Source organism: Mixophyes fleayi, chromosome 2 (assembly GCF_038048845.1).
Source record: "Mixophyes fleayi isolate aMixFle1 chromosome 2, aMixFle1.hap1, whole genome shotgun sequence".
Classification (NCBI taxonomy): Eukaryota; Metazoa; Chordata; class Amphibia; order Anura; family Limnodynastidae; genus Mixophyes; species Mixophyes fleayi.
In genome coordinates this window covers 246161769-246450126 of record NC_134403.1, presented here as the reverse complement: position 1 = coordinate 246450126, position 288358 = coordinate 246161769, and the positions used below count along the sequence as shown (strand labels likewise).

The window sequence follows — 288358 nt, the reverse complement described above, 5'->3', positions numbered from 1 at the left end:
TATTCATAGTGGCCGTCTCTGGTATTAAATGCGGTTTTCCACTCATCTCCTCTGTGAATTCTGATTAGGTTATAGGCTCCCCTGAGGTCCAACTTAGTAAAGATCCATGCCCCTCGAATACGGTCAAAAAGCTCAGAGATTAAAGGAAGGGGGTAGCGATTATTAATCGTGATGGCATTTAGTCTCCTGTAATCAATGCACGGTCTGAGAGAGCTGTCCTTCTTCTTTACAAAAAAGAAGCCTGCACCTGCTGGAGAAGATGATTTCCTAATGAATCCCTTCATGAGGTTCTCAGCCACATACTCCGACATAGCCTGTGTCTCGCGCAAGGACAGTGGGTATACACTGCCTCTAGGAATGTTCTTTCCAGGGATGAGGTCGATCCCATGGCCGATGGGGAGGAAGGATCTCGGAAGCAGTTTTAGAGAATACATCAGCGAACTCAGAGTAGACTTCAGGAAGGCCCACCAAGGAAGAAGTACAGAGACAGGCCGGCTTGGGTTTAGATGGGAAAATGGATCTCAGACATCTTTTATTGCAGGATGAACCCCAGCGGATAACTTGAGCTCGCTGCCAGTCGAATTGTGGAAAATGGAGCTTCAGCCAGGATAGACCCAAGACGATAGGGTTAATGGATTGAGGTAGCACAAGGAAACTTATAGTCTCGGAGTGAAGTGCTCCTATCTCCATCCGGAGAGGAGAAGTAGAGAGAGAGAGATTGAGCCATTGGAGACTCTATTTCCGTCCACCGCAGTGAGCATCAAATGTTGAGACAAGGGTATAGTATCCAGACAGAGTTCGGTCACTAGTTTGGAAGAGATGAAGATCCCTGGGGACCCCGAGTCCACAAAGGCCCAGGTAGTAAATGGGCCATTAGGGAAAACCAAGGTGACTGGCATCAAGAACTCCGACTCCTTCCGAAGGTAGGGAGAAAAGGACTGGGGTCCTAGGTTGACCTCCCTACTATCACCTAGGAGGTGGCGTTTCCCGGCATCTTGGGACAAACGGAGAGAAGATGTCCTGGTTCACCGCAATACAAACAGAGGCGGTTTTTCATACGTCTCTCACGTTCCTCTGGGGACAGACGAGAACGGCCGATCTGCATAGGCTCCTCTGCAGGTGGAGTAGGAGGAATAAAGTTAGGTGCCAAACGAGGAAACGGCCGGCGAGTGCGGTCCCGTTCGAGAGCTCGTTCCTTGTGGCGGATGTCCACCTTAACACACAGGGATATGAGGTCATCCAGATTGGAAGGAAGATCACAAGAAGCTAAATCATCCTTGATGCGCTCATTAAGGCCTTGCCAGAAGGTAGCGATGAGAGCTTCGTCGTTCCATCGGAGTTCGACTGCAAGGGTCCGAAATTGTACCGCATATTGTCCTGCTGTAAGAGAGCCTTGGCGTAATCCTAGGAGACCAGAGGCGGCTGAAGAGATTCTTCTGGGTTCATCAAATACCTTGCGGAATCTTTCAATGAAGACCACAGAATTTTGTAGTATGGGGTCCTCTCATTCCCAGAGAGGGGAAGCCCAGGCCAATGCTTGCCCCGAGAGAAGTGAAATTCAATAGGCCACTTTTGCTCTTTCTGACGAGAAATTCTCCGGAGCCAACTCGAATTGAATCAAACACTGGTTGAGCAAGCCACGGCATTTCAACGAATCGCCATCATATTTCTCGGGAGGAGGAAGACGGAGGCCTCTGACGGTAGTACCCCTAGCCGGGATGGTAGGATCTGATGCAGCAGAGAAAGTGGCTGCCGAGGAAGTGGTAGATGGTGATGCTTGCAAGGAGTCCAGGGGCCTCCATTCCCTTAATCCGGCCCTGCATTTAAGCAGATATATAATAAATTAATTTTGTAAAGACATAGAGCTCACATCATACATTTTATTTTCGATATGTCTACAGGTAATGCAGCGTGAACCACCACATATGAAACAACCCTCAGGAATAGGTGGAAGCCAGTTCAATTCAGTTTTTGGTACCAAACTCGTTAGGGGTTTCAAAAAACTAGGTGCTAAAATATTTTTGAGATTATTGGCTATTTTAAAAACCTCTATTGGTTTATCTGGCAAGAGTGATTTCAACAAGGGGTCCTCTCTAAGTATAGGATAATTAGAGGATAGAATCCTTTTGATGTTAAAAGAGGATTGGTTGTATTTGGAAATAAAGGCCTATTCATGGTCATTACCATTTTTGTTTTTATTTTTATCTACACACATTTTTTTTCGTAATTGTAACATCCTGAGTAATAATCAGATTTAAATTATGTCCTCTATTTTCCTCTTGGTTGGAAACCAGGAGAGTTCTCCTATCTATATCCCTAACTTCACTTAGAACTTGTTTTGCAAGGTTGTGAGGGTATCCACGATCTACAAAATTCTTAGTCAGGATATCAGCTTGCTGTAAAAATACTTTATTATTCGAACAGTTCCTGCATAAAGGCATGAACAGTCCTTTAGGAATGTTCTGTTTCCATTTTGGATGATGACCACTTGTATAATGTAGATAATTATTACAATCCACTTTTTTGAAAAAAGGTGGATGTGGCAATGGACCCCTCTATTGCCGAGAGGGTCAAATCAAGGAATTCCATGTGTGTGGGGTGATACTTATATGTGAACTATAAATTATAATGATTAGTATTAAGGAAATTAACGAATTCTAATGCCCTCAATTCACCTCCTTTCCAAATGAAAAACAAATCATCTATATAACGGCCATAGAGGACGAGGTCCGCACCAAACTCGCTTCCCCAAATGAGGGACTCTTCGAGATAACCCAAATATAGATTGGCATAACTCTGCACGAACCTTCTCCCCATGGCCGTTCCCATCACTTGTAAACTGTGACCACCATTGAATAAACAATGATTGTGCGTTAAAATAAAAGAAATAGAATTAGCAAAAAAATTTTGGTGCTCAGTTAAGATCTCAGTCCGTTCGCATAGAAACTTTTCAATAACATGCAGACCTTTGTCATGCGGAATGTTGATATATAGAGATTCAACATCTAATATAAGGAAGGCAAAATTTTCCTCCCAAACAATATCATGTATGAGATTTAACAAATGAGTAGAATTACGTTTATGAGAACGCAGCTTAAGCACCAATGGCTGTAAATAAAAATCTACATAACTGGACAAATTCACTGTTAATGATCCATTACCTGAAATTATAGGACGTTCCGGTGGGTTAGTTAGGTGCTTGTGAATCTTAGGCAAGTGGTAGTATACCGGTGTGATAGGATGACTAATAAATAAAAAAACTTTTCCTTTGAAATGACCTCATCGGCGATTGCAAGGTTCAACATAATTTTCATTTCTGACTTATATACGTCACAAGGATTATTATCTAATTATAGAACACCTTATTATCCAATTGTCTGAAGGCTTCTTTTTTTATAGTCTAACACATTCTGTACTATTAGACCTCCCCCTTTGTCAGCAGTTTTTATAATTATAGTAGAATCAGACTGTAATTCTTTAAGAGCCAGCTGTTCATGACAAATTAGAGGTTTTTTTTAGGAAGGTTTCTCCTTATTTTTTTGTTGAGCACAAATCTCTGAACTGCACCATAGTAACTTTATAAAAGCAATCCATTTGTGTACTTTTCCTTTGTGTAGTAAAAAAAACTCTGACCTGCATTTAAATTTTTAATTATATGGCAATAATTAATATCAAATATGGGAGTAGATGCTAAATCCTTTACATTGTTAGAATGCCATAATTCTTCTAAATTTAATAAGGCCAAAGCATCTTGACCATTATCCAATGTAATGAGTTGTACATCCGTTTTCATTTTATTTCTACTTAATTTCTTGTTGGCAAAGTACTTCTTTCTGCAAAGTAATCAAATGTATCTATTACGTTCAGTAAAGAGTTCAAACAAATTAGGTTCGGCAGATGGGGCAAACATTACACCTCTGCTTAATGCTTCTCTCCCCTCCTTCTAAACCCTCCCACCCCAAACCCTAACCCTCTGGCTACCATCAGTGCCCAGGATCTTGCTTCCTGCTTCAAGGACAAAATTGATAAGATCAGAATTGAAATGGTATCATCTCCCTCGACAAGCAATCAGCTCAATTTCTTTGTAGCACCCTCTGACACTCTCTCATTTGATCCCACAAACGAAGAGGAAGTTTCTAATCTCTTCTTATCTTCCTACTTCCTGTCTTCTTGATCCCATACCCTCACAAATTGGTGGGTCCCTGTCTCCTGTGCTCATTCCACCTCTAAGTAAAATCTGTAATCTCTCTCCCTATTGGTATTTTTCCATCACTATTCAAGCATGCAGTGATTACTCCTATATTGAAAAAACAAAATTGTGACCCAAACTCTCTCTCAAATTACTACCCCATCTATCAGCTCCCATGCCCCTCCAAGCTTCTCGAGAGAATTGCACTCGCCTCACACACTTTCTTACAGCAAACAAGCTACTGGATTCTCTTCAGTCAGGCTTTTGCTTTCAACACTCCACAGAGACTGGGCTGACCAAAACTGTCAATGGTTTGATTACAGCAAAAACTGAAGACCATTACTCTCTTCTAATTCTTTTGGATCTCTCTGCTGCATTTGGCACTGTTGACCTCTCTATCCTCACACAAACGCTACAATCCTTAGGTCTTGAAAGCACTGTCCTATCCTGTTTCTCATCCTACCTATCTAATCATTCTTTCAGTGTTAATTTCTCAGGATCCACCTCTGCTCCATTTCCTTTATCAGTTGGAGTACCACAAGGCTCAGTCTTAGGTCCTCTGCTATTCTCTATCTACAACACTTCTCTTAGAAAACTAATAAGCTCCTTTGGATTTCAGTATCATCTCGATGCGGATGATACACAAATCTATCTATACTCTCCTGATATCTGACCATCTTTGTTGTCTTGTGTTACTGACTGTCTTTCTGCCATTTCATCTTGGATATCTTCTCGCCAACTCAAACTCAATCTTCCAAAAACTGAATGAATAATATTCTCACCCAAAAACAGAAGCTTCCTGCCTGAAATTTTTATTTCTGTTGATAACATGACCATAAATCCCACCCCGCAAGCTCGCTGCCTGGGTGTGATCCTTGACTCACAACTATCCTTTGTTCCCCACATCGACTCTATATCTAACTCATGTTACATACATCTAAAGAACAATTCCAGAATATGCACATATCTCACACAAGACACTGCAAAAACCTTAATTCACTCATCATCTCCCGCATCGACTATTGCAATTTCCTCCTTACTGGTTTTCCCAAAATCACAACAAACTTGCACCAACATATATCTCCTCACTTGTCTAAAAATATCTCCCAACTCGACACCTCTGTTCTGTGTCTCTCTTCCACTCTCATCACATCATCCCATTTCCCCTTTATATTGAATATTGTTTTTAAATAGTATGTGTATTTTTAGATTAGATCTATATATGCATTTGCACTTTTTTATTCATTGTTTTAAAACCATATGTGCTATTATGTCTTGCTACTAATAGGCCTAGGAAACATCATAGTATGTGTGGACCAATAGGATACTAATAGGGTGGCATTTGGACTCAGATCCTATGTGCATAAATACCGGCCATTATGAACTGAAATTTTACCTTGTAACCCTGAGGTAGCCCCTTTTGCGGGGTGAAATGCATTGGTTGTTAGCTATCACTCTTTACTATCTTTACATTTGAACACCTTAGAAATTTGAATATCCACAAACGCAACAAAACTGCATCATACCCAGCGACGAGGGGTATTGTGGTATGTGCATGTGCAGCGTCTGAACAAGACGGAGATAGTACACTGTGGACACGTATGGAACTTGCGGCACACAGGTGGAAGCTTGCATAGCGGACGGGCCAATTTGAAGAAGTCCCCAGCAGGGGGGTAAGTGGGATTTTCATCTGCTTGCTCAACTAGTTATTTACATATTTCAGACTCGTGAATGTTATTACGTCACAAGGACATAGCTCCAATCTAAAACAAAAGTATCGCAGTAAAAGAAGGACATATCACAAAGTTTTGCTATAAGGGTAGTTATCCATTCCATTTATTAGAATCGAATATCTGACTTATATTTATATTCATATGGAGGACCTTTCACCTAGGACTTCTACTGCTATTGCTTAAATTTGTGGAATCACCATTTTATCATGGACATTTATAGCCAACCCAGGATATATGTCTTTGGTTTAGTCCATTATATATAGCAGGTGCTATTTTTGTAAAAATTGTTTTAACATTGCTTTTAGCCTATATATTTTTTATTAGATGAATTGATATTAAGTGTTCTCCTACTTTATATAATTAATTTGTATATGTTTACTTTGTGTGCGCCGTGGGACTAGCTTTGTTTTGTTTTACCAATATTGCCACTACTTACGTTCTCCACAGTCACAGAGTCATGGTTAGGTTAGAGATCTTGAAACATACATAAAGCGACGCATTTCATCTACCTGATGCAGTCTGTTTAGTTAGAGGATGGTTGTATAACAAGGGACGCTATTCACCCGATGGGTCTTAATATGAATTTGGAGACTCTCTGATGAATTTATTTGTTACTTTGTGTAATTTGAAATTAATTGATAGACTTGTGTGCAGTCAATTTTAATGTGGTTTTTATTTATTATTTATTATTACTTACTTTTTATCTTTATTTAAGTTTTATTATTATGTGTTATTGTTTTGTATGAACTTATAAAAGTTTTCTTATTTGAATGTCCATATGTATTGGTATTTTTATTACTAAATAATTCATAGAAGTAAACTTTGATGATCTTGCTAATTATCAACGTAAGGGGCTGATTGCTTAACGATAGCTATCTCTCTCTATTTAAAGACAGTCACTTGGAGACAGCATCAGACTGGCCAGCTGGGATGTCGGGGAATTCCCCGGTGGGCCCCGATGCCAGATAGACCTACCCTCTTTGGTGGTGGGGCAGAAACAAGGAAAAGTTTGTCGGGAGCGAATTTTCTGCAATACGGAGAGCCAAGATGAGGCTCTCTGCTACTCTGCACCTGTAACTGGCGGACGGCAATGACTTCATAATGCTGAAGATCCGCCCCCCTGGAGGAGGAGATGCCGCCCAGAAGAGGTAACGGAAGAAGGAGCCCTTACATTTCGGATCACAGGCTAGTACTCCAGGGCTCAGTCTCACATAGTATCAGGGAAAGAATGGTGGTAGAGGGAAGAGTGGGTTGGTTTCTAACACTCGAAAAAGCACTAGTACAGGGGTTGAAGCAGTGACAGGAGAGCAGCCCTGGTACAAAGAGCAGCTGTGCTGAAGACCAGTTGTCGGGCAAAGACAGGATCGAAGTATTCCCTTTTCGGATGGCCCAGACCATCATGAAAGCATGTTTAAAAGGTGCTCAAATTGGATGAAACCTCCTGAAGATAAAATCTGATGCCTTAACAATGTGCTTCTGACAGATCCTTAAAAATTGAGACCAAGATGCTCATGGGAGAGGTTATGAGGGAAGCTGCTTTCTTCCTCGCTGAAGCCAAATTCGCAGCACAAGATTTCAGTACAACTGTAATCTGGAATGTGAGCAAGCTCAAGTTATAGTTAAAGCAAAGAAAGATAATGTGACAGGTGTAACCTTACCAGTGTGAACATTATCAAGAAGGAGGAGACAGTTACAAATTAACAGTTCTTGCAAGAGGTGGTGAGCAGCCGACTAAGCTGAAGAAAAACTATAAAGAGGCTATGGAGCTACTGGTAGAATTGGCCTCTTTGCAGACTTCATTCATCACTCTGGGTGAAGCCATTAAAATCACAAATAGACATGTTAATGCCATAGAGCATGTGATTATACCTAAAATTGAACTTACGTTGTCCTACATTTTTTTAATTTTTTTTAAACTTTTTATTAGAAACATCTTTTTCCAGTAGAAAAGGCATTACAGAATCTCGAGAGGTTAGTCAGTGACAGGATGGGGGGTTAAGGATTCACGCATCAAGTAAGAGAGAAAAAAATAAATAAACTTGTTTAGAAATATCATTCCATGCCCAGATTACACTAAAACTGGAGTGGAGGTTGGTTATGATATAAGGCCCATGAGGACCAGACTTTGTAGAAGGAGACAGAGGAGCCCCTCAGCACACTGGCAATGTGCTCCATTTGGTAAGTATGCCAAATCCGACTGCAGACCATCTGAAGTGTTGGTGGTGTGGAGCTTTTCCAAGAGGCCGCTATTAGACATGTGGCAGCGCTGATGATGTGCCTGAAGAATTTATGCTCAGATTTGATAAGTTCTGGGAGGGGCAGCGGTAGTAAAATATGCTTAGGTTCAGGTGGTATATGAGTATTTAGGATTGTTGAGGCTAATACGAGAACTGCTGTCCAGTAAGGGCGGATCCCGGGACAGTCCCACCATATATGCATGAATGTTCCAGTCTGACCACAGTTCCTCCAGCAGTCAGCGCTGGTCTGTGTGTATATATTTTTTGTAATCTCGAGGGAACATAATACCATCTATGTAACAGTTTGTTAGCCATTTTCTTTGATGCAGACAATTATAGAGCAGTGAGCTGTACAATCAAATATATCCGACCACTCTTCCTCATCTAGCTCGGTCCCCAGGTCTGCCTCCCACTGCGTCTGAAAGTGATCCTTAACAGGCGGAGTGGTGGGAAGTAAGGTATTATAAAGAATAGATATAAGACCTTTGGAGGCCGGGCCCGAGAGGCACAGGTTCTCAAATGTGGTGGGTGGTCTAGAAGAGAGTTGAGCTTTAAATGTTTGGTAGTAGTGCCTAATCTGAAGATACTGGTGGAACTGTCCCGGAACAAAACCACACTGTTCTACCAGCTCAGAAAATTGTGGAAATATTGCTGTTTTAGCTATATGATTAAGTAACAGCAACTTGCCTCTACCTGCCCATTTCGTATACATGGAACGAGATAACCCGAGCGTACAGGCTGGATTAGACCATAAGGGTACCAGAATGGAAGGGGTGGGTGAGAGGGATGCTATACGGTTACATCTAGACCAGATTGATAGAGACAGGGCTAGGACTGGATGTGTTGTCCTAAATTTTTAATGAATTTGATGAGCGTGAGAGAGAAGAGTCCCACAGATTAAAAAAAGAAGAAAATGATCAAACAGAAGGCAGAGCTGTAGAGTGCCAAGTTCCAACAGTCAGGAGGTTCTGAACCAGCTAGTCTCTTTGCTTAAAGATCGTGATGAAGACCTGCTGTTTGACTAATTAACCTATCACTTATACATAATAAATTATAGTACAAAATAGTTGTACTATAGTATATCACTTTGCTGTGCAGCTAAGTTTGCACTGCATTAGCAACAAAGTCATGAAAGCCATATTCCTTGTGTTTCATTATGTCATCTGTATCACTGTGAACATTTACAACATACAGTTATAGTGCTAATCCAATAAAGATGATATCTTCACTAAAACATGTAAAAGCATTTAAGTTATTGTGTGATTGTCCCTTATTTGCTTTAGAAGTTAAAATAGTGTAATTTGGTAAAAAAAAAAGGCAAAAAAAAAAATACTAGTAAACATAGCATTATATATCGTGTAATGGGGCAGGGCTTGTTCTGGCACAAATTTAAAGTCAGTATTTACTTTGACTATTGGAGTTACTGCTCATTCATAAAGACAAGTGCTTAATACTTTTTAAATAATGTTATCCCAAAATCAGCGCTCCCTCCCGTTTGCAGCCTAAGTATATAATAAATGCCACTACATTAAAAATAAATTTGATCAATAAAATACAACAAGGCGCATTGGGCTTGGGCAGTTTTTTATGCCAAGTTTATTTGTAGTACCACATGATTTTATCACCCCGTTTTGGAGAACAAAAGAGATAGAAAGTAATATAGAATATTTTTTCATTCTTATTTTTTGTATTGGAAGATCAAAGAACTATTTGGTCACATTGTTATGCCCAATGCGCCTTGTTGTATTTTATTGATCAAAGTGCTTAATACTGACTATACTAGGTTCTCATAATATCAATCTGGGAGTTCCTGTGCACATTACTGGAGTTGAATTTCATACATGCCATCATGTTTTAGGACATGAGTATTAAAATGTGTTACACAACTGGTTGTAGCACAAAACCTGATGATTTGGTGTGTTTTTTTTAACTTTATTCCTAATTGGTGCACAAAACAGCAATTGTCTAATTATGTGATGCTTTTATGATTGCATTAATGAATAAAGTCCTTTTTATATATATAAAATTTGGTGTTTATGTGTATGTAGAAATTTACGTCTTTTTGTGTGGTTTTGAAAACCAACATATTTTGCATTGCAACATTTATAGGGATCCCTGGTTCTAAATTCTTATGGTAATTTGCAGAAGTCCCCCCGACTGAAGCACTGAAGCAGGTTTAGCCAGCTAAGTGAGAGTTACTATGGAGAGCAGCTCGTAAAACCCATCTGGGACTGTTCAGCCCGCATCGGATTGGAGGTTAGTAAAACTAGAGGTTGGTAAGCGGGGGGTGGAGTTGGAGTGTCCACTGCCTGTGGGTCTGAGGAGCCAGGCTGCATCCTCTCTATGTTTCTCAGATTCTTGGTGATGGTCAGTCAGCCATTGGTTACAAGACCCATCCTCCTTTTTAATTGGTCAGTCCTGATAAACAGGGATTTTTTAATGTAAACATCGCGACTACGGCATTAAAGTGGATAATGACCTGAGGTGCTCTCTGCATGCTAATACCACATCCACTGTGATCCTAGTGAAAGCATCAGCTTTATCTATATTTCTATATTGCCCATGTTAGCATGACAGAGTCATTCTTATCTAGCAACAAGTGTTTAATCTGGTGAAATAATGAATCTATATTTTTTTAGAGACATTTGCTGTGAGTTTAAGCAACAATAGTTCTTTTACTTTGTACATGTCAAATTGGGCTTATTTGAAAGGTATACTTTTTCTTTATATACTACACTGTGGCGCTAGTGTCCTCTATGGCCTGACCACATCCACTCTAGTGCCTTGCCATGCCTCTCTGGCAGCAGGCCACACTTCCTCTGTTGGCTAGCCACACCCTTTCAGTGATTCACGCAGCGAATCGCAGACTATTTTGTTGGCCCTAGCAATGCATTCTCCTGGTGGGCCCTTTATGCCCCAGTCCGACACTGGTTGAAGAGTAAGCTACAGGGCTTGAGAAAGTCTGCATCAGGCAGACGAAACGCGTCACTTTATGGATGTTTCAAGATCTCTAATCCAACCATGAATCTGTGACTGTGGAGAAATTAAGTAGTGGCAATATTGGTACTTCATCTGACTCATTTGGAATTGTTGGCTACAAGTCTCTATACGGAGGAATGAATTTGTGGCTATACAATTATATGTCCGGACAGAAATGTGCACCACAGAGGAAGCTTTGTTTGACGACCGCCAGTGAGTCAATGCGAGAGGGGCATGCAAACAGAAGATCTACTTAACCAGCTGCCGGCTCTGGATGAGTTCTTAACAAAAGGATATTGCAAATGATTAGCGAGCAATCGTGGTTGAGGTCCAGAGGGTGTGTGGATATTCCTAATTCACTCACGCTCGGTCCTCCCGCCTGTTAAGAACAGCAAGTAACTGCTGCTTTCTTTTTGGTTGCTGCAGTGTTGTTCTCAGTTTGGGTGTGATCACCTGAACTCGTCTCACCTGCAGCTCATTCTGACACCTGCCCTGATTGGCTACTACTGTTTTAAGTACCTGACAGCTTCACTCTGCCTTTGCCAGTTATAGCGTTCACACGCTTGCTTCTCCTTGCTCCTGTGTCTGTGAATAGTCTGCCAGTTTTCCTGATTGATACCATTGTGAGCTCTGCCTGGATACCGACCTTGCTTGTTTGCTTGTGACCGTGACCTCTGCCTGAATTCGCACCTTGCTTGTTTGCTCGTGGCCCTGACCTCTGCCTGGATTCGGACTCTGCCTTTTCATCTGAGAGATCACCTCCCAGCCACAGGATTGTGATGCCAGCTATCCGCTCCATCAGACTCACCTGTGTCTGCAGTGTTTCACAGTACAGTTTTACTGCTCTGTTTTGCTCCGGCATATTCCCTGACACTCTGCCTCTCACTAACTCCATCTCTCACAGGCCAAAGCTGGTGCTACACCATCCTCTACACCACACTGCCAATCTGTTCTACTGGTGGAGGTTGGTACTGCATTCTGTTGCTACTCAGTGTTCCTGCTTAATCTGGTCCAGGACTATCTATGCTCAGCATCCCACTGTCAAGTCCTTTGTGGTGCCTACCTACCGAAGTGGAGTTATCACTAGGGATGAGCGCACTCGGATTTATGAAATCCGAGCCCACCCGAACGTTGCGGATCCGAGTCGGATCCGAGACAGATCCGGGTATTGGCGCCAAATTCAAAAGTGAAACTGAGGCTCTGACTCATAATCCCGTTGTCGGATCTCGCGATACTCGGATCCTATAAATTCCCCGCTAGTCGCCGCCATCTTCACTCGGGCATTGATCAGGGTAGAGGGAGGGTGTGTTAGGTGGTCCTCTGTGCTGTTTAGTTCTGTGCTGTTTAGTTCTGTGCTGTTTAGTTCTGTGCTGTTTAGTTCTGTGCTGTTTAGTGCTGTGCTGTGCTGTGCTGTGCAGTGCTGTGCTGTGCTGTGCTGTGCTGTGTTCTGCAGTATCAGTCCAGTGGTGCTGTGTGCTGTGCTCTGTCCTTCTGAGGTCAGTGGTGCTGCTGGGTCCTGTGCTGTGTCCTGTTCAGTCCAGTGGTGCTGTGTCCTGTGCTCTGTGCTTCTAAGGGCATAGTTATTTCCCCATTATTCCCAAGTTTTTAAAAAATAAAAAAAAAGTAAAAAAAAATAAAAAATGTAAAAAAAAAATAAAATATATAATAATTATAACCAAATTTGCAAAACCAATCCAGCAGTATAAGTCCATTGGTACTGCAATATTACCAAGTTCACACATTCTGCAGTATCAGTCCAGTGGTGCTGTGTCCTGTGCTCTGTCCTGCTGAGTTCCGTAGTGCTGCTGGGTCCTGTGCCGTGTCCTGTTCAGTCCAGTGGTGCTGTGTCCTGTGCTCTGTGCTTCTAAGGGCATAGTTTTTTCCCCACTATTCCCAAGTTTTTTAAAAATAAAAAAAAAGTAAAAAAAAAAAATAAATAAAAAAAAAAAAAAATATATAATAATTATAACCAAATTTGCAAAACCAATCCAGCAGTATAAGTCCATTGGTACTGCAATATTACCAAGTTCACACATTCTGCAGTATCAGTCCAGTGGTGCTGTGTCCTGTGCTCTGTTATGCTGAGTTCCGTAGTGCTGCTGGGTCCTGTGCCGTGTCCTGTTCAGTTCAGTGGTGCTGTGTCCTGTGCTCTGTGCTTCTAAGGGCATAGTTTTTTCCCCACTATTCCCAAGTTTTTTAAAAATAAAAAAAAAGTAAAAAAAAATAAAAAAAAAATAAAAATAAATAAATATAATAATTATAACCAAATTTGCAAAACCAATCCAGCAGTATAAGTCCATTGGTACTGCAATATTACCAAGTTCACACATTCTTCAGTATCTTGTGCTACATATAATGGAGACCAAAAATTTGGAGGATAAAGTAGGGAAAGATCAAGACCCACTTCCTCCTAATGCTGAAGCTGCTGCCACTAGTCATGACATAGACGATGAAATGCCATCAACGTCGTCTTCCAAGCCCGATGCCCAATCTCGTAGTACCGGGCATGTAAAATCCAAAAAGCCCAAGTTAAGAAAAAGTAGCAAAAAGAGAAACTTTAAATCATCTGAGGAGAAACGTAAAGTTGCCAATATGCCATTTACGACACGGAGTGGCAAGGAACGGCTTAGGCCCTGGCCCGTGTTCATGACTAGTGGTTCAGCTTCACCCACGGATCTTAGCCCTCCTCCTCCTCCCCCCCCCTACAAAAAATTGAAGAGAGTTATGCTGTCAGCAACAAAACAGCAAACAACTCTGCCTTCTAAAGAGAAATTATCACAAATCCCCAAGGCGAGTCCAAGGGTGTTGGTGGTTGTCAAGCCTGACCTTCCCATCACTGTACGGGAAGAGGTGGCTCGGGAGGAGGCTATTGATGATGTAGCTGGCGCTGTGGAGGAACTTGATGATGAGGATGGTGATGTGGTTATTGTAAATGAGGCACCAGGGGGGGAAACAGCTGATGTCCATGGGATGAAAAAGCCCATCGTCATGCCTGGTCAGAAGACCAAAAAATGCACCTCTTCGGTCTGGAGTTATTTTTATCCAAATCCAGACAACCAATGTATGGCCATATGTAGCTTATGTAAAGCTCAAATAAGCAGGGGTAAGGATCTTGCCCACCTAGGAACATCCTCCCTTATACGTCACCTGAATAACCTTCATAGTTCAGTGGTTAGTTCAGGAACTGGGGCTAGGACCCTCATCGGTACAGGGACACCTAAATCCCGTGGTCCAGTTGGATACACACCAGCAACACCCTCCTCGTCAACTTCCTCCACAATCTCCATCAGATTCAGTCCTGCAGCCCAAGTCAGCAGCCAGACTGAGTCCTCCTCAATACGGGATTCATCCGAGGAATCCTGCAGCGGTACGCCTACTACTGCCACTGCTGCTGTTGCTGCTGTTAGTCGGTCATCTTCCCAGAGGGGAAGTCGTAAGACCGCTAAGTCTTTCACAAAACAATTGACCGTCCAACAGTCGTTTGCCATGACCACAAAATACGATAGTAGTCACCCTATTGCAAAGCGTATAACTGCGGCTGTAACTGCAATGTTGGTGTTAGACGTGCGCCCGGTGTCCGCCATCAGTGGAGTGGGATTTAGAGGGTTGATGGAGGTATTGTGTCCCCGGTATCAAATTGGGTACCGGGGCCACCCCACTATGCAGTCCAGATACTTGTTTGGTGGAATTCTGACACGTGGAGGGTTTTTTAATTATATTGTGGCCTCGGTACCAAATTGTGTACCGGGGCCACCACACTACGCAGTCAAGATAGATAGATGCGTATTGCGTATCATAGATAAAGTACATTCAGTGGTGTGGGGCAAATTGAAAAATATTCAAAATGCACTGACATTATCAAAAACAAGAGGTTGTCACACGCTAAAACTCCAACATGTATATGATGGAGAGGATGGAGGAGCAGCCGTATGTGTAGTGTAATGCAGATCTGTTGAAGGTTTTTTATATATTTTATTGTGGTGCCCAGGGCCCACTACTCTACGCAGTCCAGGTACATTTATTGGTGCGAATCATAAAAGTTCAGGGTTTTTAATATATATTGTGGTGACCCACTCCTCTACGCAGTCCAGGTACATTTATTGGTGCGAATCATAAAAGTTCAGGGTTTTTAAGATATTGTGGTGACCCACTCCTCTACGCAGTCCAGGTACATTTATTGGTGCGAATCATAAAAGTTCAGGGTTTTTAATATATATTGTGGTGACCCACTCCTCTACGCAGTCCAGGTACATTTATTGGTGCGAATCATAAAAGTTCAGGGTTTTTAATATATTGTGGTGACCCACTCCTCTACGCAGTCCAGGTACAATTATTGGTGCGAATCATAAAAGTTCAGGGTTTTTAATATATTGTGGTGACCCACTCCTCTACGCAGTCCAGGTACATTTATTGGTGCGAATCATAAAAGTTCAGGGTTTTTAATATATATTGTGGTGACCCACTCCTCTACGCAGTCCAGGTACATTTATTGGTGCGAATCATAAAAGTTCAGGGTTTTTAATATATTGTGGTGACCCACTCCTCTACGCAGTCCAGGTACATTTATTGGTGCGAATCATAAAAGTTCAGGGTTTTTAATATATATTGTGGTGACCCACTCCTCTACGTAGTCCAGGTACATTTATTGGTGCGAATCATAAAAGTTCAGGGTTTTTAATATATTGTGGTGACCCACTCCTCTACGCAGTCCAGGTACATTTATTGGTGCGAATCATAAAAGTTCAGGGTTTTTAATATATTGTGGTGACCCACTCCTCTACGCAGTCCAGGTACAATTATTGGTGCAATTCATAAAAGTTCGGGGTTTTTAAGATATTGTGGTGACCCACTCCTCTACGCAGTCCAGGTACATTTATTGGTGCGATTCATAAAAGTTCAGGGTTTTTAAGATATTGTGGTGACCCACTCCTCTACGCAGTCCAGGTACATTTATTGGTGCGATTCATAAAAGTTCAGGGTTTTTAATATATATTGTGGTGACCCACTCCTCTACGCAGTCCAGGTACATTTATTGGTGCGAATCATAAAAGTTCAGGGTTTTTAATATATTGTGGTGACCCACTCCTCTACGCAGTCCAGGTACAATTATTGGTGCGAATCATAAAAGTTCAGGGTTTTTAATATATTGTGGTGACCCACTCCTCTACGCAGTCCAGGTACATTTATTGGTGCGAATCATAAAAGTTCAGGGTTTTTAATATATATTGTGGTGACCCACTCCTCTACGCAGTCCAGGTACATTTATTGGTGCGAATCATAAAAGTTCAGGGTTTTTAATATATTGTGGTGACCCACTCCTCTACGCAGTCCAGGTACAATTATTGGTGCGAATCATAAAAGTTCAGGGTTTTTAATATATTGTGGTGACCCACTCCTCTACGCAGTCCAGGTACATTTATTGGTGCGAATCATAAAAGTTCAGGGTTTTTAATATATATTGTGGTGACCCACTCCTCTACGCAGTCCAGGTACATTTATTGGTGCGAATCATAAAAGTTCAGGGTTTTTAATATATTGTGGTGACCCACTCCTCTACGCAGTCCAGGTACATTTATTGGTGCGAATCATAAAAGTTCAGGGTTTTTAATATATTGTGGTGACCCACTCCTCTACGCAGTCCAGGTACAATTATTGGTGCGAATCATAAAAGTTCAGGGTTTTTAATATATTGTGGTGACCCACTCCTCTACGCAGTCCAGGTACATTTATTGGTGCGAATCATAAAAGTTCAGGGTTTTTAATATATTGTGGTGACCCACTCCTCTACGCAGTCCAGGTACAATTATTGGTGCGAATCATAAAAGTTCAGGGTTTTTAATATATTGTGGTGACCCACTCCTCTACGCAGTCCAGGTACAATTATTGGTGCGAATCATAAAAGTTCAGGGTTTTTAATATATTGTGGTGACCCACTCCTCTACGCAGTCCAGGTACATTTATTGGTGCGAATCATAAAAGTTCAGGGTTTTTAATATATATTGTGGTGACCCACTCCTCTACGCAGTCCAGGTACATTTATTGGTGCGAATCATAAAAGTTCAGGGTTTTTAATATATATTGTGGTGACCCACTCCTCTACGCAGTCCAGAAAGATACCTTGTTGCAACGTTTTGGACTAATAACTATATTGTGAGGTGTTCAGAATACACTGTAAATTAGTGGAAATGCTTGTTATTGAATGTTATTGAGGTTAATAATAGCCTAGGAGTGAAAATAAGCCCAAAAACTTGATTTTTAAACTTTTTATGTTTTTTTCAAAAAAAATCCGAATCCAAAACCTTAAATCCGAACCGAGACCTTTCGTCAAGTGTTTTGCGAGACAAATCCGAACCTCAAAAATAACGAAAATCCGGATCCAAAACACAAAACACGAGACCTCAAAAGTCGCCGGTGCACATCCCTAGTTATCACTACTGGAGAATAAGTCCTGGGGACAACCGAGTACCAGCAAACATATCTGGTTCTATGGGAAACGGAGTTGCTATAGGTAAAGCTCTGGTCAACAACAGGTTTTGATAACTCAACTTGTAGGGTGATTCGTGACACCTCGTTTGCCAGGAACTGTATTTCTCAATCTGAATATCCTCATCCTTTATGTTTCCTTATTTGGAACTCTTTTTATTGGGTAAAGAAAAGCGAAGTATGAACTCCAGAGCTTTTGAAGTAGTATACAACAAACTACAATATTCACTTCATATGGTTGGCAATTGAAACAAACTCTCCTATTGGTGGTAATTATATGCTGCTGCCAAATCAACATTATTCCACATGTTTTGTTTAGTTCTTATTTAGTATTTATGTTAATTTGAATAAATTGTGTGTATTTTATATGATCAATTGGCCCTACATGTGTTCATTTTACTACTTATGGTATTTTATACAGAGTTTAATATGAGATGTAGGTGTCATCTGCACAGTTCATTGTTTTGTTTTATTTGTTATTCATGATGGAGGATTAACATGGCCTCCTTTGAACAGCTGCATTTGAGACCTCTTTATATTTATTTATTAATTCAATTTATTTAATATTTATTTATTTTTGTACATGGCACTTGTACTTACTCCTAGCGCCCAAGATAAAGTTGGTGGGTTATGTTTTTATTTCAATTAAAATATTGTTTACACTGGTATCTGTGTTTTATTTACATTTTTTCTTGGTGCACTGTAGGTCCCAGTGGGCCCTGGGTGCCAGGAAATGTTTACACTTGTGGTCTGCCCTTGCAGACATAGATATACTGGTGCTTGTAGTACTACATGTGCCAGCATGCCCAAAGTCTTAATGGTAGCCTGTGAAAGCTTGGACCTGTAGTGCACCAGCAACAAAATGATACATAATAAAATTATTATTACCCACACCCATTACCTAATGCTATAAGCATTGGACTGGGTACACTATTTGAGGACCTGATTTCCCTAGAGAATCGACACCCATGCTGACCTGCCTCGGGCTGGTTTGGCAATATAGCAGGGGGACCTCACGCTGCGGATTTCCCTGCCACCAGTCCAGGCTGGCAAAGCCTAGAGCTGTAAGTAGTAAAATCAGGGGAGACCCATGCTATTTGTCCCCCCCCCGATTTCGCTAGTACCAACTAGGGTTTGTTAATCTGTGTGAGGTAGGGGGAGCACACTGTTTTTTTCAAATTTTTTTTCTTTTTCTTTTTCTTACAGGTATTGCTGCTTTAAATATAGTCATTTATGTTGACATTTTGACTGTCTATTTTACAACCCTATTTAACAACCCTGTCTACATTTTACATGTCAATCTTTTAACTGGGTAGACATTATGAACATTTGAACATTCTGACTGTCGAACTTTGACAAGTGAGGCCACTTGGTCGAACACACTTAAAGGGCAACAGTGTTTGCAACAGAACTTGCACTTACCTTTAAGGGTTAACATCATTTCTGGCCCGACCAATGATAGATCTGGTGGGAGGGTCCTGAATTCATATAGGTAGCAGCACATCCTGGTTGTCTTCACTCTTCGTCATGAGATTCGGTGGAGGAGCCTGCAGCAGAGAACTCGGATTAGTATCAATTCTTTTCTGTTAATTCTCCAGCTATTTATCCCTGCTATCTTTGCCTTGTGTACTATTGTTTCCTCCTGTTGTAATTATTTTCACTGGTTCCTGCTTTCTGTTAATCTTTCCCCTTCTTTTTTCTTCCCTGTTGCTCCCTCTCTCCCCTCCTCCTCCCTCCTTCTCCTTTTACCCATTGTTACTTCCTTCCTTGTCACATCTGTTATTGTCATTCTAAGCCCATCTTTACTCCCTTAATTTGCTGCCCTCTGTTTCCTAGCCAGTTTTTCAGCATGCCCCGTCCTAAAAGACCCTCCATTCACAGTAAATAGTAATAAATATGGAGTACTTGCCTTACTCTAGATTAACGAACCCCCTGGTGTTCACCAAGAACCGCCGCAAGGCGGGATGGGCTTTGCTGCGGAGGAACGCAGGTCGTGGTCCACTAGTCTGCCTCTAGAGGTAAGGATGTGGGAGATTTAGCCGTAGTCAGCAAGCCGGGGTCTGGTACACTTGGAGCAAAGATAGACGTGGTCAGCAAGCCGGGGTCTGGTACACTTGAAGCAGAGATAGACGTGGTCAGTAAGCCGGGGTCTGGTACACTTGGAGCAGAGATAGACGTGGTCAGCAAGCTGGGGTCTGGTACACTTGAAGCAGAGATAGACGTGGTCAGCAAGTCGGGGTCTGGTACACTTGGAGCAGAGATAGACGTGGTCAGCAAGCCGGGGTCTGGTACACTTGAAGCAAAGAGGTAACGTGGTTAAACAAGCCTGGTCTGGTACACTGGAGCAGAGTCTGGAGATCAGCAAGATACACTGAGGAACACAGGAAACCGGTGAGTCAGGAACAGGAGGAAGTTCTTATAGGACATATTTGAATTCCCCGCCTGCCGTGTCATGTGACCACCCGGCCGGGACCCGGAAGCAGCAGAGAACGCGGCGCTGGAACAGGGATAGGTAAGTGTGTAACAGTACCCCCCCTCCAAAAAAGGTGGACTCCGAACACCTATACTGGCTTGGTGGGAAATTTCTTATGAAAAGCTCGCAGGAGTCGTGGAGCATGCAAGTTGGTAGCAGGAACCCATGAACGTTCTTCAGGACCGTACCCTTTCCAGTCCACCAGGAACTGCAGAACTCTTCTAGAGCGGCGAGAATCCAGAATTTGCTTGACTTCAAACTCAGGCTGTTCTTGAATTAACACAGGAGGTGGTGGTCTCTCTGTAGTGGAGAATTGATTAGTAATAACAGGTTTAAGGAGAGAAACATGGAAGACACTAGGAATACGTAATGAAGAAGGAAGCTTTAATCTAAAAACCACTGGATTGATAACTTGGAATATTTCAAAAGGACCAATAAATCTAGGAGCCAACTTCTTGCTAGGAACTTTCAAATGGATGTTACCGGTGGATAGCCACACTTTGTCCCCTGGGATGAATTGAGGAGCTACCCTCTTCTTTTTGTCATATGCCTTCTTAGCACGGTTCGCAGATCTCCTCAGGCTGGTTTTCACTAGATCCCAGATGGTAGAAAACCTGCGAAAGAGAGAATCCACCGCTGGTACCTCTGAGTGAGGAAGAGAAGAGAAGGCTGGTAGTCTGGGATGACAACCATACAAGATAAAGAAGGGGGAATTGGAGGCTGCTTCATGGAAATGGTAGTTGTGAGCGAACTCGCCCAGGGAAGGAGGTCAACCCAATTATCTTGATTGGCAGAGATGTAAAACCTTAGAAACTTCTCCAATTCTTGAATAGTCCTCTCAGTCAACCCATTAGTCTGGGGATGATATGCAGATAAAAGATCCAGTTTGGTTCCTAGTTTTTGACAAAAAGCTCTCCAGAAGTTAGATACAAATTGTGATCAGATACTATATGTGTAGGCAGGGCCGCCTTCAGAAAAAATCGGGCCCAGTACGGGCCCCCGTGGCACCTGGGGCCCCCCCCATGAGCAGCGCCCCCCCGTGAGCAACACATACTTACCTGGGGCCCGCCGCTGGTCTCCGCTATTCTGTCTTTAGCATGGCTGTCACCGTGCCAGGCACCAGGATCCGATCGCAGGGGTGGAAGAATCATTCCCCCTGCGATCATATGATCTGTCACAGGCAGAATAGCGGAGACCAGCGGCGGGCCCCAGGTAAGTCTGTGCTAAGCTGTTGTACCGGGCCCCCTGGTGAGCCCGGGCCCGGTACAACAGTACCCCCGTACCCTCCTGATGGCGGCCCTGTGTGTAGGACAGCCATGAAGCCGAAAAATCTCCTTAATAAAAAGATCCGCTAAGACAGGAGACAGGAGATGAAGGGAGTTTCTTCAAAGGAACAAAATGTGCAACCTTAGAAAACCGGTCAGCGACGACCCAGATAACAGTACATCATTTAGAACACGGAAGGTCCATGATAAAGTCTCAGGAACAGGAGGAAGTTGCTCTGACGCTGCCCAGTTCTTATAGAGCATCTTTGAATTCCCCGCCTACCGTGTCATGTGACCACCCAGCCGGGACCCGGAAGCAGCAGAGACCGCAGCGCTGGAACGGGGATAGGTAAGTGTGTAACATTTGGTCCCACTCCCCCTCCAGCTTCGGTCACCATCTTGCTCTACACCCTCCCCAATATTCCGACTTCCCGGGCTATAGCTCGGCCTGTCCCCCCAGCCACCTCCTTCAGCAGGGCTCCTTCCCTGGCCTCTCTCTCGGTGGGGTCCTCAGTCCAGGGATGCGGCAGCCAGAAGTCGCGCGACCGGGCAGCTCAGAATGAGTTGCCGGCTGGCTCGCACATGCGCAGGGTGCACGGCGAGGTGCCCATGGACACTGCTGACTACACACAGGTGGTGCTGGACGGGAGTCCCTCTCCATCTTCCTCATCCAGGCCTGCCTCGGTCCAAGCTGCCTATATGACTCCTCCCGCGGCCAGCTCAGGGAGGGGAGGTGGCCATGAGCTCATTTGGCCACCAGGGGGAGCTTCACTTACCCCCAGCCCCTCACCAGCTATACTTTTCCCCTAGCCCATTTTTATCGCAAAGTACCAGAGGTTTATCCTGGGGGGCGCAATTTTATAGGGACCTCCCTCCAGCGAGACGGGCCCTTTACCAGTCTATTTCTCGGCCGGGCACAGACATTTTCCCGCATAGCACCCTTGAATGTCAGCCCCTGGACCCTGCGGCGTTTGATCGCGGTGGAGCGCGCAATGCTGGTTCATTCCCTTGATCGCGCAGCGATGGGCGGCCCATACGCGGGACAAAGTAACACGCAGGCTAACGTAGTCATTGATTATCACCATGCGAGCCTCAATAACCCATTGCAATGGCCCTTCGCACCGATAGATTTCGTGTCACTGGTCGGTCATGGTGAGGTTCTGCCTCGGATGCGGTACATTAGATCCCCCTCCCCCCCGCGGTGTCTAGAGGAGCAGTATTCTCATTCACATTGAGCCAGAAGCAATGGCGGTCAGTCATGGCCACTCAGGGTCGCACTCACATGGGAGGACTCCTGCAGAGGAATTCGGGGAGCCGAAGCCTGCCAGCTCTGGGAGACTGGTCGCTTCAGCTACGGTCGCGGCTGCTTCAGCGTTGGGGACAAATAAGGACACGGCTTCTGGTTCAGGGAATCCAGCGCCTGTGGGTGAGTGCTCTGGTTTAATTACGCACAAGTCACAGCAGCTAGGTTCACCTGTTTCAACTACCAGTGGCGAGTCATCAGACTCCAGGGATAGGCCTAGGAAACTGATTAGGATTCTAGAAGCGGAGTTGTTAGGCAATCACACAAAACAATCAGCCCGGAGCTGATAATGAGGTTCAGTGATTTAGATTGGGTTGAGAATTTAGAGTCAATTTACGGGATCAGGGCGAGTGTGCGGGATAAAATCAAGCGTGGAAAGTACGTGGACATGTTTGCGCTTACTGGGTATGATAAAAAGGCCCTGACGGCGGCACATGAGAGGACTGGCATGGGGGAGGACAGATATCGCTTGTTTCCCAGATGGGTGAATTGCTTCTGCGTCTTTTGCAGCGGTGTATACAGAGTCTAGGCCTAGCGAGCACGGGGAGGTTTGGAGGTATTTGCATCTGATTAGTGGTGTGTTTGTGAAGAACAGACCATTCATATGGAGAGCGTATGACAAAGTTTTTAGGAAGTGTATGAGTGTACTTGAGAAGCTACCATTAGGGTCGAAGGACATCGATACTTGGTTGGAATTGATGAGGCCGAGTAGTCAGGTAGCAGATGTAGGCTCGGGCAAGAGGTTTCCTAGGAAAATGCTATGATTTGAATTCCGGATCATGTCAGCGAGGTGCAGCATGTAGATTCAAGCACACCTGGGCGTCGTGCGGCGGGCAGCATCCCACCGCCAAATGCATGCGGGCCCGGGGTAATGGCGGTAGGGGGAGAGTGACAACAACAGCTCTTCCTCATCAAGGGCCCATTGCCAATTAATCTGGCGGAATTGGACAGATGGCTGAGAATTTGCCAAGACCGGGACACGCCAACCTTGCTTCACAATGGTTTTCATTTTGGTTTTAAACTACGGCAGCCCCAGTTAATCTTAAGTCAGCACTCGCCTTCCCCGAAGTTTTAGACGAGAAGATAGGGAAAGAAATTAGTTTGGGTTGCATGATTGGGCCAACAGCCTCCTATTCCCAACCTTGTTTTATCCCCGGTAGGTGTAGTGCCCAAGAATGCGGTGGGTAAGTTTAAGCTAATTCACTACCTACCTTTCCTACCTCGCTGGCCAATCCATTAATGACGCCATTGACACCTCCCTTAGCTCAGTTAGCTATCAGTCATTCGAGTCTGCCCTGGCCCTAGTGCAAGAATGCGGGAGGGAGTCCCTTCTGGCTAAGATCGATATAGAGTCTGCTTTCCGTTTGTTGCCCCTTCACTCGGAGTCGTATCAGTATATGGGTTTTAGAGATCGCGGGGGGTATTATATTGACCGCTGTTTACCAATGGGTTGTTCTATATCATGCTCCCTTTCTGAAAAGTTTAGCAGTTTCTTGCACTGGTGCATCCAGGCGGGAATGGGTTGCAAGTGGATTGCGCACTTGATGATTTTTTGGTTATCAGCCCACCGGACTCTTCAGGTTGTCAGGATATGTTGTTCTCCATACAAGCTTTGTTTGCCGCACTAGGTGTTCCCATTGCCGCAGATAAAACCGAGGGCCCTACTGTGCGTTTGTCATTTTTGGACATAGAGATCAATACGTCAGTGGGGCTATGCAGACTTCTCTCTGACAAAGTTCTTAAACTTTACGACGCAATTGCGGTGGTGGTAGGTTCCAGTTCATGTTCATTGAGACAGGTGAAGTCATTATTGGGCCTGTTCAATTTTGCCTGCCGGGTGATTCCCATTGGGAGAGTGTTTTGTAGGAAGCTGCAGAGAGCCACTGCTGGCAGAAATAGGCCACATGCGGCCATTTGCTTGCCCAGAGAAATCAGAGACGATTTACAGATTTGGCTATTCTTCCTTCGGGAATTTAACGGCAGGCGAATTTGGCCATTCCCCCCATTGAAAATTTCAAAATCAACCTGTTTACTGATGCGTTGGGAGCGTTTGGTTTTGGGGCGTATTAGGACAGGCACTGGTGCGCCGAGCGCTGGCTGGATAGTTGGCATCAGACAGGCATTACTAAGAATCTTCTGGTACTTGAGCTGTTCCCGATTGTTGTGGCAATGGAGCTGTGGACGCCCGCATTGCGGGGCAAGCACATAGTTTTTTGGTGCGACAATCTGGGAGTGGTTCAATCTATCAACAAACAGAGCTCGTCGTTACATCACGTGATTTCCTTGCTGCAACATCTTATCTTGTCCTGTCCACAACATGACATATCGTTCAAAGTAAGACATGTTCCTGGGGTACAGAACAGCTTGGCCGGCGCATTGTCGCGTTCCACTGGAGTAGGTTTCGTAATTTGGCCCCCCAAGCTGATAATGTTGGCATTCCGTGTCCCTCTTGGGTTTGGCAGATCATCAAGCCGGCATAAGGGGGCTTGTGGAACAGGCCGTAGCTCCCTCAAACCATGCACGTCTATCAGGCAGCCTGAAAGCAGTGGTCTCACTTCCTCAGCCACAGGGAGCAGTCGGACTCAGGTCAGAGAGAGGCCATTATAGCTTTTATGTGGGGTAAGTATTCCAGAGGGGCTTCAAAAGCCAGCATGGCCTCCACATTAGCGGGCATCTCATTCATGTCACAATAACATGGTTCACTGGACGTCACAAAGGGGTTTTTGATTGCCAAGGTACTAAAAGGTTGGGCGAAGGTTCGGCCTACGCCAGCGGACCCCCGGCTACCAATCACGGTTCCCATCCTTTGTAAGCTGCTGCTGTGCCAAGGTCAGGTCACTTTAGACGAGAACGAGATGCTACTGTTTAGCACAGCCTTCTCCTTGGCGTTTTTGGAGGCCTTCCTAGTGTCTGAGTTGGTCGCTAGAGCAAAGGGGCATAGCGAGTCCAGTTTGCGCGCCAAGAATGTAATTTTGCTGGATGGGGTGTTATCTTTCAAAATCTGTAGATCTAAAACGGATCAGAGTGGAAAGGGGTCATGGGTTGGCCCTCTGTTGGCCCGACCTTATGCCCTGCTTGGCGCAGCTTATTAGTTGGCACAACACACCTGATATTTTGATAGTCCATGCGGGGGTTAATGATCTTGGGAAAGGTAAATCTCTTGAGCTCAAAATCAGGATTAGAGAGAACCTACGTCAGATTCATGCAAGCTGCCCTGCCATTACCATCTGTTGGTCTGCTCTCATTCCCCGTTTAGTGTGGAGAACAGCTATCCCTATTAGGACAATGTCAGTTATGGCTAGGAAGCTGAATAGTGCCATCAGGAAAATAGTAAGGTCGCTAGATGGGGTTTGATAGAGCATCCTGGGATTGGAAAAGGGTCACCACATTTATTTAGAAGGGACGTTGTTCACTTGACAGGGGGGTGCATTGGTCTCTTCGTGGATAGGATTATCGAGGGGGTGAGGGCCGTTGTTGGTTAGGTGGTGGCGGGCTGCGGCATTGGTAAAGGCGTAGCGTGGTAGGAAGGCACTGCGTTCAGCGGTTGATTAGTAAGGTGCTGGTTTTTGTTTGGCCACAGGTCACTGTCCCCTTCGAGGCACCAGTAACTTTTTGGTCCTTCGGTGAGGAGGGTCCCTTGTCCGGCTCAGTGAGGGGAGGACATTGTGTGTTTAGAGGGGGTACAGTCACTATGACACCACTTTAGCGCATGGTAGTTTTGGGATAAGATCCCCTGTTAATGGATGTACAGCGGTTTCGCCAGTTCCCACGTTTAATTACCCTGTTAGTTGATGTACGACGGTTTCGCCAGTTCCCACTTTTACTTGGTTGTATCAGCTCGGTAGCTATCCCGCAGTGCCCTTTCTCCACCACCAAAGGTTATTTAAATTAATAAACTCTCACCTCCATTTTTGTCAACCTTATACATGTCTCTGTTTATTTTAGTTAAGTTGGTTAAGCTATAAAGGTTTGGGAAGGTAAGGGGATATACACGGTAAGCCATTTATCAACTCTATTAACGCAATGAATGTAGACATTTTGGTGTAGATATTTTCACTGTAGACTTTCCAACTACTTCCCAGTTTTTTGGATGGTAGTAGTTGTAACTGATCTCAAACCTTTATCTAGTCACTGTCCACTTTTTCTCTAGACAATCCACTTGTCTGCTGTAAAGAAATAATTTCCAAAACACAGTTTGTCATTTTAGCTTTACTTTACTCACATATTATTTTATCTCTACTATTTTTACCTGTTATCTAAACTTTGTAGTGATCACTATTATCATAATTTTGTTGGTTCAAAATGTTGTCTACCCTGCACAAAATGTATTGTTGTGCTCCAGATGCACACAGGGGATGTAATTGACTTTCAAAAACTCATTTACCTGTCCAGTTGGATTGCCCAGTCTCAATTTTTGTTTTGGCAAGTTGGATTTGTAGGACCTTATCAAAACATTTCTATTTCCTTGTGTTATTTAGAGATGAGACGATAGGTTAGATAGAGGTAGATCTAACAGGGTTAGAGGGAATGGATTTTTAGTTGAGATTGGAGGTGTACGAAGGGGTGAAGTTGTTGAGGGCTTTATAGGGAATGGTGAGTAATTTGAATTGTAATCTGGAGGGCCCAAGAAGCCAGTGTAGATATTTGCAAAGTGTTACGGTAGCTGTGGAAGATCAGTCTTGTTGCACAATTTAAGAGGGATTGGAGCAGTGATACATGGGTGAGGGGAGTACTTGGTAGGAGGAGGTTGCAGTATTCAAGGCGAGATATAATGAGAGAGGATAGAAGTTGTGGTAGCATATTGGGTAAGAAAAGGGAGTGTTCTGGCAATAATTCTAATATGGAGGGGACACAATTGGGAGAGAGACTGGATGTAAGGAATAAAGCAGACTGTAGAGTCAGTTGTGAGACAAAGGCAGTGGCCTTGGGAGACTGAGGAAATCATGGCGTTATTGACAGTGAGCAAGATTTGAGTGGAGATGGTGACTCTGAGAGTAAGGAATATTTAAGCTCTGTTTTGGACATTTTAAGCTTTAATAGTGTTGAAGCATACATGTGGAGATAACAGGGAGACAGTTGGTTACATGAGATAGTACACAAAAGGAAAGGTCAGAGGAGAAATAGTTTTGGGTGTCATCAGAATAGAGGCCATCCTTATGTATTGCCCCTGCCCCTTCCACTAATTCAGTGTAGGTTAAATATATCACTGAGATACATAGTGGGTGAAGACACACAAGATACCAGGGGGTTCACCACACTGCAAACAACACACTCATATACCTCACCAATGTCTTTGTCTAACTCACTTCTATGTGCTGTTTTCTCTGGGACCTCAGGGCATGAGGCTGTCCTCTTTGGTAACTTGGGGCATGAGGCTGTCCCCTCTGGGAACTCAAGTAACAAGACTGTCCTCTCTAGTACATTGGGGCAAAAGGCTGCACTATCTGGAACCTTGGGGCATGAGTATGCACTCTCTGGGTCCTCAAGGCATGTCTGTAATCTCTGGGACCTTGTGAAAGACAGTGACTGGAACCTCTGACGAGGCAGTCATCTATGAAACCTTTGGCATATCAGTGACTGAAACTTCTGGCAAGGCAGTCATACTGGAAACAGGACTATGGTCCTTAGGCATGGTTAGTGGTCTCTGGGACCCTGGGGCATGAGGCTGTATTCTCTAGGACATCAGGGCACAAGGCTATCTCCTCTGGGAACTCAGGGCACAAGACTGTTTTCTCTGGGACCTTGGGGCACAGGACTGCACTCTCTGTGACCTTGGGCAAATCAGAAACTGGAATTCTAGCAAGCCAGTCATCTGAGAACTTGGGCAAATCAGTACCGTATATACTCGTGTATAAGCCGAGTTTTTCAGCACATTTTTTGTGCTGAAAAAAGCCCCCCTCGGCTTATACTCGAGTCCCACTTACCTGGTCTCCGTTTTCCAGTCTCCCCCGCTCATCTGCAGGCATCTGCAGCCTCTGTGGATCACTGTCAGCCACCATTTTATTGTAGCCCGTTTTTGTGTGTTCATTGCACATGGAACAATAAAGTTAAATGAAAAGGAGCCTGTCAGTCAAAGCTAAAGACCGGGACATTTCCATCTAGCCCCGCTGGTCAGAGACACATGTGAGTACCCTGACTTGTCCACTGCAATTATTTGCAGCAGTTTTATAAAGTCCAATATTTTCATTTTTTGTCACCTATTAATAAGTGTCTGAAGATTCTTTTGCATAACTGTGAAATCATTGAAAAGTCTAAAAACATCCCAAACTTCAAGTATAATAAGGGTTAAATCACACAAAGCAAATTGTATTGTTCTGTTAAAATGTTTCTTCCAGCAAACAAAATCAAACTTATCTTTATGTGAGCTATTATATCAAATTCTATTTAGTGTATGTGCAGCATCTTTTGCATTACTAAAGCCTAAATTACTGTACTGTTCTGAACACTTAGGAGTAACTGCTCATCACCTTCTAAAGGCGAATAAACTTAACTGGCACATGTATTTAGTATCCACAGACTGTCTCATTGATTTATATATTAATGATATGAGTTGTCTTTAGTGAATGTTATTTATATCTGTGTTCACCTATTAGGCTTGATACCAAGTGCAGAGGATTTAGTTTAACCATTTGTGTACAATTTATTAGGATATGGGTATATATTATGTACTTATAAAATTTTATTGATGTTTAATAACAATAAATTTTGATATATTCATTTACAACCTCACGTTTGTATTATTGGGAGCCCAGTGTTAACGATATCCAGCACTGTTTTTATTTTTTAAACTTACCAGTAGCTGCTGCATTTCCCACCCTAGGCTTATACTCGAGTCAATAAGTTTTCCCAGTTTTTTTGTGGTAAAATTAAGTGCCTCGGCTTATATTCGGGTCGACTTATACTCGAGTATATACAGTAATTAGTAGCTCTGGTAAGGTAGAACCTGGAACATCGGGCAAGGCAACCATCTCTGAGTAATAGTCTTGGAGGCAACAGATTTGTCCTCATGACCTGAGGCCAGGGTAGACTTCTCAGATACCTCATACTGGACAGTCATCTCAGACACCTCAGACTGGGCAGTCATCTCAGACTGGGCAGTCATCTCAGACACAACAGGGCAGATGGCAGAGACTGGGGTCTCAGAGCAGGTGGCAAACACTGGTTCCTCATAGCAGGTGGCAGCAACTGGACCCTCACATCAGGAAGCAGCAACTGGACCCTCAGGGCAGCAGTCAGCAACTGGACCCTCAGGGCAGGAGTCAGCAACTGGACCCTCAGGGCAGGAGGCAGCAACTGGACCCTCAGGGCAGGAGGCAGTAACTGTTGTGGATATTCATAGGTCAGGAGATTGTAACACTTCTTTGACAATCAAAATTGAGCTTGACCAAAGGTAACCTTCAGGAGACCAGGGCTGATTTATGTGAAGCTAATAGTGGTGAGGCACTAAGAACAGTAGAAAAAGGAGACTGTCACATGGAAATATACTGTTGTGATTTAGGCAATGATGTTTGCGTGCAGGAACGGGAAAGACCTTTAAATAAGCAAACAGACTGATTAGGAATTGGTACATATTGGTGAATCAGAGCATCACCAGAACATCACAAAATCATATGATAAATGCAGATTTTATTGCAATGGAAGTCTTATGCAGTAAAACGATTATTGACTGCTAAAAATTATCTGGGCTAGGTGCTTTATACCTTTTAGATTTTCACCTCTTTGCTGACTCTTTGTATATCCAGATCATTATGTAAGGTCTGACACAAAAAGATGCAATAAAAAGTTTTTATTATACTGTCAGAACCATAATGAAATATAAGTCAATGCATGGAAGGGAGAATGAGCAAACTTATACAGGAAGAACACGCAAGACATAACTAAGAAAAAGCAATACAGCCTTAAAGATGTTTGAGTAATTACCAAGGAACCAAGGTAGTCCATTAAGAAACAGAAACCACTCAGAAACCCAGCTAGGTCCAGTCCTTGGAACAAACCAGTCTGAAGCATTCTTCAGGTAAACTGAACACAATGATCTGACAGGGAGTGTAAGGTTAAGCCAGAATATATAGTGTGCTTGGTTGCAGGAGCAGCTGTAGATGTGTAGAAAGTGTTCCTGTCATGCTGCACCATAGAAACTACAAAAAAGATTACAGAATACTAACAATTAATCCTTAGGGAGATATAAAAATCCATATAGTTAAATAGATGTTGTGAGAGAAAATGTGGAACCATAATCCACAGTCCCTCTTATACCAAGTTGCAATGTCTCCCAGATATATGCCAAAAACCTGTCTCCAATTATTTGAATAGCAAAAAGAGTTATTAGTTCAGCTGTAATAGCTGATATATTGTAGCTCCATTAAGGTCTCCCATCCAACTTGTGACCACACTTGATTTTGTTTAGTTTCCCAAAACACATGTCTATTTAATCCTGGGGCGCACACAGGATTTTTAAGGAAAAAAATGAAAAAGAAAAAAAAAAGCAAAAGCTGCTGCGCAACTCTGTACTATCCAGCAGCCATGGCGCTGTCAAAGAAGCATCCGCGGTGGACGCTTCATTGACAGCGCCGGGGCTGCTGGATAGTACAGGGGCACTTCTTGAGGGGAGGGGTTTCTGGAGACCCAGAAACCCCCCCTGTGTGCGCCACTGTAATCAATTGTTTACTGTCAACTTGGTGGTTAATAACTCTGATGGCAAGAACAATATAACCTTTCGTTATAAAGAGTAAATTTTTCATTTGATACCATGTAAATGAAACTATGCTGTATCTTGGAAAAACAAGAAATAAAGTGAAGATTACATTTGTAAGATTGCCTTTCTCTTTATGTAAGTGATTACTCTGTTCATAATATCCATGTTTTTTAGACCGTTTCATTCAAGTGCATCAGCTGTCGCTAGACCAGAGCCACGACTTCACTATCATGGGCAGTATTCATTGACTTGAGTTATTAAGCTATATTTTAGTAATTTCAGCTCTAGCATTCAATTAGTATTGTGCCTTAACTTGCCATGTGCCATATAGTAGGTATACCTTTGGTGGACTCCATTATTACTGTTTGAGTATCCTATCACGAAACTGGTGGATTAGCTGATTCCAAAGGTGAAAAAACTAATTGCAAACCGAATCAGTATACAGAGCAAATTGAAAGTGTCATAAATACAGATTGGAAGTAAATGTTCAAATTTAAGCAATATTGGCAAACAAGCGCATAGTCAGACATTAGCTGGGCTAGTACACGCGTGTAATCAAATGTTAACCTGGTCAGTGCAGGAGTGGGTACTCAGTAGTAAGATGGATGGGTACACAAACAGGTAGTCAGTAGTATGCCAGGCTGGTACACAAGTGGATAGCCAGTAGTAAGTCAGGCTGACATACATCATCATCATCATCATCATCATTTATTTATATAGCGCCACTATTTCCGCAGCGCTGTACAGAGAACTCATTCACATCAGTCCCTGCCCCATTGGAGCTTACAGTCTAAATTCCCTACTATAGACACACACTCACACAAACAGACAGACAGACAGAGAGGGAGAGACTAGGGTCAATTTATTTATTTTTTTATTTTTATTGCAGCCAATTAACCTGCCAGTATGTTTTTGGAGTGTGGGAGGAAACCGGAGCACCCGGAGGAAACCTACGCAAACACAGGGAGAACATACAAACTCCACACAGATAAGGCCATGGTCGGGAATCCGGGAATCAAACTCATGACCCCAGTGCTGTGAGGCAGATGTGCTAACCACTACGCCACTGTGCTGCCCAGTCAGACTACTCAGTTGTATGTTCTCCTGCATAGCAGAAGCTGAGCAAACATAACACTCATGCAACGGCTTCTGTCAGATTTTGTATATTTATAGGCCCGAACAGGAAACTGGATCCAAAACTGATTCTTCAGAGACAGTACAGACCATCCTGGATAAGGGCAAGCTAAATAACAATAGTGACCTCTGGTGACCAGAGGTGAAATTGTCTGAGACTAATACTAACAATGAACTTCATTTCGCATACTGTTTCACAATTTCGCTGCACAGGTTTTATGGGAGTATGAGCCTTTTTTCTTTACATTGTGTTGTTTAGAACCCCTGTTCCATCCACTATCTCTTATTCTGTGATTTCCTGCTTACCTTCCTCCCCCTCCTTACATCATGGCTTTGCCCATAATGCATGCAACTCTGTCATCATTAACAGGTTGAAACATCCCTGACTGCTCAAGGTCAATACATTTATTATGGGCAGCGCGGTGGCGAAGTGGTTAGCACTTCTGCCTCACAGCACTGGTGTCATGAGTTCAATTCCCAACCATGGCCTTATCTGTGTGGAGTTTGTATGTTCTCCCCGTGTTTGCGTGGGTTTCCTCCGGGTTCTCCGGTTTCCTCCCACACTCCAAAAACATACTAGTAGGTCAATTGGCTGCTATCAAATATTGACCCTAGTCTCTCCTTCGCTCTCTGTCTGTGTGTGTTAGGGAGTTTAGACTGTAAGCTGCAATGGGGCAGGGACTGATGTGAATGAGTTCTCTGTACAGCGCTGCGGAATCAGTGGCACTATATAAATAAATGGTGATGATGATGATTTACAGTTTTTGTGAACATTCCAATTATCTCTTTGTCTACAGGTTGTTCTCTCCATGTCCACTTCACAACTAAAAACATCCCAGAGGAATAGGAACTGCAGACTAAATACAATAAGGAGTTTTGATCTTTGCCAAAAGCATTCTAAAAAAATTATGGTACCACTTTTTATCAATTATCAATAATCCAGACTACCTCTCTGGAAGATATAAAACACTTTAAATTACTTAGATGTAGCCTAATACACCAAGGCCTGTTATGTTTGTTTATTACTGCTAATATGTTATGCAACAATGGGCTTTGGGTGACACCATTTACATTATTTATTAAATATTGAATTAATATAGCAGCATTTTAAACCTCATTGTAGTTTATTTCTACATTCATAAAGGAACGCAAAGTGAACATAATTTGCATTTTTTTGAAAGCTGGACATAAATTGCGTGCACGAACACACAGATTCAAATAAAAGTGAATCTCAAGAAATGTTTTCATTTGAATACAGGTATAAGTGTGCTCTAGCCATACAGTACTTGCCTAATGCAGACAGACAGAACACACTGCAGGATATGCACAATACATATGTGAAATATAAAGTCCCATCATCATCATCATCATCATCATCAACATTTATTTATAGAGCGTCAGCAGATTTCTTAACGCAATACAATTGCCATCAAACAGTAATAAAACAATACTGAGTAATACATACATACGTAGAGGTAAGAAGGCCCTGCTCACAAGCTTACAATCTATGGGGCAATGGTTTGATACACAAGGGTAAGTGCTACATCATATTGAATATTTGTCCAGCTAGAATTCAAAGGTTACAAAGTATTTAGTGGGCTGTATGCTCAGTCATACAACTATGTTGGTCAGAGAGTTGCTGTCTTGTGTTAGCTATGTAGAGGGTGGTAATAGGGTAAACTAGGGAGATTAAGAGGATGGTAGAGGAATATTATAAACTTGTCTGAAGAGGTAGGTTTTCAGAGAACGATTGAAGATTTGAAGACTAGATAGTTTTGTGGTGCGAGGGAGTGAATTCTATAAAGTGGGTGCAGCCCGAAAAAAGTCCTGTTACCAAGAATGGTTGGATGTGATGAGAGTGGAAGAGAGATGCAGATCTTGTGCAGAATGGAGGTGTTGGGTTGGGAGATATTTTGAGACAAGTGAGGCGATGTATGTAATTTTGTTGATGGCCTTGTATGTTAGTAGAATTCTATATTGGATTTGTTGAAAAACAGGAAACCAATGTAAAAAGTGACAGAGTGACTCAGAAGATGTAAAATGATTTGCAAGGAAAATCTATCTAGCCGCTGCATGCAAAATAGATTGTAGGGGCTCGAGTCTGATTTTAAGAAGACCAGTAAGGAGGGAATTACAATAGTCGATGTGGGAGATGATGAGTGCATGAATTAAAGTTTTTGCAGTGTCTTGTGTGAGATATGTACATATTCTGGAAATGTTTTTTAGATGCATGCAGCATGATATAAATATTTGTTGTGTTGAACAAAGGATAGTTGCAGGTCAAGAATTACACCTATGCAGCAAGCTTGCGGGGTGGGATTTATGGTCATGTTGTCAACAGAAATAGTAATGTCAGGCAGTAAGCTTCTATTGTTGTGTGGGAATATTATTAATTCTGTTTTTGAAAGATTGAGTTTGAGTTGGCAAGAAGACATTCAAGATGAAATGGCAGAAAGACAGTCAGTAATGCGAGACAACACAGATTGTGAGAGATCAGGAGAGGATAGATACATTTGTGTATCATCTGCATAGAAATGATATTGAAATCCAAAGGAGCTTATTAGTTTGGTAAGAGAAGTGGTGTAGATAGAGAATAGCAGAGGACCTAGGACTGAGCCTTGTGGTACTCCAACTGATAAAGGAAGCGGAGTGGAGGTTGTTCCAGAGAAATTAACACTGAAAGAGTGATTAGATAGGTAGGATGAGAACCAGAATAGGACAGTGTCTTGAAGACCTAGGGATTGTACCATCTGTATGAGGAGAGAGTGGTCCACAGTGTTTTTTTCTTAGAATAGGAGATGAGTACTGATGGAAATATACCAGTAGAGTGAGATAGATTACAGATTTTCGTTAGAGGTGGAATTAGCACAGGAGACATGGACCTATCAATTTGTGAGGGTATGGAATAAAGAGGGCAGGAGGTAAAGTAGAAAGATAAGAAGAGAGTAGAAACTTCATCTTCATTTGTGGGATAAAATAAAGACAGGGTGTCAGAGGATACTGGGAAGGAATTGAGCTGATTGCTAGTCGAGGGAGATGATACCATTTCAAGCCTTGAAATAGGAAGCAAGATCCTGAGCACTGATTGTAGTCGGAGGGTTTGGGGTGGAAGGATTGAGAAGAGATTTAAATGTGTTAAAAAGGCATTTGGGGTTAGAAGCCTGAGCATAGATGAGAGATTGGAAATATGCTTGTTTAGCAGTGGCCAGAGAACTTCTATAGGAGTGGTAGATAGCAGTATATGCGCTGAAATCATTAGAGGTACAAGATTTAGGAGGAAAAATTTTAAATACATTAACACCTCTTAGTACTATCATTAATAAAAACACATAAAAAAATATATATTTTTTTTCATTTCTTTTAACATGAAATACATATATCAAGATGTCCTTAATGCCTACAGTACATAAAATGTATTTTTATAGTTTGTCTTACTTGTAAACACATGTTCTGGCACGCATACGTGTAGTCAACACTATCAATCAGCACTTACAGCTGCCCTGTAGCAGGTGTAAGTTATACGGCTAAAGCAGTGCCGTAACTAGACATTTCAGTGCCCTGGGCGAGACCTGGAAGCCCAACAATGGTGAAAAAACTTGTATCTATAAGAAAACCCGTACACACTACAATATATTATATATATATGTACATATATATATATATATATATATATATATATATATACATACATACATACACAGAAACTAATAATCCCTCTCCCAGTGTAATTATGTGATATATATGAGGATATAACTTATGGTCCCTCTCTCAGTGATGTTTTGCAAATGAAAAGACTGGTCCACCCACTGTGCCCTGAGAGTGGTCAGGTGGCGTGTTTCTCCATATCTAGTCGTTGCACCCGGTACTGGTCTGGGGCACAGCGGTAAGCCGTTCTAGAGAGGCGTTCCAAAAAAATGGCTTAAAACAAAAATAAAAATAATATAGCAATCCCAGACATTGTAGCCTTTTCATATATATTACTCTCACAATCCCAAGCAAAATGTACAAACAACACTCTTGGCAGAGTGAAAGGTGTTGGTATATTTGGAGAGACAACTGATTTGATGGCGATATCAGCTATAGATTATTCTGCATATTAAAATAATAGGTAACAGACTCCTCCTAAGCTGGTGACCATGTTCTCATTCCGGTGTCTTGGCCATGTGAAGATGTGTGCTCTCTGATTTTAAAGATGTCCTGACAGAAATAAATAAAATAACTCCTTGTATTCTTTTTAAATGTTGAAATCTATAAATTGCAGAGGCGGATAGATGCTTGGTAGTACAGGGAGAGGAAACAGTAGCAGAAAGAAGTAATAATGCCACTGTATAGGTCATTGGTATGGCCTCATCTAGAATACTGTGTTCAGTTCTGGAGGCCATATCTCCAGAAGGATATAAATACATTAGAGACTGTGCAACGATGAGCAACTAAAATGGTGCATGGCCTACAGTACAAAACTTACCCGGAAAGACTCAAAGATCTTAATATGTATAGTTTAGAGCAGAGAAGAGAAAGGGGGACATGATAGAAACGTTCAAATATATCAAGGGTTTGAACAAGGTACAAGAGGGAACCATTCTTCAAAGGAAGAGAAGTATTAGAACACAAGGACATGTACTGAGACTGGAGGGAAGTAGGTTCAGAGGAGATGTGAGGAAAATTTACATCACAGAAAGGGTAGTGGATAAATTGCTATACTGTATTAGCCTCTACCACCTCTGATGGGAGGTTATTCGCCTCTCATCAGAGGTGGTAGAGGCTAATACAGTATAGCAATTTCTACATGCTTGGGATAGACATAAGGATATTCTTAAAAAGAAACAAGAATTAAATAGGTTTGAGGTTACCATAGGTTAAAAAAGGTGGTTCTTATCTGCCGTCAAATTCTATGTTTCTATGGAGAGATGCTAGCACGGTGTAGGATATTAAATGATTTGGTTTGCCGGGAATATAAAATGTGGGGGAAAAAGCACAGACTGTATTATTAAAGTGACTTTCATTTGTTTTCCAGATTTTGCATATGTGACTGTGGACAATTTATTGCTTCATATTTACCTTTTCATCTTCTCTTCTATACTGCTGTATTCTTCGTCATTATCCTTCTTCTGTATACTGCTGTCTGAAGACAGTTCTTTTCTACCTTCCCGGTCCAGTCACCCCTGTGCTGTAGCTCCTGGCTCTTCACGACTCCTCTAAATCCACTAGCAACGTTGTGAGATCAGGAGCTGGGTGCTGGGCACCATTTTGGAAGTGCTGGGCCGCCGGGCGCCTAGCATCGATAATCTATAGTCTGTGGTCACAGACCCAGGGCACAGAGGCAAGTAGCAGGCAGCCGCTGCACCCACTTAGCACCGCCCGCACCGTCCTAGTTATGGCTCTGCTCCACAGTACTGAAATCAACAAAACCTTGCCAACTCTCCACATTACAGCAACTGGCTATACCAACGTCACCTTGTACCAGTACAACCCATGTCCCCACCCTGCCCCAATGCCAGTCTTGTCCCCACAATACACCAATGCTACCCCTCTACACCAACGCCAGCCCTATCCTCATACTGCACCAATGCCAGCACTGGCCCCACACTTCACCCCCCCTACCCACACTGCACCAATTCCACCCCCCCCCTACCCACACTACACCAATGTCACCCCCCTACCCACACTAAACTATTGTCACCCCCTACCAACACTACACCAATAACAGCCCTGTCCCCACACTGAACCAATGTCAGCCATACTGATGCAGGGGGGAGAGGAGGAGATTTCACTTGCATAGGAGTGAAGAGGGGAGGGCAGACAGAAACTTTCACACACAAAGTGGAGGGGAGGGGAGGGACAGAGGCTGACTGACACACAGAGGGAAAGGGGAAAGACGATCTCACAAGCAGAGCAGGAAATGGGAGGATACAGAAGCTGTCACACTCGGGGATTTGTTTAAAAGACAGAAAATATACGTTTGGACATAGCTCCACCCACTTTTCGGAAAGCTCCGCCCCTCCAAACGCCGTGAATGCCGAAGCTGTCACACACAGATATAGTGTGAGTCTGAGGGGAGAGAGACTGTCCCAGGTAGAGGATAGCAAAGAGAGGCTCACATACTTAGTGTGCAGAGTCTCCGAAGTCCAGCCTTATAGAGAGCATGGGTTCCCCGGCAGCCTGCAGGCACAGAGGCAAGTAGCGGGCGGCTACTGCGCCCCCTTGGGCTTGCGCCCTGGGCGACGGCACCGCCCGCACCTGCCTAGTTACGGCTCTGGGCTAAAGATTATGTGCTTCAGAGTTGCCCAGAGCGTGAATCGGACAAAAGTGCATGCAGTAGTCATCGGCACCACTTTCTATACATTGCCTATGTGTATATGCTCATTCCCTTCCCCGTTCCGCCCTTGTACATTGTCAGAAGTGTCATTTGTGTGTGGACTTGAATTGCATGCACTTATGTTCACTGACGTAAAGTTTGTGCTGGGAAGCTGAATGCAGAATATGGAACGCAATGGGGGTTACATCCGAAGTGGAATCAGGCCCTTTATATTTGTCCCATGTTATAGCTTTTTAGTTTAAGTTGAAACTGTTTTTTCTCTCTGAAGCTCTTTAATTTCCCCTAAGTTATAATTTCTATAAAAGGTTTTAGCAGTCAATATTTTCAGTTGGCCACGCAGAATTAATAACTTGGTAAAAACAAGGTAGAGCAAAAAATCAGGTAGAGCAAAAAAGTTAGGTGTTTAATTAAATAATCAGTGACCTGGCACCATTCATATCAAAAATTCACTTCTGGGAGTAAATGTATCAAGCTCCGATTTGTTTAAAATCGTGGAAAATTGCAAGTGATAACCCTCAATTTGAGTCCCCAAGTATCCAGATGTATGAAGCTGCGTTTCTTACTCTGATTTTCAAAATCGCTTATCCTCTCTAGCGATTTGCTGGGAACTAAAACAGGCCCGTGTGTAGCCAACTCTCCTGTGTTTAGCTAAGTCTTCCGAGTTTAGGTGAAAATTGGCATATACAACACCTTGCTTCCGAGATACAAGATTAGCAAACACATCCTGTTACACTGCCTGCCTATACAGCCGCAGATCCCGGCAGCTGTCAAAAGTTTAAAAATAAAATGCGTGGGTTACCTCCGTCTGAGCATTATTAACTCTAGTGCTGCCAGCCTCCTGCTGGTTGCGTGAAAATCGGGGAAAAATTTGCGTGGGGTCCACCTGATTTTCACGTATCCAGCACTAGGCAAACCAGGCAGGGTGGGTGACACAATAACAGGGGGACATGCAGCAGAGGTCCCCGTGCCATAATGACAAACCAACCCCAGGCTGGTCAGAGCAAGTCAGGTAGTGGGGCCCGAGAAAAAATGTGCAGCCCCCCTCTAGCAATAACCAGCGCAGTGCTGAAAGCACTAGGGCTCTTCCTGCACCCTCAGGTGGTGGGTGTAGGGTAATAACAGTGCTGAAAGTGTTAAAAAATAAACGGATGCCATTTTTGTTTGTGGAACTACAAGTCACAGACAGGACAGACTGCCCTAAACAGTTTGGGTATACTGATGCTTGTAGAACTACAAGCACCAGCATACCCATGGCAGCCAGGTCATGCTGGCACTTGGAGAACCACAAGTACCAACATGGCCTGACACCCATGCCTGCCTGCGACCTGTAATTCTAAAACAAAAATGTAAAAAAAAAACACAACACTCTTTTTTAAACCACAACATTTTAATAAAAATAATAAAACCCCATATACTCACCCATATGATGCCTTCTTCTTTTGTCAGCAACTTTTAATCCAAAAATGCTTGTAAACCATGTCCACAAATATTTGTATTCCGAAATAAGATCCCTGAAGATGTCCCCAAAATATTTGTAATTCCAAAAGTCCATACTTGTAAATTGTAAATTCATCTTGATTGAAGTCTTCTTTCTTTGGGTCAGGGGGACCCCCATTTTGGATATCCCAACCGGAACATGCTTGTTAAAAAAATAAACCCAGTAAACACACGACGGGAACTATGCTTGTACAGTGTACAAGCATCGCAATGCTAATGAGTATAACAGAACAGCAAGTTCTATTTATAGTCTAACGGGTTTCCCATGACAGTGTGGGAATTGCCCTTAGACTATAAATAGAGCTCACAGCTCTGTTTTACTTGGCTTCCTGACTATTCTCCAGAATTGCGCTATTCTCGTCTGATCATTGTGACCTCGGCCTGTCTGACCTCTCTGTGGTACTCCCTTTGGTACCGTCTCCTCCTGATAGACTTGACCTGGACTGTCCTATTTTCAATCTCTACACTGATAACTGTCTTGAAGGACTGCGACCTGTGCACCCCTTGCCGCTAAGCCAAAACCTCCTTGCGGGGGTCCCTGGTAAACACCAGGGGTATGTTAGACTCTGTACCTCCTTGTTCAGTAGCATAAATACCAGTTAGTGGTTCCAGTACATCTAAGAGTCCACAGTGTATCTCTGAGTCTGACATATTGTATGTGATTTGTTTACATCATGATCCCCTTAATGTACAGTGTTACGTAATATGTTGGAATTTTACAAATCAAAAATGTTAACAATAATAACAATAACAATAATAATAATGAGAATGAATTGAAATTGTTAAATGGTAAGAAGACAAGATGAATCTAGGACAAAATGTATTTTAAGAAACCTTTAAATCATTGGATTCCTTGCGTAAATGTTCCTAAAACCAAGACATATTACAACAGGTTACCACCCAAAATAATAAAGGATTTCCTGTCTAAGAAAGACCCACTTAATGCAACTAAATGTACACATTGAGGAACGTTACTGAAAATGATTCATCATCATCATCATCATCATCAAGGTAAACAAAGGAGGGGCATACTCAAGACAGAGGTTATAGAGAGCTTACAGTCTTGAGGGAGGGGGGAGCAGAGACAGTAGGAGCTAATGGGACATAAGTAGAACGTGAAGAGGGAGTAGTCTCAGGTGTGGGTAGTGTAGGTTATAGTGAAGAGGTGGGGGAGTGTCTGGTTATGTCCTGAGTGAGCAAGGGGTGAATTCTGGAAATGTTTCAAAGGAGGAGGTGACAAGACTACATAAAGCTGCATATATTCAGTGAAGCTGCAGGTTGAGTTGATGATGGCTCCAAGGCAACTGGTGTGGTGGAATGGGGAAAGCATGATGTTGTCAACTGTGACAGAGTTGAGGGGAGGTTAAGTGACACTAGGAGGGTGGGAAATGATGAGCTACCTTTTGAAAACAGATATTGGGAGAGGAAGAGAGCATGAGTCACAAATAGAGACAATGAAAGGGGTGGTCAGATAGATAGGAGAGGAACCAGGAGAAAACAAAGCTGTAAAGGCAAAGTGTGTAAAATGTGTTGAGAAGAAGAGTATGGTTGACAGGGTCAAAAATAGCAGTATGGGCTTCGACCTTGCCAAGAATAGATCATTGGTCACTTTAATGAGGACCAACTTGGTGGAGTCCAGAAGGCCAATTGCAGTGGATTAAGAAGGGAGTGAGTTGAGTGAAAGTGGGTCAAACAGTTAACAATAGTTAACAATAGTAACTAATACATTAAAGATGTGTGGTGAAAGAAAATTTTGGACAGAGAGCAGAAAGGCTGAATTAGAGTAGCTGGAGATGTTACAGAGATGGGAAAACACAAGATTCAGGAATGTGTGGGAGATGAAGTCTACTGGGAGAGATCAAATTAGGAGATGAGCATAAGAAGTTTAGAGGTTGCAGTAATGTCCATAGGGATTGTGAAATTTGATTGTGAAAGTGAACTGGCAAGGTTGTCAAAGACTTAGAAGCTTGGGTCAGGAGAGTAATCGATGACAGCTATGCAGAGATAGAATAGAGAGAAGGTATGTATTGTTTGTACTTCGAAGGATGAGAAGGAGAGGTAGCGTTCAGAAGGGTTAACACTAAAACTGCACTCAGGAAACAGTAGAATGTCTACATCACCACCACGGGGGTCACTTGTGTGGGGACTGTGGGAGAAGGAGAGACCTCCCATAGTAGGGTGAAGCTAGGGATGGATCCAGGTTTCTGTATTGGCAACGAGGCTGAAGGAGTGTGAGAGGAATAGTTTGTGGACGGATGTGAGTTTGTTGTAGATGAATCTAACCTTCCAGAGTGCACAGGAAAAGGAAAGGTGAGTAAGAGGAGGAATGAGAATAAGGTTGAAAGGTTAGAGGTAATTGGAGGGTGGTAAGTCTTGTGAACAAAGGAGGGAAGTGAGCAGATAGTGAGGATTGAGTGGGACCCAGGTTAGGGACAGATGTCACCACTAGTTAGGAGGAGGAGGATGAGGGTGGGAATAAGGACAAGGGCATATGTGATTAACGGGGAATATACAGTTAGGGAAGGTTGGCTATTGAAGAGGGTGCATGGTGAGTAATTGAGGCTATGGGCAGGGGAAGTAGAAAAGGAAAGGGTAAGGAAAGTGCAGGCGAAGATAATTAGGTAAGGGTTAGAAGAATTGTCTGCATGGAGTGTGGAGGGAGAAGAGAGCACTTGAGATAATGAAGGGATGACAGTGGAGAAATTGGGTAGAAGAGTCAGAAAGAAATAGAGGAGGTTTCAGAGCCATTCAAGCCCGATAAGGATATTCCATTTTATGATATTTATTGGCCTCTGTTTCAGAATCAGTCATTTAAGTTTATAGTAAACCAAATGGTTGAATCAGCCATTATGCCTTTGTCAAGAAATAGTAGTTAAACCGGGGTTTAGGTTGAAAAAGTTTGTGAGATAAGAAGCAGATGCCCTGCATTTACATATTAATGTATAATAAATTAATGCGCTCAAATTGCCTAGAACATACCTATAATATAAATGGAAACTATTTGTAGAATTAGATATTTAACATGAAATAATGCAGAATGGTAAAAACAGTGAATTTAATTAGCATAAATAAACAATTCCAGAAAAAAAGGGGGAATGAATATTTCCAACGATAATTGGATTTTGATACATGAGTACATACATGAAATGAAATAGAAATAACAATAAGATTAAAATGAAATAAAATAAAAATAAAAAATAAAAAATAAAGAAATATATAAAATAAAATAAAATAAAATTAAATTAAAATAAAAGTGAAAAAATCCGGAAAATGCAAAAATGCAGTCCAAATAGAAGCACTTATGAAAGTCCTGGTGAAAAATGACTAAAAAAATGACCTAATAAAGCAAACAGCAATAATCCCAAATGGGGATACAAAAACTGTCCAGATACCTGATGTGTGCTGCGGTCATCCGGCAAATATCACTATGGTAGACAGGATGAAAACAGGAAGGCTAGCGGTGGAGCTCACGGGAACAGATATTGACTGTGTCCCTAGCGATGCTGCAGTATGATGATGGAGAGCCTGGCGTGCGTTCCACAGTGGAACGCATGGACCGGATATCCTGTGACGTCACGAAAGTGGGCGTGTCCCAACGCGTTTCATCTGCAGGAGCAGATTTCTTCAGGGGATGTGGTTTTTTTCTGGAATTGTTTATTTATGCTAATTAAATTCACTGTTTTTACCATTCTGCATTATTTCATGTTAAATATCTAATTCTACAAATAGTTTCCATTTATATTATAGGTATGTTCTAGGCAATTTGAGCGCATTAATTTATTATACATTGCTTGGTACACAGGAAGGGATTCCTGCATTATTGCTGCTCTTGCCGTTTGGAGTTGAGCGCAGGTCCGTTTTTGATTTGAATATTTACATATTAATGCTGTGAGCCACCTCAGACAAAGGAACAATTGCTTTAGTGGCCAAAGGAAACAGATTGCTGACCACTTCCTGTACAGAGCCACCTCACACAACAGCTGGCCATAAACACACATGAGCACTTCCTGTAGCCGGACCCAGCTCACTGACCTAAGTTTCAAATACAATTGCACAAGGCAGCTTGTTTTTCTTACACCTGGATGGCCAGACACTCAAGTATTTTTTTCCCTTACCTCTTCTCCACCACACCGCTTCCCCTCCTCTCCTTTCCTCCTTCCCCATATTGGAGCATTATGGGTGGCTTTGGGAACACTAAATCCAGCACCAAAGGGTTTAACTGTGTAAAAGGGGTAGATGCTGTATACAGTGGAAATAAGCAAAAGTAAGTAAGGCAAAACCATATTGCATTGGAGGGGGTGGTAAATTAAAATGTAATGGCAGATTTTATTTGGGGTAGGGCATGTCCTAAATCAACTTTAAATTTCAGTGTACACATAAGCTATCAATTATTTGTGTGCTACATGAAAAACAGACAGTATTTTCCTTATGAGCAAAATAATAAACTCATTTGCACCTCTTGCATTGCAACATGGTTTTATCCAGAAAACTTGAGTAAGAAAACTTACTCAGTGTGTTTGTATGAAAACTGTATTTGTATGTTCATGTGGAACAGTGTGACTGGAACAGCAGTGATAGGATACTATGTATTAGCTGTGGATTTGTCAATTTTCAGCAATTTTAACGGGCATTTTTAAAATGGCAAATTTATTAGACACAACCCAGCTTGCAGTGTGATTACTGGCACAGTGAATGGTTTTACAGTGTATAGCAATATGGAGCACGTGTTGTATGTGGACAGTTTGTGTACAACTATAGGCTAATAGTAAAGATCCACTTAAAATTTGTACTAAATAGATTGTTACCCTGTATAGTAATAACATATAGTTGTGTTATTGTTGTGCTATATAATTATATTGGCTCCATATTATGGAGTTATAGGACCTGATTAATCAAGGCACTTATCTTCTGATTTCTGATTATACAGTTGTGCAACAGGAGGCAGTATGTGAGATAATTTTGTGAGATAATTGTGCTGTACACACACACACACACACACACACACACACACATACTTGTTTTTATTGCCTCATGGGGACCCATGTCTGGAACATGGCATATAGGGACACCCCTTTCCTAATGCCCTCTCAACAGTACAATCATAGGGGTATGTGTAGGAGCAGTTTGTCACCAGAGTTACCACATGAGATTTGCAGCTTGACTGTGCATAAAGTACTGACACGGACTGCAAGATGTATTTTGACAGTCTGAGGACATCCACACTCCCACATACATAAATGAATAAATAATAACAATGGTAGGGAAAGTTTTGTGTATCCTGGCCGTCTGAGGACATCCGCATGCCCGCTTATACCGACACTTAGCCATGGAGGTTACAGTGCTGTTCAACCACTTTGTATCATTTCAACAAGTTTGATCCCTATTTAAAGCTGTTATATGGTTCTTTATGTAGAATTTCACCCCCGACCAGTTCCGGTCGTTGAGTATGCATGGTTCAGCCATGAGGCACACAACACAGAGTGTATAAACCTCATCAGGTTTTTCTCCACAGTCTGGACCTCTTCTCTGTCCCAGGATTTCCTCCGCACTTCCATGCAACTTGAAAGGAAGTAGAGTGTCCATTATGGCTCTGCAAAATACAGAGAAGGCAAAGTTATTTGTTGCCAGGTCCATACACCGCCTCTCTTCTGACGTGGAAGTGTTGAGTAAAGGCTTGGCCACTTGTCCCTCTGTCACAGGGGATTGCTCATTGCTCATCATCTGCAGCTGGACCGCTTGTGAAAAGAAACAAATATGTAAATGACCAAGGTAAAAGTCAAAAGCATACATCAGATACCAGATTTTCCACTTACCGTTACTGGATCAATGTGCATCTCACCCAAATTCTTGCCTTTGACTTTGGCCAGTCTGCCGCTCTCGAGAGCCAATAACAGTTTGCTGATCTTGGTGAGTTGGAGGGTACCTTCTGGGAGGTGGTAATACAGCCGGTGCACCCTGATGTTGTGCCTAAGGAAGTCTGCCAACGGATCCAGTTCTGTGTCGTTTAGGTTGAGGACCTTAGAGAGAGTGATAATGTGCTTTTGAAGCTTCGGGGAAGACAGCATGTGGGGATGCTTGGCCCCACACTCTCAGGCAAACAGTCGTATGCAATCGGAGCCTCTGAAGAGTGACAAGGCAGCTGGTCTGGCAAACATGTAGACATTTTGGCTATCCACTGCACATTTGTCACGCTTTTCTGTAAGAAGTTCCATTGCAGCTTGCATGGCTGGTGTCAGCAGAATGGGGACTTTTCTACCTCGTTTTCCTCGGATTTCAATGCGAGTGAATTGTTGGCAGAGCTTTCTCTCAAACTCGGAAAAGCGCTAGGGACACATCTTCGTGGAGATCCAAGGTATCTCTTGAGGAGGAGGTAGTCAGCAACATTTTTGAAACTTCCACTTTCCTTCTTCGATTGAACAAGATCACTTGTGCCAGGGTGACCTTTGCAAGTAGTGCCCAGTGGTTAACCGTAGGCTCGGTGGATAGCTCACTTCGGTAGACTTTCTGCTTCTCATCGAGGTACAAGTGCATCTTTTTCACATCTTCCATGAAAGGTTAGAGCTGAGACATGTTCCACTTGGACTCCTTAAGAGTTTTCAAGGCAGCCGATCAATTCGTTCCATCTCGCCTCATATTGCTTCCTGAAATTTTGTGTGTTTTCAACCGCAACAGTGCAGCCCTCCATCATGGTTTGGCACTCCACAATGCTCGCTATCTTTTGCAGGCCTTGCCCGATATTGAGTGCCAGCGAGGGCATCTTAAATGTACCTGTCTCCCTGTCATAGCCAGCTACCAGCTTCACAGCGTCTACTACCTGCAGAAAGTTCAATGGGGTGGTAAAGTCTTCCATCCTCTCCAAAGGGGTAGCTCTTCTGGCCTGTAGCAGTAACCTGTCCATTTCTCAAAGCTTTTGATGGATGTACTAGTGCCTGCCAACATCTGATCCGACCTATGCTGTCCCATCTGCTGATGCATCGATCATTTTTTGACTGCGAGTAAGACTTCATTCTGGGTCATGTCACTCAAGAGCTTCCAAAAGTCATCACTGATGTCAGGTGGAACAGGCTGAGCAAAGGCACACAGTGACTGGACTCTATTCTTGCCAGGTGTGAGCTTCTTGCCCCTTCGGTTTAGCTTATATCTCTTCATGTGTTGCCACAGTATTTCCTTTCAAACAAGCCCTGGCAGGCTACACAGTGCATGAAGCCTTCAGCATCCATCTCTCTGTTTGGAAGTTTGCACGGGATCAGAACGCCATGGTCTGCCCTCATTGCCTCAGCATTGTGTGCAAAGTTGCCCCTATTGCGAAGATGTGTCAATTGCATGCACCTTTCTTTTCAGTGCTTGGGGAATTTCAGGGCCCAGGCTACTTCAGTCTCATTGCGGTGAACATGCTCCATGTGCAGGGCAATTTTTAAGAGGGGCTTTTCACAGTACAGGCAGTACTGCTTTTTGTTAAACACCCTGGAGCCATCACTACTTCTGGATACTGTTTGGACAGACAGCGCGTCGTCTCTCCGACCCTCTGTGTTTAAAACACGGCTAGCAGAAAGTCGAGAGTGGTCATACATAGAACTCATCTTTGGGTACCTGCACTCTGCTGCGCTGGTGGGCATTGGGGCATCATCGCTGGTGTCTGAACTACTCTCCTCTGAAGTGTCAGGGGCATACTCATCTCCACTGCTCTCTGGGCTATAGTTGGAGCTACAGGTGGGCTCTGTCATGCTTCAGCGTCCCTGCTTTACCTTCAGCAGGAGACGGATTTTACTGTGTCTTTACTCGCTTGGTGTACAAAGCGCCACAGGATGAAGTCACTTCCGTTTTCTGCTCCTGCCATTCAGACGGAATACTGGTCTATAGTGGTGGGAAGCACACACACTTTCTCTCCTCCCCATCGGACACAGGCACACTTTTGTTCCGACAAATGTGACTCGTGGGGAAATACCAGATTTTTATGCTGAGCATATCAGCAAGGTCCCCAGCATTGATTAGCCTTGAAAAGCTTTGTGGGGACCTCAAATTGTGTCCCCACTATGACTCAGGTCCCCACAGAGTTGGTGTGTAAACAGGTCAATGGCCCCACAAGCACATGAATGCAAGTACACACACACACACACACACACATATTTAAATAAAGTGACGCAGGCACACTATTGGTTATGCACACACAAACAACTTTTTGCTTTGCATTATTGTCAGGTTGGCAAATTAATTGACAGCATAAATTTCCACACACTTTCTTGTGATCCTAAGCTAAATTAACAGCTCTCTAGACACTGGCTGACTTAGCATCAGTTACACTGAACAACTCCTTCTACAGCCCTAGCTTGATAGACAGGTAATACTGACACCTTGCCTTTTAAAGGAGTTCCTATCGAGCCTCATTGCAGACTAGAGATGGGCGGGCTCAGATCCGAAATCCATCCGAACTTCACCCATCCGAGTACCGAGCCGAGCAGGCTCGGTACTCTCCCGCCCATACGGAATCGAAATCGAGACATAACATCACTGTGACGTATTCGTATTTCTGAGCTCGGTTCTCGCGAGATTTGAAAGGCATAAATACCCGCCTCCACAGCAATCCATCGCCATTTGACAGAGGGAGAGAGCAGGGTTAGGTCACAGGCTATATTAGCGCAGGGACAGAGCAATAATTGGACACATTATTGTTTCTATTCTATTCTGTACAATTCTAATATTAATACCAATTGTATTAGCAATTGTTAGTGCAGTAAGAGAAGAGAATAGAGGAGGCTTTTTTTCAATTTTTGTCACTCCAAGTGCTTATGGGGTGTCCCATATTCCCTAGTGTTTTACAGTAATTTTTCTAGCTGTCAAAAGTCATATTTGTCAGCAGTATCTTAAACAATATTTTGCACTACAAGTGCTTTTGGGGTGTCCCATATTCCCCAGTGTGAAACACTAATTTTTCTGGCTGTCAAAAGTCATATTTGTCAGCAATATCTAAAACAATATTTTGCACTCCAAGTGCTTTTGGGTTGTCCCATATTCCCCAGTGTGAAGCACTAATTTTTCTGGCTGTCAAAAGTCATATTTGTCAGCAGTATCTAAAACAAAATTTTGCACTCCAAGTGCTTTGGGCTCATTAAAATGGATTTAAAGAAGTCCACATATGAACAGAATCAGCAACCAGGTTCTGTCACCAGTCCTGATGGTAGTGTTCCCAGTACGTTATCTGGGAAAGGCGATGTCAAAGTCTTTTTAAATCAGGGAAAAAAACACACCCCAAAAATTTTTTACCGTGTTGAAGCGAAAAAGAAGTGTAACTGAGGAAAAGTTAAGTGCCGATAAAAAAAAAATTGCTAACATGCCATTCTACACACGCAGTGGCAAAGAAAAAATGAGGCCTTCACCTTTCTCTATTAGTGGCAGATACAAACATGTTACCGAGCCTTCTTCTTGTACGGTCACTCGTGACCAAGCAAGACCAAGTAATTTGGAGTCTAAAGTGGTGCACAACTACTGTTACGCGTCAAAGCTGAGCTGCAAGAAAACAGTAAGGCATTAGAGGATAATGTATGCTCTGAATCAGAAATGACAACAATCCCTGTGGATAGTCCATCCAACAGTGGAAGGTCTAATCGTGAGCATTCTGTTAGTGTACCCATAAAGAAGGGCCCTTTCAGCAGTTTTGCTGATGTGTGCCTGAACAGCCCGAGTGTAGACAGTGATACACAAATTGAGGATCCCACTTTAGAATTAGAAGAGGATGAGGGGGAGATTTGTGTAGGCGACGAGGGCACTAATGAGGATGTTGATGAGGATGAGGTTGTTTGTGTAAGTCCTGCACCAGATCTGGCACATAACAAGAAAAAGGCCATTGACATGCCTGGCCATAAAACCAAAAATCTACTTCTTATGTGTGGAATTATTTCTACCCAAATCCAGACAACAATTGTATAGCCATTTGTAGTGTATGTCAAGCCACAGTCAGTCGAGGGAGGGACCTTAACCATCTTGGAACCTCGTCTATGTTACGCCATTTAACGAGAGTTCTTGGCAAAGTGTTGGGAAAAGCTGAAAGTTCTTACAAAAATTACAAGCACTCTAATATCAGCTAGGACCCTCCAGTCACCGACATCTTGACGACTACAAAATACACCCACCACACCATCCTCATCAATATCCTCAGTAGTGCTCGGAGTTAGCCCTGCATCCCAAAGGCTGGATGACTCCTGCACTATAATTGATTCCTCTGAAGAAAGCGTTAGTCTCACTGCTGCTGCTGTTGCTGCTGCTGGGGGTGAATCGTCAGCCCAGAGGAAGGCCAAGAAAAAGAGCAGTACTACATTTCAACAATTAACTGTGAAACAATCATTTGCTAGGGGATAGGGGAAGCAAATATGACAGCAGTCACCCAGTCGCCAAGCGAATCACAGACGCCATGGCTGCCATTTTAGTGTTAGCTCTGCATCTAATATCCACAATAAACGCAGCTGGTTTTTCACAGTTAATTGAGGTTTTGTGTCCGCGTTACAGAATTCTATCGCGACACCATTTTTCCTGTAAGGCTATTCCACAACTATACCAAAAAGTGTGTACAAATGTAGAGATTGTGTTGAAAAATGCCATTCTGCCCACTGTCCACTTAACCACAGATATGTGGACAAGTGGAAGTGGTCAAACCAAAGACTATATGACTGTGACAGCCCACTAGGTTGGTCATTCACCTTCACCAGCAGGAACAGCAACAGCATGTACACCACTACGTAACATTTGTCACAGGCAGGCCACTCTTTGTATCACCGGCTTCACTATCAGGCATACAGCTGACAATTTGTTACGCAAACTAAGAGATGTGATTGATACATGGCTTATACCACTGGGACTCTCCCCAGGATATGTAATTTCTGATAACGCCAACAATATAGTGCGAGCATTACAGCTGGGTGAATTCCATCACATTCCCTGTTTTGCTTACACCATCAACTTGGTGGCACAGAGCTTCCTACGAAATAACCGTGAGGTGCAGGAGATGCTTTCGGTGGCCCGTAAAATTTCAGGCCATTTCAGGCATTCTGCCACAGCGTGTAGGAGATTGCAGCAGCTCAGAGCAGTTTAACTTGCCCTGCCACCAACTTAAGCAAGAGGTGGTAACTAGGTGGAATTCCACCCTGGACATGCTTCAGAGGATGGAGGAACAGCGCAAAGCCATCCAAGTGTATTGCACAAGCCATGACATTGGGAAAGGAGGGGGGATGTATTTCACTCTTGCACAGTGGGGAATCCTTTCAGTGCAGTGCAAGGTGCTGAAACCATTTGAAGTTGTTACGTGTGAAGTGAGTGCATATTCTGCTAGTTTGAACCAAGCCATTCCTTTAATTAGACTATTGGAAAAGCAGCTTGAGAAACTGAAGGAGGAGTATAAAGCAAGCAATTCCGCAAAGTATGTTGGCCTTGTCGATCAAGAACTTAATTCGCTTCACAATGATCCTCGAGTTATTAAGATATTGAACTCGGATCAGTATGTTTTGGCCACTGTGCTTGATCCAAGGTTTAAGACCTACATTGAGTCTTTGCTTCAAAATGAGCGAGATGTGAACTTTTGCAAGGAGCTATTGCACAGCAAGTTGTCCGCTGAACTGGGCCTTGGCATGACGACGTGTCCTCCTTCAGTTTCTCAAGCAGCTGCTGATCGTGAAAAATTAAATTTTCAAAAAAGAAGCAGGGAAGACGCAGAGGGCAGATCAGAACAATTTAACATCTGGACTGGCTTGAAGGATTTTTCAAAAAAATGTGTGACCTTGCCCATAGCTCCATCCAATATGAGTATTAACATGCAAAGATGGTGGAGGATTATTTTCAAGAGGTAATTGATATGGAAATGTCAGACAGTCCCTTTCCTTAATGGGAAGAAAAGCAGGCAATTTGGAAACCCATGTACAAACTTGCTTTGCAATACTTAAGCTGCCCACCCTCCAGTGTGTACTCTGAACGAGTGTTCAGCACAGCCGGAAACTTAGTCAGTGATCACTGTAGAAGGTTACTTCCCAAAAATGTTGAGAAAATTATGTTTATAAAAATGAACTACATCTTCCACAAGGAAGGCCTTCACCATCCAAGACATCCAAGCACTGACTGTTCTCTAATGGCGGATTCAAGCGGCGATGAATTGATAGTCTGTGATGATGACGTACACACTGATGAGGGATGAGGGTGAGGATGAAGCTGAAGATGATGACGATAACATCTTTTTAAAACTTTCTATTTAAGTGTAGAGTGCAATCTACCCCCAAAGAGGAAAGGCAATGGGGCATTTCTATATCACATACCGTCTTGAAAGGCTGCTGTTTGGGCAATTTCTCCTTAAGGGTAGGGTGTCATACACAGACCCCAAATTGGCTTTGTCCATTTCTATTAATATTGTACAGTCTATAACAGCTGAATTTTTGAGTATTTTCTACAAGTGGAGGGGAGCCTAGAGAGACAGAAACCAAACTGCCTTTGTCCATTTCTTTACATATTTAAGTATAAGTGTAGGGTGTAATATACATCCAAAGACAATGGCTGCATTGCCAATATGCATAGATGGAGAGGAAGACAATCTGGTTTGTGTGTAGAATTAATGAAGACCTACCAGGAATTGAATAGTTTTTTTGATAATTTATTAGCTTTACTATCACATTACTTATCCAAGAAACAGGTGGAGCTCTAAATTTGGTTATTTTATGCCAAAAAACATTGATTTTTAAACAAAATAGCAAAACCAAACCAAACAAAACCAAAACACGCAATGGCGGCAGGGGCGCACGGAGGATTGCCGGGGGGGAAGGGGGTTTCCCCCCGACCCAAAAAACCCCCCGTTTCGCAGCAGCCCCGTTTCAGCGCTGTCCTCCTATACAGCAGCCGCAGTGCTGTCTACGAAGCGTCCGCGGCGGTGCTGTATACACTACAGCACCGCCGTGGACGCTTCTTTGACAGCGCCGCGGCTGCTGTATAGGACAGTGCCCACTTAGTTAGCGCAAGGGGGGGTTCTGGAGACTCAGAAACCCCTCCTGCGTGCGCCACTGGGCGGTTTGGCAAAACCAAAACCAAAACACGACGGTAATCCAGATCCTAAACCAAAACCAAAACACGGGGGTCAGTGAGCATCTCTATTGCAGAACCACTGTCACGGGCACTAGGAGTTTTACCCAGAATTCACCAGGTAGAGCTTTACTCACCAGAGGCGCGGAGTCTAACACAGTGGCTGGTCTTCTCCAGGAACTCCCACAAGGAAGTATGGTTTTAGCGGCTGTCACTGTGCAGGTCGCGGCCCTTTGGGGAGTGTGGTGAATATACGGAACTATACAAACTGGATGGAAGAAGGAATGTCAATGATATATATGCATAGTCTCTGAGCAGTGGAAACAATGGTAGCACGGTAGAATGATGAGTAATGATAAAAGGAAAAGAGAGTTCCAAAGTGCTTAGCACGCAGGTAGCATACAGCAGGCAAAAACTTGACAACTGGAGAAAGTCTATGCAAACAGTCAATCAACAATGTAATAGGAGAGTCAGCGACTCGCAGCTATACTCCCGAGAAACTATAGACTTTAGTCCCAAAAATACGTAACATGCAAAATAGTAGAGTAAGCTGCTCCTGACAGGTGTTACCGCTGGCCTGAAGTAAAGACTTGTCCAGAGATTGGTACAGTACAAGGTAGCCTGAAGCGGTGTGCGGCTGGCAGGTATTACCACTGATGTGGAGAGAAGACTTGTCCAGATGCAGGTACGATACAATGTAGCGTGGAGCAGCCTGCGGCTGGCAGGTATTACCACTGATGTGGAGAGAAGACTTGTCCAGGTGCAGATACGATACAAGGTTGCATGGAGCGGTCTGTGGCTGGCATGTATTACCACTGATGTGGAGAGAAGACTTGTCCAGGCGCAGATAAGATACAATGTAGCATGGAGCGGTCTGCGGCTGGCAGAAATTACCACTGATGTGGAGAGAAGAACTTGTCCAGGTTCAGGTAGCGTCCACAGCAAACAGATAGCACAAGCAGGAACAGGAAACTCCTCTGTATCTCAATGGAATGAGGACCAAGAACAGGCAAAGGTATTAGGGCAACAGGTGCTTTAAATAGTGAGAGGTGATTAATTATCCAATGAGACTAGGAACAAGGTTTTAACCGTCCGTGGGTCTTGCACATGCGCAATCCTTTGGTCAAGATGGCGGACGGCCACAGCGCAAGACAGGCGCTGGCAAGAGAGAGAGAGACCCATGTCTACAACTAGAGGCACTTATAGTCCGGTGAGTGACAGTACCCCCCCTTTTAAAGGTGGGCACAGAACACTTGGAACAAGGTTTGCCCGGATATTTGGTATAAAACTTTTTCAGAAGTGCTGGAGCATTGAGATCATCCGCATGGATCCAAGAGCGCTCCTCCGGACCAAAGCCTTTCCAATGCACCAAAAAATGAAGAACTCCTCTAGAAATTTTAGAATCAAGTATATGAGTAATCTCAAACTCCTCCTCTTGTTGAATTTGGACTGGATGAGGTGCTGAAGAAGGAACAGAAAATCGGTTGATGATGAGAGGCTTGAGTAATGAAGTGTGGAAAGTGTTGGTGATATGAAGGTTCTTAGGCAATAACAGTTTGAAACAAACAGGATTTATCATCTGAGTGATTTTATATGGACCAATAAAATGTGGAGCAAACTTCATAGAAGGAACCTTGAGACGAATATTCTTGGTAGAGAGCAATACACGATCTCCAACTTTGAGTGCTGGAATTGCTCGCCTCTTTTTATGAGCAAAGAATTTATATCTTGAGGATGCCTTCTTCAGAGAGGATTTAACCTGAGCCCAAATGGAATTAAACTTTTGACATAATACATTAGCAGTAGGAACTTGGGTGGGAGGGAGGGCAGGAAATTCTGGGAGAGACGTATACCACAAAGAATGGTGTTTTAGAAGATGACTCATGCATGATACATGTTATTATGGGCAAATTCAGCCCATGGGAGTAAGTCTACCCAATTGTCCTGATTGGCTGAAGAAAAAATTCTTATGAAAGTCTCTAGGTCCCGGTTGACTCTCTCGGTCTGTCCATTCGATTGAAGATGGTATGAGGATGATAATGACAATCGAATATCTAAGGTCTTGCAAAGGGCTCGCCAAAATCTGGAGACAAACTGTACTCCTCTATCCGAAACAATTTTAGACGGACATCCATGAATTCGAAATATTTCTTTGATAAAATGATCAGCCAATGTAGAGGAAGAAGGTAACCCTATCAGAGGGATGAAATGAGCCGTCTTAGAGAACCTATCAACAATCACCCAAATGGTATTACATTTCTTGCTGAGAGGAAGATCAGTAACGAAATCCATACTTATATGGGTCCATGGTTTGGAAGGAATAGGTCGTGGTTTAAGTAACCCCGCCGGTGTTCTATGGGAAGACTTAAATTGGGAACAAACATCACAAGCGGCCACAAATTCCTTGACATCTCTCCTAATAGAGGGCCACCAGTAACTCCGAGAGAGAATCTCTAATGTTTTCCGTACTCCAGAATGCCCGGCAAAACGAGAGGAATGATACCATGACAGAATCTTCTTTCGAAGAAGCGGTGGCACAAAGGTTTTCCCAAATGGTAGAACATTGGTGGAAGAAACAGATAGACTCACACATTTAGGATCAAGTATAGGACGATCAAAACAATCTTCAAGATCAGAGGAAGGGGCAATCGCCCGGGACAATGCATCCGCTTTTTTATTCTTGGAAGCTGGTTTGAAGGGTGATAATTAAATCAAAACGAGAGAAGAAAAGTGACCATCTTGCTTGTCGGGGGTTCATACATTGAGCTGACTGAAGATAGAGAAGATTTTTGTGGTCAGTAAATATAGTCAAGGGATGACGAGCACCCTCCAGCAGGTATCTCCATTCTTCCAAAGCTACTTTAATGGCCAAGAGCTTCTTATCCCCGATAGTAGAATTTTTCTCTGCAGGTAATAGACTTCGAGAATAAAAAGCACAAGGATGGAATTTCTTTTGTACCGATCTCTGGGATAGAATGGCCCCTAGTCCAACATTAGAGGCATCAACTTCGAGGAAGAATGGAAGAGTCATATCAGGTTGTCGAAGAACAGGGGCAGTTGAGAACGCCTTCTTGAGGAACTGAAATGCTTGGAGGGCCTCAGGAGGCCATTGCTTGGTATTAGCACCCTTACGGGTAAGAGCCACTATAAAAGAGACAATGGAAGAAAATCCTTGAATAAAACGTTGATAATAGTTAGCAAACCCTAAAAAGCGTTGAATAGCTCTGAGTGTCATTGGCAGGGGCCAATGTAAAACTGCATTCACTTTCTCTGGATCCATCTCTAGGCCTACTCCAGACACAATATATCCCAGGAAAGAAATCTGGGATAATTCAAAGGAACATTCAAAGGAACATTTCTCCAGCTTACAAAATAGTACATTTTCCTGGAGTCTATAAAGAACCTCTGCCACGTGTTGTCGATGAGACGAAAGATTTTGAGAAAATATCAATATGTCGTCTAGATAGACAACGACACAAACATATAACAAGTCCCGGAAAATCTCATTCACAAATCCCTGGAAGACAGCTGGGGAGTTACACAACCCAAAAGGCATGACAAGATATTCATAGTGTCCATCCCTGGTGTTAAAAGCTGTCTTCCATTCATCTCCGGCCTTGATCCAAATTAAATTTTAAGCACCACGAAGGTCCAGCTTGGTGAATATCCGAGCTCCCTTGATGCGGTCAAAAAGTTCAGTAATTAGTTGAATAGGGTAACGATTTTTGATGGTTATGGCGTTAAGAGCTCGATAATCTATATAAGGTCTTAATGAACCGTCTTTCTTCTTAACGAAAAAGAAACCCGATCCAGCGGGGGAAATGGACGGCCAAATAAACCCACAATGGAGATTTTCCTTGACATAGTCAGACATCGCCTGGGTCTCTGGTAACGAGAGAGGGTATACACGACCCCTTGGAGGATTCTTGCCAGGTTGTAAATCTATTGGATAATCCCAAGCCCGATGAGGCGGAAGGCGTTCTGACTGGACTTTATCAAATACATCAGCAAAGGAAGCATACTGTGGAGGAAGACCAGGCAAACAAGATGCTATAGAGGATTTATTTATTTTCACGGGAAGAACTTGAGTCAGACATCTATGATGACAAGTCGGACCCCAGGATACAACTTGCGGAATGTTCCATTCAATTTGTGGAGAATGGAGTTGAAGCCATGGAAGACCATGTATGATAGGACTAGTGGTAACGGGAAGGACCAATAAAGAAATCTGCTCTTGCTGTAAAGCCCCGATTTGAAGGGTTAAAGGAATGGTACATTGAGTAATAGTTCCATTAGTAATTCGTGAGACATCAATGGCTGTGACGGCAATAGCTGTTTTTAAAGGAATCACTGGTAGGGACCACTGACACACTAAGGAACTTGAGATAAAACTTCCAGCTGCTCCAGAGTCCAGAAGTGCTTGAGATGTAAAAGACTTAGTGGAAGTTGAAACAGTAACAGCAAATGAACAAGTTTTAGAATCCATATGACATGGAGAGGATTCCAGGGACCCCAACCTTACCTCTCCAGAACAGGTTAGAGCCTTGCGTTTCCTGACTTTTTAGGGCATGAGTTCAGCATATGATTAGGATCAGCACAATAAATACAAAGTTTATTCTTTAACCATCGTTCCCTCTCCTCTGGAGTCAGTCTAGAACGTCCCACCTCCATGGGTTCTATAGGCGGTGAGGGATGACGAAATCGGGATGCCAAGCGGACAAGTATTTTAGACGAAGATTCCCTTTCAGAGTTTTTTCTCGGAATCTCATGTCCACTCAGTTGCACAAAGATATCAAAGGATCCAAGGAAGAAGGTAACTCTTGTGAGGCCAATACGTCTTTAATTTTATCAGCAAGACCCTGCCAGAAGGCAGCTATCAACGCCTCATTGTTCCATTGGAGTTCAGAGGCAAGTGTGCGAAATTGAATTACATAATGTGCTACTGAACGGGATCCTTGGCGTAATCGAAGGATGCTAGAGACAGCAGAAATAACACGACCAGGTGCATCAATAATTCTTCGGAAAGTTGAAATAAACATGGCGCTTTCTTCCAACAGAGGGTCATCTCTTTCCCACAGAGGGGAAGCCCATGCCAGTCCAGAAAACAAGGAAATTATATAGGCCACTTTAGAGCGATGAGTAGGGAAATTTTGAGGTTGGAGTTCGAAATGAATGGAGCACTGATTGAGAAAGCCCCTACAAGCTTTCGGTTCTCCATCAAATTTTGAAGGAGTAGGCAGGTGTAGAGCAGAAGCAGTAGACACCTGGGAAGGCACTGGGAGAGAAGAAGACACCGGAGGATTTACAGTAGAAGATACATTCTGCACAGGGTCTCCCCGAGAGACTAGGGACTGAAAACATTGAAGTAATTGTTGCTGGCGAACATCTTGTTGTTCTACCCGAGTAACTAGGTGCAGCAGCAAGTCCTTAGCTGTTGGTTCCGAACCTGGGTCTGTCATGGCCTGTTCTTACTATCACAGTCACTAGAAGTTTTGCCCAGAATTCACCAGGTGGAGCTTTACTCACCAGAGGCGCGGAGTCTAACACAGTGGCTGGTCTTCTCCAGGAACTCCCGCAAGGAAGTATGGTTTTAGCGGGTGCCACTGTGCAGGTCACGGCCCTCTGGGGAGTATGGTGAATATACGGAACTATACAAACTGGATGGAAGAAGGAATGTCAATGATATATATGCATAGTCTCTGAGCAGTGGAAACAATGGTAGCACGGCAGAATGATGAGTAATGATAAAAGGAAAAGAGAGTTCCAAAGTGCTTAGCACGCAGGTAGCATATAGCAGGCAAAAACTTGACAACTGGAGAAAGTCTATGCAAACAGTCAATCAACAATGTAATAGGAGAGTCAGCGACTCGCAGCTATACTCCCGAGAAACTATAGACTTTATTCCCAAAAATAAGTAACATGCAAAGTAGTAGAGTAAGCTGCTCCTGACAGGTGTTACCGCTGGCATGAAGTAAAGACTTGTCCAGAGATAGGTAGAGTACAAGAGTTCAATAGGTATTCTCTGCTTAAAGTTCATGATAGGCTATCCCCTTTTCAAGAATGGAGGAACTACAAGAGAAAACAGTTTCAGTATCAGGATCGGTGGAGATACAGCAGAAATATGAATCCGTAGATAGGAAACAAGTTTCTGATCAAAAAATTGTTCGGAAAAGGGGAAAAAGAGGTGGTAATTCACAATCTAAGAATATTAGAGTCAAACTTCATAAAAGAAAGAAAAAAGAATTAAAAGCTATCACAGATATTGAATCTTTGAGCAATGAACCTATGGTAGATACATCCATTGTTGGTACTTCATTGAACCCAATTAACAATCAAACTATTAATCTTAGTTCTATAGATCTAAACAAAGATGATATTTCTCTATTATCAAAGGGTCTTAAATGTTGTCCTACTTCAATATCTGATCCTTCTGAGGTTTATTTGGACATTCAGAAATATATTAGAAAGTTGACCATGAAGAAATTTTTTATTATGAAGAATGATGAAAAACCTCTGAGTGTAGTTGATTCCTCGAAGAATATATCAGAATTTAGAAAGAAGTCTACTTTTTTCCCCCAACATATTAAAGGTCCTTTTTTTGGAGACCTTTAATAAACTTGTTACGGATGACATTATGAAATTTTTAAAACGTAAAGAAAAAAGAAATCATTTGGTTTCTAATAACATTACTCAGAAAGAAAGATCGTCGCTTACATCATTTCAAAAAAATCCTGATTTAATCATAAGATCTGCAGACAAACGGGGGGCTCTGGTATTGATGGATAAGGATAAATATTGTGGAGAATTGGAAATATTATTAAATGATGAAGATACTTATTGCAAAATGCAACATGATCCTACTTTAACTATAAAGAAACATTTTGAGACATTATTGAATACCTTTAAGGAAGTTTTAGACAAGGATATATTAGATTATTTAAGGGTAGAAGAACCTACTACTCAATTTATATACATACTCCCTAAAATCCACAAAAATTTGATTGACCCTCCAGGGAGACCTATCATTTCTGGAGTTAATAGTATCTCCACAAATTTGTCGGCTTTGATTGATTCTTATCTTCAACCCATAGTAAAAAGCAATCGATCTTATTTGAAGGATACAGGTGATGTACTTAAACTATTAGATACCTTTATATGGGAGAAGGGTATGTACTTGGTGACAGCGGATGTTGCGTCACTTTATACCATTATCTCACACAAAAAAGGATTGGAGGCAATTGAATTCTTTTTGAATAAAACCAATATGGAAAAAAGTTTAAAAGAATTTATTTTAAGGGGTATTGAATTCATACTTCATAATAACTATTTTTTCTATAAGGGTGAATACTATATTCAGAAAACAGGAACAGCGATGGGCACCAGATTTGCCCCCAGCTATGCCAAACTTTTTATGGGCCATTGGGAATACCAACATATTTTAGGTAGGCTGGGGTCAAGTCTGGTGTCCTGGCAACGCTATATAGATGATGTTCTTTTTGTATGGCGTGGTGATAAGTTTTCACTTGACATCTTTTGTGCAAGTCTCAATATAAACACATGGAATATAAAGTTTGTATTTGATGTAAGCCAAACTTCAATACATTTTCTTGATTTGGAAATTTATATTAATAAAAATATGATACAGACAAAAGGCTATCGGAAAGCAACTGATACCAATTCTTACATTAGATCCGATAGCCAACATCATAATAATTGGCTAAAAAGTGTCCCCTATAGTCAATTTTTACGTCTTAGGAGGAACTGTTCAGAAAATGTTTATTTTGAAATACAATCAGCACAGATCTATGAGGAATTTAAAATCAAGGGTTATGAGGTTTCTTTACTTGAGTCTGCTTTAAATAAAGCCAGGAAGAAAAATAGACAGGATATGTTGTTGTCCACGCAAAAGTTAAAACAAAAGAAGGATATACCTGTGGCTTTTATTACTCGCTTTAGTAAATCTACTAAAGAGATTGAGAAGACTATAAAAAAACACTGGCACATATTAAAAAAGGATCCTCATTTATCCAACTTTCTACCAATAAAACCATACTTTATTTATAAACGAGCGATGAATTTAAAGGATAGGTTGGTGAAAGGTCCTATTACCAAGAATGTTTCTGAAGGCAGAATCACATCGAAAGGTTTTTATAGATGTGGAAGTTGCATGACTTGTAAATCTGTACCATGTGATAGAAATAAAACCGTTGAATTTATTATCCACGGTCAAACCTTTAAAATAGAACATTTTATCACATGCAACACTGCAAATGTTATATATCTGTTAGAATGTCATTGTGGTTTGATATATATAGGAAAGACATCTCGCCCTCTTAAAAAGAGATTATATGAACATTTAAGGAACATTAGGATAGGCTATTAACTACACTCTGTTTCTCAACACTTTAAAATTTGTCATAATTCTTCTGTAACAGGCATTAAGTCTTTTTTGGGTATTGATTTGATTGAGAAAAATTGGAAAGTTAGAAATTTAGACAAGACCCTTTCCAAGAAAGAGATGCAATGAATTTTAAAATTAGACTGTTTAATACCAAATGGTTTAAATAAGGAATTTGAGTTGAAGTGTTTTTTATAATAATTTTTTATAATAATTTCTATAATAATTTTTATGATATTTTTTATAGTTACTATTCTAACTTAATTTCTTTTCTTTCCTTTTTTTCCTTTTTTTCTTTTTATTTTATTTATTTTGAGTATCTATGTACCTTGCAAACAAAGTTTTGTATTAATACGTATTTTGTGATATTCAGTAAGTTTATATATGTACTGTATACATTTTTTTTATATTTATTGCTTTCAGCAATAATTATGCAATATGTATTTTGTATTAAAAACATTTGTTATTTGTATATTTTATATGATGACATGTTTTAACGGAATCTGAATGTTACACGAAAAATTTCCTTCTCTAATGGGGGTTTTTAATATTTTACATACAAATGTTTAGAACACCTGATTATTAATTGAATGCGTGTATATATTCCTTGTGATTCACGTCCACTGAACACCTTGAGAAAGACTGATTACAGTTGAAACGCGTTGGTGAAGTGGACAACAGACGGACTGGGAACCCTCTCTCGTGATCTTACATCATTGTCAGAAAATGCTGTGGTTAGGAGCTCCAGAACATCGTTAACTATCCATGCGCTTTTCTTTCAATTATCCGGTACGGGTAACCACATCCCCTGTTGTATTTGTATTAAATTTTAAAACGTAGTACACTAGATGTCTTTATTTTTCTTTTAATGTGGTGTCCGAGACATGTGGGAGATTGCTGAAGTACTCTGATTGTTACCATATGTGAGAAGCGGGCGGACAACATCAGGTCTCCTCGTTTCAAGTACCTGCTACGGGAACACGGGCTTATACTAATTGTAAGTCTATTTCTAATAGCGGGGATTGGATATCCTGAAGTTGTGAAGTTTTTACGTTTTATATGGCAATCAACATTATCTAAAAAGAAGATATTGGTTCATTATTGTATGTTAGAGTGGGAACGGATAGCGCAAAAAGTTTCCTTCTCTCCATTTTCTGTTAGAGTACAAGGTAGCCTGAAGCGGTCTGCAGCTGGCAGGTATTACCACTGATTTGGAGAGAAGACTTGTCCAGGTGCAGGTACGATACAATGTAGCATGGAGCGGTCTGCGGCTGGCAGGTATTACCACTGATGTGGAGAGAAGACTTGTCCAGGTGCAGGTACGATACAATGTAGCATTTAGCGGTCTGCGGCTGGCAGGTATTACCACTGATGTGGAGAGAAGACTTGTCCAGGTGCATATACGATACAAGGTAGCATGGAGCGGTCTGCGGCTGGCAGGTATTACCACTGATGTGTTGAGAAGACTTGTCCAGGGGCAGGTAAGATACAAGGTAGCATGGAGCGGTCTGCGGCTGGCAGGTATTACCACTGATGTGGAGAGAAGACTTGTCCAGGCGCAGGTAAGATACAATGTAGCATGGAGCGGCCTGCGGCTGGCAGGAATTACCACTGATGTGGAGAGAAGACTTGTCCAGGTGCAGATACGATACAAGGTAGCATGGAGCGGTCTGCGGCTGGCAGGTATTACCACTGATGTGGAGAGAAGACTTGTCCAGGCGCAGGTAAGATACAATGTAGCATGGAGCGGTCTACGGCTGGCAGGAATTACCACTGATGTGGAGAGAAGACTTGCCCAGGTGCAGATACGATGCAAGGTAGCATGGAGCGGTCTGCGGCTGGCAGGTATTACCACTGATGTGGAGAGAAGACTTGTCCAGGCGCAAGTAAAATACAATGTAGCATGGAGCGGTCTGCGGCTGGCAGGTATTACCACTGATGTGGAGAGAAGAACTTGTCCAGGTGCAGGTAGCGTCCACAGCAAACAGATAGCACGAGCAGGAACAGGAAACTCTTCGGTGTCTCAATGGAATGAGGACCAAGAACAAGCAAAGGTAATAGGGCAACAGGTGCCTTAAATAGTGAGAGGTGATTAATTATCCAATGAGACTAGGAACAAGGTTTTAACCGTCCGTGGGTCTTGCACATGCACAATCCTTTGGTCAAGATGGTGGACGGCCACGGCGCAAGAACGGCGCCGGCAAGAGAGAGACCCATGTCTAAAACTAGAGGCACTCATAGTCCGGTGAGTGACACCCACCCTGCCAGCTTGCTGTTTGCTGTAGAAAAAGACACTTTCAAACCATTTCAAGACATGAAAGATAAATCAAACTATTTTCTATTATTTTCGCACACATATATCCTCCACCTGTATCTCTTTATCCCAGGTGCCCTACTGTACTAATTGCCAGCTAAATACCTCTCTTCTCTTTTAGAAGCCTGTGGCAAAATACTCCCTTTGTCACAATATATATGTGTATATATATATATATATACCGTATATACTCGAGTATAAGTCGACCCGAATATAAGCCGAGGCACCTAATTTTACTACATAAAACTGGGAAAACTTATTGACTCGAGTATAAGCCTAGGGTGGAAAAGAGCGCTAAATTAAAAACCTAAATGAAAATGATAGGTTCAATCTATGAAATCATTTCTAGCTAGATGACAAGGAACATTCATAAATGATTATGAAATCATTGGGTACAAACTAACTTAAATAAAGGGATAAAGGGGGATAAAGGGAGAGAGAGAGAGAGAGAGAGAGAGAGAGAGAGAGAGAGAGAGAGAGAGAGATAGGCTTTCAATGCATACTGTGCATATGATGCGTTTTTATAGAATATCTTAGCAGCATACAGTTGTTCTATGATAGCAATATCTAGTGTCTCCAAACCTATGTCTGCTTACCTGTCAGCCGCCGGGAGGGAACATCAGTATAGTGAGCTGCCGCTGCTGAGATCAAGACAGATGAATGGAGAAGGCAGTGTCCAAAAGATGCCGCTATGCCGTTATTCCTGACTACAGGTGGAAGCGGACATAGGGTGAGATTTTTTGTTACCTACCCGGCAGTGGAACGCATATGCGTTCCAACAACAGGAAGTTCGGCATTTGGAACGCAAGTTTGCGTTCCAAATGCCGAACTTCCTGTTGTTGGAACGCATATGCAGAAGTTGACAGCCAGGGACCGGACACCAGGTAAGTTCACCCGTGTATAAGCCGAGTGCCCTTTTTCAGCATACAAAAGTATGCTGAAAAACTCGGCTTATACACGAGTATATACGGTATATATATATATATACTCGTGGATATAGCATCATCATCCTCATCATCATTTATTTATATAGTGCAACTAATTCCGCAGCGCTGTATACATATATGTATATATATATATATATATATATATATATATATATATATATACATAAATATATATATATATATATATATATATATATATATATATATATATACAGTGCTTTCTTTATAAGAAAAAAGGTTCCGGAACTTACATCACGTAGTCACGTAAGCATTCAATGAGCGAACACACGACCAATCAAAAGCTGAGCAGGACCGCAAGATGAACAGTGCCATCACAACTAGCGCGGATGAAGCACGCATGCATTGGACTCGACACACAAGCAGCCCGCATGCATGTTTTAATGATTTGGACCAAACATCAAATGTTCAAAAGTGACTTTTAAAACTTGGAAATCCTTCGAAAAAAGGTGCCTAAGCTCAGTTCCGGTGAGTAATATGACAAAAAAAGCACTGTATATATATATATATATATATATATATATATATATATATATATATATATATATATATATACATATATATACATATATGTGTATATATATATATATATATATATATATATATATATATATATTTATATGTGTATACACAACCTCCCCTTGCAGGTAACCTTGGTTAACAGAGGAAGAACAATGATTTCAAGCACCACCCTCTTTTTAAAGCTTTGAGTCTGTTATTCTAACTCAATTAGCTTGACAGAGTGATCTCCATCCTTGTCCTCGTCAACACTCTCACCTGTGTTAACGAGAGAATCACTGACCTGATGTCAGCTGGTCCTTTTGTGGCAGGGCTGAAATGCAGTGGAAATGTTGTTTTTGGGATAAATTTAATTGTCATGGAACAGAGGGACTTTGAAATTAATTTCATTTCATCTGATCACTCTTCATGACATTCTGGAGTATATGCATATTGCCATCATAAAAACTGAGGCAGCAGACTTTGTGAAAAATAATATTTGTGTCATTCTCAAAACTTTTGGCCATGTCTGTAGTAGTCTACAACATTAGGACCATTCCTAGACCACCTCTTAACCTGTCACTTTTTGACAGACAACCTCACTTGATGGGAGATGGGAAATACCCAAGATGATTTAAAATGTAGTGATGAATTGACTGTTCAGTTTCTTAGATAGCAGAGCAAACTGTTGAGGACTGCCAAAATACTGTCTCTTGATATGCCAGACACTAGCTGTCATGATGTTGAACCTGGGGAATATGTTATGATCTACAATTTCCTACGCTCAGGTTGTTTAACAGTCAGGTGGGAAGGCCCGTACCAAGTGTTGTTGACCAGCACCACATCTTTGAAAGTAGAAGAAAGAGACATTTGGCTCTATTGCACTCATTGCAGAAAATTCAACAATCCAGAGAAGGTTCAAGACAAGGCCGAGACTGACTCTACAACCCTATCACTTATGAATCTGTTCCTTGAAACTTAAAATCGCAGTCAATAACATCTGAGCCTAGGATTTCACAAGGTCTACTATCCATCATGGAGAGACAGTTTATCTGTTTTTCTTTTTCTACTGCTTTTACCATCCTTATTTTTTCCAGGACAATCTTTTTTTGCAATGGTGAAAAGATGACGGAGACTGGTTTGGGGGTTGATAATGATGTTGTGGAGATTAAGGAGAATAGGTTAGCACAATCAGTTCAATCTAACACTTTATTCAGTTCAGGGATAATGAAAATGTCTGCTAACCTTGGAGCTAACTTTGGGTCTCAGAGACCGTGTGAGAAGCTTTTGTCTGATGAATAATGTATTTATAAGTACTGTGACTCCATAATCGAAGAGAAGTTCATTCAGCGATGTCATTCTAATTATAATTTGAACCTGGGCGTACATCCATCAGATGATTATCATTCATTGGTGGGTAAGGACTTAAGCCAAACAGAATGCTGGGTGTGTTCTCACGTGCCTCAGGGACATAATAATGTAGAACCCTTTCCACTAAGTATCTCTGAGGTTTTCAAATTACAGGAGGGGAGACCAATAGAAGGGAGGTATAATATTATAAGATCCCCTCGTTTGACACTTCGCCAATACGTGGTAGAGAGGTCTCTGTTGTGTGTAAATTGTATGCACGCAAACAAACTTGAGTATTGGGAAGCAGGACGGAATGATCAGACAATAGCCAGCTCCACAAGTGTTGATGAAAGACCCATTGTAACGTTAAAGTACAATTAACCAAAAAGACTGAGGGGTACCACAAAAGAGGCTATGTTATTAGAAATAAGAAAGTATTGGTTGGAAAAGTTCCCCTGTGTTACTGTTTAACGTTATCCAAGCTGAAACTTGTCTTCAACGGATGGAAATGCTAGGCATGCGTAGCTATACCAAGACTTTGTGTAACATTATAAAGGACCATTTTATACCGTACATCCTTCCAGATTATGTAAATTACAAATGGTTAACTTTGAGCTCCAAATGAATATGTTTCATAGGAAAGACAGTTCCTGAAATAATTACTATTTCCCATGATAAAATTATGGACATTCACACAGCACTTACACCTCCATAACTACACACACAGTATGAACACAGAGTGAATAAAAATATGATTCCAGGGGAAGAACCCATAGCTTCAAATGTAATTACAGAATCCACAGGGTTTCAGTTCTTGGTTGCATTAGACCTCATCAAAACTACTTGGGGAACCCTAAATTATTAACATATATACAAGCCCTGGCTAAACAAATTGATAACATTGCTGAGATGTACGATTACACATTCATGTATACGGGTAAGGAGCTGCAAACTTACAAGAAGGAATTAGTATAGCATAAAATGGTACTACATTATCTCACTGCAATGACTGGTATTATTTATGCAGCGTTCGCATTATAAATAATATCACTTTTCATACACCAGGTTCCAGAGATGTCATACACCAGAGTCCAGAGATGTCATAAAAAAATACAAAAAACAGTTTATGCATGTCTAGGGGTGAATGTGGACCATAATACTGTAACTGTGTATCTTTGTGATGTCAATGCTTTTTACAACTGCACAGTGTATAAATTGTTCACTTCTGGCTTTGAAAACCAGAGAAGATGATAGAAGCATGTGTTAGTGCTAACAGTGCAAGCATAAACCTATATGCTTTGGAACCACAGCGATCGCATCAGAGACATTTTATTGCAAACGATACATATGGACGTAAAACAGGGACAAAAGTTTATTGTGACTGGTGTTCTGAAACAAAAAAAATTGATAATTAGTCAGGATCTTTCATTGTATATCATTGCGATAAGGAATGAAAATGAATGTGTAAAAAAAACACTGTGATTGTAAATATGCTCCTCATTCTTATTTATCATCTCTTGTCTAGAAAATATTTCCTCTTGTGTGGTTAAATTGCAAGCTGTGAGTTTTATCCTTTATAAACTGTTAAAGTGGAATTGCAATACTTTTTGGGTTTTTTTCTCCTGTTGTGTAAAGTTCCTATTTTTAACCACTAGGTGGTAGCATTGCATCTGTCTATTTTATCTATACTAGCTATACTATCTGTTCTGTCTATCTTTTCACTGTCATGTCAATCTTCTATTACGGTCCCTATTCTCATGCATAATGTTTTGGAGTGTGAGCCAAGCAGGTGACTGTAAGTTTTACAAAGCAGTGAGTCTTAGAGAATCAGTTGACAGATTGAGCAAGTGAAATATGATTTCTTAAGACATTTTATTGTGTAGAATATGAAAATTTCAAATATCCTGGATGCCAAGTATTTTATATAATTTACAGGCTATGAACAATCATAAATGTGTTACTATACTTAAGCACAGTGCTGTAAAGCTCTATATTAACAAAATATCTGCTAAACGGGTTTCTGTTTATTTAGCAAAGACAATCCAAGCACAAGATTGGCTGAATGAACAACATACAATGCAAGAGTACTTCATAACATTCACAAATCTCTGTGAAATGGCTTAAACAATTTGATAAAACTAAGAATATGTGGAAAGGCTGTGTTTTATGTGCACACTTGGCTTCCTGTCTACTGGACATGGCACATGTGTTGGCCAATTTAATTGGCCATACTGGGCAGGCTGTCACACTATTTATATATATATATATATATATATATATATATATATATATATATAATTGGATGTTACATTACTAACATGTTACATGTCTACCATTAAGACAAATGTATGCCATTCACACCTCTCTTTGACTTCTATCTGCTTTCCCTGGCCAGTAGTCTCTGATGTTCCTCTCACTCATACCCCATCACTCTGTCTCTGAAACACACATTCCATTTATCTCTCCTACTTCTCCCACTTTATGAATATTTAATGATCTGAACATACTGTATATAAATATCTGAGAGGGTCAATAAAATGTAACCATCTCAATCCAAGTGTCTCTGGCAGTGAAAGGGTTGGTTGGTTCTACACATACTCTCTCTGTGTCGTTCCAAAATAATCCTTCGATGAACTAATTCTTTTTTTGTGTCTATTCGTCATCTTTTTTTCTCCAACCTTTGCAGTCTCTACTGCCCCTGGCACTGTATAATTAGCGGAAGTTTCCCTATTATTAGCTCAGGCAATTCTCTGTTTGATTCCTTTAAGGAGAATATGCACAAGGGTACTGTCAGCCTGGAGTCCTTAGGCAACAGAGTAGGAACCACAGACTTTAGTAACTTTCTCTGAGTTATTGTGTGTTTGAGCCCCATGCTTTGTCTCTCTCTTACTCTTACATCTTTCCACTTGCGTCTGTCAGTTTCTACATTTCCCACCTCTCTCTCTCTCTCTCTCTCTCGCTCTCCAATATTTTATGGTCCTATTTAATATTTTACATTATTTCATTTGACATCTTAGCAAGCAGAACTGCCTATACAGAAAAGAACCTGCTTTAGAGGACATCATACACTATTATATACACACATACATTACATCCCATTAACAATGAAATATGTACTGTAAGGACACCAACATGTGCCATCAATACAATGTTCTCTACATAACAAAAGATATGATACATTCATTATAGTACAATAAAATTCAATTACAAATGGGCATTCCAATTGCCATATCTTGTTCATTTGTAATTTCATGTATGTAAGTGTGAGGGGGCAGGAGGGCAAATGTGTTCCAGTGGAAGAAACTGGCAGGGCATGGACTTATTTGGAAGAATGTATCTATGCTGAAAGTTGGTTAACTTCAGTAATGCCCCATCTACTAAACTGAAATGCAAAAAAAAGGTTGGAAAATAAGATATTCTAAAGAACTTTAATGGCTGGTGACTGCACATTTTGGAGCATTCCCGGTTTAGTGTGTCCGCACAGAGCCTTTGTGGATGTTCACAACAACAATGTTTGCAAGTCCTCTGAGGAGGTGTAGATGAGGTTCTTGCTGCCTTTTGCACCATTTATGTATTTCAGGATTCCAGGAAAACACATTAATTCACAAATAAATTAAATCAAATTAAACCATTAAAATATTTAAATGTGACATTAAAATATTCAAATGTAAATAAAGACAGCTTCATGTCCTCTTACTGTCTTGCCTTAATTAAGACATAAATGAGACTCTAAAGAGCAATATTTTGAGAGCAACTAATTATGGTGTTAGTCTAAAAGTGATCTTAGGCATCACCTGTAAGCGATGTTTATACTTTACATGCAGATATTTATTGCCATGTGTGTACTGTATACACAATGCTTTTTAAATAGCTCAAATGTGGGCAGAGTATATGATGAATTGACCAGGTTGCCCTTTGCTAGATGGACTACATAATGTACTTACACATAAGAAAATAACAGACATGATTTTTTGCAGCTATAAGTCTGAAATTTTAGTTTTATAAATAGCACCCATACAGTATACATTAAAAGTTGATGATTTGTAATTACAGTAGGCGATGATGTTGCACACAACATGTAAGTATATTAAAGAATAGGGAAGGCCAGTACTTGTGCATCTCACAGTATACACAGCTGTAGATAAAATATATCTTATAGCTGCAGTTTGTCGGTGTCTCGGATATTAGTAATTCGCATGTACTGAGTATTTTTTTAATTTGGGAGGATAGTGCCAAAACATCAGCCTGCTTGGAATAGTGGCAGCACCGTCAGAGCTGCTCTTCACTTCATATCTGTGCTGTTTGAAAACGCAATTGCTGATGCTTATTGTTGTACATACAATTGGATCTGCAGCAGTATGTGTGAAACTGATACTACCTACGCTGTTCACACTTCTTCCCCATGTGACAGCATCGTGCCAATTTTGCACGAGTTTCACTCCAGAGTAGTTAATGTAATATCAAAATATTTGCTACCTTTCAACATAAATCGGTTTATAAATATCTAAAAGAGGTTGGTCATTTACTTCCTGCATATATCGGTGTCCATGTGTACATAGAAAGTGCCTGGTGCATCTGATGTCGAAATTGCGAGTACTAGACGAACGCTGTTAAACAAAAAAATGTAAGGTTTTACACTCTTCAGCAAAAACAACTAGAATCTACACAGAGTAAAACGTCGCTTGTAATATATCTAGTCATAAAATTTGAGACATGTAAGCATGAATCACATGTAATATTATTGATATAATATTAAACTAAAATTAGTCCTAGTGTTCACATTATGACCAAAGTCAGATTAAGGGAGAGACTGAATTATTCCTGAGCCTCAGTTACACAGCCTAGCCCTATTTTCATCCATATTCTCCCTGTTTCTTCTCCGACTATAATTTTGCTGGTCTCTTATAAGCAGACACATGAAACCAATCTTTCTACCTCCCACACACACCCTGACCCCCAGCTGTGTGCGAGGCTGTGACCTGTCCCTCGGGGGTCTTGATCCGTCTGTCACCAGAAGATACATTTTGTGCTTGATAAGCACAGAGCTGTGCTTTGTATTGACTGCAGGTGACTGAAGCATCTGCGATCTCTGATGTGAAAAGGGAACTGTGCAGCTTATTGCCGAGAGCAGGAACTGACTACGTGGTGCTGGCAGTCTGTAAAATGCGAACATAGTGTGTGTAAGTGGGTGCAGATTTCCTCTTTTATTTAAACTCCTATTCATTCTGGCATAACATGTAAATCACAGCCATCCTGGCAATATGTAGACCAGAGGACCCTCAGATTTTGGCAGCAGCTGGCAGCAAACATCAAGCTGGGACAGGTCACTAAAGCCAGCTTCTTAATCCAATCACAAAGGTAGAGAAAGATACACTGGGCAAGGAGGGGGTGACAAAGGGTGGTTGTGTAAGACTACAGGAATCTAAAGCTTGGAAGGGAAGGACCTGCCTTCTTAGAGGAGGAGAGGGAGGGTGGGTGCTTTTAGATCACAGAGGGAGCAGCAGTGGTTTGTAGACAACCTTCTTCTCCTGGGGGTGGGGGAGCAGGAGAAGTCCTATAACGTTCCCCACCAGCAAACTGTGCAGGAGCCCTAGATATCAGTATATATAATTTTAACAAGGTATTAAGCGTCTATAGGAAAGCAAGATACTAAACAAAGTGTCTGTGGCATTGATGAGCATTTCAGCACTGGTTTCCTTGGACAGCACCACTACATCTTCTTACTGGACAGCTCCTTCCAACCACTACTGTGAAACTGGCTTATCAGGACCTATAGGATACCTACAAAGCTTCAGATCAATAGGAAAACATTTTCTCTGTTGGGTCCCAAGGGCAGTTCTTCTGCTGTCACTTACACTTATCCTCCTTGGGCAGTTCAAACATCTATTGTAGCTGTTCTACCCTTGATTTGTTTGGACCTCTATGACTACTATGCATCCACACAGGGTATTCAGGCTGCACTTCCTGGTTACGTAGAACCCCTAACTGCTGCAGGAAAAGGGGAAATCCATCTTTACCTCCGCCCCCTTCTACAAAAGATGACCACTGAAGAGTCTGGTCTGTAAATTCAAATGCTGGTAAGTTATCTGTTCCCAATGGAATATTGAGATAGTATTATTTGATATTGTAATGGTTCTTCTAATGAGGGGTCAGAACAAACATCTGTGATTGTGAGTTGAGTGAAATAGTTAAATATCCCAAAGGGAGCATTTAATCTGCCAGTTGACAGTGTGTATCACAAGAAACAACCCTGGTGTTCATATTCTATTATCATAGGCTCCTTTACAAACTGGAAACTGAGAGATGGAAGGAGGGTTATCCTGGAAAGTGAGAGGGAATGTAAAGGAGGGAGAGAGATGAAATGAAATTTTCAAGAGCTGTGTGTGCTTGTTCTGTGCTGTATGAAAAATGCAGATGTGCTGTAGGAATATGCTTGGTCTGAAACACTGATTGCTGTACCTATTCTGCAAATGTCTGTTTTGTGTTTCACCATGTCAGACATATAGTCTCTGTTACTTGATTATTTCTTTCTGTGTATGATAGTGTTTCTATCATACATTATCTATCTATCTATCTATCTATCTATCTATCTATCTATCTATCTATCTATCTGGTTTCACTCTGATCATCTATCTACGTGTATCAGAGCAGATTTCATTCCTCTAGCTGTATAATTTATTCTTCCTTTTTGTCAGTCTTTCAGTCACTCTCATTTTGATACTCCGTTTCAATCCTCATCTCCTTATCTGCATTTTGACCCTGTACAGCTGTCTTCTCTTACCTGTCATTCGTACTTTTACACAATCTACCCATCTTTTTATTTCATTCATTACTCCTTAGTCTCTCTCTGTCATACCTCTCTGTTCATTCCTTGCTTGCTATTTATCCTATTTATCCCATGCACTCTCTGTCCATTTCATTTATTTTCTCTCCAGCTCTTGGTGTAGCTCTCCCTCCCTCTGCTACACAACCTCCACCCCCTCCTATGTTTTCCTGTGCGTTAAATATTTTCATCTGCTCTTCTGAATTGCACCCATTTAACATCTTTAGGGCAGACTGCTCCAGTTTGTGGTTGGCAGCAAGAAGTCTTGATTAAAATCAGACCTTCTCTCTTGCAGTAGAGAGATTTACTGGCGAATATATTGGGTAATTAAAAATCCATTTTAGTTTGTGGGAGGGGTTGAGAGTGTGGAAAGGAAATGGGTAACATTACCCCAAGGGGGAACCACTCATTAATATTTTGTATTCTAAGCCAGGTTACTACTTTAATGAGATTCTACCTGCATTAATACAGGATGTATGTAGAATATGTAGATTGAAGCTGTACAACATTTCATGTTAAATATACTATTTTTATCAGGATGCAGATTCTCTCAATTTTCATGTGATAGAATTAGACAGCATTATTTTATGTGTCATTTGAGGAGACCAACGCAATGTATATTCAGATGCCCAGGTTAAGTTTTAACTGAAATAGTATATAATAAAACTCTTTTCTAAAATAACTTGTGACTTCATGTCTGTATATTAATGGGAGTGGCTGAAATGTGTTGGTGCACATACAATGACTGCATATTTTATAGACCACTATTCTGGCTTATAATGAATGTAGGATTAATGCCTGACTGCAAATTATTAGAGTAGACTCAAACACTACAAGTATCATACATTAGAAAGCACTAGTTGCAAATGCTGTTATATTGTTTTTGCATTAAAAGCAGGAGCAGACATTTGCTATTCTTTTCCTTTCTAACTACAAATTACAAGGGTCAGACTCATTCTTGGCTAAACTGTACAACTCATTGATCCTCTGACTACAGATTATGAGAGACTAGGATTTGATTTGATTATATGTGCATATTACATACAACCTGTGTTTATTGGAGAATACAGAAATTGAATGCAAATGTGTACACACTGCATTATGGGAGCATTCCTTACAAAATGTTCTTTTACTATATATGAAGCTGCTGTGCTTGCCTCAAAAGCACAGTTTCTTGGCCTTTTCACTATATATGACATGTTTATATTAGCGTATTATTAAAACAATTTGTATATTGTAACAAAAAAAAACCAATCACATCAAACAAAAAGTATTTAAAAAAATATTTGAAAACTTTATAAATTTGGAAAACTATCATATGTAAGCCATAAACACAACAACAATGTTTTTAGTAAACCTAACTCATATGACAGTATTTTACAAAATCTCATAAAACTTGTTTTAATACATAGCCTAATTTCGTATAGCAACTGAGTATCAAAGATCACTTTAAAGACCACTTCAGTGGCATGACTGCCACTAACACTTTATGTACAGTACTTGTGTACAATTCTAAGGGCTGACACCTTTGTAAAATGTTTGCTTTCCCATGCATAGTAGATTATAGTAGACTAGTATTTGAAACCAATTTGGCCTTATATTATACTGTATATCCTAACTGAGATAACAATCAATGCACAGAAATCAATTCAGAGAGAAAATGTTAGTTATGTACTTCTTCCATATCTATTAAGGTAAAGGGATATTTTTTAAGTATATGTAATAATCAGTATTGTAGCTAAATCCCTCTGCAAAATCTATCATGGAACCCCACTTACCTGATATTCCCCATGATCAAAACCCCACCACTACCATCACCCACTAGCATATCCATCCAGCCTTAACAACAGATTGACATATATATCAAAACATCATGCAATCCTATATATGTAAAATATAGCCCGTATTGCTATTGTGTTAGAATAGTATGTAATAAAAAATATTTCTGCTATTCCAGATTTGAAGGAAGATGTTTTGAATAGTATCAACAGCAAGGAAAGTAAACAAAGCTAATTTAAAACATAATAGCAATAAAGGTTAACTTTGACATATATAGAATTGGTTGGTGATATACTATCTTTATATTTCTCCCTTCCCTTTGAATATAAGTGCACATACACCTTACTCACCTTACTGTGTGTCTGTTGGCTATCCACTTCCACCTTCTGTCTCTTGCTCCAGGATTTGAGGACACACTGCTTTCCACGTTGACTTTCGCAATTTACTTCCACTTTCAGCGCCTTTTCTCACTACTCAGTGCGTGAGATGACATTTTATTTTAAGGTTGTAAGCTCCACTGAGAAATGGACTTATGTGAATGATGAAATACTCCCTGCAATCTTAGGACTTGAGATGCTTGAACTATTAAAGACAGATTGAAATGTTATCAAACCACCCTGGTTCCACAACTTTGGAATTTTGTTTGGTGAAACCAATAATAAAAATATTGAAATTAATTTATGGCTTGGCCCACTGTGGTCTGTATTTTATAACCACTATGCTTTTACCTTGAATTAAAAGCTCAAGTTTGGTGTTTGCATATGGAGCTGGTAGTTAATTGACATTTAAACAAAATAAAAATATTGCCTTTTCTACATTTGTTAGTTTAAATGTCTGCATTTTGTTGTATTTTTTAAGACTTTATTTTGATTTTCAAATACAACAATATAAAGAGCAACAGTCATTTGTTGGGTACATAAAGGAAGCAATTGATCATGGTGAAATAAACCCATTCAGTACAGAGAAAGGGAAATAACAATTGCATTTAGAAGGTGTCTGAGTATGCAGGTTGTTTGGATATATGCCTATGTGCAATATACATTAATGAAGGTGAATGATAGGAAAGAACTTGGAGGGAGGGGAAGGATAGGAAATTAAGGCAGCTCCAAGAACCAGAGATGATGAACAAAGCATTAAGGAGAACCATCGGATCATTGTATTGTAATTGTATTTTTAACTTTTTTATATTCAAACAACAAACATTAATGTTTAAAGAGTTTAAATTCGCCTTTCACATGGTGCGATTTATCCTCAAACCAGCTCTATTTTCTTGTACCCATCTCAAGCATAGTCAAATCTGTTTTTCCTATTCAAATTTATGTGAATTTAGCTCAAAGTCTTTAGTCTAAATTTCGAGAATTTATAGCAAATTTTCCCAATTTAGTACCAGTCAGACGAACATTTTTGAGAACCACTTTGAAATGATTTCAAGCATCTCTACTCATGACACTGTCATATGCTATAGTTTCAGAGGAGGGAGACTCGCAGCAAAATGGAAACACATCTTGGTCACTGGTAAGAACTACTGTAGTGTGGCCTGGGAGTCTTTGATTGAAATTTCAAAGACAAAGGGGCATAACGGGTCTCTATGAAAGCTGGGTTATGAGTGCCACATCTGTGTGACCACTATCCTTACACCCCTGGTAACAGTCTCATTCTGCTGATATTCTCAAATTTAATTGAAATAGCCTCATAATAGGTAATTTACTACCTATACCACTTGTGTGGTATAATAGATTCTTATGTGCACTCTTGTGCATACATTTTTGTTTTACTGTAGGTGACATCCCCCTTGCTGTGTTCATCTGGTTTGGCATTTTGCAAGAACTTAGAAAATAGAGTGTATTGTTTTCTATATACATGGCCCAAGCATGGGAAAATGGCTATCACATTAAACCTTCTCCCTTTATTTATTTACACATTTAATTCTCTTATAAAACACTCTTATTTCATTCTTTTTAGCATAATATAACTCATCAGGCCTGCCTTTATTTCAAATATATGTATTTTAGTGCGTTGGTATTAGAGATGCTCGGGCTTGGTTTTCAGAAAACCGAGCCCACCCGAACTTAGGGGATCCGGGTAGGCTCGCGAGCCAGCTCAGTACTTTCACGCGTCCTCGGATAGGAATCGAGGCAAAACATCAGTATTGCGTTGTCGGATCTCGAAGGTTTTGGATTCCATAAGTATCTCCCTCCCCAGGAGATCCAGCGCCATCGCTCACACAGAAACAGGAATAGCAGTGTTCTTGTCCCTCTCCAGTCTCCAGTGACATTGCTCAGTGCTATTGCTCATACAAAAAGAGGAGGGGTAGCAGTGTTCTTGTCACTTGACAAAAATTGACTGGAAATGACTGGAAATTAATGTTATTGAGGTTAATAATAATGTAGGAACAAAAAAAAGAGCCACATTATGTGATGTTAGAAAAAAAATAGGGATTTTAGTATAAATAGGGATCCCAAACCAAAACTAAAACACACAAGGGCGGTTTTGCCAAAACCAAAACATGGGGGTCAGTGGACATCTTAGTTGGTATATTACGCATCCTGTACAGATTCCAAAATACTTACACCTTCATTTGCATCTATTTTGTTTCTGGTTAAAATCTGGTCTTACACTAAGGGGTAAATGTATCAAACTGAGAGTTTTCCAGCGGGTTTGAAAAGTGGAGATGTTATCTATAGCAACCAATCAGATTCTAGCTTTCATTTTATAGACTGTACTAAATAAATGATAGCTAGAATCTGATTGGTTTTTCAAACATGCCGGAAAAATCTCAGCTTGATACATTTACCCCTAAGTTTTTTGGTGCCAGATTTGTCTAGCTCACTGGCAGTTCTGAAAAGCTCTGCTTAGTCCTTAAACTTATTTATATAGAAAATCTCCATCCTACTACCTAACTGACCCTTCTCATTCCATAAAACAAAATTTATGGTATATCTTGCATTTAGTTTGTACTAGTAAGGAATGCCTGCCCCTCCACTTGCCATCCTGTTCTGTCCATCAACCAATGTAGGATACATTCGCTAACAGCAACCATCTTGTAGCGCAAATGGATGCATTGTCCTATAACTGGAAGTTAATGTAAATAGTAAACAGTTTTGCCCATGATCACTCTACATGTAAGATGGTAATGCACAACCTCTGATGCACAGCTTCAGTGTGTTAAAGCAATTTCATGGGTTAGCACTGCTTACTTCTATCTTTTTAGCCTATCGATCTTCTGTATTCAAAATGGTTAGTTTTCTGCTGTTTACCCTTATCATTTAGTTTTCAAATGTCAAGTCAATATGTTTTAAAATATAAATATAAAAATTGTTTCTTGTACTCACATTCGCAATGCGCATGCTGGGGTGCCCAAAGATCTTTCCATTAAAAATCCTGCTCAACAACGTCTCTAGACCAGACATTTTGTACTCTGAAAACAGGGCTCTTCACTCAAGAAGGAAACAACTTCAAGTTTGCACAGTCAACTCGTTTTTTAGTTCAATTAAAAATCTTACTCCCACATTCACCATTTTGCCTGCAGATTTACACTGCACCAGAACACAAAGTATTGGTTAAGCCAGTTGAGTAGCCAATTTCTGTGGTTACTTGGGTTGCACAACAGGTGGCAATTGTGAAGATACATACATGTGAAAATACATACTGTGTGTGTGTGTGTTTTTGTGAATATATATGTAAAATGATCAACCACAACATTGATTATCCCATTGATTATCCCATTACATTGACTCCTGTCAAGGAGTGGGATATATTAGGCAGAAAGTGAACTGTCAGTTCATGACATAGATGTGTTGGAAGCAGGAAAAAGCGTAAAGATCTGACCGACTTTCACTAAATCTTGGTGGCTTGATGACTGGGTCAGAGCAAAACGATAGGTCTTGTAGGGTGTTCCCAGTATGATGTGGTTAGTACTTACCAAAAGAAGTCCAAGGAAAGACAACCAGCGAAACTGGTGCCAGGGTCACGAGTGCCCAAGGCTCATTGATGCACATGGGGAGCGAAGACTAGCCCATCTGGTCCAATGCCATTGAAGAACTATTGTAGCATAAATTGCTGAAGAAGTTAATGTTGGCCATGATAGAAAGGTGTCAGAACATACAGTGCATCGCAGCTTGCTGTGTATAGAGCTGTGAGCGATTAGAGAGCTGACTCCTGCCCATTGTCGAAAGCACCTACAATGGGCACGTGAGTGGCAATATATATATATATATATTGTGGCAAGAGCCCGCTACTGCAGAAGCACACATGAACAACTTCTTTCTTTTTATGGTGCTTTATTGTCAGGATGGTAAATGTTTGACACCGTATACTTGCACAGCAATACTTGGAGACCCTAAACGCTAGCTATACATAGTCCAGCTCTCTCTCAGGATCAGCCAGCTTACCCAGCGTTGATCTCCCTGCACAAATGATATAAACAAGCTTTTATACCTGATACTCCTCCCCCAGCCTTAGCTTGATGGACAGGTGACACACCCACCTTCTCTTTAAAAGGAAACACCCATCACTGCCTCTGTAATTCTGACAGACACACACCCTGTCTGTTTTCTGAGAGGAAGGATTTCAAGTTATGCAAGTTAAACCAAACTTAAACCATTGCTTTTCATACATAGGTCTTTAATCTACTTCCCTGCTTTCTTTGCATATTGCCAGCTAAATGCCTCCTTTTGTTACATATCCCTCCCCCTAGCGTCTCCGAGTAGGGGGACGCGGACTTCGCAAGGAGCGCATATTTCCGTGACAACGTATCTGCATTTTTGTGTAGAATCCCGGGTCTATGTTCTACTGAGAACTTGAAGGGTTGCAGTGCCAAGAACCAGCGGGTTACCTTGGCATTTACTTCCCGGTTGTTCTGCATTCATCTCAATGATGCATGGTCTGTTATTAAGGTGAACTCTCTGCCTAGGAGATAATAGCGCAGAGCTTCTGTAGCCCATTTTATGGCGAGACATTCTTTCTCCACAGTGGCATATTTTTGTTCCCTTGGAAGCAACTTACGACTTAGGTACAGGACAGGATTTTCTACTCCATTCTTCTCCTGTGACAGGACTGCACCTAAGCCAACACCAGAAGCATCAGTTTGGAGGAAGAACCTCCGGGTATAATCCGGTGCTTGTAGAACTGGGGAGGAACAAAGAGCTAACCGAAGATCAGACCAGGTGGTTTCTGCAGAATCAGACCAGGTTGATCTATCTGGACAACTTTTTTTAACATGTCCGTAAGTGGAGCAGCTCTAGTGGCGAAGTGGCTTATAAACCACCTGTAGTAACCTACTAAGCCTAAAAAGGTTCTTAGCTGTGACTTTTTTTCTGTTCTTGCCCAATTTTTGACTGCCTCCACTTTGTCTAGCTGGGGTTTTACATGCCCTCGACCAACAAGGTACCCCAGATATTTGGCTTCTCTCATGGCTATGGTACATTTCTCTGGGTTAGCTGTTAACCCTGCTGATCTTAATAAAGCTAAGACCGCCTCAACTTTGGCTAAATGTGATCCCCAGTCTGGGGTATAAATCATAACTTTTTCTCTGTCGTTCCTGAGCCTCTTTTACATGTTGCTGCACAATGGGCCCTATCTTTCCTAGCTTCTCATACATTTGTGACACAAATTGTACCAGATTTGGCTCCCTGGGACCTTGCTGCTCCCACCCTTCCTTTAACATATCCAAGATACCCCTGGGCTGTCTCTCAAACAATAACTCAAAGGGACTAAACCCTGTTGAAGCTTGAGGTACCTCACGGATGGCAAACATCAAATAGGGAACAAGAGTGTCCCAATCTTTTTTCTCTTGAGCCACTGCTTTCCTGAGCATGTGCTTTAATGTGCGGTTAAAGCGTTCCACCAAGCCATCTGTTTATAAATGGTATACAGAGGTGTGAAGCGCCGTAACCCCTAGCAACTGGCACATGTCCTTCATCAGTTTAGACATGAAAGGAGTACCCTGATCTGTGATAATTTCTTTGGGTATTCCCAAGTGTGTAAACATCAATACAAGTTCCTTAGCTATGGTGCTGGACTTTATGTTTCGTAGGGGAATTGCCTCTGGATATCTGGTTGCATAGTCAAGCACAACTAGTATATATTGGTGCCCACGTGCGGATTTTTCCAGTGGTCCCACAAGGTCCATAGCTATCCGTTCAAAGGGAACTTGTACTATTGGTATTGAAATGAGAGGTGCCCTGTACATGGGTTTGGGACAGGTTCTCTGACAAATGGGACAGGACCGGCAATACTTTTTCACTGCCTTGTGTACACCGGGCCAGTAAAACCTAAGCAGAACTCGTTCCCGTGTTTTATCCTCCCCTAGGTGTCCCCCACAGACATGTGTATGTGCTGCTTTTAACACTAGGGTTACATGGACCTGAGGAACCATTAATTGTTCTACTTTATCCCCTTGTACAGTAGCAACTCTATACAGGAAATTATTTTTAACAATAAAATATGGTATACCTTCTGCAGGCTGGGTGGCTTTCGCTACCCCATTTACCTCAGTCACACTTTTGAAGGCATGTTCCAAAGTGGCATCATTAAGTTGGTCTCAAGCAAAGTCCTGCAGAGGAAACAAAATTGGTATTGCGGACCAGTCCGTATCCTCACTGACAGGCGGGGTGGGCTCATCTGCGACATCACCGACCAATGCTAGTTTGGACTGTCCATGTTTCCACGCAGGTGGATGCTTTTGTGGAACTCCTGCTATGACTCCCAGGATGGCATTCCGGTTTGGCGGTTCCCAAAGATCGATGTCCAGATGTTGTGGATTCTTAGGCGGTTTCTTTAAGACCGGGCTTCCGACCGTTGCATCATGTCCGGCCGGATCCGCTCACCGAGGACATCATTAAACAGTGGGAAGTCCCGCCCCAAAATGAGTGGATATGGGAGTTTAGGTGCTATGGCAGCTACCACCATAACAGTTTTGTCTTTGAGTATGACTGGTAGTATTGTTCTTTCATACTCCTCTGTCGTGCCATGTACGCAAAGAACCTTCACCTTGGGCAACCGAGAAGTTATGGTTTCGGGTAAGGCAGAGCTGGAAACCAATGAGAGTTCACTCCCCGAGTCAACCAAGGCCAGAACAAGGTTTTGGTTGATTAGCACAGTCACCCGGAACAAACAAGGACTTCCTGACGTGGGACTCATGGTGAAACAGCTTGGAAATGCAGGCCCAATATGTGCCACGGAACAGTCCATGGGTTCCTGTAGTTTAGGACACTCTGCCTTAAAGTGGCCTAGATCACCACATTCAAAAAACTTCAGATTAGACAGCTTTGCACCTGGCCCTCTGTCTATAGCAGTTTTGCCATTGGACCCTGTAGCAAGGATTGTTAAACCTGGCTTTTGGCGTGGCAGCGGCTTTGGCAGAAATGCAGGTTCTTTAGTCATTTGCTGTAGCGCACAAAACCTTTCTACCACGGTGGCAAGCTCTTCATAAGTTTGTGGGTCTGATTGCAGAACCCACCTTTGCAAATCGCGGTTCAGCCCCTGAATGCAGTGATCTATCGCCAGAACTTCAATAATCCGAGAAGGTGAATTCTCCTCAGGCTGCAGCCATTTCTTTAAAATTTTAGAAAGCTCAGCCACTTGCGCTCTGACCGGTTTTTCTTTATCATAGCGCCATTGGTGATAGCGCTGGGCTCGGCCTGGCCCAGAAACTCCAATGCGAGCCAGTATCTCAGACTTTAGGCACAGATAGTCAGAAGCCCGTTCCTCATCTAGATCCATATAAGCTTGCTGAGCTTCACCAGTCAGATATGGCGCCAGCCTCTCAGCCCAATCTTTAGGAGGCCATTTTGCCCTTTTTGCAAGTCTCTCAAAGGACACCAGATATGCTTCTATGTCATCACCTGGCGACATTTTCTGGAGAACAGGACCAAGTGGTTCATTTCTGTCATGCGTCACCTGGCTTAACTCTTCTCTTAAGAGCCTTGTGTTTTCCACCTGTGCCTCGGCAACTCGTAGCATCTGAGCTTGCTGTTCTTGCTGCACAGCGGCCACATTCACGAGGGTTCTCAGTACTTCCTCCATGTTGACGTCTGCGCGGGTTGGGTAGCGGAAACTTGCTTCCCGGAGTATCCCACTCCTGACACCACTTGTGGCAAGAGCCCGCTACTGCAGAAGCACACGCGAACAACTTCTTTCTTTTTATGGTGCTTTATTGTCAGGATGGTAAATGTTTGACACCGTATACTTGTACAGCAATACTTGGAGACCCTAAATGCTAGCTATACATAGTCCAGCTCTCTCTCAGGATCAACCAGCTTACCCAGCGTTGATCTCCCTGCACAAATGATATAAACAAGCTTTTATACCTGATACTCCTCCCCCAGCCTTAGCTTGATGGACAGGTGACACACCCACCTTCTCTTTAAAAGGAAACACCCATCACTGCCTCTGTAATTCTGACAGACACACACCCTGTCTGTTTGCTGAGAGGAAGGATTTCAAGTCATGTAAGTTAAACCAAACTTAAACCATTTCTTTTCATATATAGGTCTTTAATCTACTTCCCTGCTTTCTTTGCATATTGCCAGCTAAATGCCTCCTTTTGTTACAATATATATATATATATATATATATATATATATATATATATATCTATAGATATACATACATATATGCACAATAAAAAAGTACATCAGTTTGCATAGGTTATTATAATACTTTTTTTTACTCACAATACATGACAATACAAACTTGACACCCCCTTCGCTCAGTCTATTTTCTAACTCCCACCCCCAGAGCGGATAAGGACAGAATTTCATTGCTATTTCCAGGAAGCTGTAGCACTAGGCTTTAACCCTTACATGATAACTACCTACAAATAGTTGTAACATAATTCCAATTACGCCTACCCTCTTTAAAAGAAATACGTATATAAGTTTCTTGTTAATTTAACTTGCCATTTTTCTTTTTTTCTTTTTTTTTGGTGCTTGGTGTTGTACAAGTCAATTTTGTATAAGGATTTAAACAATAATTTTAAAGTGTCCATTGAGTGACTTTAATTTCTATTAGTGATCATTGATCTTCAGGATAAGAGAAAGGCAATTTAACTCCTGGAACAGTAGTGTCTGAAATCTGTCATTGGTAATAATCTCAATACACATAGACTCAATTCATTGCACTTCCATTTTTTTGTCACTTTCGGTAATGTCTCTAGCTGCTGCCTATATTATATTCATATACACATCTCTGTCAGCTATATAGCTGCTTGTGCTATTCCTATACTAAAAATGGAAAACCTTCTTCTCTTACATACATAATGCTATCACAGCACCTTTATCTCGTCTCATGCACTGTCAGAGGCAGATTGTTAGCTAAACTGCTTCTCTGTGTCCTGTGACTGGAATCAGGGTCCACAGGGCAAATGCTGCAGCTGCCTCTCCCTGCACACAAACAGAAGAAATATTATCTGTAATGAGAGCCAGAGGGGAAAAGAGAAGGAGAAGATAGATATTGAAAACAAGAGCATGTATAATAAAGGATACAGGCCTAGGGGAGGGAAAGCTTGAGTATGAAATGCGTATATCCTGTAACAAAATGGCAACAGGAACAATGAAGACATTTACACACCAAAAAAGTTTAAAAAGTTTGTCCCATTGAAGAGCAACCTACATAGGGAGCTATAAGATTGGAAAGGGAAGACCTAAACACAACCAATGAGATACACTTAGGGTTATCTAGAAAAACAGAAAACTGCAACGGCAGTTCTTCTGGCTTTGTGACATCCTACGCCCTTGGATGCCATTGTTTGTTGTTTTGACATAGCAGTGCATGGATCAGCAATATGGCATGAATTATTGTATGTGCACGTTTTTTTTCTCTTTATGATGGGCAGAGTTATGTATAAAGGTTGGATTGGTATATTTATTGCAGAATATGTGTGATATCCACGATAATGCACCAGATTCTGTGCACAAATGGAAAAACATGCTTTATTGATCCCTTATGGTATCTGTATCAATAGCATCAGACCCATTTTCACATATTTGCAATGCTTTGGGTTTACCGTGAATAGAATTGAAACAACATGTTCATTTATAACAAACAATCACATTTTATTACATGGGAGTATTTTTGAATTAGCTAATATAGCCTTTACCAAATCAGTCAACAATTTTACATATCATATTCATATCATATTCACAATTTTCCACATCTGCTGCACCACTATAAACTATGAATGTTTTTGCAAAGGATCAGTTATAAAAAAATCCCTATAGTTATTCAAATGTTTTAAATGTTAATTGGGATTAAATACTACTTCTTAAAGACATACATATATAAGTTATGAAATGACCCACAGGATAATGGACCTGGAAACAGACAATGTTGATGTTATGAATCAACATTAGCATTCAGTAAGCATCCATTTATGGGACAAGATGGCTGCTTTTTCAGAAAGTGCCTGCATGCCTGGAATAGAGTAGGGAAATAAGCATACCTTAATAGGACTGGCAAGATGGGCGCACCTGAAAATAGGTAGATGTACAAAGGCAAGACATTTAAATAAAACGGTAAGTGTGGTGATTATGTAAAGTACATGCAATATAATGATCATTTGATTTTACAAGATATCCAGCACCAAAAAGAGGATGAAATAAACTGTATTTTAGAAAATATAAAAAAAAATTAAAAAAAATAAGATGGAAGATGCAACAAGATAGCAGACTGTGCTGTGTGATGAAATATTCCCTTTTCTGGGCTATGTGCACAAAAAAGTGCACCCCATATTGCCTAATTTGCTGTCTTCCCCCAAAATTCTGGAGCAGATGTATATAGCTAAGGGCATTCACCACTACCAATATTAACCATTAAATGTATACCCAAATCAAGGTGTACAACACAGTATAAGTGATATGGTCAGTAAATGAAGGTGGAATTTCAGTCATAACTGTTTTTTAAAATTTTAATTATCTTTATGTTCTTGGCATTTTTTCTTCCAGAACTGTCGATGCCTCATACTGCCCAGGACCAATACCTGCACAGAATCATGGCCTTGGCACCTTAAATAATCAAGCAGACCCTCTGAGGATTGGAGTGTGAAGTGTGAGAGAGGAGAGAATTTTGTTGGTTTACTAAAAACTTACAGTATGAATATGGCAAAGCTTATAATGATAACATACACATTACTACTTTTAACTCCATGGACATGTTGGTCCAAACCAAAGAGTTCACCACACATGAATTCTGTGAGGATAGATGGAGATCTCGTTTTGGGTGGTCTTTTCCCTGTTCATGGGAGGGGAAGTGATGGCAGAGCATGTGGAGAACTCAAGAAGGAGAAAGGAATACATCGTTTAGAAGCAATGCTCTATGCCCTTGATCGTATCAATGCTGATCCAGATCTTTTGCCTAACATCACTTTAGGTGCAAGAATTCTGGACACCTGCTCACGAGATACCCATGCTCTAGAGCAATCTCTGAGCTTTGTCCAGCCTCTTATAGATAAGGACAGGGCAGAAGTCCGCTGCCTGAGTGGTGGAAATCCTATCATTGCACAGCCTGAACGGGTGGTAGGAGTAATTGGAGCATCATCTAGCTCTGTTTCTATTATGGTGGCCAATATATTGAGACTCTTCAAGGTGAGTACACATTAATTTTTATCTTCATTTCAGTTGCTACACTGTGGGAATTTTTAAAAAGTTTGTTTTGTAACGTATGTACCTCTCCATAAAACTTACATTTCTGTTTTTATGGGCAGTAACATTTGGATTTGATCTATGGATTATGGTAAGCACTTTGTTTCACAGCTGCTAAATCCCCAGCCAAATCACCTTATTTAATGTAATAGGCTGGGAGGCTTGGCTTCATATAAGTGCATTTAAGTCAATCATACAGTGCTTTCATCCAGTCATGTAATGGCCTCTTCAGCCGGTTGCAGCCTGCTGTTGCCAAGCAGCCAAATGCATTAAATAGTGTGTTTTGGTTGGGGGTATCAATGCCATTTAATACCCATTGAAGGCAGCATCTATATCAGAGGATTACCCCAGAAAGAAACTTGTGTTAGATAAGTATGCAATAAGAGAAGATAATTTATGGTCACCATTAATAAGCTTAATTTATGGTCACCATTAATAAACTTTGATTCCTTACAGGCACTTAGTGCCTAGTAAAGAAGTAAGTACAGAACACTGCTGCAACTCAATCTAACGGTCACAATCCCACAAAAATGTACCTCAGGTCCATAATTAAATATATAAAATTTATACAGTAATACAGTGAGTTTTTAAAAATTCTCACTTTAAGTTTGTGCTTGGGATGTACTTGGTACAATAGCAGGATTTAATGCTATTGGTGATATTTATGCATCGGTTAAATTATTTGCTGTGAGCTGACCTCATATGCTCTGGAAACTCTGAGTAAAATAAAACCAATTCTGTACATTTCCTGCAGACACTAATGGGCTTAATAGGATTTTAATGGTGATCTCAATACTCTGAACACAGTTGGTGGGTGATCTTTGTATATCTCTCTTTTTCTGTATTTCACAGCCTTCCTAAATCATTCTCTTCTATCTTCCTGTCATTCGTAATTTTTTTTTTTGTTATCTTCCTCATTCATCTCTCTTATCTTGTCCTTTCATTTCTCTTTTCTATTTTCCTGCCATTTAAAAAACATCCAAATTTCACTCTTGTATTTCTCATAGTTTCTTCTGAAATGGACCCAGTACTCTTGTCCCACTTATATAATGATTATCACTAGTAACCATTCTATTTCTTCCTGCTGGTCTCTCTCCCCACATCTTTCTCATTTTTACATCTCTCTCCTTCACCACCCTCTCATTTTGTAGTCTCCTCTCTGAATTCCCCTGAAGTGCTGATAGAATTAGATTTTCTAGGGAAGCTCTTAACGAGCAGTAATGCAGCATGAGAAGCCAATATTAAATAATTAATAGAGAGAAAAAAAGACAGTGAAAGAAAGGAAGGTTAAAGGAATATAGAGACATACAAAGCACATACACACACATACACACACACACACACACACACACACACACACACACACACACACACACACACACACACACACAGACATACACATACAAGCACACACTTGCTGATTTATAATCTATGACATTTGCAATTACACTTGGGGGCATCAGTTATCTGCTTGGATTTATCAGTATAGGTGATGGGTTGAACCCAATTGTATTCAGTAAGTATGTGAATTATTTGTTGTATGTTTGGTAAGCACTATTAATAGTCCTTGCAGATAATATGAATATAATGACTCAAAAATAAAGGACATCTCATACCTGTCATTGAATTCTAATGCTGAGAGGCACAAATAGATAAGATGATGAAAAACCAGGCTGTTTTTATGAAAAACAATGCTTATTTCACAAGACATATGATTAACCTGGATGTTTAAACAGTATTTAGTGACAGGGTCCAAGCCCCGGTATAGATATAATACACCCGCTGAGCTTATTTTGAATCTTGTTTTTGGCTTTGCACCCATGACATCAGATGTATGCATGGAACACCAACATTTATTGTCACATTATAAGTCCACAATGACAAAGAAATGTACATTGTTTTGACCCTTAAATATAATGTGTAAGTAACTCCATACAGCCATATTAAGTCAAATGTAAACAAATAGAATGTGTCCTTTGCGCACTACATTCCTAAACAGGTTAGATAGCGTAAAACACATTTGAGTGGAGAAATGGTAAATGTTGAGAATGGAAATGCTCACACACTGACAATGGCTGGAAATACAGTATCCTACAAATCAGAGCCTGGGAAGCTTTCTATTGGGTCTGATGATGGCATCCCAAAACAACAAAAGTTGTTCTCCAGCACACCAGTAGATAGTGTTGGACTAAAGGATTAGTAAATAATTAACTTGGGTCACCACCAGAGATTTGGGGTCTGATTTTTGAATAGAGGTGAGGGGATTTGTATTATAAAGCCATAAGAGATCTGAAGTCTCTATAGTAAAGCCACTGTATGTCTGGGGTCTGTATAGTAAAGGTAGCAGAGATTTGGGATTTTCTGCATTATAAAACCACCAGAGATTTTAGGGGTCTGCACGGTTACACCACTAGAGAGTTGGGGGGGACTGCATTTTACTGTGGGCTCCAGCATAGGGTTGTATTCATTATCTTGCATTGCGTTTTGACTAGAGGTTGTGAGAATGCTCTCTATATTATATAGAGAGCACTAAAATGTTTATTAAGATACTCTCTGTATTGTATCAAGGTCAGCTGTATGCTTTCTGTATTGTATAGAGATAATTAGAATGTTTTCTCTATAGTATATTGCTCACAATGATTTCTGTATTGTATAGAGGTCCCTAGAATGTTCTCTGTATTATATATTGGTCACTGGGGAGCTCTCTGTATTATATAGATGTCACTAAAATACTCTCTGTATTGTTTAGAGGCCGCTAGAATGCTCTCTGTAGTACTGTATACAGGTCACTAGGACGCTCCCTGTATTGCATATTGGTCACTAGAATACTCTGTTCAGTATATTGTACATGAGTCACTAGAAAGCTATGTGTATTGTATATAGGTTACAAGGATAGCCTCTGCATTTAATAATAGACAGATGAGGCTGTTAGGTGTTGTATTTGATAACTCTATGATATGATACTTAACTATATTTCATTGGCTATATAAAACCACACCCACATTAAACAAAATTATGCCCATATACTTTTCCATCACGTCCATTTTTCTATTGATGCACACTGATAGAAGAGTCAAGGCCACTAGCTTGTGTTTGCTCCAAGAGTTGAAAGTACTCCCCTGAATGCAAGCTATCTCACCACCATCAGATATGCTGCCTGTCTTTGTTCCTCTCTGTGTGGGGTGGGTTTGAACTTAATTTTGTATTCAACGGTTTGTTTGTTTGTTTGCTTTTATTAAATACATTTTATTCATTTTTTTTATTTTTGCTAAAGCATTGACACTGAAAGCATTCGCTAGTGCTTTTCAATGAGGTTAAAACATGTGCATTATCTGAAATCTCACTGCAATGAATGGGGCCTTTAGAAACATTAGGAAATGCTCTGTCGATGGTGTTTTTCGATACTAGCCAAATGAGCAAGTAATGGAAACCTGTGAGTTCTGAACACCTTGATTGATGTGCTCAGATTTCCCAAAACCTTCAGTGTATGTTTATTAGGTCCTGGAAGTTTCCCAGTAATGAGGTCCCCCTCATCAGGATTCAGTCCATTACTGACCATTTAATAGAAATCTTTTGCACTTGCCTCAGTGAACTGACCACACTCTCTTGATCGACTGACTTCTAAGGGCTGGCCAGCTCCTCTCCAGCAACACACTATTTGACGTACATTTTATTTTTCCCTGGATTTTAACAATCTGGTGACCTTAGTGTGCAGGGTAAAGCAATGTATTAATAACGTTGAATTGATAGACCAGACACACATGAACGACACACAGTCCCTTTGTCTGTCTATTCGATTGAGTTGTTTAATTTTAAATAGAGTCAAATGAGCCGTACAGGAGTAATTTGAAGTTGCTTTTATGAGATGGGTGAATCATAGGAACACAAGTAGGCAGTGCTTAGACTGTGCCTGTGCTGTAGCCTGGGCTGGTTACCACTAAAACAGGAGGACAACAAGCATGGGGTTCCCCTGCAAAGTGTCAATAGCACCAGGCTATGCCATACTTGTCACCTTTTTTGACCTGTCCTCCGGGAGATATAGGGAGGATAGGTCATGTGTGACAGGGGGTAGGATGGGGCATGGTGACGTTGCTGGGTCACCATAGCCCCGCCCCCACTATAAAATGTTGAATTTTGAGCGGAAATGAATAGCAGGTCCGGGGCTTAATGACGCAACTGCGCCATTAAGCCCCGCCTCCCACTTTTCAATGCTGTGACTTTTGCCATTTTATAGTAGGAGCAGGACTATGGTGACTCAACAATATCACCACGCCCCATTCCACAAGTATCAGGGAGAGTACCTGCTCTTCTGGGAGTCTGGGGGGACTTAAGAGCCTCCCGGAAATTCCAGGAGAGTAGGCAAGTATGGGCTAATACACTTCAGGAGAGATTTCTCTAAGTGTTCTGCTCATTAAGAGAGCTGGATTGAGACATTGTTAGTTACAAACAGAATGCTATTCAATATTTTTATCTATTGGGTTTATTTGTTTATTTATTTATTATTTTATGTGGTTATACAATAAATTCAATTGTTTATATTTTTAACTATTGGCTTACAGTTTTTGCGCTCTCAATATCTTTTTCTTGTAAGTATGGGCTATGCCAGGCTGGGCCCTTGCCCTGTTAGCATGGGGCAGAGTTCCCTGGGCCTCCAAAAGTAGTGGGGCCCTCACCCCCAGTGCAAAACACCACTGTGCTTAATATCACATGGGCTTCTCCTAGAACTACAAGTCCCAGCATGTCCATGGCATGCTGGAGCTTGTGTATCTACAAGTACCTGCAGTCAGGGCCCGCTGGAATATGTTGTTCCACAAACATATCTAATAGAAAAAAACACAACATTTTATCAAAATAAAGACACTCCCAAACCATAATTTCCCAATTTATTAAACTGTTAAATACAAATGTAGTTTTATTCCTAATGTAGCCCAAAGTCATCTTCATCCTTAATATAACACAAAGGGAAATAAAGTAGAAAACCATACGAAACAAACACAATTGCACCCTGCGCAGACCCACCACTAAATGACATAGAACTGAATGGAGCTGGACAAGCCTTATGTCATCTCACTATGTGTAGTGTTACAATTTACCTGTCACATATAGGCCACTAATGCTAGGATAGATAGCTTAATTACTGTTTTAACACATATCTATAAAACAACTGCACGTCTTAACATTTGTTAAAGAGCTGAAAGCTTTTGTGAACATTGTGGTAACAAAACATCATGGAATTAGTCCATTGGGTATGTTTGTTCATTAGTAATGCGGGAGCTGTCCTACTATTATAATGAAAAGGCTTCTTTTTTAAACATTTAATTTATGTTGTCTCATGTCAACACCTTTGCCACAGTTGTGTTTACATGCATATACTATACAAGTAAACATGTATTACACAATGTTATGTATATATTATGTAGTATATACATTCAATCATGATCATGTTACTCTAATCCCAAATGTATCATTTTTATCAATAATTATGTCAGCAGGGAAATTATTGTTGATGGCAGGTTTTCTGTTTTTATTGGTATTTATGCTTAAAGTAACCTAAGGATTGTTACCCGATTTTATGAAAGTTGAAAGAAGGGATATAGTGAATGGGTACACTATCAGCTCCACTGCATAACTCTCAACAGCCAAACACTCTGATCATATTGTTTCTCATGTTGTCTCAAAGCAAAAATAAATCCTATGATTTCTTCTGACTCACTCTCAGCTATTTTCACCCTCTCTGCATACTGTTCACACCCTCTTTTCTCTATGCTGTTATTTCTTCTCTACAATCTTGCTTATTCTTGTTATTACCTACTCATTTATTTGATTTTACATTAGTCTTTCTCTGGTCACCTAGTTATTTCTTTTCTTTTTGTTCAGTAGAGTTTTTATACTTACACATACCTTCTTATTTTTTATTCCCCCCCCCCCCCACATATAATGTATTAGAAACTTAATTAAATGAAAGTGGAACTGGAGCATTCATCACTAAATTGAAAAAAACAAAACAATTGCATCCCTACCCACAATTCCTCTTTGTGTCTCAAACACACTTAGGACTCTTTATTTCACCTGATAATTTTTCTTCATTCTCATTGAAACAGCCTTTGAATATCTCTAGAAATCTCATTGTGGGATTTGAATTTCAAATAATCTAAAGCGACTCATATTAGCCATGCATTTTATTGTGAGATGTGGTGCTTGTGCCTGTGTCCAGAGCAGGGCTGTATTTATGGGTCTCAGGAAGCAGGTTTTGCGGGACAGTAAAATGATGGAATTAATATTAAAAATGCCAATTTTCTTGAGGTAAATGTGTGTATTAGTTGTATTTACCTTTTTGTACAATTTTAAGAAAATGGCAATTTTTTAAATGACACACACAGCACATTTAAAAGATATTTTGTATTTGATATCATTTTTTCAGGCTGCAGAATGACTAGACACAGCATATGATTGTGTGCATGTTCTGGGCCCATTCAGGTCTATGAGAGTCAGTGATCAATAAATACACTCATAGAACTTTGTGATTAAGAAGCTTCTCTGTGAATTTCATGTGATAGGTCCTAACATAAAATGGTCAGGAAAAATGGGTGTGGATTGGCCAAATGTAGGTGTGGTCTAATTTATCCTAACTTTTAATTTGGGAATATTTGTTAATATGACAATTACAGAGACATTCATAGTTGTAGTAAGTGGATGCACGGTTAGATAAAACATGTTCACAAAAAGAACCATCGACGTTGGTGGTGGATGTTAAGCCACAATACACTTTTTGTCTTAACCAATTTAATTGGTTTATTTGGAGCAGTCGTAACAGTTGGTTAACAGCAGTTACTTACAGATGTTTAATGTTAGTCAGCAATCAGGCAATTGGTTTTACACTTATATATTTATATATATGCAGATGTTCTTATAAACGTTATATTGTATGCTGCACGTCCTGGCAGGATGTAGTTATTGTGAGCAGACTCCTTTACTATACATAGGAGGCCTCCAGTCACTGTTTATGTGGTCTCTGGGGACTTATAACAACAGGTGTCAGGTTTACATATCAAGTACACAACTACTAAACCTGTGTCCGTTTCTGTCAGGGTCCCTGGAAGGACGTCGGGAAAAGCCCACTTCCTGTCCTCACTAGACCACCAGGGACAACAATACAAAGTAAGGAGACAGAGTGTAGCGCTCCTTTACAACAAAAACTAAACCAAAAGTTGGTAATGGGAGGGCCCAGGGGGCAGGACTTGTATCCATGCAGTTGTAGCAGCTTTTGTCAGTGTGGTGTGGGGGATATCTGAGCAATAAGTGAAGTGGGGTGTCTGCACTATTTTAAACTGCTGAGGGCAATTCTGACAATACACAAATAAACAAAGTTGTTACTCTGAGCTGTGAATATTTGCATTAAAAGCGTTAAAAACTCTTAGCATTGAAAGCACTGACATAGATACCAGTATTTTGTTAGAGATGTTCGCTGACCCCTGTGTTCTGGTTTTTGTTTTAGTTTTGGATCTGGATTAACTTTGTGTTTTGGTTTTGGTTATTGTTTTTTGCCAAAATCACATAATTTTGCTTTCCCCCCCCCCCTACATTATTATTAACCTCAATAAGACTAATTTCAAGTCATTTTCAGTCAATTTTGACCACCTCACAGGTCACAATATTATTTTCATACACTTTCAAACAAAGACTGCAACAGTTCTTGCCAGTGATAAGAGGAAGGTAATTGTCATGCCTGGGCATAAGACCAAAAAATCCACCTCTTATGTGTGGAATTATTTTTACACAAATCCTCACAACAGTTGTCTAGCCATTTGTAGCATTGTAAAGCCACAGTGAGTAGAGGTAGGGAGCTTAACCATCTAGGAACCTCATCCATCTTACCCCATTTGAAGCAAGTTCATGGAAAGCTTTTGTGAAAATCAGAAACTTATGCTAAAAAATAACAGCAAGCAGTCCAGCATCATCTACCTCCCTTCTCTCAGCTAGATCCCAGCACCTTCAATCTACACCCCCAACACCTTCATCATCAATATCCTCACAAGTGATCGGAGTAAGTCCTGTGTCAAAGTTTCTAAGGTGAGGTGACTCCTTCCCTATCCAGGACTCCTCAGAAGAATCCCTGATTGTTAGGCCCACTGCTGCTGCTCCTGATGCTGAGGGTGGATCTTCAACCCAGAAGCAGACCAAGAAGAAGACTACTAGTAGTTTACAACAACTGACTGTTAAACAATCCTTTGCAAGATGAAGAAAGTATGAAAGCTGTCACCCAGTCGCAAAGCGGATCACAGACGCCATGGCGACTATATTAGTATTAGATATGCAACCAATAACCACTATTAATGCAGCTGGTTTTAGACAGTTACTTGAGGTCTTCTGTCCCTGTTACCAAATTCCATCACAACACCATTTTACTTGAAAAGTTATTCCTCACCTCTACCAGAAGGTTCGTAAAAATGTAATTATTAGGCTACAAAATGCCATTCTATCCACTGTACACTTACCCACAGATATGTGGACAAGCGGAACTGGGCAAACTAAAGATTACATGATATTAACAGCCCACTGGGTTGGTGATTGGCCATCAACAGCAGGGACAGCAGCAGCATGTACCCAAGAATGACGCATTTTTCAGAGGCAGGCTACTCTGTAAATCATCTGCTTCACTAAGAGGCATATTATTATTATTATTATTATTATCGTAGATTTGTAAGGCACCACAGTGCTCCACAGCGCCGTACAGTAGGGAAGACAAGGAAATTCATAAAACAAGACATACGTAAAACAAGAACAGACAAGGCAGACAAAATAATTGGAGACATGAAAACAAAGTGTATGGAGGACCCTGCTCATTAGAGAGCTTACATTCTAAAGGGAAGAGGGCACAGCTGAAACAAGAGGAGCGAGTGTGGCTCAGAGTGGAGATTGGGATAGTTGAGAGGGTGCATTAGCGTGAATAGTGTTAAGATGGATAAGGTCACCTCTAAAAAAGAGATGCGTTTTCAAAGAGCATCTAAAGATTTGAAGGCTGTGGAAAAGTCTGATTGAGCGAGGTAGGGAATTCCATAAGTGGGGAGCAGCAGAGGTGAGAGGTGGTTATCAGAGACAAAACAAGGCGCAGGTCAGATTTAATACTGCCGGCAACCTGTTTGAAAAGCTAAGGTATGTCATTGCAACATGGCTTATCCTGCTTGGACTCTCATGAGAGTATGTGCTTTCTGATAACGCTACGCACCAATATTGTTAAAGCATTACATCGGGGGAAGCGGGGGAAATTCCATCACATTCCCTGTTTTGCTCACACAATCAACTTAGTGGTACAGAACTTTTTAAAAAATGACAATGACAAGCAGAAGATGCTGTCTGTGTCCCGAAATGGAGCAATGGAGTTCTCCTCTTTTTGTGTTACCTATATAACACAATACAATGTGACTGCAGATTTAGAAGACCAAGCCTGCCAGCCCTATTATTTCTATTTCAGCAATGACAATTGGCAATGGAGCTCTCCTCTTTGTGTGTTACCTATATAACACAGTACAATGTGACTGCAGATTTAGAAGACCAAGCCTGCCAGACCTATTATGTTTATTTCAGAAATGACAATTAGCAATAGAGCAATGCAGCTCTCCTGAATGTCACTGGAGACTTTGAAGAACACTGCTACCCATCCTCTTTCTTTTCTACCTATGCCCAACTGCAGTAGAGACTGCCAAGAACTGTGCTACCCCTTCTGTGTCTCTCTGTGAAATGGCGCTGAATCACAGTGGAAGGCGGTACTTATAGAATCCAAAACTCGCGAGATCCCAGATCCAATGATGTAACAATGACGTTTTGCCTCATTTTCAATTCCAAGGGTGCGCAAATGTACCGAGGCAGCTCGGCTCGGTACTTGGATCTCTTAAGTTCAGGGGGTAAATGTATGAACCTCAGGATTCTTCAACTCCGGCGAGTTCAGCGTCTTCAGCGCTTAAATTTAAAGCGGCGCTGCCTTGTAAGGGAGACTTCCCTTTACAAGGCAGCGCCGCTTTAAATTTAAGCGCTGAAGACGCTGAACTCGCCAAAGTTGAAAAATCCGGAAGTTCATACATTTACTCCCAGGTGTGTTCAGTTTTCGGGTAACCGAGCCTGAGCATCTCTACTATTTTTATTTTTAAGAATCCACTTTTAACTTCCATGGAATCCAAATGCAAACAATTCTTCATATTTTGCAAGAGACACTGATGAAGGCCATTGTAAATTTTTGTAGAAATGGATGAGATAAGGAATAAAAAGCTATTTAGTTGTGGAAACTGAATTTGTTAATATTGTGACCAGGAATCTTAAAATGTAGCCCAGTAAGAACCTCGGATAAATTTGTAATTTTCTGTGCAATAATGGAGGTGATTCACCCATTAATGTCCAGAGTAAAGTTTCACATTTCCTTATGCATCATTGTTATCAGCAATATATATATATATATTTTATTAATGACTATTGCACATACATTATCTATTTTTGCCATAAACAGAACATTCTTTTGGTAGTTATTCTAGTGTGAAAACAGAGTGTCCCAATTACGATACTTCACTAGTGCAGAGAATTGCTAACTCTAACTGATCTGAATATGAGTCCGATGTTCAGAGCATGAGTGCTTGTCCTGAGAGATATACTTTGAGGATGTAATTATCTGTACTCTAATTGCAGATAAGAATAAGTTGTGAGACAGTCGGAATTTGAGGGTGTGGGAGTGCACCAGCATGCATGCTATGAGTCAGGAAGGAAAGGAAATTTATCAAGCCTCAACAGGATCAAGCAGTTGTTACAAGTGGACTTCGGGGGGGAAACCGAGATGAGTTATCTAATGCTGCAGTTCATATGACAAGAAACAGAAAGAAAGGCAGAGAGTGACAGTATCAGAGCATGACTGCCAGCTCTTGAGCCATGTTGTGCATCCCAAGTGTTGAGCAAAATAATTGTATTGCAAAAGAATGTGATGCAACAACGTGATTTGTGCTGATAAGTGCTCATAAGCTAAAATGAAGGATACTGTACATAAATCTTTATAACTTATTTATCAAACCAAGATGACTTGGTAACCACACTTTTCATCACTTTATTAGATACAATTTTCTAGTAATTGGTAGGACCCCCCTATACCCCCAGAATAGCATGGATTCAAAAAGGTGCTGGTCCATGCTGATATAATAGCATCAAGCAGTTCCTGCAGATTTGTCGGCTGCACATTCATACTGCAAATATCCTGTTCTGCCACATCCAAAAGGTTCTCTACTGTACAGAACTACTAAGGGGCAGACAGACTTAGGAAATGTACAGTAAAGGCTCACCAAGAGCGTGCTAAGGCAGATGCGGCCAATTCAAGCTCAGGGTATCTCTTGAGCAGCCTCGGACTGGCCCGCCGGACAGCCGGTCAATCCACCGGTAGGCCCAGCGGGGTTGAAGCTCCGCCCCCTCCGTTGTTAGGGCGGAGCTTGATGTTGAACTTTGTTTAGATGGCGGCGGCGGTCACATCTCCTGTAACCACACTACCGCGCAGATGCAGAGAGCCCAGGCGCGGTAGTGTGTTTTTCAGCAGTTTGAGCAGGGGAGGAGGACGTCCTGATATCAACATACTGATCCAAGGTCAGTTTGGTCATCATAGGTTCATGCAACACTGGACGCAATAGACCACGCCCCCTCTGACGCTGCAGAGTTTCCCCGGGTTATCTGAAGCCCAGCCAGTTTGATCGTGGCTGGGATACAGAAGCTGGATACTGCCGTTTGATCGAGGAAACATATGGACTGAAAGATACCTTTTTAACATACAAAATGTGAGTGTTTTTAACCCCATGTTTTAACTTAATAAATAGAGAACGTAAAACACCATGAGATCTTTCTCTGTTCTCTCCCTGGTCTCCCATATGTGCACTCTGGTGAGGAGAAGAAACAGGTTTAGAGGGGAGTAAAAGTACATCATGGTGGTGCTTTTTGAAGCAAGAGGACACATTATTCAAATACTGTATGGAATAGAAAAGGTCACATTGATGTAAGTTTACCATCTGGGACATCGGTATAGGTGGAACTAGAAGACCAACATCCTTTAATGACTTTGGGACCGTTTTCCCCTTGACTTATTCATTGACCCAATCCTTGTGTTTCTTTACCCTTCCCCCATTTGCGCCCGTCCTTTGATATTTATATTCTCTTTCATACAACACTGGCAGCATACCAGCATATATGGAATAAATGTGACAGGCTTTGGATGGGCTGTATTCTGTTCATTTTTTTGTTTTTTAAAATTTCCCTTCTCAACAAGCATTCATTGGTGAAGTACGCAACCGTAGTAGCACTGATGCTGTGTGTATGGTCTTTGACGAGTGGCATATTCTGTAAGAGTCCTTAAAAAATAATTATAACAAAGAGTCATTTTAATAATCAGACTGTGTATACAAGATCTGGCAAATGAAGGGTGCTTTTCATGTAGTCTAGTATTCCAATTGCATCCAGTTGAAAATATAATCATTCAGGGTTGTATAATATGTTGGTCTATATTGTATGTTAGTGTAGAAAGGCACATGCATAGGAGAACATAATTATATTTATATATTTTTCCTTTTGCCTATTGTGCATTCTTTTTGATGGTTGTCCTGTTTAGAATTTAGGGGTGATATAGTGAAAGTATTATAGGCATATATCAACCGTATTTAAAATGAAATTAGATGGATTTCACTGAGATTAGTTGAGAATTACAATCACTTGTTTTTTTATGAATTGACTTTTATTCCAGGACATGTCACAGCAACAACAGGTTGGTAACCATTGTACTAAAAAATTAATTGTGCAGTTTATGTCTTCTAATTGATGATGTTATTATTTGGTTTGTGTAGCCCTTGTAATGGCTTTTAATAAGCTCAATACATGATGGGCAATAACAACATATGAGGCGAGGGTTGGAGGTAACCAAATGATGCACTTATCATAAGTAACTGTCTTGGTGCATTAGGAGACGACAGGAGCTGGTACTGGAGTTTCTTCCAAACCACAAGTGTTTTATTAATGGGTCCCATGTAGTTCCCTACCAGTAGAATGGGCAGGGTCTAATGCAAAAGGTGCACATTTAAAATAGTGCTATAAGTTGTCCTCCATAGCCTGACCACACCCCCTTTACTGGCCACACCCACTCCTAAAGTTGGCCACACCCCAATATAGTGGGCCCCTATCACTGAATTCCCCCGGTGGGCCCTTCATGCCCCAGTCCGACACTGCTCTTGAGTACCTGTTTTTTAGTCTTATCATTAGCACCAGCTACAGGGCAGGTGTAAGTGCTGACTGATAGTAATGCCTACGAGTATGCATACACTAACTAGATAGCAGAGAACATGTATTTACAAGTAAGAAAAACTATAAACATGTAATTTATGTACAGTATGCATTAAGAATATCCTGATTTATGTATTTAACATCCAGCTCAAACATGGTTAAACCTGTTCACCTTGCTCAAATTTTCGAATCCTTCAAAAGGTAGAGAATATATTGAACATTTTCAAACATTTTCAAACATTTTGAACATTATATAGCTAATTAGACAAACCGATTCAAGAGCCAATTTGAAACAAATTTAAGCATTTTTCATTTCTAATAACCTCCATTACAGGCAGCAGATACAGGTAAAAAAAAAAACCTGAGAATGCAGTAATTTGTGGTGTCGTGACATCAAGGGGTATATTTACTAAACTGCGGGTTTCAAAAAGTGGAGATGTTGGCAATAGCAACCAATCAGATTCTGGCTGTCATTTTGTAGTATGCACTAAATAAATAAAAGCTAAAATCTGATTGGTTGCTATAGACAACATCTCCACTTTTTCAAACCCACAGTTTAGTAAATATAGCCCCAAGTGTATTTATGCAAAGCAAGTCTGATAAGCTGTTACTCATTCACACATTCTGTGTTCGTGATGTACCTTCCTCCTAATATGGCAGCCTACTGCAAAGGAGTGAAAAAGAGCATAGTGGACTTTTATTTGAATAGAAACTCCAGTTATTTTGTGTACATTATTGAGATCTATAAAACACAATGATATATTAATGTCAAGGAGTGGGTTTTCTAGATATTTAAGGGATAATTCAATCCATAAGTGCAATTTCATACGTTTAATTTTAATGCAGAATATTACTTACCTGTAGCTTACCACCTTGCCTTGGTAGAGTAAGAAGCATTTCCAGATGTCTGCTCTGGTCCAGGGATGCCCTCAAACACTTCCAGATTGAGCTTTTATGATACTGGCAGTGTATTGTCCATTGACAACAAACAGCCGCCAAGACTGTGAGAGCTTTGAGAGATAGCTGTAGACATCAATTGACTTGTGCCCAGATAAATAATATTCTGCATTATTAAACTTATTTACTTCCAACTAGACCTGATCTATCTATCCCATTAGGTATTGGAGTACTGTCTATGACACTTCAAGTATCAGTTGTTATATATACAGTAGATGTGACAGAATGTGGAATGGAGAAAACAAACAGCCATTATATGTCTGAGAGCTCAATGGATCGAAATATTGATCAAGGTTCTTTAGCAGGCAGCAGAGATTAATGAACAAATTAGTAAAGAAATGAGTCGTTAACCAAGTTAGGAAATGAGAACACTGCTGGTTTATGGGAATGCTTAAGACACATTGCACAAAGCTATATAGTAAAAATATATGTAATGCCAAAATACACGTTATTTAATGTTACCTTGTTTAAGGTTTATTTTTCAAAGGTTACAAGGTTTAATTCCCATTAAATAAGCAGTTAAACAATGGTTTTTATTATAAAAAAAAGTAAAATTGGATAGAAAAGGGGGGGAGGGATTACAGGGGGTAGGGGGTACAGTTCACACATATCAATAGCAGTATTACAATGTACAAAGGTAAATACTAGTGAGAAAATTACCACAATCATAATAAAAAGTAAAGACCTATTGTGAAAGGGTCTCAGGAATGTTCTGGGAGCTGCATGAAATAGGATGTTTAGATATTTATTCAGACCAAGTGAACAATTTTATGTGTGAGGATGATGCTGAAGAAGTGTATGGGACCCCAAGTGTTTCATTTTCAAAACTGAGTTGAACTTCGCAGATGACTTTAGAGAGAGGGAGGATGATCCATGCCTGAGAAATCACAGCCCGAGTTGCAATGAAAATATGTTCTATGACATAGCGGTCACCCGAGGAAATTGAGGGGATAAAAGGAGTAGGAGAGCGACATCTGGAGCTATGGGCATAATGTTCTGGGTGAGTGTCGCTATTAAAGTAAATACTGCGATCCACAGGGGATGGACCCCAGGGCATTCCTAAAATATGTGAAATACGTCACCCACCGTGCCACACTTACACCAGCTATTCTTAGATTGTGCAGACCAAATATTGTGTTTAGCCGGGATTAAGTATAGTCTGTATAGTCTGTGGAGTAGTTTAAACATCATCTCCATATGGTTTAGGCACTGTGACATGCAGTGTGCAGTCTGATAGACGACATCCCATTGGGTCAGATCCAGGACTGTCCGATATCCCATTCCCACAGAAGCTGAGAGAGGGTCTTCGAGAGTTCAGCTCCAGCTGTAAGGTATGTAAACCAAAGGGAGATGGCAGCCCTGTTCGTCCCAGTCATTTGTTAAGAAAAGAGGAGGGGAGGAGAGTTTTGCATGGGTATGTGTTGTGAGCATACAGAAAAGAGACAGTGACGGACCTGCTGATATTTGAAAAAGTCATTCTTTGGAATATTGAAACAATCCTGTAATTGGGTAAAAGATATAATGTTCTAGTCAATGTAATGGACCTTGATGGAGGTAATGCCCCTGGCAAATCACAGAGAGAGGTTAAGGTCGGGAATACGCTTAGCTAGCGCAGGAAAGGAAAGGTTGGAAAGGGTAACCTTATTAATTACCTTTAATTGCATTTTGTCCCAAACCAACAAAACGTCTTTCGTGAGTTTAGGGATGTCTGAGTAGACTGGACACCACTGTTTAGGAACCCATAGTAGGTCGGCCAGCAGGAATGCACAGTTAAGGTTTCTACCCAGGTCTACCCAGGGTTTACATAGAGCAGATAGGGCCCAGCCCCACAGTTGGACCAACATGGCTGCCTTCTGATTTCTAAGTAGATCAGGAAGGGCTAAACCACATGCTCTTTTCGATCGGGTTATAACAAAATGGGCCAGTCATGGAGGTTTGCCCTTCCACACTTATGTGGTGAGTAGAGATCGGAGTTTATCCATATATATTTTGGGGAGTAGAAAAGGGAGTGTGCAAAATAGGTATATCATTTTGGGAAACGCAGACATCTTAAATTGAGCTATTCTACCCAGCCAGGAGACCTCATGACACTGACAAGACTTAGCAAGATTGGGCAAATAAAGCAATAAATGAGGTATAATTAGCATCAAGCAAAGATTCTATGGTAGGTGTGATGATTATCCCGAGATTTGGCAGTGAGGAGGTCTTCTATGTATATTGAAAGTCTGACTTCAATTGTGCGAGACAAGCATCTAAAATATTGATGGGTATGTTACAATAGCGAGTCCTGGTCCCAAGCATCCAGAAGCAATTTTCTGGAAAAGGTCTTTAACAAGATCAAGCAATTTGGAGTTAGAGACTGACAACGGAATATCTCATATTTTAAGGTTGTTCTGCCGGGAGCAGTCCTCAGTATCGGCCAGTTTGAAATTATTAGGTCGTTATTCAGTTTTAAATGAGGCCAGCTTCAACTGCATCATTTTGAAAAGTGAGTGGGCCATCAAGGTCAGCATGTGAGAGTAAATCAGCAGAAGGTTTAGACTCAGAAAGGAATGTAGATGGGCCACCTCTAACGTCATTGGGCTTATTGTTTTTAGCTGAAGCCCCTGTGGAGGATGAAGTCTGTGGTTTAAAAAATTGAACCACCAAAGCTGGTGCAGGAGTTTTATTCCTTTTGGGCACCATTGCAGCTTTGAAGCAAGGACAGAGGTATCGATGGCCTGGAGGTCACGGAAGAAACATATAGGAGTCAGCTCGGTAAGAGACGGCGGGTATGGTAGCAGTTGTAAAGATAGCTGAATTTAAATGAGGTCATGAGGGCATGGGTGGAGGGCTCCACATAAGGCCAGACTCTATGCATCTCAGTGGAGAGCAAATACCACAGGTGTGATGAAGAACAAGCACTTCAGGTGTCCTTGCAGTGAAAAGGCTGAAAAGGGGTTCAGCAGCCAAGCGTGAGACACAGTCTGGTTCCACATGGACCCAAATATATTTTCATAGGCTGGAGTATGTGTTTCATGCAGACTAAGCATATGCTGAAGGCAAGGCCTCTGTATAGCAGGAGCCCCACACGAAGAAGGGGCTGCAGGGAAATTCCTGCACCTACCCTGGTCTGGCGTTTGGGGTCCAGTAGTGTGGCAAGGGTTTCCTCCTGTGCCTGAATAAGCTCTGTTACTGGTGGATCGAGGCGTCTCCCCTGAGCCAAAACTTCCGGCCTTCACAGCTCCCGACCAGAAGTGGCTGCCCACAGTCCACTCGCACAATTGGATCAGCGGCAAGCAGTGTAGCAGTCATCGGGAGGTATGACCAGACTGGAGGGGTTTTTCAGGTGTCTCATTGATGTAAGTCCTGGGGGGGTGTATGGGAACACAGTGATCCAGCAGCAGTCGGGAACTGAGGCCCCCCTGCCTCAGTTCCCAGCTGCTGCTGGATCGCTGTGTTCCCATACACCCCCCCCCGGACTTACATCAAAGGGACACCTGGAAAAGAGTGGTGCGACCTACCGCTGAGCCCCCCTGCTCAGCGACAGGTAGCACCACTCTGAGCAATGATCCCAACGATGCAGGGGTTGTTCAGACAACACGGCGGGTTGGAAGTATATGTATACTGGCCCTAGAAAATGTCTCTTTAGGGTTTCAAATTACAGAGCTCCAGTCCCGCATGTCTGACCAAGATGGCATATAGGCCATGCCTCTGCAGTAAAACTTTTGAGCTTTCTTTACCTTGTGTTTAGAACCTTGAATTGGAACTGGGATTTTGGGAACAAATATGCCTTAGACAAGTTCATCTTCCAAATCAGTAAATACATTGCAACATTAAATAAATATTGTGGAAAATTAAATATTTTCTTCTAATGTACACAACGGGCCTGAGTCATTAAGGTGAGCAAAGCATAGAAATGGAGTAATTTTGCACCTAGGGCTAGGCATAACCATGTTGCATTGGAGGGGTAAATTTAAAATGTGGGGCCAAATTTATAGTTGGGGTAGGGCATGTCCTGGATCAACTTTTAATGTCAGTGTAAAAATTAAGCTATCTAGTATTTGTGTGCTAGATGAAAAACAGCCAGTATTTAACTTATGTGCAAAATAATAAATGAATTTGCACATGGTTTATACCGAAGAACATTTACTCCTTTTTTTGCCTTACTTTCCTTAATGACTCAGGCCCAACATGTTTAAATGTTATTTTTTTTATTTTATTGATCCTTAAGTGAACCATTTTGTGAATTGAAAATTGTACAGGTGCCTCTGAATTGATGTTTTTATGTATAATAGATTAACTTTAATCACCCCTTACATAATAATAGGATAACATTTCAATATATGAAGGAAGAGGTAGACTTTCGTGTGAGACTATTAGGTTGTTATTCAGTTTTAAATGAGGCCAGCATCAACTGCACCATTTTGACAGTGAGTGGGCCATCAAGGTCAGCATGTGAGAGTAAATCAGAAGAAGGTGTAGACTCAGAAAGGGATGTAGATGGGCCACCTCTAACATCATTGGGCTTATTGTTTTTAGCTGAAGCCCCTGTGGAGGATGAAGGTTGTGGTTTAAAAAATTGAACCACCAAAGCTGGTGCCGGAGTTTTATTCTGTTTGGGCCCCATTGCAGCTTTGAGGCAAGGACAGAGGTATCGATGGCCCAGAGGTCCTGGAAGAAACATATGGAAGTTGGCTCGCCCTAGCAATTGGAGTGAGATCAGCTTTCTTTGTTGTTTATTCAGAATTGGTGGTAGTGATACAATGTCAATAATCAGATAATCTATCTATAGGTATGCTATAACAAAACCTGTCCTTGTGCTTGTTATAGAGAGGATTCCATCTCTGATGCTGACTGCTAATTTGGATACATGCATGTGATGTAAGGCTGTTCTCTGATGCAACATAGTGTATTAGTGTTGTTTTAGTATATATCTGTTTCGTCTGATATTGACTAGGCTTGTTCTTGTTTCCCTGAGCCCGGCTTGTTAAATATTTCTGAACAATTTCTTCCTGCCCCAACCTTAACCTGTATACTATGATTTCTGTGTTGTGCTTCTATCTAATCCGCTGTTGCTTAGTGAGGATAGTTCTGGGGGCTGCAACCTGTCAGATCCCTGCAGTGAAGTACATCACACCCTTCGGGGGTCCTTGATGAGAACTAGAACTCCCATTAAATTCCACTGATCAGACCTAGTCAGTGCCAACTGCAAGTAGCACAGTTTGTTCATATCCCTTTCTTTTTGAACTACTGTGATCTTCTATTATCCCCAAAAATATTATCAAAACATTACAGAGAGTTATGTTTTGGCTACAAAAATTTGGATTTGATCATTGATTCTGTTTTTGAATGTGAATGATACAGACTTTTTATTTATCACAAAAGAAATGTAGTCTTTGTTAAAACAGCAATCTCATGATAAAATTGTTTTTTAATGTTTTTTTTACATAAATAACTGTGGCAGGTTACTTTCTAATTACAATTTCCTTGGTTTGTTTATTCAGGCTGTTTTTAATGGCTTATAATTCTGCAGAGTTTGACATACTGAGAGCTGTGAGTCTACGTGTATGTGATTGATAGCTACTGGTCTCTACTCCAGACAGATTTTGAAAAGGAGATAAGGTTTTGTAGGTGGATAGCTAAGAGAAATAACTATTTGATACATGCTTAATAGTTGTTTAACGTTCAAAGAAAAAACCTATGTGGGATTGTTGCTTTAACTATATTTTAACTTAATTTGTAATTTTATCAAATATTAAATATTTTTCAATATCCACATATGTAACATATAGCCAGGCATGGTCGAATAAAAACATACAGCCAGGTCCAATCTACCAAAACTACAATAAGCTTTGGGCTCTATGAAGAATATAGGAGCAGAACTGACGTCTGTCATCTTTGTTGTGGAGGAGGATGTTGCTGTACAGAGGAGGGGAGGGAGCAGTGCACACACTGTATGGTAATGATACATTTCTTTACCAGGCATGCACACTGCAGCCCTCGCAGACAGCAAGGTGATTGAAAGAAGTCAAATATGAAGGAAATAGTGGAAATGTACTATTCTTTTCACCATATTTGCCTTAATGCATAGGCCCCTTTGTTTTGAAGCTGATACCCAGCAAGTAATGACTATTTTCTAGTTCCATGAGTTCTATATACTGTACCACATTATACTATACTGCATCAGTGGCAATGATATTATAACCAGCATATTATAACCAGCAATACTCAACATATCACATACAGAGGTGTTCAGCATATAAAAAAATTAAACTATTATAGTTAGCACTGCAATATAATAAAGCCAGAAACTTGTAGCCCGTCTTTTTAGGAGAATCATGATTTTTTTCACTTGGTGGCACTTATATTAAGCCATACTAGTACTAATACTAGTAAGTTATATTATATTAAAGTTAAGATATTTCAAACTGGCTTCAATATAGGAAACTTCAGATAGTTCCGTCTAGTGTGTTTAGACCTTATAGTAGTTATCCATAATTAGTGCTTCACATTTCCTTGACAGATTATAACTATATTACTGTATTGTGAGAGCCGGGACCAGTTTTGCTAGGTTGCATTCCCAGTTGGGGGGGGTGATGCCTTAGTGACATCATTGGGCAACACTCCAATCACACGACGACCAGCCATAGCTCTGCCCCCGGTATCCTGCCGGGCTTTTCAAACAGGGGAAGGAGTGAGAACAAAGGAGCAGACTTTTGTGAGACACACGGAGAGACACAGAAGCATCCCTGAAGGAACAGCAACCCACAGAGGATACCCCAGAACAGAAGTGTTTTCCTTCAGAGTAAGGGAAAAACAGCAGCGAAGGAGTGACCCACTAGCAACAGCCACAAGAGAAAGAAGAACACTGTACAGCCGGTCCACAAGGGAGAGCAGCTGCGGAAGGACTCTCAGTGACCAGGAAGAAACGGATAAGTGTTCTTTTCTGTGTGTGTGCCCCAGCATAGTTTCAGGCCTACCCCCCAGCTCCCATCCCTGGCCTCTTAACCCTTAGACCGGCCATCCCTATGTTCCTCTCCCTTAAGTTTAGTCCTAGGCCACAGTCAATGCTCAGAGACCTGATTCAGAGCCACTGCTCACAGGCCTGATTCACAGCCACTGCCCACAAGACTGATTCCCAGTCACATGCCTGATTCACAACCACAGGCCAGAGCCACTGCCCACAGGCCTGATTCACAGTCACAGGCCTGAATCACAGCCACTGCCCACAGGCCTGATTCATAGTCACAGGCCACAGCCCCTTGGCCTCCCTAGGTCCCTTGACCTGTACCCCCAGGAACACCTTAGTAGGCCACCTCTAGCCTAACGCCCATATTGAGTGTGTTTTGTTGTATTGCCTAGTATTTATACACTCTATTGTAACTGCATACTGTACCCTCTGCCTCTATCCCTATTATCCTCTTGGTTGTATCTTTGCTGTGCTGTGTATCTCTTGTTGCGGATTGTGCATTCCAGATAGTTGTCAGGGTTTGGTGCGTGACCGAGTTTAGAAATGTAGCAGCAGTTAGAATAGGGACAGCCTAGGTAGGTAGTCTGTGTTCTGTTAATAGGCATCAGTCAGCAGACAAGGGCACTGTAAGACCCCAGCCAGTGAGAACCCCCTGGAGTAGCATGGACAGAGGGAGTCACCGTAGTGGACCAGCTTTCATGAATATAAACTGGTAAGGGCTGTTCCCCGTGGTGCACTCACCTTGCGGAACTGTCCTTCCCGCCTTTCACCCCACCCCTTTACAGCAAAATGAGTGCCCGGTATGCGAGACAAGGGGCTCTCTCCCCTTTGCATTTGGGTACTCTGATATCCCCCTCTTACGTGCAGACGCCGTTGAGGAAAAGGGAGACTCTACCGAGGATGACCAGAGACCGACGCGGTATGTAGTGTAAGTGTGAGTTCCTTCCCGTCCCAGGCCCCCATTCATAACCCCACCTTACATCTTGGTGTAGCTAGCAGGATGGAGCCCGTACAGAACGCCCAAAAAGCAAACAACCAGAGCAACAGGACCAGCCCATCACAGGTCCACGCACCTGATCGATCCCCTGTCTACTTCCCAGCAAGAATGTTCTTGGCTCAGTTGTCGAAGTTTTATGTGCATAATATAATGCTGTCCGATTGGCGAGAGAGAGTCAGCGGAGCAGCCCACCTTTATCAGGTAACTGGAGAGCTGCAGACAGATCTCGCACTGCAAGCCCTGGAGGGAGACACTCGTCGGTCGGTTCTGTTGGCCTCGGAACTGGAGCGAGCAACCCTGGAGGGTGTCTTCTAGATTGTGAAAGACACCTATGGAACGGTCGTGTCAGTGTTGACAGTTCGGTCGAGGTTCTTCGCCCAGGTACAGCAGGATGACGAGACCATCCCACAGTTTGCCAACGCCCTGCAAGAGCTGCAATGAAGGGACCTTAATTCTGTCAGGCCCTGGGTGATTCTGACCGAATCTTGTGACAGCAATTCAGCATGGGCCTCTGCAACGTGGCCCTGAGTCAGGTGATGCTGAACAAGGTGAGACGCAGACGTTCAGGAGGATTATGACGGAAACCATCGCAGGGAATCGAGAAGACCATGTGGATCGATAAACTATTGCCCAGCATTGGCACCGTGATCCAGCTAGGGACACCAGAGAAGAGTCACACCCACTGGAGAGCTGGGATGTGATTGCAGTCATGCAGGGGCAAACGGAAGAAATGCAGAAAGAGCTGGTGTCCCATCGGGATCGGGAACGGAGGAGCAGTGATGGTGGCCCTCGTAGTCGAAGCTCCAAGGAGGCGTACTGCTGAAGGTGTGGGAAACTGGGCCACTTCACCCGGCACTGCCAGGCACGAGCCCCACAGAAGATTTTAAACTAGAGTCCCTCGGGGTCACGGGACAACCCGCGTTGAAGGGGGGGAAGTGTCGTGCATCGTCAACTCGGCTGAGTTCATTGGAGAATGTCCCATTGTGGTAGGGAAATTTGAGGGTATGAGTCAATGGTGCCTACTAGATACTGGATCACAGGTCACCACCATGTTGAAACAGTGCTTCCGGAAACACTATGCTCATCTGCAGGCGCCACAGACGGAGACCTGGGTGACTCTGAGAGCGGTGAACAACCTTCCCATTCCAGTGGTCGAAAGGGTGTGGATGGATGTGGAGCTCTGCGGACACTCCCTGGGAAAAAAGGGCATTGTGGTCATTGGCGGCTCTGATCTCAACCATGGACCAGTCATCATGGGGATGAACAGCCTGGACAGACTATTGGACCATGAGAAAGGCCCCCACTACTGGAGGAAATTGGCGGTCCAAAAGCCAATACAACAGGTGCTTCAGCGTGTGGTTCAGTGTTGTGGAGCAAACCCCACCATGGTGCCAGGACCCCTTGAGTTGATTAGGACCAACCACAAGCAGAAATTAATGGTGCCCGCCCGGCGGTAGGTTGTAGCACACCTGGAGGTCTGCACCTACCAAAAACTGGAAGGAATGGAAGTGATGGTGGAGCCCGCCGATACAGTGGAGAGCGACGGTGGGCCTCTGGTAGCTCGCACATTGGCGGTTGTCACCTACGGTAGGATGCCAATCCGGCTGTGCAATGTGGGGGACCAGCCACAGATAGTGCCAGCCGGTGTTGTTCTGGCACAAATAGTTGAGGTGACGATCGCTACGCTCAGGGTAAATTGGCGTGTGATGCTGCAACCAGATCCCAAGGACCCATGGATTCTGTCAATTAAGGTGGACGAAGAAGAGCGTCCCACCGAGGAGTGGAACGGTCGGTTGTTCCGGGAACAAATGCAGGTGGCTGTAGAGTGGCTCAGCGCTGCGGATGTGGAAAAGGTGGAGCAGCTGTTGTGGAGAAGGCAGCTGGCTTTCTCGCGACACAAAGAGGAGTTTGGATGCACCACCAACCTAGAGCATGAGATCCACACAGGAGATGCTGCACCTATTAGGGAACGGTACCGGCAAATTCCTCCTAAACTCTATCAGGAGGTGAAGAACATTTTAAAACAGATTTTGGACAACCAGGTGGTTGCAGAGAGTAGGAGTCTGTGGTTCGTCCCAATCATGCTAGTGCGCAAGAAGGACGGAACTTTGCGCTTCTGCGTGGATTATTGCTGCCTCAACAGCTGCACAGTACGGAATGTGTACCTGTTACCCCGCATTGAAGAGTCCATGGTGGCCCTCAGCCGTGCTCGGTACTTCTCTACTTTGGATTTGGCGAGTGGGTATTGAAAAATCCATGTCGCGGAAAAGGATCAAGAGAAGACGGCATTCATAATGCCCATTGGTCTGTTCGAATTCCTTTGAATGCCTTTCAGACTCACCAATGCACCTGCCACCTTCGAACAGATAATGGAGCGATGCTTGGGCGATCTTAACTTTAATGCCATCTTGATTTACCTCGATGACATCATTGTGTTTGCCCTGTCCCTGGAGGAACACCTGGTGCACCTGGATCTGGTTTTACAGCAGCTAGAGGGGTTTGGTCTGAAACTGAAGCCAAAGAAGTGTCACCTCCTAAAGTCCAGCTTAGAGTACTTGGGCCACCTCGTTTCTGGGGAAGGAGTGCAGCCTACCACAGGCAAGGTAACAGCGGTCCAAGACTGGAAATCATCCACTACCATCACGGAGTTGCGGGCCTTCCTTGGACAAGTGGACCACTGTCGGCGGTTCATCAAAAGTTTCGCCACCATAGTGGGACCATTACATGAACTACTCAGAGGAGCCACAGCAGGAGCAAAGAACCAAACCGTCGCATGGGGTGCCCTCAAGAGGTAGCATTCAGCCAACTGAAAGAGGAGTTGGTAAAGGCCCCAGTGTTGGCTTATGCTGACTTTGAGAAAACGTTTGTTCTCTACACAGATGGAGGCCTCCGTGGACTAGGGGCCGTCCTTGCCTAAGTGCAAGAGGGGGGGAGAGGGTGATCGCCTATGTCAGCAGAAGATTACAGGAGTCTGAACGGATCCCAGAGAACTACAGTTTCTTCATGTTGGAGCTGTTGGCGGTGGTCTGGGCTTTGACAGAGAAATTTGCAGCATACTTCACAGGGGCCATGTTCGAGATTGTCACCGACAACAACCACCTAGCCTATCTGGAAAACGCTAATCTGGGAGCCTTGAAGCAATGGTGGGTGGCGAGATTGGTCAAATACCAATACAAGATTCGCTACCATCCCGGTAAGCAGAATGGAAATGCTGATGCCCTTTCCCATTTCCCAGTGGAGGCCCCAGTGAGGTGCGGGACGAAAAACAGGAGGAGCTTGAGATTCCAGTTCTCGCCCGAGTAAAACCCATGCCTCATACCCATCCGGAGAAGGCTGCCAGTATCTTATCACTGCAGAAACCAGGATGTGACACAACCCATTTGGATCAAGTAGGGAGGATTTTCACAAGGGTCATGCAGGACTGGCAATCTCATACCAGTTTACAGAAGTGCCCAAAAGGTCATTTAAAGTCAGTTTTTATAGATGTTTATTATATGACTAAGGATCTTTAATTTCAGACATTCATATACATAACCATGGAAGTAAAGCTTTTTTGACATTGGAGGAGCTTCAACTCATTGAACTGGAACCACAGATGCCCAATTACAAGTGACCAAATCCTTCTGAGTGTTTGAATACAGAGTGCCCAGCACAGAAATCTTGACAAGACTAATGTTGTGAGTTATTTGAACATCCCATTTAATGCTGGCTAGTTCACCACTAGAGAGGAAAACAAAATTATTATCAGTACACTTAAAATGACCTACAAAGGCCATATGTTAAATATTGGCAGAAATTGATTGTTCAATAGTTGAGTATGCTCTGTGTCTCTTGCAGTGGTCTGATGTGCTCACTCCTGATGCTAGGCCTCTCCAGTTTGTACTGTTTTATAGTCTGGACTACATTACTGTGTCTGAACAACACATTATTTTGCTGTACTGCTCTCTATGTGCTTATCTGATTACCCGGTAGTGACCAGGCTTGTGCCATTAGCAGCACACAGGGTACTCACAGCAACATTACCCACAGTCCATGACACTGACAGGACACATTATTGTTTTATTATTATTATTATCCTTTATTTTTAGGCGCCACAAGAGTTCCGTAGCGCCGTACAATGCACAAACAGTAGACAGTACAGGGTATAACATTACTGAACAGTAAACAAAAAATACTGACACTTCAGGAGCTCCAAGCAGGCTAATGCAGTAAAGACGGAGCAGAAGAGCAGGTAAGGACATAAGAGGGAAGAGGGCCCTGCTCAATAAGCTTACATCCTAAGGGAGGGTGAACAAAACTCAGGTACAAAGGGAGTGAGTTGACGTATGACGTATGACGTTTTATAGTTAGAAGTCTCCAATTTAATGATTTCTACAGATTTGGCAAAGATTTTAACCTGCTTATATGCTGTAGATGAGCACAATAGTTGATTTATACAGTAGAATAGGCTGCTTGCATGGGTGAAAACTTTCAGTAATATAATCTTCGAGTTCTGCTTTTGCTTCACCATTCTGCTCTCAATTTGTTAATTTACATTTTTCAGAATTTATAGTCTATGAACAAGGCTGAGAAGACAACCAACAATTCACATTGCTGTATGGTTGGGATAGGACTGGGAACTTTTAAGGCCAAATTGTGCCAGAAGTTTGAAAATGTTTTCCATCTCCACCTGTTTGAGTGAATGAGGCTAGACCATAACACATATTTTTTTGTCTCTATTAATACACGTCAGGATTGATCATTGCTTTTCTTTTTGCTGACATTATGTGACTTAGCATTGTGTGGTGCCCATGTGTTTTTTTTTGTTTTTTTTTCATTTAGCAGGAGTCATTGACAAATGAAACTTGTAACAATTTGTAGTGTAACTGCTCATCATGTTCACCCTATACCTGAAGAGTCCATAATCATCTTCTACAACCTCAAAACAATTAGATAAAGCTAGGGAGTACAGCTGGTTACAATTTCCTTGCATCATATACCATTAGTATCCATAATACCATTATCATATTCATTATTTATGTTTTCTGACAGATATTTGAGGTACACTTGACTTCATAATCTGAGTTCAAAAGTCATTCCTTGAGTTATATGTGGAGGTATGTAACTCAATTGATGGCAATATAACATGGTCATTTTGCCAATCTTCCTAATTTCGTAACTTCCAAAGGCTAAAAAACTGCTTACTGGACATTTAAAGAAAGACGGGAAAATTATATGGTGAAATTGCACCCTCACATTATATATCTACTATGATTTTGTCTTTAAAAAGCAAAATAATGAGTGAACAATGATTGTACAATGTATCAACTAATGACACATCTCAGAGTATTCATCAGTTGTCACTCATCAGTTATCAGGACTTTATATATTCACTGGCTGCATTCCAAAATCATTTACCTGCAAGTTGACAATGTGGCTTTAGTGAGATACCTTTGTAATACCCCCTACCCCCCACAAGGTATAACCTGTAAGAAGTTGGAACTCTTGTATCTGTTATATATACCTGTTGGCTGTGAAGGGAAATAACTTTATATTTGTCTTTGTATAGGCACTTCTAGTTATATTTGAAATAATTCTATATCAGAGCAGTTTCCTGATTTGTGTCATACACAGACCATCATCATCATCATTCATCATCATCATTTATTTATATAGCGCCAACATATTCCGTAGCGCTTTACAATTGGGGACAAACGTAATAAACTAATAGACAAACTGGGTAAAACAGACAAAGAGGTGAGAAGGCCCTGCTCGCAAGCTTACAATCTATGGGACAATGGGAGATTGACACATGAGGTTAAGTATACATTTTGCATCTTGGCCCAGCCAGACTGCAAAGGTAGGGTGACTCATAAGCTAAATGATCCTGTCACACAACAATGTTGGTCCGGGGGTAGTTGTCTTGTGTGAAATTGTGTAACAGGCTAAAGGTAGTGAGGTTAAGATGGTGGTTGAGGAATATTATAAGCTTGTCTGAATAGGTAGGTTTTCAGAGAACGCTTGAAAGTTTGTAGAACAGAGGAGAGTCTTATTGTGCGAGGGAGAGAGTTCCATAGAGTGGGTGCAGCCCGAAAAAAGTCCTGTAACCGGGAATGGGAGGATGTAATGAGGGTGGATGAGAGACGCAGATCTTTTGCAGAACGGAGTTGCCGAGTTGGGAGATATTTTGAGACAAGAGAGGAGATGTATGTTGGTGCAGCTTTGTTGATGGCCTTGTAGGTTAGTAAAAGTATTTTATATTGGATTCGGTAGAAGACAGGCAGCCAGTGTAGAGACATACAGAGTGATTCAACAGAGGAATAGCTATTTGCAAGGAAAATCAGTCTTGCCGAAGCATGCAAAATAGATTTTAGGGGTTTGAGTCTGTTTTTGGGAAGACCAGTAAGGAGGGAATTGCAATAGTCAATGCGGGAGATGATTAGTGCATGAATTAAGGTTTTAGCAGTGTCTTGTGTGAGATATGTGCGGATTCTGGAAATGTTCTTTAGATGTATGTAACATGATTTAGATATAGAGTCAATGTGGGGAACAAAGGATAGGCGTGAATCAAGGATTACACCTAGGCAGCGAGCTTGTGGGGTGGGATTTATGGTCATGTTATCAACAGAGATAGAAATGTCAGGTATGCTCTTGTTGGCGGGTGGGAATATTATTAACTCTGTTTTAGAAGGATTAAGTTTGAGTTGACGAGAGGACATCCAAGATGAAATGGCAGAAAGACAGTCAGTTACACGGGACAACACAGATGTCGAGATATCAGGAGAGGATAGATAGATTTGGGTATCATCCGCATAGAGATGATACTGAAAGCCAAAGGAACTTATTAGATTTCCAAGAGAAGCGGTATAGATAGAGAACAGCAGAGGACCTAGCACCGAGCCTTGTGGTACTCCAACTGATAGGGGAAGCGGAGCAGATGTGGCTCCAGAGAAATTAACAGTGAAAGAGCGATTAGAGAGGTAAGATGAGAACCAGGATAGAACTGTGTCTTGAAGACCTAGGGATTGCAGCGTTTGTATGAGAAGAGAGTGGTCAACGGTGTCAAATGCAGCCGAGAGATCCAGGAGAATTAGGAGAGAGTAATGGCGTTCAGTCTTAGCAGTGATCAGATCATTAACAACCTTGGTCAGCGCAGTCTCTGTGGAGTGTTGAGAACGAAAGCCAGACTGAAGAGGATCCAACAGGTTGTTTGCGGAAAGAAAGCGTGTGAGGCGAGTGTAGGCAAGTCTCTCTAGAAGCTTGGAGGGGCAAGGGAGCTGAGAGATGGGACGGTAATTTGAGAGAGAGTTTGGGTCGGAGTTTTGTTTTTTTAGAATAGGAGTAATCACTGCATGCTTGTATAGTGATGGAAAGATGCCAGTAGAGAGTGAGAGATTACAGATTTGAGTTAGAGGTGAAATGAGCACAGAAGACAGGGATCTACCAATTTGCGAGGGAATAGGATCAAGAGGACAGGAGGTAGAGTAGGAAGATAAGAAGAGCGTAGAAATTTCCTCTTCATTTGTGGGGTCAAATGAAGAAAGGGTGTCAGAGGGTAGTGGGAAGGAAATGAGCTGATGGCTTGTTGAGGAGGAGGATACCATTTCTAGTCTGATCTTATCAATCTTGTCCTTGAAGTAGGTAGCAAGATCCTGAGCACTGATAGTAGATGGAGGGTTCGGGGTGGGAGGATTGAGAAGATGATTAAATGTATTGAAAAGGCGTTTGGGGTTAGAAGCCTGAGCATAGATAAGAGATTGAAAGTATGTTTGTTTTGCAGTGTCCAGAGCATTTCGATAGGAGTGGTAGACAGAAGTATATGTGAAGAAGTCATTAGAGCTTCGAGATTTACGCCAGTGACGTTCTGCTTTACGGGACAGTTTTTGAAGATTTCGTGTTGCTTTGGTGTGCCACGGTTGACATCGAAGTCGACGTGTAGTATGAAGTGTCGCTGGAGCCACTTGATCAAGGGCCGTTGCTAAGGTTAGGTGAAAATGAGGTACTGCCATCTCAGGGGATGAGAATGTAGAGATAGGGGAGAGAAGGTGTTGGAGAGAGGTGGAAAATTGTTGAAGATTAATAGAATTAAGATTTCTACGAGTATGAGGAGGCTTGGTAGAGTTAGACAGTAGAGAGGTTAGAGCAGTGGGGGTGAGAGTGTAGCTGATAAGGTGATGATCCGAGAGGGGGAAGGGTGTATTAATAAAATTAGAAACTGAGCATAGTCTAGAGAAAACAAGATCAAGGCAGTGGCCATCCTTATGAGTAGATGATTCAATCCACTGGGAGAGGTCAAGTGAGGATGTTAGAGAGAGTAGTTTGGAAGCAGCTTTGGAAGGTGGGTTATGAATGGGGATGTTGAAGTCACCCATGATGATGGTGGGGATGTCTGAAGATAAGAAGTGAGGGAGCCATGCAGAGAAATCCTCAATAAATTGTTGGTGTGCTCCAGGGGGACGATAGATCACCGCAACACGTAGGGAGAATGGATTAAAAATGCGAATAGCATGTACTTCAAAAGATGTGAACGTGAGTGATGGGACATTTGGTAGAACTGTGTATGTGCACTGTGGGGAGAGAAGTAGTCCAACCCCACCTCCTTGTCTGCCTTCAGGTCTGGAGGTGTGGGTGAGATGGAGGCCACCATGTGAAAGTGCTGCAGGTGAGGCAGTGTCTGATTGCATGAGCCATGTTTCTGTTATTGCCAGACCATAGATAACAGTTTAGGTTGTTGAAGCTGGAGTGGGTCTGTCACATTACTAGCGTTTTAGCTGAACTCCAATCATGGATAGAGCTAATTGCAAACAGAATCAGTATATTGAACAAGTAGAGTGTTCAAATATATTAACAACAGTTGTTCAAATGTTAGCTGACGTGACACATAAAAAGGTAGTCAGCTGGTAGCTGGGTTGGTGCTCAAGCAGGTAGTCACTTGTAAACTGACTGCCCAGTGACCGCCCTCCACGGAGATCTGGCGCCATTTCACAGATGGAAATAATAGGGCTGGCATTGTTCTTAAAAGTCTCCAGTGACATTGTACTGTGCCATAGCTCACACAGAAACAGGAGAGGTGGCAGTGTTCAGTGCTGAACCACCTGTACCAGGTTCTTTACTAAGCCTTGTACACTGTACAGGCGGTGGATCCTTAAATTACTACCTTAACAGCTCCGATGACAGTCTGTCTCTTCAATCTGACGTCATCAGACGCTGCCGCCTTCTTCAGCTGCCGCAATTGAATCAAGTCTGATTTTCATGATGCCTGTCTTTCCAGTCAGTCGGCGATCCCGTATTCAGTGTCATCCTGCCGGTGAAAGTACTGTCATGATTTATTGATTTTATAGTACCGAACCCGCTGCACCAGTCATCATGTTGATGCTAATCCATCTACGTCATCTGCTAAAGCCTATGTTCAAGTGCATAGTGGTTTTAAGTCAGGGAAACAAAAAATTTAAAAGAAAAGCCTTTACCTTCTTAAAGAAAAAAACACCTCACTAATAAAGGTGTAGAAAATAGATTACTGTAGAAAAACATAGAAAAACATAAAATTGCCAACATGTCATTCTACCCAAAAAATTAACAAGCATACCAGCATCAGCTAGCTCCCTTCTCTCAGCTAGATCCCAGCACCTGCAATCTACAATGTCATCATCCTCACCCTCATCAGTGTGTACATCATCCTTACACAATACTAATTCATACCTGCTGGAATCAACCATTACAGAAGTCTCTGTACTTTGATGTAATTGCCGGTAAAGGCCTTCTTCATGGAAGTTGTAGTTAATTTTACAACAGAGCTGTCACGATTTTTGGTCAATTCTTTTAGACCAGATCAAATGTCAAAATGTTGTGCTGACTCATCTGCATCACCGCTGTGTCTTGGGAAAGCTAGGTTTTTTTCATGGCAGCAGTTGCCAAAGAAACTGAGGGAGGAGACATTGTTGTGTCATGTACCACTTGTGCTGTCACCTTGCTGATCAGGAGCTCATTGCATCTTTTCAGCTCTGGGTCAGTTAGAAAGAAAGAGAATGCATAGCTCTTAAACCTAGGATCATGCACAGTTGCCAAAATGTAGTGATCCGATTTCGAGATGTTGATAACTCTCAGATCCTGATGAAGCGAATAAAGTACTTCATCTACAAGTCCTACATAGTTAGTGGAATTGCTTTGTTTCATTTCCTTCAATTTCTCTAGCTGCTTTTCCAAAAGTCTAATTAGGGGAATCACTTGACTCAAGCTAACAGTGTTTGCATTCTCTTCACAGTTGACTACTTCGAGTGGTTTCAGCACCTTGCACAGCACGGAAAGTATTTGTCACGGGCACTAGGAGTTGCTTACCCGAGTTTCACCAGATGGAACTCTGCTAGAGAGGCGGGGTTATGGCACGCACCTCAAAGCAGGCAGGTGAATGATTGGAGCGACACAACAGCAGGAGAGTAGAGATAGTCTGAGGAAGTCAGCGACTTGCAGCTATGGTTAGAGGAAAGTCAGCGACTTGGAGCAGTAAACTGGAGGCTGAAGATAATGTAGACACGAGGAGTGGACGTGGATAGGTGATGGTAGGTAGAGGCGGAGTCAGTGGTCTGCGTACAGCAAGTTGTACCACTGCAGTGATGGGAAGAATAGTACTGGTGCAGGTAGGAAGCAGGGTAGTCGGTGGTCTGCGTTCAGCAAGTTGTACCACCGCTATGGTGAGGAGTCTGGTCCAGGTGTAGGTAGGTAATAGGAGAGTCATTGGTCTGCGTATAGCAAGTTGTACCACCGCTGTGATAGGAGGACTTGTCCAGGTGCGGGTAGGTAGCAGGGAAGTCAGTGGTCTGCGTGCAGCAAGTTGTACCACTGCTGTGAGAAGGAATGAGGACTTGTCCAGGTGCAGGAGAGTGAAGTTGAAAGGCAAACTGTGGCTGTATGGAAACAGCGCGAGTAGAGCAATGTCTTGTGAGGCAGAGATGGAAGGCACAATGAATAGTCTGTATGGAGTAGATGCCTTGCAGTGAGGGGAAGCTGGTCACAGCAGATATGCACAATAACGCTAAGTAGTAGCGTAAGGAGATATCGTAGCTTGAGTGAAAGCTTGTCCTAAATGAAGCAATGCAGTAACACAGTCTATATGGGTACTTGTACCCTGTGCAGCAACTGGTATGTGAGCAATAGGCAATAGTCAATAGTCAGTAGAGCATACCCAGTTGTGTAGATCCGGAATAAGCTGAGAAGTGAAGCGTTGTAGCGGTATGGGAACCGCCGCTGAGTTGAGCAGGGAGCAGCGTGGAAGCTGAAGCACGAGTAGAGCTGGAAGCAGTTTGGAAACTGTACACACGAGTAGAGCTGGAAGCAGTTTGGAAACTGCACACAGGAGTAGAGCTGGAAGCAGTTTGGAAACAGCACACAGGAGTAGAGTTGGAAGCAGTTTGGAAACTGCACACAGGAGTAGAGCTGGAAGCAGTTTGGAAACTGCACACAGGAGTAGAGCTGGAAGCAGTTTGGAAACTGCACACAGGAGTAGAGCTGGAAGCAGTTTGGAAACTGCACACAGGAGTAGAGCTGGAAGCAGTTTGGAAACTGCACACACCTATAGAAGTTCACTGGGAATGAGACTTCAAGATCAGGCCACTACCTAAGGCAGCAGGTGCCTTAAGTAGGGAGGGGTGATTGATCCATCAATCACATTAGTGGTCAGGTGTAGTTGTTAAAGGGACCTGCGCATGCCCAGTGCAACAGGATGGCGGACGGCCGCGGCTCCACACAGGTGTGAGCGGGAAAGATGGAGAACCACGTACCAGAGTGGAGGCACTCACACTCCGGTGAGTGACAGTACCCCCCCTTTTAAAGGTGGGCACAGAACACTTGGAACCGGGTTTGGCCGGAAATTTTTGGTAGAATTTTTTAAGCAGGGCTGGAGCGTTAAGGTCCTCAGCGCGAATCCAGGAGCGTTCTTCTGGACCGAAGCCCTTCCAATGAACGAGGAATCGGAGAGTTCCTCGCGAAATTTTAGCATCCAGGATCTGAGAGATCTCGAACTCCTCTTCTTGATGAATCTGTACTGGTTTAGGTACAGAAGGAGGAGCAGAAAAACGATTGATAACAAGAGGTTTGAGCAGAGAGACATGGAAGGCATTGGAGATCCGGAGGTTCTTTGGTAATAGTAGCTTGAAGCATACGGATTTATGACTTAAATGATCTTGTATGGTCCGATGAAGCGTGGCGCAAACTTCATGGACGGAACCTTCAAGCGGATGTTTTTTGTAGAAAGCCATACACGGTCTCCAAGCTTGAGTGGTGGAATGGCTCGCCTCTTTTTATCTGCGAAGAATTTGTATATGGCTAATGCTTTCCTCAGGGTTGATCTCACCTGAGTCCAGATGGTTTTAAAGTTTTGACAAAGTCTCTCCACCGCAGGGACTTGGGTGGGAGGGAGGGCAGGAAACTCTGGGAGAGACGGATGGTGACCGTAAACCACGAAAAAAGGAGTTTTTGTTAAAGACTCATGGTACATGTTATTGTGGGCAAACTCAGCCCACAGGAGTAAATCTACCCACTTATCTTGATTGGCTGAGGAAAAGATTCTTATGAAGGTCTCGAGATCTTGATTGACCCTTTCGGTCTGGCCGTTTGATTGGGGATGGTAAGACGATGATAGAGACAGTCGGATACCCAAGTTCTTACAAAAGGCTCGCCAGAATCTGGAGACGAACTGCACTCCTCTATCGGACACAATCTCGGAAGGACAGCCGTGAATTCGAAAAATCTCTTTAATAAAATGGTCAGACAAGGTAGAAGAAGATGGTAATCCGGTGAGAGGGACGAAGTGAACCATCTTGGAGAATCTATCCACCACTACCCAGATGGTATTACATCTCTTGCTAAGAGGAAGTTCGGTGACAAAGTCCATACTTATGTGGGTCCAAGGTTTGGTAGGGATAGGTAGCGGTTGGAGCAATCCCGCTGGTGTTCTGCGGGAAGACTTAAATTGAGAGCAGATCTCACATGCGGCCACAAATTCTCTGACATCCTTTCTGATAGAAGGCCACCAATAACTCCGGGAAAGGATCTCAAAAGTCTTTCGTTCACCAGAATGTCCAGAGAAGCGTGAAGAATGGTACCATGACAATATTCTCTTGCGTAGAGATGGCGGAACAAGAGTTCTCCCAAACGGTAGCACATTGGTGGATGAAGTGGCCAAAGTCACACATTTGGGATCCAGTATAGGATGATCGGAAGAATCCAAGAATTCAGAAGGAGGAGCAAATGCCCAGGATAAAGCATCTGCTATCCTGTTCTTTGCAGCAGGTTTGAACATTATAATGAGTTCGAAGCGAGAAAAGAAAAGTGACCACCTCGCCTGTCGAGGGTTTAGACATTGGGCTGTTTGTAAATAGAGGAGATTTTTGTGGTCGGTGAAGATGGTTACCGGATAATGAGCCCCCTCCAGTAGATATCTCCACTCCTCCAATGCGACTTTTATTGCCAACAGTTCTTTGTCACCGATGGTGTAGTTCTTTTCCGCGGGTAGAAGACCCCGGGAGTAGAAGGCACAAGGATGGAATTTCTGTTGCTCAGATCTTTGGGAGAGAATAGCTCCTAGTCCGACATTGGAGGCGTCCACCTTGAGAAAGAAGGGAAGGTTTACGTCAGGCTGCCGAAGAACAGGGACGGTAGAAAATGCTTCTTTAAGACTTTGGAAAGCGTGAAGGGCCTCGGAGGACCAGTGTTTAGTATTGGCGCCCTTCTTGGTCAGGGCCACAATAGGAGAAGCAATAGATGAGAAGTTCAGGATAAAACGTCTGTAATAATTCGCAAACCCCAGGAAGCGTTGTATAGCCCTGAGGGTAGTTGGCTGGGGCCAAAGTAGAACGGCATTAACTTTGTCTGGGTCCATCTCCAGACCTACTCCGGACACGATGTATCCCAAGAATGGAATTTGGGATAATTCGAAGGAGCATTTTTCTAATTTGCAGAATAGGAGGTTCTTCCGCAGTCTGGAGAGAACTTCTGCCACATGTTGATGGTGGGAGACAAGATCTTGAGAGAAGATTAAAATGTCGTCCAGATAGACTACAACGCACACGTATAATAGGTCCCGGAAGATCTCGTTCACGAATCCTTGGAAGACAGCTGGGGCATTACACAGTCCAAAGGGCATAACTAGGTATTCGTAATGCCCATCCCTGGTGTTGAATGCTGTCTTCCATTCGTCGCCTGACTTGATCCGGATTAGGTTGTAAGCGCCACGGAGATCAAGTTTGGTAAAAATCCGAGCACCTTTTATACGATCAAAGAGTTCAGTGATAAGAGGAATCGGGTACCGATTTTTTACGGTTATGGCATTGAGCCCCCGATAATCAATGCAGGGTCTTAAGGTCCCATCTTTCTTTTTCACGAAAAAGAAGCCCGCTCCAGCGGGAGAGCTGGAAGGTCGAATAAATCTGCGATGAAGGTTGTCCTTGATATACTCTGACATAGCCTGTGTCTCTGGTAGCGAGAGAGGGTATACACGGCCCCTAGGAGGGTTTTTGCCAGGTAGTAAATCTATGGGACAATACCATGCCCGATGAGGTGGCAGTAGTTCAGATTGCGCCTTATCGAACACGTCAGCGAACGGGGCATACTGTGGAGGAAGACCCGGAGGACCAGGTGTTATAGATGATCTGTTGATTTTGAGTGGTACCACTCGGGTTAGGCATCTATGATGACAATCCGGGCCCCAGGATGTGACTTGGGGAGTACTCCAATCAACTTGTGGTGAATGAAGCTGAAGCCATGGAAGGCCAAGAACGATGAGACTAGTAGTAGCAGGAAGGACCAGCAAAGAGATTTTCTCTCGGTGTAAGGCTCCAATTTGAAGGGTCAAAGGAGTCGTACAGTGGGTGATAAGTCCATTAATGATGCGAGAGCCGTCTATAGCGGTGACCGCTATGGCGGTTTTTTTAACGGGGCCACTGGTAGGGACCACTAGTTAACAAGAGCACTGGAGATAAAGTTGCCGGCAGCGCCGGAATCCAGAAGTGCTTGAGAGATAAAAGATTTGGTGGCTGAGAAGATGGTAACATCAAATGCACACACTTTGGAATCCATAGAAGATGGAGAGGAGTCCAGGGACCCTAACCTTATCTCTCCAGAACTGGTTAGGGCCTGGCATTTCCCAACTTCTTAGGACATGAGTTCAGGCTGTGAGTAGGGTCAGCACAATAGATGCAGAGTCTATTTTGTATTCGTCGATCCCTCTCTCTAGATGTTAACTTAGAACGTCCTACCTCCATGGGTTCCACTGGAGGGGGAAGGTGACAAACTTGAGGTGATGGGCGAGTGAACCCCTTAGAGGTGCTTGTTCTTTCAGACTCCCTCTCACGGGAATCTCATGTCTACCCTATGACATAGGGAAATTAGATCGTCCAAGGAGGAGGGCAACTCTTGTGTGGTCAGTGCGTCTTTGATCTTATCCGTCAGACCCTGCCAGAAGGCAGCTATCAGGGCCTCGGTGTTCCACTGTAGTTCAGAGGCGAGTATCCGAAACTGAATGACGTACTGGGCCACAGAGTGTGATCCTTGGCGTAGTCGGAGAATGCTGGAAGCCGCAGAGACAACGCGGCCAGGTTCATCGAAAATTTTGCGGAACGTGGAAATGAAGAGTGCACTATCCTCCAATAGGGGGTCATTTCTCTCCCACAGAGGGGAGGCCCGCGCAAGAGCCTGTCCGGAAAAGAGAGAAATGAGGTAGGCAATCTTGGCACGGTGAGTGGCAAAATGGTGAGGTTGAAGCTCGAAATGGAGAGAGCACTGATTCAAAAAACCTCTACACGTCTTGGGATCTCCATCATATTTTGAGGGAGTAGGCAGGTGTAGCGTGGAAGCAGTAGACACCTGGGATGGCACTGGGGAAGGAGAAGGCGCTTGAGGTTCAACAGTCACTGAAACAGTTTGTAGAGGAACTCCTCGGGTGGCCAGAGTCTGGAAACACTGGAACAGATGTTGCTGCCGAACATCCTGTTGTTCTACCCGAGTGATCAGATGCTGCAGCATCTCCTTAGCTGTTGGTTCCAATCCTGGGTCTGTCATGGCCTGATCTTACTGTCACGGGCACTAGGAGTTGCTTACCCGAGTTTCACCGGATGGAACTCTGCTAGAGAGGCGGGGTTATGGCACGCACCTCAAAGCAGGCAGGTGAATGATTGGAGTGACACAACAACAGGAGAGTAAAGATAGTCTGAGGAAGTCAGCGACTTGCAGCTATGGTTATAGGAAAGTCAGCGACTTGGAGCAGTAAACTGGAGGCTGAAGATAATGTAGACACGAGGAGTGGACGTGGATAGGTGATGGTTGGTAGAGGCGGAGTCAGTGGTCTGCGTACAGCAAATTGTACCACTGCAGTGATGGGAAGAATAGTACTGGTGCAGGTAGGAAGCAGGGTAGTCGGTGGTCTGCGTTCAGCAAGTTGTACCACCGCTATGGTGAGGAGTCTGGTCCAGGTGTAGGTAGGTAATAGGAGAGTTACAGGCTACTCTGTGTATCACCAGCTTCACTAAGAGGCATATCACTGACAACCTGTTTGAAAACTAAGGGATGTCATTGCATCATGGCTTATCCCATTTGTACTCTCCTGTGGGTATGTCATTTCTGATAATGCCGCCAGTATTGTGAGAGCATTACAGCTGGGTGAAATCCATCACATTCCCTGTTTTGTTCACACAGTCTACTTGGTGATGCAGAGCTTTTTGAAAAATGACAGGAACGTGCAGGAGATGTTGTTTGTGGCTTGAAAAAGTTTGGGACTTTTTCGGCATTCTGCAACAGCATTTAGGAAATTGCAGCAGCTGCAAGAACAGTTTATTTTGCCCTGCCACCAATTGATGTAAGAGGTGATAACTTGGTGGAATTCCTCACTTTATATGCTTGTGAGGATGGAGGAACAGTGAAAAGCCATCTATGCTTACTCCACAAGCCATGACATTGGGAAAGGAGGGGGAATGTAATTTAGTCCAGCGCAGTGGGAAATACTTTCTGTGTTGTACAAGGTGCTGAAATGATTCAAAGTAGTCATCTGTGAAGTGAGTTCAGACACTGCTAGCTTGAGCAAAGTGATTTCCTTGATTAGAATTTTGGAAAAGCAGCTTGAGAAATTGAAGGAAGAGATGAAACAAAACAATTATGCTAAGTATGTCGGACTTGTAGATCAAGTACTTTATTCACTTTGCCAGGATGGAAGAGTTATCAACATTTTGAAATCGGATCACTACATTTTGGCGACTATGCTTGATCCCAGGTTTAAGAGCTATGTCTTCTTTTTCTTTCCAACTGCCCCAGATCACAAGAGATGTAATGAGCTCCTGTTGAGCAAGTTGACAGCTGAATTGGTACGTGACACAACGGCATCCCCTTCTTCAGTTTCTCACGCTACTGCTGCTAGGAAACACTAAGCTTTTCCAATAGACCCAGTGGTGACACAGATGACTCAGCACAACATTTTCACATTTAATCTGGTCTAAAAGAATTGCCCAAAATCTGTGGCACCTCTGCTGCAACTTCACCTGATCCTATTATCAACATCCTAAGAATGGTGGAAGATTATTTTAATGAAAGCTTATAAATAGAAATGTTAGACAGTCCCTTTACATACTGGGAGGAAATAAAGGCAATATGGAGACCCATGTACAAACTCGCTTTGCAATACCTAAGCTGCCCACCCTCCAGTGTGTACTCGGAAAGAGTTTTCAGCACCATGTCAGCGATCAGTGTAGGAGGCTACTTCCTAAAATTGAGGAAAAAATGATGTTCATCAAAGTGAACTACAAATTCCACAAGGAAGGCCTTTACCAGCAATTACATCAAAGAACAGAGACTTCTGTTATGGTGGATTCTAGCGGGGATGAATTAGTTTTGTGTGAGGATGATGTACACACTGATGAGGGTAAGGATGAGTGTGAGGAGGATGACAGTGTAGTTTGTAGGTGTTGGGATCTAGCTGAGAGAAGGAAGCTAGCTGATGCAGAAATGCTTGTTAATATTTTGGGTATATTGGCATGTTTGCAATTTCAAGTTTTTCTACAGTAAACTTTCACCTTTATTAAAGATGTGCTTTTTTTCTTTAACAAGGTAAAAGCTTTTTTTTTTTACATTTTTGCTTTTTACATTTATGTTATAGAGACTTCTGTACTGGTGGATTCCTGTGGGGATGAATTAATATTTTGTGATGAGGGTGAGCATGAGGCTGAAGATGATGACAACAAAGTCGTGCCACTGTAGAGTTCATTGACAGCACTGTTAGCTTAGCTGCCTTAAGCCTATTTGTGACGAAACAAGTGTCATAACCCTGTAACCATTCTGTTTCTCGTTTCTCACATAATGTGGATTATAGCAAGTACTTTTTATAGCTCTTGCTTTTGTTCCCCAGCTCACCAGACTACAACTGCATTGTCCAATTACATGTGGCTAAGGGAACATTGTAGCTCAGTGTAAATATGTATATTGTGTATTGTATATTGATGACTTGCAGTAAGGTTGTTCATTGTCTTTAAAGTGAAGCCAGGGGGATTATGGGTAGAGATCTGGTTGCAAGATGCTGGAGTGGGAGAACTAATTAGTGTCCATTGTTCTCACCAGGCTAGTCCAGACAGGCCATCTAACAGGGGAGGTTCTGTGGAAGGACAGCTCATCTTCACTCCCCTCTCCACCCCCCTCCAGTCCAGCACTGACCAATGGTTAAGAAGACTAGACCCAGGGGTTTGCCCAGGGAGGGGAAAGACTGTGGAAATTAAACCCGAGATATAAGGAGCCACTTGAGAGGTGAGGGGGTGTTCATTCTGGGATTTCATTCATGAAGACTGCAAGATCTAGTTTTTGAGTTGTCGTTCTCTACTAGTCTATATATGCAGCTGAGAGAGATCCATGGGTCATGGAGTCTGGAGAGCCAGTTGACTATAACTCCTTAAGCTAGTGGGGCAAGGGACAGATGATGTGATAAACCTGCCTGGCATTTATTTACTGTGTGTACATAATATTCTAGTGTTGTTTGTATGACAATAAATAGACTGTTGTATTTTTATAACTGCATTTGCCTGAGTGACTATACGAATCCTAGAAGGTACTGAGTAGACTTTCCTGGCATAGGAAGGCACCTGTGGGTGGCCAGCCAGCGTGAAGTGGGTAGCATTGGGCCAGATAAACCCGGTATCTTCACATTTTTGGTGGCAGCAGTGGGGTTACTCAGTCCCAGGTCCTGAGTAGAGCTGCAGGGGAACTGAATCGTGATACATTCCAGGGCTCTGCAAAGCAGTTAGCAGTAGAAACCAGTTACCACATTATCCTGAACTTACTCCTAAACGCTTTAAGGTTGAAAGTGTCACGAAAAGCGTTGTGGGCTTTAGGTGAGGGAAGATGCCGTCTAAGTTTTGATAAGGGGAAGCGCACCCCGCCAGAGGAGAGCGGAAGATGGAACCATGTCTCAAAGAGGGGAAATCACAGTGAGGTGATCCCTGGAAGTAAAATGGGTGTGAGCTCTAGGAACAAGAGAGCAGATCACAGCCCAGTGTTGAAAAAGTTCCCAAAGGAATGGATAAAGCAGTCCAGTACAACCAAGATAAAGATGTAATAGGATGTAGGACTGTGGCAGTGTCTGCAGGATGGGGATATGGATGTGTTGCGCCACCCCACCACAATGCAGCACATTTTGGATTATTGGGATGAGGAGTGCCCAAAGATTATTATGTGGGAAGGAGCCAGTCTACAGGAGAAATTGGAGAACCTGTTTGATGTGTTCCTAATGTTGAAAGAGGAAGCAAGTGCCTGTAATTTTCGGGATGAGCCAGAATGGGATGATTTTACACATGAAGTTATTTGTACTATGCAGAATCTGGCCAAGGGAAATCCAGTAACAACAATATTCAGCAGTACATACAAGACGAAAATGGACTGTTATAGCACAGGGACATGACTGATGAATTCCCTGCAAATGTACTAATAGAATCTGTGCCATTAGCAGATTCCATTCTGTTTCTCGTTTCTCACATAATGTGGATTATAGCAAGTACTTTTTATAGCCCTTGCTTTTGTTCCCCAGCTCACCAGACTACAGCTGCATTGTCCAATTACATGTGGCTAAGGGGACATTGTAGCTCAGTGCAAATATGTATATTGTGTATTGTATATTAATGACTTGCAGTAAGGTTATTCATTGTCTTTAAAGTGAAGCCAGGGGAATTATGGGTAGGGATCTGGTTTCAAGATGCTGGAGTGGGAGAACTAATTAGTGTCCATTGTTCTCACCAGGCTAGTCCAGACAGGCCATCTAACAGGGGAGGTTCTGTGGAAGGACAGCTCATCTTCACTCCCCTGTTGAACCCCCCTATTCCATCACTGACCAATGGTTAAGAAGAATAGACCCAGGGGTTTGCCCAGGGAGGGGAAAGAATGTGGAAATTAGACCAGAGATATAAGGAGCCACTCGAGGGGGGGGGTGTTCATTCTGGGATTTAATTCATAAAGACTGCAAGATCTAGTTTTTGAGTTGTCGTTCTCTACTAGTCTATATATGCAGCTGAGAGAGATCCATGGGTCGTGAAGTCTGGACAGCCAGGCGACTATAACACCTTAAACTAGTGGTGTAAGGGAGAGATGATATGATAAACCTGCCTGGCATTTATTTACTGTGTGTACATAATATTCTAGTGTTGTTTGTATGACAATAAATAGACTGTTGTATTTTTATAACTGCATTTGCCTGAGTGACTATATGAATCCTAGAAGGTACTGAGTAGACTTCCCTGGCATAGGAAGGTACCCGTGGGTGGCCATCCAGTGTGAAGTGGGTAGTATTGGGCCAGATAAACCCGGTATCTTCACACTATTGTTAACTTGTTTTGTGGGAGGCGGGCATACAAACCAAGCACTTCAGTGACAAAAGTGGCACTTCTTGTTCTTGAAGTGCTTAGTTTGTTAAACTGTGCATGTCCTTTTTAAGGTCCAACATAAGGGTGGGTGAGAGGGCTCATGGAAAATTCCATCTTGCACCATTTTTCTTTCCTCTTGCCTCTTGCTGCAGTCCTACAGTTCATTGACAGCATTGTTAGCTTAGCTGCCTTATATCCATTGTTAGCTTATTTTGTGAGGGCCCAAACAAACCAAGCACTTCAGACACAAATGAGGCACTCCTTGTTGCTGAAGTGCTAGCTTTATTAAGCTGTACTTGCTACCCCTTCTTTTTCTGTGTGAGTTTGTTAAAGCTTTTTAACATTTGGGTGGGTGGAAGGTCCTAATGACAATTCTATTTTGCACCACTTTTCTTTTCTGCCACTGCTGTGTGGCAAGGTTTCTTAGATGTGCTATGAACTGTCATGTGTTTGTGTCGTTGCTCTGTTGTTAAATATACAGTCAAATCGCTGCAGTCTTTGTCCGAAAATGTATGAAAATAATATTGTGACCTGTGAGGTGGCCACAATTGACAGGAAATGACTGGAAATTAGTGTTATTGGGGTTAATAATAATGTTGGAACAAAAAAGTAGCTAAATTATGTGATTTTCACATTTTTTTAGCAATTTTTCTAAAAACTATAGATCCAAAACCAAAACCAAAACACGCAAGAGCGGTTTTGCCAAAACCAAAACACGAACTTAATACAGGTGCAATGCCGAAACCAAAACCAAAACATGAGGGTCAGTGAAAATCTCTAGTTTTTAACTTGCAATAATACAAAGTCTCAAGAGCAAACAATAAGATGAGAATCAATGCTAACATCCGTAATGCAACCTATGACAGGGATAGGAAAAGAGGGAAGAGGAGGTAGAAAAGAGTGAGGAAAAGCTGAGTGTGTTGTTATGGGGTAGATAAGGGAAGATGGGTGGAGAAGAAAGATAATTAGAGTTGTGGAGGAGTATGAACTCTCAAGGCATTTACAAAACACTCAAGGTGAGACATAGAGAAATCAAGAAGCAAAATAGTTACACTAGGACTGCCAGGTTGACATAAATTGGTTGGGATGGACATTAATGATACTTGTAATATGTTTCAATTTGTGAATCTGCCATACATTGTTCATTCAATTTTAGAAGGCCATCTGTTTGTTTCCAATTTCGAGCAACTAAGCATCTAGCCGCTGTGAGAATGTGACTTGGTAGTTTCCATATCAATCTGGGACTCCAGGGGGTAGACGTTGAAGGAGAAAATAAGATAAATGGAACGGAAATTGGATTTGTGTAATTTTACTAATTAGATCTGCTTATGCCCGCCAAAAGAGGATAATCTTGGGGCAGCTCCAAGAAATGTGGGACAGGGTGCCACGCTGACTGCAACCTCGCCAACAAAGGTCCGATGACTTCGGATAAATAGCCTTCAATCTGGAAGGTACTAAATATTTGTATTTTTACTTGTAATTTGAATAGTATTTTTTTTTTACTTTTCTTTGATGCGGGTGCATATTGGAGACTTCGCCACCGATTGGATATATTTACATTCATCAAGCCCAAGAGTCTCAGCCATGTCCTCCTCCCATCGCAGCTCGTGAATCTCATTATTGGGTAATTTGTGGCACATCAAGAGGGAATAGAAAGTGGAGATAAGGCTGTTGGAAGTAGACTTGCGCAAGCAGAAAGCTCCTAGTAGGGAGGGGCAGCAGGGAGCACACTGATCAATCTGAGTGTGACAGAGGTGGCGAATTTGAAGGAACTGATAGAAGGAGGAGGGAGAGTGAGATAATCATGGATTCCAGGGAAGTCAGGGAAAAAGCCCATTGGAACAATGACAGGGAGAAATTTAAGATTATGCTTTGGGTAGAGTCCAGGGGGGAATGATTGATTGTTCCAAAGGGGGTACATTCTCTTTGTATTGTGTATCAATTGCAAGGTTCGAGTGCAGTATTTCCATACTGATAAAGAAAAGCGTATTGTGGGGGGAAGCTAGGAGGGGGGTTGGTCTTTGGGATCTAGCCAAAATAATGTGTAGGGCGAATGCATCTGAAGGAGATTAGCCTCCACGTCTACCCAAAGTCTAGTGTGAGGGTTAGCATGAGCTAGGACGGCTTGTGTAAGATGGGCAGACAAGTAAAATTTATGGAAACATGGAAAACCCAGGCCGCCATATTTGGAGTGGCGAAACAGGATCTTTTGTCTGACTCTCAGTCGTCTTCCCAAATTAATCAGGAGATATCGGACTGAATGTCTTTATGAACAACAAATGGGACACCACCTGGAAGGGTCCGAAATAAGTACAGTAGTCTGGGGAGGATGTTCATTTTTGTAGCAGCAACTCTGCAAACCCAGGAGATGAATTGGGAGTTCCGTTAGCAGTACATTTATAACTGTCCTGGGTATGGAAAAATGTCACTTTTGATAGATCAAAGTTAATTTGTAATCACTCTAACAGTAACAGCAGGAATGTAAAAATTCCCAGGGAAATTAGAGATTAGAGATAAGGTTTAGATGATACCCTAAATTGGCATAAAAAGGACTTTGTTTATTGGATGAGTGGTGAGAGTTATTGTACTAAAACTCTGCAATTAGAAGAAAATTAATCCATTCATCCTGCAGATGGCAAATGTAACACGAAATATATTATTCCAATGTCTGATTGATGTGCTCTGTCTTACTATTGAGAATAAAAGGCAGTTTGAAATATATTATTAATATTAAGAGTAGTATAAAACTGCCTCCAAAAAAGTAAAGTAAATTGTACTCCCCAATCAGAAACTACATTGTCAGGTACTATCACGAGAAGCGGCGGTACTCATAGCCGCCGCGGGTCGCCCCCTGTGCTCCCCGGCGTCCCGGCCGTCACCATGACGACTGGGACGTCACTTTCTCCCAACTCCCGGACTCCCTGCAGTGTAGCGCCGCGTCCCGGCAACAGGGAACAGCTGGGCGCGTGTGCAGAGGTACATAATAGCCTGGTGGCTATTAAGCTTTAATTTATTAATTAGCTGGCTCCTGGGAGTAGTTGCAGAGCTAGGCTCTGATTGGTCCTCCTGTATATTTAAGGCAGTGAGGTCTGCAACCACACTGCCGGTTATAGCTTTTCTGCCACAGTCCTGTTGACCTGCTTGATCCTAGTTCCTGTCCTTGTCCCTGTCCCTGTCCCGTGGACACTCTGTTGGATTTCCCGTGTATGACCGCTTGCTTGGAGTTGGACCCTGCCTGTTTGCTCGTGACACTGACCTTTCTTGCCTGTATCTTAGACCTTGCTACCATGCCTGTGACCTCTGACCTTGGCTTGTCTATTGGATTCGCTGTCTGCTGCCGGCCCTCGACCCTAGCCTGGAATTCACTCCACTTTCCTGGGTTCTCCCCAGCAGGTACGCACTTCACGACCCTCTGTTAGTCTGCGGCAAAGTCTGTCCCCACCACTAGGGGCTCCAGTGAACACAAGACTGGCAGAGCAGACTCCGGGTTGTGCTGTACCGGCTAGAGGGGTTCCTAACAGGTACTCCATGCAATCCAAAAAGTCTGCTGTTTCTTTCGCTGAAGGAAGTCCACAACAGGGCCCAAAGTGAGCCATATTTGTGATGAGATCAATAACCACCAGAATTGTAGTTAAACCTTTAGATGGGGCTAAATCCACAATAAAGTCCATGGAAACTGATTGCAATGGATGATAACAAACAGCTAAAGGCTGCAAAAGTCCAGGGGAGAAGTGCAGGAAGATAGTTGTAGGTCAGTGCTATTATAAGAAGATAATAGATCATCCCTATCCATGAGATACACTAGTTCAGTTACTTTATTCATTTGCATTCCCCTATTAGTTTTATCTTGATTATCCACTTAATATAATATGTATCAGACTTCTACATGTTAACACTGTAAGTGACACTTATTATAGGCAGAATTGTGGGCTAGATGATTTTCCCTTTTTATCCATATAATCATTCTATATCTATGTGTATATTTAGTAGAGATGGGCGGGCTCGATTCCCCGAGATCCGAACCCACCCTAACTTCACCTATCCGAGTACCGAGCTGAGAAGGGTCGGTACCCTCGCGCCAATTCGGATTAAAAATCGAGGCAAAACGTCATTGTGACGTCGTTGGATCTCAGAGCTCGGTTCTCGTGATATTTGAAATCCAGAAATATCCGCCTCCACAGCAATCCATCGCCATTTGACAGAGGGAGAGAGCAGGGTTAGGTCGCAGGCAACATTAGAGCAGGGAACATTAGAGCAGGGACAGAGCAATTATTCTTGCAATTCTTATTGTAATTCTTCTAGCAATTCTTATAGCAGTAAGAGAGGAGGATAGAGGCATTTTTGCAAACATTACCAACTGTTTGGGGTGTCATATTCCCTCCTACAAAAACTATTTTCTGGCTGCAGAGAGTATTATCTAGCAGCACTATCTATTGAATTTTTTGCACTACAAGTGCTTTGGGATGTCCCATATTCCCCAGTGGGAAACAACAATTTTTTTGGTGCTGAAAGTCTTATCTAGCAGCACTATCTATTTAATATTTTGCACTACAAGTGTTTTTGGGTGTCCGATATTCCCCAGTGTGAAACCACAATTTTTCTTATGTTGAAAGTCTTATCTTGCAGCACTATCTATTTAATATTTTGCACTACAAGTGCTTTGGCCTCATTAGAATGGATTCAAAGAAGTCCACATATGAGCAGGATCAGCAAGCAGGTGCTGGCACTAGTCCTGATGGTAGTCTTCCCTGTATGTCATCTGGTAAAGCCTATGTAAAAGTACATAGTCTTTTTAAATCAGGGAAAAAAACACACCCCCCCAAAAAAATAAGTATAGGTATAAGTATAGGGTGCAATTTACCCCCAAATAGGAAAGGGACTTGGGGCATTTCTATATCACGTACAGTCTTGAAAGGCTGCTGTTTTGTCAATTTCACGATAAGGGTAGGGTGTCATACACAGACAGACACCAAACTGCCTTTGTCCATTTTTATTTATATTCTACAGTCTATAACTGCTCCATTTTACTACTAGTGGAGAGGGGGTCTGATACAGACAGAAACCAAACTGCCTTTGTCCATTTCTATTTATATTCCACAGTCTATAATGGCTAAATTGTTTTCTATTTTACTACTAGTGGAGAGGGGGTCTGATACAGACTGCCACCAAACTGCCTTTGTCCATTTCTATTTATATTCTACAGTCTATAATAGCTGAATTGTTTTCTATTCAATTGTTGTCCATTTCTTTTTATACTGTTCAGTCTATGCAGGCTGCTTTTTTTCTATTTAACTACAAGTGGACGGGGGGAGAGGGTGGTCATAGACAGCCACCAAACTACCTATGTCCATTTCTTTTTATACTGTTCAGTCTATGCAGGCTGCTTTTTTCTATTTAACTACAAGTGGAGGGGAGGGGGGGGGGGTTATATACAGCCGCCAAACTACCTTTGTCCATTTTGTTTCATATTGTTCAGTCTACGCAGGCTGCTTTTTTTCTATTTAACTACAAGTGTGTGGGGGGCGGGTCATAGCTACCAAACGACCTTTGTCCATTTTGTTTTATATTGTTCAGTCTATGCAGGCTGCTTCTTTTCTATTTTACTACAAGTGGTGAGGAAAAGGGGGGGTCTCATAGACAACCACCAAACTACCTTAGTCCATTTCGTTTTCTATTGTACAGTCTATGTAGGCCGTCTTCTTTTATATTTAACTACTAGTGGAGGGGGGGTGGACTGATACAGACAGATACCAAACTGCCTTTGTCCATTTCTCTTTTTATTGTACAGTCTATACCAGGGGTGGGCAAACCTGTCCTCAAGGGCCATATCCAGTTCATGTTTTTAGGATTTCTTTAATCATGTACAGCTGAGTTAATCTATTTGGCTGGGTCAGTAATTATCCCACCTGTTTCTACAGACAGAAATCCTAAAAACATGAACTGGATATGGCCCTTGAGGACAGGTTTGCCCACCCCTGGTCTATACTGACTGTCTTTTTTCTATTTAACTACAAGTGGAAAGGGGGGGGCTAACACAGAATAACACCAAACTGCCTTTGTCCATTTCTATTTAACGTACAGTCAATGCAGGCTGATTTTTTTTCTATTTTATTTACAAGTGGAGGGTGTAATATACACCCAAAGATGATGGCTACATTGCCAATAGTCAAAGATGGAGGGGAGGACAACCAGGTTTGTATAATTTGCAGTGTTAGAATTAAGGACAGCCTACCAGGGATTAAACTGTTTTTTTTTTCATATTTAATTAGCTTTAGAATTACCTCACTTATCCAAGAAACAGGTGGTGCACTAAATTGGGTTATTGTATTTTTACAAAAATAGCAAAACAAAACCAAACAAAACCAAAACCAAAACCAAAACACGCTAGGGCGGTTTTGCCAAAACCAATACACGAAAGTAATCCAGATCCACAACCAAAACCAAAACACGGGGGTCAGTGACCATCTCTAATATTTAGATCTATCACATTTTGATTATTGTTAATACACACAAGCATTGATTTGTTATTTTTTCTTATAATTCTTGCCATGTAATCTCATGCAGAACTTATGCCATGTAGTTCTATTGATATACAATCTACAGAGAATGGTTCAACAAAGCTAATTATTTCCTATTTGAATAATGGGCAGATTACTAAAGGACTAGTTGTCAATTAACCAATGGGCTATTTAAACCAATACAAGAAAGGCCAATACAATCCCCGTTGAAAAAGTCACAGCAGTGACGAAACGCATCTGCGTACTGCCTTTACCATGCCTCCACTACGCCTCCACTTCGTTTGCCTACAGGAAGTGACGTGTGCCTTCCGGAGTGGAACACACGCCGACCATGTTTTCCAATACAGCCAACAGGAGTGTTTCCTCTTATCTTGCCAACAAAGAGAGGAGCGCAAAGCACCAAGTACATTAAAATGCAACTTATTAGACTATACAGATAAAATATGGGATAAGCAATTAGCTAGATAGACTATTGACACATTGGACCAAATAGCTATATATACAATATAACTGACCGATGGTTGGAACAAGATGTGGCCAAATTGAATAACATAAGGTACCATAGGAACAATAAAAACGTATAGCCGTTGGATATCCAATCTATAGACTGAAGGTTATAATACTGATACTGATCCTTAGGAGCTGAATCCGGAAACAGGATGATGCACAATGTGACAATAGTCTATCTAGCTAATTGCTTAGCCCATATTTTATCTGTATATGCTAATAAATTGCATTTTAATGTACTTTGTGCTTTGCGCTCCTCTCTTTGTTGGCAAGTTTTATTTGTATATCTGACAGATCCAGATTCTGTCATAGAAGAGCAGCAGCCCAAGTTGTTGGAAGGGTGATTGCAGCGCCTTACAGTTATTCTGTTTCCTCTTATCTACCTACAAGCCGGCCAACGCTTCCTTTTTTTCGGTGATTCTTTGCGCCAACAGCAAGTATTACATCCCGTGTTATGAACTGGTTCCATCTATATAATAGACTGATTGGGTACATATTCTGCAACTCACTTTATGCTGCCTGAACATCATCTTGGACTCTTTTAGCTGTACCTATCAATCACCCCATTGGGATGATATATGTATATGTTTTTATCTGCATTGTGATTTCTCTATTGAGCCTGTTGTATTTATTTGAATCAGCAATTAAATTGATCTATAGTTTTATCTTACTAGTCAATTGCATCATTCTGCACACTGTCACTACGGATGTTTTAGCGCTGGATCTTATCTTTAGTGCGTTTAACTATCTTTCACAGGTTTGGACAACGGCAACCTGTATGATTTATAGCAGCTAGTCCGTGTTGTTTTAGTGATTTCAGTGCGCACATTCTGTTTTTTCTGTATTTAGCCACAATAGCTAACAATTACATTTCTGAGGCAGTAATTTGACAGGAGAAAAAAAATCTCATGGGTGCAACAGTATTTTTTCTCCCATTTTCTGCAACAGTATTGTCCCAATTACAAAATCTGAAGTGTTTACTTCAAGAAAAGAAGAAGTTCTGGGTTGAGCTATATTAATATGGGATCTGTTGGAAACTTTGTCTTAAGCAAAGAAGAAACTTTTTCAGTTTCAAGAGACCAATAAAAGCTTAATCCCTTCTTGTTTAGAGTGACTGGTGCCACAATCTTGGAGAAATCTTTAATGAAACATATAGAAGATTTATTTGAGCTGGTCTATCTATTACAGCCTGTAATCTGCCAGGATGCATTCTTAAACCTTGAGGTGAGATGACGTCAAAGGATCTGAATGTGTTTGATGGAACTCACACCATTCTAATTTAATGTGTAAATGATATTTTCAACAATGTTACATAGTTCAAATTTGTTGTGATGTTCTTCCTAGAAATTTATATTTGAGTATACCATAGAGATAGACAACAACAAATTAGTCCATTAAATCCATAAAAAACAAATCTATATGATGTTACAATGTTTAATCCATTGACCTCAAAAGTGCTAAAGAAAAGTCCCATTCATCAATCAAGGATTTCAATAAGTAAAAAAAACTACTTACAAGTCCCCAGCAAGCATATACTGCTGGTGGGGGCCAGGGAGGAGGCAGCAGGATGATAACGTCATTGTTGGTGTCTAGTGAAGTCATTGAGGCAGTGGAGCTAGGTCACTGCACTATAGAAAGTAGTCTGTAGTGCAGGGGATGGACGGTGGGTAACTAAAGTGCCCTTTGTCCCCATCTTGACCTTTTTATAGCCTCTTCACCTTTTGTCAACACAGCAGTGTCTTACTATAAAGGCAAATCTTGCCTTTAAATACATTGCCGTTTTAAAGATAAATATCAAACTCGCTGAATATCATTGAGTTGCAAAAAGAGTTGTTTAGTACATTTACCCCAGATCTCATTTGATGTTGTAGATTGCCTATTTTTAAAAATGAGATACCCATATTATTATTACACATTTTATGCTTTTCATTCAAGTATGTGTAAACTAGCAAAAATATATCATATTCAAGTGCAGATTTAATTATGAAAACCTTTTTTAGTGTTTTGGAAAGGTAGGTTGATGCCAAAGCACAAACTACACATATTTCTTGGTGGTGTTTAGAACAAAGAAAACACTTTTGCTTCTAGTTCACTTTCTAGTAATTTCAGTAAAAAAACACTTTTCTTGCCATTTTTTGCAGATTTATAAGCAGACTATGATATTTCCTGAAAATTCAGAGTACACATTTGGTATGAAAAACAGTTTTCCATTCATTGTCAGGTTGTGTACAGATTAAATGGTATTCATCTTGTTCATCTACGTTAGAGATAACTTTAGCCAAAACAAAGCATCTACGTCAGATCTGAGATAAGTGGGAAAGGATAATGGTTAATAACTGTAATTTTATTCAACTCTCTATAATTAATGCATGGTTGTAATGAACCATTCTTTTTCTTCACACAGAAAATAGGTGCACTCGCTGGAAATGTAGAGGCACAAATAAAACCTTTTGCTAATTTTTCATGCTTATATTCCTTAAGTACCGTCACTTCAGGTACAGCTAGTGGATAACTACATCCAAAGGGTATGGCAGCCCCAGATAGCAAATCCGCTGAGCAATCAATCTATGGGGCGGATAATTTTCGGCATTCTTCTTGTTACCTTAGGAGGGAAAATATTGATCTTGTTCATCTCTACAAGAGAGGCTTCTGATTCAGTCTCTGGAACACAAATCTCTGAAAATTAACTGATTATATGCATCCAACCAAGGGATTTCCAAAATAAAAGGAAACTGGGGGGAATAGAGTCTCATATTGATTTGGTTTAAATACTAGTTCCAGGGGCTCAGTTTTGTGAGTAACTGGTTTCCATTAATATGGGTATCTGTTTTCTTGGAAACTATATTTTGTTTTTCTTAGCAAACTTAATGTCCTTAAAATTATAATTCACCCCAGAAACCACTATGGCTATAGTGGAAATCCAATGTGAATTGGATTGGTGTTGAGAAGTACAATTTATTATTTCCTTTATTCTTTTATCAGCAAGTTGCTGATAAAAGAATATGAGGAATAATTGCATTCAATTGCTGAGGTCTATCGTAAATCACAGACTCCTGAACAGAAAAGTTGACCCCTGCCAATATGGCCTCTTTCTTATGAGGTCTTTTGGAATAGTTTGACATCTAGGGCTTGATTCATTAACATAAGTCCATATATATGGCGTATTTAGCATTTTTCACTCTGCACATGCATGAATCCGAAACATATGCCAAAGAATGCAATTAATGTTCGCACAAAAATGACACTTCCGACATCCTACTATTTAAAGGTCTGAACGCGAAGGGGAAGGGGCTATGCACGTAGTCAATGCCAAGATTGAGCACACGCAACAGCATCCGATTCAAGCTTTGGGCATCTCTAAGATATGTGTTTTTCAGCCATATCACTTGCACCAGCTACAGGGCAGATGTAAGGGACGAATAATAGTGATGACAGTCGTGCATGAATGCTATAACATGTGTTTGCAATCAAAAGCAACTGTAAAAATGCATTTTATGTACAGTAGACATTAATAATATCCTGATAAATGTATTTCATGGAAAAAAAGAGAAAGAAAAACAAACTTTTTTTTAAAATGTTTTTTTCATTAATGACTATATTATGAAAATGTGACAATAATGGAATACTTTTTTTTTCTGCTCAGACTTTATATTCAACATATGTATTGTTTGTATCCTGCAGTGTGTTGTGCTTTTCCTATTACGGCAAGTGCTGTTTATACAGAACATACGTAGACCCATATTCAACAAGAGACGTTTCAACAGATTTGCTTGTTTTTGAATATGGAAGTGTGTATGCCTGAATTATGTGCGTTTTTTAGTAAAACACACATTACATTCGTTTTGCGTGCCTCATGTTCAGATATCACAATAACAACAAAAATAAATGCTTGAAAACCATTTTCAGGAATTTCAACTCTGTCTGGCATTTGATTAGGATAGTATCAAAACTTGCCATGCGCCGCTTAATAGGTATATCTTCAACAGACTCCATTATAAGGCTAATATCCTGCAATGATACTGGTGTATTAGCTGAAGTCCAATGTCTGTTAGAGCTAATGGAAGTGTTAGTACACTGTACAAAGTATTGTTCAAATGTAAACCAGGTTGGCCCACAAGCAGGTAGTCACAAATTAATTGGGCCTGTAAACAAACAGGTAATCAGTAGTATTCCATGTCGGTACACATGCTAGTATTAAAAGGTACACAAGGTCCTCCCTTTTCTGATCCATTATGACCAGGTAGGGTTTATCCCGGGACGCCAGGCGAGGGACAATCCCAGACGTGCCATTGACATCATCCACATTACAAATTCCAGGAGATCCCCAACTATTATGCTCTCTCTAGATGCTGAAAAAGGATTTGACAGGATCTCTTGGGACTTTATGAAAGCAGCTCTTGAATCATTCGGCTTCGCTGTCGACTTCCTCACTGGCATCCTAGGATTATACACCACCCCTACTGCTAAAGTCCTGATTAATGGCACTCCCTCAGAATAATTCTCCATTTGAAATGGAACACGACAGGGTTGCCCCCTTGCCCCTCTGAAATTTGCTCTGATAATTGAACCCCTGGCTTTCTAAATTAGGTCTAACCCTACGTACAGGGGGTCAAGGTGGGTAATACGAATTCCAAGATCTCACTCTTTGCAGATGATATCCTCCTGTCGCTTACCCAACCAGGGATCTCCCTACACAACCTATATGACATCCTGCAGAGCTACAGTGAGGTTTCGGTATATAAGATAAACTACACTCTAATAAACTAAGTCAGAGGTCATGCTGCTTCACGTCTCTCTTCGGGACACCGAACTCCTCCGGACTAACTTCAATTTCAAATGGCAGAACACAAAGATTAAGTACCTGGGTGTTTTCCCTTACTTCTCGTTACGACCTCCTCTTCCTACCCCTTATCTCCAGGATGCAATCCGACCTGACCTCCTGGAACCGCCTTATTATTTCATGGCTGGGCAGGATCATACCTGTCAAAATTAACATACTCCCCAAATGGCTGTACCTCTTCCAAACCTTACCAGTAGCTGTCCATGCCTCTTTCCTTGCCAACACCCAGAAGGCACTCACCCGTTTTATTTGGAACCATAGACCTCCAAGAATCTCAGCCAATATCTTAAAATGACCAATCCCTAGAGGAGGAAGAGGCCTTCCCGACCTCAAATTATACTATTTGGCTTCCCACCTTTCGCAAATCATTCCCTCCTACGCTCCCTCTGGCTCCACTGCATGGATTGATATAGAATCGGCCCACCTAACCCTACTCGATCTCTCCTCTATTTGGGGCGTACCACACACTTGTCGCCCCCTGCTGTTAAATGACTCCCTTCTATCAAATTTGATGCCAACTCTCAACTGCGATATCTCCTTTATCCCCCATCAAGCACAACCCGATGTTCCCTCCTGGATCTGCCTCTACGACCCACTGTAACTGTGCAGGTCTTAAGTTTCCAGTGGATTTTTCCAAACAGGGCCGCTGGCTTTCGCTAGCGGATCTCCAACTCCAATCCCCATCCCAAATCCTCAGTCCCTTTGAATTCTTCCAAATTAATAATTTCTTGCAATCTCTATCACCAACCTATGTTCTTATGGATCTTACCCCATTTGAATCTCTTTGTAGAAGACATTCCTTGGACAAGGGCATGATTTCTCAAATATATAGTACTTTTCTCACTTCTGCCCGTCCCTCTCCAAATCCTCGTGAAGACGAATGGGAAAAGGACCTTGGCCCTCCCCCGGTCGAAGAGGCTTGGGAGGACATGAGACTGGGGATAGCCAAATGCTCTATAGCAACTAAACTCAAGGAAACCTCCTACAAAATTTATTACCGTTGGTATCACACCCCCGCAAGACTCCATAGAATGTTTCCCTCTTCCTCTCCCTGCTGTTGGCGAAGATGTGGCCGCAGGGGTATGATGTTTCATGTTTCATATTTGGTGGTCCTGCTCGATGATTACCACCTTCTGGGACTCAGTCCATAGTTTCTTAAATACCCTTTTTGAAGCCCCCATCCCAAAAGATCCCTGGATATTTATTTTATGTTACTCTCCCCTGGACAAATTATCCAAGAAATTAGCTGCCCACATCCTGACAGCAGCCAAATAACTTATAGCCCTTAACTGGAAAAATACCTCACCTCCGTCCCTTTTGGCTCTCAAGAGGCAGATTTGGCATGTGGCCGCTATGGAGGAGATTGTGTACTACCTCTATGATAGAGGCCATGTCTTCAATCAAGTATGGGATCCATGGCTAGCTGTGGAACACACCTTTCCCCCTCAACCCTCTGCGTCCTCCGACCTGACCCATGTGCGATGACCATAACTCCTTCCGACACGCATTCCCCCCTCTGCTTAGGCTCAACACACCCTAATTACCCTCTGAATACTTACAGTCCTTATCTTTTTGGTCCCCCCCACACCCCTCCAACAATCCCTTTTATTCCTACACCCATCTTATATTACTCTTTAAAACGGTAAAAACTGGTCATTTTTGTCAAATGTTTACCTAGTTTGCGATATACCACAATAACTGTTGTGATTTCACTGTGTATGTTACACAGTATTATTGTTTTGCTGCCTATATTTTCTTGACTGACCATTGAAAATAAAATATTATAAAATTTTAAAAAAAAGGTACACAAGGAACAGGTTCAGGTAGCAGGAGGTGAGCAATCAGGAAATGCAAGCAAAGACTCCAGTCAGGGAGCTCCTAGGCCTAAACATGAAACAGAATCCATCATGGATTCTTCATAGGCAGTGCTGGCCATCTTGGATAAGGTCACAATTAAAAACAGTATTGACCTCTGGTGAAATTATGACAGGGTCTGGTTTTGTGGTAGGACTGTCCAGATAGCAGTTGATAAATAGTTTTTTCAACAATATTTATCTATCTATCTACTATATGGACAAAAGTATTCGGACGCTTGACCAGGGACACGAGCAGGGACTGTAATGACATTGTATTCATATACATATACTTTATTATGGAGCTGGTCCCCCTTCTGCAGCAATAACAGCTTCCACTCTTCTTGGAAGGCTTTCCACAAGATGTTGGAGTGTTTCTGTGGAAATTTGTACCCATTCACTCTTTAGAGAATTTATGAGGTCAGGCAATGATGTACGGGCCTGGCACGCAATCTCCGTTCCAGTTCATCTCAAAGGTGTTCGATGGGGTTGGGGTCAGGGATCTGTTTGGGCCAGTCAAGTCCTTCCACACCAAACTCCTCAAACCATATCTTTGTAGTCCTTGGTTTGTGCACTGGGGCACAGTCATGTTGGAACACAAAAGGCCCTTACCAAACTGTTGCCACAAAGTTGGAGGCATAACATTGTCTAAAATGACTTGGTATGCTGAAGCATTAAGATTGCCCAAGACTAGAGATAAGGGGCCTAGCCCAAACATTGCAAAACAGCCCCATACCATTATCCCTCCTCCACCAAATTTCACAGTTGGCATAATGTAGTCAGGCAGGTAACGTTCTTCCGGCATCCACCAAACCCAGACACGCCCATCTGACTGCCAATCAGAGAAGCGTAATTTGTCACTCCACAGAGCACATTTCCACCGCTCCACAGTCCAGTGTTGGTGTGCTTTACACCACTCCTTCCGATACTTGGCATTGGACTTGGTGATGTGAGGCTTGCATGCAGCTGCTCGCCCATGGAAACCCATTCCACTAAGCTCCTGCCACACAGTTTTTGTGCTTTCTTTAATAACAGTGTAAGTTCGGAACTCTTCAACTTGGAATTAGCAGAGCATTGACGACTTTTGCGCACCATGCTCCTTACCAGTTGTTGATCCCACTCTGTGTTTTTGTGTGGTCTTCCACTTCCTGGCTGAGTTGCTGTTGTTCCTAGATGCTACCACTTTCCAAGAATATCATATACAGTTGACTGTGGAATATCCAGCAGGGAAGAAATTTCATGAACCGTCTTATTGCTAAGGTGGCATCCTATCACAGGTCACTGAGCTCTTCAGAATGACCCATTTTGTATCACAAATGTTTGCAAATGGAGATTGCAAGGCTAGGTGCTTAATTTTATACACCTATGGCAACAGGTCTGATTGAAACATTGAAACACCTCAATGCAATAATTAACAGATGCGGCCAAATACTTTTGTTCATACAGTATTTATATATATATATATATATATATATATATATATATATATATATATATATATATATATATTCATATATATACATACATATATATATATATATATATATATATATATATATATATATATTCATATATATATATACTCCTATATATATATATATATATATATATATATATATATATATAAATATATATATATATATATATATATATATATATATATATATATATATATATATATATGTATATATAACATTCCTCATGAATTAACTTGATAAAGATGTAAGATGTGGTTTTAAAACAAAAATTAGCATACATAGCAAACATGTTTAGATGTGGTATTACTATTCTTAAACAAAAGTTTAATTCAATACATATATTATCTATAGTTAACATTGCATTTGACATTCAGTTTCCAATTATTATTATTTTCTTTAGAATCTTTATGGTTTCAGTGCTTTCAAATTTCAGTGATTGTAAATTTATTTAGATAGCTGTTTAATCTTTGTCACCCAAAAATATTTTGTACTTTGTTTGTGAATTGCGCCATGCATCTGTCTCCATTTACTTCATAGGGAGAATAGTTAGTTCAATATTAACTGATAATGACTAGATATTAAGGTATGATGATATTCATGTACACTATCTGGATAGTAATTGCAAGAATTTCCTATTAGTTAAAACTGAAATTAATTTTCTATTTTGTAGCTATTGTATTTTTACTGATTTATTTTCCTTCTCAATTTAGACCCCTAGCCAGTGACTTGAAAACACTTATTCCATCTTGGATGGAATTAGTTTAAATTATATTTAAGGTATTTAACAACCCAAATTTATCCTACAATTATTTCATTCAGTGCCAATAAGATGGACAGGGTGGCTTAGGAGGTCCATCCTGTCATAGACCATATTCAGCATTTAGCTGTATTTCACATGAGTACTACATTGGAGGTCTTAATCATACACATCACATATCACTTTATAGCATAATTTTAAGGACCTGTCCTTTGCTACTTATAGGCTGAATATGTGAAAAAAAATATTTGGGTCAAGGAGAAACTATTTAAAATTGGCTGAAAAATGACACATTGTTATTGGGGTTATTACTATTAACACTTCTATAGTTAAACAGTAATTAAGGAAAATTGCTCAAAATGATGAATCGGTTTATTCTGTTTGTGTTTTTAAGTTTCTTCTCCTAATCCAAAATAAGAAAAGGTATTGTGTTTACCATGCCATGTTAAGACTGCTGAAGCCACATACATTGGCTGATATCCTATGACTTATCATAGAAAAAAACAGTTAATTGGCCAACTGCCTGGTATTTAAATGTGGGGCAGTGGGACACAGAATTGCTGACTACTTTACCGACTGTAAAGCAGTACTTGAGCAAGATGACATTGCGTCCGTCCTGAATTTGTAAAGACATTTATGAAGCAATGTTGGGCTAATGATAGAGTTTTGATGCTATCTATAATGTTGCTGTAATGTTGATTGAGATATATACGTTACTAAAAAGTACTGAATTTGTTTAGTATTAATATATATTAGAGATGTGCTCTGACCCCTGTGTTTTGTTTTTGGCTGTTGTTTTGGTTCTAAATCATTTTCTTGTCTGTATCTGGATTTAATTAAAAATTTTAAAAAATAGGTAAAATTATGTGATTTTGAGCTGCTTTTGCTTCTGTGTTTCTATTTATAGCATTAACAATAATTGTCAGTCTATGTTATAATGATCCCTTCACAGCTGTCCAAATTTTCACGTATTTTGGGCAAAGTCTGCAGCAAGCTGAAGAATTTTGTAACCTTGCCATCTTTTGCTCTCTCAGATTCAATTAAAAAAAGATTAACTAGTCTATATTGTTCTCTATCTCCATCACATAGCTTAACTCATCAGCCATCATATCTCCATCTATACATGTATTCTTTGCCAGTGCCAAATTCTGTCCTCTTATTTCTCAGAATGTTGACTTTCATTTGCATTGTCTTGTCAAGACAGATGTTTTTAGCAACCAACTCTGCATCTATGTCAGTTATGCATACTGACTTGGGTGGGAAGGCCAACTATTGGTCTATCTAAACTGATTGTTTAACATATTTTTTCCACTTCACTAATATAACATATATATATTATTTATAAATTGCATATTTATATACATGGGTCTTCTTAACTGTCTCCGCTACAAGTCTCGGGCACTCCTTTTTCCGCGGGTTGTGCAAGGTGGGTGTTCCAGTCCCACCACCACCACTGAATTATCAGGTCACCAATAGGGTCTGTCCCCTTGGGGCACAGGCACCTCGCGCTCCAAATACCAGCGGCATCCCGGCATCAGACCAAGAAGCCAGCCCATTCAGGACGTCCCAAACCAACCATACTAGGTCAGATGCTATACTTGAGCTTAGCCAATAGAATGAATTGAGATTGACGTAATCTCAAACTGGACATTAGTATGTATATATACATGCTAGCTGGCAAATATATCAGAGTCCCCTTGCTTTATTCACAAGGGCAACATTACTGCACAGATCTGCCTTACTTGTAGCATAAACAAACACTTACAAGTAAATCAAAGTATTGTTCTGCTGCTGACCTTGACACACAAAAAGCCATTTTTTCCCTCACTTAATACAGATGTCAATGCCCCACACAACAATACTTTCACTAGAGAAACTTAACTTAACATTTTAAAAGAAATAAATCTAATTGTATTTTGGGTTCTGCTGCTAATAGTCATACAGCAAAAGCACACTGTAATTCTCCACTAAATACTAGTTAGTTCAGAAGGATGTCTAACTCTTATAGTACTAAATATGGAAACATTGATCTGCAAAGTATTCTACCTCAACGATCTCTGGAGAACTAAACTGCATTAAAATAAATTATAATCAATCACAGCTATTCTATTCTTTCCTCTGTCCCTTACACCCTGTCTAACACTGTAGTCTAGTTTAAATTCTCACAGTAGAGCACTACAGCTGACATCCTCCTCACCCACTGTCTGTTGGAAAATGGCAGATGAGAACACAAGAGAGGGCTATATATAGAAGATATCAACCTAAAACTGGCAAGTTCCCACATTTTTACATTTTACCTTTTTTTCAGATCCGATTTTGGAGCGAGGAAGCTAGTCATAACTTGGTTTCACTCAGAACCCAAAATCTCACATCTGTTGTATTTCTCAGTATCCAGACCTCTCATCTATAATATATAATCTCTAATATATATATATATATATATATATATATATATATAGATAGATAGATAGACAGAATGGTCCTTATACTGAGATTATACACCTACCAAGTGTTGGAACAGGATCCTTATAGATTTTGGGTTTTGTGTAATTAACTGGACTAATTGGGGTTTCTGGGTTTCAAAAAACATGGGTGAAAAGAATGAAACAAGGGGTTGCCAATGGAGAAGTGGAATGGGCTTGTGGAAAGAAAGGAAATGTGTGATATAAAGCAAAGTGAAGAGGGGTCCCCAGAGGGTAGGTCTCCGATAGTGTTTTCCCACATAACAGCACTGTTGATAATTAATTAGCATTGCTTAAAATTAATGTTGGCCTGTGCAGCATTGTGCAGTAAAGATCTGTACGAAAGCAAACACTATAGCATTTCTGTAAAAAGTGGGTTTGCTAGAAATTACAATCTAAAAGTATGTAATTTTGTTTTTCTATATACAATTGCAGCACTGAGAGTACTGTATACGCTGCAGAGGTTGCTTATCCAATATTGTGCTCGAATGAGGAGAGCAAACTAGAAAATACAGACAGAATTTGAGCCTACTATTGACAAAGACACACTTATTGTAAATTCCAGTGACTATGGTTTTGCTTTAACGTCTGATTAACTACACAATCAGCAGAGGGAGTGAGAGTGCCAGTACAAGTAGAGGTAACAACAGGGTCAATAGAAACAGAGGTACAGAGAGGGCTAGTGAGGCCACCAATAGTGGGGTGCAATATAGTGTTTTGCAGAGTGGGACACAAAGTATAAGCACCAGCAGTAGATGTTATGATTAGCTAGGTGTTTGCAATAATAGCAAAGGAGTACAGAATAGATGAAGGATATAATAGTTTATTGAAGCACAAACACTCAGTTGCACAACATGACAGAGCAAAGCAATAAACAAACACAATCCAGGAATAACAGATAATTAACAGAACACAGTCCATGTATAGCAGGATATTAACAAAACAGAATCCAGGTATGGCTGGATAGAAGGAAACAGTCTTTGAACATAAACAGGTAATTTGCAGAAGCAAATAAGGAAACTTACAATGCAATAGATTACTAGACAAAGGCAAATGCTGAAGGAATCCAGGTAAACTGGGAGTCTGGAATGATGGTACAAGGTAGAGCCAAAACTACATGGAAAGAAACACTGGTGAGCAGAATGACCAGCAAGGTGCACAAGAAGAATAAATAGTCAGGGAAGCAGGAGCAGGGGATCTAACAGGGGGATGCGATTAACTCCTGCAGGTGAGGTGAAAAAGTCCAAAGCAGCACCTCAGGTGACACTGAGGTACTGCAGGCCTGATACAAAATAAAAACAGAGTCCTATTACTAAGGAGCAGAACAGACAGACGCAGCAAGCTTGTGCCTACAGGGAGTTACAGAAGAATCCAGAAGAAATAGCCTTGAAATACGGAACTTCCTCAAATTCATCCATACACTATAATTTCAAATTCAAGTCTTGACAGAAGACTTTACCCTCATAGATTTTATACAGTTATTCAACCTAGGCATACTTTTCTAGGAAATGATTGAGCAGACCATCTTATATATCCAGCAGTTTATAGTAGTGAACCCAAATTCCTACAATGAAAAGCCCAGATACTAGAAGCCATTAATGTACCAGAATTTAAAATAGTGTGGGCTTACTTTTAAGATGAGGATAACTAAAACATAGAATTTCAGTCATATTGATCCACACACTCCATACACAGCATGCTACTGCATGCAGCTGTATGGCCTAGTTCACAGTACAAGGCTATTATGAGAGTCCAGATATGTACACTTATTTGAAATTCATCCCCATTTGTCCACCTGTTCATAAAATGGGATTCAAACCAGTATTACCCTAGTAATTGAACCACAGTTTGAAAATGTACAGCTTACATTAGAGTGGCACTGGCTATGCATATGATTTTAAATATTAGGGGAAAAATGCCACTCTGTGGATTCACGTCGGTATACCTTTGAGTGAGTTAATGATTCATTGTGTAACACACACATAGGTGAGTGGAATTTTTAAAACTGTTCTGCAAAATATTTGCCTCATTACAACTTTGGTTGCAACATTTTGGACAATTTACTGTAGAATTTAAGAGTAAGAGTTCCATAAGAGTTCCCAGGACTGTCCCAACTATACCACACAGTGGAATGATTTTACTGTCATCATCTCAGCTCTACTTATGGACTAGAAATTCTGCTAAATATGAATAAACAAATAGAGTGCTGAAGAGTGAAGCAAAAGTGTAGCTTGAAAATGCGTCACCGAAACATTTGCACCTCTACAAATTGGCCTCAACTTCACTCATCTCTTCATTTTATATTGGATATTTTTTACTCATTTTTATTTGTAATTTTCCTATAACATTTTTGCTGGTAAAGAGAAAAAAATACATTGACTTAATTAAAAAGTGTTTTAACCTTTATGTCCATTGCTGGTGATTTTTCTAATTTCACAATGTATACAAATATACAAATATGTTTTTCCATAAAAAAGAAAAACATCTGAACTATAGCTGTTTTTTTCATTCATTTTAGAAATTATGAACAAAAAGTTACACACATTTACTGACCGCTAGTTGTAGCTAATAATATTTGTTCAAAATCCTCTAAATACACCCAAGTAAATATGTACCATTAACTGCACTACAGAAATATGTACAATTGCTGGATAATGTTTAAATTTGGTATCTTATTGGCAAAGCCCAACACTCAGTTACCAGGCTATAAATCAATAATGGCATTTCCTGCTTAGTGCATTCTCTATTGAAAATCTAATTTCTGCACTCTATTTTCTAAATGCTCAAAAATAATGTTTTCCAATAAAACAGGAGAAGTAATTGAATATTGCAGTGTAGTTTTCTCTTGTCTCAGGTGTCATTTGGAGAAAAGGACCTTTTAATGCAGAACTGATGAAAAAAAAAATATGCTTAGACAAATTTATCAATATTGGGCGAAACAGCTGATGTACAAACATTTGAAAAAATAATTTATGAATTACTTTTACTGTTGGATTAACCCTTTTATTCTTATGGGACTGCTACATATAAGGAAATTACAGAAAAATATAAAAAAAATATAAAAATGCAGACCTATAACCCATCGCAAGAGTAAAGTGAATTTAATTTTGCATCTAGTTTCAGCAAATATCAGAAAATTGTCCACATATCCTAAGACAATTACTTCTGGCGGGTCTGGTTTTCTAGATGATGTCATTATTGGAGCGTTTTCTTTTTTTGTCTTGTCAATGATAGTCTGGAACCAAAAAATCAACTAGGCAAAAATAATACCTGAAAGCCAAAATGTGCATCTTTATTTCTATGTGCTAAAACATGTCCAGAAAGTGAGTGATTCATAGATATGTAGCATCTCTGTAAATTGGAGTAGTAACTGAATATATTTGTGTGTTTCTCCAGTTGCCTGGAGAAACACATAGGAAACAGGTTCATTGGTGGAAGACATGGGTGTGGTTTATTTTTGGTTTGGCAGTTAGTTAGTGCTGGGGAGGAAGCATAAATGGCTGGTTTTGTGTTGTGGACAGGACGACTGACGTCGTACTAGTTGACCAGTGACTAGTGAGGAAACAGGATCTTTAGCCAGAAGCAGGCTGTGGGAAAATTGTAAATATCTTTTTTGGTTGATTTGCTGGAACTACACCTCTTACTGATTTTGCCATCCTGATATCCATCAATAGGGTTCAATAAAGTGGTGCATCAAAACTGTGTGACACCAAGCTATATGAGTTATTCTCAATGCAAGTAGGTAACAAACAAAATGTACAATGGACTGTTCATTTAAGGGTGAAAGCACCACAGTCATTACATGATTTATAATGGCATTGATGACATGACATTTCAATCATTATTACATCCAGATAGCATTATTACAAGATAGTATGCCTACAACTGGTACACCACTGTGGGAGTTTCTAGCTTTTATCATTTTAGTTACCTGTTAGACAGTAAGCATGTTGTTTTAATATAAATTGCAACAAACCCCAGTACTGAAAAGTGCAAGTGCTAATCCTGAGTACTGTAGTATTGGTGTTGGCTAATGGAACAAAAGAGACTAACACTAAAAGGTTGCAACTACTTAATTTCTCTAGGATGCATACTTGAGAAGGTCCACAAGACCTCCTGTTCATTACTCAGAGGCCCCACAACAGGCGGACTACCGACAACACTATGTGACTTCAACCACAGTGGCCAAATCTCACACTACTCAGTGTTAAGCAAGATGATTTTCGTAAATGAAGGCCAAACCAAAAGGATAGCTCATACTAAGGGTAGTTAGACATCATTTGCAGTCGTGTCCATATAAATGGTCATGTGTACAGTCATCTCATCTTAGGTAGATAGTGTGGTTATTAAAGTGGGTGAAAATCATTAAAACTTCATACTGTGACCTAAACATTGCAGATAAAAACAGCAGCATACCATGAATGTGATGTTTTTAGATGTCTAAGTTCTGCCTTTATTAAAAGTAATCCTCCAAAATCTGTTACGTTCATAAATCGAAAAAGCAATTACAGCGAAACGCGTGTTGGCATTCTGCTGTGTGTATTCGACCTCAAAATTATACTTTACCATGTTAATTTGATGTACTATCTAGATCTTACCTTAGCTCTGAATCTTTACTAAAGGAATCTAGATTTGTGCCCAAACCCAAAAATTCGTTTTTATATAGGTAGTCAGCAAATCATCCCCTACATCTAGTTATTATTAGAGATGTTTACTGACCCCTGTGTTTTGGTTTTGGATCTGCATTGTGTTCATGTTTTGGTTTTGGCAAAACTGCCCTCGCGTGCTTTGGTTTTGGTATTCAATCTGTATTTTTTAGAAAAATTGGTAAAATATGCTAAAATCACATAATTTTGCCCTTTTTTGTTCTTACATTATTATTAATCTCAATAACATAAATTTCCAGTCATTTCAGATCAATTTTGACCACCTCACAGGTCACAATATTATTTTCATCCACTTTCGGACAAAGACTGCAATGACCTGGCTGGATGCATAGCGACAGAGCAATGACACAAACACACGGCAGTTCATAGCACATCTAGGAAACATTGCCATACAGCAGTGGCAGAAAAGAAATGTGGTGCAAGATGGAATTGTCCTTGAGCCCTCCCACTCACCCTTATGTAAGATATTTAAAAGGACATGTACATTTTAACAAAGCAAGCACTCCATCGACAAGGAGTGCAACTTTTGTGGCTGAAGTGCTTGGTTTGTTTGGGCCCCCACAAAACAAGCTACCAGTAGCTTAGCTGCCTTAAGCCCAACAGTGCTGTCAATGAACTCTACATTATTAAACCATGTCTGCTCGTGCTGCATCGTTAATCTCCTTCTTCTCTCTGGATACCTCCCTCTCATCCCTGAAGAACTGCCAAACTTATATAGACACAGGAATGGATATTACAACTGGTGTGGCATTACATCTGCCTCAGACAGACCGTGACATGGAACATGTGGGCAGCATGGAATCCATCATCTTGGAATACGCTGCATTGAACAGAGATTTATACCAATATATAGATGCAGATGAGAAGACCGTACTTAAATTAAAACATGACCCACCGGATGACATCCCGGATTAAAGAAAGCTTGTACACGAGAGATACACTGCGCTTCAGAAGACTAATACAGAGGAGGCCCTGAGGCAGGATGATAAATATGTCCAGTTTAAAGAACAGCTAAGAGACTTGAGAAAACAGACGGGTGTATCGCTGACCACCGCAGACGAAGATTTGGAAGATGAAGTCGAGGAGTTCGCCGTCACCCAGAGCACACCTATAACACAGTTGGTGATCCCAGTGAAAAATAAAGAATGTGGTCACACTTATGAGAGAGAAGCAATTGAATGGATGATTGAAAACAAACTTTATCACTTAAGCACATGTAGGTAACATTGGCACAAAGCGGTAGCTGAAAGGAAAAGTGGTGCAAGATGTAATTGTCCTTGGGACCCACCCTTATAATGGATCTTAAAAAAGGCATGCACACTTTAACAGACCAAGCACTTCAGCGACAAGGAGTGCCACTTTTGTGGCTGAGGTCCTTGGTTTGTTTGGGCTCCCCACAAAACAAGGTAACAATAGGCTTAAATTCAGCTAAGGTAACAGTGCTGTCAATGAACTGTAGGACTGCAACAAGAGGCTGGTTAGAGCAATGGCACAAACATACATCAGTTTATATCACATCTAGTAAACATTGCCAGTGCCACACAGCAGTGCCAGGAAAGAAAAGTGATGCAAGATGGAATTTTCCTTGGGCCCTTTCACCCACCCTTATGTTGGATCTTAAAAAGGACATGCACAGTTTAACAAACCAAGCACTTCAGCGACAAGAAGTGCAACTTTTGTCACTGAAGTGCTTGGTTTGTTTGCCCCCCCCTCCCACAAAACAAGTTAACAATAGGCTTAAAGGCTTAAGGCAGCTAAGCTAACAGTGCTGTCAATTAACTCTACAGTGGCAAGATGTTGTTGTCATCATCTTCAGCCTCATCCTCACCCTCATCAGTGTGTACATCATCCTAACACAATATTAATTCAACCTCGCAGGAAACCACCATTACATACGTCTTTGTAACATAAATGTCAAAAACAAAAATGTAAAAAAGCTCTTTTTTAAAAAAAAAACGTATCTTTAATAAAGGTGAAAGTTTACTGTAGAAAAACATAAAATTGTCAACATGTCATTTTACCCAAATATTAATAAACATTCCAGCATCAGCAAGCTTCCTTCTCTCAGCTAGATCCCAGCACTTGCAATCTACATTGTCATCATCCTCACCCTTATCAGTGTGTACATCACACTGATGAGGGTGAGGGTGTAGTTCATTTTACGACAGAGCTGTCACGATTTTTGGGCAATTCTTTTAGACCAGACCAGGGGGTAAATGTATCAATCTGCGGGTTCTTCAACACCCGCGTGTTCAGCCTCTTCCGCGATTAAATTTCAAGCGGCGCTGCATTGTAAAGGGTTAACTTCCCTTTACAATGCAGCGCCGCTTGAAATTTAATCGCTGAAGAGGCTGAACACGTGGGTGTTGAAGAACCCGCAGATTGATACATTTACCCCCAGATGTCAAAATGTTCTGCTAAATCATCTGCATCATCCTTGGGTCTCTTAGAAAAGCTTAGTTTTTTTCCTAGCAGCAGTACCCTGAGAAACTGAAGGAGGGGACGCCTTTGTGTCAGGTACCACTTCAGCTTTCAACTTGCTCATTGATCTGGGACAGTGGGAAATAAAGAGAAGAAATAGCTCTTAAACCCATTGTCGCCAAAATGTAGTGATACGATTTCCAGAAGTTGAGAACTCTTAGATCCTGGCGAAGTGATTAAAGTACTTCATCTACAAGTCTTTGTTTCATCTCCTCCTTCAATTTTTCAAGGTGCTTTTCTAAAAGTCTAATTGAGGTAATTACTTTGCTCAAGCTATCAGTGTCTCAACTAGGTTTACAGGTGACTACTTCAAATCGTTTCAGCACCTTGCACAACACGGAAAGAATTCTCCACTGTGCTGGACTAAAAAAGAATTTCCCCTCCTTTCCCACTGTCATGGCTTGTGGAGAAAGCGTGGAGGGCTTTTCACTGTTCCTGTTGGATTATATGAGACATCTCATTATTTTTATTACGATATTACTCTGTCTTGTTTATCATCGCCATTGGCATAGGTGGTTTTCAATTTTATATACCAAGTCATACTGATGATTTGTCTGTATGATTGTTATTGGATAATATACTAATATCTTTTATATACTTGAATTAAATATTTTATGTTTACTTATGCCGGTAATTTGATTTTTCTCCCTATAGCGTTTTCTAGTGGGTATATGCGCTGGTATATTTGTATTTATTTTCAGCATTCTGCAACAGCACTGCAGCTGCTGCACGAAGAATAGAATTTGATGGGAAATATATTTTAGTCCAGCACAGGGGAGAATACTTTCCATGTTGTGCAAGGTGCTGAAACCACTCGAAGTAGTCAACTGTGAAGAGAGTGCAGGCACTGTTAGCTTGAGTAAAATGATTTCCCTAATTAGACTTTTGGAAAAGCAGCTACAGAAATTGAAGGAGGAGATAAAACTAAGCAATTCCGTTAACTATGTAGGACTTGTAGGTCAAGTACTTTATTTGCTTCACCATGATCCGAGAGTTATCAACATCTAGAAATCAGATCACTAAATTTTGGCAACTGTGCATGATCCTAGGTTTAAGAGCTATGACTTCTATTTCTTTCCAGCTGACCCAGATCTCAAGAGATGCAATGAGCTCCTGGTCAGCAAGCTGACAGCTCAAGTGGTACATGACATGATGACTCATCCTCCCTCAGTTTCTGTGGCAACTGCTGCTAGGAAAAAACTAAGCTTTCCCAAGACACCCAGTGGTGATGCAGATGAGACAGCACAACATTTTGACCTTTGGTCTCGTGTAAAAGAATTGCCCAAAAACCATGACATAAAATGAACTACAAATTCCACGGCAATTACATCAAAGTACGGAGACTTCTGTAATGGTGTAATCCAGCAGGGATGAGTTAGTATTGTGTGAGGATGATGTACACACTGATGAGGGTGAGGATGATGACTGTGTAGATTTCAGGTGCTGGGATCTAGCAGATGCTGGTATGCTTGTCAATATTTTGGGTAGAATGGCATGTTGGCAATTTTATAATTTTTTTTACAGTAAACTTTCACCTTTATTAGAGAGATGAAAAAGCTTTTTTTTACATTTTTGACTGAGACTGGAGAGTGACAAGAACAATGTGACTGAAGACTGGAGAGGGACAAGAACACTGCTACCCCTGTTTCTGTGTGACCAATGGCACTGAGACTCCAGAGTGACAAGAACAATGTTACTGAAGACTGGAGAGTGACAAGAACAATGTGACTGGAGACTAGAGAGTGACAAGGACACTGCCACCCCTCCTGTTTCTGTATGAGCTAAGGCACAGTAGAATGTCACTGGAGACTTTTAAGAACACTGACAGTCCTATTATTACAATTTCTGTTTCAGCACTGAACACTGCCACCTTTCCTCTTTCTGGGTGAGCTATGGCACAGTAGAATGTGACTGTAGACTTTTAAAACCAATGCCAGCCCTATTATTTCTATTTCAGCAATGACAATTAGCAATGGAGCAATGGCACATAGACTGCAGACTGGCTACAACAGTTGGACTTCTCCTATTTTAGTGTGAGCTATAATAACACAGTACAATGTGACTGCAGAATCTGAAGAACAGTGACAGTCCTATTATTTCTATTTCAGCAATGACAATTAGCAGTGGAGCAATGGCACTTAGACTGTAGACTGGCAACAACACTGGGACCTCTCCTTTTTCTCTGTGACATTCAGTAGAATGTCACTGGAGACTTTTAAGAAAACTGCCACCCCTCCTCTTTTTGTTTTAGAAATGACGCTGCCCAACTGCACTAGAGACTGCGAAGGACCATGCTACCCATTCTGTGTCTCTCTGTGAATTGGCGCCGGATCTCCGTGGAGGGCGGTACTTATAGAATCCAAAACTCACGAGATCCAATTATGCAACAATGACCTTTTGCCTCGTTTTCACTTTCGAGGACGCACTTAAGTACGGAGCCGGCTCGGCAGACGGAACAGCGAAGTTCGATTTGGCTTGGTTCTCGGAGAACCGAGTCCGAGCATCTCTGGTTATTATAAGGAGCTGCATATAGAGAACCGGCTATTATCCCTATAAATGATAAGGGAGGTAATATTAAGATAATACCTAATATTCAGGATTAGAATAGGGATATTTAAAAAATTCTAAGAAAATGGGTTTATTATAAGGGAAGTTTACACAAATATACTACTATATACCTTAAAAAAATTATAAAAGGCACAAACATAGTACATGACTGATATATTAGTATTTAGGTGAATTAATCTAAAATAATTATACATTGTGTTTGAATATTAAGAGATCTTGGAATACACATAGTATTTTTAATCATATTTCACTTTATTTCATGTTTCATTATTTTATATTTTATTTTTTTAAACAAAATATTTTTTTTTTATCATAAGTGTATATAAAAGTTTTATTTTATTTAAGTTTTGAGCTATAAAACACTGAATAATTGACAAAATGTAATACTGTAGTGCACCACATTGAAAACCAGTTTTCTTTTTCTTTCTCTTTTTGTGATTAAAGAGTTGCCTGCTCAACTATATGTTTTAAAGAGTTATCTGTCATGGTCGAAGTGGACATTTAGAAGTGGCGGTAAGGAAAATGTAAGTGGATGGAATTTGATAGTTTTACAATCAAAGCAGCAGGAGAAGTAGCAGTATGGTATACCACCTTATAGCAGACCATTTTGATCACTGGTTATCTGTTTAAACAGTTGCATAATTAAATTCGTAATATATACAGGGATATGGAGGAAGGGGATGCCTATTGGGTGATGACCACACAGTGCAAGGAATAATCTGCATCTCTCTGCTGATGCTAGATACCCTAATGCAACCTACACCACAAGGGTGCAGAGGCTGGAGGTTTTCTTATAGTTCAGTGGCCCCAGTGACATCCAGAAGAGTTATGCATGGCCCCTTACCTCTGCTCTGGAAATCCTCCCTTTTAAAATGGGCCTCACTTCCACTGCACTGTTACTAGAAGAGACATTACGTAAGTTTAAACAAATCGAATTCTGCCCCCACGTCTATTACGGTTAGTGGCACTGGCGGTGCATGTCCTTCACTTATATTTTTCACCAGGCCAACCCTGACTCCTCTGTCCCCCCTCATGTTTGTGTGTTTCATGCCTCCCTTCCTCTGTATGCCTGTCTCTATCATCTGCCCTATCTCTGTTTCTCTTTTGTCTTTCTTTCTCCAATGTTGTTTGTTTACCTCTCTCTCTCTCACACGCTGGCTCATCATGTTTGTTTGTTTCTCTCTGTCCCCATTCAGTTTTTGTGTAGAAAGATTTATATTTTTTAAAATTAAAAAAATGATAAAATTTAAAACCTCTATTCATCAAAAAATGCTTTATTCAAAATTTAAAGCATTTATTTCATTATAATAGTCTAACAATTCAGGTATTGCGGAAAACCCAGGGCCAGGGGAATATGGTAAGTGTGGTAAGCAGGGCGGGGGAGGGGGATATAATGCTGGAGAGGCGCTTACCCCGCCGGCCCTCCCTGTTGTCCACTGACCCGGCAAAAAAAATAAAAATGACTGGCTCTGGCGCTCACCTCTCTGGTCCATTCTCACTGACCATTTTGGGTGTGACATCAACACATCTCTACATTTATCAGTGAGGAGCCGAGCCGCACAGAGAGGAACACCGTAGGAAAGAAGAGGAAGAGAAGAAGACAGAAGAGGAGAAAGTCATAGAAAGGTATGTAAAGAACAGAAGGGACAGTAATAAAGGGGTAACAGAGGGATTATGATGGAGGACACAGTGTCCTGCCAATATTACCCTTGTAACATTTATAATGAAAAGAAATTGATATACAAGACTGGGCTTTTCCAATCTGAGCTGTAAAATTTAAATTTGAGGAAGAATCCATGTTTACAGGTCATCGTATAAATACAGTGGTAGTTACATTTTCTTATTCAAAAGTACTTAAGACTAGAAATTCAATTCAAACTGTATTCCTTCATATTATAGTTGTTTTGTGTAGGTACCGGCAGGGCCGGTGCTAGGGTCCATGGCGCCCTAGGCATTTTTACAAAACCAACCCCCCCCCCCCCCGCAAAAATCGGCGCCTCCCTCCTCCCCCCTCACCCCGTCTTTCCTTACCTTGTCTCACCACCGCCGCCTCTCTGCTCTGTCTCCTCCCCTCCACTCACTGACACTAGTGAGTGGAGGGGAGGAGACGGAGCAGAGAGGCGGCGGTGGTGAGCAATAGCCTCTTCCCCCCTCTCCATGCATCTGAATGCTGTGCGGCGGCCGTGACAGGTATGGTCAGCGGTCGCCGCACAGTTTTAAAATTAATTTCCAATTCTGTGGCGCCCTCCAGAGCACGGCTCCCTAGGCAAGTGCCTAACCTTGCCTAATGGGAGCGCCGGGCCTGGGTACCGGGCAGGTTAATATAGTCAGATGGCATTGCAGGGAGGCCAGCAGCACACAAGGCTGCTGTAATATAACACCTACACTTTAACCCACCACTACATCTGAGAGGTATTTTTACAGTTTAACTACAATTGGTAAGCATTGTCTGATTGCAGATAATATTCTGTTGAATTATATAGGAGAGAGACTTTGCTATATTTGGTATATAGCAAATGTTTTACTAGTAGCCATGGCACACTCTTGCTGTATTTATAGATTTAAGAGTTTTTCAAATTTCAAAGTTTTTGCAATTTGCAATAAAGATGGTAAATATTTTCACTTTAATACTCACAAAGTGAGATTATGAATGGAGGGCACAGTGTGATGATGAAGGAAGGCACAGTGGGATGAAGGAGAGTGCGCACTGTGATGATGGAAGGGGGTGCAGTGTGATAATGGAGAAGGCACATTGTTATAATGAAGGGGGTGCAGAGTGATGAAGGAGGGGGTGCATTGTTTCAAAAGAGGGGGTCCAGTGTGATGAAGTAGGGCACAGTGTGATAAAGAAGGGGGCAATTTGTTCTCTTCTATACCTCTCACCAAATTTATTTACCAAAAATTTAGCATTTTATTACAAAGAATACCTAGGGGTAAATTTATTAAGCTGAGAGTTTTCCTGCGGGTTTGAAAAACCAATCAAATTCTAGCTATAATTTATTTAGTACATTCTACAAAATGAAAGCTAGAATCTGATTGGTTGCTATAAGCAATATCTCCACTTTTCAAACCCACCGGAAAACTCTCACTTTGAAACATTTAACCCCTAGTCTTAATTTATATTATTCATATAAAAATAAATGTTCCTTGTTTAATGCATTTATTTGTATAACTCTCTTTATTATAGTTTACTACAAGATTTGTATTAAAAGAAGAAAAACATTATTGAATGAACAAATATTTTATAAAAGAGAAGGGTGCAAATTCATTTTTTACAGGGGGGGGGGGAGGCTAGGGGCTAGACATGCTAGTACTGGCCCTGGGCAAATCCCCCACTGGAAATCCTATGTTTGCCCTTGAAATGCTCAGCTGAGTAAAGCACGCGGAACATAATTATGGTCAAAAATGTATAAAAGGGGCAAATAGAAAAACAAATAAATAAAATATTATATTATATATTTATATATTAAAATATTATTTTAATATATAAATTAAATTAATAATGTACCTAAAATGACACCTAAATAACTCTTACTAACTTATGGACATATTACTAGCAATAATAACAATTAAATAACAATTACCTTACACTACTCGAACAACTAAACTACTAAATCCTATATATAAACTAAGACATAATTTTTTTTTTAGAAACTACAAACTCCTATATAAAACCCTTACAAATACTGTCTAACTAGCTACTAAGGGGTTTATGTAGAGCTGGATGCATTTGCGCTACAAACGTAAGCAGGTAAAGACAAATACATAAATTAGCACAATAATAACACAGGTTTATGCACCAGGTTTAGGCCAAGGTTTAGGCCAAGGGTAACAAATGTATATGCATCACAATAGTATAGAGAAAGAATAGGGATAACTGAGCGCAGGGCTGTCTCTTCCATTGGGCACAATGGGCAGGTGCCCGGGGGCCCTGCGGGCAAGGGGGCCCGTCTGAGGCAGCTCTGTAAAAAAAAGTTCTGAAAAAAAAATAAAAAAAAAAATATTTACCTTGCGGTCACATCAGCGGCGATCTGGCTCCCTCTCTGGTCCCCTCTTCCGTGCTGTGCTCGCAGTGAATGCTGGGTGTGATGTCACGCCCAGCATTCACTGCGAGCACAGCACGGAAGAGCGCAGAAGAGACTTAGTGGCGTGGAAAAAAGGAGAAGGTGATCGGACTTAAGGTAAGTTAAGGGGGCCCCTATATATTGTATATATATATATATATATATATATATATAAATATATATATCTATATATATGTAAAAAAAAAAAGATTATATAGATAATCACTTTTTTTTTACATACATATATATTTTTTTTACACACACACACACACACACACACTATTTTATATATATATATATATATATATATATATATATATATATATATATATATACATATATATATGAGATACAAAAAGACAGGGGGCGCCAACCATAGTGTATTAAAATTGATATATGACACTCTCCACAGATATGTAGTGCTCGTACCGAATAATCAGTAAATCTGGGCCAAGATTAGCAGTCACTCTGATGGTACCGGATAAAATAGGAATCCTCTCAACGAGCCCTTTATTCAGATGGCACATCCAGTCATATTGACTACCGCTAATCTGCAGACTCAAAAATGGCCACAATAGTGTGATAACGTAAGACCAAATCAGAATTCAGAGCAATCATGTATTTAATGGCAGCAAATGAGCTCTGCAACACAGTAAAACAAATGCCCGTACATAAAAAGGATAAAAACACGCTTATCTGTCCTCTAGCACATGCGCAGATGAAAAGAGTACCAGCCGGCAACGTCCCATACACATCCCACAACGGTCACAGGATACAGACAAGAAACAGCTCTCCGACGCGTTTCGTCTTATATAAAGACTTTTTCAAGGAGTAATGAATACAAGCCACTATGGACTCTTATATGCTTACTTGTCTTCACATCCAACCAATCAAAATGTGACTCCGGAAGTGTGGGTGGAAGTCATCTCAATCCCGATACCTCACATCCGGTTTGGTCATTTCCGGTATAGCGATCCCCACAAAAAACATTCCCAATCAAATAATATTATTACATATAGAGCTATTATTACATATAGAGCTATTTAAGGATGTGTATACTAGAAGTCCTATATACATAATATGTATCTAAATCCTCTTATTATATAACATTAAAAGTATGGGCAAAAATATCTCAAGCCCGATATGTCATATCCTATTAGATCACTTCCGGTATGGCAAATAAAATATATTACCATACCAATAGTCCAAAAACAGGACCTGTACACATAGAGACGTACATTAACATAATTAATATTATAATCAGAGCCATCATTAAAAGTGCTATCTAGTACATGAAATTCTATCAAATACATATAATCAACCCAAAAAGTATGGGTTCCATATGACAGATCTAACTAATACAAAGCCAATCTAGCTATATAAATCACTGTTCAGTATTAGTAAAAAGTATTAGTAAAAAAGACATCACACCAATATAGTACCAGATGACGATAATCCTAAAAAAGAGAAAAGGGTTACCAACTAATACATATTATACAAGATTATACAAGAAAAGAGGCCATTTCAAATGCCTCATTAAGGCCTGTCGGTGCCAAAGTGTCTAATTTATATAACCAATACATCTCTCTACACGTAAGTTTCTTCCCCAAATCTCCACCACGTGTACCCAACACCACATGCTCAATCCCTTTAAATTTAAGACCACTGGGATCAGCATTCTGACAGGTCAAAAAATGTCTGGAGACTGTATGTTGATCCGATTTATTCTTGATTGCCCTCACATGTTCTTGAAGCCGTAGCTTAAGAGCTCTCTTAGTCTTGCCAATGTACATCTTACCACAAGGGCATTCTATATATATATATATATATATATATATATATATATATAATATTTTTTTTTAGGTGCCCGGTGCACTGCATTGCCCGGGGGCCCATGAAGTAGTTAAGGTGGCCCTGGCTGAGCGTAGGGATAGTGTAGAGATATGGCCTGATGTTTTTGCAGTAAATGCAAAAGTCACATTACGCTATTTGTACACAATATATTAATGTGTTGAAGATGCAATTAGGCACTCAGAAGTGGCTAGCTAGTGCTGCCAATTGTCGTTATCATCAGCCCTCCAGAACTGTATCAGATACACCTCCTTACAAATGTATATGCATATGCGTCCAAGTCTACTTTAGTCGCAACCAAACACACCTTTACTGTAGTCGACGTATGCTCGCCCACCTCTTCCCACTCCAATTCCACCTATCCAATCATAATGGCTCAAAGTGTAAGATACTTAAAATCTGCATAAGGATGTGTGCATATGCATTTAGTATTTTATGGAAATGCGGTTTTATACAATCAAAAACAATGTAAAACTCTGCATGAGCCTGTAAATTATTAAATTATACAACTATTAGCTGTGAAGTTTGTAAACACTGTTATGTGCGTATTGTCGCTAACCAATAACGATTGTCGAACCTCGATTTGTGTTTCCAACGCACAAAGATTTATTCGCAAAAAGTAGTATAATATGTTCAAGCGAAGTGATAATAAATACAGCCGTGACTTATCGCAGGCGCTCTGGATCCAGTGTGCAGTCATTCAATCCTGAAGTCTGGGGACAAGATGTCTGAACACTAGATGTGAAGCTGCTGCTTATATGCACACAGAAATACAGTAATACAATGAAGATGGTATAGCTTGCTTCTATTGGTCCAGGTTTCAGGAAGGTCCAAGGGGTTGTCAATCATTGGCTAGTTTATCCTAAGGAATCCAAAGGAGGGGGTCATCTCTCCAGGGGGTATGCTCGGCTCTTCCCGCCAAGATCCCTTAGTCTTAAGTAGTCCATAATCCCCTATCATTCATAACTTGCGTATGCACTCTGAGATTCTTTCGCAGAGTGAACCAAACAGTGTCAAATGTTAAGAGGTTTATAATGATACCACATATGATATGATTCCTTCAACCTGTTCCATATATTTCACTAATATGCATATAACTTTAATATAAAACATAAATACTACTATATTTCTACATAAATGACTATGTGTTGCAACTACCATTAGTGTGTACTATTTTACAAGTATGCGTGTTTGTGCGAATTTATGGTAAAAGACCAAATACTGTTGCTGCCATGTGGTGCAGCTGCGTACGCCCTTCCACGCCATAGCGTGCCCTTATGCGCCGTAGCGTACCGTACGCATCTTTTCAGACAAAGACAACCAAGTTTGCTCGACTTTAATTGAAATGACTTTATCCAATTTGCTGACTTCGACAGCTCCACCCTTTGATAGTGTAATAAACTATCACCCAATCACCGTTTCAAGTACAGGATTATACAATACTTCTTCACAGACCATGATCTCGGTATCTGGTACCACCCTTTCAGTCTCTTTCTCTGTGTTACTCCTATGAGACCTTTTTCCACACTTCAACACAGTAGGAACACATTTGACAACTAAATCAATTGCTAAGATGACACCCAGTATAAGGAGAAGGAGCTTACCTACACTAGCAACCATTTCCTCTACCCACTTCCCCAGACCGGAGAACCATCTCACAGGGTTCAACCACGAGAACCAACCCGCCACCTTTTCCCCGACCTCATATAACGAAGAATTATGGCTCTTCCGAAATTCCCATTTCAGCTGCAAAATTTCATCCATCTTCCGGTCTATAACCTCTTTAGGGTCATCCATATTATTAGTGATGTACGTGCAACATTTGACACCGAACTGGGTGGCCAGTGTCACACAGTACCCACCAGTAATAGAGGTGAGATAATTTAGGACCAGTCTATGTTGCACCAACTCCTTCTTGTACGCTTGTAGCTCACTTCCAGTATACCTGAAAGTGTCATCATACATCTCGGTGATATTATCTATTAATTTAGCTAGGTCTTGGATATATTTAAAGTTTAATGTTCCCCGTGCGGTCCGGGTGAGATCTAGAGCAACCATAACTTGAAAACCAGCAGTTTCACTAATCAATTTTGTAGCTATGGGTTCCTCACCAGGAATCATATTTCTCTTGCCACGGTGTTCATACTGTGTGTGTATGTATGGTGGTGATGTAGTCTTGTGAATACCAACCATTTCTTCATGAGTAATAGTCATGATTTCAGGAACCAGTTTAGCTAAGAAACACAAGCCTTTGGAACTCGGAATCACCCAGGAATAAGCTTTCCTTCCACAAACAAAATACACATCATCAGGGAGAACATAAGGAACAGTATGCCCATTAATTATATCACACAGAGTTTTGATAAAACTACCCATGCCTAGTGTCTCCATTTGCTCTAGACACGTGTCTGCATGGATGACATTTTTACAATTATCTATAGAGACTTTTCCAATGGATACCTTCTTATGTTTGGTTATACGCCCCAATTTGTGACTTCCATCAACATTCCTGCCTATTGGTGACCTTGTGAGTCTCCCTCTAAAATGAGTGTGGCGAGCCATTGTCTGATCTGATGGGTCAGCCTCCCAATTCTCCAGGCGCTTTGCATGAGATATATTTAGGCACAGCAAAGATCTGCCTAAGGAGTATTGTCGAAGCGTCAGACTAGGGGACCTAGTGTTATTGCACCTCCCGTCTATGGGCCTCCCACCCCTCAAATCGAGTACTTCGGATATGTTTAGGGGGAATGGCACTAGTCCTATATTATGCTGCCCTTGCGGCACATGAGAGCACACCCAACACTCGGTTTGGTTTAGCACCTTACCCACCAGGGAGTGATAATCCTCCAAAGGATGCCTGCCTATATTCAGAGTACTGGGGGACTGGCATCGTTGGATGCATCTCTCTTCAACTAGGGAGTCGCAGAACTTGCAGATACAATACTCATCAGACAATAGCCCCTCACACTGCCTCCGAGTTCCTGAGCTAGCAGACCTTTTCATAACCCCTGGACTAAGCTTGATAATGGGCTGCTCTGAGTATTCTAATAACTTTTCCTCTGCCTCCATCTCATCCGTATCACTACCAGAACTCTCCTCCATCCTCCATCCTCCTTCACAAAAATAGAATGTCCTAGAAAGAGTAAAAACAAGGAAAATCCTGGAACAAAAGAAAAACAAAAACCGCCACTCCATCGCTGGAAAGATAGTTCTGGGGCAACGTCTCTGGTTCAGGTGTCTCGACTGCAGGCTTTAGGTCTCCCGGAACAGACTCACAAGTGACAGATCTATGTCGTCAGTCTCAGTATTATCTTGCACTTTCTGCGGATTATGGACTCTCCTGCAGTGGGTGGAATGGACCCAAGTGTCTCTCTCTGCAACTTTCAGTGATGTAGTACTGGTCAGCAGCACTTGGTATGGGCCTTCCCAACGGTCTGTTAAACAACCTGAACGTAAGAAATTGCGGATCATAACATAGTCTCCAGGTTCAACATCATGACAGTTTGTTTCTGGCATACCAGGTGACAGCATTTTTAGTTTTTGTTGTTGTTGTTTTAGCTGTCTACTCATTCTTATAAGATATTGTACAGTCACTTCATTATTACACTTCAAGTCGTCTTGTGGACTCACGATCAAAGGAGGTTGTCGTCCGAACAGTATCTCAAAGGGGGACAGATTAAGAGGAGGTCTAGGAGTGGTCCGAATGCTATGGAGGACCAATGGCAAAACCTCTGGCCATGCCAACCCAGTTTCTGCCATTACCTTACCAAGCTTGTTCTTTATAGTACCAATTACTCTCTCCACCTTACCACTGGCTTGTGGTCGGTAAGGGGTGTGAAGTCTGCTACCGATTCCCATGAGTTTACACATATTTTGGAAGATATCACCAGTAAAGTGGGTACCCCTATCACTTTCAATGATTCTAGGGATACCAAACCTATATACAAAGTCTTGTACAATTTTCTTTGCAGTGAACACAGCAGTATTAGTGGCTGCCGGATATGCTTCTACCCAACCGGAAAACACATCAATACAAACTAACACATACTTTAAATTCCTGCACGGTGGTAATTGGATATAGTCAATTTGTATTACCTGAAAAGGCACGTCTGTAGGAGGGATGTGGGATGGATGGCTCAGTTGGAATAGTTTTCCCGACATTTTTCCTCAAACAAGTAAGACATGACATTGCCTTCTTACCAGCCTGAGAGGAAAATCCGGGAGCACACCAGTATGCTCTCATCAGTTTGCACATACCTTCTTTACCCAGGTGAGTCAGGCCGTGTGCTGCTTCAGCCAGGCTTGGATAGTACGTTCGGGGAACTACATGCTTAATTTGTCCATCCCTCCAGAGTCCTGAGGACTCTTGACCACATCCCTTCGCCTTCCAGACCGCTTTTTCCTGCAGGGAACACAAATCTTGCATTTCAATTAATTTCTGCATGTCTAATGTCTGAAAAACCATCATAGTCTCGGTTGATACAGTCATAGGTTGCCCTGCTGCCCATTTAGCAGCTTCGTCTGCCCTGTTGTTGCCCAATGACACTGGGTCTTTTTCAAAGGTATGGGCTTTGCACTTTATGACGGCTAGTGTTCTGGGTAACTGTATCGCTGTCAGAAGTCCTTTTATGTGTTGTGAGTGTGCCACTGGCGTACCTGCTGCTGTCGTAAAGTTTCTAAGATGCCAAAGGGCCCCAAAATCATGCACTTCCCTGAAGGCGTACCTAGAGTCAGTATATATATTGGCTGATTTACCCTCTGCCAACTCACACGCTCTCCTTAATGCTACTAGTTCCGCCACCTGGGCTGAGTGAGGTGGGCCAAGGGGTTCAGCTTCTACCACATCCTGATCGTCTACCACAGCGTAACCAGTACATAGCTCTCCCGTCTCTGTCTGTCTATGACAACTTCCATCTGTATAAAACGTAAAAGCTACATTTTCTAAGGGGGTGTCACGTATGTCGGGCCTTGCAGTAAAGGTCTGATTCAGGTGTTCCATACAGTCATGTGTGTCAGTATTCTTGCCTAACTCATCATCAACCAGGGTCTCCTCACCTCCCACCCTTTGTGTCTCTAGAGACACATATGGAAGATATGTAGCTGGATTTAAGTTCCTTCATCGTTTGATGGTGATGTTTGAGGGTGCCATCAGGGCTAGTTCCCACTTTGTGAATCTAGCTGAAGAAACATGTCTGGTTTGGGCTGAATTTAACAGAGCTGATACAGCATGGGGTGTATAGACAGTTGAATTATGTCCTAATACTACGTCCTCGCTCTTACTTACCAGAAGAGCAGTTGCTGCTACACTTCTGAGACATGTTGGGAGTGAACTTGCCACATTGTCCAATTGTGCACTGTAGTATGCTACCAGTCTGCTAGCGTCACCATGTTTCTGTGTGAGGACACCTGCTGCACAACCATCAGCTTCTGTACAGTATAGCTCAAAAGGCTTTTCATAATCAGGTATTCCCAATGCAGGTGCTCTAGTCAGACTATCTTTAAGATTAAAGAATGCTTGCTCTGACTCTTCTGTGTGTACGACACTTTCTGGTTTTGAGGAACAGACTAGCTCCTGCAATGGTAATGCCAGAATAAAAAAACCTGGGATCCAGGATCTACAGTATCCACACATCCCCAGGAAAGTACGAATCTGCTTCTGGCTCTTCTGGCTCTGCGGCAGAGTCATGTGTTGTATGGCCTCAATCGTGTCGGTTGTCAGGTGTCTTAGCCCTTTAGTGAGGCAGTGTCCTAAGTATTTGACCTTAGTCTGACATGGCTGTAATTTATCTTTTGCCACCTTGTGCCCTGTTTGTGAAAGATGAAGCAACAACAATTTAGTATCATGTAAACATGACATAAAAGAATCAGAGCACAACAACAAATCGTCCACATATTGAATTAGAACAGACCCATTGCTAGGTTGAAAGGATTGTAAACAGTCATGTAAGGCTTGGGAGAAAATACTGGCGCTGTCAATGAACCCCTGGGGTAGTCTGGTCCATGTGTATTGCACTCCCCGGTAGGAGAATGCAAAAAGGTATTTGCAGTCAGGGTGAAGAGGGACTGAGAAGAAAGCAGAACATAGATCAATGACAGTAAAGTGACTAGCAGACGGTGGAATCTGCATGAGGGTGACAGCTGGATTCGGCACTAGAGGGAATTGGCTCTCAACGATTAATTCCCCTTAAGTCCTGGACTAATCTATAGCCCCTACCCCCACTCTTCTTCACAGGGAAAATGGGACTATTTGCTGTACTGGCTGTACGAATTAAAATCCCTTGTTGTAACAGCCTCTCAATAACAGGATATACCCCTAGTTCCACCTCCGGTTTTAATGGATACTGTGGGATTTTTGGAGCTATCCTACCACTTTTTAGATTGACCATGACAGGGGCTACGTTTGCCATCAGTCCAGTGTCCTGTCCATCTCTGGTCCATAGTGAACCTGGTATTTCCAGCAACATCCCCTTTACTTGAGATGGACTGTGTTCTATAACAGTAGAGTGTAACATTAACCTTTGAGGGGTGTCCAATATGTCCTGTACCTCATGAGCGACCTTCTCGGGTATATCTAGGAACACACCATCTGAAGTACAGTATATGACACATCCCATTTTACATAGCAAGTCTCTCCCTAGCAAGTTAGTAGGAGCCGCTGCAGCCAAGAGAAACGAATGCTTAGTATGCAGAGGCCCGATAGTAACTTCAGCGGGTTTAGTTAGAGGATAATGTAACACTTTTCCCATTACCCCCATAGCTGGAATAGTTTTACTGGTCACCTGTAGATTGAAAGGAGAGGTTATTACTGATCGGGCCGCCCCTGTATCTACAAGAAAGGTTTGTTTCCTACCAGCTATGTCAACTATCATTGTTGGTTCTTCTCTCAGACTCTCAGTTAACCTCACTGGCTGTAGACTACAGGTATGACCTGACCCCTAGCACTGACTAATGCTTTCCCGTGCAGCATTTGCTGCTATAACATGCGCAGGTAACTGTGTGTTCTCTTGCCTATGTGTGTTTCTCCGTGGAGGATACCTATATGATTCCCTATATATATGTGTATCCTGTCTTGCTTTTTTACAATCTCTTGCGAAATGGCCTTCTTCGTTACACCTGAAACATCTGATCACTTTAGGTTTCTTGTTATATGGGTTGTATGCTGGTGGTCGTGTATGCATCCCCTCTAGAGCCTGTATACTTACCGTCATTAACCTATCACTTTTCTCTTCCTTCTTCATAAAAAGGTTTTTGTCATGCTCCACAGCAGACTCACTGAGAGAATCTACTGTATTGCCTCTCCAATTAGGTAATGTGGTTTGTAATTTCGTCTTTAAATTTTCTCTAAGGCCATCCATTAATACTCCTACAGCTACCTCTCTGTGATGTGGGTCCTCACCTATGTTGGATATCCCAGTAAACTGTGTTATCGCTGCTATAGCTCTAGCTCTAGCAAAGTAATCTGAGGCTGTTTCACTATCCTTTTGTTTTATGGTGAAAATCTTACTCCAATTTACTACTACTGGAAAATAGATGGCTAAATGTTTGACAATTTGTTCTATATTTTCTTGGTTAATCTCATCAGTCAAGGTGTTATCTTCATCCAACACACAATCTTTAATAAAATTTTTGTATGTCAGTATGAGGAGGAAGACACGCCCTCAACACTACACGCCAATCCTTATCGGTTGGTTCGTGTGCATTTCCTAAGTCTTTAACAAATTTCTGACACTTTGCCAACTCTTTTCTGGGATCTGGGAATTCAGTCATAATGGAATGTAATTCTGATCTAGTCCAGGGACAATGCATTGTAACATTTCTTAAAGGAACTACACCATCCTTATCCTGTTTCCCATTGGGAACTGATATTGTGTCGACTGGGTATGCACCCACTGGTTCACTGGTTTCAGAAGTCACTACCGGATCTGTTGTTTCAAGATTTAGAATGCTATCACTCCTAGTGATCACACTACTCTCACCTATCTCAGCCATTGCTCCTTTCCCATACTTACGCTGAACCTCTAGCATATTAACAGCATGAGCAATGGCCGAAATCACAGTGGGTTCATCTTCATCTTCTGATACACTTGTTTTAAACTGGCTTAAAACAGGATACAACTTAGCAATTTCTCTTTTTTCAGTTTTAATAACAGCTGTACTTATCGCTCCCCCCACATAGGGTGGCGGGGGCGCGCTTGCGCTGCGTTCGCCACGCTTCTCAACGGCCACTTCTGCCGTGCGCGTGCATTTCGCCACGCCTACTTCCGCTGTGCATTCGCTGATCTGCCACGTGTTACCTTCCATTTGCCACAATTTTAAACAATCATTATTTCTATTTCTATTTTTCGTTGACTTAATCAACCATACTTTATCTTTTACAGTATTTAGTACCTCTGCATTAAAACTTCCTATTGTTGGGAAAGGCCTATCACAATCTTTGGTCATCTTGACCCACGTGTCGCAATACGCAGTTGCGTATGTACCATATTTCTTACACATGAGAAATCTCGCTGAACCAATAGGACCTTCCTTAGGCAGTACACTGGCCATCTCTAGCGTATGCTTAGCACCCATGTTGAACAACACCAATCTACACGGAACACAGACACACCGCAATGCTCTGTTCCTTCCGGCCAACAATACTCTTCTCTGTGGAACACAGACACACAACAATGCTCTGTTCTTTCCACCCAACAATTTCAACCCTGTTGCTACAATGACCGCTAGAGATCTCTAATGCCCTGTGAACGTATTTCCAAATAGCCGCGTCCACTCGCTTTCTCTTGTTCCGAACAAGAATCCCTAACACAGAAATAGTTCCTCTATAGCCCGGCTATCTCAAATTTCTGTTGAGTTTATTATCGCTAGGAGCACAAGTTGATAAAATCAACCTGCCTTTCTAGTATAATACCTCCTAGCTGCTTCACCAATTCGCACTAACGGTGCGGTTAGATCGCACTGCCTACCAATACTAATTATTAGCAAACCTTGCGATCTATTGGTAGCGCTTTGCGAAAACCCGGTTTTCGCATTCGGTATACCTGCCCTGTATACCGTCCTTCAGTTGGGCAATCCGCCTCATCAGACAGCAACTGAGCACAATGAATAATAAACAGTGTATCTACATTACAAAATCACACACTATACACCTTTTCTGCGCAGAAAATCCCAACAACAGTAATAATGTCTCAGAGGTTTTCACAAGTAGTTATACTATGCACATATAATAACTATCAAGACGATTGTTTAACCACGTGGCAAATCTAACGGAAGTTCGCGTACGCACAGCAGGAAATACACATACACTAAGCAATGCAATACAGTTAAAACGCACAATGACAGTAAAAAGAAACAGTTTTCTCTTTTGTCCCTAGGTTCTAGTTAGCGTGCCCTAGACAATGCAAAACGGACATTCGGTTTCACAACACAGAGTAAAATTCAGGTTTTGAACACATTGCGTTCTTACTCGTTTATGACGCGTCTCCACCCTTTGTTGAGGAACCGAAATCCATTGGTCTTGCGTATCATCGGCAACGAAACCTCCAAAGCTCACGAGTCCCCCAAATTGTTATGTGCGTATTGTCGCTAACCAATAACGATTGTGGAACCTCGATTTGTGTTTCCAACGCACAAAGATTTATTCGCAAAAAGTAGTATAATATGTTCAAGCGAAGTGATAATAAATACAGCCGTTACTTATCGCAGGCGCTCTGGATCCAGTGTGCAGTCATTCAATCCTGAAGTCTGGGGACAAGATGTCTGAACACTAGATGTGAAGCTGCTGCTTATATGCACACAGAAATACAGTAATACAATGAAGATGGTATAGCTTGCTTCTATTGGTCCAGGTTTCAGGAAGGTCCAAGGGGTTGTCAATCATTGGCTAGTTCATCCTAAGGAATCCAAAGGAGGGGGTCATCTCTCCAGGGGGTATGCTCGGCTCTTCCCGCCAAGATCCCTTAGTCTTAAGTAGTCCATAATTCCCTATCATTCATAACTTGCGTATGCACTCTGCGATTCTTTCGCAGAGTGAACCAAACAGTGTCAAATGTTAAGAGGTTTATTATGATACCACATATGATATGATTCCTTCAACCTGTTCCATATATTTCACTAATATGCATATAACTTTAATATAAAACATAAATACTACTATATTTCGACATAAATGACTATGTGTTGCAACTACCATTAGTGTGTACTATTTTACAAGTATGCGTGTTTGTGCGAATGTATGGTAAAAGACCAAATACTGTTGCTGCCAAATTTTTTTTTACTGTATTGAAGCGAAAAAGAAGTGTAACTGAGCAAATGTTAAGTGACGATAAAAAAAAAATTGCAAGCATGCCATTCTACACACGCAGTGGCAAAGAGAGAATGAGGCCTTCACCTTTGGGTATTAGTGGCAGATCCCAAAAAGTTACCCAGCCTACAATTGGTGCACAACTACTGTTACGCGTCAAAGCCGAGCTGCAAGATAACAGTGAGGCATTACAGGAGAATATTTGCTCTGATTCACAAATGACAACAATCGCTGTGGAGAGTCCATCCAACAGTGGGATGTCTAATCGTGAGCATTCTGATGATGTGCCTTTGGAATTAGAAGAGGATGAGGGGGAGATTTGTGTAGGCGACGAGGGCGCTAATGATGATGTTGATGATTATGATGCAGACAGATACCAAATTGCCTTTCTCAATTTCTATTTATATTCTAGATTATATAACGGCTGAATAGTTTTCTATTTTACTCCTAGTGGAGAGAGGATCTGATGCAGACAGATACCAAACTGCCTTTGTCCATTTCAATTTATATTGTACAGTATATAACGGCTGAATTTATTAGTATTTTATACAAGTGGAGGGGGCCTAGAGAGACAGAAACCAAACTGGCTTTCTCCATGTCAATTAATATTGTACAGTCTATAACGGCTGGATTTTTTGGTATTTTATACAAGTGGAGGGGGGCCTAGAGAGACAGAAACCAAACTGGCTTTCTCCATGTCAATTAATATTGTACAGTCTATAATGGCTGAATTTTTTGTTTTTTTAAAAAAGTGGAGGGGGGCCTATAGAGACAGAAAGCAAACTGTCTTTTTCCATTTCTTTACATATTTAACTATAAGTGTAGGGTGTAATATACATCCAAAGACGATGGCTGCATTGCCAATATGCATAGATGGAGAGGAAGACAATCTGTTTTGTGTGTAGAATAAATGAAGGCCTACCAACAAAGAATTAAACTGTTTTCTTGGATGATTTATTACCTCAACAATTAAATTACTTATCTCTAAAACAGTTGGAGCACTAAATTGGGTTATTTTAGGCACAAAAACATGTATTTTCCAACAAAATAGCAAAACAAAACCAAACAAAACCAAAACCAAAACACGCAATGGCGGTTTCGCAAAACCAAAACCAAAACCAAAACACGACGGTAATCCAGATCCAAAACCGAATCCAAAACCAAAACACGGGGGTCAGTGACCATCTCTAATATTTACTAAACTGTGGGTTTGAAAAAGTGGAGATGTTGCCTATAGCAACCAATCAGATTCTACTTATCATTTATTTAGTGCATAGTATAAAATGACAGCTAGAATCGGATTGGTTGTTATAGGCAACATCTCCAATTTTTCAAACCCGCAGTTTAGTAAATATACCCCTTAGAATGCAAGGGGTGTCAAGCAAACAGGCAGATAAATAGCTGAAAAGTTGTATTAGTTGGAGGAAAGAGGTGTTGAATAAAATGTACTATTTGACTAAAATTATCTTTTAATAGACAAAGAAACACACAGAATATATATACAAGGTGAGTTGAGCAAACATAGCTGCGAGAAGTGTCTATTGTCAAAAATTTGACAAAATGCAGTATGTATGAGCCAACAGCGTGCTTCGTAAATTGATTTCACGTGAGTCGCTGTGATGATCAGGCTGCCAGAAGAATTTAGCACCCATCTACAGTACAGTCTGTATGAGGTAGATTAACGAGCAGAGTGTTCTGTTACATTAACCTATGAAGATCCTTTGCAATGCTAGAAGGAATACATTAAAAAATTGCTCTCAGTACACAGCCATTACATTCCTGAGCATAATGCAGGTAAAAAGCACACCACTGTATTTACACTCTTTCAGTACTCTAAGGCACATTACTATAGTATTTATGGTAATATATTCTTAGTACAGGGATGAAGACAGGGGTCTATATGAGATTAGGAAGCTTGGCAAAGTAACAGATAAGAGAAATAGGGAAACAATGGGCATAGGCAGATATGATGCAACTGAAAGAATAGACATAGGTACCGTATAACAAAAAAGCTGAAATTTTAGGCAAGGGAGATTAAAAGAAAAGGTAAGTCAAGGGGCAGGCAGAAGAGACACTGGTGAATAAAGAGAATTTACATAAGCAATGAACAAGGGTGACAAGTGTGAAGTGACAGATGAGGCAGAAGACACACAGGGAGCAAATGGAAATTGGGACAGAAAAATGGGCGTAGAAATAAGTCAAGGAGCAGTTGGAAGAAAAGATATAGGAGAGACTAGAATGGGAACTACGAGGTGAGAAGTAATTTTGCTTTAATATATTAGAATACATTAAGGCCTATTTATCAATAGGCCCCTTTCACAATTTTTTGTTGGCACTTATGGCAGCCATAAAAAAACAATTATTATGCTTTTTCTTTTTTTTCTTTTTGCGTGGGCTTCTGTAGCTGCCGCGTAGATGACAGTGTGAAGAGGAGCAGAGAAGAGCTGCCCTGCCTTTCGGGCATAAGATAAGTTAAGATCTAGTGTGTGTGTGTGTGTGTGTGTGTGTGTGTGTGTCTGTTTGTATATATGGCTGTCTGTCTGTCTCAGCCAGAGGAGTAGGTGATTATGGAAATGAAGGGGATGATTAAGGACATGGGATGATTGTGGCAGGGCCATCTTTTCCATTGGGCACGATGGGCAGCTGCCCGGGGGCCCCACGGGCGAGGGGGCCCCATAGGCACAGCTCTTAATGAGAATAAATAATCCTGCAAAAGAAAAAAGCCTGCAAAAAAAACCTACAAGGATCACCGAGCAAGTACATCTATCTATCTCTATCTGTATAAATCTATATCTATATCTGTATACATATATATATCTATATCTATATCTAGGGGCCCCGGTGCACTGCTTTGCCCGGGGGCCCATAATGTTGTTAAGATGGCCCTGGATTGTGGACATGGAGGGGGTGATTAAGGACATGGGGGGATGATTGTGGACATGGAGGGGGTGATTAAGGACATGGGGGGATGTTTGTGGATATGGAGGGGGTGATTAAGGACATGGGGGGATGATTGTGGACATGGAGGGGATGCTTTATGAACATGGGGATGATTATGGACATGAAGGGGGTGATTATGGACAAGGAGTGGGTGAGTATACACATGGAGGGGGTTGCCGAGTGACAACCCAGGAAGGGAAACCAACGCTGATGAGAAGGGGGTTGAGGATGCTAAGTAGATGATGAATGAGAAGTAAGAGGGACGATAGAGAATGTTCTTACGGGTGATAGAGGATTAAGATGAAGAAGAGGATTGAGGAGTGGGATGTTGGTATATAAATGGAGAACAGAGCAGTACGATGTGCTCAGACCTAAATTTTCTATTAATTGTGGACCCTCTCTCCAAGTCCCAGGGAAGTAGCATTTCTAAAAGTGGGCATTATGGGAAAATTGACAAAATTAATGCCACTCATTCTGTTAGCTTCACTCCACTGGACATCAGGCGCGGGCTGGCAGATGTCAGCCCGGGGGGCGCACAGGCGGCCGCATCACGTGACACGTGATGCGGCCGCGTCATTGATGACGTGGCCGCATCGAGTGTCACGTGATGCGGCCGTCTGTGCGCTGACACGGCCATATCACGTATATTGTGATGCGGCCGCCGGTGAAGATAGACTTTATTGCATCCGGGGGGCAACCCCTCGGCCCTAACACCGGTAAGACTGAGCGGCCCGGGGGGCCGCTGCCCCCCTGCCCCCCGGGCCAGCCCGCCCCTGCTGGACATATACTTACTTTATATGGAAATGCATAATAAGGCCATGTAAAAATTTTAATATGCCTCCATGCTAGCTCTGTTGCCTTGTCACAAATCCAGGCCTGCCAGTGCTTAGCTGGACTAGTCTGTTAGGGATAACCAATATATACATACATATAATAAGGTTATTTTGTTAATTATATGTGTCACTTAACATGAAGGAGGACAAGCTGTGACATTGCAGGCTGCAAGAGAGGCCGACAGAAGAGTCTGCCTATCCCAACACAGATTGGTTGTGTGAGGAGACGGTTCTTAACGTAAAGCAGGCAGAAGGTGGGATATTAATTTATTTGTGGAGTGATGGTGAGGTATTTAATGTGTGTGAGTTTGGGGAGAAGGGGTGCTATTTATTAAATGTGAATATGAATTATAAAATGTTGGCAAGGGTTTTGAGAAATGGGTTTATTTATTACATGTAAATGCTAATAATTTATTGCCAGGCTGTTTGGTGGGGAGGAAAATAAGTTTATTTATTAAATGTGTACGCTATTACTTTAATGTCGGCGCTGCTTGGGGAAAATAGTTCTATTATTAAATGTGAATAGTATTAATTTTATTTCATTTCAAATTTGGGGCTGGTTGCAGGGAGAGAGGCCTAATTATTAAAGTGCTATTGATTTATTAACGGGACTGTTTGGGGACTCCTAAACTTTATGTACCTGTTCTTTTTTCAAAATAGGGCCCCGACATCCCAGAATCTACACAAGCAGCAACTGAGCTTAAGACACCAGCAGCCACAGGTGGTGAAAGTGACAAAAGCAGGTAGGAGAGAGCAGGACAGTCAGCCAACTGTCCTGAATCTGTTGGAGCAGTCCTTAATTTGGGTGACTGTCTCACTGTGTCAGGATTTGGTCTGTCTGTAAGGACAGTTGGGAGGTATGTCCTACTTCACACTGTTATGCTTGTGACGGCAAAGATGCGTGCAACTAACAGTAGTGCACACAGCATTGTCTGTTTATTTGTCTAAAATGAAGACCATATCAGACAATAGGGGGCCCCCCTGTCTTAAGTACACCGGGCCGCCCAGAACCTTAATCCAGCTGTGGTCAGTTAGCCCTGGTTATACTGACCTGGAAAGGATAGGGTTAACTTCACTAGGCCAGTCTCTGTAGATATGCACAGATATGAGCTTTTGGTTCCACTAATGTAAAGAGAAAAACAAGTAAAATGAATAGATGAATGATTACAAAATGAATTACAAAAATCCCCTATATATATATATATATATATATATATATATTTAAAAACCTTAATTTAAAAGAATTGGAACGTTTTTTTTTGTTTTTTTTATATTTTTATCTGTTGTCGCCATACAGAGACAACAGGACAGGTATTGCAGGGGTACAAGTACTGCCATGATACTTAAATAGGTTAACCCAAGAAAGTCGGTGAATCATACTGCTGGCTGGGGTTATCCCTGGTGATAGCAATTTTATCTCTGGTAGGAACCCTTTCAAGTATTGGACGATGCTAGAAAAGCCCTATCGCTGACTTCTTGTCGATTGATAAATCAGTCCCAATGTTTCTATATAGCTGTAATGTATTGGGCTGGGTGGATTGAGTATTCCTGCACTATCAGATGAGGTTAAAGCCTTCAAATAATCTGTGACATCTCTTTTTAAGTGGTTTAGCAGTTTATGAGTAGTACATAATCCCTAGACACCTAACCATATAGCTGCCTATATCTCTTGCCCCCTGCCCATCCCCCCATCACCATTCTTTACATTAAGTTTGTCCCTGATATTGTATTGGCTCTTTTGTTCTATTGTTCTGTGTGCTGAATGTAATTGTCAATATCTAATCTTAATTTGTATCATAGACACATTTCCAGTCCAATTATGTATATTAGGTGTAGTTCATGGTGTCTATTCACATTGTTTATCCAAGGAAAACTGAAAACTAGCAATCCATTTGTGCTTTATGACATTTTCAGCAGTTATTCTTATTTTATATGTATGGAAAACTAAACAGTATTATTTTTTTTGAACTGTAAACTTTATGCAATTTGTAGTGCCTATTCTTATTGTGCATTAGTGAAATGTTTTATAAAAAATATATTTAAAACAAAACAGTTATACATAATTCTCACTAGACCAACCCCATGCTGGTTCAAACCTTAGGAGGGATGGTGACATCTCCAGCTTCTTACCGTATGGTAGTGTGGTGCTGGCCAGTGACATCATAGCCTCTCCAAGGAACATCAATGACTTTGAGGAGCAGCAGCCATCAGCTTCACAGGTAAAAGCTGCTGGCTACTTCTCCTATATGTCCTCATGGACATTATGTCACTCATTCAGTTTTTTCGTATCCCCCTAACCATTGGCGCCCTATTAAACCTGCTAGGTAGAGCCGGCCCAGGATGTATAAAGTACTGATGTATGAAACTCCATAAATTCTATTCAACGTGCTAATGACAAATACAGAAAAAATTGAGTTTTGTACCAGTAAGTGCATTTTAATAATGACGCCATTTTAGAACACAATGAATTGTCTGTATAATTCTACAACTAGATAGATAATGGGACTTATAACAAGTACAAAAAAGAAATGTGTTTTGAGCCAGTTAGTGTGTTTGGGAAAATATACAGGCTGATATCACAATTGATTGCCTGTATATTTCTACACCTAAATACCCAATGGTGCTAATGACATGTACAAAAAACAGTTGGGTTTTGAAGTGGCTAGTGTGTTGTCATGAGGGTGTAAAATATGTAAGGATAAAAAAGCAAATTATAATGACAATCAAGGAACAATGAGTCAGATGTACTTTTTCTAGGCTCTAAATAATGTGACATATTTGATGCTTAGGCTGGGTACACACTACAATGTTTTCAGCTGATTATTGGGCCAATCACACTATAAATGAACATTCAGGCCGATAATACATCAGTGTGTGCGCAGCAATGATGCACGATTATAGCTCCAAAGCACATCATATCATTTAATTTGAAACCAGACCAAAAATGTTGTTCAATGATGGAACAATGTTGTTCCAATCCTGCAGTTTGTACGTACTCACGACCATCTGTTCAACAATCTGCAGCGACACCTTTCTGGTCGTGTATATTTAGATTTATGATGTCGTCGCTGGAGGTAATGATGGTCATAATAGGTACAATTATAAAAGTAGATATATCAATCAGCACTTCTACACTTCTACTGTATGCTGGCATACAGTGGAAGTGCTTACTGCTTGTAAAATGTATATGCTTTGTTTTTGTTGTTTTTAACATGTTGATATGTTCAGTTTCTATTTTAATTAATAAAAAAAGTTTGTTTAAATTCAGACTATTTCTTTCATCAACCTTCATATATTGTCCATACAGGACTTGTATGATAGCCTCACAGGTCTCGGGTATGATCAAACCCAGAACTTGTGGTGAAATTGCTGTGTTGTGTTTGAGATCAGCCAGTGTCCTTCCTTTGACCAATAATCGTAGGGTAACAACCAGTCTCTGCTTTGCAGATATAGTTCTCCTTAAATGGGTGTCCTCCTTCTGGATGAATGGGGTGACAGGCAGGAACAGGGTTCTTGTCCTGTATCTCCTGTAGCAGAGGTATATTTGAAAAGGAATCTCTCCTCTGTAACCACTGCTTGGTCCAATAAGTCTGATTCTTTCTTCTTCTTTCCCTCCGGGTTTGTGCTTGCAGTGTTCTTGCCATCAGTGTCGGACTGGGGCATGAAGGGCCCACCGGGGGAATGCAGTGATAGGGGCCCACTGCATTGGGGTGTGGCCAACTGTAAGAGTGGGTGTGGCCAGTCAAGGGGGTGTGGTCAGCCCGTGGAGGGCAACTTACAACGTAAAGCACAAGGACACCTGGTAATATATATATATATATATATATATATATATATATATTAGAGATGAGCGCACTCGGATTTATGAAATCCGAGCCCACCCGAACGTTGCCGATCCGAGTCGGATCCGAGACAGATCCGGGTATTGGGGCCAAATTCAAATCTGAAACTGAGGCTCTGACTCATAATCCCGTTGTCGGATCTCGCGATACTCGGATCCTATAAATTCCCCGCTAGTCGCCGCCATCTTCACTCGGGCATTGATCAGGGTAGAGGGAGGGTGTGTTAGGCGGTCCTCTGTCCTGCTTTATCTCGTGCTGTTCAGTTCAGTGCTGTGCTGTGCTGTGCTGTGCTGTGCTCAGTCCAGTGGTGCTGTGTCCTGTGCTCTGTCCTTCTGAGGTCAGTGGTGCTGCTGGGTCCTGTGCTGTTTCCTGTTCAGTCCAGTGGTGCTGTGTCCTGTGCTCTGTGCTTCTAAGGGCATAGTTATTTCCCCATTATTCCCAAGTTTTTAAAAAATAAAACAAAAGTTAAAAAAAAAAAAAAAAAAAAATGTAAAAAAAAAAATATAATTATAACCAAATTTACAAAACCAATCCAGCAGTATAAGCCCATTGGTACTGCAATATTACCAAGTTCACACATTCAGCAGTAAAAGTCCAGTGGTACTGCAATATTACAAAGTTCACACATTCTGCAGTATCAGTCCAGTGGTGCTGTGTCCTGTGCTCTGTCCTGCTGAGTTCTGTAGTGCTGCTGGGTCCTGTGCTGTGTCCTGTTCAGTCCAGTGGTGCTGTGTCCTGTGCTCTGTGCTTCTAAGGGCATAGTTATTTCCCCATTATTCCCAAGTTTTTAAAAAATAAAAAAAAAGTTATAAAAAATATTAAAATAAAAAATGGAAAAATAAAAGTAATTATAACCAAATTTGCAAAACCAATCCAGCAGTATAAGTCCATTGGTACTGCAATATTACCAAGTTCCCACATTCTGCAGTATCTTGTGCTACATATAATGGAGACCAAAAATTTGGAGGATAAAGTAGGGAAAGATCAAGACCCACTTCCTCCTAATGCTGAAGCTGCTGCCACTAGTCATGACATAGACGATGAAATGCCATCAACGTCGTCTTCCAAGCCCGATGCCCAATCTCGTAGTACCGGGCATGTAAAATCCAAAAAGCCCAAGTTAAGAAAAAGTAGCAAAAAGAGAAACTTAAAATCATCTGAGGAGAAACGTAAAGTTGCCAATATGCCATTTACGACACGGAGTGGCAAGGAACGGCTTAGGCCCTGGCCCGTGTTCATGACTAGTGGTTCAGCTTCACCCACGGATCTTATCCCTCCTCCTCCTCCCCCCCTCCAAAAAATTGAAGAGAGTTATGCAGTCAGCAACAAAACAGCAAACAACTCTGCCTTCTAAAGAGAAATTATCACAAATCCTCAAGGCGAGTCCAAGGGTGTTGGTGGTTGTCAAGCCTGACCTTCCCATCACTGTACGGGAAGAGGTGGCTCGGGAGGAGCCTATTGATGATGTAGCTGGCGCTGTGGAGGAACTTGATGATGAGGATGGGGATGTGGTTATTGTAAATGAGGCACCAGGGGGGGGAAACAGCTGATGTCCATGGGATGAAAAAGTCCATCGTCATGCCTGGTCAGAAGACCAAAATATGCACCTCTTCGGTCTGGAGTTATTTTTATCCAAATCCAGACAACCAATGTATGGCCATATGTAGCTTATGTAAAGCTCAAATAAGCAGGGGTAAGGATCTTGCCCACCTAGGAACATCCTCCCTTATACGTCACCTGAATAACCTTCATAGTTCAGTGGTTAGTTCAGGAACTGGGGCTAGGACCCTCATCGGTACAGGGACACCTAAATCCCGTGGTCCAGTTGGATACATACCAGCAACACCCTCCTCGTCAACTTCCTCCACAATCTCCATCAGATTCAGTCCTGCAGCCCAAGTCAGCAGCCAGACTGAGTCCTCCTCAATACGGGATTCATCCGAGGAATCCTGCAGCGGTACGCCTACTACTGCCACTGCTGCTGTTGCTGCTGTTAGTCGGTCATCTTCCCAGAGGGGAAGTCGTAAGACCGCTAAGTCTTTCACAAAACAATTGACCGTCCAACAGTCGTTTGCCATGACCACAAAATACGATAGTAGTCACCCTATTGCAAAGCATATAACTGCGGCTGTAACTGCAATGTTGGTGTTAGACGTGCGCCCGGTGTCCGCCATCAGTGGAGTGGGATTTAGAGGGTTGATGGAGGTATTGTGTCCCCGGTACCAAATCCCGTCGAGATTCCACTTCACTAGGCAGGCGATACCAAAAATGTACAGAGAAGTACGATCAAGTGTCCTCAGTGCTCTAAAAAATGCGGTTGTACCCGCTGTCCACTTAACCACGGACATGTGGACAAGTGGTTCTGGGCAAACGAAGGACTATATGACTGTGACAGCCCACTGGGTAGATGCATCCCCTTCCGCAGCAACAGCAACAGCTGCATCAGTAGCAGCATCTACAAAATGGCTGCTCGTGCAAAGGCAGGCAACATTGTGTATTACAGGCTTTAATAAGAGGCACACCGCTGACAACATATTAGAGAAACTGAGGGAAATTATCTCCCAGTGGCTTACCCCACTTAGACTCTCATGGGGATTTGTGGTGTCAGACAATGCCAGTAACATTGTGTGGGCATTAAATATGGGCAATTTACAGCACGTCCCATGTTTTGCCCACACCATTAATTTGGTGGTGCAGCATTACCTCAAGAGTGATAGGGGTGTGCAGGAGATGCTTGCGGTGGTGCGCAAAATTGCTGGACACTTTCGGCATTCAGCCAGTGCCTACCGCAGACTAGAGGCACATCAAAAAAGCATGAACCTGCCCTGCCATCACCTCAAACAAGAGGTTGTGACGCGCTGGAACTCCACCCTCTATATGCTGCAGAGGATGGAGGAGCAGCAAATGGCCATTCAGGCCTAAACAGCCACCTACGACACAGGCAAAGGAGTGGGGATGCGCCTCAGTCAAGCGCAGTGGAGACTGATTTCCGTGTTGTGCAAGATTCTGCAGCCATTTAAACTTGCCACACGAGAAGTCAGTTCCGACACTGCCAGCTTGAGTCAGGTCATTCCCCTGATCAGGCTGTTGCAGAAGCAGCTGGAGAAAGTGAGGGAGGAGCTGGTAAGCCATTGCGATTACACCAAGCATGTAGCTCTTGTGGATGTAGGCCTCCGTACTCTTTGCCAGGATCAGAGGGTGGTCACTCTTTTAAAGTCAGAGGAAAACATTCTGGCCACCGTGCTCGATCCTCGGTTTAAAGCGTATGTTGTGTCTCTGTTTCCGGCGGACACAAGTCTACAGCGGTGCAAAGACCTGCTGGTCAGGAGATTGTCCTCTGAAGAGGACCGTGACATGCCAACAGCTCCACCCTCATTTTCTTCCACATCTATGGCTGCGAGGAAAAAGCTCAGTTCTCCCAAAAGAGGCGCTGGCGGGGATGCTGATAACATCTGGTCCGGACTGAAGGACCTGCCAACCATTGCAGACATGTCTACTCTCGCTGCATTGGATGCTGTCACAATAGAAAAAATTGTGGATGATTACTTTGCTGACACCATCCAAGTAGACATGTCAGACAGTCCATATTGTTACTGGCAGGAAAAAAAGGCAGTTTGGAAGCCCCTGTACAAACTGGCTCTATTTTACCTGAGTTTTCCCCCCTCCAGTGTGTACTCGGAAAGAGTTTTTAGTGCAGCAGGGAACCTGGTCAGTGAGCGGCGAAGGAGGTTGCTTCCTCATAACGTTGAAAAAATGATGTTTATAAAAATGAATAATCAATTCCTCAATGAAGTACAGCACTGCCCTCCAGATAGTACAGAGGGACCTGTGTTTGTGGAGTCCAGTGGGGACGAATTGATAATGTGTGATGAGGAGGAAGTACACACTGTAGGGGGAGAGGAATCAGAGGTTGAGGATGAGGACGACATCTTGCCTCAGTAGAGCCTGTTTAGTCTGTACAGGGAGAGATGAATAGCGGGGGGCCAAACAAACCAATCATTTCAGCCAAAGTTGTTTGGTAGGCCCTGTCGCTGAAATGATTGGTTTGTTAAAGTGTGCATGTCCTATTTCAACAACATAAGGGTGGGTGTGAGGGCCCAAGGACAATTCCATCTTGGAACTTTTTTTTTTGCATTATATGACCAATCAACAGTCGTTTGCCATGTTCAAAAAGTAAAACCAAATTTAAACAAATTCAAGAAATTAAACCAAAAGTAAAATGCCCTGTCATAATTTAAAACAAGAGGTATTGACGTGCTCTAAAACTACTGTATTGTTGTTTATATTTTATAAACACTACACTTGAAAGCTTGAGTCTTTCAATAAAAAAGTAACTGTCCATTACACGAATATTTGCAACAGGGACAATTTTAGGGTTAAGAAAGTCAACTAATAACACTTCGACGCTGTCTGCCTTTATAAACACTACACTTGGAAGTTGGAGGAGGTATTGTGGCCCCGGCACCAAATTTACTACCGGGGCCACTCCACTGTGCAGTCCATATTTAGGTGTATCAGATATTAAACAACGGTGACAGTTGATGCCCAATTTTTTAATTATATTGTTGGCGCTGTAAAAAATTGTGTTCCGGGCACACCACACTACACAGTCCATACCCTTTTTTGGTGGAATTCTGACCCGTGGAGGGTTTTTTAATTATATTGTGGCCTCGGTACCAAATTGTGTACCAGGGCCACCACACTACGCAGTCAAGATAGATAGATGCGTATCATAGATAAAGTACATTCAGTGGTGTGGGGCAAATTGAAAAATATTCAAAATGCACTGACATTATCAAAAACAAGAGGTTTTCACACGCTGAAACTCCAACATGTATATGATGGAGAGGATGGAGGAGCAGCCGTATGTGCAGTGTAATGCAGACCTGTTGAAGGTTTTCTATATATTTTTTATTGTGGTGCCCAGTGCCCACTACTCTACGCAGTCCAGATACTATTTTTGGGTGTAATTCTGACCTGTTAAAGGTTTTCTATATATTTTTTATTGTGGTGCCCAGTGCCCACTACTCTACGCAGTCCAGATACTATTTTTGGGTGTAATTCTGACCTGTTGAAGGTTTTCTATATATTATATTGTGGTGGCCAGTGGCCAGTTCTCTATGCAGTCCAGATACTTGTTTGGTGGAATTCAGACCAGTTGAGGGTGTATTTATTTTATTGTGGCCCCGGTATCAAATTGGGTACCGGGGCCACCCCACTACGCAGTCCAGATACTTGTTTGGTGGAATTCAGACCAGTTGAGGGTTTTTTTATTATATTGTGGGGACCACTCTATACCACACTACCACTCTATACCACTCTATTTAATACTTTAATTCTATTTAATACTTTAATTCTATTAGTAGTTACCATAAAGAGGAACAAAAAAAACCAATTTTACCAAAAGTATAATATGACTTACAAAAACTACACTTGAAAGATGGTGCCTTTAAATGAAAAAGTCAGTCTTCATTGCACGACTATGTGCAACAGGGACAGTTTTTTGGTTTACAAAGTCAACCAATAACACTTCGACCCTGTCTGTCTTTAACATACTTGATGGGATCTCAATGACGAATGGTCTGTACCATGTTTGGAGGAGGTATTGTGGCCCCGGTACCAAATTGGGTACCGGGGCCACTCCACTATGCAGTCCAGAAAGAGGTGTATCAGATATTAAACAACGTTGACTGTTGCTGCAAAAATTTTAAATAATATTGTGGGGAACACTACACTACGCAGTCCATAAACTTTTTGGGTGGAATTCAGACCTGTGTAGGGTTTTTTTAATAATATTGTGGTGACCCACTCCTCTACGCAGTCCAGGTACATTATTGGTGCGAATCATACAAGTTGATGGTTTTCTTATTATATATATTGTGGTGACCCACTCCTCTACGCAGTCCAGGTACATTATTGGTGCGAATCATACAAGTTCAGGGTTTTTAATTTATATTGTGGTGACCCACTCCTCTACGCAGTCCAGGTACATTATTCGGTGCGATTCATACCAGTTGATGGTTTTCTTATTATATATATATTGTGGTGACCCACTCCTCTACGCAGTCCAGGTACATTATTGGTGCGAATCATACAAGTTCAGGGTTTTTAATTTATATTGTGGTGACCCACTCCTCTACGCAGTCCAGGTACATTATTCGGTGCGATTCATACCAGTTGATGGTTTTCTTATTATATATATTGTGGTGACCCACTCTTCTACGCAGTCCAGGTACATTATTGGTGCGAATCATACAAGTTCAGGGTTTTTAATTTATATTGTGGTGACCCACTCCTCTACGCAGTCCAGTTACATTATTGGAGCGAATCATACAAGTTCAGGGTTTTTAATTTATATTGTGGTGACCCACTCCTCTACGCAGTCCAGGTACATTATTGGTGCGAATCATACAAGTTCAGGGTTTTTAATTTATATTGTGGTGACCCACTCCTCTACGCAGTCCAGGTACATTATTGGTGCGAATCATACAAGTTCAGGGTTTTTAATTTATATTGTGGTGATCCACTCCTCTACGCAGTCCAGGTACATTATTGGTGCGAATCATACAAGTTCAGGGTTTTTAATTTATATTGTGGTGACCCACTCCTCTACGCAGTCCAGGTACATTATTGGAGCGAATCATACAAGTTCAGGGTTTTTAATTTATATTGTGGTGACCCACTCCTCTATGCAGTCCAGGTACATTATTGGTGCGAATCATACAAGTTGATGGTTTTCTTATTATATATATTGTGGTGACCCACTCCTCTACGCAGTCCAGGTACATTATTGGTGCGAATCATACAAGTTCAGGGTTTTTAATTTATATTGTGGTGACCCACTCCTCTACGCAGTCCAGGTACATTATTGGAGCGAATCATACAAGTTCAGGGTTTTTAATTTATATTGTGGTGACCCACTCCTCTACGCAGTCCAGGTACATTATTGGTGCGAATCATACAAGTTCAGGGTTTTTAATTTATATTGTGGTGACCCACTCCTCTAAGCAGTCCAGGTACATTATTGGTGCGAATCATACAAGTTCAGGGTTTTTAATTTATATTGTGGTGACCCACTCCTCTACGCAGTCCAGGTACATTATTCGGTGCGATTCATACCAGTTGATGGTTTTCTTATTATATATATATTGTGGTGACCCACTCCTCTACGCAGTCCAGGTACATTATTGGTGCGAATCATACAAGTTCAGGGTTATTAATTTATATTGTGGTGACCCACTCCTCTACGCAGTCCAGGTACATTATTCGGTGCGATTCATACCAGTTGATGGTTTTCTTATTATATATATTGTGGTGACCCACTCTTCTACGCAGTCCAGGTACATTATTGGTGCGAATCATACAAGTTCAGGGTTTTTAATTTATATTGTGGTGACCCACTCCTCTACGCAGTCCAGGTACATTATTGGAGCGAATCATACAAGTTCAGGGTTTTTAATTTATATTGTGGTGACCCACTCCTCTACGCAGTCCAGGTACATTATTGGTGCGAATCATACAAGTTCAGGGTTTTTAATTTATATTGTGGTGACCCACTCCTCTACGCAGTCCAGGTACATTATTGGTGCGAATCATACAAGTTCAGGGTTTTTAATTTATATTGTGGTGACCCACTCCTCTACGCAGTCCAGGTACATTATTGGTGCGAATCATACAAGTTCAGGGTTTTTAATTTATATTGTGGTGACCCACTCCTCTACGCAGTCCAGGTACATTATTGGTGCGAATCATACAAGTTCAGGGTTTTTAATTTATATTGTGGTGACCCACTCCTCTACGCAGTCCAGGTACATTATTCGGTGCGATTCATACCAGTTGATGGTTTTCTTATTATATATATATTGTGGTGACCCACTCCTCTACGCAGTCCAGGTACATTATTGGTGCGAATCATACAAGTTCAGGGTTTTTAATTTATATTGTGGTGACCCACTCCTCTACGCAGTCCAGGTACATTATTCGGTGCGATTCATACCAGTTGATGGTTTTCTTATTATATATATTGTGGTGACCCACTCTTCTACGCAGTCCAGGTACATTATTGGTGCGAATCATACAAGTTCAGGGTTTTTAATTTATATTGTGGTGACCCACTCCTCTACGCAGTCCAGTTACATTATTGGAGCGAATCATACAAGTTCAGGGTTTTTAATTTATATTGTGGTGACCCACTCCTCTACGCAGTCCAGGTACATTATTGGTGCGAATCATACAAGTTCAGGGTTTTTAATTTATATTGTGGTGACCCACTCCTCTACGCAGTCCAGGTACATTATTGGTGCGAATCATACAAGTTCAGGGTTTTTAATTTATATTGTGGTGATCCACTCCTCTACGCAGTCCAGGTACATTATTGGTGCGAATCATACAAGTTCAGGGTTTTTAATTTATATTGTGGTGACCCACTCCTCTACGCAGTCCAGGTACATTATTGGAGCGAATCATACAAGTTCAGGGTTTTTAATTTATATTGTGGTGACCCACTCCTCTATGCAGTCCAGGTACATTATTGGTGCGAATCATACAAGTTGATGGTTTTCTTATTATATATATTGTGGTGACCCACTCCTCTACGCAGTCCAGGTACATTATTGGTGCGAATCATACAAGTTCAGGGTTTTTAATTTATATTGTGGTGACCCACTCCTCTACGCAGTCCAGGTACATTATTGGAGCGAATCATACAAGTTCAGGGTTTTTAATTTATATTGTGGTGACCCACTCCTCTACGCAGTCCAGGTACATTATTGGTGCGAATCATACAAGTTCAGGGTTTTTAATTTATATTGTGGTGACCCACTCCTCTAAGCAGTCCAGGTACATTATTGGTGCGAATCATACAAGTTCAGGGTTTTTAATTTATATTGTGGTGACCCACTCCTCTACGCAGTCCAGGTACATTATTCGGTGCGATTCATACCAGTTGATGGTTTTCTTATTATATATATATTGTGGTGACCCACTCCTCTACGCAGTCCAGGTACATTATTGGTGCGAATCATACAAGTTCAGGGTTATTAATTTATATTGTGGTGACCCACTCCTCTACGCAGTCCAGGTACATTATTCGGTGCGATTCATACCAGTTGATGGTTTTCTTATTATATATATTGTGGTGACCCACTCTTCTACGCAGTCCAGGTACATTATTGGTGCGAATCATACAAGTTCAGGGTTTTTAATTTATATTGTGGTGACCCACTCCTCTACGCAGTCCAGGTACATTATTGGAGCGAATCATACAAGTTCAGGGTTTTTAATTTATATTGTGGTGACCCACTCCTCTACGCAGTCCAGGTACATTATTGGTGCGAATCATACAAGTTCAGGGTTTTTAATTTATATTGTGGTGACCCACTCCTCTACGCAGTCCAGGTACATTATTGGTGCGAATCATACAAGTTCAGGGTTTTTAATTTATATTGTGGTGACCCACTCCTCTACGCAGTCCAGGTACATTATTGGTGCGAATCATACAAGTTCAGGGTTTTTAATTTATATTGTGGTGACCCACTCCTCTACGCAGTCCAGGTACATTATTGGTGCGAATCATACAAGTTCAGGGTTTTTAATTTATATTGTGGTGACCCACTCCTCTAAGCAGTCCAGGTACATTATTGGTGCGAATCATACAAGTTCAGGGTTTTTAATTTATATTGTGGTGACCCACTCCTCTACGCAGTCCAGGTACATTATTCGGTGCGATTCATACCAGTTGATGGTTTTCTTATTATATATATATTGTGGTGACCCACTCCTCTACGCAGTCCAGGTACATTATTGGTGCGAATCATACAAGTTCAGGGTTTTTAATTTATATTGTGGTGACCCACTCCTCTACGCAGTCCAGGTACATTATTCGGTGCGATTCATACCAGTTGATGGTTTTCTTATTATATATATTGTGGTGACCCACTCTTCTACGCAGTCCAGGTACATTATTGGTGCGAATCATACAAGTTCAGGGTTTTTAATTTATATTGTGGTGACCCACTCCTCTACGCAGTCCAGGTACATTATTGGAGCGAATCATACAAGTTCAGGGTTTTTAATTTATATTGTGGTGACCCACTCCTCTACGCAGTCCAGGTACATTATTGGTGCGAATCATACAAGTTCAGGGTTTTTAATTTATATTGTGGTGACCCACTCCTCTACGCAGTCCAGGTACATTATTGGTGCGAATCAAACAAGTTCAGGGTTTTTAATTTATATTGTGGTGATCCACTCCTCTACGCAGTCCAGGTACATTATTGGTGCGAATCATACAAGTTCAGGGTTTTTAATTTATATTGTGGTGACCCACTCCTCTACGCAGTCCAGGTACATTATTGGAGCGAATCATACAAGTTCAGGGTTTTTAATTTATATTGTGGTGACCCACTCCTCTATGCAGTCCAGGTACATTATTGGTGCGAATCATACAAGTTGATGGTTTTCTTATTATATATATTGTGGTGACCCACTCCTCTACGCAGTCCAGGTACATTATTGGTGCGAATCATACAAGTTCAGGGTTTTTAATTTATATTGTGGTGACCCACTCCTCTACGCAGTCCAGGTACATTATTGGAGCGAATCATACAAGTTCAGGGTTTTTAATTTATATTGTGGTGACCCATTCCTCTACGCAGTCCAGGTACATTATTGGTGCGAATCATACAAGTTCAGGGTTTTTAATTTATATTGTGGTGACCCACTCCTCTAAGCAGTCCAGGTACATTATTGGTGCGAATCATACAAGTTCAGGGTTTTTAATTTATATTGTGGTGACCCACTCCTCTACGCAGTCCAGGTACATTATTCGGTGCGATTCATACCAGTTGATGGTTTTCTTATTATATATATATTGTGGTGACCCACTCCTCTACGCAGTCCAGGTACATTATTGGTGCGAATCATACAAGTTCAGGGTTTTTAATTTATATTGTGGTGACCCACTCCTCTACGCAGTCCAGGTACATTATTCGGTGCGATTCATACCAGTTGATGGTTTTCTTATTATATATATTGTGGTGACCCACTCTTCTACGCAGTCCAGGTACATTATTGGTGCGAATCATACAAGTTCAGGGTTTTTAATTTATATTGTGGTGACCCACTCCTCTACGCAGTCCAGGTACATTATTGGAGCGAATCATACAAGTTCAGGGTTTTTAATTTATATTGTGGTGACCCACTCCTCTACGCAGTCCAGGTACATTATTGGTGCGAATCATACAAGTTCAGGGTTTTTAATTTATATTGTGGTGACCCACTCCTCTACGCAGTCCAGGTACATTATTGGTGCGAATCAAACAAGTTCAGGGTTTTTAATTTATATTGTGGTGATCCACTCCTCTACGCAGTCCAGGTACATTATTGGTGCGAATCATACAAGTTCAGGGTTTTTAATTTATATTGTGGTGACCCACTCCTCTACGCAGTCCAGGTACATTATTGGAGCGAATCATACAAGTTCAGGGTTTTTAATTTATATTGTGGTGACCCACTCCTCTATGCAGTCCAGGTACATTATTGGTGCGAATCATACAAGTTGATGGTTTTCTTATTATATATATTGTGGTGACCCACTCCTCTACGCAGTCCAGGTACATTATTGGTGCGAATCATACAAGTTCAGGGTTTTTAATTTATATTGTGGTGACCCACTCCTCTACGCAGTCCAGGTACATTATTGGAGCGAATCATACAAGTTCAGGGTTTTTAATTTATATTGTGGTGACCCATTCCTCTACGCAGTCCAGGTACATTATTGGTGCGAATCATACAAGTTCAGGGTTTTTAATTTATATTGTGGTGACCCACTCCTCTAAGCAGTCCAGGTACATTATTGGTGCGAATCATACAAGTTCAGGGTTTTTAATTTATATTGTGGTGACCCACTCCTCTACGCAGTCCAGGTACATTATTCGGTGCGATTCATACCAGTTGATGGTTTTCTTATTATATATATATTGTGGTGACCCACTCCTCTACGCAGTCCAGGTACATTATTGGTGCGAATCATACAAGTTCAGGGTTTTTAATTTATATTGTGGTGACCCACTCCTCTACGCAGTCCAGGTACATTATTCGGTGCGATTCATACCAGTTGATGGTTTTCTTATTATATATATTGTGGTGACCCACTCTTCTACGCAGTCCAGGTACATTATTGGTGCGAATCATACAAGTTCAGGGTTTTTAATTTATATTGTGGTGACCCACTCCTCTACGCAGTCCAGGTACATTATTGGAGCGAATCATACAAGTTCAGGGTTTTTAATTTATATTGTGGTGACCTACTCCTCTACGCAGTCCAGGTACATTATTGGTGCGAATCATACAAGTTCAGGGTTTTTAATTTATATTGTGGTGACCCACTCCTCTACGCAGTCCAGGTACATTATTGGTGCGAATCATACAAGTTCAGGGTTTTTAATTTATATTCTGGTGACCCACTCCTCTACGCAGTCCAGGTACATTATTGGTGCGAATCATACAAGTTCAGGGTTTTTAATTTATATTGTGGTGACCCACTCCTCTACGCAGTCCAGGTACATTATTGGAGCGAATCATACAAGTTCAGGGTTTTTAATTTATATTGTGGTGACCCACTCCTCTACGCAGTCCAGGTACATTATTGGAGCGAATCATACAAGTTCAGGGTTTTTAATTTATATTGTGGTGACCCACTCCTCTACGCAGTCCAGGTACATTATTGGTGCGAATCGTACAAGTTCAGGGTTTTTAATTTATATTGTGGTGACCCACTCCTCTAAGCAGTCCAGGTACATTATTGGTGCGAATCATACAAGTTCAGGGTTTTTAATTTATATTGTGGTGACCCACTCCTCTACGCAGTCCAGGTACATTATTCGGTGCGATTCATACCAGTTGATGGTTTTCTTATTATATATATATTGTGGTGACCCACTCCTCTACGCAGTCCAGGTACATTATTGGTGCGAATCATACAAGATCAGGGTTTTTAATTTATATTGTGGTGACCCACTCCTCTACGCAGTCCAGGTACATTATTGGAGCGAATCATACAAGTTCAGGGTTTTTAATTTATATTGTGGTGACCCACTCCTCTACGCAGTCCAGGTACATTATTGGTGCGAATCATACAAGTTCAGGGTTTTTAATTTATATTGTGGTGACCCACTCCTCTACGCAGTCCAGGTACATTATTGGTGCGAATCATACAAGTTCAGGGTTTTTAATTTATATTGTGGTGACACACTCCTCTACGCAGTCCAGGTACATTATTGGTGCGAATCATACAAGTTCAGGGTTTTTAATTTATATTGTGGTGACCCACTCCTCTACTCAGTCCAGGTACATTATTGGAGCGAATCATACAAGTTCAGGGTTTTTAATTTATATTGTGGTGACCCACTCCTCTACGCAGTCCAGGTACATTATTGGTGCGAATCATACAAGTTCAGGGTTTTTAATTTATATTGTGGTGACCCACTCCTCTACGCAGTCCAGGTACATTATTGGTGCGAATCATACAAGTTCAGGGTTTTTAATTTATATTGTGGTGACCCACTCCTCTACGCAGTCCAGGTACATTATTCGGTGCGATTCATACCAGTTGATGGTTTTCTTATTATATATATATTGTGGTGACCCACTCCTCTACGCAGTCCAGGTACATTATTGGTGCGAATCATACAAGTTCAGGGTTTTTAATTTATATTGTGGTGACCCACTCCTCTACGCAGTCCAGGTACATTATTCGGTGCGATTCATACCAGTTGATGGTTTTCTTATTATATATATTGTGGTGACCCACTCTTCTACGCAGTCCAGGTACATTATTGGTGCGAATCATACAAGTTCAGGGTTTTTAATTTATATTGTGGTGACCCACTCCTCTACGCAGTGCAGGTACATTATTGGAGCGAATCATACAAGTTCAGGGTTTTTAATTTATATTGTGGTGACCCACTCCTCTACGCAGTCCAGGTACATTATTGGTGCGAATCATACAAGTTCAGGGTTTTTAATTTATATTGTGGTGACCCACTCCTCTACGCAGTCCAGGTACATTATTGGTGCGAATCATACAAGTTCAGGGTTTTTAATTTATATTGTGGTGATCCACTCCTCTACGCAGTCCAGGTACATTATTGGTGCGAATCATACAAGTTCAGGGTTTTTAATTTATATTGTGGTGACCCACTCCTCTACGCAGTCCAGGTACATTATTGGAGCGAATCATACAAGTTCAGGGTTTTTAATTTATATTGTGGTGACCCACTCCTCTACGCAGTCCAGGTACATTATTGGTGCGAATCATACAAGTTCAGGGTTTTTAATTTATATTGTGGTGACCCACTCCTCTAAGCAGTCCAGGTACATTATTGGTGCGAATCATACAAGTTCAGGGTTTTTAATTTATATTGTGGTGACCCACTCCTCTACGCAGTCCAGGTACATTATTCGGTGCGATTCATACCAGTTGATGGTTTTCTTATTATATATATATTGTGGTGACCCACTCCTCTACGCAGTCCAGGTACATTATTGGTGCGAATCATACAAGTTCAGGGTTTTTAATTTATATTGTGGTGACCCACTCCTCTACGCAGTCCAGGTACATTATTCGGTGCGATTCATACCAGTTGATGGTTTTCTTATTATATATATTGTGGTGACCCACTCTTCTACGCAGTCCAGGTACATTATTGGTGCGAATCATACAAGTTCAGGGTTTTTAATTTATATTGTGGTGACCCACTCCTCTACGCAGTCCAGGTACATTATTGGAGCGAATCATACAAGTTCAGGGTTTTTAATTTATATTGTGGTGACCCACTCCTCTACGCAGTCCAGGTACATTATTGGTGCGAATCATACAAGTTCAGGGTTTTTAATTTATATTGTGGTGACCCACTCCTCTACGCAGTCCAGGTACATTATTGGTGCGAATCATACAAGTTCAGGGTTTTTAATTTATATTGTGGTGACCCACTCCTCTACGCAGTCCAGGTACATTATTGGTGCGAATCATACAAGTTCAGGGTTTTTAATTTATATTGTGGTGACCCACTCCTCTACGCAGTCCAGGTACATTATTGGAGCGAATCATACAAGTTCAGGGTTTTTAATTTATATTGTGGTGACCCACTCCTCTACGCAGTCCAGGTACATTATTGGAGCGAATCATACAAGTTCAGGGTTTTTAATTTATATTGTGGTGACCCACTCCTCTACGCAGTCCAGGTACATTATTGGTGCGAATCGTACAAGTTCAGGGTTTTTAATTTATATTGTGGTGACCCACTCCTCTAAGCAGTCCAGGTACATTATTGGTGCGAATCATACAAGTTCAGGGTTTTTAATTTATATTGTGGTGACCCACTCCTTTACGCAGTCCAGGTACATTATTCGGTGCGAATCATACAAGTTCAGGGTTTTTAATTTATATTGTGGTGACCCACTCCTCTAAGCAGTCCAGGTACATTATTGGTGCGAATCATACAAGTTCAGGGTTTTTAATTTATATTGTGGTGACCCACTCCTCTACGCAGTCCAGGTACATTATTCGGTGCGATTCATACCAGTTGATGGTTTTCTTATTATATATATATTGTGGTGACCCACTCCTCTACGCAGTCCAGGTACATTATTGGTGCGAATCATACAAGTTCAGGGTTTTTAATTTATATTGTGGTGACCCACTCCTCTACGCAGTCCAGGTACATTATTGGAGCGAATCATACAAGTTCAGGGTTTTTAATTTATATTGTGGTGACCCACTCCTCTACGCAGTCCAGGTACATTATTGGTGCGAATCATACAAGTTCAGGGTTTTTAATTTATATTGTGGTGACCCACTCCTCTAAGCAGTCCAGGTACATTATTGGTGCGAATCATACAAGTTCAGGGTTTTTAATTTATATTGTGGTGACCCACTCCTCTACGCAGTCCAGGTACATTATTCGGTGCGATTCATACCAGTTGATGGTTTTCTTATTATATATATATTGTGGTGACCCACTCCTCTACGCAGTCCAGGTACATTATTGGTGCGAATCATACAAGTTCAGGGTTTTTAATTTATATTGTGGTGACCCACTCCTCTACGCAGTCCAGGTACATTATTCGGTGCGATTCATACCAGTTGATGGTTTTCTTATTATATATATTGTGGTGACCCACTCTTCTACGCAGTCCAGGTACATTATTGGTGCGAATCATACAAGTTCAGGGTTTTTAATTTATATTGTGGTGACCCACTCCTCTACGCAGTCCAGGTACATTATTGGAGCGAATCATACAAGTTCAGGGTTTTTAATTTATATTGTGGTGACCCACTCCTCTACGCAGTCCAGGTACATTATTGGTGCGAATCATACAAGTTCAGGGTTTTTAATTTATATTGTGGTGACCCACTCCTCTACGCAGTCCAGGTACATTATTGGTGCGAATCATACAAGTTCAGGGTTTTTAATTTATATTGTGGTGATCCACTCCTCTACGCAGTCCAGGTACATTATTGGTGCGAATCATACAAGTTCAGGGTTTTTAATTTATATTGTGGTGACCCACTCCTCTACGCAGTCCAGGTACATTATTGGAGCGAATCATACAAGTTCAGGGTTTTTAATTTATATTGTGGTGACCCACTCCTCTATGCAGTCCAGGTACATTATTCGGTGCGATTCATACCAGTTGATGGTTTTCTTATTATATATATATTGTGGTGACCCACTCCTCTACGCAGTCCAGGTACATTATTGGTGCGAATCATACAAGTTCAGGGTTTTTAATTTATATTGTGGTGACCCACTCCTCTACGCAGTCCAGGTACACTATTCGGTGCGATTCATACCAGTTGATGGTTTTCTTATTATATATATTGTGGTGACCCACTCTTCTACGCAGTCCAGGTACATTATTGGTGCGAATCATACAAGTTCAGGGTTTTTAATTTATATTGTGGTGACCCACTCCTCTACGCAGTCCAGGTACATTATTGGAGCGAATCATACAAGTTCAGGGTTTTTAATTTATATTGTGGTGACCCACTCCTCTACGCAGTCCAGGTACATTATTGGTGCGAATCATACAAGTTCAGGGTTTTTAATTTATATTGTGGTGACCCACTCCTCTACGCAGTCCAGGTACATTATTGGTGCGAATCATACAAGTTCAGGGTTTTTAATTTATATTGTGGTGATCCACTCCTCTACGCAGTCCAGGTACATTATTGGTGCGAATCATACAAGTTCAGGGTTTTTAATTTATATTGTGGTGACCCACTCCTCTACGCAGTCCAGGTACATTATTGGAGCGAATCATACAAGTTCAGGGTTTTTAATTTATATTGTGGTGACCCACTCCTCTATGCAGTCCAGGTACATTATTGGTGCGAATCATACAAGTTGATGGTTTTCTTATTATATATATTGTGGTGACCCACTCCTCTACGCAGTCCAGGTACATTATTGGTGCGAATCATACAAGTTCAGGGTTTTTAATTTATATTGTGGTGACCCACTCCTCTACGCAGTCCAGGTACATTATTGGAGCGAATCATACAAGTTCAGGGTTTTTAATTTATATTGTGGTGACCCACTCCTCTACGCAGTCCAGGTACATTATTGGTGCGAATCATACAAGTTCAGGGTTTTTAATTTATATTGTGGTGACCCACTCCTCTAAGCAGTCCAGGTACATTATTGGTGCGAATCATACAAGTTCAGGGTTTTTAATTTATATTGTGGTGACCCACTCCTCTACGCAGTCCAGGTACATTATTCGGTGCGATTCATACCAGTTGATGGTTTTCTTATTATATATATATTGTGGTGACCCACTCCTCTACGCAGTCCAGGTACATTATTGGTGCGAATCATACAAGTTCAGGGTTTTTAATTTATATTGTGGTGACCCACTCCTCTACGCAGTCCAGGTACATTATTCGGTGCGATTCATACCAGTTGATGGTTTTCTTATTATATATATTGTGGTGACCCACTCTTCTACGCAGTCCAGGTACATTATTGGAGCGAATCATACAAGTTCAGGGTTTTTAATTTATATTGTGGTGACCCACTCCTCTACGCAGTCCAGGTACATTATTGGAGCGAATCATACAAGTTCAGGGTTTTTAATTTATATTGTGGTGACCCACTCCTCTACGCAGTCCAGGTACATTATTGGTGCGAATCATACAAGTTCAGGGTTTTTAATTTATATTGTGGTGACCCACTCCTCTACGCAGTCCAGGTACATTATTGGTGCGAATCATACAAGTTCAGGGTTTTTAATTTATATTGTGGTGACCCACTCCTCTACGCAGTCCAGGTACATTATTGGTGCGAATCATACAAGTTCAGGGTTTTTAATTTATATTGTGGTGACCCACTCCTCTACGCAGTCCAGGTACATTATTGGAGCGAATCATACAAGTTCAGGGTTTTTAATTTATATTGTGGTGACCCACTCCTCTACGCAGTCCAGGTACATTATTCGGTGCGATTCATACCAGTTGATGGTTTTTAATTTATATTGTGGTGACCCACTCCTCTACGCAGTCCAGGTACATTATTGGTGCGAATCGTACAAGTTCAGGGTTTTTAATTTATATTGTGGTGACCCACTCCTCTAAGCAGTCCAGGTACATTATTGGTGCGAATCATACAAGTTCAGGGTTTTTAATTTATATTGTGGTGACCCACTCCTCTACGCAGTCCAGGTACATTATTCGGTGCGATTCATACCAGTTGATGGTTTTCTTATTATATATATATTGTGGTGACCCACTCCTCTACGCAGTCCAGGTACATTATTGGTGCGAATCATACAAGTTCAGGGTTTTTAATTTATATTGTGGTGACCCACTCCTCTACGCAGTCCAGGTACATTATTGGAGCGAATCATACAAGTTCAGGGTTTTTAATTTATATTGTGGTGACCCACTCCTCTACGCAGTCCAGGTACATTATTGGTGCGAATCATACAAGTTCAGGGTTTTTAATTTATATTGTGGTGACCCACTCCTCTACGCAGTCCAGGTACATTATTGGTGCGAATCATACAAGTTCAGGGTTTTTAATTTATATTGTGGTGACCCACTCCTCTACGCAGTCCAGGTACATTATTGGTGCGAATCATACAAGTTCAGGGTTTTTAATTTATATTGTGGTGACCCACTCCTCTACGCAGTCCAGGTACATTATTGGAGCGAATCATACAAGTTCAGGGTTTTTAATTTATATTGTGGTGACCCACTCCTCTACGCAGTCCAGGTACATTATTGGAGCGAATCATACAAGTTCAGGGTTTTTAATTTATATTGTGGTGACCCACTCCTCTACGCAGTCCAGGTACATTATTGGTGCGAATCATACAAGTTCAGGGTTTTTAATTTATATTGTGGTGACCCACTCCTCTACGCAGTCCAGGTACATTATTGGTGCGAATCATACAAGTTCAGGGTTTTTAATTTATATTGTGGTGACCCACTCCTCTAAGCAGTCCAGGTACATTATTGGTGCGAATCATACAAGTTCAGGGTTTTTAATTTATATTGTGGTGACCCACTCCTCTAAGCAGTCCAGGTACATTATTGGTGCGAATCATACAAGTTCAGGGTTTTTAATTTATATTGTGGTGACCCACTCCTCTACGCAGTCCAGGTACATTATTCGGTGCGATTCATACCAGTTGATGGTTTTCTTATTATATATATATTGTGGTGACCCACTCCTCTACGCAGTCCAGGTACATAATTGGTGCGAATCATACAAGTTCAGGGTTTTTAATTTATATTGTGGTGACCCACTCCTCTACGCAGTCCAGGTACATTATTCGGTGCGATTCATACCAGTTGATGGTTTTCTTATTATATATATTGTGGTGACCCACTCCTCTACGCAGTCCAGGTACATGTTTTGGTGCGATTAAGACCAGTTGATGGTTTTCTTATTATATTGTGGGGACCACTCCACTACGCAGTCCAGAAAGATAGCTCGTTGCAACAGTTTGGACTAAGAACTATATTGTGAGGTGTTCAGAATACACGGTAAATTAGTGGAAATGCTTGTTATTGAATGTTATTGAGGTCAATAATAGCGTAGGAGTGAAAATAAGCCCAAAAAATTGATTTTTTAACTTTTTATGCTTTTTTCAAAAAAAATCCGAATCCAAAACCTTAAATCCGAACCAAAACCTTTCGGCAGGTGTTTTGCGAAACAAATCCGAACCCAAAACATCGAGAAAATCCGGATCCAAAACACAAAACACGAGACCTCAAAAGTCGCCCGTGCACATCCCTAATATATATATATATATATATATATATCGGCGCTTCTCATGCACAAATAACCTGCTGCTGAAAAAATGAGGAACTGTATACAAATAATGAGAAAATTCAGCGCATAGTTGATAGACAATATGACTGGTAATATATTAGGATATGCACGTGGTATAGAAATGTTATAGCTCTTCTGCGGAAAAAGTAGTTGTTTTAAAATCTTACCCTGCTCTTTCCCTGCTGCAACTAATGGAGTCCTCCTCACGATGCGGTGAAATTGATTTGCTGGAAGGGTTTTTGAAGAGTGATAATCCAAATAGTTCCAAACAGTGTGCAGCTACGATGTCGGCTTTCTCCACCCGCAGTGAAACGCAAGTGGAACGCACAGATCCTCCTAGCGCTTCCTGTGTGGACGGATGCCCGTTAGGTTCAAAAAGGTTCAATAGTATAGATGTAAATGACATCGTAGCTGCACACTGTTTGGAACTATTTGGATTATCACTCTTCAAAAACACTTCCAGCAAATCAATTTTGACGCATCGTGAGGAGGACTCCATTAGTTGCAGCAGAGAAGAGCTATAACATTTCTATACCACGTGCATATCCTAATATATTACTAGTCATATTGTCTATCAACTATGCGCTGAATTTTCTCATTCATTTGTTAAGTAATACTTGCTGTTGTTCAGTCGCGAGGCAGTCCTGGAAATGGATCTGGATCTGTGTTAGCCTGCGTGGCAGCTGGAATGCACGCTAGTGTTGCTAGGCGCTTGACTAGAGACCCTCGTCGATAGTGATGACGTGTAGTGGGCGTGTTCGCTGCGGTGCTGCTGTCCGCCAACATCTGAACTCCAGTGTTCCCCGTAAACTCCACCCCAACAGCGGAGGGGGCGGAGCTTTAACCCCGCCGGGCCTATCGGTGGATAGTCCGGCTGTCCGGCAGGCCAGTCCGAGGCTGCTTGCCATAGCAAGAAGCAACAAGCCACAAACTTTCTGTTGATTTATTGTAGCCATTATATTAAAATAAATTGTAGTAATTGTACAGTTCAGAAAAGAATTGATGAACATACACTATACACAAAGCTGTACAATAGAATGAATGGTGATGATGTATTTCCTGTTTCTGAATCTTTGTTTGTAGGTGTTGTGTGTGCTGATGTTCGGCTTATATTTAAATTTATTTAGCATATTGCTGCTGGGAGGCAGCTGGGAGGCCATAATATATCTGCACAGTGTGTACAGAATCACGATAATTTAAGACAATGGTTATAAAAAAGAAAAAGCCCTGAATTGTACAATAGTCATTTAAATCATCTATAGTGTGTACGCATGAATTGGCATCCTGATCAGAACTTCAGTCATTGGTAAAATTGCTAACGATATCGCATCGTTAGAAATTTTCTTTAGTGTGTACCCAGCTGTACTGAGTAGATTCTTTATGTTTCATGCAATGTGGTTGACCTGATTCTCCAGTATTTATCCTGTGATTTTTTTGAAGATTGTGATTGATTTGTGAAAGCTGACTCATGCAAGCACACAACTGGAGAGACAATGTACTAGTTAACTGCCTCTGTGATCATTTTTTGTTAAACTGTGGCAAGGGATAATTTTTATTGTCATGAAAAGCGGTAATAAACATTCAGACATGTAACCATGATCACAGACATTTTAAGAAATGTGCATCATAAAGATAGAAAAGGTATATACAGAAATCAGATAAACTGATACATATATACATCATGCTTGCCAACTCTTCCGAAATCCAGGTAGGTCCCCCAGACTCCCGGGAGAGCAGGCAATTCTCCAGCATTCTGCACACTTCCTAGTGAAATGGGGAGGATGGGAGCCTGAATGACAAGATTTGCAGTGAATCGTGTCATTTTAGCCCGCCCCATGACAAAATGCTGATTCCGATGTGGGAGGGGGGAAATGACGTGGTTGACCGTGCCCCGCCCCTACCGCCATCCCACCACAGCCCCTATCCGGCATCTCCTGGAGCTTCATATATCAAAGTTGGCAAGTATGATATACATGTGCATGTAGTTTAAGGCATGTGGCACTAATACCCACCAAAATGACATGAGTGTCCTGTCTAACTTTGCTGCAGCATAGCGTCTGAGACCAGAATTTTAGAAATATAATCTGATGATGTAAGGAAGAGGGTGACCTTCCTACTGTGACCTTGTGAGCTTACATAGAAATAACTAGAGATGGGCGGGCTCGGTTCCCCGAGATCCGAATCAGAGTAGCGAGCCGAGCACGCTCGGTACTCTCCCGCCCATTCAGATTCGAAATCGAGGCAAAACGTCATCGTGACGTATTCGTTTTTCTGAGCTCGGTTCTCGCAAGATTTGAAAAGCATAAATACCAGCCTCCACAGCAATCCATCACCATTTGACAGAGGGAGAAAGCAGGGTTAGGTCACACTGGCTATATCAGCGCAGGGACAGTAATTGATTGTATTCAATACCATTGTAATCAGTTGTTACAGCAGTAAGAGGAGAAGAGAGGAGGGTTTTTGTTCAGTTTCTGGCACTCCAAGTGCTGTTGGGGTGTCTCCCATTCTTTTGCAGAAATTTTTCTGGCTGTCCAAAAAGTCCTATTTTGCAGCAGTGCCAAAAAATATATTTAGCGCTCCCATTTGTTTTTGGGATGTCCCCCATTATTTTGCAGAAATTTATCTGGCTGTCCAAAAAGTCCTATTTTGCAGTAGTGCCAAAAAAAATATATTTAGCACTCCCATTTGTTTTTGGGGTGTCCCCCATTCTTTTGCAGAAATGTATCTGGCTGTCAAAAAAGTCCTATTTTGCAGCAGTGCCAAAAAAATAATATTTAGCACTCCAAGTGCTTTTGGGCTGTGCCCCATTCTTTTCCATTAATATTTCTGGCTGTCAAAAGTCCTGTTTGTCAGCAGTCTAAAAAAATAATATTTAGCACTCCAAGTGCTTTTGGGGTGTCCCCCATACTTTTGCATTAATATTTCTGGCTGTCAAAAGTCATATTTGTCAGCAGTATCTAAAACAATTTGTAGCACTACAAGTGCTTTGGGCTCAGAATGGATTCAAAGCAGTCCACATGTGAGCAGAATGAGCAACCAGGTTCTGTCACCAGTCCTGATGGTAGTGTTCCCAGTACGTCATGGGAAAGGCGATGTCAAACTACACAGTCTTTTGAACCCTTCTTCTTGTACGGTCACTCGTGACAAAGCAAGACCAAGTAATTTGGAGTTTAAAAGTGGTGCACAACTACTGTTACGCGTCAAAGCCGAGCTGCAAGAAAACAGTAAGGCATTAGAGGATAATGTTTGCTCTGAATCAGAAATGACACCAATCCCTGTGGAGAGTCCATCCAACAGTGGGATGACTAATCGGGAGCATTCTGTTAGTGTACCCATAAAGAGGGGCCCTTTCAGCAGTTCTGCTGATGTGTGCCTGAACAGCCCGAGTGTAGCCGGTTATACACAAATTGAGGATGCCACTTTGGAATTAGAAGAGGGGGAGATTTGTGTAGGCGACGAGGGCGCTAATGATGATGTTGATGATTATGATGCAGACAGATACCAAATTGCCTTTCTCAATTTCTATTTATATTCTAGATTATATAACGGCTGAATAGTTTTCTATTTTACTCCTAATGGAGAGGAGATCTGATGCAGATAGATACCAAACTGCCTTTGTCCATTTCTTTTTATATTCTAGTTCTAGTCTATGCAGGCTGCTTTTGTTCTATTTTACTACAAGTGGATGGGGGGGGCTGATGCAGACAGATACCAAACTGCCTTGGTCCATTTATGTTTACTTTCATATTCTACAGTCTATGCAGGCTGCTTTTGTTCTATTTTACTACAAGTGGATGGGGGGGGGGGCTGATGCAGACAGATACCAAACTAATTTGGTCCATTTATTTTTACTTTCTAATTCTACAGTCTATGCAGGCTGCTTTTTTTCTATTCAACTGCAAGTGGAGAGTGTAATATACACCCAAAGAGGATGGCTGCATTACCAATAGGCTAAGATGAAGAGGAAGACAACCAGGTTTGTGTGCAGAATTAAGACACGGCCTACCAGGGATTAAACTGTTTTCTTCCTAATTTATTAGCTTTAGAATTACCTTACTTATCCAAGAAAGAGGTGGGGCACTAAATTAGGTTATTTTATGCCCAAAAACATTGATTTTTAAACAAAATTGCAAAACAAAACCAAACAAAACCAAAACCAAAACACGCAAGGGCGGTTTGGCAAAACCAAAACCAAAACACGACGGTAATCCAGATCGAAAACCAAAACCAAAACCAAAACACAGGGGTCAGTGAGCATCTCTAGAAATAACGCACGGTAAGTTTACTAAATCAAAAAATGAATCACCTTAATATAACCTAAATATAATAATACATGCAGGACTGCTCTAAATGAATACTGAACTGTTTCTATGTGCTATACCTGCATGTGTATCCAGTCAATCCAGAGATCTGGAAAGCTTCATCCAGTTGCCCTACTTCTTTTTGAACCAGTTCACACTTGTGATTATCACACATTTATAATTTGCCATAACATGACATAAGTTAATAGCTTATGTAACCTTATTATCTACTTCACTGAAAGTTACAGTATTACAACCTGTCATCAGCTGTTATTTTCTCAGAAATATAGTATTATCTGCAGTGTTTTTTAATAAAGTTGCTCATACTTGCCTACTCTCCCGGAATTTCCAGGAGGCTCACGAATTTTCGGCGAGTCCTCAATATTCAATGCCGTGAATTTGTGCATTTTATAGTGGGGGCGGGGCTATGGTGACGCGACAACATCACCACCCCCTGTCACATAACTCTATCCCCATTAAACCTGTCTCTCAAATATGTATTTTCCGATAACTCCCTGAAATATTTACACGCACACGCACACACACACACACACACACACACACACTTGCATTAACATACAAAATGGTGCAGTAATAATTTGCAATACATTTACTGCTAATGCACTGTTGTGTGAAATTCCATTATTATTGACACATGGAAAGAGGTTTTATGTATGGTCCACTTAAAATCTTTCTTATCCAGACCTTATCTCCTGTACAGAAAGCATCCACCGTTGCTACTATTAAATTGAATTCAATTTCTCAATCTTCTACTCCCCACAGATTCCACAAGTGAGCTATGCCTCTACTGCGCCAGACCTAAGTGACAACAGTCGATATGATTTTTTTTCTCGTGTGGTACCATCTGACACTTATCAGGCTCAGGCCATGGTGGATATTGTCAAAGCCCTGAAGTGGAGTTACGTATCTACACTAGCATCTGAAGGCAGCTATGGTGAAAGTGGTGTGGAAGCATTTATCCAGAAATCCAGGGAGGACGGTAAGATAGAAAAATGTATATACATTATTATTAACAAGTTCATAACCTGAAAACAGTTTGAACTATTTTACTACTATTTGTTATTTTATGTTATCTTGCATTGTAACATGTTAGGTAACAATATGACGGTGGTAATCATATCACCGACGCTGACAAATTCGACACACTTTATTCCTACAAAAAAATCCGAAATGTGACAAAAACGACTAAAAAATAAAGAGACTTACCCCGCAGGTTAGCCACTTTAAAAGAACCTTCATCTATGTCGTGCTGACGTGAAAGTGAAGTGCCGGAGACCTGTGTGTTCGGAATCACTGCCTGTCAGCATGGCTCTTCGATCGGAGATGTGGACCTTCGGTTTTCATGTAAGTCTCTTTATTTTCTAGTCGTTTTTGTCACATTTCAGATTTTTTTGGTAGGAATAAAGTGTGTCGGATTTTTCACCACCCATAAGATATACCCAACCCCAATATGACTATTTCTGTAAATACAGTATGTACAAAATACAATTGACCCCTTATTCAATGAAACACAAGGCTAGAGAAAAATCATGAAACATGAGAATTTAATCTCAATAGATTTTTTTCACTTGGGCTTTGTGTAAACATCAGTGGTGAAACTACTATTAGTGTGGCAGGTGCTGTGCATCGGGGCCCATGGAGATAATGAGGCTCACTGCATGGCAGATGCAGAGTGTCAAGGACCCCGGTTCCCTCCTCCTTGCCTCCCTGCACTGGGGTCCACAGCTCTCTAGTTCCGCCTCTGGTAAACCTTATAGAGGTTATTTAAGTAAATGTCAAGTACTACAGTGTGATTTATCAGTTTTGAATGCACACAGTGGAAATTAATTTTCTTATATCTGCAGGAAGTGTGTGTGTGGCACAGTCAGTTAAAATTCCACGAGAGCCAAAAGTCGGAGAGTTTGATAAGATAATTCGACGACTTCTGGAGACATCCAATGCCCGTGCTGTCATCATCTTTGCCAGTGAAGACGATATCAGGTGAACTGTGGGTGGATATTTTTGTATGCCAATCTTTCAATGAATTCTTGTGCTAAAGATATCAATATTGGCATAATAAAAACTATTAATTTCTCTATATTTGGATAATTGCTGTGCATTGGGTTGTATTTAGGAGGAACTAAGCACTTAAGTAAGTGTTATTTAATACAGACAAAGCCTAATAAGCTTGTAGTTGTGGTAATGTTGTGGAGAAGGTGTATGAATTGTGTCTGTCGACTGAAATCCACACTGTTTTATTATACCTATTAAAACTCTATATTTTGCTAACTCTGCATATGACAAATTCGGCCTGATTCATTAAGGAAAGAAACTAAAAAAAAATAGTAAGTTTTCTCCTGGACAAAACCAAGTTACAATGCAAGGGGTACATATTAGTTTATTATTTTGCACATAAGTTAAATACTGCCTGTTTTTTCATGTAGCGCATAAATACTTGATAGCTTTATGTTTACACTGAACCTAACTATAAATATGTCCCAACATTTTAAATTTATAAACCCCCACCCCGCCAATGCAACATGGTTTTACGAAGGCGCTAAGTTACTCATTCTTTTGGCTTTACTTTCCTTAATGAATGAGGCACACAGAGCTCTACAATGTGGATTCTAGTCTTGGTAGCTGCTTGTCATCCCTCCAAATTGCTGCTCTTGTTCCTCTGTGGCAGACTTCCAGCCTAAGGATGCAGATATAGGTTCAGCACATACAGGATCAGATTTTCAAAGAGACTCCATACCTACAAGGTGCATTTAGGTATTCTGGTATCTACCTCTGTTTTTTCCCCTTTTAACACCTACATTTTTTGGGGATGTTCCCAGTGATGCAGCTAAATACCCACATTTTGTATCGAAGCACACGTCACTTAATATCATGACATTCAGACTCGCATCCATGCGGCTATTGTATATCTGAAGTTACATAGATAGGGAATTTTTGACAAAGCATGTGAATTTTGATAAATGCCTTGAAACCAAATAGAAACTGTGTTATAGTTAAACAATCTTTTAGAAGCAGCATACTGAGTGATTTTTGCTGGCTGAAACGCATGCCAATTTTAATTAAAATGAGTGATAATGGGGTTTGCAGTAATTGCATTTGTGATGTAATCATAGTTGACATAACAAGGCTAATAAAAGGCTAATATTCATTTATGTTTTATATCTCACTTATCCCTTTATTGTATCTTGTTGTTTTATTTTAATTTTCTTGTTTCTCTTTCCTTCTTCTACAGGAGAGTGCTTGCAGCAGCAAAGAGGGCAAACCAAACAGGACACTTCATGTGGGTTGGCTCGGACAGTTGGGGCTCAAAGATCTCACCAGTCCTTCAGCAGGAGGAAGTTGCAGAAGGATCCGTCACTATATTGCCCAGAAGGGCATCCGTCAGAGGTTTATTAACATACTATTATTGGATATTATTAGCGGCCATTGCTGTTGTACTAAACATCAACATTTCTCTTTCTCTGTATAATATGTATGGATACATATGATATATATATATATATATATATATATATATATATATATATATATATATATGTACATATAAATACACATTGCCTGGCAGCCTTTTAAACAAGGCTCACAGGTTCCAGCATTAATCATTCTGACAGCAGAACAGAAGACCCAGACTGGGCCTTGTAAATGGAGCCCACCCTTCTCTTCTCCATTTACATCCCAGGGACCCTTACCAGCTTTTTCCTAAAGCTGAACATCTTTCTGGGAAGGATTTTCCAAATATATACACTCTTCCTGAGGTTTTAAAACATGTAGACTAGAAACCTGGGACTAATATACCTGGCAGCAGACACTATTCCAGTGTCTTTGTCACAATATCTATCTATCTATCTATCTATCTATCTATATATCTACCTATCTCTTTATATATATATATATATATGTATATATATATATATATATATATATATATATATATATATATAAACACACACACACACACACACAACATTACAACCACCTGCCTAATATTGTGTAGGTCCCCCTCGTGCTGCCAAAACAGGTCTGACCCGATGAGGCATGGACTCCATAACACCTCTGAAGGTGTCCTGTTGTATATGGCGCCAAGACTTTAGCAGCAGATCCTTTCAGTCCTGTAAGTTACTAGGTGGGGCCTTCATGGCTTGGACTTGTTTTTCCAGCACATCCCACAGATGTTCGATCGGATTGAGATCTGGGAAATTTGGAGGCCAGGTCAAAGCCTTGAACTTTTTGTCAATTAAAACCATTACTGAACAATTTTTGCAGTATGGCAGGACACATTATGCTGCTGAAAAAGGCCACTGCCATCAGGGAATACCGTTACCATGAAGGGGTGTATATGGTCTGCAACAATGTTTAGGTAGGTGGTAGGTGTCAAAATAACTTTGACATGGATGCCAGGACCCAAGGTTTCTCAGCAGAACATTGCCCAGATCATCACACTGGCTCCATTGGGTTTCCTTCCCATAGTTCATCTTGGTACCATCTCTTCCCACATAATGTAAAGGAAAATGTGATTCATCAGACCAGGCCACACTTTATTTCCTTATTCCATGGGCCAGTTTGTGTGTTCCCATGCCCATTGTAGACGCTTTTGGCGGTGGGCAGGAGTCAGACTGGGCATTCTGACTGTTCTGCGGCTGTGCAGCCCCAGAGGCAGCTAGCTGCGAAGCACTGTGGTAACTTTTTCAGCAATTTGTGCTACAGTAGCTCTTCTGTGGGATTCGACCAGAAGGATCAGCCTTCACTCCCCCATGTGCATTAATGAGCCTTGGGCGCCCATAACCCTGTCACTCGTTCACCGGTTGTTCTTACTTGGACCACTTTTGGTAGGTACTAGCCACTGCATACCAGGAACACCCCACAAGACCTGCCGTTTTGGAAATGCTCTCACCCAACTGTCTAGCCTTCACAATTTGGTCAAAATCGCTCAGATCCTTTTTTGCCCCTTTTTCCTGCTTCCAACACATCAACTTATTTGCAAAATAATAAACTAATTTGCACCCCTTGCATTGTAACATGGTTTGTCCCAGAGGACATTTACGCCTATTGACTATTCTACTATCTACATTATTGGCTATTATGCTATCTATATCAGATTATTAATCGGATGATGTGTCTTGTTTATTATAATATTATTAGGATTCTCATCATCATTTATTTATATAGCGCCAGCAAATTCTGTAGCACTTTACATAGTGAATTTAAAATCACACAAGGATAAGGGGGCTTTTTATTTTATTCCAACACAACCACTGTACACTATATTATCTATTGACTCATTTTTTTAAGGATCATTACTAAATATTAAATGTAACTTATGTCCATTTTAATGGCAAGGAATAATATATATATATATATATATATATATATATATATATATATATATATATATTTATAACTCTGTATCCAATGTTAAAATATGTCAGTTCAGAGGTGATTGTATAAGAAGATATCTTCTTTTCTGAAGTTTAAAATACATTCTGTTAAATGTAAGCTGTACAACTACTGGTATATACCTAAATCTATAGTGACCAATTGACAATTTACCAATATCATTACAGGCCTCTCCAATTACTTTGGCCCTCTTCCCAGTTGCTAATCTAGAGAAATTTAGCTAGCTGAAGTAACATATTTGTATAAACTAGGCATAATTGCTTACATACACATGTATAGGGATAGGGATCTTCAACAATAAAATTCAGGATCTCATCTAATACCTCAGGTAAGGTATTGCGGCATCATCCCACACATAGTAAAAAGAACCTAATTAAAACTCCTAAGAGATACACATGTACTATAATGTAATACAGTCTAAAAACTTCATTTAATGGAAAAAAATATATAATGCATATACATAAAACAGTTAAAACACATGCTTATCTGAACTAGATGAAGATTCTTGAATCGATAGATGAATTTCCAAAGTCCCTCCTGCCACACAGGGTCAGAACCAGTAAAGCAAAAATAGGGAACTCTTCATCCAGCAGACTTCTTCAGGGGGTGTTGTCCACAATGAGAGTAAATATGAAGTAGTCATCTTCCTTCTCACATTACTTTAATGGCCCATCACGAGGCCATGGTTAGAAGAAGCTAAGAAAACTCATAAATCTCTAAGAATATAATATGCGTAACCTAGCTACATTCTTAAAGATAAATAAAATTCAAATGTAAAATGTTGTTGATATTAGATAACCAGAAGTAAGACAATACTTCCAAGTGCACTATTGACAGCCAATCAAAGGCAGAAACCTGAAATTCCAAGTCATTTTCCCACTGTCTAAATGAGTATTGGATCCCTACCTCCTTTTAGAGGAGTTAAAAGTGAGGGTGATTTTTTTCATCTCCAAATCAGGTATCCTACAATAGAAATCTTTTACTGGAAAATGTGAGGCTAGTATCTTCCCTAAAATGTTGGTATCCAGAAGAAGAGGAAAATGGGCCGGCATCCTGGTTTCCAAAAATAAAAAATATTTAATAGGTAATACTGATATTAGTATTAATTTTAGGCGTTTTTAATTTATCTAGTCATAAGCTGAAATTCAAAACATCTTTGTATGATAACAAAGGCTTGTGCTTTGCCCCGACACAAAAATTTCAGACCTTTATAGAACTGAATAAATTTGTAAGGAACTGCATTTTTTTTTATTTAAAAGGATTCCTGTTTTGGGAACACGTCTACATATTTTAATCATTCAATTTGGATTTGAAATCAGCATCCAAATTTTACCCCCTGGAATCAAAAAGTAGTTGTATTAATATTTTTTATGAGAAAGTAAAAAAATAATAATATGTGAGGTAGACCATAGATTGAGCCCTAGGAGAGCTAAAAGTAATTTAAGCATGCTTTGAGAAATGTTATGTACAATGATAATTTAATGTAATCACATTAGCTGATAATGTAGGTGGGATTGTCCTTTTAGACAAGGACAATTATTTTAAGATAGCATTAGGAACAGCAGTAATTGTTATGAACCTATTAGTACTGTTTTGCAGGCTATCTGCTGTCTATTATGTTGTGACCATGGGCACATATTATATGGAGGCTGGACCTTTATCTGTAAGGCTGGGTACATACTACAGAAAATTTCCCCTATGCGATATCATTAATGATTTTTCCCAACGACAGAAAGTCCCGATTAACATGCCAATTCATGTGCCCACAATATACACGTCATACACAATTTACCTTTAGATCTGTGCTCTTCATCTGTCATAACAATCGGCTGAAAAGATGGTGATACTGTAAATTCTATGGAGATCTGTCTACACTGCAGGTTGTAAGTGCATACACACTGCAGATTTGAACAACATTGTTCCATTGTTGAACAAGATTTTTAGTCCTTTTATAAAATCAAATCAAATGCTACAATGTACTTTGGAACGATAATCGTTCATCGTTGGAGCGAACATACTAATGTGATATCGGGACGAACAGTCGTTTATCATGTGATTGGCCTGATAATCGGCTGAAAACCTATAGTGTTTACTCATCCTTACACCTTAGTACCAGCTGCTTTAAATAATCACCTGATCCAGACAGACCTTTCCTGTTAAAACATTCATACACTATATACACTAGCGTTTCCATGTTACCTTTTCTGTGCTGCTTAAAATCCTATCTGCTCTCTGGTATCTGACTCTGGCTTGTGACCCCGGTTATTCTGCTTGCTGCCTGGACTAAAACCTTGCCTGTGACCCTGATTACTACAAACTGTATCATATGCGACTGTGATTCTTACTGTCCTGTTATCACCGGCTCTGGATCTGGTTGGTATCCTATCATAACTACAATGCTAGTTGTTTGAATTGGCAGCTGTCTATTCCACAATAAAGTAATTTATTACACAATTTATTTGCAATGGTAGTCGTATTCAGGAAATACTAAATATACATTGGGATATTTTACTTACAAATCCCATCCTTAGAGTGGCCTCACCTAGCGAACTAGCGATTGTATTTTAAAAAACTAGGAATCTTAAAGATATGGTTGCTTATAGCTTATTTAGTACTAGAAGTAAAATCAATAAAACACCTTACAGACCCTTGTGGGTTTTTTTTAACTTGAAATCAATTGTAGTTATACTGTTTATAAAATTAAAACTGTAATGAATTATATGACAACATCATCATTGATTTATTAGAATATACATATAGATTGAAATATGTTGGGGGAAAAAAACATAATTTAAAAATCAGGATAGAAGAACATATTAGACACATTAAGGGGGAGATTCCACAATGTCTGACTGCGCACATGCTATTACTGTAAGGATTTTTCAAAAATGAGCGTAGATTTCAGCCTCAATATTGGCACAGTGTGTCTATGTGGACTGTTCCGGAGACATATTGCTCTGAATTGAATCTCCACTAAGAATAGAGTCTAATCTCACTCAGTCTCAAAACACTATTCAACCCACCACAATTCCAATTCATTTTACATTGATAGCGATTGAGCATGGTTATGTTGAAGAAATAAGCGGTGACTTGGAATAAAAATCAATACTGAATGATGCTTTTGAAATTGTATATATATATATATATATATATATATATATATACACATAAGATCAGCCACAACATTAAAACCACTGACAAGTGAAGTGATTATCTCGTTACAATGGCAGCTGTCATGGGGTGGGATATATTATCACATGAGTGGCAGGACTGGACCATGGAGCAATGGTACAAGGTGGCATTGTCTGATGAATCATACTTTCTTTTACATCATGTGAACAGCCATGTGGTCTTTTACCTGTCTAAGAGATGCCACTTTCTTGGAGCCCCCTCCTGATTAGGACATTGTTTGCATGCTGCTGAAGGGGGCATAGCTACATCATGTTTAGGACATAGCTGCACCCTTTTAGGGACATGTCTAGTGTGTGAGAAGTACTAAGTCGGCCCCTAACCTCCGTACAAATACATTAATGTGTGTACCATTGGCATATGTGTGCAGCACCTGCTCATTGCCCTTTGCAATGCAGACAGGTATTGAGTGGGCCATACCTCTTGGTTGTTGAGAAAATAGTCCTGACAGTCAGGATAATGGGACAATCCCATTAAAGCCCCTACCTAAAGTGCAACAGTTGGAAGGTATGCAGATGGGGGGAAAAACAGCTTTACTTTATACATTTCTGATGTAAAGAACAAATAAATATAAATACATAACAAATAAATAAAAATGTGTGTACATAACATAATATGACTTCAAATACAATTAGCAAAACAATTTAGGTGAGATAAATCAGTGCTACTGTAAAGACCTTTAAAGTACAGACGCTTCCAACCAAGTGTAAGTGCCATAACTCCCAGGTAAACATTGTGGTGATGAATTCTCTCTTTTCAATTTCAAACTAACATACAATCTAAAATCCAAACCGGCCATTACATCTAACAGGTAAAGTACCGCAGGACCAGCCACATCATGGACACTTCTAGCCATATCATGCTGCCCCCTGCCACTCATGACCACCGCCGACTGTACTTACCTATGCAGATGTGCAGTGTTGCTGACATCCATCACCACCAGGGTAGAACCGTGGAAGGTTCCAGCAGAGTGAGCAGGAATGCTCTTAGTCTTGAGAAATAAGGATGACCTTATGTCACAAAACTAAGCTCTGTGACCCATGTTCTATAATGAGAGGCAGCTTGGCATTATATCTTTGAAACCACCCCCACCACTCGGCTCCCCTGTTTCTAAATGACAGACATCACTGTCGATCAGAACACCCCTTTCTGAGCGTATATGTCGGTTCTCTGCTTTTTCTCTGCCATTTTTTATACTCGCTGTTCAAGTTGGCGTGCGCAAGTCTCACATATCCTAAACCCCTAAAAAAGTAATCTACCATCTCTGAGGTTTCTAATCCAACTGTATGCATCAGTTTCCAGTGAATAGTTGGAAAAAATTGGTGGAGTCCTGGCACATCCACTGACAGTGAGGATCACATAACAGAAACAGATGGGAAAACATGACACTTATACAAATATTATTTACAGTAAAGTCAATGGACAAAGTCAATTTACATACATGCAGGATGTACAGTTATATGTGTATGTGTATTTCATTTGCATTCTTTATTATTACTACATGCTGTTTTTCTACTTGTCTTAGGGTTTGACCGGTATTTTACCACTCGGACTCTAGATAATAACAGGAGGAATGTTTGGTTTGCGGAATTCTGGGAGGACAATTTTCATTGCAGACTGAGCCGAAATGCGTTGCGCAGAGGTGGTCATGGGAAAAAGTGTACAAGTAAGTGCACAAACAACTTTACCAATCAGTGCACCCACAATGCTTTTTTATGTGTTATAGTGCTGCTACTTGTTCACCAAGCCCACTTTAAGGTTTTGGAGCCACACCCTGTAAAATCATCTACCTGGTTCCAGAGAAACATGAAAAGCTGCAAGATGCATGTAACAACCATCATATAAAAAGTCCAACCTCCTATCACTTTAGCACTGTTCCCTTTATTATTATAAACTTTTCAGTTTTTCTCCTAAATAATGCTCAGATTAGCCTCATTATGACTAAGTGGAGATATCTGTACTTTTATTACACGTCACTGTGTGTTTGAAAATTTTCCTTACAGAGGCCGAAATGTGCCTGGAAATGCACAAAGGTGCACCTGAAAGTGCAAAATGCATTTCATTTCAAGTATAGCAATAAGACCAGGAGATATAATTAGTAAACTGCAGGTTTGAAAAAGTAGAGATGTTGCCTATAGTAATTATCTTTTATTTAGTACATTCTACAAAATAACAGCTAGAATCTGATTGGTTGCAACATCTCCACTTTTTCAAACCCTTAGCTTGATAAATTTACTGATCCCTTTCAGAGGTGGTGGGAAAATTCAAGCTCTTTTGAGGGGAGGAAAAGACTGTAAAATAAATGCACTGAACTTGGCTAGGCGCAGTCTCGATAATCATTCATTCCAATAAATGCCGCCATATTTGGCTCCATGTGCTACAGTGATAAACTATGTGCCTAGAAACTAGACTTAGGACCTCATTTAGAGTCGGACGCAAAGTCTGTTTTAGGCGCATCTAACAAAAAAAACACTATCATGTATGTGCAGAAAGCACCAAATCCGCCTGCATCTTGGACACTTGCGCCTAAAAAAGACTTTGCGTCCGACTCTAAATGAGGTCCAATGTGTAGATATGCAGATCTGCAGCACTAAATATGTTTTCTTTTCTTTTTGTTCCTTTTTCATGGCCATGCATTTGGGTCTGTGAGTCAACATGGCAGAGACTACGTGAAAGTAAAATGTTTCTTATTTAGATGAGAGAAACTCAGTGAACGTGGCCCAGTAACACTAATATGCTTAGTTCTGTCCCCAAATACAAAATAAGATTTTTTGAAAGTTTACATTGTGCATTTACGTCCGACTCCCAGTAAATGTTCAGATGTCTTTTAGCAATGCAAAATAACTTGATTTCTGATAGAGATGAGCACTAGACCCCATGTTTCGGTTTTGTTTCTAGAACCTTTATAGTCTTTTTGTTTTGGATTTCCAGGCTAGTGCTTAGTTTTGGTTTTCACCCAAAAATGTAATTTGAATGTTAATAAATAAAATGGTAATAAAAAATACCTCATGCATCATTTAATTTTGAGCTTTTAATTTTGTTCTTATGTATGTATTTTGTTATGTACTGCATTTATATAATTTGCATCACTTTGCACTTTGCAGTCTATTTATAATGACCGTACATTTAGTAACATTACGAGCTGACTGCCAGAAAATTTTACTTACAAACAAGCTTACTTTACATTACATACACTGACCTGGTGTACTTTATTTTGCTTACTTGATAACTAAATATATAAGCTCAGGTCAGTTATGTCTTTATGCTACTAGGATTTGGCATTGAATGCAAATGAAACAGACTGGTGGAGTAGCCCCAGACAGGTAATAGAATGTCCCATAAATCCAGTGTTTGCAGAGGATTTAACCATTATTTTTCCAAGGGAGGATTCTCTCAAGAGGGTACTTATTATATGGTGGTTGTTACATCTAATATCGGGAATTTGTTCCTTAAACGCGAGACTGCAAAATTTCGGGATATAGAATCGCATGCTGGTCAATTTCTTTTTAAAGAGGACTGAATAATTTTAACATCTAGTCACAGTGAGCTTGTTTGAATATAATTATTTATATTCAAGTCTCTCACCGTTCCTTGCATGCAACATTTTAAATGATAATGATTTTCTATTTTGTTTACTATTTGTATGCAATGTGTTGAACTAGATATGCTATTTGCTCAACAAGCCCCAGGGGCAGGGTGGGCAGGGAGGCATCTGCCCTGCCCCCACCCAGGCCAGTCCCATAGTGGGCTACCTGGGTCACTGGGCCACCTGCATTTTTTTTCCTTTAAAAGTTGTGCCTTGCCCCCTGGGCTAAAATTTACCAGCCCTTCCCTGCCAAGCCCACTTCAAAGTTTTAGAACCACACCCTGTAAATTCGATTAGTTAATATGATAATATACTGTTTGGTTTCATAAGATCAATTGCAGCTCTATTTTTCCATTTGTGTTGCTTAATCAAAGTGTATTTCTGATCTTTTGAACGCTGTCCTTATTCTAGTGTTTGCTAGCTGTTTATTTTAGGGGCTATGTTTGCAGTCTTCTTTAAACATTAGCCTTTGGCACTTTTTATTTTTATTTCTATTACCCTCATTATAATTTGTAGTAATAGAAGCAATGCACCCATTATTTATTTTTTCACAGCGCTAGTAATGTTTGTCATATAGTGTATATAAACAGGCAGAACCATAAGCTTTTGCCATGCTTTCAGAGTAAAGGAGTGTGGGCAAATTTTAGAATCGACCTGGATGTCTCAGAGTAACTCAAATTCAAACGCTCACATAATTTTTATATATCTTCTGAGGTAGAGGTGATGGTGAACTAGCCTTGTCGTTTCATTGGGACAAGTGCATTCTGGCTTTTACAGGCCAATGTGAAAAGCATTGGGGACAAGGCCTTTGAGGAACGCAAGTGCCGGAGAGAGAGGTAGCTGGCAGTGGGGTCCCCCCTCCCTTCCCATTTGTCTGAGGAGCAATCAGGGGTTCAGTGACTCCCCCTGAAGTTGTGCAGTGCACCAGCATGAGTATTTGCCCCACCCCCCTTCATTACTACCCAGCTCCATGTTGGCGATGAGTAATTCGGACCCGCACAAGTGACTATCATGGGTGCACCTTGCCCGGGTTGAGATAGAGCCCTCACCCAGCTGTGTCAAGTGAGAGACTTGGACAGGGAGGAAGGCGCAGCTCCTATGTGCTCTGTATGGATTCCTGGCACATAAACTGCCTTTTATTCCAGTGAAGATGTGTGCTGATCAGGGGCAACACCTGGATCTATAGACTTGACTGGCATCATTCTGAGGGCAGAGGTACCCTGTTCGTTGCCTGAAAGCCCAATTCTAATGTGCATTCGCCGCAGTGAGTAACATTAACCAGCATCACTTCATCTTTGCGCCTCCAGTGCTTTGATATTATATATACAGTCTGTGGATTGGAGCGCATTCTGTAATCAAGCCTGTAAATCTACTTATACGATACAGGAATATGTAGATTGGGACATATGCTCTAACCTAGCCAGGGGAACATTTGTACACGCAGCATGAGAGTCTGTGGACTGGGACTTATTCTTTCTCCAAGCCTGCAAAATTGTATATATAGCATGGGAGTCTGTATTTTGGGACTTATTTGTGTATACCATCAGAGGGAGCCTGCAACACAGCAGCTGGGACATGGTAGACATAGCACTTGATGTATGGTAACACCTCTGTGCCTGTACACAATCGGCAAGTCAGGCCATGCTGCCTCGACAGCAGCTAAACTGGAAAAGTTTGCCTGCCAGACCACTCCCGCTATCACACATCTCACCTGCTATTCTGTTTGGGATCATCATTATCGTGGTTTCCCTTGACTACCGCTACCATTTGGTTTGACCGGCGATCCTTTCTGAGGACATTTGGCCGGTATTTGCTGTGCATTTGCAAGCCTGGCACTTTCAAACTTCTCCTGGATTCACATTGGCTGACTGTTATTTCAGTTCACTATTTAAGGCACCTCCTCCTGCCTTCCGTTGTCAGATCTTCAGGTCTCACCTTCTGTGAGGAAGCTATTCTCTCTGAATCCTGTCACCTTCTACTGGTATCCCTGGTATTCGTGTTACCGTTCTCCGATCAAGACCCGTGGTGAACCTGCAGCACATTGCGCATTATCATCGATCCTGCTTCCAGGCTATACCGCCTCTTAGGACCTCAGCGCTTCAGCTATCTGCAGCTGCCACCTGTCCGTTGTATTCGTGTTACCTGTTCCACGATCAAGACCTGTGGTGAACCTGCAGCACATTGCGCATCGTCATCGATCCTGCTTCCAGGCTATACCGCCTCTCAGGGCCTCAGTGCTTCAATTACCTGCAGCTTCCACCTCTCTGTTGTATTTGTGTTCTTGTTCCAGGTTCAAGACCTGTGGCTAACCTGCAGAACATTACACATCTTCATCGATCCTGCCTCTAGGCCATACTGTCCAGCAGGATCTCAGCGCACCAGTGTTCTGTTGTCATTTCATCTCGTTTCTCAGATCTATCTATGCACTTATCTTCTCATCTGTGTCCAGGTTGTCGTACCCTGCTCTGTACCTCCTAGAGGACTGCGACCTGCAATCTGAGAGAAGCCAAGCCCATATTCCTTTGCAGGGATCCCTGGTCAATACCTCTCTGTTAGACTCCGCACCTCTTGGAGGTTAGTCATCACCTGAGCAGGATTCATGGTCTATTCTAACATCTGACACCGTGACACCCACCCAGGACTCTTGGGCATTCCCCTCACCCCCCTTATTCCACAGCCCTCCCCTCCTCCATTGGGTGCAGATACTGCAACACAGGGAGATCCTCTTTTGCTTCAACAAATCCTGCTGGCTATTACAACCTCAGAGAAAAGGGTTATGGACAAGATACGAGAGATGCAGGCCGACCTCTCACTAATGCGTCATGGCCTTCAGAAGATGAGAGCAAGAGTGGATGAGGCGGAATGTAGAATATCCAATCTGGAACAATCCATGGCCCCCCTTCGATGGGAGATCTCTGGTTTGGCTGCTCACATCGGCCAATGTCGAGCCAAGATGACAGGTTTGGAGGGAAGGCTTCGATGCAACAATCTTCGATTTGTCGGCCTGCTGGAGAGGGTGGAGGACTGGTTCATAAGAGAATTTGTAAGGGAACTATTTTCCCTGCATTTTGCTGCCCCAGCCCGCACCTTCATTGCCAAGTTACCCAACTTTAAAGACAGAGATGTGGTTCTACAAATGACCAGACAGCAGGGCCAACTAAGATTTATGAATCAAACAATCATGGTTCACTTCGACAAAGAAAAAAATTGAGAGACCTCCAGCTTCCTTACACTATTCCCATCTAGACTGCGAGTCACGGCGGATGGTCACTCCTACTTCATTGCTACATCGCAGGATGCAGAGAACTGGCTGGAAAGATGTCTGCCTGATAGGTGTAGAGATCTTTGACAGACCTCAGGTCATGTCGGCAATTGGAGATTTCTTTTCCTTTGCCTCCTTGTTGGCAGGGCCAGATTAAGGGCCACATGAGCCTGGGGCTGAAAATTATAAAGGGCCTTTTGTGATAAGTGCCGTCCCACCGAAGGTGTGGCCAGTGATGTCTGGGTGTGGCCAGATGGGTGTGTGGGAGTGGCCAGTACCATGGAGGACATAGCTTGCACTTTCCTCCAGTCACCTACATCTCCATCCTATCCTCCCTTATATAAAGAGTGCAACACTAACTGGTTCAAACAGTATGTATGTAAAGTGAAGAGTGGAAATACATCCCAGCTATTGCTCATGCCGGGACAAGCTCTTGGCTAATGAAGATAGTCCCCTAAAATCAGGACTATCCAGATGGAATCGGGACAGTTGACAGGTAAAGGTATGTTATGTTATTGACCATTAAAGACAAAAATACAATGGTTGATTATTTTTATTTATAAAGTGCTTTTTTTCATCAATTTTTATTGAATTTTTTGCAAAATATTCTGTGTACAGAAAAAAAGGAGGGGAATCAACAGGGGGGGATACAGGAGGGGGGTTGCTCAATGAGTATTACAACAAATAGAAAATAGAAAAGACACAACAAAACAAAAAAAACATTGCAGTGCACATCATAGAGATATAGTATGTCCAAAAGAGGCCGTGGGGGAAGCACTAATCCTCCTGGGGGTAATCAGGTAAAGCCAAGAGCAAGTGGGTGAGAGAGGAGGAAGATGACCCTTAATTTGCATCCGCTCCCTCTGTAACATATACATGCTACTTGAACCACTTCATGATGGGGGCTGAAGCAGACGTGGAGTATGGCATGTATATCGTCTCCATTTCAAAGCTGTAATGTATTGTAGAAATATGTCAAGCCAGCATAGGAAATTTTTAAAAGACTTTAACAGAAACATGCATGAAAAAATGCTAATTTTCAGCTTTTTAACATTGAACAGAGTACAGGGTGCTGAAAACTTGAATTTAAGTATAAATATATATAAAAACACTGTCTATTGTATGTATCTATATCGATCACACGCTTTCTTTCTGCAAATAACCTACTGGATCCTCTTCAGTCAGGCTTTCGCTCTCAACACTAGACAGAGACTGCCATGACCGAGGTTGTCAATGATTTGATCACAGCTAAAACTAAAGGCCATTACTCTCTTCTAATTCTCCTGGATATCTCTGCTTGACACTGTTGACCACTCTCTCCTCATACAGACGCTATAATCCCTAGGTCTTAGAGACACTGTCCTATCCTAGTTCTCATCCTACATAGCTAATTGCTCTTTCAGTGTTAATATCTTTGGATCCACCACCGCTCCGCTTCCTTTATCAGTTGGACTACCAAAAGGCTCAGTCCTAGGTCCTCTGCTATTCTCTATCCACAACAATAATATTTCCACCTACCAACATAAGCGTATCGCCTGACATTTCTATTTCTGTTGATAACGCAACATCTCATCTGCCTAGGTGTAATCCTTGACTCGCAACTATCCTTTGTTCCCCACATCAACTCTATATTTACATCATGCAGCATACAGCTCAAAAAACATTTTCAAAAAATGTACACACAGGACACTGGAAAAACTTTGATTCATGTAATCATCGTCTCCCGCATCGACTATCGCAATCCCCTCCTTACTGGTCTTCCCAAAATTAGACTCAAACCCCTACAATCTATTTTGGACACAGGCGGAAAAAGTTGTTGAGATAATTATAGGTTGCTGTATCACGTGTCTTCATGTAACTAAGTAGTGCTGCCTTTTTCTTCAAAATTCAGACTAATATGTTGCTGCTGTTTTGTATTCCCTGCTGCGCGGGGCTGACTAGATGTTCGGAGCCCCAGTCCTGACTTTCTAAGGAGGAGGTCCTGCCATATGTCCTTTCCCGATGATGGAACACTATGGCCAACTTGACCGTGAGTAAGTCTGCCCAGGGGGGACTCCGTCTGCTCACTTGGAACGTTAGAGGATTAAATGATAAAATTAAGTGTTCATTGTTGCTGAGTCAGCTCAAGAAGTCCAGTCCTAATGTGGAGTGTCTCCGGGAAACCCAACTAACTGCTACCTGCTCCAGAGATGTCACAGTATTAATTAGAAAACAACTCAACTTCGAGCTAGATCAGGTCCAAATTGACCCAGGGGACAGTTATGTTTTTCTTAAGGGCTCATTTAATTACACCCTGTTAACCATTCTACCGGTGTACATTCCCCCTTCATACAGTAGCGACATCATGTGTAAAGGAGTCGCAATCGTAGCCACAGCTCCAGACACTCCAGTGCTCTGCTTTGGGGACTTCAATAATGTGATAGATGTAGCCTTTTACAGGTGGAGTCGACCACAGTCACTACCCAGTAGGCCCACTACCTTTGATAAATTTATTAACGATTTAGGGCTGGTGGATGTTTGGAGATTTAAGAACCCGGAGGCAAGACACTTTTCTTGCCACTCACAAATACACCATTCCCTGTCAAGAATAGATATGGCCTTAGCTTCACATGTTCTGGCCCTCTTGGTGTCTAAAATTGAGTACCTTCCTAGGGACATCTCTGAACACTCCGCTATTCATGCTGTCTTTGACTTTAAGGTGGAGAGGGGTCTGCAGTTCTGGAAACGGAACCCTTGCTGGCTGTATAGACTTAGCGGGGGTACTGGTTTGGCATGCCTCTGGGAGGGATACTTTAAGGATATAGAGGAAGGGGTCAGCCCGGCTGTGCTTTAGGACTCGTCTAAGACCTTTATGAGGGGTACTATTGTAGAGGAGATAGCGAGTATAAAAAACTCAATAAACAAATGGAGGGAGAGCTGGATGAGAGATGTTGGGACTTTGAGGTCCTATATATTGGGTCACGCACTGCTGCAGACAGATTGAACTGACTTAAAGGACAGTCTGACTGGACTGAGATCTTATACAACAAGCAGGGTGAAAGGCTTCTCTTCTCCAGACACAACCTATATTTCCAAGCAGATATGGGAGGGAACTATTTGGCGTGTTTAGCGAGCGACGAAAAGTCCACAAGGACGATTCTAACTATCATAGATAAGCATAATGTTAAACACTATACGGAAGCCAAAATTGCGGAAGCGTTTTATGACTATTACAGTGACCTATATTCCACATAGGCTCACTATGCGCTGGCCCAGTTTACTGCATACCTTAGGGGTGTGAGACTCCCGAGAATGTCCCAGGTAGCGGTTGACTTCTGTCCATAAGGCTCAATGGGTACATACACGAGAGGTTGTCCACCCAGACCAGACAGGGTTTATGCCTGGCAAATCTACGCTTACCAATGTTAGATGTCAATTTACACAGATTCAGAGGACCCCGTCAGCTGGGTAGAGGGCAGTGGTTGTTTCCTTGGATGCAGGCCAAGGAGTTTGACTCGGTTGAGTGGGGCTATATCTGGCATGTGCTGGAGCGGTTAGATATAGGACTCAGGTTTATTCGTCTTGTCCAACTGCTTTACTCGTCACCCATGGCAAGAATGAGTGTCAATAGGTACACGACAGCCCCGTTTGGTCCTCATCGAGGAACCCGGCAGAGCTGCCTTCTATCACCTGCCTTGTTTACCTTTGCAATTGAACCACTGGCCTGTCTGATCCGCTCCCATGAAAACATTATGAGCATAGCGGTGGGCAGTGTGTCTTCCTTGAGGAGCCTGATAGCTCTCTGTCCCACCTTATAGAGACCCAATAACTAAATATTTAAAGATCAAAAGCCACACCTGGCGCAAAATCCCTATTACAGTCACTGGCAGGATTAAACTAATAAAGATGGTTGTCCAAACCGAAATTCTTATATGTCCTCCAACACTCCCTGGTTTATCTACCATTACGGGTTTTTCAAAATATTAATAAACATCTCATCTCCTTGGTCTGGAGTGGCAAGGGAGCTAGGGTGCGCTTTAACACATTGTATAGAACAAAAAATTCAGAAGGACTAGCCTTGCCGAACCTATGAATTTATTATCTTGCTTCACAGCTCACACATCTGGTCTCCTGGCTGGGCGATATGCAGAACACCACTCTCAAGCACTTTCTGGGTGAGCAGACGAATCCCTCCCTAGGTGCTTTGCAGGCTTTGTTGTCTAGACACAGACCTAGTGAGGTGGCCCCTATTATATGACAGGCATCAATGATATGAGGAATAACAAATGTTCTCTTGGGAGGTAAGGGGCTGGACCCAGGCACTCCCTTGTGGTCCAATACCGGTTTCAAAGAGCTGGTGGGGCTTGAGGGCTCTCTTCTGTGGAGAAGGATCGGAATTCATACAATCGGTCAAGTATATTTAAATAGTCAACTACTCAATTGAGCAATTGAGTGACCTTCTCGCTACCTAATATCCAGTTCTTCCACTGTTTGCAGCTGAGGCATGCCCTGAGTGCCCAGTTTTCTTAGGGGTCGGCCTCAGATGATTAATTTTCCGTATTACAATCTGTGGGGGCTAGTCAGACTATATCTGTGTACTATGCCCTATTGTTGTCTCAGGTTTCTCCTGAATTACTGGGTCCACTCGAACACATTGGGAGGCTGATTTTGGGTGCACTTTCCAATGAGGAGTGAAGTATGGTGGTGGGAGGTACTTGACACGCCACCTCTTGTCTCAGGTTCAGTTACATAGAGTATATTTTACATCTGTCAGGTTGCATAGGATGGGACGACGGGCCTTTTGGCACTTATTATGGGCATGTCCAGTTGTCCAGTCCTTTTGGGGTAGAATATGTATCAGAAATAGAGGAACAAAAAATGAAAACTTGAAATATCTCACCTGTTACACACTGACATATCCCCTGCCCATCAGCTATTGTTACACATATCATCCGTACCCATCAGCTTTTGTCACACATGTCACATCCATTCCACTAGCTTTTCTCACATGGATCACTGCCCACTAGCTTATCTCTCATATGCACCCATGCCATAGGAACCCTAGCCAGCTTTTTTCACACATGTCTCCCTGCCCACCAGCTTTTGTCTCACATAACCCCCTCCTGAACAGCTTTTTTCTTAAATTGCCACCCTGTCCACCAGTTTTCTCAAACATGCCTCCTTGCCAAACAGCTTTTTTCTCACATATCCTCTTTCCCACAATATTTTAATAAATAACAAAATTAATACCAGCACTCAACTCCATTTTCTGCAAATTGCGTTGTGACGTCACAATGCCGTTAGAAGCTCGGCCCGGAGAGATGCTGGGAGGCGGTGCTGAACACTAGCATTGCATCTCCTTACAGGTAAGTACTGGGGAAATGGAGGGCCTGCGATCGCACCACTCACACTGCCTAACATTTTTAGCATTTTAAATACGAATTTAAAATGTTAAAACAATGTACTGCGGGTTACCATGGCCCAATCAAAGATATGTTTATTCTATCAGTTATTATGTGTATATATTTACGTGGTCAGATAATGCCAAGAATAAATAAAATTCCCGTATTTTATGTTATGTATCATGCTACTCTGTCACTTTATTAATTTATCTTGTTCCATTCTATTTATTGAAGAGCTGCAGACATAACTGTCGGGTTGCAGTTTATTTTCTAGGTTATATAATTCATTTTTTCTAATTAAACAGTTATCATATCTGAAAAATTCACAGAATTTGAAATATATGGATTTTAGTTCATTATGGAATTCAAGGGCCGGAAATCAGCACTCAAATGTGTGTACCATGTTCAAATCATACTTGCCAACTCTCCCGGAAGGTCCAGGAGACTCCAGCATTTTGCTAGAGTCTCCCGGACTTCCGGGCGGGTGTGGAAATCTCCCGAATTCTGCCCACTTCACTAGGAAGTGCCCACTTCCTAGTGAAGTGGGCAGAATTAGGTCCCAAATGCTGCAATTCCCGGTGAATCGTGCCATAATTTTTGTCGCCCCGACCCCTCACGCCCACCTCCATCGGCAGGCTCCCGGACGAGAGCTGAAGAAAGTTGGTAAGTATGGTTCAAATTAAATCATAGGATTATGAGATCTGATGTAAATTTGATTGCAATTGACACGGAAATTGTTAGTGTAAATTGCATCTTGTAATTTACCCAGTACTCTAAGGATCTTTAGATTTTTGCAACTTAGAATACTATGCAAATTGTACAAACCCACATCTTTATCTGCCTTATGGGCCGGTGTGCATGATACACTTAAGTGTATCAGTCACAGTGGTCCTGTAAAGCAGATAAATAAATAAATTAAGTAATGTAAAAGAAAAAAAATGCTTCTCCCACCAAAATAATACTAGGTTGGTTATGTTGTTTAGGATGGGGTGCAAAACTTTTTCAAAATAGCAATTATTTGTTTACTTCTTTTTTTAATACAGCAATGTCTGTTGCACCAGCAGAAAGCACCCACAAAAGGTGCATCTGCTAGAGACCTATCTGCAGTTGCTTTAAACTAGAGATGCTCACTGACCCCCGTGTTTTGTTTTTGTTTTTGGATTTGGATCTGGATTACCTTCGTGTTTTGGTCTTGGTTTTGGTTTTGCAAAACCACCCTTGCGTGTTTTGGTTTTGGTTTTGTTTGGTTTTGTTTTGCAATTTTGTTTAAAAATCAATGTTTTTGGGCATAAAATAACCTAATTTAGTGCTCCACCTGTTTCTTGGATAAGTAAGGTAATTCTAAAGCTAATGAATTAGGAAGAAAACAGTTTAATCCCTGGTAGGCTGTCCTTAATTCTCCACACAAACCTGGTTGTCTTCCTCTTCATCTTTGCCTATTGGCAATGCAGCCATTGTCTTTGTATGTATATTACACCCTCCACTTGTAGTTGAATAGAAAAAAAGCAGCCTGCATAGACTGTGGAATTAGAAGGTAAAAATAAATGGACCACGGCAGTTTGGTGGCTATCTATGCTCCCCCCGCCCTCCACTTGTAGATGAATAGAAAAAAAGCATCCTGCATAGACTGTGGAATTAGAAAGTAAAAATAAATGGACCACGGTAGTTTGGTATCTGTCTGCATCAGACCCCTTCTCCACTAGGAGTAAAATAGTAAACTATTCAGCCGTTGTAAAGTCTAGAATATAAATAGAAATTGAGAAAGGCAATTTGGTATCTGTCTGCATCATAATCATCAACATCATCATTAGTGCCCTCGTCGCCTACACAAATCTCCCCCTCATCCTCTTCTTATTCAAAAGTGGCATCCTCAATTGGTGTATCACCGACTACACTCGGGCTGTTAAGGCACACATCAGCAGAACTGCTGAAAAGAACCTTCTTTATGGGTACACTGTCACTAACAGAATGCTCACGATTAGACATACCACTGGTGGATGGACTCTCCCCAGGGATTGGTGTCATTTCTGATTCAGAGCATACATTATCCTCTAATGCCTTACTGTTTTCTTGCAGCTCGGCTTTCACGCGTAACAGTACTTGTGCACCACTTTTAGACTCCAAATTACTTGGATTTGCTTTGTCACGAGTGTCCGTACAAGAAAAAGGCTCAGTAACATTTTTTGATCTGCCACTAATAGAGAAAGGCGAAGGCCTCATTCTTTCTTTGCCACTGCGTGTGTAGAATGGCATGTTTGCAATTTTATTTTTATCGGCAGTTAATTTTTCCTCAGTTACACTTCTTTTGCGCTTCAACACGGTAAAAAAAATTTTGGGGTGAGTTTTTTTGACTGATTTCAAAAGACTGTGTAGTTTGACATCGCCTTTCCCCGATGACGTACTGAGAACACTACCATCAGGACTGGTGACAGAACCTGGTTGCTGATTCTGCTCATATGTGGACTGCTTAGAATCCATTATGATCCCAACGCACTTGTAGTGCTACAAATTGGTATAGATACTGCTGACAAATATGACTTTTGACAGCCACAAAAATTAATGCAAAAGAATGGGGGACACCTCAATAGCACTTGGAGTGCTAAATATTATTTTTTTAGACTGCTGAAAAATAGTACTTTTGACAGCCAGAAATATTAATGCAAAATAATGGGGGACTCCGCAAAAGCACTTGAGAGTGCTAAAAATTATTTTTCAGATTGCTGACAAACAGGACTTTTGACAGCCAGAAATATTAATGCAAAAGAATGGGGGACACCCCAAAGCACTTGTAGTGCCAAATATTAACAAAAAGACTCCTCTATCCTCCTCTCTTCTCTATCAATTGTAATCAGAATTGTAATCAGAATTGTAATCAGAATTGTATTCTCTGTCCCTGCTCTAATCAGCCTGTGACTACACCCTGCTCTCTCCCTCTGTCAAATGGCGATGGATTGCTGTGGAGGCAGGTATTTATAATTTTCAAGTATCGCGAGAACCGAGCCCGAGATCCGACGACGTCACAATGACGTTCGGCCTCAATTTGGAATCCGAGCGGGCGGGAGAGAGCCGAACCTATTCGGCTCGGTACTCGGATAGGCAAAGTTCGGGTGGGTTGGGTTCTCGGGGAACCGAGCCCGCCCATGTCTACTTTAAACTCAGCATATTATGTAAAGCCTTTACATTGCTAGGTTTACCCACTAGCTTCCCCGTTCCACTTCTCTAAGCGCAGAGAGGTGCAAGGAGGAGGTCTGTCTCAGTCTGAATGCAAACTGAGACGGATCCTTGGCTAAAAGTGTTTTTCTGCTTATCATTTGGACTTGCGTCCAGCTCTACACAAGGCGCTGAATTGTTAAGTATATTATTATTCCAATCATAATTTAGCAATATTTTCTATTATACAAAATTCTTACCAGAACATATCCATAAAATGTGTCGCCACATGATGTTTATATATGTACTAAAATAAATGTCAATATCTATAAGTGATGTTCATATCATGATTTTTTTTTATACAAATACCGTCTCTTTTTTATTTATAAAAATTGACAATCAGGCACTTTATTGTAAGAAAGAGAAAACAGGGCTTAACAGATAATATAATTATATTTAGTGAAGAAAATGACATCAGATAGCTACAAATATTGCAAGTATTCTTATTTGATATCTGTGGCTGATCCAACACCTTTGAAGTTTACCACACAGACACAGAAATCATTCTGTGTATTATTGTTATATTGTTGCTCTCATCTCTCAGAATGTGCTGTTTTGAAATGTTAAAGAAAAATATGAAACGCACAAAGCACAGCTTCATATTTTAGAGAAACGACTCTGTTTAAGATCCCACTACTTTTGTAATTGCTGTAAAATCAGGTCTCTAAACCCTTTGGTATATAATAAATAGCATTTTCTTTATATGCTAGTTACATGTGCTCCTCTGATGCATACAATATATATAAATGTATCATCATCATCATCGGTTATTTATATAGTGCCACTAATTCCGATGCATATATATATATATATATATATATATATATATATATATATATATATGTATGTATTGCACAATAGAACACAAAATTGAATTTAATAAAACACTCACCGAACCCCCAGTCATCACTTTAATATAAAATAAAATCTCTCTTTGCTATAATCTAATTTGAAATTATTGTGTTTGTATAATCCAATGGGAAATTCTTTTGTCTTTGCAATCCACTGGGAGAATCCCCCCCAATGAAAGCTGATGCAATTGCTTGCTATGATTACCCACTGCTGAATGACTGTGACCTGAATTGATCAGGACTTTCCTTAGTTACTATACAATAACAAGCAACCAGCATGTGAAAATGTTTATGATTGATTGCACGGTTAATGGGGCACTTGGATGCTTGTAGCAAACAGTTCCATTGGCCTTTATATATTTTTTCTCCCACTCAAATACAAAGATAGAAAAAAATACAATTTTATTTCAGAACAAAGTGGTGAATGAGGGTTTGAGGAGTGTTATATTCAAATTTTATTTTAAAATATGTGTCTGTGCGTTTTATTTAGTTATTTATAGACTCTTGGTATTTGGCCAGGTATTGTAGAGACCACTGAGGTTGCAAAACTGTCACTCCAGGGGTCCCAATGATTTTCATTACTTCAGCACCAACAGTCCAGAGAGCATCAATGTTACTCACTGCATGGCTGCTAGTCTTTTGAAGGGGGCAGCATGCTGTGTTTTTTGCAGCCCAATTGCCAAAGACAACAGGCCTGCGCTAATCAACCTGGGGCCAGTGTACACTATGAAAGTGGGACATTAGTGGTTTACCTGTTGCAATGGGAACCAACCCAGGCTGTCTAGTGCTCAGGAATGGTAGAGGATTTTTGTGGCATTGACAGACATATTACTCATATATTTATTCAGATTTAGGGTGTAAAGTCAGATTACTGGTGAAAAACACGTGTTTTCATTGATGATAATTCTTTTTTTTTTATAATATATTCTGTGCCAATCAGTTTGAAATGATTAGTTTGAGATTTTGGCCTGCCCCCAGAAAATAAGTATTTTCAGTCTCATTCATGAACTGGTAAGCTGTCTTTCGCAAATGTGAAGACTGAACTGATGAAGCAATAAGTATCTCTGCCGCTTGACACCAGTATTACTGACAGATTTATAAATTTTGTAATACATATTTTTTTATTGTTGCGATATGCAGTGATAAAAAAAATTATACTTTTGGATGTGAATTTTTTTTTTTTATTAAACAGGCTACTTTGGTAGTCCATCCAAACAGCTTGGCCTGGGGAAAAAGCTACAAGCCAAGCAGGTTGGGTGGAATTGGAGAAATATTGTTTTTTTTAACAATAGTCTGTTAAGGGTTTTTACATAGCACATACATTAATTATAGTATAAAGTGGGCTTTAAGCACATTGTTTTTTTTAAATAATTTGCCATCTTAAGTGTATTAAGCAGACACAATCGATAACAATTCATTGCACAAGTATAGCTCAAAATGGATTGAATTGGACTTTGCACATCTGCTTTATACTTTTTTATGGTGAAATAACATAGGCACTTTTGTTGCAAAAAGGTGAAAAATTGAATGGCATCAAGATAAAAATGTGTTGTGTTTTCTCCAAAGAATTTAATTGTGCAAAATCAGAGAATGAATAGGCTACATAGTATTTAGGGTGCTGCAAATTTGTTTTTCTTCAATTTAATTCAAATAGAGAATAATGATTTCAAACATCACAGTATCATTGTTTCTTCAAATATTACTTTAATATTCTTAAGGTTTAGAAACACATTACCTTATGGGCACAGAAATCTGCAGGCATTATTTTGTTGTGCTGGAAAACAGTAATGCTGGTTTTATACCACATGGTACCCAATGCAACTTTCAAGACTGCGGCCTCCTATTGTTGAAATAGTATTTAAATACAACAATGCTCATATATAACAATGAATAATGAGTAAAAATATGAAATAACAGGCAGCGTCATGCCCACCGCTCACAATTACATGTGGCCATATACAGTCCTGGAGCCAGTATTTAAGCCTTATGCACATCACAGTCCAATGCTTGTATTTTATAATACTGTACCCACCATATGATCTTCATGTTCACCGCCGTCACATCCCTACCATATACTGTATGGACCACTTACTGTACAGACAGATTATAACTGCCACCACACCACATAAAGCTATATGCCTCATGTCTACCTCATACTAGAATCTTCTCCTTTTGGTGATGGTAGGATACCCCCAAAGTTGCACATTTTCCCAGCAAAGAGGTGGAAATTGGATGCTTTTATAACATTTTCTGATGTCCTTTTATTTTACAAATACCACTAGCCTGTTCATTTCTATGGAAAGGATCAGGAGTAGTTAGCATCCACTTGTAACCTTGGAAATGGTAATAGCATAGGTGTGTCCCGAGCTATCATTAACAGCTAAAGCTCCCAAAGTTGCCTTTGGAAACAAGCCACTAGCAGTCATAGGAATCAAAGACAATGCATGTGAGGTCCCATGAGGTTCAGGTCTGGAGCATTTGCTCTTTCTGCCATTCCTAACCACTGGCCCTGGAAATGGTTAGCTATATGTATACATACAAGGTAAGTCGGGTTCAGCAAAAGTTTTAATATAGCAGATTTATTGGCACAGCACATAATTTCTCTTTTTTAGAGTGACAATTGTCACTGTCTCTTTTCCTTTAACACAGATCAGGAGCGGATTGGCGTAGGGTCTTCATATGAACAGGAGGGCAAGGTACAGTTTGTTATAGATGCTGTCTATTCCATGGCCCATGCTCTTCACAATATGCACAAAGCTGTGTGTCCCGGCAGTGTTGGACTCTGCAGTCGTATGGACCCAGTTGATGGAGCTGAACTCCTGAAATACATTCGTAATGTTAACTTTACAGGTAAGACAAGCAATACTAGGTTCCTAGAAAACATAAATCTAAAAAGTATTATTCATTTAGTGTTAGTCCTGGTGGTAATACTGGCAAATAGCTGATTGTTATATTGTGTCTCAATTTGTTTTCATGTTCAAACTTTCACAATGTTGGTGTAGTTGTGCAAAATAGTGGCAGTGGGTCGAGTTGTCTTTATCTGTATTTTATTAGACATATCCCTACTTTTCTAAACATAATGGGATTGGTAATCTTTTATTGTCCATATAGTCAGAATAAAAACAGACAAATTACGATTGGTAAGTAGTATAAGGGAAGTGGTCATAAGCCCTTTCTAATAAAAATTCATTCCAACTATGGCACATTTACAATCTTCATTCTTCTTATAGAAAAATAAAGGATAAATAGAATCAATTAGTGGCTTGTGAATATATTTTCAAGCATTTATGATTAGATGTTTATATTTTAAATGACATGCTATAAGAAATATTTAAGTTGTGCTTTATACTTTAGGAAAGTTTAAGAAATATGTTTAAGAAACGGCTAGACAAAATTTTAGCGGAAAAGGGTATGCAGGGTTACGACCTCTTATTAAGATGAAGAACAGTAGTGGATCCAGGGAGAAATAGGACTGCAATATTGGGTCAGGAGGGATTTTACCCGATTGAAACAGAGTGGCGGCTGCTTTAACTGGATCAATTTCAAATATAAGAGAGGGATCACAAGAGATCCAAAATTAATTGAACTTGATGGACTGGTTTCTTTTTTAAACCTCATCAACTATGTTATTATGTTACTATGTTACTTTAAAGTCTGATTTTCTTACTACAGGTACATTAAATATATTGAGTAAAGGAAAGAGATACATTCACTGGCATATCAGTGACAGACCAAGACATTACAGTCCCAGTGCAGAGACTACAAATGTAACCTATTCCCCAGAGGGAACCAGGGTCCTTGTGCTCAGTGCTCAAGGTTACTAGATCTCTTATTTAAACTTAGTATATAATAAGTGTATTAAGAAAGAAAAATTGGTAAGGCAAGCAATGATTTACATCTTTTGCCACCTACAATGAGCCTCATATATTTTCTAGCTACAATTGTGCCTATATACACAAATGAGTCTATTATTTCTGTTGCCTAATGTTTAGTACGAAATGTCAGCAACAATAATATGCCCAATAAAATGTCTAGCAGTAGTGCTATGTCCAGTTGTTCAGCAGTGGTAAGATGCTACTAATATGCCTGTCAGTAGTAATGCCCACTAATATATCTGTCAGCAGTAATGATCACTAATATACATATCAATACTAATGCCTACTTACAACACCATCTGTAGTAATGCTTAAATATACAGCCATCAGTAGATTTGCAAATTTGTTAAGTTAGTTCATCTTAGATATTTGCTTTGTAGTATCCAGCGCATAGACTTAAGGTTAAATGTTGTTATTTCCCAGAGCAAACAAAATAAACAAATTTTCCTGAAAAATGAAAATTACTTAATGTAGAGTTCCCCTTTAAAAACAATCTGTCAGCAGGTTTTCCATTACCTTTTAAGTACTTTATTATATAGTGTTTTGTACGTTGAATGTCTGGGAGAGAGTCTGTATTATAGTGTGCTTGCCCAGCTCTCTCCCAGGCAAGCTTCCTCTAGACCTCACAGCAGAAGAGGACGCCAGCCCATAATATATCGACTCCTAAAAGATAATACCTGTAAAAATCAGCTGTGTTGATACAAATTTAGTACAACTGCTTTTGTCTTTCACAGGCAGTGGTCATTTCTCCCCAGCTCTTTAGATACTCTCACTTGAGGTGCCAATATTAGTGTTGCCACCGTGCCGGTATTACAGCAGTCTGGCAGGTGAACATTAAATTTGATGTCAATGTTATTAACAGAACAAAACATAACAGAGATAGCAAGATCAGTATTTTTTATTGGCAGAACCTTTTTGGTGTCTGTAACACATACTTGCCAACTCTCCCGGAATGTCCGGGAGACTCCCGCATGTTGGGGGAGTCTCCCGGACTCCCGGAGGAGTATGGCAAAATCCCGCATTTACAGAAATAGGGCCACAATACCGCGATTCTCCGGGAATCGCGGCATTTGGCCCCGCCCCTGACTGTAAAATGACGCGTTTGCGTCATTGCGTCACGGGGGGCGGGTCCAAAATGACGCGATTTTGGAGCCCCGCCCCCCGCACGCCCACCTCCTCCACTGAATCTCCCGGAAAGCAATGGGAGAAAGTCGGCAAGTATGCTGTAACAGGTGTCAGCAGTGGTGGATATTTATGTTAAGCCACACACGTTTAAACATATCCAAGGTGTTGGAACAGCATAGAATGGTTATACAGCAGTCTTATGCAGGTTGTTAAAGTTCTGGTATAATGCATGTCCCTGCAGTATATTAATAGACAGGCTCTGTTTATATAATAGAGCCTCAGGTCACTTTTATATGTGTCAAGCATACACAGACATGCAGCTGCTATCAGTGCGCCTGCTCCACACATAGAATTGTGTGCAACCAAATTTCCGGTCCGCACAAGCGCAGTAGCAACATGCGGACGGTCGGTCACTGCTCCACTTCCTGTCCCACTAGACCATCGTGGAAACAGAGGAGATAGAGCTCCACACTAACATTTTCACAAAATACTTAAATGCTGGTGGATAAAGTGAGGTCCGAGCCGGGTCAAAGTAGTGAGCAGGAATTTTGAATGTATTTGCTGAGCTAAAAGTAAATGGTGGGTATCCACAACCTTAAGGAGGATATTGACAAAAAACATCAAAAAAAATTTCATACAGAGAAAACTGATTTTTTTTACATTACATTGTTAGATCATTAAAGTTTTATATTATAGAATTTTTAATTCATGCTCTCCTTACATACCACTGGTAACTCAGGCAGATATCACTTTGCAGGTATTGCTGGCACACCAGTGACATTTAATGAGAATGGTGATGCTCCAGGTCGGTATGAGATCTATCAGTACCAGATCCACAATGGAACCCCTGAATACAGAGTGATTGGACAGTGGGCAGATCATCTCCAATTTAAAGTAAGTGAAGAAACAAGGAATCAAATCACTGGTTCTCTTTCAGATGAGTATTTTGCAAGGGGAGAAAATAAAGAGTGCTCAGTCCGAAAATATCTTCAATGTAATATTGTGTGTTAATTTGAGTCACTACCCAAAAATCCACAAATTGTGAAATTAAATAACGGCAAAATCCTACTAATGACAAACAATAGTAAACAATAATAGAGAGAAAATTGTCAAGGCTAATAATCTTCTTTCTTCTACTAATAACTTCTGTTATTTTTTTTAAGATGTGTACATATCTAAATCTTATTTTATCCTTTGTTCCTTGTGTTCCTTTACCCTTGTCATCTTCTCTTCAAGATTGATCGTATGCACTGGCCACGTACCCCCTTTTCCTCTTCCCAGTTTCCTCAGATCCCACCCTCTGTCTGCAGCCAGCCTTGCCTTCCAGGTGAGCGGAAGAAAGTGGTGAAAGGTATGCCCTGTTGTTGGCATTGTGAAAAATGTGAAGGTTACCAGTATCAGCTCGATGCCTACACCTGCAAGAGATGTCCAATCCACATGAGACCAAATGAAAACCACACATTCTGCACCCCCATTCCTGTGATAAAACTTGAGTGGAGTTCTCCATGGGCTGTAGTTCCCTTACTCCTTGCTGTGCTGGGAATTATGGCAACCCTGATAGTGGTGGGCACCTTTATGCGGTACAATGACACTCCCATTGTTAAGGCCTCTGGTCGCGAACTAAGTTATGTCCTTCTCACTGGTATTTTCTTGTGTTATGTCAACACTTTCATTATGGTGGCCCAGCCAGGTTATGGAACCTGTTCTCTGAGAAGGGTATTTTTGGGTCTGGGAATGAGTATTAGCTATGCTGCACTGCTGACTAAAACCAATCGCATCTACCGCATTTTTGAGCAGGGTAAGAGATCAGTCAGTGCTCCACGGTATATTAGTCCATCATCTCAGTTGGTGATCACTGCCAGTCTTTCCTCTGTCCAACTATTGGGCGTGCTTGTATGGTTCTTTGTGGACCCATCCCGGCCCATGGTGGACTATGAGAACCAGCGTACTCCAGACCCCCAGCTTGCACGAGGAGTGCTCAAGTGTGACATCTCAGATCTTTCCCTCATCTGTCTTCTGGGCTACAGCATGCTTCTTATGGTTACCTGCACTGTTTATGCTATTAAAACCCGTGGCGTTCCTGAGACATTTAATGAGGCAAAACCTATTGGTTTTACAATGTACACAACTTGCATTGTCTGGCTGGCCTTCATCCCAATTTTCTTTGGCACTGCTCAGTCTGCTGAAAAGGTAAAGAAGAGAAGGTTACACCTTACAATTATATGCATGTATCTTAAAATTGTGGTGCATGTGAATAACAAGCATGTAATCTGTGTGGTTATGTTGTGGGTCATGTGGATTTCTTTTTGCAATTCATTGTAATTCATTTAAATAGCACAGTACATCAAATGCTATTTCTTATGCTAATCACTTTGATGTTGTAGAGATATATGCTTTAGCTCAAAAAGTCTCTTATAGTTTTTCACCTGTGTCTCAGCAAGGCTAAGCATGTACTGTTCCCAAGAGTGTTGTAAAGAGTACAACCAGTGTGTAAGATAAATGTATACCATTGTGTACATCTATTTTCTGCCATACATATTAAGAGTCATTTTTCTGAACATCCGTTATTGTTGACATAGATCTACTTAAGATTTGCTTACATATATTTTTAAATCTACATTTTTCAGTTGTGGTTTTATTTGATGATATGAAGATTTGTGTGCGCAAAGTCATTTTATTCATTTTTTATCAAAGCTATGGGGATTATTAGTCACATAAAAAGGGCAGTGTTTCATATGTGACATGCAATATATACCTGTGCAATGCTTTGTCTGCATTGATTTAGGTATAAATATTCATGTAGACCTACTTTGCACTGTGTGTCTCTGACGTAAATGAAACTATACCAGTCAATGTAATAATAGTAAGATACCTGTGCGGATCATCAAATTGAAACTGTTGAGGTACAGCATTGATTTAAAGGAACATTCTTGATTAAAACATACTGTATGCTTAAATACTCAGCACCCTAGCTCCAGATGCTGCAGAGTGTACCACTTTCTGTGCACCTCACCAAGTCACCAAAAATTATATAGCGCATCATTTTCTCTAATAAAAGATAGTGAACAAAAAGTGTCTTGTTCTGTTGGCTCACTGACTGTAAATTTTGCTATGAATCGATTACACATGAATTTCAAAAGTGAGAAAGTCAGTGTATAGCCATATTTGAATACCTCCACTTTTAGGTAGTCCTGCTTTCACAACAAGAAAAAAACCCTTTACAATGACCCCCAGGTAATCTTTATGTTCTTAAATCTTTACTTTATACACACATTTTTAACTTCTCTCAGCCAAAGACTTTGCTTGTATGGTTTATTGTGGAGTATTTTTTTCAGCTGTTCGATCTCCTGTTTTATATATATACTTGGATCAGTGGGATCAATTAAATGCAATAGGAGCTTCTATTCTTTGGCAATCTGATAAATCTGATAAAGGAACAATATAACTTTAATTCCACCTTTTTTGGGACAGATGACTGTGAAAAATTATTTTCTTTCACTGTATTTACTTTCTAGTTGTAGCAAAATATGGGTGCTCATGCAATTTGGGTAAATACTTTATTATTCAACCTGTAAGAAATTGCATCTGGTGATTGTGTCTTTACTGTATGTGAGCATGCATGTAGTTTCATACTGTATTTTTTTGTGCCATAAGATTCTCTGGTGCATAAAATGTCTTAAGGATAGATTTTTCAAACTGTCTATAACAACCAATCAGATTTTAGATATCATTTACATGTTATAGTTTATAAATTAATAGTTAAAATCCGATTGGTTGCTGTGGGCATTGCCTCCACGTTTCCTTTTTAGAAGGTTTGAGAAATCTACTCCTAAGGGTGCAAAAAATTAAAATGATAGTTCCACCAACCTGGTTGCTGGTATCCAACTTGGTGCTGCTGGGTGCATCAAAAGAACAGAGTAATTTCATAGAAGAGGCAGAGAGCGGAGGCATTCAGTGATGATGGCAGCATCTTGGTGTCTCATAAAGATATTGCTCACTCTTTACTCCAGTTTTTGGGGTAAAAAAATGTCACCAAAAGTCTAGAAATGTGGAGGATAAGGGAGATGAAAAACCTATTTTAACCATGTGACTCCCCAGTAAGAAGCTACTGACTTAACTTCACAGGTGGAAGACATTTCTTTATAACTCAATAATTCCCTTTATCAATCAAGTTATATAATTTATTACGGGCACAAATTCAAGAAAAACTTTAAGAAAAACATACTATAGCAATTGGGGTGCTTGTTCCTAATGTGCCATAAGGTACAAACATAATAAAGCTTCATAATGAATTTATCCAGGCAGTTATATGATTTGGAAAGTAATGAATAAGACAATTAGAATGCTACACTACTGGGTACTTACTGAGGATGGAGCTAAATTTATGGTGGGTATGAATATATGATAGTTTGTAAGGGCCTCATGATAATAATGTGATGGGCCCCAGACATTTCTAGTTACCCCTCTGCATCCAATTCATTTTTAATTAATTTATCTACAATCGTTATGTCTTTAGTAGGACTTCCGCAATCTGTCCGCTCTTATAGTGAAAAACCTGTTTCTATATATATCAGTGTTTCCCTTCTCCAGTTCTCAAGCTCCCCTAACAGTTCAGGTTTTAAGGATATCCATGCTTTAGTAGAAGTAACTTTATTAGTACATCAGTCATTTTGATTCTATCCCCTATTCTCATGCATGGATATTCTTAAAATGTGAATGGTTAAGGGAGCTTGACTACTGGAGGTAGGAAATTATTTGAAATTATATTGTCTCCAACTGTAGAGAATGTCATTGGCATTTTAAAGTCTTGAATATAAAAAGTTAACTAGAAAAGCTTTAAATGTTCTTGGATATATTTATAAACATTAATTTTCTTAACTGAAAAGTGCCTCTTTTCCCAAAGTATAATCAATTGTCTAATCTTATCCTTTCCTTATCTCCCAAATTAATTTTAAATATGTGACTATCATTATATAGGCCTTTTCAAATTTGTTACAATGCATGGCTGTCTTTATGTGTAATGCCTGGTTGTGGCAAGATATAATATGTGTACCCTACTGGTTTATTACATAGGGTCTGATTATTTTTGCTCACATTTTTCTGACTCCTAATCTTGTTCATAGATGCATATCCAGACCACAACGCTGACCATTTCAGTGAGTTTGAGTGCCTCGGTGTCCTTAGGTATGCTATACATGCCCAAGGTCTACGTTATCCTTTTCCACCCAGAACTGAATGTCCCCAAACGCAAAAGAAGCCTAAAGGCTGTTGTCACTGCGGCAACAATGAGCAACAAGTTCACGCAAAAGGGAGGCTACAGACCCAATGGTGAGGCCAAGACTGAGCTATGTGACAGCATGGAGACACAAGGTAACTAATATTATTGTGAACAGAGATTTTGTAACTGTATCAAAGACCTTATGATTATGTAATCAGCTTATTACAGTCAGTTATTAAAAGTAACCTAGAATCAGACCATGACCTACATGTGTGGGCAGTACAGTGGCCTTATATGTGTGGAGTTTGTATGTTCTCCCCGTGTTTGTGTGAGTTTCATCCAGGTGCTCCGGTTTCCTCCCACAAGCCAAAAACATACTGGTAGGTTAATTGGCTGCTATTAAATTGATCATAGTCTCTCTTGGTCTGTGTGTGTGTATGTTAGGGAATTTAGATTGCAAGCTCCAATGGGGCAGGGACTGATGTGAATGAGTTCTCTGTGCAGTGCTGCGGAATTAGTGGCTCTATATAAATAAATAGATGATGATGATGATGTACATTATTGCGATGATCTAAATCTCACCTTTTCCATGTCAGCCACAGAAATGGAGTTGTTAGTTAATCTCCAAAATACAGCTCTGTTCAAGAAATGAAAAAAAGGTTGCAAGTACATTAAATCAACAAAGCCATAGCTGTAGATCTGTGACTAAAAGGGTAAAGAGGATTAGCCTGTCTACTGAGAAATGAAAGTCACTGATTTGTTGTTGTCTGTAGGTCACGTTTCTTTTAAATAAACAGCTGTATATCAATAGCTCCCCCAACCCCTCCTGGTGTCGACGCTCAGAAAACACAGCATACAGCTAATGACGCTGTCAGAATTCATCTTCTCATTCACAGGTTCAATATCAAGCGACATCTCCCACAGGCTGCAGCCTTAGACATCATGCAGTAACCTGGGGGTGTACTCTGCATGTATTCCATTCACTCTACACATTCCCACATTTCAAAGCCTAATCTACAGAAGGTAGAACTTTAAAGGCATACACATGATTCCTATCACAGTGCAGTTCATATTCATTATCATAATTGTGAGAAAAACAATAAAATTTTTACAACGTGCATTGTGTATGGCTATAAACTAACATAATGCAGTGGTGCATATAATGTCAGTATACATTTATCATTGCAATGTTAAAAGGTAAAATAAAGCATGTATTGCCCTGATACAAATACTATGTATTGCATATACACTCTTCTCATATTTACCCCTAAACTTATTCATGTACAGCTGCAGCAATTTAGCTTTATGTGCATTGCCATTATGTAGTAATATTTTATTTTTCAGCATTGCACTGTACAGAAAACAATCTATAATAATATAACATATGTATTATATATTTCAGAAATACCTACTTTATGTTTCTCAGTTTTCCATATCCCGCTATCTATTCACACCTAATACTAGTAGCACCAATATGTAAATAAGAGGGAGTGGACAAGCAGTATTGTAAAAAACAAAACAATAAAAAACAAAACAAAACACCACAGGGTCTCATTTCCAGAGTGCACTGCATAGTCTTCTGCGTGTTTTGCAAGGAACGTCCTCACTCTGCTCAGCTCTGTCTCTCAGCCCATGAAACTTGTGCTCCTCTACAAACACTCCCATCTCCCTGAAAAAGTAGGCACACTTGCTCAAATCCAAACCTAATTTTGCACTGCACTTTGGATGCTTTGCACTTTATAAATCACCTCCACTATATTGTAGAGAGGTGACTGAGGCAATTCCTACCTGTTTTTTTTAAATACACATTCATCCAGTGAGTGATTGTCTGTGTATGGTAGTGAAGGTATGGTCTGCTATCACAATCCTATTACCTCTATTTCATCCATTGCCAAGCAGTGTGAGAAATAGCAAGTAATTGCACAGTAAGATGGTCAGTAATCAACAAGATGAATTTTTCTCATGTCTATCCAGTAATTGCCAAGTAGGATGGAATATTCACAGTTATTGCCTTGCAGCATGTATAATTCCATAATTCCTTAACTGCTTTACAGAATGCCTAGGCATGCCCCACCCATTATCTGTGTCTCGCTCCTGTCATTTCCAGCCCTTCCACTTGTAATCCTAACCCAGTAGCAGTCAGTCTCACATAACTCAAGATGTGCAAGCCCTCGTGTTTTGGTATTGGTTTTGGTTCTAAAATCATCTTTGTTTTTTAGTTTTGGTTCTGGTTTTGCACAAAATCCTCATGTTTTGGTTTTGGTCATGGAACTGGATTTAATTAAAAATTGTGAAAAATAAATAAAATCATGGTATTTTGAGCTATTTTTGTTCCTACTATTGTTCCATACCATTAACATTCATTTCCAGTCTATTTTCTAAGGATCTCTTTACAACTGTCAACATTTTCACCAATTGTGGCCAAAGGCTGCAAGGAGCTGGCTGGCTACAATCCCGAATTCCTCAGGGCAGGTCGTTCTCTTACACTATGGTCCAAAGTGCAAATAGGGAAAGAAGAAAGAAACCGAAGATAATGTAGTAGATTATGTATATTTATAGTGAGGTTATTTCACATAATAATAATTGTCCGTACCAGATGTGAAAAGGCAAATGCTTATGTGTACTGTATCATGTTGCTTGTAACACACTCAATCCACTCTGATGTTCTCCCAAAATGTGTTTCGTCTCTTAGGAGTGAGACTTCATCAGGAGAGTTCACTCCTAAGAGACGAAACACATTGACGAGTTTGCTATTTAACCCAAATTATCCAGTGGACTTATCCATTTCTTTCTGCTTTTGGAGATCATTGCTTCCATCGGATGTTTCCAGTCCTCTTGAACAAGTGACAATATAGACTGATATCCTGATAAATCCTTACAATGCTGTCAGGTCTCCATATGAGCTTTTTAACTTTATGTATATTGTGAGTGTGCAGTTTATATGTGTTTCATATTAAAATTTGTCTGTTCTAAATATACTGCACTATATGCTCTCTATATTGCTAAGTTTTGGGAGAACTATAGAGTGTGCTACAAACGATGTGATACAGTGCAAATAAGCATTTTCACATCTGGTAAGCACATATATTAATGGGTGAATTAACCTCAATATATATATATATACAGGATATACTACACTATCTTTGGTTTCTTTCTTGTTTACCTATTGGCACTTCGAAGGTAAGAAGGCAACCTGCAATGAGGAATTTGGGATTCCTATACAGATGTGCCCCCTCTATCTATAAATCTGGTACACAGAATAATATCACCTTTTTTTTGGCTGTAAGTTCCCCACAGAATACTACACCATTGGGCACCCTTTCTCTGTTTTCTAGATTTTATCATTAAGTCGAATGTACCACCAGATATTTTGGTATAAAGGAAGTGCTAAGCGGAGTTCAGAGCCATTATTTTAGCCCTATTCCTAGCCATAACACTAACCATATAATACTCTCTACATTTGAATTAGACATAATAATATTGTCCACAATGTGAATTGACAACCTAATAATGCTGTTGGCACCTGAATTGTCAATCTAATGTTGTTGACTTTCTAAATGTCGACCAAATAAATGTCTAGCTGTTGACTGCATAGCATTTTACACAAGAGGATAGACAAAGACCATAATGTAAAATAATACAAGTTGTAATTTTCCTTTGGTGGTAGGTATTACATGAGGTGTCTATCCATTCTGCTGCTACAATTATCCACCTTTGGAAAATCTACTGCAAATGACATAACAGGGAGCAGGTGCCTAGATGATCAACGTCCCTACCTCTACTTATTTTGGTATAACAAAGGCTACAGATGCCTTAACAAATGTTGTTTGGGTTTGAATAAAAATATTTCCAAACAGAAGAAGTGTTGGCCTTGTGACCTGGCATTACCATGCGCTTATCATGGGACTGAGGTAATACCACTGGTGACAGCACTAGTTCAACACAATTATCATCCTCCTCCTCATCCTCCTCCTTGTTCAAGTACAACACATCAATTTTCAGATCCACCACTATCCCCCTCATCCTTTTATACATTTGCAAGTTCCAAAGTATCTTCCTCTGTGTCTAAATGATTATCATTACTACTCATCCTCACATTTCCGAATAGTTGAGAAATCTGGGAGGCTCCTCTATAATGTTGAAGCAAACATCACACTGCTCCATAAATCTGAAACATCAGACTCACATGTAGCATTCATGGATAACGTTAGACTTTCCTCAGAATTCTGTGAGTGGCAAAGTTGTTTTTCAGCCTGTTGTTTTAATGCACTGATGTGACTATTTTGAAGGTGAAAGACCTGCACTCTGAGCGAGAAGGTGGTGCATGAGAAAATAAGAAGATATATTACCAGGTTGCTCACTCTTTTTTTGCAATGGGCATTCTAGTACGTGTAGAGCAGTAGCAGGACCCCTACTAGCAAGAAGTGGGCATGGTATGAGCCTTGTCTTGCCACTGCGGGTGGTGTATGGATTGTTAGCTATTTTCTTTATTTTGGAGAAATCACCACATTCATCAAAAACTTCTCCCTTAATCATTACATCAATAGCTGATGTTTTATTTGAGACTGACTGTTTGTTACAGTGTTTGGATTTTGAGGATGCTTTGTTACTCTTTCTTCCTGAATGACCTTTTTTACTAGTAGAGGTGATGAAAGTACTACTACTAGCAGCACTGGTACTGGGTGCTCCTGATCTGTACAGTGATACATGGCTGCCAAGACGAGTAATGCTGCTTTAACAAGTTGTAGCTGCCACCACACCAGGTGAACGCCCAATGAGATAGAGAAAGAAGGGAATGTCACCTTACAATTCTTCTGCCACTGCTGCACAATATAATTCAAATTTATATAATTTATCATTCAAAGTTCTATCTTTTATTTATTTTTGGGGGGAGGGGGGTGCTGATCTGAGTCAAAGAATACCCTGTTTGTCCACTTAAGAAAAATGTCACTCAGAGTGCCCCTCACAAAATTGCTTTGAATAGAAACACTGGATTTTAAAAGCAATAAACATCTATCTATCTATCTATCTATGTATCTATCTATGTATCTATCTATCTATCTATGTATCTATCTATGTATCTATCTATCTATCTATCTATCTATCTATCTATCTATCTATCTATCCCATAATAACGACCAGTAGCCACTACTCTAAACTCTCTGACAGACTGCCACAGCTATTCTATGTAAATTTCCCTTTTTCATCCTGTCTAATGCCCTTGTCTCTACACTGAGGTGATTTTCGGAGCACAGTCTTGCAGCTGCCTTCCTCCCCACATGCTCTCTCTTCTAAAATGGCAGGTGAGAACACGAAGGAGGGCTATATATGAAAGATATTGATCCAGAACTCATGAGGTCCATCATTTTCTTGGAAATCTTGTTTTGCCTCATTTTCCGATCTGATTTTGGTGCGAGACAATGAGTCATAACTGGGTTTCACGCAGAACCCCAAAACTCAGATCTGCTGGATTTAATTTAATCCGAGCCACTCATCTCTACTTTTTACATGGTCTGTTGGTATTCACCTTCAGTTTCTAAAGAAGTCAGTGTTGTGTTCAATTGCATCACACACTAACTGCAATGAAGAAACAAGTATCTGTACAATGTAACTTTCAACAATGGGTAATTGCAATGCACTCACATCTGCATGTTATGGTAGTATGAGACGCCTTTCTACTGCGTCAGAAAACACTAAGCTCTAGCTAAAAGGGCTTAAAGTAAACTTACTGTAAATTTGTTATATGAGGTGAGTTGCTCTTGGCCCATCAACAGTTTCCCTGTCTAGATCCACAATTGTAGACTTCTAGTAGTGTGCATAGATTTTTCCACTGGACCTGATGCACTTACTCAACTTTTTTTTGTTTAAACTTTCTTAATTGGATTTACTACAGTTATAACAATTCACAAGTATTATGTAATGGTCTAGAGCTGGAATCGGAGTCCAGTGCTTGGGGAGGAAGGCAAACCAATAAAGGTTTGTTTGAATCAAGAGGGAGCCAAGTTTGGTACACAATAGAGCAGGTTAATGTAACAGGGTTCAGACAGAGGAGAAGTCAAGAACAAGTTGATGTCAGGAAGCAGATAGCAGTAGCAACTAGATTTCTGACATAAACACAATTATCTGACAAGGAGGAAGTGACATGGCTTGTCTTATATAGTAAACCAGGGTGTCAAGCCAGAACAAGCTATAAAATCAGTTAGACTGAGCTTAGACACTGAGCAACGACTAGTAGCAGATTCTAGAGGCAGGATCCATGAGTTGAAATCCTTACAGTACCTCCTTCCAGAACATACTCCAGATTATTCACGAGCTATCTTATTGGTATGCCTAAGGTGAAACTCTATAATCAAGCTAGGAGCATGAACATTTTCTGTGGGCTTCAAAGAATTTTCTTGTGGGCTGTATGACTTAAATTTCAACAGATATTGTATTATGTGCATTCTAGAGTCCAGTATCTATTATATAGGGATCAATTCTTCTTCCTCTTGGTGGCATAGTCAAAAGTCATCCTCGAAATGGGTTTTCGTGAAATAGTAGAAAAATGTGGAAAATCAGATGTATCTTCATAGAGGCTTGATGCTCTAAGCAGAAAGCAACTTTGTTAATTTAAGTTGAAATTTTAAACAGTCCAATAAACTTGTGACCCAGTTTGAGAGAAGGTATTGTCTGTTTGAGATTTTTAGTGGCCAGCCAAAATTTTTACTCAAACCTTAAAATTGGGTATAACTCTAGTTGTTTTCCTGCAACTTAATTACAATGTTCCAAAGCTTCTGTTGTGTTTCCTGTTTTCCTGTTTCTATTGGTTATTGTTGGAATTGATGTGAAGACTGGGAAATTCTGAATAAATGTTGAATGGGATCCCAAGTTGACAAGAAAAGGGCTAATTCAGAGGTGGGTAAAAGGTCCAATTAATCATCTTGGAAGTAATTACTGAAACAATATATATATTGTTCAATAGTCTGATTAGATGTTTCAGTTTGCCCGTTTGACTGTGGATGGAAAGAAGAAGACAAAATAATACTCACTCTAAAAGCAGTGCAGAAACTCTTCCAGAACTTTTAAAGTAAATTGAACACCTTGATCTGAAATTATATAATTGGGAATGCCATGAAGTCTAAATTTTTCTCGAATCATTAATTCAGCAGTCTCTTCAGCAGAGGGTAACCCTTTGGTTGGGATAAAATGAGCCATATTTGTAAGATGATCCACTACACCTAGAATGTCATTCATTCGGAATGAGGTAATACAATGAAATTCATAGAAATTGAACTCCAAGGGCGAAATGAAATAGGAAAAGTTTGAAGCATGCCCAATGATGAATTATAGTTCTGGAATCTTGTTTCGGGCACATGTCTTTAATGATGAAATATATCTCTTAACATCTTTTTTAAATTTGGCTACCAGAAAGTGCTAACAATTCTTGGGCTTTATGGACTCCTAAATGTCCAGCAGGTTTGGAGTCATGGACTAATTTTAATATTTCGACTCATGCTGACTCAGGCGCATAAAGGCAATGAAGTTAAATGCAATAACCATTGTGAAATATTAAATTAATATCTATAGAAGGATGTTTGAGAAAGGGGTTACTATCATACCTATATTTCAGAAAAATTAGCAAACCTGTAGAATGAGTGGGCCCTAAATAGTTATAATTTTGAACAATCATATTTACACAGTTTTCTTCCAGATGGGGTTCCAAAACCCTTCTAGAGAGTGTACCAGCTTTGCTATTGCTGGATCCAGGTTGGTATGAAATTATTACGTTAAAATGAGAGAAGAACAGGAGGCAATTGTTTAGCAAATTTGAATTTCTTTGATCAGTATGAACTGTCAATGGATGGACAGAACCCTCAAGATGGTGTCTCCATTCTGAAAAAAAAGACATTTGATGGCCGTTAATTCCTTATTACAAATATCGTACTTCTTCTCAACCGAGGCCATTTGGCGAGCAAAATAGACACATGGACACAACAACATCTTACCCACACGTTGAGAGAAGACTACTCTCTCAAAGGACAGTTTGGGATTTGCATGTAGCAATATTGGCGTTGATGTATGAAAAGTCTTAATGATATGCGTTCTTTTTATCACAAACATTACAACATTCTCTGTATTGTGACGGTAACTTTTCCAAAACTTTGAAAGTTCAGAGACCAGAGTCCCTAGAAGACAGTTAAAATTACAGTGCTAGAGAAAAATTCTAAACTGCGTGTATCCCAGTGGAAGTATTATGTGTAAATGTCCAAGGGATTCCCCAAATAATAGGAAATTTGGGTGACACAATCAAATGAAAGTTTATAGTTTTGTCCTGGCTCTATAACAGTTCAGAGTTGGAACGTCTCATGAGTTAGTGGCCCAGAAGACAAAATAGATCCATCTACAGTCTTCAAATGTACAAGAGATTGTTTAATCCACGATTCAATATGTTTATCCTGAGCAAAGGTGAAGTCCATGAAATTGTCACCTACTCCGCAGTCGAGGATGGCCAGGTTGGCAAATAGAAGTGACTCGGATGAAAGTGGTATTGGGAGGACAAAATTAAATTTCCTTAATCTATGGGAATTAATGATTTGTGAGATGGAAATTAATTGACTGGGCTCCTTAGAAACAACTTGTTTGTTATAGCACTGGTTTGACAAATCTTATTTGGGCAACTGAATGGATAATGCCATGGATTACCATAATATAATTTAATATTCTGAGCACAGTGTCTTTGTTTTTTATGAAAACCAAGAGATTTCTTAATATAAATTTGCATCGGTTCAGATGTTACACTTGAACTTCCTAATGGTGGTGTCTAAAACTGTAAAGCTATACAGCTGGCATATAAGAGTGTTTACCTTGGCACAATCCATGGAGCCTAGCTTCAGCTTTAAGACACCAGTTAGGATCATTAAAAACTTGACCCATAGCAGAAATAAAGAAATGCAGATTCTCCTGTAAGTGGAGGCTCAGGCAAGGGCTTCTTCAGTAAAAATATTAATTATGGAGAAGATATTTTTCTTGTCATCAATGAACTCTGCCGTTTGTATTTGAAAACAAATGTGACATTAATTTAGGCAACAATCCCAACTAAAAAGCTTCCTTCAAATTAATTTGTTCTTGCTGAAATATTACAAAAGGTTTGCAGTTCCCTGATTGTATTCAGACAAATGCAACTCATGCACTCTTTTATTTGTTCCTACAGCGCCCTTAGGGAATTTCCTCCCTCAGACACCATATTTAGGGCACATTATTCTGCAACAGTTTAGAGTCAGAATCGGAGTTCTGTGTTTAAAAAATTTAGCTAGAATCAAGAATGGTAAGAAGCAATTGGGATCGGTATACAGTGAAGGGTGCAGTGAATTTGGGGGTAAAAGGACAGGGAAAGAAACTAGAGAGAAGGTTAGGGCTATGTCTTGTATAGTTGGGGGGGAAGGAAGTGTGTGAATAAGTATTAAAAGGTACTGACCCTTATTTGAGTATACAAATAAGGAACTGTAGACCAGCTTCCTAATTAAAATCACATAGTTGAATAACTAGCAATTTAGATAATAGTCTACTGCCAAAGAATAGTTTCAAAATGGGGTTTTGGACTTATTTTTTTGTATGTGCCAGCAACGCTTTGCTCCATCTCCAGTGTCTTTCTGTGACACCCCTTTCTAGTCAATGGCCTTGAATGAGTTTAAACATAATACTTTATACTGCTCAGTCCTTAAAAAGTAGCCATATAAATCAAGTGTAACAGAATGTCTTATAGTTATCTCTTGCCACAGTGCTGACATCATCCATATCCATATAAAAGTTGATTCTAAAAAAACAGTCAAACACTTAGGACAGGGCGGTATCCTTCACATGAACCACTGCCTTTGTGGCATTATTAAGATGTTTTAATAAAGATTTTTTATAGTGACATATGGGCATTGCCGACAGATTCAGGAGCCTTACTGCAAGATGTGTAGGTACTTTCCCCCCTAGTATATCCTTGTAAATCTGTATTGCATTGTTCCAGAAAGGCATTATTTGTTGGACTTTCCCACCAAATATGGAGTGGGTTGCCTGGCCCATAGTATAATGTCTCCTATACCAAGATAATATTAATTTGAATTCTTTTTCAAATGCACACATACTTGAGGAGCTCATGTGTCTTTTTAAAAATTTTGGTCCACTTTCCTTCACCCACTAAGTGTCCGAGATCCCTTTTCCATATTTTCATGTAATGTGGGACTGTGCCATGAAGGTTTTCAATGATGAGCTTGTATAGTTGGGATATTGTGCTTGATGGGTTTTGTAGGGCTGTGCACAATTGTTCAAATGGAACAATGTCTCTATGTAGCTCCCTGAACATGTCCTTTGAAATGAGAAAGTGACAAACGTGTAGTTATTTCCACGTTCTAACTAAAGGCAGTTATACTTCAAAGGGATGCACATCCTCAATGTTCACTATCTGGCTAGCCCAAAAGACCCTTACCCTCATCCATAACTTGAAAGCTAAAAGATCTAGACCTGGTGGGTCATTCACAAAGAGCACAAGTGTATATTTTTTAACTCCTACTTTAAACCCTGTGATATCTGTGTCTGTCCTAAAAGACATTGCTATTATTACAAAGGACAGAGATCAGTGGAGAGAGGTGAGAACCCTACCTGGTACTGCTTCTATTGCTAAACGGAGCTGAGAAGGAGCCATTAATAACAATTATAGCTGGGGATGAGTCATATAAGAATAAAGTGTATCTATACGAGTCAGACCTAGTTAAATGTGTACCAGCATTCCCATCATGAACCCTCAGTCTACACTGTTGAAGGTGTTTGCAGCTCCTGTTGACAGATTGATCTTGAGGTGTCAGTTCTAGAGATGTGCTGGATGAGGTGTAACAAATTTGTCACAATGTCCCATGCTTCACGACCTGAGACAAATCCTACTAGGTCCCACGTATCAACCAAGGTAATAATAATTTCAGCCTATTTTAAGTTAAGCAAATAATTTCATATCAATAGTCAACAGGGAAATAGGCCGGTAGCTTGGACACAGAGAAGGGTATTTCTCTTCTTTGGGCAGGATAGTGATATGCGCCTCCAAAGCGTGGTTGGAAAATAATTCCCCATTCGAAATGGCATTTCAGACTTGGAGAAAAGGGGCAGATTTGTAGTAGCTTATTGTAAATCTGTAAGGCCCTGGGTACTTATGTGTGGAGGAAGTAGCTATTGCCTCTTTCAGTTCGGAAATGATGATCTCTGTCCTCTTACCTATGGCCTCCTGCTTATTCTTCTTAGGAAATTGGGCTGTTTCAACTTTTTATTATGGTAGCATTCAAGTAAAAATTGTGCTGGTAATAATAATAATAATAACAACAACATTATTATTATTGTATCCAGTAATCGAAGCGGAAATTTATAAGTGATGGTATGGTAAAAGTAAATGAATGGCCGTCTAGCTCCCGAAACTTTAAGGTTTCAAAGGTTTCAGTTACTTTATGCCTGACTTGCAATGCTTATAACACTATTTAGAAATATTGATAGCACTTAATATGTCTTTGTGTAATGTTAAAAATTATCTAAAATTAGTGTTCTCTGTCCCCCACCTCTCCTGTTTCAAACAAACATATGGGACACACAGACAGAGACATTTCAAATGTTTTAAGGGCCAGAGCTGTCTATAGAGAACTAGAAACATTCATATATGCTGAGAATTGACCTACATATTTGGGAGAGTATCACCCCAAAACAAAATTCAAATAAATTTATAAGGTCAGACACAAGCAAAGTAAGACATAATTAGGATAAAACAGAAAAACAATTAAAGTGTTGTATCCACTGTCTGTTGTGACCACTGAATATATATAGATATATAGTAAAGAATCTACCTTATACAATTGCCTGTTGCCAAAACACAATTCATCCACCTTCAAAACACCAATTAAACCATACATATATAATGTCTTTTGTGAAAAGTCATATGCTGCTTTGTCGCAGAACCAGAGCTCTTAGTCACAAATTACAATGTTAAAATACTAACTGTGATCTGTGACTACGAATTCTGGTTCTGTGAAAATGCAGCATAAGACTTTTCACAAAAGTCATTATATATTTATGTATTCAGCTATTTGTGGTCACAACAGTCAGTTGATACAACACTTTACTTTGAATTGTTTTTCTGTTATACCCTAATTACACCTTGCTTATCTTTGTTTGCTTCTGACCTGTTAGAAGTTTTCTTAAATACATGGGTAACGCACACACCCAGACGGGCACATAGAACTGCCTATATCCTGAGATAGATGCTGATAATTAAGTAGTGAGGAAATAAATAGTAAAACTCCTGGTTTGTTAATTATGCTGAGGGGTAGTTCCTAAATTCAATTTTGCCAGAACATTAGTTTCAGGTGAATTAACGACTAATTTACAATGTGTCTCAATTATTAAGTTACACAAGAGGCAGTCATTTTTCTGTAAACTGAAACTCACTGAAGCCTATGCTTTTGCTTCTGCATTGGAGACAAATTTTATTGCAACAAATGAAAACCAGATGGTGAGTTAGACTGAGCAGTAGAGAAGTGCTGGTATGTCATTCCATTGTATACTAGTCCCATTAACTACTGTATGTATCGCTTATGACATTCCCCATACTTTCCTTTGTGTCTTCCCCATGTCATTTCCATTAAAGCCTGTGAACTGAGTCAAGTGGACCTCACCTTAGGAGCAAGCCTCCCAGAATAAGAACTACTGAACTAGACAAACTGTAATTAGATATTTTAAACATAAATATATGTACTGTCATTTGTACAGGATTTGTACAGGTTGTTATATTCTCTCTTAACTACAAACTTGCTTGGTCATTTTTTATAGTTGGCTATTTAAGCAGTTTTTCGTTTAGATTGTGCACACATTTTTGTGTGGTTAAGAATAAACAAAAACAATAAATATTGACATACATACAAGTTCAAACTGATACAAATAAGCTTACAAGAATTGAAGTAATGAACATAGCTTATATAAATTATTTTCCTGTCCTGTAGTTATTGACAATTATTTATAGAGATTACATATTATATAGTGCTTTACAGAGAATATTTCATCATTCTCATCTGTCCCTGCTCCAGTGAAGCTTACAATCTATAGCTATAATGCCTCTGTTACAGAAGTTCTCAGTGAAATAATATTGTGGCTCTCATTAGAATGAATATATAAAAAAAAATGATGCTAAAAAGAGAAATTGCATGTTATTTTATATGTGTAATTCTTTTTAAAATATTAGTAAATGTAATCAAAATCTATTGCAAATGTACATTAATAATATCTTTGTATATAGCCATTTTGTACATTAATATGCAGAACAGTGTTGGTTCCAATTTGTAGAGATGTATATAAATATATGTTTTAAAATATTTTACAAAGAAAATATATATACAAGATTATTAATATAAATATAAACACTTGTATATGTTTATGTGTTTCTGTTCTAGCTCTGGCCAGTAAACCCACCTATGTCAGCTACAGTAACCACGCTATATAAACAGCACTGATTGAAAATGCCCTTGAACATTGGGAGGGGCCAAAGCAGTGGTCACATCAGATGCCGCTCTGTACTGAAGATCGGGACCAGTCAGGACGACTCGTTAACCCGTCATAGGACGGTGAAGCGCGTCTGGCGCAGACGGGAGAAAAAATGTTGGCATAAAGCCACAGGCCTGGGCACATTAAATCCCCTCGATATCAAGGATCTAAAACCACATCATTATTTGTTATATGTTCCAGTCCAAATGTTCAGAATTTTATTAATTTAAAACCGTGTTTTTTTAATATTTTTTAAATATTTTTTTCAGATTTATACATGGATTTATTGCAAATTTTTTGTGTTTTTACTCCACAGAAACACATCTATTTTAGATGTGTCAAATTTATTGCATTTCAATATTTTTTTAACTTATTACTGATGAAAAGTAAATCAAGTTATTTTGATGTTCCCTATTGTACTGATTAATTCACAGTTTTCATATTTGCCCCCTCATTGTTAGCAAGAAAAAAAATTAAGTTCAATTATTACTTGCACTTTAAGTGCAGTTATTCTATATCCTACCATTTTGCCTGCACCCCTGTAAATGTGTTTGATTGTTCTTATTTACATATTTTTTGCCATTACATTTCCCTTATGAAACAAAGCTAAACATACTGCCAAATGAAAATTGCTTGTGCTCTTTAATTCGAATGCAATTCCAGAATTTAGTTTAAAATGTAATTTCTACCTGCCAATTTATATTATGTAAAACTTTGAAATTAAAGGGGTCACACCTAAAAGTGAGTAGGAAGTAATGTAGAGATAAATATTAACATTTATAGAAGCAATTATAGCAAAAGGCCAAATACTACTAATTCGAAAGAATTGAAATAGTTGAAAATTACATTGTTTCAAGACAAATTCAACTGGGTCTGTTAGATAACAGAGGTACTTTAAATTTGGTTTCTTCAGAATAAAATTAATTGATCAAATAAAACTAACATATGTTACATACTATACCTTTGGTAAAGGTCACATCATTTATCCAATATTTATTTCTTACATACATGTTTTCCATTTCTGCTATGCCTGTTTCACCACTTTATTTTCTCTCTTGTTTTTATTTTTTCTTCCTAACCGGAATTTTTTTTAAATGCCTCTTTTTTTAATCGCACATTTTGGACTTCCTTTATTCGATATGTGAAAAAAAAGCTATGAAAAAAGATAGAGAAGGTTGTGATGTGGCTCATTTACAACTACAGATCCTGGAAAATCTGTCTATGACACTATGGCCGCTAAGGACCTATTAATACCTTGTTATATAAAATGCTCACATATGGAGGCTGGATGCTTGAGGAATAGTAACTGTTCTGTAGATTCTCTTGGTCAGTGAGGTCAGTAATTCTATGGAAATCCAATGGATATATTATCAAAATTATTCTGAGAATCTCCGTAGACTGTAGACTACAATTGTTGCTTCTTCTTCTATAAAGAAAATGAGATTGCAAATGTGTAAAAAACTGCATTCATTCCGCAGTCAGGTCCCAACTAAATTCCCATTAGCAAGCAGCTTTAGAAAGACCTCTTCACCACAAAAGGTTACTATTGCAAAGGCAACTGGACTCTTACTGGAGCATTGCATGTTAATAATGTTTTAATGCCTTTCGTGGTATATACCCCCTACATCTGTTTATGGGGGGAAAATAATGCTGCAAATCTGATTTTATTTATGAGAAACAAGAATTATAACATTTTTTCTTTGTGTATGTTCCCAGAATTTGCCCCTCCCATGGTCAGTTTGCTATGTATTTATAATGAGAGTCAGAAAATTATTCTCCACCCTTCACCCCATGCAAACCTTGCGAGGTGCCTGCGTTTATGCAAAATTGTGTGTGCATGAAAATCACAGAGTCTTGAAAAAATGTCTTTTCTTTCTTTTCTACCTGAGTGTTTCTAATAAAAGTAAAAAAAAAAAAAAAAACTAAGTAAAATGCTGGAGTCACATTATTTAAAGTAAAGTTGATTACTACCTCTGTCAAATGTTTTATAAAGTGAGAAATTAAATATTTTGGACATGTTACAGCACAATATCTGCAAATATGTACTGAAATATAATACATTTCTTACAAGATTACTAAACACAAATATGTAATTTTGATATATGAAGCATTAAAGAATTATTCACTATTTAAACTGTTTTTAAACTGCAGCCATAGTCATGCACATTCTTCATTAACTCATCCTCATTGTACCATCCACCCAACTACTCTCTCCCTCCATCATCTGAATCTTACATCCCTCTCCTCACTGTAAAAAACAAAACAAAAAACTATACAACTATATATGTGTGTAGTGGGCAGAGAGCTATGCATGGGTGCAGTTAGAAATATATGTATTCATCATTAACTCTCTCATCCTCGCAATATCATCCACCCAACTACCTTCACCCTCCGTCACCTGAGCCTTGCACCTCTTTCAGAAAGTTGTTTAATAAATTGCTTGACTCTGTAGTGGAGGAGAGAACTCTGTCATGAGCCATCTGTTCTGACTAGGGATGAGCGCGCTCGGATTTCTGAAATCCGAGCCCACCCGAACGTTGCGGATCCGAGTCGGATCCGAGACAGATCCGGGTATTGGCGCCAAATTCAAAAGTGAAACTGAGGCTCTGACTCATAATCCCGTTGTCGGATCTCGCGATACTCGGATCCTATAAATTCCCCGCTAGTCGCCGCCATCTTCACTCGGGCATTGATCAGGGTAGAGGGAGGGTGTGTTAGGTGGTCCTCTGTGCTGTTTAGTTCTGTGCTGTTTAGTTCTGTGCTGTTTAGTTCTGTGCTGTTTAGTTCTGTGCTGTTTAGTGCTGTGCTGTGCTGTGCTGTTTAGTGCTGTGCTGTGCTGTGCTGTGCTGTGCTGTGCTGTGCTGTGTTCTGCAGTATCAGTCCAGTGGTGCTGTGTGCTGTGCTCTGTCCTTCTGAGGTCAGTGGTGCTGCTGGGTCCTGTGCTGTGTCCTGTTCAGTCCAGTGGTGCTGTGTCCTGTGCTCTGTGCTTCTAAGGGCATAGTTATTTCCCCAATATTCCCCTGTGTTTAAAAAAATAAAAAAAAGTTTTTTTAAAAAATACCAAAAACTACTTTAATATTTTTTAATTACCACAAAATTTTCACAACCAATCCTGCAGTATAAGCCCATTGGTACTGCAATATTACCAAGTTCACACATTCAGCAGTAAAAGTCCAGTGGTACTGCAATATTACAAAGTTTACACATTCTGCAGTATCAGTCCAGTGGTGCTGTGTCCTGTGCTCTGTCCTGCTGAGTTCCGTAGTGCTGCTGGGTCCTGTGCCGTGTCCTGTTCAGTCCAGTGGTGCTGTGTCCTGTGCTCTGTGCTTCTAAGGGCATAGTTATTTCCCCATTATTCCCAAGTTTTTAAAAAATAAAAAAAAAGTAAAAAATAATAAAAAATTTAAAAAAAAAAAAATATATAATAATTATAACCAAATTTGCAAAACCAATCCAGCATTATAAGTCCATTGGTACTGCAATATTACCAAGTTCACACATTCTGCAGTATCAGTCCAGTGGTGCTGTGTCCTGTGCTCTGTCCTGCTGAGTTCCGTAGTGCTGCTGGGTCCTGTGCCGTGTCCTGTTCAGTCCAGTGGTGCTGTGTCCTGTGCTCTGTGCTTCTAAGGGCATAGTTATTTCCCCACTATTCCCAAGTTTTTTAAAAATAAAAAAAAAGTAAAAAATAATAAAAAATTTAAAAAAAAAAAAATATATAATAATTATAACCAAATTTGCAAAACCAATCCAGCATTATAAGTCCATTGGTACTGCAATATTACCAAGTTCACACATTCTGCAGTATCAGTCCAGTGGTGCTGTGTCCTGTGCTCTGTCCTGCTGAGTTCCGTAGTGCTGCTGGGTCCTGTGCCGTGTCCTGTTCAGTCCAGTGGTGCTCTGTCCTGTGCTCTGTGCTTCTAAGGGCATAGTTATTTCCCCACTATTCCCAAGTTTTTTAAAAATAAAAAAAAAGTAAAAAAAAATAAAAAATTAAAAAAAAAAAAAATATATAATAATTATAACCAAATTTGCAAAACCAATCCAGCAGTATAAGTCCATTGGTACTGCAATATTACCAAGTTCACACATTCTGCAGTATCTTGTGCTACATATAATGGAGACCAAAAATTTGGAGGATAAAGTAGGGAAAGATCAAGACCCACTTCCTCCTAATGCTGAAGCTGCTGCCACTAGTCATGACATAGACGATGAAATGCCATCAACGTCGTCTTCCAAGCCCGATGCCCAATCTCGTAGTACCGGGCATGTAAAATCCAAAAAGCCCAAGTTAAGAAAAAGTAGCAAAAAGAGAAACTTAAAATCATCTGAGGAGAAACGTAAAGTTGCCAATATGCCATTTACGACACGGAGTGGCAAGGAACGGCTTAGGCCCTGGCCCGTGTTCATGACTAGTGGTTCAGCTTCACCCACGGATCTTAGCCCTCCTCCTCCTCCCCCCCCCTACAAAAAATTGAAGAGAGTTATGCTGTCAGCAACAAAACAGCAAACAACTCTGCCTTCTAAAGAGAAATTATCACAAATCCCCAAGGCGAGTCCAAGGGTGTCGGTGGTTGTCAAGCCTGACCTTCCCATCACTGTACGGGAAGAGGTGGCTCGGGAGGAGGCTATTGATGATGTAGCTGGCGCTGTGGAGGAACTTGATGATGAGGATGGTGATGTGGTTATTGTAAATGAGGCACCAGGGGGGGAAACAGCTGATGTCCATGGGATGAAAAAGCCCATCGTCATGCCTGGTCAGAAGACCAAAAAATGCACCTCTTCGGTCTGGAGTTATTTTTATCCAAATCCAGACAACCAATGTATGGCAATATGTAGCTTATGTAAAGCTCAAATAAGCAGGGGTAAGGATCTTGCCCACCTAGGAACATCCTCCCTTATACGTCACCTGAATAACCTTCATAGTTCAGTGGTTAGTTCAGGAACTGGGGCTAGGACCCTCATCGGTACAGGGACACCTAAATCCCGTGGTCCAGTTGGATACACACCAGCAACACCCTCCTCGTCAACTTCCTCCACAATCTCCATCAGATTCAGTCCTGCAGCCCAAGTCAGCAGCCAGACTGAGTCCTCCTCAATACGGGATTCATCCGAGGAATCCTGCAGCGGTACGCCTACTACTGCCACTGCTGCTGTTGCTGCTGTTAGTCGGTCATCTTCCCAGAGGGGAAGTCGTAAGACCGCTAAGTCTTTCACCAAACAATTGACCGTCCAACAGTCGTTTGCCATGACCACCAAATACGATAGTAGTCACCCTATTGCAAAGCGTATAACTGCGGCTGTAACTGCAATGTTGGTGTTAGACGTGCGCCCGGTGTCCGCCATCAGTGGAGTGGGATTTAGAGGGTTGATGGAGGTATTGTGTCCCCGGTACCAAATCCCCTCGAGATTCCACTTCACTAGGCAGGCGATACCAAAAATGTACAGAGAAGTACGATCAAGTGTCCTCAGTGCTCTTAAAAATGCGGTTGTACCCACTGTCCACTTAACCACGGACATGTGGACAAGTGGTTCTGGGCAAACGAAGGACTATATGACTGTGACAGCCCACTGGGTAGATGCATCCCCTTCCGCAGCAACAGCAACAGCTGCATCAGTAGCAGCATCTACAAAATGGCTGCTCATGCAAAGGCAGGCAACATTGTGCATTACAGGCTTTAATAAGAGGCACAACGCTGACAACATATTAGAGAAAATGAGGGAAATTATCTCCCAGTGGCTTACCCCACTTAGACTCTCATGGGGATTTGTGGTGTCAGACAATGCCAGTAACATTGTGCGGGCATTAAATATGGGCAATTTCCAGCACGTCCCATGTTTTGCCCACACCATTAATTTGGTGGTGCAGCATTACCTCAAGAGTGACAGGGGTGTGCAGGAGATGCTTGCGGTGGCCCGCAAAATTGCTGGACACTTTCGGCATTCAGCCAGTGCCTACCGCAGACTAGAGGCACATCAAAAAAGCTTGAACCTGCCCTGCCATCACCTCAAACAAGAGGTTGTGACGCGCTGGAACTCCACCCTCTATATGCTGCAGAGGATGGAGGAGCAGCAAAAGGCCATTCAGGCCTACACAGCCACCTACGACATAGGCAAAGGAGTGGGGATGCGCCTCAGTCAAGCGCAGTGGAGACTGATTTCCGTGTTGTGCAAGGTTCTGCAGCCATTTGAACTTGCCACACGAGAAGTCAGTTCCGACACTGCCAGCTTGAGTCAGGTCATTCCCCTGATCAGGCTGTTGCAGAAGCAGCTGGAGAAAGTGAGGGAGGAGCTGGTAAGCCATTGCGATTACAGCAAGCATGTAGCTCTTGTGGATGTAGCCCTTCGTACGCTTTGCCAGGATCCGAGGGTGGTCACTCTTTTAAAGTCAGAGGAATACATTCTGGCCACCGTGCTCGATCCTCGGTTTAAAGCATATGTTGTGTCTCTGTTTCCGGCGGACACAAATCTACAGCGGTGCAAAGACCTGCTGGTCAGGAGATTGTCCTCTGAAGAGGACCGTGACATGCCAACAGCTCCACCCTCATTTTCTTCCACATCTATGGCTGCGAGGAAAAAGCTCAGTTTTCCCAAAAGAGGCACTGGCGGGGATGCTGATAACATCTGGTCCGGACTGAAGGACCTGCCAACCATTGCAGACATGTCTACTCTCGCTGCATTGGATGCTGTGACAATAGAAAAAATTGTGGATGATTACTTTGCTGACACCATCCAAGTAGACATGTCAGACAGTCCATATTGTTACTGGCAGGAAAAAAAGGCAGTTTGGAAGCCCCTGTACAAACTGGCTCTATTTTACCTGAGTTGTCCCCCCTCCAGTGTGTACTCGGAAAGAGTTTTTAGTGCAGCGGGGAACCTGGTCAGTGAGCGGCGAAGGAGGTTGCTTCCTCACAACGTTGAAAAAATGATGTTTATAAAAATGAATAATCAATTCCTCAATGAAGTACAGCACTGCCCTCCAGATACTACAGAGGGACCTGTGGTTGTGGAGTCCAGCGGGGACGAATTGATAATGTGTGAAGAGGAGGAAGTAGACACTGTAGGGGGAGAGGAATCAGAGGTTGAGGATGAGGACGACATCTTGCCTCAGTAGAGCCTGTTTAGTCTGTACAGGGAGAGATGAATAGCTTTTTTGGTGTGGGGGCCCAAACAAACCAATCATTTCAGTCAAAGTTGTTTGGTAGGCCCTGTCGCTGAAATGATTGGTTTGTTAAAGTGTGCATGTCCTATTTCAACTACAGACCTCTCAACTGCAGCTCATCCCTCCTCTGCGGGGATAATGTCTCCTGTGCTCTGACACGTCACTCTGTGTACTCTCAGCCTCAGGATCTGACACTACAGCTACCATGCCTCTTGTAGCAGCCCTCACTCCAGGGCCTCTTCCATGTGCAGTGTCCCCCTCTCTCTTGGGTTCACTATAGTGGCATGGAGTTCTCCCCCTCATCCAGGGCACACATTCCTTGCCCTGGCTCAGTCACCACGCTCAGACTTCCAGGCAATGCTGGGGGAGCCTGGGAGCTTCCACCCCAGGTCCCCAGCTACAACTCTCCTCTCCTGTGTCTTCTCTCTCTTTCTGACACTTTAAAGATCGTGCCTTTAAATGAAAAAGTCAGTCTTCATTGCACGACTATGTGCAAGTGCAACAGGGACATTTTTTTGGGTTTACAAAGTCAAACAATAACACTACGACCCTGTCTGTCTGGGGTCTGTCAATGACGAATTGTCTGTAGCATGTTTGGAGGAGGTATTGTGGCCCCGGTATCAAATTGGGTACCGGGGCCACCCCACTATGCAGTCCAGATACTTGTTTGGTGGAATTCCGACACGTGGAGGGTTTTTAAATTATATTGTGGCCTCGGTACCAAATTGTGTACCGGGGCCACCACACTACGCAGTCAAGATACTTGTTTGGTGGAATTCAGACCAGTTGAGGGTTTTATTATTATATTGTGTGGACCACTCTATCTATACCACACTACAACTCTATACCACTCTATTTCCTACTTTAATTCTATTTAATTCTATTTCCTACTTTAATTCTATTACTAATTAATTACCATAAAGAGGAAAAAAAAAAACCAATTTTACCAAAAGTATAATATGACTTAGACTTACAAACACTACACTTGAAAGATCGTGCCTTTAAATGAAAAAGTCAGTCTTCATTGCACGACTATGTGCAACAGGGACAGTTTTTTTGTTTACAAAGTCAACTAATAACACTTGGACCCTGTCTGTCTTTAACATACTTGATGGGATCTCAATGACGAATTGTCTGTAGCATGTTTGGAGGAGGTATTGTGGCCCCGGTATCAAATTGGGTACCGGGGCCACCCCACTACGCAGTCCAGATACTTGTTTGGTGGAATTCTGACACGTGGAGGGTGTATTTATTTTATTGTGGCCCCGGTATCAAATTGGGTACCGGGGCCACCCCACTACGCAGTCCAGATACTTGTTTGGTGGAATTCTGACACGTGGAGGGTGTATTTATTTTATTGTGGCCCCGGTATCAAATTGGGTACCGGGGCCACCCCACTACGCAGTCCAGATACTTGTTTGGTGGAATTCTGACACGTGGAGGGTTTTTTAATTATATTGTGGCCTCGGTACCAAATTGTGTACCGGGGCCACCACACTACGCAGTCAAGATAGATAGATGCGTATCATAGATAAAGTACATTCAGTGGTGTGGGGCAAATTGAAAAATATTCAAAATGCACTGACATTATCAAAAACAAGAGGTTGTCACACGCTAAAACTCCAACATGTATATGATGGAGAGGATGGAGGAGCAGCCGTATGTGTAGTGTAATGCAGATCTGTTGAAGGTTTTTTATATATTTTATTGTGGTGCCCAGTGCCCACTCCTCTACGCAGTCCAGGTACAATTATTGGTGCGAATCATAAAAGTTCAGGGTTTTTAATATATTGTGGTGACCCACTCCTCTACGCAGTCCAGGTACATTTATTGGTGCGATTCATAAAAGTTCAGGGTTTTTAATATATTGTGGTGACCCACTCCTCTACGCAGTCCAGGTACATTTATTGGTGCGAATCATAAAAGTTCAGGGTTTTTAATATATCTTGTGGTGACCCACTCCTCTACGCAGTCCAGGTACAATTATTGGTGCGAATCATAAAAGTTCAGGGTTTTTAATATATTGTGGTGACCCACTCCTCTACGCAGTCCAGGTACATTTATTGGTGCGATTCATAAAAGTTCAGGGTTTTTAATATATTGTGGTGACCCACTCCTCTACGCAGTCCAGGTACATTTATTGGTGCGAATCATAAAAGTTCAGGGTTTTTAATATATCTTGTGGTGACCCACTCCTCTACGCAGTCCAGGTACATTTATTGGTGCGATTCATAAAAGTTCAGGGTTTTTAATATATTGTGGTGACCCACTCCTCTACGCAGTCCAGGTACAATTATTGGTGCGAATCATAAAAGTTCAGGGTTTTTAATATATTGTGGTGACCCACTCCTCTACGCAGTCCAGGTACAATTATTGGTGCGAATCATAAAAGTTCAGGGTTTTTAAGATATTGTGGTGACCCACTCCTCTACGCAGTCCAGGTACAATTATTGGTGCGAATCATAAAAGTTCAGGGTTTTTAAGATATTGTGGTGACCCACTCCTCTACGCAGTCTAGGTACATTTATTGGTGCGAATCATAAAAGTTCATGGTTTTTAAGATATTGTGGTGACCCACTCCTCTACGCAGTCCAGAAAGATACCTTGTTGCAACGTTTTGGACTAATAACTATATTGTGAGGTGTTCAGAATACACTGTAAATTAGTGGAAATGCTTGTTATTGAATGTTATTGAGGTTAATAATAGCCTAGGAGTGAAAATAAGCCCAAAAACTTGATTTTTAAACTTTTTATGTTTTTTTCAAAAAAAATCCGAATCCAATACCTTAAATCCGAACCGAGACCTTTCGTCAAGTGTTTTGCGAGACAAATCCGAACCTCAAAAATAACGAAAATCCGGATCCAAAACACAAAACACGAGACCTCAAAAGTCGCCGGTGCACATCCCTAGTTCTGACCACCATCACCAGTATCTTATTGGCTGCTTGGAATGAGTAATGTCTGTCCCAGGAACTCTGGAGTACCAATTTTAAACTTGATAAGAGGAGAACTGATCTGTTCCTCTCTGAGGGTGAAACTTGACATGAAAGCATCCAAAGGGGAACTGATGTGTGATTAGTTACCTATGGAGCAGTGTGGTGGCCTAGGTGAGTCAAGGGCTGGGTAGTCAGGTGGATGATATTATGGGGATGAAGTGGCTAATGCAGAATGGTAATGATGAAAGGAGGTTAAAGCAGAGTGATGATGATAAAAAGGGGTTATTAATGATGGGATGGGGCTAATAATTGATGGAGATGAATTATTAATTGGGTACTGGGGTAAATTATGGAAATTGGGGGTTAATGAGTGATGCATGAATGTTGGCCTTCTTGTGTGTACAGTCTAATGAAATGTTCTACGCATTCCTATAACTGCAGCTTTCCTAAAAAATAAAGTTCAATGACGTTTTCTTCCATCCACTATTATGGACAGATACAGAGAAGATTCACCTTCCAAAGAATCTTTTTAACAATGACAACTTTCATCAAAGGGATTTATGGAAGAATTTACTTAAAGTAAAAGTTTCACCTCTGTTGTGTTTTTTTACACAATCTTCCCTTTCCCTGGCTAGAAAATACTGAGGGATGGTTACAGCCTCCTGCATTGCTGAGAGAATGCGATTCTCTGGTGCATGGGGGATGCATGTGGGATGGTGACACCCATTTGGATGGCTGTTGTAGCTATTCAATTGGGTGCAACTGTCTTGACGCTTCTGTAAGTTATAATATATTTGCCAGGCTATATCTCAGCAATGATGGAATTCTAAGGAGAACCATTTGTCTAAAACATTTCCTTTAAATATAAATACTTCATTTCACTTGTATTATTTATCTCATTAGTACACAGGCTCTGATATACTGTATATGCTTTTAAACACCTGTTTACTTGAGCTAATATGGAGCCCAAAGCACTAATGCAATAAATTAATATTTTTATTATCTTTCCTTTTTTTTTTTTTTTTTTTTAAATTTGGGGAGGGTCTGCTGGAAAATGCCTGCACTCAATATAACTTCTAGCGTTATCTTAATCTAACAACAGGTAGGCTGCTATGAGATCTAGGTTCCACATTATAAAATTGTATTGGTGTCCGAGGTTACCTGATATGGACATCCTCCACATATCTGAAGACCCACCTACACATCTGAAGAAAGAATGGCTATGTCAGAAGGATGACACCTTTTTATTATTTTTTTAGCTTCCTCTCGTGACATAATATTTCCATCCATCAATGGACAACTAAATCCCAAATTTACATTTATAATATCTGAAGAATAAAGTTAAAGCACAGTTTTTGGTCACTGCATGATTATTAACAGTGCTGTGGAATGCCACTTGAAACCAGTTAAGTCCATACCCTACAGGTATTGGACAGTGACTTAAAATAATGTGACTCAGGGATGAGATATGTGCAAAGCATGCATTAGTTTACCTCATGGAAAATGGCCATGCTGTTTATTAATAGTTTTTAATATTCTCCCTAATAGTATTTGATATCTAGTTACACTATTAAATATTTAATTTACCTTTTATGTCAGGTATTCAATTATTCTAAATGTTAAAATAAAAATATACGGTGTTGTGCTTGTAGTTACTAAGTTACTATAACTTATTTTACTAAAAATGGATCTACCAGAAAGGAATTTAGGCAAAACTGTTTGACATATTGACACCTTATTTCTGCAGTAGCATTCTAGGCTTTGTTAATGCCCAAAACAGAAATAAGTTTGGAGTTTCCCCAACGTCTTACTAACATTTACTAATTTGTAATGAAATGGCTGTATGACATCCAATTTTGTTTTTATACTTTGGGCAATACCTTGATTGGTATAAAGAAGATGTTTAGATGAGAGGAGAAATGATGTAGGAAAATATATAAAGTCAAGTACTTGATTGAAATGTCAGTAAGCATAAATTAGTCCTACATTTTTGTAACACCTGCACAAAGTTTTTAATTCTGGACAATGACATGAAACTTCTGCATAACCATGGCCTGATTAAGGGTTCAGGCCGTCCTAGGCTAATACACTCATAGTGTCCACTCTCCTTCCATGCCAGGCTAGTAATCGTAAGACAAACAAAACCTCCTCCTTTAAAAATCACTTGCTTCCTTCATTCCCCCACCAAGTATACAGTCATGCGTTATTGGAAACTCAGCTCCATTTAGCTTTTTAAATGAGTAACAGGAATTTAGTCACTCATTTTGTTTTCCTTAAAAGCATAGCCAGGCATGAATGAGCGCTACTGATGGTGAAGCTGTCACCATCCTTGTCTCTCGCTTATACTCAAACACCCGATCGAGGATAATTCATTGTCTTCAGCCTTTACCATGAGAATTATTCAAGACTAAAATATTACTACATTTTCTTTCATATTTCTTATTACTTTTCTAAAACAACTATTCTCTTATACTTTAAAATGAATATCAGTTTATGCCTGCCCCTGTCAAGATTTGGTATCCCCAAAAATTGTGCTACCCCAAAACCTTGTGCCCCTAGTCAGCTTATTGGACAATCAGGCCCTGCACATAATAATGCTTAGTGTTTTTTTACATTACTTTGATGCATCTTGATCTTCATTCTCCTCATGTATATACTTAAGTTATAATGTAGTTAATCAATGCCTTCTATGGGCCTATATATACTAATTAGAGTAAATTGTTCATCATTTATCATTAAGCTGAGAAGAATAAATAAACCATTGCAATCAGTACTGGTTTTTGTGATTGCACAAGGAAGGGGTTTGTGAAGCAAAATTGCAATTTTCTTTTAGTGGTACTAGATCTAAATTAATACATTTGTGGATATTTTTTTTATATATTATTCGAAAGAATTGTCTATAAAATGTGTCTACTTAAAAATGAAAAATGTTTTTATTAACAAAGAACAACTCTTTACTTCTTTTAAATTGTCTGAAGTCTTGTCAATAACTTCTTTTATATGAGATCTGAAACTAATATGACTAAGAAATTTGGAAAACATTTAGGTTTTACATCAATGTGTTTACTGTAACACTTTAAATGCTGGGTTTATTTTTATTTTAACTTTTTTATAAAGTTATTTTGGCATCAGCCTAAAGCTTTGTTTATAACCCTGGATCAGGGGGCTGCACAGTGGTCTCTTTATTACCTTTTTCCTTACTGTTATAGGGATTGTTACAGATGAGCTCTGTTTAGCCCATGTTGCACGGTGCAAAGAGGAGCCCATGTACAGGTACAGGAGCTCATATAGAATTGAGGGCAATTTGTGGACTGAACATACACATAAATGATATGATTTGTTACCAAATGCAAAATGAATGTAATGTTCGTTTAAAAAAAAACTAAAAAAAATATATTTATTTATATTTTTACGTCAATAATTTTTATTGGAATTTTCAAAGGCATAGGGTACAGAAATAAAAAAAAGCAGGGGAGACAAATACACAAAAGGGGGGGGGGGGTAATGCAAGGAAAGATATGAGGGGGTCCCTGGCAAAGGGGGAAGGGGAAGTCACTCAATTGAAACAGCATTCTTATGTCGACAGTGTATTTACAGAATAAAACAGGTATATGGCAAATTATTATTCTTTTTTATAGCTCATTGGAAGTACTCGTGATGTATTAAGGGTATCAATAGTATCACATAGGTAAAGCATGTTCATTGGGTTGAGGATCCTCTATGAGGGCCACTGGTGAGGGAGATGGTGAGGATTTGGGTGCATCATGAGATTTGCCAGGGTCATACTCATGCCATCTTAACCATTTCATGATGGGATCTGAAGCGGATGAAGAATAGGGCATATCAGTTGTCTCCATCTCAAAGCTATACTGAATTTTTGAGACAACTCGGGTGATGCTGAAGGGGGAAGGAGACTTTCAGCTTTGGGCTATCGCCGCTCTAGCAGCTATCACTTTATGTCCCTTAGCGGTCATGTTTGGGAATGCAGGTCAAATATATATGGAAAGAGCTAAGGCGGGGTCTGGTGTAATAGTAGCTTCTAAGACAGTGAATATCAGGGCAAAGGCTTCCCTCCAGAACAGCTGGATCACCGGACATATCCAAAAGACATGGTAAATGTCGGCTATCCGAGTGCATTGACACCAGCAAAATTTTGATTGGCTTGGCCATATCTTGTGTAGCCAGTCTGGAGTGAGGTAGAGCCGATTGAGGAGCTTAACCTCCATTTCAGTGTGGTTAATACATTTTGACATGCGATGTGAGGATGTATAAATATTTTCCCATTGTTGCAGAGTAAGGGTTAGACCAATGTCTGCTTCCCAGAAAAGTTGGGCTGGGGCTTTAGAGGCTGGAAACAAGGACTGGAGGTACTGGTACCAGAATGTTATTCCTCCTTTAATGGCACCTTTTGTTAATCTATCCAAGGCAGGAGCCGGTGGCAAAGACAAGGCGCAAGGAGTCCTAGAGACAGTCCCCACCAAGTGTCTCATTTGCAAATATTTATAGGTCTCAGATACAGGTAGACTATATTTGTCTTGAAGCAGGGTGAAGGGGAGAAAAAGAATTTGGGCACACAACTCAGATTTGGAAGCTATCCCCCATCCCTCCATATGGAAATATTCAGATCTGGAATGAGTTTATATAATGCTTGGAGGGAGAGATTGCGGGACAGGAGTGCAAAATTTGTATGTAATCCAATAACTTTGTCCCACACCGGCAGGGCATCTGAGATGGAGAGTAGCCTATGGACAGCTGGGGGGCAGTCGGATTTGGGAGTCCAAATGAGATCTACTAGTTTGCACATAGGGCTTTTTCAATGTGAACCCATGGTTTCGAGGCCTGTAAGTGCAACCATTCCCATAGGTGATTCAATATGCAGGCTTCTTGATAATATGTTAAATTGGGAAGCATTACCACCCCCCTGACTTAGGAAGAGACATGCGCTTATGGGTGAGAAGGGGACGTTTCTGTCTCCATACATATGTCATCATCAACGTATGAAACCGAGCCATCATTCATTATGGTGCAATATATGGTATGGTGCAGAAAATATACATTTAACAATATGATTTTAAATGCCGCTATACGGCCCAACCAGGAGACCTCAATCCAGTTCTTGGCTAGAGAGGAGAGATAAAGAAATATCGGAGAAAAGTTGGCTTCAAATATAGTAGACAGAGTGGGGGTATATGTATGCCTAAATATGGCAGAGACTCTTTAACCTGTACAAATGGAAATATCTTTTGTAGATTCAGAAGTGAGGATTGCAGTATATTAATTGGAAAGGCCTCAGATTTAGTAATGTTCAGTTTCTAGAATTAGGCCGCACTGTATCAGTCTAAGATATGCTTCAAGGCTGACAACAAAGTCTCCGGGCTGGTTACAATTAAAAATACATCATCTGCAAATAGACAGAGTTTATGCTTATATGAATGGAGAGTGATACCCGGGAAGTCAACAGCTTGTCGAATTGTATGGGCCAGGGCTTCTATGGCAAGGACAAACATTAAAGGAGAAAGGGGACACCCCTGTGTAGTACCGTTAGTGATAGGGAATGGGGGGATAGGAAGCCATTGCGAAATACTTTCGCAAAGGGTCCCTGATATAAAGCCAATATAGAATGTAAAATATTTCCCTGTATATCAACTTGGATAATACTATCCTCATATAAAGCCAGTGGAGTCTGTCGAAGGCCTTCTCTGCATCTAGAGAAAGCAAGACAAGCTCCTCTTGGGTCCCTGATAGGAGGTCAACAACATCTGATATGTGGCGCGTGTTATCGGATGCCTGGCGGCCCAATACAAAGCCTTTCTGGTCCGGATGGATCAACTGTGGTAACAGAGGATTCAGAAGATCAGCAATCAATCTAGCATATAGTTTTAGGTCAATATTAAGTAATGCTATGGGTCTTTTTTACAGTCGGAAGTGGTCCTTACCAGGTTTTGGTATAGTTATAATCTGTGCTTCCAACATCTCTGATGGAAAGCTACCACCCATCAAAACATTATTATACAGGTTGGTGAGAACTGGGGCCAGTTGTGACCTGAACGTTTTGTAAAAGGCATTAATGAAACCATTCAGGCCAGGAGCCTGTCACGGTGCGCTGGGATACTAGACCCCTGGCCTGCCAATACTAAAACTCACCAGAGGCGCGGAGTCTAACGCGGCGGCTGGCCTTCACCAAGAACCCCTGCAAGGTGGTATGGACTTTGCGGCGGCTGCTACGCAGGTCGCGGTCCTCTGGGAGTGGGGTGAGACCCACGGAGTTCAGCGAGTTAGGTATTGCGGATTGCAAAGATGACTGCTGGAATAGCGGAGAGCAGCGTGAGCTGAGATGATCTGCGGTTGCAGAGATGACCGCTGGGATAGCGGGTTTGTAGCGTGAGCTGAGATGATCTGCGGTTGCAGAGATGACCGCTGGGATAGCGGTTTGCAGTGTGAGCTGAGGTGATCTGCAGTTTGCAGAGATGACCGCTGGGATAGCGGTTTGCAGCGTGCTGAGATGATCTGCGGTTTGCAGAGATGACCGCTGGGATAGCGGTTTGCAGTATGAGCTGAGGTGATCTGCGGTTGCAGATATGACCGCAAACCCGCAACCAAGATGGCGGCCGTCAGCTGGAGTCGGACGGGCGCAGAGGAGAGGTAAGTGAACCGGGTCTCGGTCTGGAGACCGCGAGCACCTGGCGTCTGACAGTACCCCCCCTTTTAAGGGTGGACGCCGGACACTTAGGACCAGGTTTACCGGGAAACTTGGAATGAAATCTCTTCAGGAGAATCGGAGCATTGATGTCAGCAGTGCAGATCCAAGAGCGCTCTTCGGGTCCAAACCCTCTCCAATGGACCAGATACCAGATGCCACCTTTGGAAATCTTAGAGTCCAGAATATGAGTTATCTCGAAGTCTTCATCCTGTTGGAGTTGGATGGTTGAAGACGTAGAAGAGGGAGTGGAGAAGCGGTTGATAATAAGAGGTTTCAACAGAGAGGCATGAAAGGAGTTGGAAATACAGAGATTTTTGGGCAACTGTAACTTAAAGCAGACTGGATTTAGGATTTGTAGGATTTTATACGGGCATAACACATGGAGGTCACATTATCACTGCTATCCAATCAGGGATGGAGGAGGAGAGTGTGCAGGATCCAGCATCTGTGTGACAGGTAAGTAAGGAGCATGTGAGAAGCTGAATGGCATGTATGAGGCACATGGTGACACTGAGCGACATGTATGGGGCTGGGTGGCATGTCTGGGGCTGAGTGGCATGAATGGTGCATGTGGTGAGGCTGAGTGGCATGTATGGGGCATGTGGGGAGGCTGAGTGGCCTGTATGGTGCATGTGGGGAGGCTGAGTAGCATATACGGGGCTTGTGAGGAGGTTGAGAGGCATGTGGGGAAGCTGAGTGGCATGTGTGGGGCATTTGGGGAGGCTGAGTGGCATGTGGGGAGGCTGAATGGCTTGTATGGGGCATGTGGGGAGGCTGAGTGGCATGTATGGGGCATGTGGGGAGGCTGAGTGGCCTCTATGGGGCATGTGGGGAGGCTGAGTGGCATGTATGGGGCATGCGGGCAGGCTGAGAGGCATGTGGGGAGGCTGAGTGGCCTGTATGGGGCATATGGGGCGGCTGAGTGGCATGTATGGGGCATGTGGGGAGGTTGATTGAAATGTGTGGGAATGTGAGTAGATCTCATGGCATGTGGAGAGGCTCATGTGTATGTAAGGGGCAGGTGGTGAGATCTGTTATGAATGTGAAGAGATGTATTGAGGGGTGAAGAGGGGTATTTTGGCTATTTATGTCTTTTTTTATCCCCACTTCAACAGTTTCCTCCACAGCGATTGTGAATACAGAACCAGTGTGAGCTACTGTGGAGAGACTGTAAGTACCCTTTGAACCCTCCTCCGCTGAACACAGCAGCAAGGTTGATTATTATTATTATTATTATTATTATTATTATTATTATTATAAACATTTTGGTAATGTTGGATATCTTATTTTTCACTTAGCGAGATATTGTAAATTATGTTATATTTTCAATGTGTGTGTAAGTTATGTATGCGCATGTTTATACTGTGTATATTTAATTCACACATATATTAAAGGGAGAGTTGGCTCTTTGCTCTTAGACTCTGACCGGTGGCCACCCCTGCTCTAGCCAATCAGATAGAAGCCCCTTTTCATTGGTTATTTTCAGACAGTCCCATGGGCCAGTCACTCATGTTGCTTCTGCAAGTCATGTGCCATTGTTTAAGTGACATTTTTTAATGAATCAATATAATTGTATCTTTAATCTTCAGTTTATTGTATTTCACTATAATACAATCATATCTGTTGTTAAATCATTATTCATTTAAGACTAAATATGACTTCACTAATTGTAATATTTCTATTTAAAATTTACCTGTGATTAATTAACCAAAGATTCAGATGTCAACATTACCTGAGGGACCAAAATACTGAGCTTACTGCATATTATAATTGACTTTTTTTTGGAACATTGTATAAACAATGTAATTACTTATGTATGTGTGTGTTTTGATCCCATTGTTCAAATAGTAAAAAACTTCAGTCTGACTTACTATGCCTAGAGGTTTCAGTATTGAAACTCTCTAACTAATGTTGTATTAATAAATGTATTTATTTTCCCTTTAAGCAACTGGATGGGAAAAATCAATTATTTTTTACTTTTTTTACAGTCCATGAGGATTAATTTTTAACCACTGAAATGCCATAGAAAAGAAAAGAAAAGAAGGATTCAAGCACACTATAAAGCAGAACATTTTTAAAGTAAAGGCCTTTTAATATTGTGGATTTATGATTATTTCTTATTTTTATGGAGATAATGGGGCCTGTTGCACGGGGAACTAGTGAGCTGTGGGCCCCAGGTTTCCTTCTCCCCACTTCTCTGCACTTGGGTGCACAGCTCGCTAGTTCCGCTTCTGGGTCCAGAATTCACTTTGTGCAAGGGTATACTCAGGGCCTGATCAGCCAACAGGCTGACCAGGCCACAGCCTGGGGCGCTGGGTCGTGGGGGCGCAGCAGCGCTGGGGAAGAAAAAAAAAATTATTTTTTTTGCCCGATTCAAACAACTCCCCCCCCGCCCACCAAGCCCCCCCCCGAAATTCTTACCTTATAGGGTCCGCCCATGTGTATGGAGTCCACCTATGACTCCATACACAGGCTCAGCTAGTGTAGGCAGAAGACAGCAGATAACAGCTAATCACAAGCTGTCAGCTGCCGTCACTGCGGGCGATGTGCGCTGTTCAGTGGGTCTCGTGAGATGTTAACATCTCACAAGACCACACTGATCAGACAGGCCGCGCGAAACCACAAGCATCGCCGGACGCCGGAGAAGACCAGAAGAGGAGTTCACAGGCAGCGGCAGGTAAGTAAAACTTTGAGTGAGCACTAAAAACTGGGAGCACTAAAAACAGGGAGCACTAAAAACAGGGAGCACTAAAAACTGGGAACACTAAAAACAGGGAGCACTAAAAACTGGGAACACTAAAAACAGGGAGCACTAAAAACAGGGAGCACTAAAAACTGGGAGCACTAAAAACAGGGAGCACTAAAAACTGGGAACACTAAAAACAGGGAGCACTAAAAACAGGGAGCACTAAAAACTGGGAGCACTAAAAACTGGGAACACTAAAAACTGGGAGTACTAAAAACTGGGAACACTAAAAACTGGGAGCACTAAAAACAGGGAGCACTAAAAACTGGGAACACTAAAAACATGGAGCACTAAAAACTGGGAGCACTAAAAACTGGGAGCACTAATAACAGGGAGCACTAAAAACGGGGGGAGAGCATTTGCAGGCACAATATGGGGGGCGGGCGTTTTCAGGCACAATATGGGGAGGGGGAGTGTTTTCAGGCACAATAATGGGGGGGGAGGAGAACCTGGCATTTTCAGGCACAATATGAGGGGGGGGGAGAACCTGGCATTTTCAGGCACAATATGGGGGGGAGAACCATGGCATTTTCAGGTACAATATTGGGGGGGAGAACCTGGCATTTTCGGGCACAATATGGGGGGATGGGGAGAACCTGGCATTTTCAGGCACAATATGGGGGGGAGAACCTGGCATTTTCCGGCACAATATGGGGGGGGGGAGAGAACCTGGCATTTTCAAGCACAATATGGGGGGGGGAGAACCTGGCATTTTCGGGCACAATATGGGGGGGGGGAGAACCTGGTATTTTCAGGCACAATATGGGGGGGAACCTGGCATTTTCAGGCACAATATGCGGGGGAGAACCTGGCATTTTCAGACACAGTATGTGGGGAGAACCTGGCGTTTTCAGGCAGAAATAATTAATTAATGGGGGGGGGCAGTGGCACAGATCATGACTGGGGGTGGGATAATAGGCTGAGTGGCTTTACTTATTATTTTCTATGGGGGGGCAGTGGCACATATCATGATGCAGGGGGGAGGGTAAGCTGCAGGGGGATAAATATTTTTCTCTATATGGGGGCCAGAGGTGAGATCATGACTTGGGGGGGGGGGGAATAAGCTGCAGGGGTCATAAAAATTATAAGTTGGCTAAGGGCTGGGGGTTAATTAACTGACTGTCAGGAGTTGGTAGATGTTAGTATATTATTATAAATAATTTTCAAATCTTTTATTATCTATATATGCCTGTAGTAAGGGGTTGTTTTATTTGGTCATAATGGAGTGTTGTGTTTGAATCATTCAGGGTTTGTTAATATTTTGCATTTTTGCACATTTTCAATACAGGACCCCAATGTTCCAGAAGCCAACTGACAACAACGCTTCAAGAACAAACAAGAGAGAACGTCAGGTAATCTGCACTGCAAGATCAGGTAAGAGAGAACAGCGCAATCTGTCTAACTTTGAATGTGGATTTTTACTTTAGTGACATTTTAATGTGTTTTCAAACTAATGTGGACCTGATTCATGAATGTAAGTAATCAAAAAAAATAAGTAAGTTTTCACCTGGACAAAACCATGTTACAATGCAAGGGGTACATATTAGTTTATTATTTTGCACATAAGTTAAATACTGTCTGTTTTTTCATGTAGCACACGAATACTTGTTAGCTTTATGTTTACACTGCAATTTAAAGTTGATCTAGGACATGCCCTACCCCAACTACAAACCTGTCCCCACATTTTAATTTACATCCCCCTCCAATGCAACATGGTTTTGCCCATGTGCAAAGTTAAAATTTTTGGGGGATTTCCTTTCCTTAACGAACTCAGGGCCTGTGTGTTTTTATGTATTAATTAATATTTTACAATTACGTGCATATATATACACACACACACACACACACACGTATATACACGCACACACACAGTGGTGAAGTGGGCTGGCAGACTGTGGTATAAATATATAGAAATATAGATACTGGATGGGGCGGGTGGCGCGCGGGAGGGGGGGGGGGGGACGGCGGCAACCGGTGTGTTAGCCTGGGGTGGCTGGAACCCTTAATCAGGCCCTGGGTATACTGGTGCTTGTAGTTCTATAAGCACCAGCATATCCTTGCTGTTTATGGCTGCATGTGTTTGCTGGAACCAGTAATGCCACATATTAAAATACTATTTATTTATATTTTAAGAAAATGATAACTCGTGATATATTCTTTACTGAATGAATAATATAAAATTTAATGATATAAAAATAAATGTGACACTTTATTTATGTAATTCTAAAAAAAAATATAAAAAAATATAAATAAAAGAATCTAGAGAAAAAAGGGAGATAAAATAGGAGGGTCATAGTTAGAGATGCTCACTGATCCCCGTGTTTTGGTTTTGGTTTTGGATCTGGATTACCGTCGTGTTTTGGTTTTGGTTTTGGTTTTGCCAAACCGCCATTGCGTGTTTTGGTTTTGTTCGGTTTTGTTTTGCTATTTTGTTCAAAAATCAATGTTTTTGGTCATAAAAGAACCAAATTTCAATAAATAAATAATTCAATAAAGCGTTCCTTGAATTTAGCTTTCCCACATGACTGACGTCCTTAAAATAGTTTCGGTTAACGCCAAAGGCCTAAATGTTCCAGAGAAACCTTCTCGCGCCTTACGTGAGTTTCGTACGGTAGGCGCTGATGTTATTTTTGTGCAGGAAACACATTTCAAACAAGGGTCCTCACCAGTCTTCCGGGACCGCTATTACTCAAATACATACTTTAGCAACAACAGTCCAGGCAAAACTCTTGGTGTGGCCATCCTATTTTCTAAAAGACTTGCATTTACGATCTTGCAGAAAAGTAGGCTTGTAGAAGGGAGAGCCCTTATGATAAAGTGTAAACTCCAAGACACTATTTATACCTTTGTCAATTTATATTCCCCAAACCAGAGTCAACCTATGTTTTTGGAAAAGGTTTTGGAGAAGGTGGCTGAGCTGGCAGAGGGTATCTTGGTGGTGGGAGGTGATCTCAACTGGTCTCTGCATCCTGATCTTGACACATCCAATAGTGCAGCCAGGTTTCGTGGATCTCTGCATGGGAAGGTAAGGCGCACTTTACATGATTCTCAGCTGGTCGACACGTGGAGGCTACAGCACCCATCGGTTAGAGACTACACTTTTTTCTCCCACCCACACGGAGTCTATTCCAGCATTGACTACCTATTTCTCTCACACAGACATCTCTCCCTTTGGTTATTCAACATCTATAGGTCAGGCAACTTGATCAGATCATGCCCCTATCTCTTTGTCCCTACACTTAGCTCAACCAAGGGTTAAAGGTTGTTCATGGAGACTTAACGAGCTCCTTTTACAAGACTCCTACTGTAAAGCACAAATCGAACAAGCCCTTGACGACTACATAGAATTCAATAATACCCCGGAGGTCTCGGCAGTATCAATCTGGGAGGCACATAAGTGTGTCCTTCATGGTAAAATGATCCAACTAGGCTCATTTATGAAAAAACAGAAAGAAGCTTTGAAAGACCAGCTTCTCAAAAAAATTATCGCTTTAGAGGCCAGACACAAAGCTGCTTTGTCCTCCGAAGTACTTGCGGAATTGACCAAAGCCAGGACTGCCTTGAATACACTCCTATATGATAGAATAAAACTAGATTTTCAAAAATGTCGCAATCGATACTTCCAATGGGGTAACAAACCCGGCTCAATGTTAGCAAGGGCCTTGCGGGCTCAGAGGGCCAAATCATTCATAGCCATGGTTAAAAATGACAAAGGCAAAGAATGCCAACTTACATCAGACATAGCGGCAGCTTTCCACTCCTTCTACTCCCAACTTTACAACATATCAGACAAGACGTTTAGGACAGACTTTCCCAATAGACGTCCCTCGATACTATCTTTCTTACAGGAGATAGCCTTTCCCACTCTCTCAGATGTTGACATAGCCTTGCTGGAACAGCCATTTACCCACGATGAACTGGCTGAAGCAATAAAATTTACACCTTCAGGTAAAAGCCCAGGCCCCGATGGTTTTTCAATATCTTACTACAAGACTTTCAAACATAAGCTACTACCCTTGATGGTGCCAGCCTTCAACACTGTTTCAGAGAGCACCCCTTTCTCCACACAATCCCTAGAAGCCCACATCACAGTAATACCTAAAGATGGCAAGGACCCCTCTCTGTGCCCAAGTTATCGGCCAATTTCCCTACTTAACGTGGACATTAAATTATACGCAAAACTTATAGCTAACCGTTTGAAGCCCATCCTGCCGGGAATAGTCCACTCTGACCAAGTGGGATTCATTCCTGGTCGTGAAGCAAGAGATAACACAACTAAGATTATCGACCTGGTCCATTCGGCAGTGAGCTCTAATACACCCTCTATGTTGTTATCCACGGATGCCGAAAAGGCCTTTGACCGAATTGACTGGTCATTTCTCGGCTGCATGTTATCCCATATGGGCCTAGGACCAATTGCCCTTCATTGGATTTTAGCTCTTTACCGTACCCCTACGGCTCGTATAAAAATTAACGGGTCACTCTCGGATCCAGTCTTGATTGGAAATGGCACTAGACAGGGGTGTCCACTCTCACCATTGATTTTTGTACTTTGTATTGAAGCCCTGGCTAGGGCCATTAGAGCCAACCCTGATATTTCAGGAGTGGTAGTGGGTAAAGTGGAATATAAATTAGCGCTTTTTGCAGATGATCTCCTAGCTGTGGTTACCAACCCAATCATTTCAATTCCCAATCTGGTTAAAGAATTTCAACGATTTGGTTCCCTATCCAATTTCAAAATCAATTATTCAAAATCGGTGGCTTTGAACTTATCTTTAGCTCCTCGTGTGGTTGAAGGGCTCCAGCAGGCTTTTGCATTCCAGTGGCACCCATCACATATTAAATATCTGGGTATACTAATTTCTAAAGATCTGACGCAACTGTTCGACCTTAACCTTAGTCCTCTCAAGGCTAAACTTCGTAAGGATCTGGGAGAGTGGCATAACAAGGCCTTTTCCTGGATAGGTCGTATCAATATTATTAAAATGAACATTCTCCCACGTATCCTTTACCTCCTCCAGACTCTTCCAATTCACATACCAAATAAATGGTTTAATGACCTACAGAAATTGCTGAGAGACTTTGTTTGGAGGGGAAAGAGGCCCCGTTTCAAACATGACATTTTATATCGACGTAAACACATAGGGGGACTCCAACTTCCACACTTCCCCTCATACCATAATGCGGTGATGCTGGGAAGGATCCTGGAGTGGTCAAATGCTAATAGTGAGAAGCAGTGGATCGTTATTGAAGGATCATACCTTCCTTCCTCACCTCTATTTACTCCATGGTTAAGCAAACTACCTATCATCAGACACCCCATAATTGGTCCTACCATTTTAGTATGGTCCAGACTTCGGATCCTTCCACACCTCTCCTCTATTATTTCACCACTGACCCCCTTATTTGATAATCCTCTTTCCCCCCCAGGCGTACAAACTGGCCCCTTTAAGACATGGGTGCGTGCTGGGATTACACGTGTCGGCCAGCTGATAAATTCCACCGGTGTGTCCTCCTTTCTTGAGATCCAGTCCAAGTGGGAGCTTCCGGGATTGGAGATTTGGAGATACCTCCAGATCAAGCACTTCCTGACCTCGGGATTACCTCGTAATGATATAACTAGAGCCCTCACAGCATTTGAAACATGGTGTCTAGAAGATGGCTGTCTTACCCACCTGCTCTCCAAAATCTACAAACTACTACCCAAATTCACCACTGCTTGGCAGCAAGATCTGGGAGAGCAGGTCCGTGAAGCAGACTGGTTAGCCATTTTTGAGACCACACATGCTTGTTCTGCTAGTGTCTCTATAATAGAAACTAATTACAAGGTTCTAACAAGATGGTATAGGTGCCCAGCCCAACTAGCAAACTTTTGCCAGGGTGTTTCTGACTCCTGTTGGAGATGCCAGAATGCCCGGGGCACTACTATGCATATCTGGTGGGATTGTGAGATACTCAGACCTTTCTGGTCCAAGGTCATGGAGGTCTCTGTTGAAATATTAGGAGATGATGTTCCTGATAGTCCCGCCTTCTGGCTTCTCAACAAGATCGACGTTCCAATTTCCAGGTTTAAAAAAAACATTTTACGTTATCTGATTTCGACTGCGAAAGCAGTGATTCCAACCCATTGGAGATCTCCTAAACCCCCAACCATCCGGGAGTGGTTCCAGAGATTGGAGTTTTATAGAGTTATGGATGAGCTTTTACTTTCATCTGCTGATAAAGTTACTGAATATTACTCCATTTGGAGCCCATGGCTCGAATTCCAGGACTCCGATAAATTTAATCATTTAAACAAACCAGTTCTCTCACCTACTCTCCTTGCTAGGACTTGAATTGTTTATTTACATAATCTGTACTAGGAAACATTGCCCCCCCCCTTACCTATCCCCGTCTCTGTCTTTTCCTTTTTCTCTCTTTCTTCTTCTTCTATTATAACATTTATTTAAATGTGTTATTATGACATTTTGTATTAATGAGGTGGTTTTGTTACCCACTTATCTGTTCTTGTGAATCTCTGTTGAAACTGCCTTAAAAACTTCAATAAAGATAAATATTATATAAAAGAACCAAATTTAGTGCTCCACCTGTTAATTGGATAAGTAATGTAGTTGTAAAGCTAATAAATTATCCAAAAAACAGTTTAATTCCTGGTAGGCCTTCATTAATTCTACACACAAACCAGATTGTCTTCCTCTCCATCTATGCATATTGGCAAGGCAGCCATCGTTTTTCGATGTATATTACACCCTACACTTATAGTTAAATATGTAAAGAAATGGACAAAGGCAGTTTGGTTTCTGTCTCTCTAGGCCCCACTCCACTTGTAGAAAATACCAAAAAATTCAGCCGTTATAGACTGTACAATATTAATTGAAATGGAGAAAGGCACTCCACCATATTCAATTTTCTCACTGGACGCGTTGTGGCATCAACTTCCTCTCCGACATCAGGCCATTGCCAATCTTCCCATCTTTTACTGATATTCAAACGCCATTTCGTATCCCTTCGTCCTGCTTCTTTCAATACCTACAACTTCTGCACTTCTATAACTCTATCCGACGTACAGTCGCTGATATACATCTAACTTCTCCCTTGGTCTCTTTTTGTAATCTTCGCTCCTCTTCTCAGGGCTTGATTTCCACATTCTACCGCCTCATGGTAAAATATAATTGCCCCCTAAAGATTCTCATGAGCTCAAGTGGGAGGAGGACATGGGGGAGTCACTCTCTCCCGAGGAATGGGTTAAGATTCGTCTGAATCTCTCTAAGACCTCTATTTGCACCAAGATTAGCGAAAACAGTTGCAAGATCTTTTACCGCTGGTATCTGGTCCCTCACCGTCTTCATATGATATACCCAGACTCCTCATCGCTATGCTGGCGTCAAAGCGGTCAGGAAGGTACCCTGTCTCACATATGGTGGCATTGTCCAAAACTACTTCCTTTCTTGAAGTCGGTCCATCGGTTAATTTCTGATATCCCTCAGATCTCCCTTCCCCCATCTCTGTCGTATTCCTTACTCCCGCGCTCTATTCCCAAGATATCAAAATCAACTCAGAAACTCATCACACATATACTTAGTGCTGCTAGATGCAAAATTGCTCTATTTTGGAAAAGTCAGAGCCTTCCCTCTCTGCCATCGGTTATTAAACGCACATGGCAGGTTTACCATATGGAGTATATGACTAGCATTCTCCGCCACACCCCTGTCCAATTTAACAAGGTCTGGAGTGCTTGGACTGAGCACCACGGAGCCTCCTCCCCTCTTGCATTTTAAGGCCCTTGAGCCCCTACTATCAATCCTAAACCGTGTCATGGTTCACCACCTTCTCCACACTTTTCTTTTCCTCGCTTTGGCTAGTGATTCCTCCTGTCCCTCTCACCCCTATTCTTTTCTCTCTCTTTCCCCTCCCTTCTATCCCCCTTAAATCTATTTTTGCTTCTTTATATCATTAACAATATACTGTTTATATTTCGTGGAAACTTCGTTGCAGCTTTCTTCCACCTGTATTGCCTGTTTTCCTTTTTGTCTGTTTTGTAAAACTCAATAAAATATCTTTTCAAAAAAAGAAATGGAGAAAGGCAGTTTGGTTTCTGTCTCTCTAGGCCCCCCTCCACTTGTATAAAATACCAAAAAATTCAGCCGTTATAGACTGTACAATATTAAGAGAAATGGACAAAGCCAGTTTGGTTTCTGTCTCTCTAGGCCCCCCTCCACTTGTAGAAAGTAACCAAAAATTCAGTCGTTATAGACTGTACAATATTAATTGAAATGAAGAAAGCCAGATTGGTTTCTGTCTCTCTAGCCCCCCTCCACTTGTATAAAATAGCAAAAATTCAGCCGTTATAGACTGTACAATATTAAGAGAAATGGACAAAGTCAGTTTGGGGTCACTCTGTGTATGACACCCTACCCTTAAGGAGAAATTGCCCAAACAGCAGCCTTTCAAGACGGTAAGTGATATGGAAATGCCCTAAGTCCCTTTCCTCTTTCGGGGTAGATTTCACCCTACACTTACATAGAAAGTTTTAAAAAGATGTTATCATCATCATCTTCAGCTTCATCCTCACCCTCATCAGTGTGTACGTCATCATCACAGACTATCAATTTATCGCCGCTTGAATCCGCCATTAGAGAACAGTCAGTGCTTGGATGTCTTGGATGGTGAAGGCCTTCCTCGTGGAAGATGTAGTTCATTTATATAAACATCATTTTCTCTACAATTTTGGGAAGTGACCTTCTACGGTGATCACTGACTAAGTTCCCTGCTGTGCTAAACACTTGTTCAGAGTACACACTGGAGGGTGGGCAGCTTAAGTATTGCAAAGCAAGTTTGTACATGGGTTTCCAAATTGCCTGCTTTTCTTCCCACTAAGGAAAGGGACTGTCTGACATTTCCATATCAATTACCTCTTGAAAATAATCCTCCACCATCCTTTGCATGTTAATAGTCATATTGGATGGAGTTATGGGCAAGGTCACACATTTTTTTGAAAAATCCTTCAAACCAGCCCAGATGTTAAACTGTTCTGGTCTGCTCTCTGCGTCTTCCCTGCTTCTTTTTTGAAAATTCTATTTTTTACGAGCAGCAGCTGCTTGAGAAACTGAAGGAGCACATGTCGTCAAGCCAAGGCCCAGTTCAGCGGACAACTTGCTGAGCAATAGCTCCTTGCAAAAGTTCACATCTCGTTCATTTTGAAGCAAAGACTCAATGTAGGTCTTAAACCTTGGATCAAGCACAGTGGCCAAAACGTACTGATCCAAGTTCAAGATCTTAATAACTTAAGGATCATTGTGAAGCGAATTAAGTACTTGATCGACAAGGCCAACATACTTTGCGGAGTTGTTTGCTTTCATCTCCTCCTTCAGTTTCTCAAGCTGCTTTTCCAATAGAAGGAATTGCTTGGCTCAAACTAGCAGAATCTGCACTCACTTCACATGTCACAACTTCAAATGGTTTCAGCACCTTGCACAGCACTGAAAGGATTCCCCACTGTGCAAGAGTGAAATACATGCCCCCTCCTTTCCCAATGACATGGCTTGTGCAATAGGCTTGGATGGCTTTGAGCTGTTCCTTCATCCTCTGAAGCATGTACAGCGTGGAATTCCACCTAGTTACCACCTCTTGCTTAAGTTGGTGGCAGGGCAAGTTAAACTGCTCTTGGAGCTGCTACAATCTCCTACATGCTGTGGCCGAATGCCTGAAATGACCCTGAAATTTTATGGGCCACCGAAAGCATCTCCTGCACCTCACGGTTATTTCGTAGGAAGCTCTACACCACCAAGTTGATGGTGTGAGCAAAACAGGGAATGTGATGGAATTCTCCCATCTGTAATGCTCGCACTATATTGTTGGCGTTATCAGAAATGACATATCTTGGAGAGAGTCCGAGTGGTATAAGCCATGTATCAATCACATCTCTCAGTTTGCGTAACAAATTGTCAGCTGTATGCCTGTTAGTGAAGCCGGTGATACAAAGAGTGGCCTGCCTGTGACAAATGTTACGTAGTGGTGTACATGCTGCTGCTGTTCCTGCTGGTGAAGGTGAATGACCAACCCAGTGGGCTGCCACAGTCATATAGTCTTTGGTTTGCCCACTTCCACTTGTCCACATATCTGTGGTTAAGTGGACAGTGGGCAGAATGGCATTTTTGAGCGCAATCTCTACATTTGTACACACTTTGTGGTATAGTTGTGGAATAGCTTTATGGGAAAAATGATGTCGCGATGGAATTCTGTAACTCGGACACAAAACCTCAATTAACTGTGAAAAACCAGCTGCGTTTATTGTGGATATTGGACGCAGATCTAACACTAACATGGCAGCCATGGCGTCTGTGATTCGCTTGGCGACTGGGTGACTGCTGTCATATTTGCTTCCCCTAGCAAATGATTGTTTCACAGTAAATTGTTGAAATGTAGGACTGCTCTTTTTCTTGGCCTTCCTCTGGGCTGACGATTCACCCCCAGCAGCAGCAACAGCAGCAGCAGTGGGACTAACGCTTTCTTCAGAGGAATCGATAATAGTTCAGGAGTCATCCAGCCTTAATAAGTGGGATGCAGGGCTAACTCCGAGCGCTACTGTGGATATTGATGAGGATGGTGTGGTGGGTGTATTTTGTAGTCATCTGGATATCGGTGACCGGAGGGTCCTAGCTGATGATGGAGTGCTTGTAATTTTTTTGGAAGAACTTTCAGCTTTTCCCAACACTTTGCTATGAACTCTCGTCAAATGGCGTAACATAGACGAGGTTCCAAGATGGTTAAGGTCCCTCCCTCGACTGACTGTGGCTTGACATACACTACAAATGGCTATACAATTGTTGTCTGGATTGGGGTAGAAATAATTCCACACATAAGAGGTGGATTTTTTTGTTTTATGGCCAGGCATGACAATGGCCTTTTTCTTGTCACGTGCCAGAACTGCTACCATTGGTGCAGGACTTACACAAACAACCTCATTCTCATCAACATCCTCATTAGCGCCCTCGTTGCCTACACAAATCTCCCCCTCATCCTCTTCTATTTACAAAGTGGCATCCTCAATTTGTGTATCACCGGCTACACTCGGGCTATTCAGGCACACATCAGCAGAACTGCTGAAAGGTCCCCTTCTTTATGGGTACACTAACAGAATGCTCACGATTAGACATCCCACTGTTGGATGGACTCTCCACAGGGATTGGTGTCATTTCTGATTCAGAGCAAACATTATCCTTTAATGCCTTACTGTTATCTTGCAGCTCGGCTTTGATGCGTAACAGTAGTTGTCCACCACTTGCAGGCTCGGTAACATTTTTGGATCTGCCACTAATAGAGAAAGGAGAAGGCCTCATTCTCTCTTTGCCACTGCGTGTGTAGAATGGCATGTTGGCAATTTTTTTTTTATCAGCAGTTAACTTTTCCTCAGTCACTCTTCTTTTTAGCTTCAACACGGTAATTTTTTTTTCGGTGTGTGTTTTTTTGCCAGAATTCAAAAGACTATATAGTTTGACATTGCCTTTTCCAGATGAAGTACTGGGAACACTACCATCAGGACTGGTGACAGAACCTGGTTGCTGATTCTGCTCATTTGTGGACTGCTTTGAATCCATTATAATGAGGCCAAAGCACTTGTAGTGCTACAAATTGTTTTAGATACTGCTGACAAATATGACTTTTGACAGGCAGAAAAATTACAGTAAAACACTGGGGAATATTGGACACCCCAAAAGCACTTGTAGTGCTATAAATTGTTTTTTATACTGCTGACAAATATGACTTTTGACAGCCAGAAAAATTACAGTAAAACACTGGGGAATATGGGACACCCCAAAAGCACTTGTAGTGCTATAAATTGTTTTTTATACTGCTGACAAATATGACTTTTGACAGCCAGAAAAATTACAGTAAAACACTGGAGAATAAGGGACACCCCAAAACACTTGGGGGTAAATGTATCAATTTGCGGGTTCTTCAAAACCCGCGTGTTCAGCCTCTTCCGCGATTAAATTTCAAGCGGCGCTGCATTGTAAAGGGAAGTTAACCCTTTACAATGCAGCGCCGCTTGAAATTTAATCGCGGAAGAGGCTGAACTCGTGGGTGTTGAAGAACGCGCAGATTGATACATTTACCGCCTGGAGTGCTAAATAATTTTTTTTATACTTCTGACAAATATGACTTTTCGCAGCCAGAAAAATTAATGCAAATGAATGGGGAACACCCCAAAAGCACTTGGAGTGCCAGAAATTGAAAGAAAACCCTCCTCTATCCTCCTCTTACTGCTGTAACAATTGGTATTAAGATCAGAATTTTATTGAATAGAAACAATAAAGTGTCCAATTTCTGCTCTGTCCCTGCGCTGATATAGCCTGTGACCTAACCCTGCTCTCTCCCTCTGTCAAATAGCGATGGATTGCTGTGGAGGCTGGTGTTTATGCTTTTCAAATCTCTCGAGAACCGAGCTCAGAAATACGTAAATCTACTGGTAGTTGACAGCCCAGATAAGATCACCTATAAATATGCAATTTTTTGCATTTCAGCTGGTTGGAAATGTTTTCCTGTTATATGGGTTCTTTTTTTTCTTCCATGTTTACTTTTTACTTTTCTTTTTCACTTTACGACAGGAGTGTGTTCTAAGAAACGTTTTTTTTTATCATTTGCCATCTTTTTTCTGTCATCTGCTGTATTGTGTGCATGAGCTTTATTGTGATGCAAATAATGTAAGTAGTAAAAAGAAAGTGTTGGTCCTACTAAGGGTTGTGCAGGAGAAGACATACAGTTTGTTAACACTAGTAAAACCCACCAGCAAAACGTTTCAGGAAATTGTTGAAGTTCTAATGAACCATTTAAGCCCCAAACTACTAGTACTGGCCCACTGCTTGGGTGTAGTACCTATTTACGGTACCGACTACCCTGACAGAAGACATGATGACACGAAGACTCCGACTGAAGAGGAGAGCGACCTGCCAAAAGAAGTACTTACTGAAATGCAGATGGATGTCTTCAGATGACGACTCGCTGTCTTGCTGGCTTCCGAAAATGACGTCATTCCCAAGCACGACTGCCCTTTAAGGCGGCGATGGGTGGAGCCACCTGTCAATTATGACAGGTAAGTACTATTTTAGGGGTTAGGGGTGTTAGGGATATTAGGGTTAAGATTAGGGTTAACCCTAATCTTAACCCTAGGATTAAGATTAGGATTAACCCTAATTTTAGCTGCCCTTTAAGGGCCCATCGCCGCCTTAAGGGACAGGTGCGCTTGAGGATGACGTTATTTTTGGAAGCCAGCAAGACAGCGAGTCGTCATCTGAATACATCTGCATTCCGGTAAGTACTTCTTTTGGCAGGCCGCCCTCCTCTTCAGTCGGAGTCCTTGTGTCGTCATGTCTTCTGTCAGGGTAGTCAGTACCGTCTTACTGACT

General features: G+C 41.1%; 1 protein-coding gene across 2 annotated transcripts; it reads left to right on the top strand.

Annotated features, from left to right (window-relative positions):
- The first annotated feature begins 72348 nt into the window (after window positions 1–72348).
- Window positions 72349–257347, top strand: GRM4 (glutamate metabotropic receptor 4). 2 transcript variants are annotated; one of them, XM_075195730.1, is made up of 11 exons: window positions 72350–72950; window positions 86419–87057; window positions 207550–207766; window positions 208632–208767; window positions 210017–210171; window positions 216893–217033; window positions 234307–234507; window positions 237415–237551; window positions 237894–238847; window positions 241781–242027; window positions 255321–257347. In XM_075195730.1, the coding sequence occupies exons 2-11, from the start codon at window positions 86566–86568 to the stop codon at window positions 255368–255370; spliced, it is 2730 nt and encodes a 909-aa protein (XP_075051831.1). In that variant the 5' UTR covers window positions 72350–72950; window positions 86419–86565; the 3' UTR covers window positions 255371–257347. The 2 variants fall into 2 exon arrangements, with proteins under 2 accessions (XP_075051832.1, XP_075051831.1); XM_075195731.1 differs by lacking the exon at window positions 237894–238847 and having other exon boundaries at window positions 72349–72950.
- Window positions 257348–288358: the final 31011 nt, after the last annotated feature.

Excerpts from the sequence above, each read along its gene's own strand:
- GRM4 (XM_075195730.1), top strand. The coding sequence starts at position 86,566 with ATGAATATGGCAAAGCTTATAATGATAACATACACATTACTACTTTTA. Across the intron at positions 87,058-207,549 it reads ATATATTGAGACTCTTCAAG|ATTCCACAAGTGAGCTATGC; the intron begins GTGAGTACACAT and ends TACTCCCCACAG. Across the intron at positions 238,848-241,780 it reads CTGCTCAGTCTGCTGAAAAG|ATGCATATCCAGACCACAAC; the intron begins GTAAAGAAGAGA and ends TCTTGTTCATAG.